We start from the raw sequence: 288,358 nt of genomic DNA, 5'->3' as shown, positions 1-288,358 counted from the left end.
AGCCATCAAAGCAATGTGGTCTTCCTACATTTCCTTTTCTGCCCTCATTCCTTCTACAGAATATTGTTAAGTATTTGATTTATAAGAAGCAAAATAGCACAGCTCTTAAAAATATATAATCTGTTGATGTCTGACAGAAAACAATAAAATTCTGTAAAGCAATTAATTATCCTTCATTAAAAAATAAATTAATTTTTTAAAATATATATATTTTTTTAAAAGAGCACATTCCAGAGCCAAGCTTCCTAGTTTTATATAACAACTTTGCTACTTATTAGTTCTCTGGCCTTTCTGTTCCTTGATTTTCTAACGTCTAAAAGGGCAATGAAAATATCCATACCTACCAGATGGCATTAGTTCTGAACAAATTAATATACATAAATATATATACATTAAGCACTTCAATATAATATACATAAAGCACTTCCACAATGCCTGGTACATAGCAAGCATATATAATTGTTTTCCATATTACTATTTTCACTGGGCATTGAGTGTATAACCATGTGTACTTTAGGATTCTTTTGGTAGTAAGCAACAGAAATTGAGCTCAAGCTTGCTTAACAAAAAAGTAGGACTCATTGGATTACAAGCTTGCAGGGCTATTGGGGGGATAACAGGATCAAAGGAGGAAATTTAAGAGTTAAGACTTTCCCCAGAAACAGGTAAGGGACTCAAGTTCCTCACTCTGCACTTCACTGCCTGTCTCTGATTCACCCTGTGTCTTGGCCTCTCTTTTTCCTGCAGATAGGTCCCCTTGGTATCAGGAAAGAGGGCTACTGAAGCCCCAAAGCAACATTCTTTCCATCTCAGAATCCAAGAAAAATGGCTTACCCTACTCCTAATTCAGAGAATTTTTTGACCCTGAATCATGTGCTTGCGAGTGAAAGTCACTCAGTCACGTCCGACTCTTTGCAACCTCGTGGACTATACAGGCCAGAATGCTGGAATTGGTAGACTTTCCCTTCTCCAGGGGATCTTCCCAACCCAGGGATCAAACACAGGTCTTCCTCATTGAGGGATTGAACCCAGGTCTCTCCCTTATTGCAGGCAGATCCTTTACCAGTTGAGCCACCAGGGAAGCCCAAGAATACTGGGGTCGGTAGCCTATCCCTTCTCCAGCAGATCTTTCCAACCCAAGAATCTAACCAGGGTCTCCTGCATTGCAGGTGGATTCTTTACCAAGTGAGTTATTGTGGCTTTCAAGGAACACGGAATTATAGTTGACCCTGCCTGAATCATATGTCCATCCCACTGAATGGAGAAAATTATCATCAATGAAAGCCCACCAGGATCACATAGGGTGAGGAAGAGGTCCCCGAAGGAAAGGGAACCCCTCACCAGGAGAAAGGAGAAAGGAAAGCAAGCTGGAGAGAGAAAACACCAGCAGCCAGAGCTGAAATAAAATAAAATAAAATTTGCTTTCAAGGAACTCACATTCTAGTGAGAGAAAAAGAGGTACAGATAAGTGAGCCCCATGATTATAGAGTAGTTGCACCATGCCAGGCCCCACAGTGTTGGAGATACAGGAAGAAATAAGAGATGCCCTCATTCTTAACTGCTGGATTTATAAAAGCATCTGGCCTACCCACTCTGATATCTGAAATGCAGCAGACAAGTTGAGGGCAGAGATTTCATGCCAGACTTCAAAGGAACAAAATACGAGCATTCACTTCCAATTTAGAAAGGAGCTTGCCTGAGTTTTTATTTTTTAATCATTTAATTACAGCATGGGGAAACTGGCTAAAGCAGTTGAATGAGTAATTGATATGCCTGTGTCTGCTGGGGGAAGAGAATGCCTTTAACTCTGAAGGACCAAAAGATTTCTTTGGTCGTATCAGCTATTATTTACCAGCACAAAAGAAAGCAGAGATATAAAAGTATTTGTAAAATAGAAATGCCAAGTATTTATGCCTGTTGCATTTCTACTTTCACATTTTAATAATTATTAACAGCCCTGCATTGGTTTCCTAGCCATCAGAGCGAATGGCCAAAAATTGGATATCTGAAAACAAAAATGTACCCTCTCACAGTTTTTTTTTTAAGATTCTTTCTTTTTTTTTTTAATTTTTATTAATGTTTGTGGCTGTGCACGGGCTTTCTCCAGTTGCAGTGAGTAGGGGCTACTCTGTTGCAGTGCTCTAGCTTCTCACTGCAGTGGCTTCTCTTGTGGAGCACGGGTTCTACACTCACGGGTTCAGCAGTTGTGGTGCATGAGCTTTAGTTACTCCACGGTACGTGGAATCTTCCCAGATCCAGTAATCGAACCCGCGTCCCTTGCATTGGCAGGTGGGCTCCTATCCACCATATCACCAGTGAAGACCTCCTCTTATGGTTCTAAAGGTCAGTGTCCAAAGGCCATGCTCTCCCTGAAGGCTCACAGGAAGGGTCCTTTCCTTTCTCTTCCTAGCTTATGGTGGTTGCTGGCAATCCTTGGTGTTCCTGGGCTTCTGAGTGCATCCCTCAAATCTCTGCCTCCATCCTCACATGGCCTTCTTCCCTGCATGTGTCTCTGTGTCTCTTCTCCTCTTCTCATAAGGACACCAGCCATAATGAATTAGGGCTTACTCTAAATACTTCATCTGAACATGATTACATCTGTGAAGACCTTGTTTCCAAATAAGGTCACGTTCACAGGTATTGAGGGTTAGGACTTCAACATATCTTTTGGGGAGACACAATTCAACTCATAACAAGCCCCATCTCATTTTCAAAAGGGTTGAAGTGATTTACAACATGAATGAAAGCTTCCTAGGTGGCTCAGTCATAAGGAACCCACCTGCCAATGAGGGAGACGTGGGTTCAATCTCTGTGTTGGGAAGATCCCATGGAGAAGAAAATGGCAATCCACTCTGGTATTCTTGCCTGAGAAATCCTATGGACAGAGGAACCTGGTGAGCTACAGTCCATGGGGTCACAGAGAGTCAAACAGGACTGAGCACATGTGCGCACACACACACACAGTGAATGAAACTGGCATGTCCCAAGCCTGTCACAAGCTTATTGTATGAAAGAGTCAAAGTTATACTGTCATTAATCTTTTAATTACAATAGCAATCTCTCTCTGTTTATGGGGAATCTCAGGACCCCTCCAAATCAAAATCAAACAGCGACAAACCCAAGAACTCTTTCTGAGAGATTCTCCCACCATGAAGGAGGACCCCACACACACACCTTGCTCTCTTATGCCCCTGTTCCACACTGAGCCATATCTCACCACCTCTGGAGGTGGTGACACCCTGAGCATATTCTCCACTTGCAGGCTCGCTGCATTTCCATTGCTGCACTGTTTGTGGCTGTGGAAGGGATTTATGCCCTTTCTCTCCCTCTGGTTGTTACTTTGTCACTTGCAGGCTGTGTCATTCAGTCGTGTCCAACTCTTTGCATCCCTATGGACTGTAGCCCGCCAGGCACCTCTGTCCATGGGCCTCTCCAGGTGAGAATACTGGAGACGATTGCCATGCCCTCCTGCAGGGGATCTTCCTGACCCAGGGATGGAACCAGTGTTTTTTCTGTCTCCTGCTTTGGCAGGCGGGCCACCTGGGAAGTCCATTTTTGTCACCTTACTGCTATATTTTATAAAGTTTGTCCTGAACCAATCACTGAAGCCTGGGGCCCTAAGTATTCTCATGGAAGCTCGTATCTTGGCTGGGGTCAGACCTCCCTACTCACTCCATGAGCATCATTTCTCACTGTCTCCCTAAGCACCAGGGCACACATCTCCCTCCTCCTTTATTTCCCCTTTATCCTCCCAGACACAAAGTAAAGCAAATGCCTTCCCTGTTAATTCACAAAACTAAATCCCAAAAGAGCCCAGAACAAACCCTTATAAGATTCTTGGCAAACAACCAGACTATGGACCAAGTTTTGCTGCTGCTGCTAAGTTGCTTCAGTCGTGTCCAACTCTGTGCGACCCCAGAGACAGCAACCCATCAGGCTCCCCCGTCCCTGGGACTCAACCAAGTTTTAGGCTCATCTTAAAAGCAGGGGCCCAGAAGTATCTACTTTTATGCAAACCTGTCTTCCCCAGATGGACAAAAAGTCTGAGAAAGGAGGAAATAAATAGAGAACTGAAATATTCAATCAGAAGAAAAAGATTATACATAGGAGCACATACTGTAAAGTTCTTCAGCTAAGCCCTGTAGTAGCCAAAGTAAAGATAGGAAAAGAAGCAAGAAGGTTCAGACTGTCTTTGAAAGAAAATAAAGCCAGGAAGAGTGAAGCTTGGTCTGCCACTGCAGTCTGGCGACTTTGTTTCAGTTAACTTCAGGCATTCTGCTTCATCACATCAAGTGCATTCCCCTCTCCCTTGGGCACACAGCTAGACCACACCACTCAGCTCTCCTGCAGTCAGGTGTGACCCTGTGACTGAGCTCTGGACAATTGACATGGCCAGAAGTGAACATACCATTTCTCGGCAGAGGTGGTTAAGAAGCCAGAGTACCTTTCCCATCGTCTCTATTCACATCTTCCAGTTGGATGGGACAAGCTCTGATGCTCATGCAGAGAGTAGAGCCTCAAGATGGAAATGGGCTGGGTTTCTGAAAGTTGATGTGGAAAACTACTGGGCCATGCTACCCACAGCAGACTGTGTTAGAGGGAGAGACAACTTGGTATAATTTTAAGCCACCAAGACTAGAGGGATTCAGTGATACAGCAGCTAGTATAGCTAATATATATATATATATATATATATTAGCTATAGTATATTAACCAATATAGATGGGCTAATGCACCCCAACATTCATAGGAACATTGTTAACAATAGCCAAGACATGGAAGCAACCTAAGTGTGCACTGACAGATGAATAAAGATGATGTGGTATACACACACACTCAGTGGAATACTACTCAATAATAAAAAGAGTCAAATTTTGCCATTTGTAGCAACATGGATGGACTTGGAGGTAATTATGCTAAGTGAAATAAGTCAAAGACAAATACTGTATGATATCACTTAATATGAGAAATCTAAAAAATATAACAAACTATTGCATGTAACAAAAAGTAGCAGACTCACAGATATAGAGAACAAACCAGTGGGGAGAGGAGGGGGAGGCCCAGTGCAGGGGTTGGACGTTAAGAGTTGCAAACTGTCAGGTATAAAATAAGCTACAAGGATGTATTATACAATATGGGGAATACAGCCAATATTTTATAATTTTAAATGAAGTATTTTCTTCAAAATTTATGAATCACTATATTGTACACCTGTATCTTATATGATATTGTACATCAACTATCCTTCAAAAAACTAAAATATAATGAAATTGATGGGATAACACAAGGCCCCTTGAACTCCTCCACCCATTTTCCCTGAGGCACCAATGGTTCCAAAATTTCATCTCCAACCTTTCTCAACACAATAGGAAATAATCTACTGGGGGAGGGTTTGAAGCGACTTGGATAAATTCTAAGCTCTCTTGTTGTCTTTACTTTTCCTAGATTTCTATAGCCTCTGGCTAATGTGACCTTGCTGTTTCCAATCTTCCTTCTTCTTTAAAAAAATTTTTTTTTATATTGGGGTATAGTTAATTAAAAATGTTGTGTTAGTTTCAGGTGTACAGCAAAGTAATTCAGTTATACAGTACAGGTATTTATTCTCTCTCTCTTTTTAAATTAATTTATTTTTAACAGAAGGATAATTGCTTTACAGTACTGCATTGGTTTCTACCAAACATCAGCATGAAACAGCCATAGGGTTACCCATGTCCCCTCCCACTTGAACATCCCTCCCTATGCCACACCTCCAGGTTGTTACTGAGTCCTGGTTTGAGTTCCCTGAGTCCTATAGCAAATTCCTATTTGCTATCTATCTTACACATGGTAACGTATGTTTCCATGTTGCTCTCTCCATACCTCCCACCCTCTCCTTCCCCACACCGCCCCCCCCCCCCCACCGCCTCCAGCCATGTCAACAAGTCTGTTCTCAGTTCAGGTATCTATTCTTTTTCAAATTATTTTCCTATTTAGCTGATTACAGAATATTGATCAGTTCCCTGTGCCATGCAGTAGGTTATTGTGTGTGTGTGTGCTCAATGGTTTAGTCATGTCCAATTCTTTGTGACCGTATGGACTGTAGTCTTCCAGGCTCTTCTGTCCATGGGATTTTCCAGGCAAGAGTACTGGAGTGGGTTGCCATTTCCTTCTACAGGGGCATCTTCCTGACCCAGGGATTGAAACATCATCTCCTTTGTGCACTGTATTGAAAGGTGGATTCTTTACCACTAGCACCACCTGGGAAGCCACAGTAGGTTCTTACTCATTATCCATTTTAAACACAGCAGTGTACACATGTCTTCTCTTGTGTTGTTGGAAGAAGGTGTTTGCTATGACCAGTGCATTTTCTTGGCAAAACTCTATTAGTCTTTGCCCTGCTTCATTCCGCATTCCAAGGCCAAATTTGCCTGTTATTCCAGGTGTTTCTTGACTTCCTACTTTCGCATTCCAGTCCCCTATAGTGAAAAGGACATCTTTTTTGGGTGTTAGTTCTAAAAGGTTTTGTAGGTCTTCATAAAACCGTTCAACTTCAGTTTCTTCAGCATTGCTCGTTGGGGCATAGACTTGGATAACTGTGATATTGAATGGTTTGCCTTGGAGATGAACAGAGATCATTCTGTCATTTTCGAGATTGCATCCAAGTACTGTATTTCAGACTCTTTTGTTGACCATTATGGCTACTTCATTTCTTCTGAGGGATTCCTGCCCACAGGAGTAGATATAATGGTCATCTGAGTTAAATTCACCCATTCCAGTCCATTTTAGTTCGCTGATTCCTAGAATGTTGACGTTCACCCTTGCCATCTCCTGTTTGCACTTGCAATTTGCCTTGATTCATGGACCTGACATTCCAGGTTCCTGTGCAATATTGCTCTTTACAGCATCAGATCTTGCTTCTGTCACCAGTCACATCTGGTGTATTGTTTTTGCTTTGGCTCTATCCCTTCATTCTTTCTGGAGTTATTTCTCCATTGATCTCCAGTAGCATATTGGGCACCTAATGACCTGGGGAGTTCCTCTTTTGGTATCCTATTATATTGCCTTTTCATACTGTTCATGGGGTTCTCAAGGCAAGAATACTGAAGTGGTGTGCCATTCCCTTCTCCAGTGAACCACATTCTGTCAGACCTCTCCACCATGACCCGCCTGTCTAGGGTTGCCCCACGGGCATGTCTTAGTTTCATTGAGTAAGACAAGGCTGTGGTCCTAGTGTGATTAGATTGACTAGTTTTCTGTGAGTATGGTTTCAGTGTGTCTGCCCTCTGATGCCCTCTTGCAACACCTACCATCTTACTTGGATTTCTCTTACCTTGGGCATGGGGTATCTCTTCATGGCTGCTCCAACAAAGCACAGCTGCTGCTCCTTACCTTGGATGAGAGGTATCTCCTTACCACCACTGCTCCTGACCTTCAACGTGGGATAGCTCCTCTAGGCCCTCCTGTGCTTGAGTAGCCACTGCACCTCAGGTTGCTCCTCCCAGCTGCTGGCCCTGGCCTCGGGCATGGGTGGCTCCTCCCAGCTGCCTCCCCTGACCTTGGGCTCGGGGTGGCTCCTCAGGGTCACTGCCCCTGGCTTCGGGTGTGAGGTGGCTTCTCCCGGCTGCCCCTGACCTCTGATGCGTGGTGCTTCCTCCTGGCTACCACTGGCCTCGGACGTGGGGTAGCTCCTCCCAGCTGCCACCGTTGACCTCGGATGTGGGGTGTCTCCTGTGAGAAGACTATACACATGGACATCACCAGATGGTCAACACCAAAATCAGATTGATTATATTCTTTGCAGCCAAAGATGGAGAAGCTCTATACAGTCAACAAAAACAAGACCAGGAGCTGACTGTGGCTCAGATCATGAACTCCTTATTACCAAATTCATATTCAAATTGATGAAAGTAGGGAAAACCGCTAGACCATTCAGGTATGACCTAAATCAAATCCCTTATGATTATACAGTGGAAGTGAGAAATAGATTTAAGGGCCTAGATCTGATAGATAGAGTGCCTGATGAACTATGGAATGAGGTTCATGACATTGTATAGGAGACAGGGATCAACCATCCCCATGGAAAAGAAATGCAAAAAAGCAAAATGGCTGTCTGTGGAGGCCTTACAAATAGCTATGAAAAGAAAAGAGGCAAAAAGCAAAGGAGAAAAGGAAAGATATAAGCATCTGAATGCAGAGTTCCAAAGAATAACAAGAAAAGATAAGAAAACCTTCTTCAGAGATCAATGCAAACAAATAGGAAAAGAACAGAATGGGAAAGACTAGAGATCTCTTCAAGAAAATTAGAGATACCAAGGGAACATTTCATGCAAAGATAGGCTCAAAAAAGGACAGAATGGTCTGGACCTAACAGAAGCAGAAGATATTCAGAAGAGGTGACAAGAATACACAGAAGAACTGTACAAAAAAGATCTTCACGACCCAAATAATCATGATGATGTGATCACTAATCTAGAGCCAGACATCTTGGAATGTGAAGTCAAGTGGGCCTTAGGAAGCATCACTATGAACAAAGCTAGTGGAGGTGATGGAATTCTAGTTGAGCTGTTTCAAATCCTAAAAGATAATGCTGCGAAAGTGCTGCACTCCATATGCCAGCAAATTTGGAAAACTCAGCAGTGGCCACAGGACTGGAAAAGGTCAGTTTTCATTCCAATCCAAAAGAAAGGCAATGCCAAAGCATGCTTAAAGTACTGTACAATTGCACTCATCTCACATGCTAGTAAAGTAATGCTCAAAATTCTCCAAGCCAGGCTTCAGCAATACATGAACCATGAACTCCCTGATGTTCAAGCTGGTTTTAGAAAAGGCAGAGGAACCAGAGATCAAATTGCCAACATCTGCTGGATCATGGAAAAAGCAAGAGAGTTCCAGGAAAACATCTATTTCTGCTTGATTGACTATGCCAAAGCCTTTGACTGTGTGGATCACAATAAACTGTGGAAACTTCTGAGAGAGATGGGAATACCAGACCACCTGACCCCCCTCATGAGAAACCTATATGCAGGTCAGGAAGCAGCAGTTAGAACTGGACATGGAACAACAGACTGGTTCTAAATAGGAAAAGGAGTACTTCAAGGCTGTACATTGTCACCCTGCTTATTTAACTTCTATGCAGAGTACATCATGAGAAATGCTGGACTGAAAGAAGCACAAGCTGGAATGAAGATTGCTAGGAGAAATATCTATAACCTCAGGTATGCAGATACGGCTACGGCTAAGTCACTTCAGTCGTGTCCAACTCTGTGCGACCCCATAGACGGCAGCCCACCAGGCTCCCCCATCCCTGGGATTCTCCAGGCAAGAACACTGGAGTGGGTTGCCATTTCCTTCTCCAATGCAGGAAAGTGAAAAGTGAAAATGAATTCGCTCAGTCGTATCCAACCCTCAGCGACCCCATGGACTGCAGCCTTCCAGGCTACTCTGTCCATGGGATTTTCCAGGCAAGAGTACTGGAGTGGGTTGCCATTGCCTTCTCCGAGGTATGCAGATGACACCACCCTTATGGCAGAAAGTGATGAGGAGCTGAAGAACCTCTTGATGAAAGTGAAAGAGGAGAGTGAAAGGTTGGCTTAAAGCTCAACATTCAGAAAACAAAGATCATAGCATCCAGTCCCATCACTTCATGGGAAATAGATAGGGAAACAATGGAAACAGTGTCAGACTTTATTTTGGGGGGCTCCAAAACCACTGCAGATGGTGACTGCAGCCATGAAATTAAAAGACGCTTACTCCTTGGAAGACCCAGAGAGATGTTGTGGGGAGGGAAGTGGGAGGGGGGTTCATGTTTGGGAACGCATGTAAGAATTAAAGATTTTAAAATTTAAAAAAAAAAAAGATACAACAGCAAATGAACATTAATTGTATCTAAAATAAATAAATAAATAAATAAAAGTCTGCAGAACTAAAAAAAAAAAAAAAAAAAAGTTATGACCAACCTAGATAGTATATTCAAAAGCAGAGACATCATTTTGCAGACTAAGGTCCGTCTAGTCAAGGCTATGGTTTTTCCTGTGGTCATGTATGGATGTGAGAGTTGGACTGTGAAGAAGGCTGAGCGCCGAAGAGTTGATGCTTTCAAAGTGTGGTGTTGGAGAAGACTCTTGAGAGTCCCTTGGACTGCAAGAAGATCCAACCAGTCCATTCTGAAGGAGATCAGCCCTGGGATTTCTTTGGAAGGAATGATGCTAAAGCTGAAACTCCAGTACTCTGGCCACTTCATGTGAAGAGTTGATTCATTGGAAAAGACTCTGATGGTGGGAGGGATTGGGAGCAGGAGGAGAAGGGGATGACCGAGGATGAGATGACTGGATGGCATCACGGACTCGATGGACGTGAGTCTGAGTGAACTCCGGGAGATGGTGATGGACAGGGAGGCCTGGCGTGCTACGATTCATGGGGTCACAAAGAGTCGGACACGACTGAGTGACTGAACTGAACTGAACTGAACAGTACACGTCAGCCCCAAACTCCTAATCTATTCCTTCTTCCCCATCTCTCCCCACCATAAATTCCTTCTCTAAGTCTGTGGCTGTTTCTATTTTGTAAAGAAGTTTATTGTATCATTTTCTAAGATACTGCATATAAGTGGTATCATATGCTATTTGTCCTTTTCCGTCTGACTTACTTCACTTAGTACAATAATCTCCAAGTCTATCTATATCACTGCAAATGGCATTATTTCATTATTTTAAATGGATGAGCAATATCTCATTGTATATATGTACGTCTTCTTTATTCATTCATTTGTCAATGGACATTTGGGTTGCTTCCATGTCCTGGCTATTGTAAATAGTGCTGCAGTGAACATTGGGGTCCATGCATCTTTCAAACCATGTTTTTTTCTGGATATATGTCCAGGGTTGGAATTACTGGTCATATGGTAGTTCTATTTTCAGGTTTGTAAGGAACCTTTATACTGTTCTCCATAGTGGCTACACCAATTTACATTCCCACCAACAGGTATACTATAAACTCTTAGAGGAAAATATAAGCAGAACACTCTTCAACATAAATCACAGCAAAGTTTTCTTCAATATATCTCCTACAGTAATCAAAATAAAATAAAAAAATAAGAAGTGGGACCTAATTAAACTCAAAAGCTTTTGTACAGCAAAAGGAACCATAAACAAAATGAAAAGACAACCCGCAGATTGGGAGAAAATATTAGTGAATGATGTGATCAACAAGAGATTAATCTCCAAAATTTACAAACTGCTTATGCAGCTCAGTATCAAAAATGCAAAACAACCCAATCAAAAAATGGGCCAAAGAACTAAACATGTTTCTCCAGAAAAGACATACAGAAAAAAAGCATATGAAAAGATGCTCCACATCACTAATTATTCAGTTCAGTTCAGTTCAGTCGCACAGTCCTGTCCGACTCTTTGCGACCCCATGAATCGAACACACCAGGTCTCCCTGTCCATCACCAACTCCTGGAGTTCACTCAAACTCATGTCCATCGAGTTGGTGATGCCACCCAGCCATCTCATCCTCTGTCATCCCCTTCTACTCCTGCCCCCAATCCCTCCCAGCATCATGGTCCTTTCCAATGAGTCAACTCTTCGCATGAGGTGGCCAAAGTACTGGAGTTTCACCTTTATCATCAGTCCTTCCAATGAACACCCAGGACTGATCTCCTTTAGAACAGACAGGTTGGATCTCCTTGCAGTCCAAGGGACTCTCGATTCTTCTCCAACACCACAGTTCAAAAGCATCAATCCTTCAGCACTCAGCTTTCTTCACAGTCCAACTCTCACATCCATACATGACTACTGGAAAAACCATAGCCTTGAGTAGATGGAACTTTGTTGGCAAAGTAATGTCTCTGCTTCTGAATATGCTGTCTAGGTTGGTCATAACTTTCCTTCCAAGGAGTAAACGTCTTTTAATTTCATGGCTGCAATCACCATCTGCAGTGATTTTGAGCCCCCAAAAAATGAAGTCTGACACTGCTTCCACGGTTTCCCCATCTATTTCCCATGAAGTGATGGGACCAGATGCCATGATCTTCGTTTTCTGAATGTTGAGCTTTAAGCCAACCTTTCACTCTCCTCTTTCACTTTCATCAAGAGGCTCTTCAGCTCCTCTTCACTTTCTGCCATAAGGGTGGTATCATCTGCATACCTGAGGTTATTGACATTTCTCCTAGCAATCCTGATTCCAGCTTGTGCTTCTTCCAGTCTAGCGTTTCTCATTATGTACTCTGCATAGAAGTTAAATAAGCAGGGTGACAATATACAGTCTTGACGTACTCCTTTTCCTATTTGGAATCAGTCTGTTGTTCCATGTCCAGTTCTAACTGCTGCTTCCTGACCTGCATATAGGTTTCTCAAGAGGGGGGTCAGGTGGTCTGGTATTACCATCTCTTTCAGAATTTTCCACAGTTTATTGTGATCCACACAGTCAAAGGCTTTGGCATAGTCAGTAAAGCAGAAATAGATGTTTTCCTGGAACTCTCTTGCTTTTTCCATGATCTAGCAGATGTTGGCAATTTGACCTCTGGTTCCTCTGCCTTTTCTAAAACCAGCTTGAACATCTGGAAGTTCATGGTTCATGTATTGCTGAAGCCTGGCTTGGAGAATTTTGAGCATTACTTTACTAGCATGTGAGATGAGTGCAATTGTGTGGTAGTTTGAGCATTCTTTGTCATTCCCTTTCTTTGGGATTGGAATGAAAACTGTCCTTTTCCAGCCCTGTGGCCACTGCTGAGTTTTTTTAATTTTGAGAAATGCAAATAAAAGCTACAATGAGATTTCATCTCACACCAGTCAGAATGGCCATCATCCAAAACTCTATGAACAATAAATGTTGGAGAGGATTTGGAGAAATCTTCCCTCTCAAGAGAAAAAAATGCACTAAAGTAAGATTTCTGAAGTTCTATCTTCTCTCTGCAACCCTGGCAACCCTGCAAGCAATCTGGTAGTTGTTTTCCTTGATAACAGAACTAAGCATGTGTCCTTCATCCTGCTGAGCAGCAGAACAAACTGCCTGCAGGGCACACTGTTCAGAAAAGTATGTCCTCAATATGTTCTCAGAAAAGTCAGGCAGAATGGGGTGAGAGAGGGCTGATCCTAGCCCACTGTGTCTTGCACAATGAGTTAAGCAAGCAAACCAGGCATGAGGTCCACAGGCATGCTGATGTGGCTTGTGCAGTCCCTATGTCATGCCACTAATACTCGAAATGATCACTAATGTTTTCATAGTACTCAGGTACTACTGCTTTCTTGAAGGTCATGTTGACAGAAAATTCTTATGAGAATTGGCCTTGTGAAATTCCCTGGTCAAAATGTTCATTTACTGAACAGAGATTGCAATTATTAGCCCATCAGTGGAGCCAGCTACTAAGCATTTCTGCACTACAAATTTAAGGGTTCTGAGTGTCTTAATCACTTTGATCACTTGATAAGATCTAGAAGAAGCACTGGTCTGGAAGTCATAATGCCTGGGCTCTAATGGATCTAACAATAGCCACCTCTTTTGTGGGTATTGACTGTGCTTCAGATCATTCTGGGCACTTTGTATGCATTATCTCAAACACCTCTTTTGAAGTAGGGGATAATTTGCATGTCTATGAATTTTATAAATATCTCCATTTTATAGACAAAAACATTGAGGTTCTGTTTGCTCTCTGCTCAACTGTAAGTTAATCCCTCTTGGAAACAGGTTAGGACTCTGATTTTTGAGTTCAAAATCTCTTTAAGGAAATGAGATGTTTCTGGAATAATATGAGAAATACATATTATAGCATGCAAACTATGTGAGTCTTTGGCTGATCAAACTTACTGACTAAACAGCAGCAGCAACAGGGACATCCAGGAATTAGATCCCCACACATTTTGGGGTCTTTTACAGTCTTGAAGCTGCCATGGTGTCTGTGGATGTGTCATTAGCTTGCTGATGCGTTACAATGAGTGCATACTGAGATTCTAGGTCTAGTGGGTGTGACTTGTCTGCCATCTTGGATCTAGTTGGTTCTAACCAGTTTATGTCATGTCCCCAGTGGATATGTCATTCTTTTAAAGGTAGTGCCCTGCCTCCTTTGCTGTCTCATTAGGAAAGGCAAAGTTGCTTTATTCAGGAGGCTGACAACCTGAGAAGAAGGTAGGCTTATTAAAAAACCAACTGTGAAGATTCTGCTCAACTGTGAACGTTTTTAAAGGGAGAATCATTTGGGGAGGGGGGGTCAGGTCTTCATTATCTTGTACTGTGTACAGACTTTCTTCTGATTGGTTGGTAGTGAGGTAATGGATGGTGCTCCAAAAGTTCTGTGCTCAGCCTGAAGTCACCATCTTCACTTTATTTCCTCCAGAAGAACTCAAAGATATTGTTCTTTATATTCCCTGAGGAGGAATCAGGACCCTGCCCCACAACTGCACTGTGGTTTCTTGACGTCCTCCTTTGCTTCTGCATTTCCACTCTTTCCTGATTAACAACTGTTTGAATCTGCCCTTGAGAAGGTCAGGGAGGCTGAATGAAGCCTATTTCCCACCAACAAGAAAGGTGGGGACAAAAAAGGGCCTCACAGGATCCTGCTCCATTTCACTTGGGAGGAAGCTCTGGACAGTCTGTTTTTAGTCTGTAGGGCAGCTGGCCCAGAGCTGCCATTTGAACAGTGACCTTTTACCTTGGCTGCATCTAAAAGATATTCAAGGGAGCTCTTTAAAAATGCTGATGTCTGAGACTTACCCCTGAATTAGTGTTTCTGGCTTAAAGGAGTTGGGTCTGGGTCCTGGGATTTTTAGAGCTGCCCAGATGATTCTAACGTGAAGTAAATAGTGAGAGCCTCAGCCTTAAAGGCACTACCACTCACTTGCCTGATCATCTGTGAGTGTCTTTAATGTCTTTAATAAGTGTTCACCTTCACTGATTGTTGGTTCTACTCTAACTTTTCAAGATGCATTCCTGAAAAGGAGAGTATCACAGGACCCTGGAGTCAGGAAGGGCAGGCTTCCTGGAATTGGTGGGACTCCAGTTAGGCCCTGAAGAACTGATGTTTCTTTCAGGACAGCATGGGCCAAATAGCACTGGATCCAAGGTTGGAATGCCCACAGGCTCAGGGCCAGGTGAAATCCTGCTTCCATCTAAGGGAGAAGAGATGAAACCAAGTAGAAGCTCATGAAACATTTCACAGTTCACTTGGGTTTTTCCTTGCAGTCATGGGCTCCTTCAGGGTCTTGCCTTCTGGTCAACTTCAGAACTTCCATTTGCAGATGTGACAAATATTTATGAGTAGCTCATGTGTTCCATGCACTGTGCTGGGGATTACAGGTTAGGTCATGAGATGTATATGGCTTCTTTTCAAATCCTTTCTCTGGGCTTCTCTGGTGGCTCAGCAGAAAAGAATCTGCCTGTTACACAGAAGATGCAGGTTCAGTCCCTGGACTGAAAAGATAACTTGGAGAAGGAAATGGCAACCCATTTCAATACTCCTGCCTGGGAAATCCCATGGGCAGAAGAGCCTGGTGGGCTATAAGAGAGTCGGATATGACCAAATGACTAAACAATAGCACCTTTCCCTATTAGGCCCTTGGAGAGTCCATATAAACATTTTACACTGAAGGGTTATAGAAGAGGGATTAGATTTACTCTTTGGGACTTCAAAGGATGGCTAATTATAATAATAATAGTAAAATGTGAGTAACTATTCTTATTACTATTATTATTATCACCTATTTTTGTTGTTTAGTTGCTAAGTCATGTCTGACTCTTTGTGACTCCCATGGACTGTAGCCTTCCAGGCTCTTCTATCCATGCAAGAATACTGGAATCTTCTTTCCAGGCAAGAATACTGGTGTGGATTGCCATTTCCTTCTCCAGGGGATCTCCCTGACCCAGGGATCGAACCCACATCTCCTGCATTGGCAGGTGGATTCTTTACCACCGAGCCACTGGGGAAGCTCAGTTATTAACTACTAACTACATCTGAGGCCCTGGGCTAAGAACTTACTTATTTTTAATATTTATTCACTTATTTGGCTATGCCACACATGGGATCTTCTATTTCTGTTGTTGCATGCAGAATCTTTAGTTGCAGAATGTTTCATTGAGGCTTGTGAACTCTTAGTTATGGCATATGGGAACTAATTCCCTGACCAGGAATGGAATCTGGGAGGACAGAGTCTTAGACCCTGGACCACCAGGGAAGTCCCAGGCTAAGCACTTTAGATTTTTGCCATCTTGATTAATTCTCATAACAGCCCTAGGGATAGATTATTCCCTTTTATCAATAAGGAAACAGAGGTTTAGAAGCTTGCAATGTCTGACCCAAGGTCTTGTCAGGATTGGTACCCAGGTCTGTTTGACTTTAATCTGACTTTCAGATACCCTAGGACTGTGGATCTCAACCTTTGGGGGCATATCACAACAAGTATGACTTTTTTTTAAAGTACACTTTTTATTTGGAACAATTTTAGAATTTGCAAAAAGTTGCAAAGACAGTACAGAACACTCTCACACCCCTCACCTGATTTCCCCCGTTGTTAAACACTGCACATATCCATGGCACATTTGTCAAGAATGTAAGAAACTGACATGCATGTGTTACTATGACCCAAATACCAGCCTTTGTTATTTTCTTTAATGTTGGACAATCTATTCTTTTCTTAAAAAAATTAGATTTTTTTTAATGTGGACCATTTTTAAAATCTTTATTGAATGTTTTATGATGTTGCTTCTTTTTTTTTTTTTTTTTTTTTGCCTCCAAGGCATGTGGGGTCTCAGCTCTCCAACCAAGGATCAAACCACATCCCCTGCATTTGCCAGGTTTCTACTTTTCCCTTTTTCTACTCTATGCTTTTGGAGTGAATCACCAAGACAGTGTGACCCTTTTTAAAATACACATTCTGGGTTATACCTCAGATGTGTTGAAACAGAACTGAAGTAATTTGGGTATATTGCTGGTTTGGAGCCTCTTTTGGAAAAGAATAGACACACACACACACACACACACACACACACATATGATTCTCTTTGATGTATACCAGAAACTAACACAACATTGTAACTCAACTATACTGCAATAGAAATTAAAGAGAGAGAGAAAGAGAATGCCATACATATATTTTTAAAGGTTCCCATGTGATATTCTTGTGGACCCAAGGTTAAGATGTAGATTGTAGAGGAGACATTCTAGACATAAAGAGCTCAGCTTCTCAAGAGATAGGTTCTCTTTACTCACTAAACCAGACTAAGATTATGGAATGGGCACCCATGCAGAAATCTGGACAAGCCCATGGCAGAAATGGGTATATCCATGCATTGGAACACATGATCCATAAGGTTCTTTTGGTCAAGAGGTATCAAAATGCTATCTTTCCAACTGTATTGGTCATTTTATCCTCTTATGAATCTGGGAGGGGGAAGAGGTGAGGAGAGAACTAACATTCTGCTTGCAAAAAAAATTGTACAGAATGCCCACTACATGTCAGGTCCTGGGAATATAGGGTAGATATGATAAACATTAATTACATAAATAATGGGATGTAGAGACAGTGAACAACTAACTACAAAATGTATTATCTACTTACAACCCAAGTGCTGTAAACAGGAAACATAGTATTTTTTTGGGTGTATATCATATAAACTGTATGAAAGAGACATAAAGAAGACAGTCAGATCCTACTGAGTGTTAAAATACAGATACAAACAATCTGCTATACAGAAATAACACTAATTTAATCCAGGTGTGAGGGGGTTAAAGATGGCTTCACAAACATTTGTGCTAAGGTCTAAAGGATGAATAGGGCGCTTCTCTGGCAGTCCAGCAGTTGAGACTTCACCTCCCAATGCAAGGAGTGTGAATTTGATTCCTGGTTGGGGAGCTAAGATTGCACATGCCTTGTAGTCAAAAAACCAAAACATGAAACAGAAGAAATATTGTAAGAAGTCCAATAAAGACTTTAAAAAATAAATAAATAAAGGATGAGTATTCTTGCCTGAAGAATCTCAAGGACAGAGTTGCTGGGGGGTTATGGTCCATAGGGTCGCAAAGAGTCAGACATGACTGAAGCAACTTAGCACATACACACAGTGTTCCAATAGCAGAATAGGAGGCAGAGAGAATGGTCAGGCAATAGGAATCTCATCAACAAAGGCCCAGCTACCTGAAAGTGCATTAGCATGTTTGGGCAAGAATAGACTCCAAGGTGGATCTGAAGCATGAGCTCATGGTGGGAGCTCTTTCCACTCACCCTCCCCACTGCTGATAGAATACTGTTTCCAGCTTACAGTGCTGGGTGAGGGATTTATGTCACTCCCTCACTCAAAATCTTTCAGTAGCTCTCTATTATGAAAGTTGGACTGTGAAGAAGGCTGAGCACCGAAGAATTGATGCTTTTGAACTGTGGTGTTGGAGAAGACTCTTGAGAGTCCCTTGGACTGCAAGAAGATCCAACCAGTCCATTCTGAAGGAGATCAGCCCTGGGATTTCTTTGGAAGGAATGATGCTAAAGCTGAAACTCCAGTACTCTGGCCACCTCATACGAAGAGTTGACTCATTAGAAAAGACTCTGATGCTGGGAGGGATTGGGGGCAGGAGGAGAAGGGGGCAACAGAGGATGAGATGGCTGGATCGCATCACTGACTCTATGGACGTGAATCTGAGTGAACTCCGGGAGTTGGTGATGGAGAGGGAGGCCTGGCGTGCTGCGATTCATGGGGTCGCAAAGAGTCGGACACGACTGAGTGACTGAACTGAACTGAACTGATGGCTGATTCAATACACCAGCAAATATGGAAAACTCAGCAATGGCCACCAGGGCTGGAAAAGGTCAGTTTTCAATCCAGTCCCAAAGAAAAGCAATGCCAGTGGGGTGTCATTGCCTTCTCCGAAGAATGCTCAAACTACCGCACAATTCCATTCATCTCACATGCTAGTAAAGTAATGCTCAAAATTCTCCAAGCCAGGCTTAAGCAATACATGAACCGTGAATTCCCTGATGTTCAAGCTGGTTTTAGAAAAGCAGAGGAACCAGAGGTCAAACTGCCAACATCTGCTAGATCATCAAAAAAGCAAGAGAGTTCCAGAAAAACATCTATTTCTGCTTTACTGACTATGCCAAAGCCTTTGACTGTGTGGATCATAATAAACTGTGGAAAATTTTGAAAGAGATGGGAATACCAGACCACCTGACCTCCCTCTTGAGAAACCTATATGCAGGTCAGGAAGCAACAGTTAGAACTGGACATGGAACAACAGACTGGTTCCAAATAGGAAAAGGAGTACATCAAGGCTGTATATTGTCACCTTGCTTATTTAACTTCTATGCAGAGTACATCATGAGAAATGCTAGACTGGAAGAAGCACAAGCTGGAATCAAGATTGCTAGGAGAAATACCAATAACCTCAGGTATGCAAATGACACCACCCTTATGGCAGAAAGTGAAGAGGAACTAAAAAGCCTCTTGATGAATTTGAAAGAGGAGAGTGAAAAAGCTGGCTTAAAGCTCAACATTCAATCTACAGATTCAATGCAATCCCTATCAAGCTACCAGTGGTATTTTTCACAGAGCTAGAACAAATAATTTCACAAATTGTATGGAAATGCAAAAAACCTTGAATAGCCAAAGCAATCTTGAGAAAGAAGAATGGAACTGGAGGAGTCAACCTGCCTCACTTCAGGCTCTATTACAAAGCCACAGTCATCAATACAGTATGGTACTGGAAAAAAGACAGAAATATAGATCAATGGAACAAAATAGAAAGCCCAGAGATAAATCCACACACCTACAGACACCTTATCTTTGACAAAGGAAGCAAGAATATACAATGGACTAAAGACAATTTCTTTAACAAGTTGTGCTGGGAAAACTGGTCAGCCACTTGTAAAAGAATGAAACTAGAACACTTTCTAACACCATACACAGAAATAAACTCAAAATGGATTAAAGATCTAAACGTAAGACCAGAAACTATAAAACTCCTAGAGGAGAACATAGGAAAAACACTCTCTGACATAAATCACAGCAAGATCCTCTATGATCCACCTCCCAGAATACTGGAAATAAAAGCAAAAATAAACAAACGGGATCTAATTAAAATTAAAAGCTTCTGCACAACAAAGGAAATTATAAGCAAGGTGAAAAGACAGCCTTCACAATGGAAGAAAATAATAGCAAATGAAGCAACTGAAAAACAACTAATCTCAAAAATATACAAGCAACTTATGCAGCTCAATTCCAGAAAAGTAAACGACCCAATCAAAAAATGGGCCAAAGAGCTAAACAGACATTTCTCCAAAGAAGACATACGGATGGCTAACAAACACATGAATAGATGCTCAACATCACTCATTATCAGAGAAATGCAAATCAAAACCACAATGAAGTACCATTTCACACCAGTCAGAATGGCTGCGATCCAAAAGTCTGGAAACAATAAATGCTGGAGAGGGTGTGGAGAAAAGGGAACCCTCTGACATTGGTGGGAATGCAAACTAGTACAGCTACGATGGAGAACAGTGTGGAGATTCCTTTAAAAACTGGAAATAAAACTGCCTTATGACCCAGCAATCCCACTGCTAGGCATACACACCGAAGAAACAAGAATTGAAAGAGACACATGTACCCCAATATTCATTGCAGCACTGTTTATAATAGCCAGGACATGGAAGTAACCTAGATGTCCATCAGCAGATGAACAGATAAGAAAGCTGTGGTACATATACACAATGGAGTATTACTCAGCCATTAAAAAGAATACATTTGAATTAGTTCTAATGAGGTGGATGAAACTGGAGTGGATTATACAGAGTGAAGTAAGCCAGAAAGAAAAACACCAATACGGCATGTTAACACATATGTATGGAATTTAGGAAGACGGTAATGATAACCCTGTATGCGAGACAGCAAAAGAGACACAGATGTGTAGAACAGACTTTTGGATTCTGTGGGAGAGGGAGAGGGTGGGATGATTTTGGAGAATGGCATTGAAACATGTATATTATCACGTAAGAAATGAATCGCCAGTCTAGGTTCGATACAGGATACAGGATGCTTGGGGCTGGTGCACTGGGATGACCCAGAGAGATGATATGGGGAGGGTGGTGGGAGTGGGGTTCAGGATTGGGAACTCATGTACACCCGTGGTGGATTCATGTCAATGTATGGCAAAACCAATACAGTATTGTAAAGTAAAAATAATAATAATAAAATAAAGTAAAGAGAAAAAGAATAAGAAGAAAAAAGAATGCCTGCCAATGCAGCAACTGCGGGTTCAGTCCCAGGGTTGGAAAGATCCCCTGGACGAGGGCATAGCAACCCAATCCAATATTCTACGCTCAAGAATCCCATGGACAGAGGAGCCTGGAGGGATACAGTCCATGGGGTCACAAAGAATCAGATATGACTAAACGACTGAGCACCCAAGCACTGCTAAGATAATATTGTTTCTTTTCTCAGATGTTGGTCTTCTTCCCTTCTTGTGTGTCTACACTCAATGCCATCATGCTGCCTGGTGTACTTTAAATGTTCAAAAATAATTTCAAGGGGACTTCCCTTGTGGTCCAGTGTTTAAGGCTTCATGCTCCCAACGCAGGGGGCAGGGGGTTCCATCCCTGCTCAGGGAACTGAGACTCCACCTGCTGCACAGCATGGCCAAAACCACGAGAAAGAAATAGTTATAAAGAAAAGGAAGGGGGGATGGGAAGAAAGGAAAGGGAGGTGAAAGACAGATAGGTAGAGGGAAGGAGGAAAGGATATAGAAAGGAAGGAAAGGAAAGAGGGAGGAACAGAGAAGATGGAGATAAGCCTGATGGTGCCGAGAGGTAAGAACGCACATTTGATATCTTGGCCTTCATTTTCTCAGCACAGAGCAAAGTTTGAAAAGCTCTGCTAGACTCCATCAGAGACTGAGTTTCAGAAGATAGTAGCTACAAAATTTGAAGCATAGCTCTGAAAAACAAAGACAAATCACATATATACATAAAAAATCTACCATTTCTGTATTTTAGATCACAACACAAATATCAGTGGCAGCAGATCATTTATGTAAAAATAAAAAAGAAACTGCTTTAAGCATTTAAAGCAATCTGTTGCTGGAGAAAATAGTAACATTTCTATGTTTCGAGTAGCAAGTTTACGAGCCAAGTTCTTCCTTAGAGGACCAGTCTAAGAGAGTGAGAATATAATTGAATTTCCAAGCAGATTTTGGAAGAGAGAAAAACACTAAAGGCCAATCTGAGTGAAGTGCTGGCAGACTGAGTACCAGGATGCAGACATGGAACAGCCTAGAAAGATGGAGAGGATAATAACTTCCTTTGGGCTGTCCCAGCATAATCCCACAGAACCAGGCTGTTTTCCTGGACGTCCTGTCGGGATCATCCAGTTTCTGGGGTATTTATATTCACACAGAAGAAAGAGGATTAGGGCCTGGGGTCCTCTCCTTACCCCTCCTTACCCAGCTTGAAGTCTTGAATAGACGTCAGGGAGGACTCTTTTGTGGAACTGCCGTCTCCACTTCAGGGCCCTAGGGCAGCCTCTTCTCCTAAGGTCCTCATTTCTTTGATTTCCCTGAAAAACAAGGGATCTGGGGCCATAGTTCCCGCCTTCTCTTTCCAGCTATCCCCATGTATCCTCAATGGCGAGAACTGTTTAGTCTGTGAGGTCTGGGAAATCCACATTGGCACGAGGGCTGCTAGTTCAGGTGGATTCTTGGGCCTCGGAGAGCCTCCTTCCTGATTTCTCCAGACCGGGGCCAGCCTCCTCCCCAGCCCACCCTGGCTGTTGCCACTAAAGAAGAGAGGCAGGTTTCCATCTGGCCTAAATGTTCATCCTTTAGTCTCTGTGCTGTGCTTAGTCTCTCAGTCGTGTCTCACTCTTTGCAGCCCCATGGGCTATAGCCCACCAGGCTCCTCTGTCCATGGGATTCTCCAGGTAAGAATACTGGAGTGGATAGCCTATCCCTTCTCCAGGGAATCTTCCTGACCCAAGAATCAAACCAGGGTCTCCTGTGTTGCAGGCAGATTCTTTACCAGCTGAACTACCAGGGAAGCCCCCTTTAGTCTCTAGGTATGCCCAAATTGCCAGTGGTCACCCCTCTTGGCAGGCCTGAGAGGCTGTCCCTCAGTTTGGGCCATGTTCTAGTGGTCCTGTCTGGTTTCCCTGCAGCGTATCTGGTAGTTGCTAACACTGGTTTTCCCTGTAAATGAACCCTTCAAGCCTTCCTGCTCTTCTTCTCATCCCCCCGGTTGACACGTAGGACAGAGTCACAGGGATCTCTCTCCTCAGCTCTTTGAAGGCAACCGAAAACCAGGAGAGTCGAATGACCATGGCCAAGCCAGACATTAGAACCATGTTGCAGAGCTCTGACCCACAAGCTGGAGCAACCAGCCTGGGAAGCCAAACCACAACCTCTATAGCTATAGGCCCCCCGTGGTCAGGATTTGACTGTTACTGACAGCTTCCCTAAGTTTTATTCTAATTTCCAATCTGAAGTTAACCAGAGAAAGTAAAAAATGGTCCCTTAACCAATGGTCCCTTTACCACAGGATGCTCAGCTTCTAGTTATCCCATCTACAGCTTCCCCATGCCAGTAGCCTCCAACTGGGATACATCTGGGACCTCACTTTTTATCCACTGGAAAGCTTTCCCACCTTGCTGCCTCCTTTTGAGTCTCTGCCAAGAGGCAAATGATGGTGGCTGACTCATTTGCTACAGCAAGTTCCTAATAAATGGCCTTTATTTGTTCTCATGTGAGTGGTCTTTGATTATTTCCATACAACCAAGTATGGTGGAAAGAATAGGAATTAAAAATCAAATTGAATAATCCCATTCATATGAAGTCTACAAACAGTCAAAATGAGCCTATAGTGATAGAAATGAGAAAGTGGTTGGTGGCACGTGTGAATGTGTGGTTGTGGCAGGGGTGGGGTGAATTGGCTGAAGAGGGTCATCAGGTACTTTCTAGAGGGATGGAAATGTTCTAAATCTTATTTTGAGTGATGGTTACATAGTTCACCCAGTTGTCAAAACTCATTTACTTAAATTCTTAAGGTCTGTGCATTTTATTGCAATAAAATTATACTTTGTGGCAGGCAGCTCCTAAGAGGATCCTCAATTCCAAGTATTCACACCCTTGTACAATGCCCTCCCTTGGAGAGTGGGCTGGACCTAGTGGCTCACTGCTAACAAGTACATAAAGGGAAAGTGATGGGTTGTCACTGTGTAATGATGTTACAAAAAGACGGTGGCTTTGGGGATACTGTCTTGTGTTTGTTGTTTTGTTCTTGCTTGCTTGCTCTGGGACAGACCAACTGCCATGTTGCGCACTTAGCCCACAGTCCTATGAGAGATCTACATGGCAAGGAACTGACGCTTCTGATCCACACCCAGGAAGGACTCAAGGCCTGGTAACAGCGAATGAACCTGAAAGCAGACCCTTCCCCAGCCAAGCCTTGATATGAGACCACAGTCCCTGCTGGTAATTTGCTTGCAGTTTTGTAAAACACCCTGAGTCAGAACTACCCAACTAAGATGTGCCTTAATTCCTGACCCATAAAGACTGTGAGATAATAAATATTAATTTTTTTGAGCTGCAAGGTTTTGGGGTAATTTGTTATGCAGCAATAGATAATGAATACACAGATGGACTGTGTTCTGTATCAATTTTTTTTTAAGAAGCTTATTAAAAAGAAAGTAAAGCACAGTACCTGGTAGTACATGCTTCTGTTCTTTCCCCAGGTCAAAGGCTCTACTCTGCCTGCCATCATTCACTCAGTTGCCCACACAAACTCTTTCCCTGGAAAACCTTCTTCCAGAATACCAGCTTTGCAATATAAAAATAAGCAGGACATACAGACATACTTAGAGAAGACCTTCTCCAAACAGAGATACTCTACATCCTGGTATGGGAGCATGCCAAGCTATGAGGTGCACATGAAATCCACACATCCTGACACCCAAAAGGCTCAGAGGGAGGCAGGTGGGAGTGGGGGTTATGTCTTCCTGCAAATGGATGGTCTTTACCATGGGGTCTCTTCTTCATCATCTCCTCTCTCAGCTGTTAAGAACAGGGAGAAATGCAGTCTCCTTGGCCAGAATCACCTTTGGCAAAGGGATAGTAGAAAGAGTGTGGACTTGGGAACCACATGAACCCAGACCCAGGTCCACTTTTATGAGCTGGGTGGGTTTTAGAGTACTTAAAATTTCAGGACATATCATAAAATATGCACCTTTGCTACATTGGTTATTTTGAGTTGCAGACCCTCTGAACTCCCCTTATCTGCCTAAAAATACATCCTCCTAAAGGAAATCAGTTGTCATAAGTTCCCTCCCCCAGGCTTTTTCATCCACTGAGGAAGACTGACTCATCACAGGATAGAAGACTATAAATCAATACCACACCAAGACAAACTTTGTCACAAACTGTCATATCTCCCATCTGTTCTTCTCAGAGCCCATTTATCTTTCTTAAGAGTCATTTACTTGACCCTATGTTGCCTATATTCTACTCTCCTCCTATTAAGAGTATATGAAAGAAGAAAGTGAAAGTGTTAGTTGCTCAGTCGTGTTCCACTGTTTGTGACCCCATGGACTGTACTGTCTGTGGGATTCTCCAGGCAAGAATACGGGAGTGAGTTGTCATTTCCTTCTCCAGGGGATCTTCTCAACCCAAGGATCGAACCTGGGTTTCCCACATAAGCTCTCAAATCTGTCGGCTCCGGGGGACAGGGTATTTACTTTCTTGTATGTGATGCCCCTGTGCACATAATATTAAAAATGGATATTTTATATTCTTATTTGTGTACTTTGCTCCAGTCAATCTGCCTATTAAGAGTTTATTTCATAGACCCACATTAAGAGGGTAAGGAAAGCCTTTCCTCCCCCAGCATCATGACTACTTTTTGAGACTTTGGAACCTAATCAATGAACTTAGGATGACTCCTACCACAAGCAATTGCTTTAAAAGACAGAGACATTCACCAACATGAATGAATCTCTTCTTTCAGGGACAGAACCCAGATTAAAAGGATTTATATATCTCAGTTCAGTTCAGTTCAGTAACTCAGTCGTCTCCGACTCTTTGCAAACCCATGAACTGCAGCACGCCAGGCCTCCCTGTCCATCACCAACTCCCGGAGTTCACTCAGAGTCACGTCCATCGAGTCAGTGATGCAATCCAGCCATCTCATCCTCTGTTGCCTCCTTCTTCTCCTGCCCCCAGTCCATCCCACCATCAGAGTCTTTTCCAATGAGTCAACTCTTCGCATGAGGTGGCCAAAGTACTGGAGCTTCAACTTTAGCATCATTCTTTCCAAAGAAATCCCAGGGCTGATCTCCTTCAGAATGGACTGGTTGGATCTTCTTGCAGTCCAAGGGACTCTCAAGAGTCTTCTCCAATACCACACTTCGAAAGCATCAACTCTTCGGCGCTCAGCCTTCTTCACAGTCCAACTCTCACATCCATACATGACCACAGGAAAAACCATAGCCTTGACTAGACGGACCTTAGTGATGTCTCTGCTTTTGAATATACTATCTAGGTTGGTCATAACTTTTCTTCCAAGGAGTAAGCTTTAATTTCATGGCTGCAATCACAATATGCAGTGATTTTGGAGCCCCCCAAAATAAATTCTGACACTGTTTCCACTGTTTCCCCATCTATTTCCCATGAAGTGATGGGACCGGATGCCATGATCTTCCTTTTCTGAATGTTGAGCTTTAAGCCAACTTTTTCACTCTCCACTTTCACTTTCATCAAAAGGTTTTTTAATTCCTCTCCACTTTCTGCCATAAGGGTGGTGTCATCTGCATATCTGAGGTTATTGATATTTCTCCTGGCAATCTTGATTCCAGCTTGTGATTCTTGCAGTCCAGCGTTTCTCATGATGTACTCTGCATAGAAGTTAAATAAGCAGGGTGACAATATACAGTCTTGACGTACTGCTTTTCCTATTTGGAACCAGTCTGTTGTTCCATGTCCAGTTCTAACTGTTGCTTCCTGGCCTGCACTCAGATTTCTCAAGAGGAAGATCAGGTGGTCAGGTATTCCCATCTCTTTCAGAATTTTCCACAGTTTATTGTGATCCACCCAGTCAAAGGCTTTGGTATAGTCAATAAAGCAGAAATAGATGATTTTCTGGAACTCTCTTGCTTTTTCCATGATCCAGCAGATGTTGGCAATTTGATTTCCGTTTCCTCTGCCTTTTCTAAAACCAGCTTGATCATCTGGAAGTTCACGGTTCATGTATTGCTGAAGCCTGGCTTGAAGAATTTTGAGCATTACCTTACTAGCATGTGAGATGAGTGCAATCGTGCAGTAGTTTGAGCATTCTTTGGCATTGCCTTTCTTTGGGATTGGAATAAAAACTGACCTTTTCCAGGCCTGTGGCCACTGCTGAGTTTCCCAAATTTGCTGGCATATTGAGTGCAGCACTTTCACAGCATCATCTGTCACAATTTGAAATAGCTCAACTGGAATTCCATCACCTCCACTAGCTTTGTTCATAGTGATGCTTCCTAAGGCCCACTTGACTTCACATTCCAAGATGTCTGGCTCTAGATGAGTCATCACACCATCGTGATTATCTGGGTCGTGAAGATCATTTTTGTACAGTTCTTCTGTGTATTCTTGCCACCTCTTCTCAATATCTTCTGCTTCTGTTAGGTCTGTACCATTCTGTCCTTAATCAAGCCCATCTTTGCATGAAATGTTCCCTTGGTATCTCTAATTTTCTTGAACAGATCTCTAGTCTTTCCCATTCTGTTGTTTTCCTCTATTTCTTTGCATTGATTGCTGAAGAAGGCTTTCTTGTCTCTTCTTGCTATTCTTTGGAACGCTCCATTCAGATGCTTATATCTTTCCTTTTCTCCTTTGCTTTTTGCCTCTCTTCTTTTCACAGCTATTTGTAAGGCCTCCCCAGACAGCCATTTTGCTTTTTTGCATTTCTTTTCCATGGGGATGGTCTTGATCCATATCTTCTGTACAATGTCATGAACCTCATTCCATAGTTCATCAGGCACTCTATCTATCAGATCTAGGCCCTTAAATCTATTTCTCACTTCCACTGTATAATCATAAGGGATTTGATTTAGGTCATACCTGAATTGTCTAGCAATTTTCCCTACTTTCTTCAATTTAAGTCTGAATTTGGTAATAAGGAGTTCATGATCTGAGCCACAGTCAGCTCCTGGTCTTGTTCTTGTTGACTGTTTAGAGCTTCTCCATCTTTGGCTGCAAAGAATATAATCAATCTGATTTTGGTGTTGACCATCTCGTGATGTCCACGTGTAGAGTCTTCTCTTGTGTTGTTGGAAGAGGGTGTTTGCTATGACCAGTGCATTTTCCTGGCAAAACTCTATTAGTCTTTGCCCTGCTTCATTCTGCATTCCAAGGCCAAATTTGCCTGTTATTCCAGGTGTTTCTTGCCTTCCTACATTTGCATTCCAGTCCCCTATAATGAAAAGGACATCTTTTTTGGGTGTTAGTTCTAAAAGGTCTTGTAGGTCTTCATAGAACTGTTCAACTTCAGCTTCTTCAGCATTACTGGTTGGGGCATAGATTTGGATAACTGTGATATTGAATGGTTTGCCTTGGAGATGAACAGAGATCATTCTGTCATTTTTGAGATTGCATCCAAGTACTGCATTTTGGACTCTTTTGTTGACCATGATGGCTACTCCATTTCTTCTGAGGGATTCCTGCTCGCAGTAGTAGATATAATGGTCATCTGAGTTAAATTCACCCATTCCAGTCCATTTTAGTTCGCTGATTCCTAGAATGTTGACGTTCACTCTTGCCACCTCTTGTTTGACCACTTCCAATTTGCCTTGATTCATGGACCTGACATTCCAGGTTCCTATGCAATATTGTTCTTTACAGCATTGGATCTTGCTTCTGTCACCAGTCACATCCACAGCTAGGTATTGTTTTTGCTTTGGCTCCATCCCTTCATTCTTTCTGGAGTTATTTCTCACTGATCTCCAGTAGCATATTGGGCACCTACTGACCTGGGGAGTTCCTCTTTCAGTATCCTATCATTTTGCCTTTTCATACTGTTCATGGGGTTCTCAAGGCAAAAATACTAAAGTGGTTTGCCATTCCCTTTTCCAGTGGTATGGCATTCTGGAAAAGGCAAAATGACGGACAGAAAACAGATCCGCAGATATCAGAGTCAAGGGCGGGGAGGGGGTGGTGGTAAAGGGACACAAGAGAACTGAGGGGGGCATTTTTCTATGTTTCAATTATGGTGACGGCTACAAAACTCTGTTGAAACTCGTAAAAATGCACACTAAAACAGTGAACTTTACTGTGTGTAGGTTTTACCTCAACAAACCTGCTTTGGAAAATAATAGGAAAAAGAAAGGTACAAACACAATTGCTTTCTCAATCTAGCCCTCCAAGATACCGGTACAGGCTTGGCCTGCACCTCTGCGTTTTCTGAGGTTATAGACAAGGTGCCATATAGACAAGCCTTCCTTTTTACACACTCCCAGCCTCAGCCTCCCTGTGAATTCTTCCCTGCCTTGGGGGATCTGTCACTTTGGGGTATACAGATTCAGGGTGACTGTATGTGACCTAACTACTCAGAACCAATGTAAGTGTCTACACCAACTGAGAGAGACAAAGATGGCATCCCGACCTGGTTTTCAGCATCCCATCAGCTGACAAGCGAACACTGAAAGTCAGCCATTTTCATCTAGCATCAGCAACTAGGGAAATTCACATATGGTTTTCACTCCAAGCCAGCAAATATGATGTTAATCAACCATAAAACAGTGGCTGCAAATCAAATGTATGTTATATGTATTTGCGGTTGCTGTTTAGTTGCTAAGTCCTATCTGACTCCTGCAACCATGTAGACTGCAGCCCACAAGGCTCTTCTGTCCATGGGATTTTCCAGGCAAGAATCTTGGAGTGGGTTGTCATTTTCTTCTCCTGGGGATCTTCCTGAGCCAGAGATCAAACTCATATCTCCTGCATTGTCAGGTGGGTTCTTTAACACTTTTGTGTTCTTTTTCAACTTACAGTGTTGACTTTCAATGTTCCTTACCACTGAGCCACCAAGGAAGCCCATGTTATACGTAACCTACTAACAAAGTGCTGAATCTCCTCTCCCTTGCATCAACGAGAGAAAGAGATGAATTTTGAGTTTTTAATAAAACCAGAAAATGAGAAATAAACAGAATATGCCAATGGGGACTGTTAATCTCCTCGAAGCTTCCACAGGGATGGGCCCAGCTAGAAGCTCTCATTTCTATGGAAACCACAAAAGGCAATTTGGGTAAATGGAAATGAGCTAGGGCAAGGAAGGCATTGTCTACACTCCCAGCAAGACTGAATTCCAAGCAGCCTCAGAGCTCAGGAGCCAAAACCTTGTGTCACCCAGCACTGGCTGAGGCATCTCACAGCCTGGGGGCAGGTGGGAAGTCGAGGTATACAATTTCTTTAGGTCTCAGGGCTGCTAAGGATGTCCAGTGTGGCTGGTGTGGGTGGGGCAGGGCAAAAACACAGACAGGAGAAAAGAAAAGAGGCAGCAGTTCCTGACACCCATCATTGGAATGGCACCCTCCTCTGCAGTCCCAAAGGTGCCCTGGACTTGTCTCCACAGTGACATGGACCACTTTGTTGCAATAAACTGTTTTCTTGTTTCTACCACTAGATTATTCTTTAAGAGTAAGGGCGTGTCTAATTATTTTTTTTAGTTTTTTTTTAAACATATTTAAATATAGATGATTTATAGTGTTTCAGGTATATAGCAAAGTAACTCAGTGTTTTATATATATATATATATATATATATATGCGCACACACACACACACATATATTTCATTATTGTATTAAGAGAATCTAACCCAGTGCCCAGCCATTATAGCAACAACCACTACAACAGAAACAGCTAACCATTATATCATGTAATAACAACAACTAACACTGCATTTAGAGTGCACCAGGTAGATGTTAAATTCTCTGCCTCTATCAACTTTTAAAATTAGATAAGGAAACTGAGGCACAGAGAATTCAAGATGCTTGCTCAAGGCTACACTAAGAAGTGGCAGAACTGGGCTGTCTCTTGCAGACTCTCTGTTCTTCAGTCTATAATAACGTGTTCAGTAAAAGTCTTTTGAATGTCTTTCCTAAGCCCTGTCCTTGTTTACTTCTCTCTGACTCTTTTCCTCCATGGTCTCATCTATCTCCTTAATTTCAGCTATTACATCTCTGTAGGTAATTCCTAGATCTGTACCTTCAGCCTCAATCTGTCTCCTAAGTGCCAATTTTCAACTGATAGTAAGGTAACTGCCTTTTTTATGTTTATGGTTTAATCAAGAGACAGAAACACAACCAAATAACAGTAAATTATTCATCTTAACGCTGCCCTACCACTTTACCTCTCTGACTCTTGCCATGCATGCATACACACACACACACACACACACACACACACACACACACACATACACAAAGCCATACCTGCTGCCTTCTCCTCTGCAGAGTATAATTGACCAAAATTAGTATATCCTGCTTTTCTCTCTCCTTGTTTCTCCACCTCCACAAAGACTTCCTAAAATTCCTGCCTTAAACACAGAATCAGATCTGAAAAACAAGACACAGAGAACAGATTTATGAACATGGAGATGGGGGGTAGGAAGGAAAAGGCGGGACAAGTGGAAAGAGTAGTATAGAGGCATACACACTAACACATGGGAAATACGGGGCCAGTGGGAATTTGCTGCACGACTCAGGAAGCTCAAACCAGGGCTCTGTGACAACCTGAGGGGTGGGATGGAGTGGGAGGTGGCTCAAGAGGGAGGGGACATATGTAGGGGACATATGTAGGGGACATATCACAGCCTATAGTGGTAGACATTACCAAATAAGAAACAAATTATTAATGGCTAATGGAAATGTTTCTGATACTTGAATAGCCTCATATCATTTTTGTCCATAGTCTCTCCCACCAGGAGAAAATCCTTTGGAGCATGTACAGAGAATGTGTTAGAGAATCCAGAGAGATAAGCAATAAAAGCATTCTGTGCATTAACTTCTAAGAATCAACTTCTTCCCTGGTACTCTTTGACACATAGCTTTCTGAAGTAGACTCATCCATAATTTATAACCTATAAACCCAAATTACAAAAACTCAGATTAACTTGTCAGCAACTGGCTTCTGTACTTTTCTGGAAGAAAACAGAAGGTTTGTATTCACTGTGGCAAACATTCATCACAAGCCCACTACCAGCCACAAAGAGTGCAGGAGTGGGGATACAGAAAGGAGAGGTAGTGTTCAGTGTGCTTTCCACCTGCACGTGGTTCAGTCAAGGAAACAGATACACAAGCCATAAATCGTGAAGCAGAGAGAAAAGCTGTAGCGTTAAGGGAAAGTGTTAGTTGTTCAGTTGTATTCGACTCTTTGCGACCCCATGGACTATAGCTTGCCAGGCTCCTCTGGCCATGTGATTTTCCAGGCAAGAATACTGGAGTGAGTTGCCATTCCCTTCTCCAGGGGATCTTTTGGACCCAGGGATTGAACTCGGGTCTTCTGCACTGCAGACAGATTCTTTACCATCTGAGACACAAGATTGAGAAATAAAAAAATCAGTTCTGGGAAGTGCATGGAGCCAGAGGAGGATTGGGAAGTCTTTGTAGGGTTCAGGTCCCCTAAACTGAGACAAGAATGAGAACCAGTCCCCTTCAATCAGAGCAGAGTGTCCTGTGATCATCAGATTGAAAGTGTTTGCCAGTTAGAGGGTGGAAATTATATGATATAGTTGTTTTAACTTTTAGATATCTAATTATTAGTTGCCAGGGGGCAGCGTGAGGAACTCTGCCCATGGCAAAGGTCATGAGGAACGAGGCTTGGCAGACGCAAAGGTGTAATCAAGCCTCAGGAAACCCCCTGTTCCCGAGCATCTAACCCCCAAACCAGAGTCTGTTTTATGCTCTCACCTACACCTCTGACTTTACGGGGGGCTCTCCCCCATAACCGTTTCTCTCGGAGAAGGAGTAAACGTGCAGCTCCAAGGCAATAAAAATTCTTGGGCGTGACAAGAGTGTTTCAGCTTACGGACTCCTCCGAAGGTTATCTAGCTCACCTGTATAGGTTCATCTGGCCACATGTGATTGTTTACAGCCTCCAAATCTGAGAGGCACGAGATGTTTTAGACTTACTAAAGGCAAATTCTTTTGGGGAGTTGGAAATTATTAGTATAATGGGTTGGTTAGGAATGATATTGGTGAAGGGTTTTTCATTTGTTGTGTCAATAATTGCTGCTAATTCCCTGCTCTGGGTGGGACAAGGATGTCTCAGGTCAAACCTCTCTGCTGACAGACTAGCTTGTGTGACAGGATTATCCATACTCCTGCCACATGATTGCTTACTACCTCTTAACCATAAATAGCACAGAGTTTTGGAGTATTTTGAGAGTCTTAATTAGCATAGGGCTTTTTCTTCTTGTTGAGTCAATGATTGCCGCCAGGCCTCCATATCCTTAGGCACCTGGGAATATATTAATCAATGTATTTGGAATATAGCAAAGGAAATGTAGTAGTTTTTGATGTTAGCAATACTAGACTTTTTGAGTTAATGGATTTTCTCTTTTGTAATAGATCACTGTACTTTGTTATAAATCACTGTGTCCTTGCTATGTAAAAATGTAACTTTATCATATCTTAAAACTAAATAGATCTTAAGGGGAGCATTGGTGAAAGGATTTTCATTTGTTGGGCTGATGTTTGCTGCTAAATCTCCATGTTCCCTACCCTTATAATGACTATAGCTAACATATAGGAGAAATAAGTATTAACCTTTAAGCATATAGGAGAAATAAGTATTAACCTTTAAGACTAATCATGTTAACCTTGGGTTAAATAAATTCCTTTCTTGATTGTAACTTACTACACCCTCACCCTATAGGAATTTAACTTTATTTGGAGGGTGGTGCCTGGTTTAAGAAAAAACACCCTTGGAAGAAATAAGTTTTTGATTATCAGAAAAAAGGATCATAAAATGTCAGCAAGTCTCACTCACGGCCAGAAGATGATGTACCTTTTTATACATTTATGTGAAGCACCTGATTTTGATAAAGGTCAGGACTGCTGACCCCCACGTGACTCTGTATTCATCCCTATGTGTAACAAAAGGTATAAAAGCAAACCCCAAAATAAAGAAATTGGATTAGTTTCCGGAAAGACTGATTCCCCCATGTCGCTTCTTTCTTGCTCCCATTTTTCTGGCTGAATTCCCATCTGAAGCATGGATGCTATTCCACGTAATCCAAATTATTCAGCCTCTTTTTCTCCACTAATCTTCCTACTACACTATCCATTTCTAATCTCTCTATATCTGTGATTAAATATGTATTTTTCCAAAGACGCCAACTCTGTCCCCACCTTCGAATCACCCTGGATCCACCGGGGCTGGACCCCAGCAATTAGTGATGGTTGACATCTTTTCATGCGTTTATAAGGCCAATAGGCTTTCCTTTGTGAATCACCTGGTTTTTTTCTATTGAATTATTTCATATTTTTATTGATTTTTAAAGAGTTGGTCAGTAAATGTGTTGAGAAAAATTTGTGAGTCAATCTTTTTCTCTTTTGTTTATAACACTCTTCACATTCAAAAGTTTCAACTGTGAGGTAGTTAGATAGAGCAATCCTTTCTTCTGTATAGGTACCTTCTGTGTCTGTTCAAAACTCTATCCAAACTCTGATGATAAAGATAGTCTTTCACATGTTCTTTTAAGGATTCAAGTCTATTTTGAGATATATGTATTGCTTTATTTTTTTCTCAATCTGCAGAAGGCTTGTTTTTGTTTTGTTTTGTTTTAATTTTCTTAATGGTATCTTTCAAAGATCAGAAGTTCTTACTTTGATAAAGTTCAATTTATCCACTTTTTCTTCTACAATTTGCTTATTAAGAAAATTTTGCAGTGGGTATGGGGTGGGAGGTGGGAGGGAGATTCAAGAGGGAAGAGATATATGTATACCTATGGCTGATTCATGTTGATGTATGACAGAAACCAATACAATTATCCTTCAGTTAAAAATAGGGGGGGTTTTTACACCTGAAACTTACATAGTATACCTTACATCAACTATACCTCAATTTTAAAACATCTTTTTTTTAAAAAAAAAAAAAAAGCATGCATAGGAATCCAACAGATGCAAAAGAATAGCTATGTCAGTTCAGGAACATTTTCAACCTATGAAGGATTTTTATGGGCAATGAAGACAAAATTGCAGATGATGTTCAGGTCTTTGGCACTGGGGAGCCTTTAAATGCCAGGCTGGGGTCTTTAGATTTGGGCCCAGGGAACAATGGGTCTTCATATATTTTTCAGAAGCAGAGCACCTGGAAGCCTCTGAGCTCTTCATGGAATTCCACGAGGGAGAGGTTTCGCTTCACTGCAGGACAGCTTTAGTGTGAGGGAACAGGACTGCCATTCTCTGTCTGCGGTGAGATCACACCCACAGACGTGTGTGCCTTGGAACAAAGTAAGTCCTCTGATCAGACAGGATCAGTCTCTTCCAAATTTTCTCATTAGTAGTTACATGCTGTTCATTCCCTCCTTCTGTCTCCGGAAGGCCTGCGTGCTAGCAGACAAGCCCAAGTGACATCATTTTTCCGAAAATGTAGGGCAAGAACAACTTAAAAGTGGAGAACATTCTGAGAATTTACTTCTTTGCTTCAGATTGGGAAGGGGGCATCTTATAATTTAAGGGGCTCAAGGCAACGTCACACAGAGCAGAGTCTTCCCTGAGTCTCCATCTGACACAAAGCGGGTGAGGACCGGAGCATCGCCTGAGAGCAAGCTTTGGGCCCACTTTCAGCCCCATCTGGTCATCTTCACATTTTCGGGGCTCAACAGACAATGAAAGGGATGGGCGAGGGGCCCCTTCCACTCATGCCAACGGTTCTAAGCAGCACAGAAAGTAGCTCAGAGTGGGACCATCGGCTTCTGCAAAGGCCAGGGGTCAGCATGGACTATAGACAAGCCATTTTGGTGCAGGGTCCTGGAGTGAACACTGGATCCCCAGTGCTGACATGAGTGACAGCCTCAGGGAACCCCAGAGCCTCGCCATCAGCCACCCCGGGGCTCCAAGGCCTCCCTGACCTCACCTTCAGTCCTGGAGGAAGAGGAGTGCCTTCGTTCCAAGGTCATCTGGTCAGGAATGGGCAGCACCCCATGCCCAGGATGTAGGCTTCTTTGAGCTGGCAGGGGCATGGAATCCTTGGAGAGTCCATGTGTTGTGTCCCCAGTGCCTGGGGAAGCTGAGAGGTCATGAGGAGCCGGATGTAGTAGCCACCAAACACTGCCAACAGCTGCTGGGCCATTTCCTCCAGCTTAGCCTCAGGAACAAGCTGGCAAAGCTCAGTCTGCATGAGTGGCTTCTCCATGGATCCCGGACTTTTGGGCAGGAGAGGAGTTTCCTACAGCAGGTTCTCCAGCCCCTCGGCAGCTGTGGGGCTCACCCCAGTCTCCATGACAACACACAGCTGACTCAATCCACTTCTCAGCAAGGACTCTTGGCTCATATTCATCTCTCGAATGTGATCGGACAAAAACTGTACACAGGTCTCCAGGTCAAAATAGACAAACCAGAGCTGAATCACACTCTGGCAACCTTCCACCGTGTCCATCACCCCCAGCAGCATCCGGTGTCTCAGGAGGGCTCCGTTGACAGCTGTCAGCCTGAGGTCTGTGTTGGTGTTGGCCTTCCTCTAGTGTCTCTCAAAGATGAGCACGAGAGTCAGGGTGAGGCTCGTGGCAGCGAGGGTCACGAGCAGCACGCCTGCCCAGTGGTTCCCCAGGGTGAACATCTGGCTGGTGGAGTAGATGTTGGCCCACACCACCACACAGAACACCACAGCAAAGGCCGGCCACATGGGCCTCGAGTTGTAGATGATGTATCTTCTCACTTGGGGCTCTAAGAGGACTCTCTCAGCCAGGCTCCTGTACTGGCCAGCTGGGACCTGAATTCCCCAGGTAGGCAGCTGCTCTTCAGCAGCTCCCAGGTCAAATGAGATGGGCGCACAAGTATTGTCGATCCAGAGCACCGTAAGGACCTGTCCGCTGCAGAGCTCTTGCTCCCAGCCAGGAGGGCTTCCGCCAGTCAGGGGACTCCAGCCAAGGGAGGAGGTGGGCAAGGGGCCAGCTGCCCCACCGGGGTCCATCTGCGGTTCACATGCCATAGCAGCACCAGCAGGACTCCTACTGCCCCTTCTCGGAGCCGTGGTTCATCCTAGAGCAGCCAGCTCAGCTTCGCCTGTCTTGGATTGAGGGAAGACTCCTTCTGGAGGCTTCTCAGAGCAGGGAAGAAGGCTCCTGACTTGGCAAAGGTGGAGGGAGAGAAGGAACTGCCAAGTAGGGAGAGGTACAAACCAGAGGGCAGGATGGAGCCAATCAGGGAGGCCTCCGCTCTCACCCTGTAGCCTCTCATCCAAACTGGAAGCCGTCCCTTCCACCGCCGCTGCCCGCACACGCCCCCCCACCCCCAGGGACGCGGAAGGTTGGGGGCACAGCCGCCCGCGCCCCGCCTACCGTCCACGCAGCCCTGCCGAGTCCTGCCCCCGGGCCGAGCCCAAAAATAAGTTGTTTTTTTTTTTTTTTAAAGAAATTTTGGTCACCACAAGGTTGAGAATATTTTCTCCTGGAAGTTTTATAACATGAACTTTTACATTATGTCTATGATTAACTTCCAGGTAATTTTTATGTATGTTGTGAGATAATGTTCAGAATTTACTTTTTACCATATGTATATCCAGTTGTTCCAGCAATTTGAAGGCAATCCATAAATATGGTATATCCTTCCATTTTTTAGGTCTTATCTTCTCTCAGCAATATCTTATAGCTTTTTGTAAACAGATAGTGCACATATTTTATTAAACTTACCTTAAGTATTTCTTGGATGTTATTGTAAATGGCATTTTTAAAACTTTACATGCTATCTCTAGTATATAGAAGTACAATGGTCTTTTATACATTGAACTTGGATTCTGTAACCTTGGTACTCTAATTTTTAGTTCTTATAGTTTCATTTTTGTATCTTCATTTTTTAGGTTCCTTAGAATTTCTCTACACAAATGATCATGTCATATGTGTCTTACTGTATCTATTTTTGTACTCTCACTTCTCTTTCTTACCTTCTTTTATGTATTTTTAATAATTTTATTTATTTACTTATTACCTATATCTCAGTGTGTTTTTCCTGTAATTGCTTGAGTTTATAGTATGCATTTTTATTAATTATATTTCCATTTTGAGATAATTATAGATTCTTCAGTATACTGTAGTCTTTGTCACTGTCTGCCTTAAAGCAATATTACTGTGGTCAAAGAAACCTACGGTAGAACACTCCTATTTCCCTCCTCCCAGTCCTTGTGCTATTGTTGTCACACACATTATTTCACCATACGTTATAGACTTCCCATTCGTTAGATAGATGACAGGCAGATAGAATTTTTCTTGCTTGACAAACTTTTAACAATATTTTCAAAAGTAAGTTTGTAGATGTTGTAATAAGACATTAAGAAAATATCTCTTTGATGGCTTCCAATTTCTCCAAGGTAGGTTTAGAGGTGCTTTGCTGAAGGTAGTGGGGCCAGCAGAAGTATGGATAGTTTAATTAGAATAAATGACTCTGTCATAGCCACTGAAGTTACTTAAGGTTGTCAGGCCTCAATATAGGGACTCATATTGTGAAATGATATTGCTGTGATATGTGAAGTCACTCAGTCATGTCTGACTCTTTGCAATCTCATGGACTGTAACCTACCAGGCTCCTTTGTCCATGGGATTTCACAGGCAAGAGTAGTGGAGTGGATTGCCATTTACCAGCTTGCATATACAATTTTGCCTCTCTCTAGAGGGGCTATCCCACTTTGAAGGTCAGGAACGGTGGCGGAAAGGAGATATCCCTCGTCCAAGGTAAGGAGCAGAGGCTGTGCTTTGCTGAAGCAGCTGTGAAGAGATACCCCACGCCCAAGGTAAGAGAAACTCAAGTAAGATGGTAGGCGTTGCAAGAGGGCATCAGAGGGCAGACACAATGAAACCATACTCACAGAAAACTAGTCAGTCTAATCACACTAGGATCACAGCCTTGTCTAACTCATTGAAACCAAGCCATGCCCACGGGGCAACTGAAGACAGGTGGGTCATGGTGGAGAGATCTGACAGGATGTGCTCCACTGGAGAAGGGAATGGCAAACCACTTCATATTCTTTCTTGAGAACCCCATGAACAGGATGAAAAGGCAAAATGATAGGATACCAAAAGAGGAACTCCCCAGGTCATTAGGTGCCCATTATGCTACTGGAGATCAGTTGAGACATAACTCCAGAAAGAATGAAGGGATAGAGCCAAAGCAAAAAAATACCCAGCTGTGGATGTGACTGGTGACAGAAGCAAGATCCGATGCTGTAAAGAGCAATATTGCATAGGAACCTGGAATGTCAGGTCCATGAATCAAGGCAAATTGCAAGTGGTCAAACAGGAGATGGCAAGGGTGAACATCGACATTCTAGGAATCAGCGAACTAAAATGGACTGGAATGGGTGAATTTAACTCAGATGACCATTATATCTACTACTGCGAGCAGGAATCCCTCAGAAGAAATGGAGTAGCCATCATGGTCAACAAAAGAGTCTGAAATATAGTACTTGGATGTAATCTCAAAAATGACAGAATGATCTCTGTTCATCTCCAAAGCAAACCATTCAGTATCACAGGTAGCCAAGTCTATGCCCCAACCAGCAATGCTGAAGAAGCTGAAGTTGAACGGTTCTATGAAGACCTACAAAACCTTTTGGAACTAACACCCAAAAAAGATATCCTTTTCATTATAGGGGACTCGAATGCAAATGTAGGAAGTCAAGAAACACCTGGAATAACAGGCAAATTTGGCCTTGGAATATGGAATGAAGCAGGGCAAAGACTAATAGAGTTTTGCCAAGAAAATGCAATAGTCATAGCAAACACCCTCTTCCAATAACACAAGAGAAGACTCTCCACGTGGACATCACCAGATAGTCACCACCGAAATCAGATTGATTATATTCTTTGCAGCCAAAGATGGAGAAGCTCTAAACAGTCAACAAAAACAAGACCAGGAGCTGACTGTGGCTCAGATCATGAACTCCTTATTACCAAATTCAGACTCAGATTGAACAAAGTAGGGAAAATTGCTAGACCATTCAGGTATGACCTAAACCAAATCCCTTATGATTATACAGTGGGAGTGAGAAATAGATTTAAGGGCCTAGATCTGATAGATAGAGTGCCTGATGAACTATGGAATGAGGTTCATGACATTGTACAGGAGACAGGGATCAAGACCATCCCCATGGAAAAGAAATGCAAAAAAGCAAAATGGCTGTCTGGGGAGGCCTTACAAATAGCTGTGAAAAGAAGAGAAGTGAAAAGCAAAGGAGAAAAGGAAAGATATAAGCATCCGAATGCAGAGTTCCAAAGAATAGCAAGAAGAGACAAGAAAGCCTTCTTCAGCAATCAATGCAAAGAAATAAAGGAAAAGAACAGAATGGGAAAGACTAGAGATCTCTTCAAGAAAATTAGAGATACCAAGGGAATATTTCATGCAAAGATGGGCTCCATAAAGGACAGAAATGGTCTGGACCTAACAGAAGCAGAAGATATTAAGAAGAGGTGGCAAGAATACAAGGAAGAGCTGTACAAAAAAAAAAAAAAATCTTCACGACCCAGATAATCATGATGATGTGATCACTAATCTAGAGCCAGACATCTTGGAATGTGAAGTCAAGTTGGCCTTAGGAAGCATCGCTATGAACAAAGCTAGTGGAGGTGATGGAATTCTAGTTGAGCTGTTTCGAATCCTTAAAGATGATGCTGTGAAAGTGCTGCACTCAATATGCCAGCAAATTTGGAAAACTCAGCAGCGGCCACAAGACTGGAAAAGGTCAGTTTTCATTCCAATCCCAAAGAAAGGCAAGGCCAAAGAATGCTCAAACTACCACACAATTGCACTCATCTCACATGCTAAAGTAATGCTCAAAATTTTCCAAGCCAGGCTTAAGCAATACATGAACCGTGAACTCCCTGATGTTCAAGCTGGTTTTAGAAAAGGCAGAGGAACCAGAGATCAAATTGCCAACATCCACTGGATCATGGAAAAGCAAGAGAGTTCCAGAAAAACACCTATATCTGCTTGATTGACTATGCCAAAGCCTTTGACTGTGTGGATCACAATAAACTGTAGAAAATTCTGAAAAAGATGGGCATACCAGACCACCTAACCTGCCTCTCGAGAAATCTGTATGCAGGTCAGGAAGCAATAGTTAGAAGTGGACATGGAACAACAGACTGATTCCAAATAGGAAAAGGAGTACGTCAAGGCTGTATATTGTCACCCTGCTTATTTAACTTCTATGCAGAGTACATCATGAGAAACGCTGGACTGGAAGAAACAAAAGCTGGAATCAAGATTGCCGGGAGAAATATCAATAACCTCAGATATGCAGATGACACCACCCTTATGTCAGAAAGTGAAGAGGAGCTATAAAGCCTCTTGATGAAAGTGAAAGAGGAGAGTGAAAAAGTTGGCTTAAAACTCAACGTTCAGAAAATACAAGATCATGGCATCCGGTCCCATCACTTCATGGGAAATAAATGGGGAAACAGTGGAAACAGTGTCAGATTTTATTTTGGGGGGCTCCAAAATCACTGCATATGGTGATTGCAGCCATGAAATTAAAAGATGCTTACTCCTTGGAAGAAAAGTTATGATCAACCTAGATAGTTGATTCAAAAGCAGAGACATTACTTTGCTGACTAAGGTCCATCTAGTCAAGGCTATGGTTTTTCCTGTGGTCATGTATGGATGTGAGAGTTGGACTGTGAAGAAGGCTGAGCACCGAAGAATTGATGGTTTTGAACTGTGGTGTTGGAGAAGACTCTTGAGAGTACCTTGGACTGCAAGGAGATCCAACCAGTTCATTCTGAAGGAGATCAACCCTTGGGTTTCTTTGGAAGGAATGATGCAAAAGCTGAAGCTCCAGTACTTTGGCCACCTCATGCGAAGAGTTGACTCACTGGAAAAGACCCTGATGCTGGGAGGGATTGGGGGCAGGAGGAGAAGGGGACAACCGAGGATGAGATGGCTGGATGGCATCACGGTCTCGATGGACGTGAGTCTGAGTGAACTCCGGGAGTTGGTGATGGACAGAGAGGCCTGGCGTGCTACGATTCATGGGGTCACAAAGAGTCAGACACGACTGAGAGACTGAACTGAACTGAACTGAATTTTATATATTGGACAGCACTCTAGATCAAAGTTATCCAATATGTTAATAAATATAGTGCAAGGCACAAATGAGAATTACATAAGTAATTTTAAGTTTTCTAGAAGGCACATTAAAATGTGAAAGACAGATAATATTAATGTGTCTTATTTAATCCAATACATCTAAATTACATCAACATATATAATCAGTATAAATATTTTCCTATTGAATCTTTGTAATCAATTATGTATTTTATATTTACAGGCCATCTCAATTCAGGTTAGTCACATTGCAAATTCTCAATAGCTGCACATGGACAGTGTCTACAGTTTTAGACAGAACATCTCTGGACAATTTATTTTTTTCCTTTTCTAAAAGCTATATGGTGAGTCACAGACAGAATTACAAATCAAGCTCTATCATGTGTATTTTTTCTGATTGAGGCCACTCTGCAATTACCCTGCAGCATAATTAAAATGAGTAATATGATGAGAGACATAATACTTCAAGTTGCCAGGTGAACAGAAAGGATTGTAGAAACTGAAGGCTAGATGTTAGTCAAAATCAACAAAAGGTGAGTCACGCGTACAGAACTGAGTGTTACTGAACGATCAGTTAATGAACGCAAGTTAAGTTCCTTGTAAATGAACGCAAGTTAAGTTCCTTCCTGCTTCTGAAATTCTTTTGTTTTGTTTTATTTTCATTTCTTTCTTTCCCTTAAAGATTCTTTATAATTTCCCTGGGACCTGAAGGACATGTACCTTAATAGAACTGGCACATGTAATTCCACTTCCCAGATGATACATATTTTAGACATAATATTTTAAAAGGGAACATCAGGATGCTGAACCATAACCTATAAATATCAAGTATATTTTAAAATATAAGACTGATCATGGACATTAGGAGGCTTCATTTTCCTGAGTCTCTAAATGTCTTGTAATTCAAATTGTTTCTTGAAGAGTCTCAAAATAACAATATATAGACAGCTTCAGAGATACAGACAGGTATGGAGATAGACTGGTTCATATATGCATCAGTCAAGGGACACACTGGTTTGGGGTATTTGTTGCTACATAATGAACTTCTCCAAATTTTATTTGCTTAAAACACCACTCTTCTGTTCATCTGCTCATGATTCTGAAATTTGGACAGAGCTTGGCGAGGTGCACTTATCTCTCTTCTACATTGCACCAGCTGGTGTGGATCACTGGGTACTGGAGAAGAAAATTTCACAATGGCCTTTCACACAGCATTTGCTGTCTGTTGACCGGGAGCCCAGCTCTGGCTGCTGGCTGAGAGCCTTGGCTCTCCTTCAGGTGGCCTTTCCGTGTGGCTAGATTGGGTTCTCAGGGCATGTTCAGACTTCCTCAATAACAGCTAACTTCCCTCACATCCTGAGCACCAAAGAAGAGCTGCTGACCCTTCTTGAGTTTCCGCCCTAGACCTGGCACAGCATCACCTTCACAGTATCTCGTTACTCAGAGCACGTCACAAGGGTAGGCCAGATACAAAGCAAGAGAACCATGCAGGGTGTGAATACTGGGAACTATGGTTCACTTGAGGCCACCGAAAACACTAATTTACGTGAATGAACTTGCTTCACATTTTAAATTTTCTATCAATTGTTTTCTGAATCTTCAATTTTTTAACAGCCTATCCATGTTCCATTGTTGCAATATCTTCTCAAATATCTGAGGATATTAATAAAAATCATTTAAAGTTTTCCCTTTTTTCCTAAATAGTCTGTTTCCACCAAGGTCAGATTTTCTTTTCTTTTTTAAACTTTCTTTTGAACTAATTTCTTGTTTTGTTTTCCCACCTTCGTCTTTCTCCTTTAACTTACTGATCTTCCTCAAAAAGCTTATCATCCTGGGTTTCCATTTAGATTTATAAAAGAAAAACTAAGTCATTTAATAGAGATTCTGGCACAGGTTTCCTCTACCATTTCTCTGATACTTGAGTTCCCAAATGAAAAGGTCTGGCAGTGGGATCTGTGTACTTGTGCAGAGAGAGGGATAACCATACAGGTATGTTTGTGGGGCATAGGCAGGCAGGCTCATCCCTGCCTCCATCCTCGTGGTAAAAATAAAGACAGACTTACTCTAAGGTGGCCATCACGTTCCCGCATCTAAGCCCTAGCCTCTCCGAGCAGATTCTCCCTCCAAGATCAGGTCTCAGGTTTCCTTTTGGGGGCATGTACTGTTATTGCCAATTGCTCTGTGTGCTGGGGGACCAGTGGTAGAAAGAGAGAAAGGTGTTTGAATAACAGACTCACCACCTCAGTAGATTAATTGTCCTGATTACTACCCTGCATCTCTCTTTTACTCTTGCTGCTGCTGCTTAGTCACTTTAAGTGTAAGTAAGTGTAGTCGCTCAGTCGTGTCCAACTCTTTGTGACCCCATGGACTGTAGGCCACCAGGCTCCTCTATCCATGGGATTCTCCAGGCAAGAATACTAGAGTGGGTTGCCATTTCCTTCTCCAAGGGATCTTCCCAACCCAGAGATCGAACTTGGGTCTTCCGCATCACAGGCAGATGCTTTATCCTCTGAGCCACCTTCATCTGGGGTTAGTCACTTGAGCCATGTCCAACTCTTTGAAGCCCTATGTACTGTAGCCTGCCAGGTTCCATGGGAATTCTGTAGGCAAGAATACTGGAATGAGTGCTGTTTCCTTCTCCAGGGGATCTTCCCAACCCAGGGATTGAATCAGGGTCTCCTGCATTGCAGACATATTCTTTACCAGCTGAGCCACCAGGGAAACCCCTCTTCTACTCTTGAAAATGAAAGTGAAGTTGCTCAGTCATGTCAGGATTTTTGTGACCCCATGGCCTGTAGCCCACCAGGCTTCTCCATCCATGGGATTCTCCAGGCAAGACTACTGGAGTGGGTTGCCATTTCCTTCTCCAGGAGATCTTCCTAACCCAGAGACTGAACCCAGGTCTCCCATACTGTAGGCAGACACTTTACCATCTGAGCCACCAGGGAAGTCAGCTTCTACCTCTCAATTCAGTCAGTTCAGTCGCTCAGTCGTGTCTGACTCTTTGCGACCCCATGAATCGCAGCACGCCAGGCCTCCTTGTCCATCACCAACTCCGGAGGTGACTCAGACTCATGTCCATCGAGTCAGTGATGCCATCCAGCCATCTCATCCTCGGTCGTCCCCTTCTCCTCCTGCCCCCAATCCCTCCCAGCATCAGGGTCTTTTCCAGTGAGTCAACTCTTTCCATGAGGTGGCCAAAGTACTAGAGCTTCAGCTTTCACATCATTCCTTCCAAAGAAATCCAAAGGTTGATCTCCTTCAGAATGGACTGGTTGGATCTCCTTGCAGTCCAAGGGACCCTCAAGAGTCTTCTCCAACACCACAGTTCAAAACCATCAATTCTTTGGCGCTCAGCCTTCTTCACAGTCTGACTCACATCTATACATGACTACTGGAAAAACCATAGCCTTGACTAGACGGACCTTAGTCGGCAAAGTAATGTCTCTGCTTTTGAATATGCTATCTAGGTTGCTCATAACTTTTCTTCCAAGAAGTAAGCGTCCTTTAATTTTATGGCTGCAATCACCATCTGCAGTGGTTTTGGAGTCCAAAAAATAAAGTCTGACACTGTTTCCACTGTTTCCCCATCTATTTCCCATGAAGTGATGGGACCGGATGCCATGATCTTCTTTTTCTGAATGTTGAGCTTTAAGCCAACTTTTTCACTCTCCTCTTTCACTTTCATCAAGAGGCTTTATAGCTCCTCTTCCCTTTCTGCCATAAGGGTGGTGTCATCTGCATATCTGAGGTTTTTTATATTTCTCCCGGCAATCTTGACTCCAGCTTGTGTTTCTTGCAGTCCAGCGTTTCTCATGATGTACTCTGCATAGAAGTTAAATAAGCAGAGTGAAAATCTACAGCATTGACGTACTCCTTTTCCTATTTGCAACCAGTCCGTTGTTCCATGTCCAGTTCTAACTGTTGCTTCCTGACCTGCATACAGATTTCTCAATAGGCAGGACAGGTGGTTTGGTATTCCCATCTCTCTCAGAATTTTCCACAGTTTATCGTGGCAAGAGTACACAGAAGAACTGTACAAAATGGATCTTCACGACCCGGATAATCACGATGGTGTGATCACTCATCTAGAGCCAGACATCCTGGAATGTGAAGTCAAGTGGGCCTTAGGAAGCATCACTATGAACAAAGCTAGTGGAGGTGATGGAACTTCAGTTGAGCTATTTCAAATCCTGAAAGATGATGCTGTGAAAGTGCTGCACTCAATATGCCAGCAAATTTGGAAAACTCAGCAGTGGCCACAGGACTGGAAAAGGTCAGTTTTCATTCCAATCCCAAAGAAAGGCAAGGCCAAAGAATGCTCAAACTACTGCACAATTGCACTCATCTCACATGCTAGTAAAGTAATGCTCAAAATTCTCCAAGCCAGGCTTCAGCAATACATGAACTGTGAACTTCCAGATATTCAAGCTGGTTTTAGAAAAGGAACAGGAACAAAGATCAAGTTGCCAACATCCCCTGGATCATGGAAAAAGCAAGAGAGTTCCAGAAAAACATCTATTTCTGCTTGATTGACTATGCCAAAGCCTTTGACTGTGTGGATCACAATAAACCGTGGAAAATTCTGAAAGAGATGGGAATACCAGACCACCTGACCTGCCTCTTGAGAAATCTGTATGCAGGTCAGGAAGCAACAGTTAGAAGTGGACATGGAACAACAGACTGATTCCAAATAGTAAAAGGAGTATGTCAAGGCTGTATATTGTCACCCTCTTATTTAACTTCTATTCAGAGTACATCATGAGAAATGCTGGGCTGGAAGAAACACAAGCTGGAATCAAGATTGCTGGGAGAAATATCAAAAACCTCAGATATGCAGATGACACCACCCTTATGGCAGAAAGCGAAGAGGAGCTGTAAAGCCTCTTGATGAAAGTGAAAGAGGAGAGTGAAAAAGTTGGCTTAAAGCTCAACATTCAGAAAACAAGGATCATGGCATCTGGTCCCATCACTTCATGGGAAATAGATGGGGAAACAGTGGAAACAGTGTCAGACTTTATTTTTTTTGGACTCCAAAATCACTGCATATGGTGATTGCAGCCATGAAATTAAAAGACGCTTACTCCTTGGAAGAAAAGTTATGAGCAACCTAGATAGCATATTCAAAAGCAGAGACATTACTTTGCCGACTAAGGTCCGTCTAGTCAAGGCTATGTTTTTTCCAGTAGTCATATATGGATGTGAGAGTCGGACTGTGAAGAAGGCTGAGCGCCAAAGAATTGATGGTTTTGAACTGTGGTGTTGGAGAAGACTCTTGAGAGACCCTTGGACTGCAAGGAGATCCAACCAGTCCATTCTGAAGGAGATCAACCCTTGGATTTCTTTGGAAGGAATGATGATAAAGGTGAAACTCCAGTACTTTGGCCACCCATGCAGAGTTGACTCATTGGAGAAGACTTTGATGGTGGGAGGGATTGGGGGCAGGAGGAGAAGGGGACGACCGAGGATGAGATGGCTGGATGGCATCACTGACTCGATGGACATGAGTCTGAGTGAACTCCAGGAGTTAGTGATGGACAAGGAGGCCTGGGGTGCTGCAATTCATGGGGTCACAAAGAGTCAGACACAACTGAGCAACTGAACTGAACTGAACTATTGTGATCCACACAGTCAAAGGCTTTGGCATAGTCAATAAAGCAGAAATAGATTTTTTTCTGGAACTCTCTTGCTTTTTCCATGATCCAGCGGATGTTGGCAATTCTTAGTACCTGCTAATTCAGAGCTTGGACCTACTCTGAATCTCCACTTGGGAGCAAAACTCCCCCATGTGCTGCAGCCCTCCGTGGAGAGTGTTCTGTTGGCAGTTCAGGTATTTGAGAAGATATTGCATCAACAGAACATGAATAGGCTGCTGAAAAGTAGACCATTTAGAAAATAATGTGATTTCTGCTATAAAAGTTTAATAATGGGGCTGGATAATAAGGCTAAGGAAACTTTTAAGCTCTTATGTGTGTGTTAGTCCTTCAATCATGTCCAGACTCTTTGTGACTCCATAGACTGTAGCCTACCAGGCTCCTCTCTCCATGGAATCCTCCAGGCAAGAATACTGGAGTGGGTTGCCATTTCCTTCTCCAGGGTATCTTCCCAATGCAGGGATGAAACCTGGGTCTCCTGCATTGCAGACATATTCTTTACCATCTGAGCCACCAGGGAAGCTCACAGAATTAAAGAAAAAGAATATAATCTATGAAAGACACAAAGCACCAAGCCAAGTGTCCAACATCCATCCCCTCAAAATCGAATCCAGTTAATGCAAAGAGGATATAATTGGGGGAATAAAAATAAATAAATTTCTCAGAGCCCAAAAGGAAACCCCTCAGATCTTCAGAATGAAATGTGTTCATCTCAGAATGAAATGAATCCATTTTTATTCATGCTGAGTAGCATGAATAAAAAAAGATACACATACATTGGTACAAAACCTCACCAAGGCTAGAGACTCCTGAAAACTGCCATAAAGAAAAAATAAAGCACACAAAAAGTAAGTAGCTACAAAGGGTCAAATCTTAGACTGATGATAGACACTGTATTGTCAATACTGGAAGCCAGAATACACTCTAGCTATACCTCTAGGTGTAAGGTCGGACCCGGGGGCCATAACGGGCGGGGGAAGTCCCTAATGGAACAAGCCTCCCAGATCCCAGGGGACCAATGACAGCACACTTCTCCAGCTAAAGCCGCCCCACCCCAGCCACGAAGAAGGACCTGTCAGCCCGCAACGCCGGGAACCGGCAACCTATCAAACCCCCATCCACTAACCTGATCATCCCTCGCAGCGTGCATATATAAACAAACTTCTAACACGGGGTCTGGGCTCGCACTTCCTTGACCTGCCTCAGGTCTGGGAACCCCTCCCGGGAGCGCTTCGCCATTAAAAAGCCTGTTAGAGAATAAATTTGAATCAGTTCTAATGAGATGGATGAAACTGGAGCCAATTATACAGAGTGAAGTAAGCCAGAAAGAAAACACCAATACAGTATACTGACACATATATATGGAGTTTAGAAAGATGGTAATGATGACCCTGTATGCAAGACAGCAAAAGAGACACAGATGTATAGAATGGACTTTTGGACTGTGAGGGAGAGGGAGAGGGTGGGATGATTTGGGAGAATGGCATTGAAACATGTATACTATCATGTAAGAAATGAAGCACCAGTCTATGTTCGATACAAAATACAGGATGCTTGGGGCTGGTGCACAGGGATGATCCAGAGAGATGATATGGGGTGGTAGGTGGGAGGGGAATTCAGAATTGGGAGCTCGTGTACACCTGTGGCGGATTCATGTCAATGTATGGCAAAACCAATACAGTATTATAAAGTAGAGTAAAAATAAAATTAAAAAAAAAAATGATAGCACTTATTTAGAACTCCCACGCAGCAGATACTCAGTTAAGAGAGTCCTAATGATGATTTAGGCTTTGAATCAGCAAACTGTTATTGAACTCTTTTGATAACAATGGTGGGAGAGGGAAGTGAGAAGGAGCCCTTGATTTTCATCCTAATATGTGAGTTAAAGAAGGCTGGGTGCCAAAGAATTGACACTTTTGAACTGTGGTGCTGAAGACTTTTGAGAGCTTCTGGGACTGCAAGGAGATCAAACAGGTCAATCCTAAAGGAAACCAGCCCTGAATATTCATTTGAAGGACTGAGGCTGAAGCTGAAGCTCCAATAGTTTGGTCACCTGATGCAAAGAGCCAACTCATTGGAAAAGCCCCTGATGCTGGGAAAGATTGAGGGCAAGAGCAGAAAAGGGCGGCAGAGGAGGAGATGGTTAAATATCATCACTGACTCAATGGACATGAATTTGAGCAAATTCAAGGAGATAGTAGAGGATGGTGGGGGGAGCTGGTATGCTACATTCCATGGGGTAGCACAGAGTCAGACATGACTTAGCAACTGAACAACAACTGTGAGTTACAATCACCAGTGGTTTTTCCATTTTATTTTGGGGATGAATAAAATCTCCAGCTCTAACTGGTAAAAAAATTTTTTAAAAAAAGCCTGTTAGACACTTTTTTGGTGTCCTGGTCTTTTACCTAACACTAGGGTGCTGAGAAAATAGAACTTGTGACCCTACACCCACCAGCATGGCTGTCCCAAGGGAAGGATGGAGAGAGGCAGAGGATACAACAGAGCATCTGGGTTCTTCCCCATAGACAGAAGGTCATCGTATGGTCGCACAGGACACAGGCCAGCAGCACAGCTGGAGTACGACCTTTCTGCCCTCACGTCTCCCTAAAAGTACCCGGCTCCTGCTGTGCCACCTGGCTCAGGTGAGCATTTCAATAGAAAAGCCCTATTTAGTATTATTTCGTATTGAACCCTCTTCCTCTGACTTCTTTCCTGCCAGCCCACCACGAGCAAGTAACAGCATGTTCAAGAATGTTTACTGTGAGACAAAGTGAACCCAATGTCAGTCTGCAGGCACACCTGCCCTCCAGCAGATCTACATTTGAAGCCAGTACCTGCTTCAGTCAGTCACCATGGGGACTAAGTTCATTTCAGAACTGCAAGGAGTCAAAGAGTTTATCTCCTATAATCTTTTTGGGGAAAAAAAAAATAGACTTGGCAATCCATTTGGAAACTGAAAAATGAAGTGAAAAAAGAGGAATTTAAGAAAAAACAGATGGGAGGATCTACAATAATATGGAATTATTCCAAGGATAAAATGTAAAGCAGATAGTTCCATAGACAGTTTATAAAACAATTGACCCAAATTAGAATTTGAGGTCAAAGGACTCTAAGATGACTATCTCAAAGAATGAATTTCAATCAAAAAAATAGTATTAAAGACAAGGAAGAATTTTACTCTTTAATAAGGAAGCTACCCTTTCCCCTTAATACACAAAAGAGAAAGAATTAGAAGTTCTGGGAAAAACAAACAAAAGTAAGAAAATCCCATTGCAAAGATGGAGCAAACTAAATGACATGATTTTGAGCAATGGTATAAAGTCAGAAGAGAATTCATTTGACCCATGTACTGGAACATTCTCCTTGGAACTGCAGTTTTAGTGACATGATTTCATTAGAATTTGGTTCTGCAATAAGTGAAAAATATGTAGTTATAGTGTTATATTATGCCAATATAATGTTAATTTATATTAGTATATTTATAGTTATGATAATTATGTTTAATATTATAATAATTACAATTAATATATTAAAATTATAATCTTATACCAATATAACATTGGTAGTGACATTTTATTTTTTAGACTCAATCTATAGACAAAACATGAGAGATATAATTATAGGTACAGAACAAAATCCAAGTGGTATAACTTTACAAAAATAATACAGTAGCATAAATGACAAAAGAGGTGACAGAGGCTGAATTATCTTTGAAGGGCCCACTTTTACCAAGTGATGGCACTCTCTTTACTGAGTCAGTTTACTGAGTCAGAAGTATATACTTGAGTAGGTTGTTTAGTTCATTCTAAAATTACTTATTAAACACCCTCCACATGCTAGCATCGCTCTGGGTCTTGAGATATGGTGTTGAGCATGTCTGTAGATCTAACAGGCACATTTCCTGCCCTTAAGGAGCTCACAAGATAATGTGGCTGCTGCTACTGCTAAGTCACTTCAGTCGTGTCCAGTGGAGAAGAGTACAAATGGACTAAATTCACCATCATTGACAGGAGGTCAATACTGGCTGCTGTTGTTGCTTACTCACTAAGTTGTATCCGACTCTTTGTTATCCCGTGGACTGAAGTCTGACAGGCTCCTCAGTCCATGGGATTTCACAGGACAGAGAGTGTGCTGCTTTGAGAAGACATTGTGTCAATGGAACATGAAGTAAAATTAGAAATGGTTAAAAGTGCTTACTTTGGGGAAGTTAGACTGGAGGATGGGATAGGGCAACAGAATTTAAGAGACTAGTTTTTCACTTACCTCTATTTGTACTGTTTGAACTTCTCCAAGTATAAGAGCTCTGTTAATAATATTAAAAAGCACAATACCTAATATTGCAGTTTTTAACCAGCAGGATCAGGCTGACTTACACTCTACCTAATGTTGCATGGAAGACCTGATGTCAGGGCTTTATGACTCAAAATTCAGTGCAAAAAAATGCTGCAGCTGGGAACCATCTGCTAACATACAGTGAGTATATTTTCATTCCATAATTGTACATCTGGATATTTTAATAGCCAAACCGATATGAAACATGCTTCTATAAATACACTGAGCTTCTCTTTCTGCCACATTTATTGCTATAAAATTAGCTGACTTTTAATTTTTAAAGTGTTGCTTTTTTAAAAGCACCATGAAAAACTGTTTAAGTATATACTTATCTATCTATGAAAAACAGATTTTCTACTAATTTAACCCTTCTGAAGCCAGCCATAATATGTAACAATGATCCTTGCAGAGCTGTATACAGAGTTCCGTTTTGCCTGCTCCCTTTCTGTCTTGCATCTTTCTCTCCCCAATCCAATCTCTCTCTCATCCATTCACTGCCAACACTCCAAGACTCTCCAACACTCCAAGACTCTGGGGTTGCGAGTGGTCACAGAGAGCCTGGAAGCCTGGACAGGTGTCAGCTTCAGTATGCAGTGGAGCTGAGGGAGAACTGGGACGCCAGGACAGATTGGCTCTGGGTTGGGAAGGGACTCCAAACTCCCAGGGCAGTACAGGGGAGTCGGAGGTGAGTGCTGAGGGCAGGGCAGAGCAGAGGGTGTCTGCTCCAAAACCAGGAGGGGAGGAGGCTGCTGCAGTGACAGCTGGCCAGGAGTTGAGGGCAATGAACCGAGCGGCTCCAAAGCAAAGGGCAGGAGGAACTGCAAGGCAGGGGTCTCATGAGGGAAAAAGGACAAAGCAACCGAAGCTTTGTGGTACATGAGCCTGGCCGTGATTGCAACACGCGTGTGCAGGAAAGGGGGCACGACCGGGGACCTGTCCCCTCGGAAGGGGCTTCGGCCACGAGCCCAGGGCCACGCCCACCTAGAGATTCAGCGGTGTGGAGTGGCGTTTCTGTTTAATGAACTCAGAATCGTGATGAATCAGTAACGCAGCAGAGTAACTACTGGAGGACCATGCCTGACTGTCTTTGCCCGTCTAATCTGCTTCATCTATAGAGTTTACGCGCTCAACTGGCCTTTCCGCTTCCATCTCCAATCTGTCCCTAGACACAGGTCCTGGGTCTCAGCTCCTAGATACTGAAGAAACCCAGAGGGGGAAATGTGTCTTTTCTCGACCGTCTGAATCAGAACCATGCCTGCTTAGCCGCTTCAGTCGTGCTGTCTCTGTGGGACCTCATTGACTGTAGTCTGCCAGGCTCCTCTGTCCATGGGATTCTCCAGGTAAGAATACTGGAGTGGGTTACCACTTCCTTCTCCAGGGGATCTTCCCAACCCAGGGATCAGACCCATGTTTCCTGAGTCTCCTGCATTACAGGCAGATTCTTTTACCACCGAGCCACCAAGGAGGTCTCATAGTGATTTCAGAAGGAGCCGCCTTCCCTGTAGCAGTTTTGAGAACTCCATTTCTGGCCCCTGTCAACTTGGATGCTGACCCTAAGGATGCCAAATACTGTTAATTCTAGGACTGCCATCAATGCTCTCTCCTGGAGAGTTCATACCACTAGTAAACACGAGGAACCAAGAACCATTCATAGCCTTCTCTCCGCCATATATTTCCTTCTCCTCTGAGCACCTTATGTGTATGCATGCTAAGTTGCTTCAGTGCTGTCCAAATCTCTGTGACCCTAAGGACTGCAGCCTGCCAGGCTCCTCTGCCCATGGCATTCTCCAGACAAGAATACTGGCGTGGGTTGCCATGACTTCCTCCAGCTGAACGCTTTGGGACCCCATGTAGCAGGATGCAGCCTTGGAGGCAAATTGACATCAAGTGCAATTCCAGCTTAATCATTTTCTACTGTGAAGCCTGGAAACATTTCTTAATCTCTTTAAGCTTCAGTTTTAAAAAAAAAAATGACAATTTGAGAATATTAACAACTATTTCATTGGGTTGTACTGAGAATTAAATGTTCATGAAGGGCCTGATTTCAAGCCTGGCACATTGTACAGACACGTGTTCATCTTTGTTCTCAAATGCCTAGACCAAAAAAAGTCACGGTTTAGTTACCAAGTAAGAGGTAGGTATGTCTAAAACAAAGGTAACCAGAGGGGGTTGGTTTGACATGGTGTTGTAGTAAGTATTAAATTTAAAGATATTTGTAAAGCGCTTAATGAATCCTAAAGGAAATCAATCCTGAATATTCATTGGAAGGATTGATGCTGAAGCTGAAGCTCGAATACTTTGGCTACCTGATGCAAAGAGCCAACTCTTTGGAAAAGGCCCTGATGTTGTGAAATATTGAGGGCAGGAAGAGAGGGGCAACAGAAGATGAGATAGTTGGATGGCATCACAGACTCAACAGATATGAGTTTGAGCAAGCTCTGGGAATTGGCGATGGACAGGGAAGCGTGGCGTGCTGCAGTCCATGGGGTCTCAAAGAGTCGGACAGGACTGAGAGACTGAACAACAACAGAAAGTGCATAGTATAGTGCCTGGCTCTTAAGTACTGTTCAATCAATTATAGCCATAATTATTAATGAAACTTACAAATTACCAAAGTTGGTTGGCCATGCCCTACATGTAGTTGACTGTAGTGCTTATAAAATTATAAAATTGATAGCAGAACACAGTTCTACTGATTTCTTAGAGTGTCTCCTATCTCTACCAGCTCTGAACTTGTTCTCTTTCATTCTCTCATGGCACAGATATTCTGAGATCACCTGAACATGAAAGGGAATGATGCAGGACTTCCCCAGTGGTCCAGTGGATAAGAATCTGCCTGCCAATGCAGGGGACATGGGTTCTATTCCTGGTTTGAGAAGATGCCACATGCCAGAGAACAACTCAGCCCATGCACCACAACTACTGAGCCCATGAGCTAGAACCTGCACACCACAACTACAGAAGTCCACATGCCTAGAACCTGTGCTCTTTGGCAAGAGAAGCCACTGCAATAAGAAGCCTGCACACTGCAATGAAGAATGACCCTGGCTCACTGCACCTAGAGAAAGCCACACAAAGCAACGAAGACCCAGCGCAGTCAAAATAATAATAATAATAATAAAATTATTTTTTAAGAAAAGTGAATGTAGCAGACACAGTCTGTTTCACAGGGCTCCTCAAACTCTTCACAAGACTCACTCTTCTCAGGGGTCTCAAACTGCGAGCTCCCCAAGATTCTGTCATCATTACTGGCATCAAACGTTTGCTGAATGTGAGCTGTATGCAAGCTGACCATTCTTTGAATTCCAGAAACACTTTATATGTATCAGATCTGTTTCAAAGCATGTCCTCTTCTCAGCCATGAGGCCTCAAGGAGGCCCCATTCTCCTCAATGTATTAATAAACATGTTAGGATCCATGAAGGGAGCTGTTCAGGCAGTTTATACACATTCTCTCATTTAATGCTCATGCCCTGCCAGGTAGCTACATTACCTCCAATTTACAGATGAGCTATCTGAGGTCAGAGACGGTAACTAGCCCAAGGTCACACAGAGTCAACGGGAAACAAGTGCCATTAAACTCAGATGTCAGGGAGGCACCTGACAGCTGACATGATGCCTGGACATATGGTTGTTGACAACTCTCTCCTCTTTCACCCCTTATGCCAGGCTGTCCCTTCCTCCTTGGTGGCTGAAAGAAATAAGAAAATGTACTTGCATGTAGCAAGATTGTTGCAATTGCTCTAAACCAAATTCACTGTGTTCTAGGCTAGACTGAATGGCTGAAACCTACAGTTTGGTCTGACCAAATTACAAGCATGGTTGCCTTCCACTTCCAGTGCACTAACAAAACTGAAGGAAAGCCTCTGTGCCAGGTCACTCCTGAAAGATTTCTGAAATTATACCTGCTTGCTATCTCATCCCTCTGTATTGTACATCAGCACCATGTCAGAAAAGCAGAACTTCCTTTAGTCAATATGGAACAGGAATAACTGGCAGGTATGCTATCACTCACATGGAAATTCTCTCCATCATAAAACCTAAGTCTAAAAGTTCCTGCAAGAAAACTCAGTCCTGTTTCTCCTAAGTAAGCCAGTCTACTTCTGACCATCCTCCAGTCTTTCTGGAAAACAGAGACACATGGCACTACTTGTTTCTTGCCAAGATAATGCCAGGACCTACTAATAACATCAGCTTTCTCTATGACGGACAGGTAGATTTCTGCTGTCCTTCCTGGAGAAGGGGAGCAAAATCACAGAGGACTTTGGGCAGAATCACAAAGCCAAGAAAGTAGATCCAAAAGCTGAGAATCCTCTTTTTGGTGTGTGTGTGGGAGGGAGATGGTGGGTGCTGGACAGTGACCAACAGTATTCTTAATTTGAGAAAGACTGTAACACTTTCTCAAAGACCTGTGTTTGGGATCAAGTGTGATAAACTGGGGGTTTCCCCAGTGGCTCAGTGGTAAAGAATCCACCTACAATACAGGATCTTCAGGAGACAAGGGTTCAATCCCTGGGTCAGGAAGATCCCCTGGAGGAGGGTATGGCAACCCACTCCAGTATTCTTGCCTGGAGAATCCCATGGACAGAGGACCCTGGTGTGCTACAGCCCCTGGGGTCGCAAAGAGTCAGACACAACTGATGCGACAGCAGGGCATGGCACATGATACACTGGGCATCAAAGACTGTGGAAAGGGACCTGACTATTTGGTTTGTTCCATTACCAATGATTCCCTCACTCATTCATTTCTCATCTATTCATTTAATCACTTATTCTACAACCATGACTGACTACTATGTCGATACCTAGGAAGAAGACAGAGAAAAACCCAAGAAGATGGATATAATTCCATTGCTTGATGGTAAGAGCTAAAGAGTTTACCATCTAGATGCTTTTCCTGCATTTTCTGTCTGCTAAACACCCTGACAATTGTCTGATTTCTTATAATTTGTCTGAGCTTTACTCATCCACTATCCAGATAAGAGATAACATTGATTGAGTGCTTTTTGTATGTCAGGCAATATTCTAAGCATTTTGTTATTTACATATCATAATAGTGTGATGAGATAGGTGCTATTAATATGCTCATTTTCTCATAAGAAAGCCGAGTCATTGTTCAACGGTCATACTACTAATATAAAGAGGAGCTTAGTTTTGTAAGCAGGCAGTATAGCTACAAAGCCCCCATTCTTAGCCCTTGCACTATCTGTATAATGGATGAACTATTTGACCTTAGAGAAAATTTTAAATGTATAGTTTCCTTTGTTGACTTGAATGATATAATTTTATACATCTTAGAGTTGTTGCTAGTGGAAACTCTTGAAAGCCTATTCAGTACTAACCTCAGTCATTAATAGCCACTCTTGAAACAAGGCTGTGATTAGTTCTCTGGCAGCAGGGAAGCAACAGAAGAGGTGAAGGCAGAATCCTCTAACCAGGGGATGTTGGATACTCTGGGCATAAAAGGGACTATGAGAAACGAGGGCTCAGCCAGGGACAGGCAGCTGAAATCAGCTTCTGTGGAGGAGAGAAAAAAGTGTGCTGGGGATGCATAAGCTTGGAGAAAATGAGAAGACCAGTAAACAGGTGACTGGGGGCTGGATCAAGAGCAGGATGGAGACATGGTCTTAAGCTGAAGGTGAGAAGGAACAAAAAGGAAGCCTTCAAAGCTGGACAGGTTTGCAAGGGAGAGGGGCAATGGGTGAGAACACGTAGGTTTGTTTCTAAAGTGCTTCTGTGTCTTAAATATGCTTTCACATGGTTTGACTCTGAATGACATCACACTTTAAAGATCTGCATAGAAAGTAAAGGAGGGCCATCCATCCTCACTAAGGACAGGACATGCACTGGATGCTGCATCTGCAGCCTATCTCGTGACCTGGAGTCTTACGAGGCAGTTCTCACTAGGTATAAACACAAGGGAGGCACTGAAACCCAGAGAGACTGTCAGAGTCACACAGCTGATAAACCAGTGTCTAGCACACAGTCTTCAATGACTATTTATTGAGCCATGAATAAATGAGTGTATGGTAAAATGATAAAGCAAGCAAGCAGGCAGGCCCATCCAGCCCCAAAGTTCATGCTCTTTCTCCTCTACTGGTGGTTTTAAATTGTGAGCCGCAGAGCCCTGGGCTGAGGTGAGGAGGAATAGAGTGGAGGAGCTGCCTGGAGAGTGGCGCACCTGGTCTGCTATTCCTGCTTTGACAAGAGCATTTCTGCTTCCATATGTGCTAGATATTGAGTTTTCCATATAATTTTATTTGAAGAAAAGGGTCTTCTTCTACAAAATGCTTCATAACTCCTGCCCTGTATGCTGCCTCCTAAGCATATATAAAATCTATGAATAAGTTCAGTTTAATAAAGATGCATATTAACATAGAGTGGAAACTTAAAGTCATTTCTGAATCCCAGTAACAGCCTCCTTTCCTGGTAAATCTTATGAGGCCAGCTGTCTACAATATCCAGCATATTAAAGAGGCAGTTAACGATGGATGAAACACCCTCCAGGTCATTACAGCCAGCAGTCCACACCACAACTCCAGATGCCAAGGTTCAACCCTAGTTCTGCCATAACCTATTTGTGGGATTTTGGGTAAGTGATTTGACCTCCGTGTGCTTTAGTTTCATCTGTAAAATATGGTAGCTCTCTTGTAGGGTGAAAGTGAAAATTGCTCAGTCATGTCCAACTCTTTGCGACTCCATAGACTGGTCCATGGAATTCTCCAGGCCAGAATACTGGAGTGGGTAGCCTTTCCCTTCTCCAGAGGATCTTCCCAACCCAAGGATCAAACCCAAAACTCCCACATTGCAGGTAGATTCTTTACCAGCTGAACCACAGGAAAGCCCAAGAATACCAGAGTGGGTATACTATCCCTTCTACAGCAGATCTTCCCAATCCAGTAATTGAACCAGGGTCTCCTGCATTCCAAGCGGATTCTTACCAACTGAGCTGTCCTGTAGGGTAGACAGGTTTTGTGTTATACCTGTGAATATGCTCACTGTAAACAAATGAACTTAGTTGCCTTAACTACTCATACTTGCTGATACAGTTTCCCAACTTGGAGTGGCCTTCCCATGTTTCATTTGAACAAATTCCAATCAACCAAAGGTATCAATACTCCTTTGACTTTCCTGGGGTCACCAGAGTAACATAATAAGAGACAAAACAGTGTGGCTTGACTTATGTTAAGAGAATTTGCAGGCTTACCTTGACAGGTTCTGCTTCTTGGGAGTAGGTGTGTGCTACTGTCTGGTGTCCAGCTGTCTGAGGTCCACTATAGTCTCAAAGTGGCTTTTTTGGGAAGAAGCAGGAATAAATAAAAATTGTATATATTTAAAGTGTATAACATGATGTTTCAATGTATGTATAAATTGTGAAATAATTACCACAATTAAATTAACTAACACTTCTCATGGTTACCTTTTTGATATATGTTGAGAACACTAGAGATTTATTCTTTTGGCAAATTTCAAGCATATGGTATATTCTTATTAACTATAGTCACCATGCTATACATTAGATCTCCAAAACTTAGCCATTCTATAACTAAAATTTTATACTGTTTGATCAGTATCTCCCCTTTCCCTCATCTCCCAGACTCTGGTAAAGTAGTGAAAGTGTTAGTCACTCAGTCATTTCCGACTCTTTGTAACCCCATGGAATTTAGCCCACCAGGCTCTTCTGTCCATGGAATTCTCCAGGCAAGAATACTGGAGTGGGTAGCTATTCTCTGTTACTGTGCATCTGACTCTTTTTAGAAGCCCAGGTGTAAGTGAGATCATGTGTTACTTGTCTTTCTGTGTCTGGCTTATTTCACTTAACATAATGTCCTCCATGTCTCACAGTGGCTTTTGATCACAATATTAATAGTAAGTAATACCCATTAGTTAAAGTGACATTATCTGCTGAAACAGATAAGCCCCAAGTCCCAGTAGCATAACATATTAGAAGTTTATTTCTCATCCTTGTAGAGTCCCATTGGTGCCTAGGGGTAGGGGTGAGATGTGATAAGGGGGTCTATTCTACACAGTCATCCAAGGATCTGCATTGATGAAGAACACCATCTTAAACATAGAGTTTCCATAATGGCCTGGGCTCAGCATTTAGCCTCCAGGTGGTATACAGGAAGTGAGAGAATAGAGGACTGCATGGTGGGTTTTATGAACCAGACCTTGAAGGAATGCTTAACACTTCCAATGGCATACCATCAACTAAAACTCGGCCACAAATCCATTCCTGAGGACAAAATTAGCTGTGAGGTGTCGTCCATTTGTGTACTCATTGGAAAACGACCAGATAGTTTTTGCCAAAAAGTATTTTTCTGTTGTTATGCAGTTCACAAACACGCACACAAACACAAATATAAAACAAGATTCTCATCAAATAATGATCTGTTTGCAATACAATCTGTAATCTATCGTATTTTAAAATGTTGTCATAACCCATTAAGTTGATATTATTGCTGACTAATAGGTCTTGACATACAGTGTGAAAAACACCGTAATTTTTTCAGAGAAAAGCCGCTCTAAGGCATAACTGTTACTATTAACCTTAGACACTGAGATGTTATCAGTGAGAGAGAAAACATCCTCTATGGAAATCATTTTCAAACAATTGCAGTTTTCAAGAAATAAGCCATACAGTTCAACTACAGTTAAAGTAGTAAAAATAAGAATGTTAAGAAATTTAAGTGAAATGTAAGTGTTCATACAAAACTAGGAAGACTTGAGTCCAGTGTGGACAATCAAGGTCTAGCTGGCAAATGAGAAAAATTCTGTAAGGGTTTGAGGTAGAGCAAATAAATAGCATTAATTTTTCCATGTGAATTTGGAACCACTGTGCAGCAGAGAAGGCAGATAGGGAGTCAAATGTTGGCTTTGCTACCCATGAAGTCAATACTGCAAAATGTGACTCCTAATATTAAACTCAAGCAGGACTTCCCTGCCCAGCCACAAGCAGTGGTGAACAACTGAAGCCCTCCTGAATGGGGCTTGCCTCTGAAAACTTGCAGCATAAAGGGGCAAACCAGAATGCTGGATTAACCTCCAGAAGGAAGCAGGTGTTACTGACCACATGTGCCCCACTCCCTGGGGGAATCTGAATTGGGGGGGTGGGGGGGCGTGATGCTGCTACCGCCCCCCCAGATGAACACAAGAAGCTAGGGGAGAGGCACTCCCACCCCCCGCCATGTACACCACAAGGCAGAGATGTCAACATGGATGGAATCCAATCAAAGTGCTATGCACGTTTCCTGGCTTTTATTTTCTGCAGAGATATGTTTGCAATTTCATAAACAAGTGGAACCATGACTATTTCAAAATTGATATTTCTGATCCCACAGATGTCTGTAGCTCTATGCTGTTTCTGAGTTGGGACATACTATATTCCTCAAAAAAGACAGGTAAGATACATGCCACCTCCTCTCCCCTGACCTAGGGGCTACATTTATGCCTTCTTCTTAGTCAGGATTCCTGACAATATACTGGCTTACAATGCTATCCCATGATTTTTGTTAACCCAAGCAATTCTTAGGATAGTAACTGGAGATATGGGGCTTAGTCTCACTCAACTCTTTGTCTCTAAATGTGCCCAGAATGGGATTTTGTACATAGTAGGTTCTGAAATGCAACTTGGGACTCAGAGAAGGTCTTTTTCCTACAAACAAGAAATGGAGAAGGGGGCAGGGAATGGTGCAGAAAGACTCAGCACACCTGGGATGGCCCTGCAGAACCCTGCTCAGGTTCAGTAGGGAGCAAGCAAAAAGCTTGTTATGTAGCAGGTAATTCTTCAGGCCAGAGAGAAACAACCCCACATTATTTATATTCCAAAAAGACCTTACTGGGCAGGGAACAGATTCCAAGGGCTGTGGGGCTGTGACAAGTGACTCTTTCCAAACAGTTTTCTGGCTCAGTTTTGGGGAGTTCAGTTTACAAAGCTGCTTGAAGAGGGGTTTTTTTGTTGGTTTTGTTTTAAAAGCTGTGTCCAGGGTTTACCTAGAAGACAGGAAAAGCTATTCTCAACAAACCTGAATGCAAATGGAGGCCTGGGTCTGAATTCGTTCATAAGGCAAGTGATACAGACCAGTCACCCGTGACTGAACGCTCACCACCTCACCCACATCTCCACCCACCAGGAGAGTTTTGTTTTCCTGGTTGGCTCCTGGGACCTCATTATTCGCATCAGAATGATGGATAACAAGAGAAGTAGATGGGACTTAGATCTTCACCTTTGCACTAGCAAAGGGTTACAGGGAAGGGAGGAGATGGAGGAAGCAGCAAAAAGGAAAAGGGAAAAATAAGCATGTGTGGGTTGATGAGTTTGGAAAACTTCATAATAAAAGAGATGGGAAAGTTTGAGAGAATCTGTCACACTGGAGGGATACTGAGTGAGAGGGAAGGAGGAGGGGAGAGAAAAGTTGTTTTCTTTTTTTCTTGAACATTTTATTTCATTAAGACAGTGAGTAAAGCTTACCCTCTTTTTTTAAAAAACTTTTATTTATTTATTTTTATTTTTGGCTGTACTGGGCCTTCCTTGCAGCTTGCAGGCTTTTTCCTCCAGCTGCTGGGAGCCGGGCTGTTCTTTGCTGCAGGGCACAGAGGGACTCTCACAGCCCTGGCCTCTTCTGCCGCGGAGCACAGGGTCTAGGCTCACGGGCTCTATGGCCCGATGGCACATGGAATCTTCCTGGACCAGAGACTGAACCCATGTCCCCTGCTTTGGCAGGCAGATTCTTATCCACTGTGCCACTAGGGAAGTCCAGTAAAGCCAACAGTTCAGTTCAGTTCAGTTGCTCTGTCATGTCTGACTCTTTGCGACCCTATGAATTGCAGCACACCAGGCCTCCCTGTCTATCACCAACTCCCGGAGTTCACTCAAACTCAAGTCCATCGAGTCGGTGATGCCATCCAACCATCTCATCCTCTGTCATCCCCTTCTCCTGCTTCCCTCAGTCCCTCCCAGCATCAGAACTTTTCCAATGAGTCAACTCTTCACATGAGGTGGCCAGAGTATTGGAGTTTCAGCCTTAGCATCAGTCCTTCCAAAGAACACCCAGGACTGATCTCCTTTAGAATGGACTGGTTGGATATCCTTGCAGTTCAAGGGACTCTCAAGAGTCTTCTCCAAAACCACAGTTCAAAAGCATCAAGTCTTCAGCACTCACCTTTCTTTACAGTCCAACTCTCACATCCATACATGACCACTGGAAAAACTATAGCCTTGACTAGACAGACCTTAGTCGGCAAAGTAATGTCTCTGCTTTTTAATATGCTATCTAGGTTGGTCATATGGAGAAGGCAATGACAACCCACTCCAGTACTCTTGCCTGGAAAATCCCATGGATGGAGGAGCCTGGTAGGCTGCAGTCCATGGGGTCACTAAGAGTCGGACACAACTGAGTAACTTCAATTTCACTTTTCACTTTTCACTTTTATGCATTGGAGAAGGAAACAGTAACCCACTCCAGTATTCTTGCTTGGAGAATCCCAGGGACAGAGGAGCCTGGTGGGCTGCCATCTATGGAGTCACACAGAGTCGGACACCACTGAAGCGACTTAGCAGCAGCAGGTTGGTCATAACTTTCCTTCCAAGGAATAAGCATCTTTTAATTTCAAGGCTGCAATCTGCAGTGATTTTGGAGCCCAAAAAAATAGTCTGACACTGTTTCCCCATCTATTTGCCATGAAGTGATGGGACCAAATGCCATGATCTTACTTTTCTGAATGTTGAGCTTTAAGCCAACTTTTTCATTCTCCTCTTTCACCTGCATCAAGAGGCTTTTTAGTTCCTCTTCAATTTCTGCGATAAGGGTAGTGTCATCTGCATATCTGAGGTTTTGATATTTCTCCCAGCAATCTTGATTCCAGCTTGTGCTTCTTCTAACCCAGCGTTTCTCATGATGTACTCTGCATAGAAGTTAAATAAGTAGGGTAACAATATACAGCCTTGATGTACTCCTTTTCCAATTTTGAACCAGTCTGTTGTTCCATGTACAGTTCTAACTATTGCTTCCTGACCTGCATATAGGTTTCTCAAGAGGCAGGTCAGGTGGTCTGGTATTCCCATCTCTTTCAGAATTTTCCACAGTTTATTGTGATCCACACAGTCAATAAATATGCTTTAGCATAGTCAATAAATTTTGAGATCACAGACTTCTGTTTTCTTAGGTGTGATTCCAAGTCAAAGGGAGGTGGTTAAGATACAAGAATGCTAAAGAGGGAGGAGGAGGATCTGGATTCAGTCCAAGACAAAAGATGTGACACTGTCCACAATAAGTAGCTGTTAAAGGAAATCTTTCTCTAACTAGAATTTTTTTTTTTTTTTTGAGCAGAGATGATATACATTTCTTTCTCCTCTTCATCTCAAGCTTCTTGATGCCTTAGCTCTAGAGAAAAAGTTTCAACCAACAGCATTCGTGCCCCTCTGAGGTTTTAAGTGACCCTCAAGCTGGGTCTCTTATGCTGACACTTAGAGCAACTTCTTGTCCTTTTCTCACCAGTGGTAGTTTATATTCCAAGTCTTTCAAAAGGAGGCAATTGCACTACCATGGAGAGAAAAGATAAAAAAAAAAAAAACACAGAAAGTCTGTACATTAGGAATACTTTGTATGGAAATGGCAGAAATCCGTCTTCAAACAGGATAAGCCCCAGAGAGAGTTTACTTGATTGGGGTGCATGTATCTTTTTGAATTATGGTTTTATCCAATTATATGCCCAGGAATGGGATTGCTGGGTCACATGGTTGTTCTATTTTTTAGTTTTTTAAGGAACCTCCATACTGTTCTCCATAGTGGCTGTATCAATTTACATTCTTACCAACAGTGTAAGAGGATTCCTTTTTCACCACACCCTCTCCAGGATTTATTACCTGTAGATTTTTATGATGATGGCCATTCTGACCAACATGAAGTGATATCTCCTTATAGTTTTGATTTGCATTTCTCTAATAATTAGCAATGCTGAGCATCTTTTCATGTATTTGTTGACCATCTGCATCTCTTCTTTGGAGAAATGTCTATTTAGGTCTTCCACTTTTTTTTTGATTGGATTGTTTGCTTTCTTTGCTATTGAGCTGCATGAGCTGTTTGTATATTTTGGACATTAATCTTTTGTCAACTGCTTCATTTGTAATTATTTTATTTCATTCTGAGATTTGTTTTTTCATCTTGCTTATGGTTTCCTTTGCTATGTAAAAGCCAGTAAGTTCAATTAAGCCCCATTTATTTATTTCCTTTTATTTTCATAACTTAGGAGGAGGGTCATAAAAGAGCCTGCTGTGATTTATGCATAGAGCATTCTTTCTATGTTTTCCTCTAAGAGTTTTATAGCATCCAGCCTTACATTTAGGTCTTTAATCCATTTTGAGTTTATTTTTGTGTTTGATGTTAGGGAGTGTTCTAATGAAGGTTAAAGATGACAGTGAAAAATCTGGCTTAAAACTGAACATTCAAAAAGCTGAGATCATGGCATCTTGTCCCATTACTTCACAGCAAATAGATGGGAAAACAATGGAAACAATGACAGACTTTATTTTGGAGAGGGTCCAAAATCACTACAGATGGTGACTGCAGCCATGAAATTAAAAGATGTTTGCTCCTTGGAAAGAAAGCTATGACCAACCTAGACAGCATATTAAAAAGCAGAGACATTACTTTGCCAACAAAGGTCTGTCTAGTCAAAGCTATGGTTTTTCCAGTAGTCATGTATGAATGTGAGAGTTGGACCATAAAGAAGACTGAGTGCTGAAGAATTGATGCTGTTGAACTGTGGTGTTGGAGAAGGTTCTTGAGAGTCACTTGGACTGCAAGGAGGTCAAACCAGTCAGTCATAAAGGAAATCAGTCCTGAATATTCATTGGAAGGACTGATGCTGAAACTGAAGCTCCAATACTTTGGCTACTTGATGCAAAGAACTGACTCACTAGAAAAGTCCCTGATGCTGGGAAAGATTGAAGGCAGGAGGAGAAGAAGACGACAGAGGATGAGATGGTTGGATGCCATCACTGAGTCAATGGACATGAGTTTGAGCTAGCTTCGGGAGTTGGTGATGGACAGGGAAGCCTGGCATGCTGCAGTGCTCCATGGGGTCGCAAAGAGTCAGACATAACTGAGCAAGTGAACTGAACTGAACAACAACAAAGTGTTCTAATTTCCTTGTTTTGCATGCTGTCTAGTTTTCCCAGCACTACTTATTGAAGAGGCTGTCTTTTGTCCATTATACTTTCTTGCCTCTTTTGTAATATATTAGGTAAACATAGGTGTATGGGATGTCTCTGGGCTTTCTGTCCTGTGTCACTGATCTATATTTCTATTTTTGTGCTAGTACCACACTGTAGTTTTGTAATATAGTTTGAAGTCAGGGAGTCTGATTCTTCTAGCTCCATTTTTTCTTTCTCAAGATTGCTTTGGCTATTCAGGGTCTTTTATATCGCCATATAAATATTTTTAAAAATTGTTCTAGTTCCATGAAAAATGCCATAGGTAATTGAATAGGGATTGCACTGAATCTGTAGATTGTCTTGGGTAGGATAGTCATTTTGACAACATTGATTTTTCTAGTCCAAGAACATGGTGTATCCTTCTATCTGTTTGTGTCATCTCTGACTTCTTTCACATCAGCATCTTACAGTTTTTCAGAGTAGAGGTCTATGTTTTCATCAGGTAGGTTTATTGCTACGTATTTTATTCTTTTTGATGCAATGATTAATAGTACTGTTTCCTTAATTTCTCTTTCTGACCTTTCAGGAAATCAGGATGTTAATTGGAATACCCAGGATAACCATTAGGAAAATAACAAGAATATAAAAAAAGAAATGAGAAAAATCAAAACAGCACACACACACAAAAAAATTTTTTTAAAGAATTTAGAGGTTCACTAGCTAATTCTGCCAAAAGGTACAAGAATTGACTTACATAGGAATTTGACATATAGCCCATTGGCAAGATGAAGCTTCTCAGATAAAAATTCAGCCCACATAAGACTTTTAGAAAAAATGTAATTTAAATAAATATGAAGCATTATCTAAATAATATGTGTGACCCAGGAGCTTGATATGGTCAGAGCACATTTTCCATTGTTTCTGTTATAAAACTTATGTCTAATGCCATATGGCAGGCTAGCATTTCTCTAAGAGTGACTGACAGAACACTCATACCATGCTGTTAATGGCTTTACTACCCACAAGGGCTGCTGTGGTCATATATGTTTGGAAATGCTGGGTTAAATAGAGTTCAAGAAATATCCTTACTGCGGGACTCCTCAGAACCTATAGCACATTGCAAGTACACTGAGCCCTCACAAGGTGGTGGTGATAGCTTGAATATTTCCCAAACTCTTTGGTCATGAGAAGAATTTCTTGTTTTGGAGACTAGAGTTTCAGGGAAGATCCTTTAGGGAATGGTGAAGGAAGGAGTTAAGCATGATACAGAGATTTTTCTATACCTCACTTTCTTTATGACCATAGTTGGGGTGACAGCATTTAGGATCACTGTGTGATAACCTGAGTGACATAGTTAGCTGAGTCCTACCACATGGTATGCACTTGGTACTTTGCAGATTTTATTATAATGTCAAAGAATAGTTGGATATAGTGCCAAAGAATAATTCAGTAGACTTTTTATCTGCTTAATGTAAAACAGCGGGGCATGAACTTAGAAGTCAGATGGACAAAAATTCAAATATGAGTTCATTGCTCACCAGGAATTATGAACATTAATAAATTCTACAAACTACCTTTATAACAACACCTAGATTACTGTTTGATTGAATCAAAGAGACCAATAACCTGGACAAGTTGACATAGAAAATTGACCACCAGTCTACTCTTGTAAACTTGTACATACCTATATATATCTTAAATCACACTTAGTCTCCAAGTAAAGACAAAGACATACTTTTATAGGATACAGCTATCCTGTGAAAATATGTGAAAAATATGCTAATCCATTTCCTGAAAAGGCTGCAGATCCTTAACTAATGTTCACTTATCACCCTTGACATCCTGTGATATAAACTTAAGTAATACATCTTATGGAGAAGGAAATGGCAACCCACTCCAGTATTCTTGCCTGGAAAATCCCATGGACGGAGGAATCTGGTTAGGCTACAGTCCATGGGGTCGCAGAGTCAGACACGACTGAGCAACTTCACTCACCCACTCAATACATCTTATGTTAGATGATAAGGGGATAAGACTTTGAGCAGTTCATTTAACTTCTCTGAAGTGAAAGTGAAGTCGCTCAGTCGTGTCCGACTCTTTGCGACCCGTGGACTATAGCCCACCAAGCTCCTTCATCCTTGGGATTCTCCAGGCAAGAATACTGGAGTGGGTTGCCATTTCCTTCTCCAGGGGATCTTCCTGACCCAGGGATAGAACCCAGGTCTCCCACATTGCAGGCAGATGCTTTAACCTCTGAACCACCAGGGAAATCATCTATAAAATGGATTTGTAATACTTCAGTTCAATCACTTCAGTTCAGTCGTGTCTGACTTTTTGCCACTCGTGGACTGCAGCACACCAGGCCTTCCTGTCCGTCAGCAACTCCTGGAGTTTACTCAAACTCATGTCCATTGAATCAATGATGCCATCCAATCATCTCATTCTCTGTAATCCCCTTCTCTGGCCTTAGATCTTTCCCAGCACCGGGGTCTTTTCCAATAAGTCAGTTCTTCTCATCAGGTGGCCAAAGTATTGGAGTTTCAGCTTCAGTATCAGTCCTTACAATGAATATTCAGGAATGATTTCCTTTAGGATGGACTGGTTGGATCTCCTTGCAGTCCAAGGGACTCTCAAGAATATTCTCCAACACCACAGTTCAAAAGCATCAATTCTTCAGTGCTCAGCTTTCTTTATAGTATAACTCTCACATCCATACATGGCTACTGAAAAAACCATAGCTTTGACTAGATGGATCTTTGTCAACAAAGTAATATCTCTGCTTTTTAATATTCTGTCTAGGTTGGTCATAACTTTTTCCTCCCAAGAAGCAAGCGTCTTTTAATTTCATGGCTGCAGTCATGATCTGCTGTGATTTTGGAGCCCAAGAAGATGCTTGGGGCTGGTGCATGGGGATGATCCAGAGAGATGATATGGGGTGGGAGGTGGGAGGGGGATTCAGGATTGGGAGCTCGTATACACCCGTGGCGGATTCATGTCAATGTACGGCAAAACCAATACAGTATTGTAAAGTAAAATAATGTAAAAATAAAATTTAAAAACATAAAAATAAAAAAAAAAGAAAGCATCGCTATGAACAAAGTTAGTGGAGGTGATGGAATTCCAGTTGAGCTATTTCAAATCCTGAAAGATGATGCTGTAAAAAAAATAATAAAATAAAATAAAGTCTGACACTGTTCCCACTGTTTCTCCATCTATTTGTCATGAAGTGATGGGAACAGATGCCATGATCTTAGTTTTCTGAATGTTGAGCTTTATGCCAACTTTGTCACTCTCCTCTTTCATTTTCATCAAGAGGCTCTTTAGCTCCTCTTCACTTTCTGCCATAAGGATGGTGTCATCTGCATATCTGAGGTTATTGATATTTCTCCCGGCAATCTTGATTTCAGCTTGAGCTTCATCCAGATCAGCATTTCTCATGATGTACTCTGCATATAAGTTAAATAAGCAGGGTGACAACACTTGACATGCTCCTTTCCGGATTTTGAACCAGTCTGTTGTTCCATGTCCAGTTCTAACTGTTGCTTCTTGACCTGCATACATATTTCTCAGGAGGCGGGTCAAGTGTTCTGGTATTCCCATCTCTTAAGGAATTTTCCACAGTTTGTTGTGATCCACACAATCAAAAGCTTTGGCATAGTCAATAAAGCAGAAGTAGATATTTTTCTGGAACTCTCTTGCTTTTTCAATGATCCAATGGATGTTAGCAATTTGATCTCTGGTTTCTCTGCCTTTTCTAAATCCAGCTTGAACATCTAGAAGTTCATCGTTCATGTATTGTTGAAGCCTGGCTTGGAAAATTTTGAGCATTACTTTGCTAGCATGTGAGATGAATGCAATTGTGTGGTAGACAGAGCATTCTTTGGCCTTGCCTTTCTTTGGGATTGGAATGAAAGCTGACCTTTTCTAGTCCTGTGGCCACTGCTGAGTTTTCCAAATTTGCTGGCATATAGAGTGCAGCACTTTCACAGCATCTCTTTCAGGATTTGAAATAGCTCTACTGGAATTCCATCACCTCCACTAGCTTTGTTCATAGCGATGCTTCCTAAGGCCCACTTGACTTCTCATTCCAGGATGTCTGGCTCTAGGTGAGTGATCACACTATCGTGATTATCTGGGTCATGAAGATCTTTTTTGTATAGTTCTTCTGTGTATTCTTGCCACCTCTTCTTAATATCTTCTGCTTCTATTAGGTCCATACCATTTTTTAGCACTTCTGCAGGGTTAGTTACTCATTCATTCAGAAATCATTTGTATCAATCAATATAAACTATGTAGTATACAGTATAGAAGGCAATTTGACCCCCACTCCAGTACTCTTGCCTGGAAAATCCCATGGACGGAGGAGCCTGGAAGGCTGCAGTCCATGGCGTCGCGAAGAGTTGGAAACGACTGAGCGACTTCACTTTCACTTTTCACTTTCATGCATTGGAGGAGGAAATGGCAACCCACTCCAGTTTCTTGCCTGGAGAATCCCAGGGACGGTGGAGCCTGGTGGACTGCCGTCCATGGGGTCGCACAGAGTCGGACACGACTGAAGCGACTTAGCAGCAGCAGCAGTATACAGTATTAAACTAAACTCAGTCTTTGCTGTTGACTAGCAGACAAGGCAATGAGATGAGGTCTAGCAAGAGTTTAGTTACAAGACCTGGAACAAAGTGATGCTTGAGAAACTTTCATTGACTTTCCCCATCTTCCTGGAATGAAGAAGGCACAGCTCTCAGACCAACCACAGTAGTAGCCTGTGTCCTTTCACTCCACTGAAAGGGACCATCCAACCTGCAGTACAAACAACCCCAGGAAACTTCATCCGGATTCAAAACAAACCACCATGCCAGGGAATTTAGAGAAGCTAAGAGAGTTTCTACATTTCTGCAGATGGGTGCAGTCTTTTAAGGACAATGCAGTAAGAGGACTCAGAGGCTCCTCTTAAGCCCCAGTATCCATGGCAACCAGACATTCTACAAGTTTTGATCAAAACAGAATCATCAACTCAAGTATGAGGACACACGTAGCAGTTAAAATCTAGTTTTGTAATATTTGCAACCATTAACATTATCCAGAAAACTTAGTCTTAAGTAAACATTCAACAGCTTCACATAGCATGATACCATACTGACTTATAACAGAGGTCACTGGAGGATCACAAAATATAGTTTTCTAGAAATGGCAACTGCTTGATCATTGCATTACCAAAAGGCAATATACCCACAGTCTTTTGGAAAATTGATTTTCGCACTCTAGCATTTCATTTATAGACGCAAGAGAATAAAGAGTCAAATTTCTGTTACCATGAAACTGTTTACTTTCCACTGCTTTCTTTCTATAAACCACAAAACACAAGTGGACCTTCCAACTCTATGTGCATTTTCTCAGATATTTTTAATGTAGGACAAAGACATAAAGACCAAAACAAATCTAGAAAGATGTATATTTTCTTTAATCTATGAAATATAAATTGATCCAATTTCATTGTTTACATATGAAATTGTGTGCTAAGAGAGAGTGTGCCTAAGAGAAAAACAGTTTATCAGCCACATCTGCCAAGTTAACAGAGTTACAGGGAATAAAAAAGATGAGCAAGATGAGAGTTTCGGGCACAAGTTACCTAGTCATAAGTGAGAGGTGAATGAGCATGGAAAACATAACTTTTTAATGTTTAAATATCACATATATATAAAACACAACTGTGACCATCCACAACAACGCTGAGGTTTCCCAGAATGTTTCCAGTGTTTCTTTGTAAAAATGAATCATAAGAGAGAAACTTTCTTACCAAAGAAAATCATTGTTCATTTTGTAAGTACTTACTGAGTGTCTACTATGCACTAGGCACTGCAGTTACATCTGTGAAAATGACAGACACATTCTCTATTGGTCCAGGGGCTTTAGTCTAGTTGGAAACATGGAGGCCAGGAGGCAATTCCAGGAGAGTGTGGCATCCTGACAGAGGCAGCCCAGGGGCTGTGAGAGCATCAGAAAGGACACCTGATCCAGACACGGACCTCCCTGAATGCGGACGTCTCCAAACTGAGACCTGAAAAGGAAGGCATCAGCTAAGGGAAGGTACTAAGAGTTTGGAGGATCTGGGAGAGGTCTCGGGTGAAAGAGGAAAGCATGTGCACAGGCCTAGAGCAAAAGCGATCACAGAATGTTGAAAGTATTAAAGACAGTTCCTTTTAGCCAGACTTTGGGACCTTGTCTCTTTCTCTCACCAGAGAGGCTAGGATTTTGATTACAGTTCAGTGGTTGACACCAACATCAGCTCACATCTTATAGACGGTGGGATACAGGAAATGGAGGGGGGGATGCAGTTAGGCTGAGTCATGTTCTAAGTGGCCATGGACAGGCATGGACCTTATGTATTATAACATACTGGATCATGTGTGTTATAACCACGCAAAACTGTCCCAGTCCAAAAGAACATATGCAAAATGTTTCAAGTTTCCCTCTGAGAGGAGCTACTGAGAGGCTGTGCCTGTTCAGACATACTTTCAGTTTTAAACACACTAGACTGGCAGGATGGGACATTCCAAGGAAGGGTACTGAGAAGTAAACTACGAGGGAAGCACTGTCCATGGACTCAGAAAACCCAGATGCTACAGGTAGTTTCAGGCCCCTGTGAACCATCAGATCTCGTATACAGCTCTCACGCACTCACTCACTCACTCAGTTAGAGGCACTTCTGTGCACCATAAACTGGGCTAGGGGCCAGTAACAGAAGGACAGTGTAAAGTCCTCATCCTCAGAGGATATAGAATTGAAACGGGGAGGCAAGCAAATCTGCAGAAGCTTATACTCCCTTGCAATGAATGCAATACTAAAAAGAAGTGCAGAAAGCATTTGGAGTCTATCCCAGGGAGGGGCAAGTGCAGGCTTTCTTGAGATGATAACACCTGACTAGAGCCCTAACGGATATAGAGCTGAGTAAAGAGGTGGGGACAGGTCATTCCTGGCAGATACGACTGTAGGACTGCAGGCCCAGAGTAGTGGCACGTTCAGAAAACAGCAAGCAGCCCAGCACAGGAGGTGTGCAGGTGAGGCTGGGACTGGGAGGGAGAGGATTTGAGAGCAGCCAGTGGCCGTGAAAGGCCTTGCATGTCATGGTAAAGTGTTTGTAGGAAGTGGTAGAGGAGTCCAGGACAACTTCTGGACTGCAGTCCTATGGCTTGAGTGACTAAAGTCACAGTCTCATCAAACAGCTTGCAAAAGTAGATTGAATGGGGGAGCTAAGAATGGTTGGGCCATATTGAATGCAAGGTGTCTGTGAGAAATCCAAGTAAAATACTCTTGGATTTTAACTGTTATAACTAAGGACAGGAGGAACAGGGAAAGGGAGATCATATATACACATAAATATACATACACATTCACACATATGCAGGTCAGGGCTGAAGAGAGAGCTTAGAAACTACTTGAATATAGGTAATCGTGGAAGCCATATTGAGGATGAGGTTACAGTGTCCTTACAATGAGAAGGAAAGAGGCCCAAGGACAGAGCTCAAGAAAACACTCAAACACAGATAAAGGAAACAGAGCCCTCCCAGAAGGCCAAGAAGGAACACGCAGAGATGTAGGAGGAAGAGTAGGACAAGGTAGGGAGAACCTGGTCAAAGACAACTGAGTGGTTAAGGGGGTTATGAACTGACCCTTCTTATTTGATAGAACAGGTTGCATGTTGCTGGTAAATCTGGTGAGAGTAGATTATATGGGATGGTGGATAGAAGCTGAACAGCAGTGGTTGATGAATGCAAGGTGACACAGAGGAGCCACAGTGAACATGCACAGGTGTTATGGGAAGCATGTCTGGGAAGGGAGAGACACAAGAGATAGGTTGGCAGCTTGAACTTCAGGTCTGGGGACAGTTGGAAAGAGGGAAATTGGAGGATTGAAAGAAAATTTGTATGGAACTCAGTTGCACATCATAAAACTGCATGTAAACCTTAGTTACTTAGAATTAACCCTGCCTGGTGGACCGGCCAGCAGCCTGGGCTGAATGTAACAACCTGACATTGGCACCCAGGAAACAACGCTGAAGAGAGAAGGAGCTAGCAACCCGAGTTGAAAAACAAGTAGGCAAATAAAGGTATTTGTTCTTGGTGATATTTCTCCCATCTCTGATTTTCAGCTAGTCTCCTTCCCATAGGACTTTGATATATCTGTCTGTCTCCTTTTACCTGGACTCTCTTCAACACCTGATGGGTTTCACACTCATTTCCTTTGTTGTGATGAGACCTAAAATAGCCTTCTTCAAGTGTTGATGAAAGGGCCAAGCCATAACACTCTGAAATCTCACCGAAATCATCAGAAACTGAAGATGGCCCAAATTGAAAGTCTGAGGGTGAGAGAGAAAAATCAGAAGGGAGAAGGAAATTGGAGGAGAGTGAGAGAGGAGATGGATCAGGAGGGTGGGAAGCAAGGGAAAATGGAGAGGTCCCTTTAAGCTACAGGGGAGAAGGGTGGGAAGGAGAGAATGAAGGGAGGGGAAGGGAGGGAGAGGGGGAGAGGGAGAGAGCAGGGGAGGAGGACAGAGAGAGGGAGGGGAGAAAGAAGTCACTCCAAAGCAGAAGCGAGAAAGCCCAGGTGAGGACAGTGGAGAGGGAGGCGGAGAGAAGGGCAGGACAGGGCAAGGAGCGGAGCGAGGTCAGGGTAGGCCAGGGAAGGGGCCGAGTGGAAAGTGCTTCTAAGAGGTGCAGTGTTTCTCCTGCTCAAGGGCTCCTCGTCCTGTGCTCAGCACAGGTTGGTCCTGGGAGCAAAGGGCAGAGCCTGCCCCAAGCTGCTCCCAAGCCAAGAGGCACTGCCAGTGTTCACAAGGACAGGCAGTAAGCGCCATGGTAGTCGCAAGTGCAAGAGCCCCAAGAAACAGGTCACCAAGGCCTGGTGGACCACACAAGCTCCCCTGAGAGGAAGGCATCTATTCTGGGAGCCAAGGGGTGAGCAGCCATAGAGGGTGAGCCATGAAAGAACAGCCTGGCAGGGGAGTCAAGTAAGAGAACTGGGCAATCACAGAGCATCCCCCTGGGCCTCCCCTGTGGCTCAGCTGGTAAAGAACCTTCCTGCCATGCAGGAGACACAGGAGATGCGAGTTCCATCCCTGGGTTGGGAAGATCCCCTGGATAAGGACATGGGAACCTGCTCCAGTGTTCTTACTTAGAGAATCCCATGGACAGAAGAGCCTGGTGGGCTACAGTCCATGGGGTTGCAAAGAGTCAGACGCAACTGAGTGACTAAGCACATGCAGGGTAAGTGAATGCCTGCCACGCAGGCGAGAGAAAGGATGAGAAAGGACAACACACTGGGGTGGAAAAGCAAGCAGGGACCAGACTATCCAGGGTCTGTGTGCCATGTTAGGGATTTGGGACTTAAGTCTTGACAGGTTAAATGTGGCAGTATCATAACCATCTTTACCTTTTAAAAAGTTCATTCTGAAAGAAAGAAAAAACATCTGCAGACATTAAACTTTGGTTAATGATATACATGCTTGAATTATTTAGGAGGAAGTCTGCAGATGTCTGCGACGTATTTTGAGATACATAAAAAATAAGATCATGGATGACTAGAGGGCTGGGTGGTTGGCTAGATGTGTGACAAAGAAAACAGAGTTATTTTACTCTGGCAAATCAAGTGATGGCAAAATCAAGTAGTGGCTACGTGGGGGGTTGCTGAAAAATTCTCTCAACTTTCCTTATGTTTAAATTTTTTTATAATAGAATTCTTACATATTAGATCCAATGGCTGCTGCTCAGATACAGCTTTGGAAAGGAGCAAGGGAGTCAGTTAGAGGGCTGTTGGCTGCAACTGAGGAAAGAGATGGTCATGGCCCAGACAGTAGGGACAGAAACGGGGATAAAAGCATTGGGATTCAAAAGATGTCTCAAAGGTTAAATCAACGGCCTTGGTAATGAGATGATGGATCTAGAGGGAGGGAAGAGGTTGAGATAAGTGGTAGCCCTGATTGACCTGCGTTAGCTACAGACCAATTACATACTGAGACAAGGATGCTCCTGGGGTCTTTGGGGTGAGACAAAAGAGTCAAAAGGTCCACTATGAATCCCAATCAGCAGTGTCCCCTCTGGCTGGCCTCTGACTTCGGGTTCTCACCAGGATATTCTTGGCTCTAGCCCTTTGCTTTCTGAGTCTCTTCTGGAAGTCTGGGGGCTGCAGCGCCTTGGGCGAGGCAGCATGCAGGGAGCAGAGAGCTGTCACGCTCACCCTGTGCTGTGGTCCCAACCAGCTGGGCGGCTCTGCCACCCGCCCTCTGTCCGAACCCAGCGGACGCCGCTCGAGCTCTGCTCTTGGCAGTGAGATTGTTCTGCTGAAGAACAAAATTGATTGTGACCAGCAGTTTCAAATGGCTTCACGTGCAGCCAGATTTGGTTTATCAGTAATTTGTCAGAAAGCAGATCTCTCTGGAAGACTTGAAAACAATAAGGCAAAACTGAGCTTATGTCAAGGGCTGCAAGACAGCCTTTCTGGAGGCACAGGTGTGGGGCAACGGGCCTCTGAGAGGCCGCTGTGACCCCCGCCCCCACCCGCGCTGCTGCCATCCCAGCTCATCTCCCCCTGTCCCGGGGCTGCCAGCACGGCCCTCCTTGTCCTCTGTCTGAAGGACACTTACAGAGGGCCTGTTTCTCCACCTCAGTAATTACTTCTGCCCTTCATGGCTGGGTTCCTGTGCCTGTCCTGTCATCTGATGATTAACATTAAACCCAAACTCCCTCTTCAAGCCATAGCACCTCCCAAGCACGTGTGATACCTTGCATGACACGCACACCGGCTCTTCCTCTGCCGTGGGGAGAGACCCTGGCTGCTCTGTGCTTAGTCGCTCGGTCGTGTCCAACTCCTTGCGACCCCATGGACTGTAGCCCACCAGGCTCCTCTGTCTATGGGATTATCCACTGGAGTCGGTTGCCTTTCCTACCTCAGGGGATCTTGCCAACCAAGGGACTGAATGCACATCTCCTTTATCTCCTGCATTGGCAGGTGGATTCGTTACCACTGCTCCCCCTGGGAAACCCACATACCAGACCCAAAAAAGAAGACTCTTGACTCTGTTTGAGGCAGAAATGTGGGCAGCTGGGCTATAATCATCACTGTTCTCAGATAAAACACACATGTGTCTCCCAACATTATGGCATATGACTTTTTTTGTTTGTTTTTTTAACAGACCATCTGGAGACCCAGACAGCATCTACTGTCAGTCCTGGTGGTCTCCCCCTCATTCCTTAGGCAAGGTATAGAGTTGTTCCTGCCTGAGTTCAGATATTAGCTCTGCCACTCCCTGGCTGAGCCTCAGTTTCCCCACAGGTAAAACGGGGGAGGGTGTTCACTCAGGGGGTAGGCAATTGTGAGGAGTAAGCCAGACCACATACAGAAGGCCCTAGCCCAGTGCCTGGGTCCTTCTTGGTTCTCAGAACTCAGTGGCTGGGAAAACCAGGTGTGGAGAATGTAATTTTCCAGCACGATGATTAATTCACGTCTCCCCATCACCTTGTAGTTGAACAGAGTGTGCTTTCTTCATTTATAAAATGCTTTTCATTTTGTGTTTCAATTTCCCGTGTGTTGAGAAAACTCCAGTGACTGACTACTTCAGAGAGGGAAAAGGAACTTGTTACAAAGAAACAGGCAAAGAGACTTCTTCCCTGGTGGTCCGGTGGCAAAGACTCTGAGCTCCAATGCAGGGGGCCTGGGTTTGATCTCTGGTCGGGGAACTAGACCCACACATTGCTACTAAAGCTAGTGCATGCTGCAACTAAGATCCATGGCAGCCGAATAAAGTTTCTTAAAAAAAAAAAAAAAAAAGAAGAAGAAGAAGAAGAAGCAGGCAAAGAAATGGGCTCTCTTTCCAGCACTTTTATCATCTTCAGGACTCTCCCAAGAGTCCTGGCCAAGTCTTCAGCCTCTCCGCAGCTGAGGATGACCTTGCTGTGAGCTGTGGAGGCCACTTGCAGACTCTCTCACAGTTCAGTGGTCCCTACATGCCAAGGGCGGCTGTTTCCTGGGCTTGGAGGGACTTTTTTGGCTTTGTGTGCTTTGGCTTTGGGCACACATCTAAACCCTTGGGTGCCCGAGGCCCCATTTCATCTCTGCATCACTGGACTGCCGAGTCCTCGCTCTGGCAGGAAGCCTGGCTCCTGTGGGCTGAGAAAGGACATCGTCACCATTACAACCCAGGTGACCTACTGCAGGGGACTGAGCCGGTGATGGGTCACGGAGAGCTTTGGAACAAGGCCGAGCAAGAAAGGCTTTGTAGGATGAAAGGATAAGAATAAAAACCATTTAGAGTACCAAAATTGCACTTTTGATCTCAAAATTGTATGTTTCCCAAAACCTTGTGAAAGTTGCTCAGTTGTGTCCGACTCTTTGTGACCCAATGGACTATACAGACAATGGAATTTTCCAGGCCAGACTACTGGAATGGGTAGCCTTTCCCTTCTCCAGGGGATCTTCCCATCCCAGGGATCAAACCCAGGTCTCCTGCATTGCAGGTGGATTCTTTACCAGCTGAGCCACAAGGGAACATTTTGGAGGTAGCATGATAAATATTTTCTTTCCCACTTTTCTTTGTTTCCTCTATTTTTAATACATGTATTAATTTTATAATGCAAAAATAAATGCATAACTGTTGTTCTGTCCGTAAGTCGTGTCTGACTTTGTGACCCCGTGAACTGCAGCATGCCTGGCTTCCCATGCATAACAACATGCTTTGTAGAAGGGGAAAAAAAAAAGAATAAAAACCATTTAGACTTACTCTTTGCCAGGCTCAATGCCAAGTCCTTTTCAGGAAATTTCTTCTTTTTCCCAAAAATCCCATCATAACAGCCTTTGCTAGAGACAGGGAAAGTGACAGTCAGAGAGTTTATGTAATTTTCTCATGATCAGCCAGCTAATAAACAGCAGAGCTGAGAAGAGAACTCACTATCTAACTAAAGAGCCCAGGATCTTACCCTCCATGGTCTGTTTCTCTGGGAGACTCTGCCCACAGGAGGCCCCAACACATGGGTGAGATGGTGCTGCTAACTAGAGCCACCTGGAGCTCAGCTCCTACACCTGACCTTGGAGGAATAAATAGGCAGATCATCACTCTCTCCTCATCCTTACAATCTCTGGAGGTGGGGGAGTGTGGCTCCTGCTTTGAAAGTGAGTATGAAGAAAATGCTAGAAGGGGCAGCCTCTTTCCTCTGTCCACCTGATGCCCTGCTTCTTTGAAATACCCCCATGGCCATTTCTGTCCTTGAAACTGGTACTGAGGAGAGAGAGCAGCCTTAGGTTCAGACTTGCGGATGGGCTCTAACTGGAAAAGGAAATGGGAAACCACTCCAGTGTTCCTGCCTGGAAACTCTCATGGACAGAGGAGCCTGGCAAGCTGCAGTCCACAGGTTGCAAAAGAGTCGGACACGACTTAGTGACCAAATGACAAATGCGCTCGGAGGGCGGGACTGTGGTCTCCACCCCTGATGTTTGAGACTCTCAGCCTGAGCTGGGCCGTAGGTTTTCAGCTCCATTGTGGTGGATCCACAGCAGGTTCCTGAGAAGCATGGAGCCTGCGCTCTGGGGTGGGTGAAGGCTGAGGGGTGTCTCCTGCAGGACTGGGTGCCTGGGGCAGAGTGCGCCTCTGCCCTTTTTGTTTGCTTGTTTCTCTCCAATTCTGAGAACTACCCAGGACAGAGCTGGAAACGGCACAACAAGCATCAAGGGAAAAGCCAGCCTCCTCGTCCCAGTGACAGGATGTGGCTTTGCATGTGGAAGACGCCCGGTGGCTCACATCTGGGCTCCCAGATGCCAGCAATGCTGCCGGGGCCTAGCTCCCCCACCCCATACTCGGGCCGGGTTTGTGATGAGTTGGGGATGGTAGAGGCGGATCCCTCATTGCTCGAGAGGAAAGGACTCTGCCCAGAGGGAACTGGGGAGGGAACTCTAGAAGCTATAGGCCCGGAGGGGACCTCCCAGAAGGGCTGGAGTTGGGATAGGACTGCATTCGCCGTACTAGCCAGTCCCACTTCATCCTTGGCCCCATGAAGAGTCTGCCTACTGAGTGTGTGTTTAGTTACTCACCCAAGGTCGGAGCTCTGAATTCCCAGCCCATATGTCACCGAGTTAGAAAGACTGCCTCCATGTGGAGAAGGGCCAGGGAAGGTCCCCGGGAAAGATGGAGCAGTCCACCCCAACACTCCCTTACCCTGGGGCTGGTATCTTCCCTGCCTGGCCTGCTTCAATGTCTGGGCATTGTTGGGAACATTATTGGGATGAGACATTCACGATGCTGCCTCAGATAAAGGTCCTAGAAGCAGCCCAAGCATCATGGAGTCTGATAGAAGCTTGAAGCCTGTTCTGGCTCTGGGGGTGACAGGGTGTGGAGTGAGGAGTTCTGCCCATCACAGCGGGGCTCCTCTCTGTGGCAGGTCATGGGGTGGTGGTGGCGGCTCCTGTTGGGGCTGTGGGCAGTGCCCCCCACGTGTACTGGGCGCGAGCTGCTCAATGTCTGCATGAATGCCAAGCCCCACAAGCCAGAGCCCAGCCCGGAGGCTGAGCTCTATGAGGAGGTATGGAGGCCAGCCCTGGTGTGGGGGTCAGGGGGGATGGGCACTGCTTTGGTAGATCAGGGAAGAGACACAAAAGCCAAGAGGGTTTCTGAACCCCTGTCCATCTGGAATCATTTGGTTCCCTAGATGGAGATGTGGGCAAAGGCCCCACTGGAGGGGGTTATGACTTTTGAGACCGTAAATGCCGACTGATTCAACGTTTCCATCCCTGAGCCACCTGGCCACTCAGGGAGTCGGGGCGGGTAGTGATCCTGGAGACTCATCAGTGGTCAGCCTAGATTCCAACAAGAAGGGTCATCTCCTCTGCCCTCCCACCAGCAGGCCCTGGGGAAAAAATAAGACCTAAGGGACTCCTCCCCAAGTTCCTAAAGGTGACTGACAGGGATGAGGCCCAAGGACCAGGGCTGGCATGCTCCTGTGAGCCCTTCTCGGCTGCAGGTGCCCTCCTCCAGTGCAATTCCATAGGGTCTTGGGTTCCCCGCTGCGCCCCCCCCACCAGGATCTGAGACCTTGAAAGCCCCATCCCTAGGGGACATGCAGTCTGTGGCAGGGAGGCCAGTGCCCAGGCATTCTTTGGGTGTGAAGATTGACAAACTGGAGTAGAAAATGGCAACCCACTCCAGGATTCTTGCCTGGAAAATTCCATGTGCAGAGGAGCCAGGCAGGCTATAGTGCATGGGGTCACAAAGACTCAGACATGACTGAGTAACTGAGGACACTGACAAATGATCAGCATTCCTTCCACCCCTTGGACACCGGCCTATCCCACTTGCAGGGTCCTTTTCAAGCGGATGGCTTTACCGTTCTAGCCCACTTGCTTATCGCCCCCTTACCCCTTCTCCCCATTGCTTTTGTGTCTTGGTCTGTGCTCAGTGCATCCCCTGGAAGGACAACGCCTGCTGCACGGCCAGCACGAGCTGGGAAGCACACTTGGATGTGTCTCTGCTCTACAACTTCAGCCTGGTTCACTGCGGACTAATGATGCCGGACTGCCAGAGGCACTTCCTCCAGGCCATCTGCTTCTACCAGTGCTCCCCCAACCTGGGGCCTTGGATCCAGAAGGTGGGAAGAGGTGGGCTGGGGGTGGGGGAGCGGGTAGAGGGGAGGGAGGCCCACATCCATCAGGGCCCACCTAACAACCATCAGTGTGCCTAAGAGGCTCAGCTCCAAGACGCTAGCAGACAGCTATGGACAAGAGCAGAGTCAGAGGCTGCCGCTGGAGAGGACGGAGAAGTTCCCTCTGACCCTAGATAACTGCCTGTGGGGAGAGCCGTCACGGGAGACCAGAAGGAAGGAGGCACTGGGTCCCCTCTCCTGTCTGTAGGAACAGAGTCATGTACAAACTCTCTAACCCCGTTTTTCTCATTTGTAAAATATTTCGCGATGTTAAGAGAGTATGTCCCGATGGTATCTGACCCAGCTATCACTGCAGCTGTAGACAGCCTTCACACTGACGCGCTGACCGCTCTGCCTCTTGCCGCGCCGCACCCAGGTGGGCCCACACTGGCAGGCAGAGCGGGTTCTGGACGCGCCCCTGTGCCTGGAGGACTGTGAGCGCTGGTGGGCAGACTGCCGCACCTCCCACACCTGCAAGTCCGACTGGCTCGGCAGCTGGGCCTGGAGTCGGGGTGAGTGAGGCGAGGCAGTGCCCGGGAGGCCCCCCTCCCTCGGGCAGATGCAGGTGCGCATCTCCCCCGGGGCAAGTCCCGGGCCGCGCGGACATGAGTGGCTGAGTGGCCTGCTCCTGGCCCCCGCAGGGAAGCCCCGCTGCCCGGAGCGGGCGCCCTGCCGCCCCTTCCCGCACTACTTCCCCACGCCCGCCGACTTGTGTGAGCGGATCTGGAGCGGCTCCTTCAGGGCGAGCCCGGAGCGCAGGGGCAGCGGGCGGTGTCTGCAGAAGTGGTTCGAGCCCGCCCGGGGCAACCCCAACGCGGAAGTGGCCCGCCGCTTCGCCAGCCCCGCACGCTCCTGGGCGCGCTGCCCCGGACTCCTGGCCTTCCCTCTGCTCCTGCCTCTCCTCTCCTGAGAGCCTCCTTCCTCCCGCATCCTCTCCTGCGCCACCCCAGCCGGGGCCGCCAGAGGCAACCTCCTTCCTTGGGACCTCCCGTCAGTCCCTTCGGGTTTGCTTTGCTGGGCCTCTCTGGCCTGGAAGTCAGCTGAGGGGCAGGAAGGAACCAGAGACCAGCCCCTCCTGTCTTAAGGCGGGGGACTCGGATGCGGGACCCCAGGCCCTTCTTAACCAGTGCATGGCCCCCCTCTCCCAGCAGAGCTGAGGGGGACCGCCCTGGCCTCCCCTCCCACTGTGATGTCTCCAACAAAACAGCACCCATCTTTCCTTCAGTGTGACCCCAGCTGTAGTGACCTCTCCAAGTTGGTTGTCACTTTCCTAAGGATAATAAACTTCTTAATACATGCTAGGCCCTCCTGCTATATCCTTACAACACCTCTGGTGAGAAAGCTTTCAATGCTCCCCTTTCTTCAATGTTAGCAACATACCATACAAAAGACCCAAAGCCAGGGGACCCATGGGGCCACCCAGACCATGTGCTCGATTCTGGGGGCCAAGATCGAAGCGGCAGCCTCAAATGCTTTTGGCTTTCCCCCTTCGTTTTAACCTCAGAATCACAGCACACTGGTCTGAGACACTGGAAGCCTGAGTTCTAACATCTTTACCCCTTTTCATATGACTTTGGACAAGTCTTTTGACCTTTGCCGAAGACTCGGAATGAGAAAGTGGACCAGATAATTTTAACTTAAGAAAAGGGGAAAATGCAGTCCCCTGTCTGTCAGGATGGACTCTGTGCTTCTCACGCTTTGCGTGAGAGAAGAGTCGGAATGGGACCAGAGAAGGCAGCCTTCACATCCCTTCTGCAAGCAGACTGGCAGCCCACATACCCACTCAGAACCTTTCAGTCCCTCAGACCTTCCCAGTGGAGATGGTTCCTCCCCACCTTCTCTTTGACACAGCGCAGCATCTAGTAAGGCTGTGGTTGAGTTGGGAAAGCCAGCCCAACGCCACCTCGCATTTCTCTCACGCTTCCCTGGTACTTAAGCCCAAACCTATCACAGGCACGGCCCTCGCGTTTTAACACCTATGGAGAGAGCTCTGTAAGTGAGGTGCTCAGAATCTGGAGGAGGAGACAGATGGCAGCAGTGGCGACAAAGCACTTCAGTGGGCAGAACCCCTGGGCCATGGGGCGTGGGGGGTCCCAGGAAGACCTCACGAAAAAGGTGAGGCTTGAGCCCTGGTGAAGAAGGGTCACTTTACTGAGAACACGAAGGACATGTGAGCCCAAACCCAGCCAGATCCCCAAGGCATGAACTATATGAAGCAGGACCTTTCATTGCTCTTCAGTCCATTGTGGCTTCAAAAATACGTATAATAGGTAAAATCTTTCAAGAATTGAGAACTGAATGAGGTGTCTGAGAGTGTATCTTTGGTAATAAAGCTGAGAGTTTAATGACTATTTCAGTAATTTTAGGTGTAAATATAAAAATTTGTCAAAGTAGGGTTAAAATTGAGACAGACAAAGGAAGACTAGTTCTGGGAATCCTAATGACTGTTACTATTTACTGATTACTCAGTGCCTGGGGCTCTGCTAAACTTCTCACAGGCATTAGCTCCCTTGATTCTCAAAAGCTTTAAGAGGTACTCTCATGCCCTAACTTTTCAAATTAGGACAAAAGCATATGGCTTTGAAACCAGGAAAAGGGAATGGCAACCCACTCCAGTATTCTTGCCTGGAGAATTCCATGGACAAAGGAGCCTGGAGGGCTATAGCCCATGGAGGTGCAGAGTCGGACACAACTGATGGACTAACACTTTCAATCACACTTTCAAATCTGGCCATAAAGTCCCAGCTCACTGAACACCCGGGTATGTTGTGGACTGGGGCTGGGGCAGGCGTGGGGGATGGAGGGGTGGGTCAGGGAGCTGGGTCCTGGCAGGTCCCAGTCTGGAAAGAGACTGATCTGTCTCACCATATGTGATTGGGAGGGGTGCTGGGTTTCAAGGAGTGAAGTGAAGTGGAGCAGTCAGATTTGCAGTTAAGTTGCTTGTTTTTAATCAGAGCATCCATGTACTTGGCTAAACTCAAAGGTCAAAGGGTCTCTAACACGGGCAGCCCCAGCCAGCCCCTGGACCCCAGGGCTCCTGCTGGATTTAGGTGTACTCTAAATGTACCCGCTTCTAGCCATTGCTGGCTTTAGTTCCAGAAAAGTTGCAAGAGGTGGCTTATCTTTCTGGCACACATCTAGACTACTTCTTTTGCTCTCTGTTCTGTTGGTTTTTTAGAACCATTAATCTTCTAATCTTTTTAATTTTGGAAATGTATTTTTAATTTCCAGGAGATTTTTTTTTAACTCCTTTGTTCTTCAAAGCCTGCTGGTTTTGGTTTTACGGACACAATATCTTCTCAAATCTCACTGAAGATCTAATTAGAATTTTTTAAAGCATGTTTCTGGTCTCAAAAGCCCCATTTTCTTCAAGGTCAATCTGTTTATCTTGATCTCCTATGTACTGCTGGCTTTCTCCATGTCCAGTGACCTTGACTGTGTGTCGTATTTAAGAATGAGGCACTGAGTTGATTGCTGGGGAGTTCTGGGTCCATGGGGATGGCCATTGACTGGAAATAACTGAAGACTCACCAAGTGAGAATGAGCAAAGTTTCTTTTTTCAGAGTTTGCTATAGGAAGGGAGTCAGCCACCATTATTTGCATTTTGGCTGATACTTAAAGGAGAAAATTTGAGAGGTTTCAGGTGTGCCCTGATTAGAGGCTGTTGGCATGGAGAAGCTGGAGGCGGGCTAATGAAGCAGGGCCTCCCATGATTGGTTGAGGTGTATATTTGGCTTTCTCTGACTGGTCATCTGTTTCTCTGACTGTCCCTGGTGGACAGGGAAGCCTGGCCTGCTGCAGTCCATGGTGTACCAGAGTCAAACAAGACTGAGCAATCGAATTGAACTGACAGGTCCTCAGTTGAGAGCAGAGCGAAAAACTAGAGATGCTGTTAGTTGTCAAGCCCTGGCTATGTGAAGCCGGTTGTTAGAGGGGTTATAGTTTTGGCTTCTTGGGTTGGTTGCAAAAATAGTTGTCTAACTTCCTGTAAGTCTGATTTATAGATAGTAGGCTGGCTTTCTGGCCTTAAACCCATTACTGCAGATAATGAGTTAGGATTCTATTTTTATATACATCTGGCCATTGTCCATTTGTAGTGTCTCGAGACTGAGTTGGCAGGAGCCCTACTGGAGCATAGACCCTTCAAATGCTGGATTAAGGATGGTTCTCACTGGGGTCCTAGCATCAGATACTTCATCGTATGTAAAATTCAGCACTATCCAGAATTTAACTTAAATTTTAGAGAGAACCTCTTGCAGGATTCCAAAACACCACAGGTTAAAGTTGGGTTTCCTGAGCTCTAGGTTTTGGCAGAAGTCACCATGGGAGGGAGCAGGTAGCCTTTCTCTCTCTGGCCCCCATGCCTGCCAACTGAGAACCTCCCAGAGGTTCTGCCTGGTGGGTCAGCTCCTTCTGCCTCCTCCTCCTCCTCTGGCAACCCCTGTTACCCCTGACGGACTTTCCTGTGCTTTTCCATCTTTTACGTATTTGTTGAAATCTGTTGCTCACTGATGGTCTTCTTCACACTCTCTTAGGAAGGGAACACTTAGAAACAAACAATCATTTTAGTAAGATACTTTAAGTCATTCCACCTTCAATAACCAACAGTTGCAGACTTCTTAAAAATCTCATTGTTATGTAATAAGTAGATTAAAAGGGGGGTCAAACCGAAGACGAGGAGGTGGAGGACAATGTGTAGGGGGAATTTGCAGGTGGGGAATGACATAAGAAATGCAGGTGATAGGAGCCTCATTGTGGGTAATGCTTCAGGAGGTGCTATGTCAGTCTACAGGAGAGAGAGTGGATCAGAGAAGCATAGATTCAGGAACTACTGGCAAGATAGCACATAGAGAAATTTGGGCCATGCTTGTGTATACAGTGTCACAAAGCAGGTATAAGATAAAATATGGGAGAGAGAGAACTATCTCAGAAGAACCAACAGCATTAGATAAACTGTGACGCTGCCATTTCTGAGCACTGCTTTCCCGAGCCCAGGCTGTGCTAGCTCTTGGGTGGGAAGGAAGACAGCAGAGGGCATTCCTCCTACTGGATGCAACCCAGTCACTTTTCCACTACAGGGACAGCAAGCTCTACCCTAGTCCTTCCTCAGAGAATTCTGGGGTGTTGTAGATAGAAGGTGAAGAAAAAAAAAATTATTCTCCTTGGTATGCATCCCTTGCTTTGTGATTCCTTTCTTAGTAACTCTCCTCAGTAAAACCACTTCCCTGAATGCAGAAGTCACCGCAGCCTGACATGCATTCCTGGGCTGTGTTCCCAGCCCGCTCCTCTGCTGCCTGAAAACAGTGACCACCCTTCCTAGTCCCCTTCCACCATGTCCCTGCCCAGACCTCTCACAACCCCAGCCCCACCGACCTGCTTCCCAAACATGACTCCTTGCCTAGGTAACCCCCCGCCCCAATGTCCCATTGCTTTTGCTGCTTGGGGGACCAAGATTTGGAGATTTTTCTGGTGTCTCAGGCTGGTGTCTTTCCAACTGGATCATATTTCCCAACTCCAGCCCTTGAGATAACTTAAGTGTCCCATCTCTTCTTGCATCCCAAGGGGGCAATGTTCCTGCCAACAGAAGCAATCCCCCATTTTTCATTTTCCATCCTTTCCTCTGTTCTGCTTAAATTCATCCTCAGGTTTACCTTCCCACAGAATCAGAAATCACTTTCAGCAGTGCTTTTGCCACAGATGAATTACAAAGGAAAATCTAGAGGAAGAGAAAGGACTTCCCAGTGGGTAGAGGCTGCTGATAGGCTTGGAGATCCTGTTAGGATTTCATCATGGAAATGTCCGTCAAATAACTGACTTGGGACACATGAGAAAGGTGCAAGCTGGAGATGAGAATTTCCTGGAAGGGCGACTTGGGGCTGTGGAAGTAGATGAGTTCTAAGAAAAATGTAGAGAGCAAAAACAAACCACTTGTGGAGGATCGCTAACTTACCTACAGTTGGAAGGTGACAGGTGAAATTGTTACCAAGCTCAGATCAGGTTGCTCACCATTCGAAAATCAACCCAAGAGAGACACAAGCTTTGGTGGAAAAGAAAGTTACTTTTCATCATAAAGCTGAAAATCTGAGGAAAATCGGATTTGTGTACCACTTAAACCAACTCCAAAGATTCTACTTATTCATGAAAATTTTTAAAGGGCAAGGGGAAGTAATCTCAGTTAATCATTGAGACAGGGAATGAGGCTCATCCTTATCCCCCACTGTGTGCAGGCTTGTTGACTTACTGTGTTCTTCCTCTAGATATAATCTTGTTCACACAGTCTTTTCATGAGATTACTGAAGGGGAAGCTAAGAAAGAGATCTAGTCATCTGATGATTACTTATTCCTTATTTCTACTTTTTTGAGCTATGGAGAGAACTGACAATTTAGCAAGGTATCATGTGATCAAAAGATTTGAAAGAAAAAAAGAAAAAAGATTTGAAAGGTGTGCTTGGACCAGAGATGAGTAAAGCTTGAGGGGATGTGATTGATTACACTGAAGTGCAGTTGATTTACAATGTTGTGTTAGTTTCAGGAGTATAACAAAGTGATTCAGTCATACATCTATATGTATATATTTTTTTCTTTCAGATTCTTTTCCCTTATAGGTTATTACAAAATATTGAATATAGTTCCCTATGTTATGCAGTAAATCCTTGTTAGTATTCTATTTTATATATAGTAGTGTGTATATGTTAAGCCCAAACTCCTAATTTATCTGACACCATCCCCCCCAAACTTCCCCCTTTGATAACCAAAAGTGTTTTCTATGTCTGTAGGTTTATTTCTGTTTTGTATAAACATTCATTTGTATCTTTTTTTTTTTTTTTAGATTCTACATCTAAGTCCTATCTCATGGTATTTGTCTTGCTCTGTCTGGCTTACTTCACTTAGCATGATAATTTCTAGGTCTATCCATGTTGCTGCCAATGACGTTATTTCACTCTGTGGTTGACTAATATTCCATTGGATATATGTATCACATCTTCTTTATTCATTCATTTATCAGTGGTTGTTTCCATGTGTTGGCTACAGTGGACACTGAGGTACAGGTATGACACTGAGTGGACACTGAGATACTTGGCTGCAATGGATACTGAGGTACAGGTATGATTTTCTCTGGATATATGCCTAGGGATAGGTTTGCTGGATCATACAGTTGCTCTGTTTTTTTTTATTTTATTTTTTAAGGAACGTCCATACTGTTCGCCATAGTGGCTATGCCGATTTGCATTTCCACCAACAGTGTAGGAGAAGTGCCTGATTTAAAAGTTAGTTACATGATGATCCTGTATGCAAAAGAGACACAGTCAATATGCCAGATTTGGAAAACTCAGCAGTGGCCACAGGACTGGAAGATGTCAGTTTTCATTCCAATCCCAAAGAAAGGCAATGCCAAAGAATGCACAATTGCACTCATCTCACACACTAGAAAAGTAATGCTCAAAATTCTCCAAGCCAGGCTTCAACAATACATGAACCATGAACTTCCAGAAGTTCAAGCTGGATTTAGAAAAGGCAGAGGAGCCAGAGATCAAATTGCCAACACCCATTGGATCATTGAAAAAGCAAAAGAGTTCCAGAAAAGCATCTATCTCTGCTTTATTGACTATGCCAAAACCTTTGACTGTGTGGGTCACCACAAACTGTATAAATTTCTTCAAGAGATCAGAATACTAGGACCACCTGATCTGCCTCTTGAGAAACCTGTATGCAGGTCAGGAAGCAACAGTTAGAACTGGACATGGAACAAAAGACTGGTTCCAAATCCAGAAAGGAGTCCGTCAAGTCTGTATATTTTCACACTGCTTATTTAACTTATATGGAGAGTACATCGTGAGAAATGCTGGGCTGGAAAAAGCAGAAGCTGGTATCAAGATTGCCAGGAGAAATATCGATAACCTCAGATATGCAAATGACACCACCCTTATGGCAGAAAGTGAAGAAGAACTAAAGAGCCTCTTGATGAAAGTGAAAGAGGAGAGTGAAAAAGTTGGCTTAAAGCTCAACATTCAGAAAACTAAGATCATGGCACCTGGTCCCAATAGTTCAGTTCAGTTCAGAATCTCAGTCGTGTCCAACTCTTTGCGACCCCATGAATCGCAGCACGCCAGGCCTCCCTGTCCATCACCAGCTCCCAGAGTCTACCCACACCCATGCCCATCAAGTCGGTGATGCCATCCAGCGATCTCATCCTCTGTCATCCCCTTCTCCTCTTGCCCTCAATCTTTCCAGGCATCAGGGTCTTTTCCAGTGAGTCAACTCTTTGCATAAGGTGGCCAAAATATTGGAGTTTCAGCTTCAACATCAGTCCTTCCAATGAACACCCAGGACTGATCTCCTTTAGGATGGACTGGTTGGATCTCCTTGCAGTCCAAGGGACTCTCAAGAGTCTTCTCCAACACCACAGTTTAAAAGCATCAATTCTTCAGCGCTCAGCTTTCTTCACAGTCCAACTTTCACATCCATACATGATTACTGGAAAAACCATAGCCTTGACTAGATGGACCTGACAGGGTAACAGGCAGGAAGGCCAGGGGTCTCCAAAAGGAGGAAATAGCCTACAAGTGTCAGACATTTTTATCTCTCTTAAGCAGCAGGAGGAAACAAACTAGTGATATTTTTTCCTTCTCTATACAAATTTAAAAGGAGGTTTCTCTTAAAATACTGTTTCCATAATGACACCTGGTTTCACCCGAAGTTAACTACTCTCAAAGCTAGAGATAACCAATGCATTTCTCTTATGGAAATGTTTATCTTAAGCTATGCTAATGTACTATGCATTTACCCCAAACTCTGTCTTCAAGTCAGTTCTGCCTCTTGGCTCAGAACCTACTTGACGAACCAGTATGTTATACTCAGATATTGTTCCCCTAATATATGTAAATGAAACTATTTGTATAGTGATCTGCCCTTCTCCAAGATTCAAGTTAATCATTTTATGGCCCAGGATGAACCATTTGGTGCCAAGATTATCCCAAAATGCATCTTATGGGTGAGGGGCCTGGTGCCATTCTGAGTTTTAAGACATGCCCTTCTTTCATTAACAGACTGCTAGTGACTATATAACATCCAGCTGAAGACTAGCAGAGGGGTACTCTTTCTGTCCCGTTCTGATGCCTATGTCAGAAGCTTTCTCTATCTCCTTGATACTTTAATAAAACCTTATTACACAAAAGCTCTGAGTGATCAAGCCTCATCTCTGGCCCCAGATTGAATTCTTCTCCTCCAGGGGCCAAGAATCCTGGCGTCTTTGCATGATTCAACAACAACCTTTCACCTTGGGGACTTGTCCAATATCCTTCAGGACAAGGTAAGGATGCTTGGAGCTCTAGTTCTTTCTTCTCTTAGCGAACATGTTTTCTGCTGTGCTTTACTAACTCTACGGTGTGCTTGTGTGAATGAACAACATGCCCTGCGCGAAGCAAGTGAGGAGCCCTGCTCTGCAGTTCCACAGTGGTCTCATACAGCTTATGGCAGAAACCTGTCGGGGGTTTATACCGACCTGCCAATGCCAAGAGGCACCCAATGACTCCTTTGGGAACCGACCAGAAATGGGCAAAGCATATGGACTGAACTCTCCTTTCTCAGTCAAACTTTTCGGTCTCTTTGACCATTTTATAACTCCTTGGAAATTAAAAGTAATAACCTAATCTATCAGATCATAGACTTTCAAGGGACTTGTAATCTATACTGTTACTGTGTACTGTGGCTTAGGTCCCAAACTTGGATTGGTAGTCAAGAAAGCACCTAACCTCACTAGGAATCGGAAGTTCAGAAGCTAGATGGAGCTATAGCTCCAAGAACATCTCTGAGGTTAAAGGTTACCCAGATTGGGACCACAATGGAGGTTTTTTTCCCTTGGTAACGCTGGCTCTTAGTGGACCAGAGGAGGCTCTTATACTGGTGTGGTGATGCTTGAAAGGAACATCCCAGTTTTATGTTCATATCAGTCTTATTGTGGTCAGAAAATACTCAGGGTCGTGCACAGGCACTCCGGTGATGAATGTTTCCCTCAGCGGTCTTACCTTGGGAGGCATTCCGGAAGGTTACCCTGATTGCACCCCAGGTGGTATCAGAGACAATGGTGAAGAGCTGGATGTCAGGTAGGGATGCTATCAAGTCTACCCCTGGTACATCCCCACTCCGTCTCGGTGGTAGAACCGGGAGGGGTGAGTATAGCACCTGCATCGGTAAGGGACAGACTGTCCGACCAGGAAGGAAAAGCTTTCAGTGTAAAGCCTGTCTACACCCCCATCTAGAGCAGGGAGGGACACCTCTGGTAGAAAAATGGCACTGGTCCCTTTTTTTCTCTCCTACAGATGGGAGCTAGCAATTCCAACCTCACTCTTTGAACTGTATCCTGAAAAACTGGGATAGCTTTGATCCTCAGAGCTTAAAGAAGACACACCTGGTCTTCCTATGTGATACTTCATGGCCACGGTATCCATTGGAGGATGGCGAACGGTAGCCAGTTAGAGTGTCTCTTAAGTATAATACTATTTCACAATTAGACCAGTTCTGTAAGGAACTAGGAAAAAGTAAAGCGGGAAAAGTGATCTTAAACAATAGATTTCTCACTCAGTAGGCTCCAGGTATCCGCTGTAAGCTATTAAAACGGGGTATGGACCAAATCAGTCTTTCAGTTGTCACTCAGTCGCATCCGACTCTTTGCGACCCATGAATCGCAGCACGCCTGGCCTCCCTGTCCATCACCAACTCCCGGAGTTCACTCAGACTAACGTCCATAGAGTCAGTGATGCCATCCAGCCATCTCATCCTCTGTCGTCCCCTTCTCCTCCTGCCCCCAATCCCTCCCAACATCAGAGTCTTTTCCAATGAGTCAACTCTTCACATGAGGTGGCCAAAGTACTGGAGTTTCACCTTTCGCATCATTCCTTCCAAAGAAATCCCCGGGTTGATCTCCTTCAGAATGGACTGGTTGGATCTCCTTGCAATCCAAGGGACTCTCAAGAGTCTTCTCCAACATCACAGTTAAAAAGCATCAATTCTTCAGCACTCAGCTGTCTTCACAGTCCAACTCTCACATCCATACTTGACCACAGGAAAAACCATAGCCTTGACTAGACGGACCTTAGTTGGCAAAGTAATGTCTCTGCTTTTAAATATGCTATCTAGGTTGGTCATAATTTTGCTTCCAAGGAGTAAGCGTCTTTTAATTTCATGGTTTCAGTTACCATCTACAGTGATTTTGGAGCCCAAAAATATAAAGTCGGACACTGTTTCCACTGTGTTTCCCCATTTATTTCCCATGAAGTGATGGGACCGGATGCCACGATCTTCATTTTCTAAATGTGGAGCGTTAAGCCAACTTTTTCATTCTCCTCTTTCACTTTCATCAAGAGGATTTTTAGTTCCTCTTCACTTTCTGCCATAAGGGTGGTGTCATCTGCATATCTGAGGTTATTGATATTTCTTCCGGCAGTCTTGATTCCAGCTGGTGTTTCTTCCAGTCCAGCGTTTCTCATGATGTACTCTGCAAAGAAATTAAATAAGCAGGGTGACAATATACAGCCTTGACGTACTCCTTTTCCTATTTGAAACCTGTCTTTTGTTCCATGTCCAGTTCTAATGTTGCTTCCTAACCTGCATACAGATTTCTCCAGAGACAGGTTAGATGGTCTGGTATTCAAATCTCTTTCAGAATTTTCCACAGTTTATTGTGATCCATACAGTCAAAGGCTTTGGCAAAGTCAATAAAGCAGAAATAGGTATTTTTCTGGAACTCTTGCTTTTTCCATGATCCAGTGGATGTTGGCAATTTGATCTCTGGTTCCTCTGCCTTTTCTAAAACCAGCTTGAACATCAGGAAGTTCACGGTTCACGTATTGCTGAAGCCTGGCTTGGAGAATTTTGAGCATTATTTTACTAGCATGTGAGATGAGTGCAATCGTGTGATAGTCTGAGCATTCTTTGGCATTGCCTTTCTTTGGAATTGGAATGAAAACTGACCTTTTCCAGTCCTGTGGCCACTGCTGAGTTTTCCAAATTTGCTGGCATATTGAGTGCAGCACTTTCACAGCATCATCTTTCAGGATTTGAAATAGCTCAATAGGAATTCCATCACCTCCACTAGCTTTGTTCATAGTGATGCTTTCTAAGGCCCACTTGACTTCACTTTCCAGGATGTCTGGCTCTAGATGAGTGATCACACCATCGTGGTTATCTGGGTTGTGAAGATCTTTTTTGTACAATTCTGTGTATTCTTGCCACCTCTTCTGAATATCTTCTGCTTCTGTTAGGTCCATACCATTTTTGTCCTTTATCGAGCCCATCTTTGCATGGAATGTTCCCTCGGTATCCCTAATTTTCTTGAAGAGATCTCTAGTCTTTCCCATTCTGTTGTTTTCCTCTATTTCTTTGCATTTATCGCTGAGAAGGCTTTCTTATGTCTTCTTGCTATTCTTTGGATCTCTGCATTCAGATGCTTATATCTTTCCTTTTCTCCTTTGCTTTTCGCCTCTCTTCTTTTCACAGCTATTTGTAAGGCCTCCACAGACAGCCATTTTGCTTTTTTGCATTTCTTTTCCATGGGGATGGTCTTGATCTCTGTCTTCTGTACAATGTCATGAATCTCATTCCATAGTTCATCAGGCACTCTATCTATCAGATCTAGTCTCTTAAATCTATTTCTCACTTCCACTGTATAATCATAAGGGATTTGATTTAGGTCATACCTGAATGGTCTAGCAGTTTTCCCTACTTTCTTCAATTTGAGTCTGAATTTGGTAATAAGGAGTTCATGATCTGAGCCACAGTCAGCTCCTGGTCTTGTTTTTGTTGACTGTATAGAGCTTCTCCATCTTTGGCTGCAAAGAATATAATCAATTCGATTTTGGTGTTGACCATCTGGTGATGTCCATGTGTAGAGTCTTCTCTTGTGTTGTTGGAAGAGGGTGTTTGCTATGACCATTGCATTTTCTTGGCGAAACTCTATTAGTCTTTTCCCTGCTTCATTCTGCATTCCAAGGCCAAATTTGCCTGTTACTCCAGGTGTTTCTTGACTTCCTACTCTTGCATTGCAGTCCCCTATAATAAAAAGGACATCTTTTAGGGGTGTTAGTTCTAAAAGATCTTGTAGGTCTTCATAGAACCATTCAACTTCAGCTTCTTCAGCATTACTGGTTGGGGCATAGACTTGCATTACAGTGATATTGAACGATGTGCCTTGGAAATGAATAGAGATCATTCTGTTGTTTTTGAGACTGCATCCAGGTACTGCATTTTGGACTCTTCTGTTGACCATGATGGCTACTCCATTTCTTCTGAGGGATTCCTGCTTGCAGTAGTAGATATAATGGTCATCTGAGTTAAATTCACCCATTCCAGTCCATTTTAGTTTGCTGATTCCTAGAATGTTGACGTTCACTCCTGCCACCTCTTGTTTGACCACTTCCGATTTGCCTTGATTCATGGACCTGACATTCCAGGTTCTTATGTAATATTGCTCTTTACAGCATTGAACTTTGCTTCTATCACCAGTCACATCCACAGCTGGGTATTGTTTTTGCTTTGGCTCCACCCCTTCATTCTTTTTAGAGTTATTTCTCCACTGATCTCCAGTAGCGTGTTGGGTACCTACTGACCTGGGGAGTTCCTCTTTCAGTATCTTAACATTTTGCCTTTTCATACTGTTCATGGGGTTCTCAAGGCTAGAATACTGAAGTGGTTTGCCATTCCCTTCTCCAGTGGACCATATTCTGTCAGACCTCTCCGCCATGACCTGCCCGTCTTGCGTTGCCCCATGGGCATCGCTTAGTTTCATTGAGTAAGACAAGGCTGTGGTCCTAGTGTTATTAGATTGACTAGTTTTCTGTGAATATGGTTTCAGTGTGTCTGCCCTCTGATGCCCTCTTGGAACATCTACTATCTTACTTGGGTTTCTCTTACCTTAGGCGTGGGGTATCTCTTCATGGCTGCTCCTGCAAAGTGCAGCCACTGCTCTTTACCTTGGGCGAAGAGTATCTCCTCACCGCCGCCCTTCCTGACCTTCAATGTGGGATAGCTCCTCTAAGCCCTCCTAATCAGTCTTTAGATACTCTGTTACAACTCACTCAGGCAGTCTATTATAGTAGGGAATATGAGGAAAATAAAGAAAGGCAGAAAATAAAACAAAGGAAAAGGCAGAAGCCTTTGCAATGGCTATGAAAAACTTTCTTAAACAGCCTGAGAAAGATGCCCAGAGGGACCTAGGTAAAAAGGGATGGGCTTGCTATTACTGTGGAAAGGAGGGGCACCTCAAGCAGGATTCCCCTCAGGCATCTAAGCCACCCCCGACTCCATGTCTGGTCTACAAAAGACCATACTGAAGGAGAGACTGCCCCCAGAGGCGTAGGTCTCCGGGGTCGGACTCTCAAGACAATCAGGACTGAAGGTGCCCAGGGGTCCCCACACAAGCTCCGGCCCTAATTACACCTGAAGAACCCTGGGTATTAATAATTGTGGGAGGCCAATCTGTCAATTTCCTTTTAGATACTGGGGCAACTTACTCTGTGCTTACTGAAGCCCCTGGCCCACTTTCCTCCCGATCCGCTTCTGTAATGGGACTGTCTGTATAAGCCAAAAGGTATTGTTTCAGTTATTCTTTATCTTGCAGCTGGGATTCTGTGCTATTTTCACACGAGTTTCTGATTGTGCCAGAATCTCCCTCACCCCTTTTGGGGAGGGAAACACTGAGCAAGGTCCATGCCTCTGTTTTCATGAATATGGAGCCCTCCCTTTCTCTACCTTTAGTTGAACAAAATGTAAATCCTAGAGTATGGGCTGATGGAAAATCTGTGGGTCGAGCACAAAATGCTATTCCTGTAGTTGTCAAACTCAAAGACCTGCACTTATTTCCACATAAGAAGCAGTATCCACTGAAACCTGAGGTTAAGGAAGTGTTAAAACCCATCATCGAAAATTAAAGGAGCAGGGACTATTAATTCCCTGTAACAGTCCCTGCAACACTCCTATTTTGGGTATAAAGAAATCAAATGGTAAATGGAGACTAGTTCAAGATTTATGAATAATAAATGAGGCTGTAGTTCCTTTACACCCCATGGTGCCTAATCCTTATACTCTATTGTCTGAAATTCCTGAACAAGCCAAATACATCTCAGTAATTGATTTAAAAGATGCCTTCTATTCAGTGCCTTTGGTGGAAGAAAGTCAATTTCTATTTGCTTTTGAAGACCCTACACAGCCAGCTTCTCAGTTAACCTGAACAGTTTTGCCCCAGGGATTTCGTGACAGTCCTCATGTTATGCCCAAGTCGCGAAATCTCCCAATGACCACCAGGGAGCCGATATCCGATGCAAAAGCAAGAGGGTTTTTATAACCAAGCTCAGCTGAGGCTCCCACCGATATCGACGCAGCAGCTATAGGGAGGAGCCCCGGGTTTTGGATTACATTGCTTATATAGGGAGTATAAATGGGGGAAAAAAGGATTTCTAGGTAGGGGGACGTCTGATTGATCACTTTCTTTTGAAGGGTTGTGTGTTGGTTCTTGATTGGTCCCTATTGTCTAGGTAGACCACAAGTTCCTGAGCGTTGTCAGGAGATTTTGGTCTGGGGTCCGATTGGCTCGTGGGCAGTAGGGTGAGGTCAGGGGATTTCCAAAGGCTCTTGGATTTCTAAAGGCTCTTTTCCCAGAACCTTACAAATAGAGTTTTTCTGTTAACAAAATGGAGTAGCTTAGATTCTTCACTCACTTATTTGGACAAAGTTTGTCAAGGGATCTACAAAACCTTAACAGCTCTGAAGTGGTGGTGTTACAATATGTAGATGATATTTTGCTCTGTGCTGAGACAGAGGAAGCTTGTTTGTGAGCCTCAGAAGATTTCTTAAATCTGGCAGGCTGTGGTTACAAGACATAGAGAGAAAAGGCTCAGCTTTGTCAACAATCGGTTAGATATTTGGGCCTAATCATATCAGAAGGAACTAGGGCCATAGGCCCTGAGAGAATTAAACCTATACTAAATCATCCCCTACCTATGACTTTAAGACAATTGAGAGGATTTTTGGGAATCACAGGTTACTGTCGCATTTGGATTCCAGCTTATATAAACTTATAGCTGAAACTCAGCAGGCCCAAACTGACAAACTGGTTTGGTCTTCAGAAACTCCAAAGGCTTTTAAGGTTGTTCAGACTGCTCTCCTGCAAGCCCCAGCTCTGAGCTTGCCCACAGGGTCAGAATTTAATTTGTCACTGAAAGAAAAGGTATGGCCTTGGGAGTTTTGACACAACCCCAAGGGCCTCACCATCAACCTATTGCTTATCTAAGCAGAGAATTAGATGTAATTTCACATGGGTGGCCCCACTGCCTAAAAGTAATTGGGGCAGCGGCTTTATTAGCACCTGAAGCTTTAAAAATAATTAATGGATGAAACCTTACTGTACTGGTTTCTCATGATGTGAGTGGAATCTTAAATTCTAAGGTTAATATTTGGATGACAGACAGTAGGCTTCTTAAATATCAGTCATTGTTGTTAGAAGGACCTGTAACTAAGCTCAAAATTTGTGGAAATTTAAGTCTTGCCACTTTCCTTCTTGAGAAGGAAAATGAAACACCTGATCAGGATTGTTCCCAATTCCTAACTTTAAACTATGCAGCTCGGGAAGATCTAATGGATACCCCATTAGACAATCCTGACATGAAAATATTTACAGATGGCAGTTCTTTTGTTCAAGATGGAAAGCGTAAAGCAGATTAAGCCGTGGTGACTGCTGAACAGGTTTTGGAAGCAAAATCTCTCCCCCAGGGAACCAGTGCTCAGTTAGTGGAGCTTGTAGCTCTCACCCAAGCTCTAGAGTTAAGCAAAGGGCAGTGGGTAAATATCTACATGGATTCTAAGTATGCTTATTTGACTTTACATTCTTATGCTACAATATGGAAAGAAAGACAGTTTAAAACGGCAACAGGAGAACCTATTAAGCATTTCAGAGAGATCGCGAGACTTTTAACTGCTATATATTATCCTAAAGAAGTAGCTGTTACGCATTGCAAAGGGCACAGCAGGGATGGGAGTTAAGCGGCCAAAGGTAATCAGCTGGCTGACTCTCAAGCCAGAAAAATAGCACTTTACAAAACCCCTTCACTGCAGACGCCTTTGATCTGGACAGGTCCTGTGGAACAGGAAAAACCACAATATACTGAGGAAGAATTAGAAAGATATGAGAAAAGAGGAGCAAAGTTTACTGATGAAAGATGGTTACAGTCGGAGGATGGACAATTAATAATTCCTGAAAATGCTCAGTGGAAAATTCTTAAGGGTTTACATCAGAGTTTTCACTTGGGAACAGAGAGTACTTACCAAATGGCTTCTCGTTTGTTTGAAGGTAAAAATGTAATGGAAACTTTAAAGAATATTATCAAAAGGTGTGAGGTTTGTCAGAAAAATGACCCAAAGCCTGAAAAGCTAGCAAAATCTAGATTACAACGAAGTGGGAAGTATCCTGGAGAGGACTGGGAAATTGATTTTACTCATATGCCAAAAGCTAACGGATATTCTTGCTTACAAGTTTGGTTAGATACTTTTACTGGATGGATTGAGGCTTTTCCCTGTCATAGTGAACAGGCTAAGGAGGTTATAAAGATTTTAATCCATGCAATTATCCCAGGTTTGGACTTCCATGGAGCCTTCAGAGTGACAATGGCTCCGCCTTTAAAGCTGCTGTAACTCAGGGGGTATCTAAAGCTCTAGGAATAGAATATCACTTACACTGTTTCTAGGGACCCCAATCCTCAGGAAAGGTTTGAAAAGCTAATGACATTATCAAAAGACATCTGCGCAAATTAACTCCAGAGACACAAGATAATTGGATTAAAGTCCTACCCATATCTTTAATGAGGGCTCAAACTTCCCCAAAAAAGGAGGGACTGTCCCCCTTTGAATGTATTTATGGAAGGCCTTTCTTATGCACAGTCATTGTTATAGACCCTGAAGCCTTGGAATTAACTAGTCATGTAACTCAGCTCTCAGCTTTTCAACAGGCATTAACAGAACTCCAGGAGATGACTCCTGACCCAGCCTCTGAGTCAAGCAAGCCTCTATTTGAGCCAGGAACCGAGATCCTCATAAAGACATTGCGATGTGGGGGCCCATCCCTCGAGCCCCTCTGGGAAGGCCCTTACCAGGTTATTCTTTCTTCTCCCACAGCTGTCAAAGTGCCAGGAATTGATTCGTGGGTACATCACACTTGAGTTAAGAGGTGACACCCTGATCAAAACTAAGTGACTTCATTTTATGTCTTTACTTTCTATGCTCTGGCTTTGTACTTTTCAGATGGGCCTGATAATCTATGTGAGCCTACTTCTGCTGACTCCAAAAATCCTGAGTCTGCCTTTTGATCCTCAAGACAATGCCTTCCTGTCCTGGGCTCACTCCTATGCTACATTTCATAATCGGTCTAACTGCTGGGTCTGTGGAGCACTCCCCTCTTCATGAGTGGACGTCTTCCCATGGTGGACATCTCCACTTCAAGGAAAAGACTTTCTCTAAGTCTGTGAATACCCTTGACACATGTGATGATGTGATGTCTTCATCTGATGACATCTATCAACCCTAAAATGGGCTGGTGCAACACGTTGCACTTTAACTCTGGACATAATGTGACTTTTAATTTTGATTTTAACTTGTTTTAATGACTATTTTGCCTTACATCTGAAACTGTATAACTGGATTTGTTTCTAGCCACATGAAAGCTTTTAAGTTACAAATGGTTGCTCAAACTCCTGCTACTGCTGCAGCTGCCTCCAACTACTATTTGGGGCCCCTGGATCAGATATCCTCAATATGAGGATTAAGAGAATATGTTGCCTCACCAATTTAAGGACAATGCCCCTTTGTCAGCTCAGAAGCAGTTATGGAGTGAGAACGATGCCCCTTTTCCCTAGGCAACATAATTCCCCTAAAAGGAAAGGGCTGAATGAGAGGGTAACAGGCAGGAAGGCCAGGGGTCTCCAAAAGGAGGAAATAGCCTGCAAGTGTCAGGCTATCTCTTAAGCGGCAGAGGAAACAAACTAGATATATTTTTTCCTTCTCTATCCAAATTTAAAAGGAGGCTTCTCTTAAAATACTGTGTTTCCATAATGACACCTGGTTTCACCTGAAGTTATTCTCAAACCTACAGATAACCAATGTATTTCTCTTATGGAAATATTTATCTTAAGCTATGCTAATGTACTATGCATTTACCCCAAACTCTGTCTTCAAGTCAGTTCTGCCTCTTGGCTCAGAACCTACTTGACAAACCAGTATGTTATACTCAGATATTGTTCCCCTAATCTATGTATATGAAACTATTTGCATGGTGATCTGCCCTTCTTCAAGATTCAAGTTAATCATTTTATGGCCCAGGATGAACCATTTGGTGCCAAGATTATCCCAAAATGCATCTTATGGGTGAGGGGCCTGGTGCCATTCTGAGTTTTAAGACATGCCCTTCTTTCATTAACAGACTGCTAGTGACTATATAACATCCAGCTGAAGACTAGCAGGGGGGTACTCTTTCTGTCCCCTTCTGATGCCTATGTCAGAAGCTTTCTCTATCTCCTTGATACTTTAATAAAACTTTATTACACAAAAGCTCTGAGTGATCAAGCCTCATCTCTGGCCCCAGATTGAATTCTTCTCCTCCAGGGGCCAAGAATCCTGGCGTCTTTGCGTGATTCAACAACAACCTTTCAGAACTTTGTTGGCAAAGTAATGTCTCTGCTTTGTAATACACTATCTAGGTTGGTCATAACCTTACTTCCAAGGAGTAAGCATCTTTTAATTTCATGGCTGCAATCACACTTCATGGCAAATAGAAGGGGAAACAGTGGAAACAGTGACAGACTTTTCTTTCTTGGGCTCCAAAATCACTGCAGATGGTGACGGCAGCCATGAAATTAAAATAAACTTACTCCTTGGAAGAAAATTTATGACCAACCTGGAGAGCATATTAAAAAGCAGAGACATTGCCTTGCTGACAAACGTCCATGTAGTCAAAGCTATGGTTTTTCCAATAGTCATGTATGGATGTGAGAGTTGGACTGTGAAGAAAGCTGAGCATCGAAGAATTGATGCTTTTGAACTGTGGTGTTGGAGAAGATTCTTGAGAGTCCCTTGGACTGCAAAGAGATCCAACCAGTCCATCCTAAAGGAAATCAGTCCTGAATATTCATTGGAAGGACTGATGCTGAAGCTGAAAGTCCAATACTTTGGCCACCTGATGTGAAGAACTGACTCGTTGTAAAAGACCCCAATGCTGGGAAAGATTGAAGGTGGGAGGAGAAGGGGATGACAGAAGATGAGATGGTTGGATAGCATCACTGACTCAATGAACATGAGTTTGAGTAAACTTTAGGAGTTGGTGATGAACAGGGAAACCTGGCATGCTGCAGTCCATGGGGTCGCAAAGAGTTGGACATGACTGAACGACTGAACTGAACTGAACGGTTGGCCTCCTGGGCTGGTTGTTACAGGCTGTGGGGCAGTGTTACAGGCAGTGTAACAACCAGCCCAGGAAGTCAACTTACTATCTGCAATAACCAGTTCAAAAAGTCAAACTACTTTCAATAGTCTAGGAAGCCAAATAATAATCTCTCTTAACAATCACCCCTAAATGACCAGGACTTGATTAATTACTGATAGTTTCTCTACTTTTGGCTCCTGTTGCCCACTTATGACCCACCAGTGAAAGCCAGAGTCTTTTCTAACCAGTCACATACAGTGCCTCACTTCTAGTTAACTTGCCTACCGCAGCCCCATGCTAAGAGCCACCAATCAGGGCATACCTGAAGCCTTCTATTTTTCCCAGTCCTCTGCTTGCCTTTGAGGCTCTGCCAAAATTCAGGTGATGGTGGCTGACTCCCTTGCAAGCCCTTAATAAATGGCTTTTGGCTATTTTCATCTGGTTGGTTTTCGTTTATTTCCATAGATACAATTATAAACAGGGCAGACATAGTTCTGATACTTAGCGAACTTATATAGTAATGAGGGAACACAGTAAAACTATGAGTAAACAATACAAATTTAAATAACTACAAATCAGACAATTGTTAGAAAGGAAACATAGAAAGGACTCAGAGAGGACTGGGGGGAAGTGGCTAATTTAGGTGATACTTTAAACGAATAGGCAGCTTGAGAGGTTATTCCAAAGACTGGAGAGCATGTTTGTAAGATGAAAAGTGCTAGTGGAGGTAAACTTAAAAGAGGACAGAAGAACCCAAGGGATGAGTTCAAGGAGGATAGGTGAACTAGGGTATAAGCACAAAGATTGACCTTGGGAAGAGAAACAGAAGGAGAAGAGAGAAAATGTGAGAAAATTATTTCAAAATTAAAATGCTTCACATATAAACCATTGAATCAAGTAAGATTAGGGTCTTGCCACCTGCTGGGAGTTTAGAAGCTCACACCCTGGGCCAATGAGAGCATTCTGGCAGAGGCATGAAGTTGGGGAAGCTGCTCTGCATATCCTGCTCTCCAAATTCTAGCCCAGGTGGCTTGTGTATGCTTAGCCATATGGTCAGTGGAAACTTTCCAGAGCATGAGATTAAAAAACTGAGACAGAATTGTTTTCAGGGTCAGGACATTTCATATAGAGAGTCTAAGAGTTGGCACCAGCCATGACCCACCAGCAGCTGACATCTGGCCCTTTCTGAGCTCTGCATCTGTCCACAGAGACAGAGATGCACTTCCCAATCACAGGACAGCCACTGGCTGTGAAACTGCTGGGCTCAGGTACTCTGACTCCTACTTTGCAAAACTACCAGGCTCTGATTTCTTTTTTGTTGTTGCTTTTTTTTTTTTTTAATTTTATGTATTTATTTATCGCTGCACTGGGTCTTTGTTGCTGTGCACGGGCTTTCTCTAGTTGCAGCAGTGGGGGATACGCTTTATGTTGTGGTACACGCAACTCTCATTGCCATAGCTTCTCTTGTTGTGGAGCATGGGCTCCGAGGTGCATGGGCTTCACTAGTTGCAGTTCATGGGCTCCAGAGTGCAGGCTTAGTAGTTGTGGCGCTCAGTCACCTTGTAGCATGAGGCATCTTTCTGGACCAGGGATCAAACCCCTGGCCCCTTATTTAGCAGGTGGATTCTTTACCACTGGACTACCAGGGAAGTCTCCGGCTCTGATTTATTTGATCCAAGGGTGAACTTTGGAAGGAAGGAGCAATTTTCCCTGAGGTCGATCCTGGTGCCTCAACAAAAAGCTCCAGGAAGCCACATCATAGATGGGGACAAAAAGACGCAGACAGAAAGGACTCACCCATTTCTCATCAATGGCTAAGTTTGGAGTTTATCATCTGTTCATTTCAGTTCAGTCACTCAGTCGTGTCCGACTCTTTGCAACCCCATGAATCGCAGCACGCCAGGCCTCCCTGTCCATCACCAACACCCGGAGTTCACTCAAACTCACATCCATCGAGTCAGTGATGCCATCTAGTCATCTCATCCTCTGTTTTCCCCTTCTCCTCCTGCCCCCAATCCCTTCCAGCATCAAAGACTTTTCCAATGAGTCAACTCTCCGCATGAGGTGGCCAAAGTACTGCAGTTTCAGCTTTAGCATCATTCCCTCCAAAGAACACCCAGGGCTGATCTTTAAAATGGATTGGTTGGATCTCCTTGCAGTCCAAGGGACTCTCAAGAGTCTTCTCCAACACCACAGTTATCATCTGTGGACTTAAGTAAAATGTGAGTTTTTTCCCCTTCGAGAACATCAATAGCCACAGCAAGGCATTAAATAATACATGTTTGCTATGTATTCATTATTAAGTAAGAGGTAGTACCTCACCAGTTCCAACCCATTTCTCAGCCTTGTTCCTCCTGGGAGGCTCAGAAGTGAGGCAAAAATATTTGTCTTGGATATGAGAGTTTTAAAAATAACTGAAAAATTGATGTGTGAAAGAAATGAGTAAGATGAAAGTTTGAGTGAGCATTTTAATAGTTTTGGTGGAAGAAAACCAGTATCTGTAAAGTAAGACTTATAGATTTACTAATATTTTTAAAAAACAAAATTTAAAAAAAGGGATTTTAAAAATACTGTACACAAAATTAAGACATGAAAAATAGAGGTAAGTATCTGCAAAGAATACCCATAGATGTTACCATTTCTAATATAACAAGAATCTTTAAAAAATCAGTTTAAAAATATGACCACTCCAATTGAAATATGGGCAAAGGATTTGTATAGATAATTCACATTTAAATAAAATATAAACTCCTTACTATGGCTTTATAGGTTCTATGAATCTTCACTGCCTAGCTCTCTGAGTTCAGATCCCAATACTTTCTCTCCTGCTAATCACTGTCTAGCCACATGAGGTTTCTTCTCGTCCTCAATGAGCTAAACTCATCCCTACTTTAGACCATTTACATTTGCTGTTTCCTATTTCTGTTAAATTTTTGTCCCATATCTTTGCATGCCTACTTCTTTCTCATAATTTGGGTTATAGCTCAAATATCACATCTTCAAAAAAACCTTAAGCAATTACCCACTTTAGGAAAGTCCCCATACCAAGTCCTTCTTCATCACATCTTGTCTTATTTTTTATAGGTTGTGTCAATCTGCAATTGTGTGTGTGTGTGTGTGTGTGCGTGTGTGTGTGCTCTATCTCCCCAACTCTCATTAGAAGGCAGGCTTCATGAGGGAACAGCCACCTGACTCTAGTTTATTGCAGTATTCCCAGCACATAAAACATTTCCTGGTGTATAGTAGAAGCTCAAATGACTGAAAGAATGAAGAAAAATGATCAATAAACATGAACAAAGTTTTGATTCAATGGGTAATCAAAGAAATGTAAATTGAAACAATGAGAACCAATTGGGTTGAAAGTTAAAAAGAATATGAAGAGAGTTTGGATAGGAGGGGGAGGGAGGCTCAACAAGGAGAAGATATATATATATATGATTGATTCACATTGTTGTATAGCAGAAACCAACACAACTTTTAAAGCAATTATCCTCCAATTAAATAAAATTTTCAAAACTATGATACTGTTTGCTGGTGAGAATATAAATTGGTTGATACTTTATGGGTGATAAATTGGTAAAAAGCATCGAATTTTAAAATTTTCAAGTCTTTGAGCCACAATTCTATTTCTATGAAGAATCCTGAAAGATTACTTCTGCTTCAGACCTAGGTAATAAACTCAATTTATTACTAAGGTAATAAACTCAAGAAGCTCAATGAATCCCCAACACAAGAAGTGAAGATAACACCAAAGCAAATCATAATAAAATTGCTCAAAATCTTGTATAAAGAGAAAATTTTAACAGCCAGAGGAAAAGAGATTCAAGATATTCAGAAGAACAAAATTAAGGATGACAGCATATTTCTCATGGAAACAACGCAGAGAGATGATAGTGGAGCAACATCTTTAAAGTACTGAAAGAAAACCATCAACCTACAATTCTATAGGGCTTCCCAGGTGACTCAGTCATAAAGAATCCACCTGCAATGCAGGAAACTTGGGTTCAATCCCTGGTTGGGAAGATCCCCTGGAGGAGGGTACAGCAACCTACTCCAGTATTCTTGCCTGGAGAATCCCATGGACAGAGGAGCCTGGCGGGCTACAGTCCATAGTGTTGCATAGAGTTGGACACGACTGAAGCGAATGAGCATGTAAGTGCACCATCCCCCACAAATTCATAAGTTGAAGTTATAACCCCCAGTAGCTCAGAATGTCATTGTATGTAGAGACCAGGTATGATTAAAACAAACTGAGGTCATCTGAATAGACCCTGTGTTGTGGGTGTTTAGACCCTGTGTGCTTAGTTGCTCTTTGTGACGCCATGTTCTGTAGCCCACCAGGCTCCTATATTCATGGGATTCTCCAGGCAAGAATACTGGAGTGGGTTGCCATGCCTTCCTCCAGGGGATCTTCCTAATCCAGGGATCGAGCCCAGGTGTCCCACATTGCAGGCAGATTCTTTACCAGTTGAGCTACCAGGGAAGCCCCAAAGTAGTTAGGCATTGTACATTGGCAGAGAATCAAACCCAGGACTCCTGCATGGAAGGCAAGAATTCTACCACTGAACCACCAATGCTTTGCCTATTAGGGAATAGACCCTAATCCAATATAATTGCTATCCTAAAAGAAAAAGATACCAGGACACAGGTGCAGTATGAGAGCCAGCTATGTTACAACAGTGAAAAGGCCGAGAGAGGCCTCGGGAGAAACCTAACACCTTCATCTTGGACTTCTGCCCTCTAGAATTGAGGGAAAATAAATTTCTGCTGTTTGAGACACCAGTCCAGTTATTTTGTTATGGCAGCCCTAGAAAACTAATGTAACATCCTTTTAAAATTAGACTTTTCAGATATAAAATGTCTGAAAGCATTCATCACTAGCAGATCCACACAATACAAAATATTAAACAAGCAGAAGGAAAATAGTGAGTCAAAATGTAGGTCTATACAAAGGATGTGGAACTTTGGAAAGATTAACCACATGAGTAGATATGCAAGAACTTTAAAATTATTCACACTTCTTTAAAAGGGTATCAGTTGTTTAAACAGAATAATAAATGTTATGTGGGGTTTGTAATATATACAAAAGTAAAATGTTTGACAATAGTATGAAGGCTATATACTAGGAGAAGAAATTGAAGGGAAGAAATTGGAGTATATTATTTTAAGGTTCTTATACCACAGTAAAGCAGCATAATATGACCTTACTGATTCTGGACCCAGCTTCAATGTGCTTGTGTGGAGTTTTTTCCATACCACCAAACAATTTTCCAACATTAGCTCTTTGTCTCACAATGTTATTCAGTTTATAACACTGTACCTGGAGAAAGGCAAATATTATACATCACTTATATGTGGATTCTAAAATAAGAAAAAAATTAACTTATTTACAGTACAGAAACAGACTCACAGACATAGAAAACAAACTTATGGTTACCAAAGGGAAAAGGAGGGAGGGCTAACCTGAGATTTGGGGTTTAACCCATCAGACTCACTCTCAGTTTCAGTCTTGCAGTCATGTCTGACTCTTTGTGACCCCACGGACTGTAGCCCTCCAAGCTACTGCTCCCAGGCAAGAATACTGGAGTAGGTTGCCATTTTCTACTCCAGGGGATCTTCTCGACCCGGGGATTAAGCCCATGCCTCTAGCGTCTCCTGCATTGGCAGGATTCTTTTACCACTAGGGCCACTTGGGAAGCCCAACAGATGCAGACTATATATAGTCTATAATACCATATATAGTCTTTTATATATAAAATACATAAACTGTTGAAGGACCTACTGTATAGCACAGGGAAGGATACTGAATATCTTGCAAAGTAATCTGAAAGTAATCTGCATCAGATTTTTAAAAATTTCAGATTTTACACCTGAAACATTGTAAATCAGTTATACCTCAATTAAAAAAAGAAAGAAAGAAAGAAAGAAATCAAAAATCAAAGGGAGAAAAAAAAAAAAGACATTCTTATAAAACTACTGTCTTGTCTGAGCTTCAAAATATATGCCCTTTCCCCTTTCTTCCCTTTCCTTCTCATAGTCCTCTCCCTTTCACACCTCAAATACCCCACCTGATCCTCCCCTCAGAATCATCAGTCCCTACTACCCTTATTGGACATCAGAGTTCCATAGTCTCAGGCATTTGATGACTGTCAGTGGCTTGACCTGGCTTAACAGAACTGTGGGGTGAACTCTGGTTTTATCTTCTGACTCTGTAGGGAAGAGAGGAGGAGGGCAAGGGAACTTTGGGGAAGTTAAATGCTGGGAACATAGAACAGTGGGAGCAGGGTGAGTTTTTCACTCTAAGCTGCAGATATTTTTCCCCCCAAAGATATCTGAAATGAAACATATTTGACCACCACCCAGAGTCATTTCTTTCTTTAGACTTTCCTATTCCCAAAATGGGAAATTAGAGAAGTTTAAATTTCTTCCTGTGGCTTATTTCTTGGAAAACAATAATCCAGGCTATGAATAAACACCCATCCCTCCTCACCCTGTTAACAAGCCAGATACTTCTCTCACTGTCTTGCCATGAGAGCACCATAGCTTCATTTTGAACCTATGTTTCTCTTCTGAGCTCTGGAGTGAGGAAGATGGGGAAGATTTAACTGACTGTATCAACATCCTCCCCATCTAATCTGGATAAATTAAGGGCTCTGATCAATCACAAGAAAACCCACAGTGAATGTTGACATGTGGAGGGAGAGAACAGGGGGAAGACAGCTGGTTATCAGCCACACTGGCTACTGCTCCTGCTTTCTGGCCTGTTGTCCAGACCAGATGCCCAGTAGGAGGCAGCAGAACACATGTGAGTGGAGGAAGAAGATGCCCTGGAAGTAAAGACCACCCAAAGGAGAACAAACAGAGGCTATGTATTCCAAGCTTCCCATAGCAAGGGAATCAGCACCATCACTTGCCATTTGGCAGAGAGTCAAAGGCAAGCAGGGAATGGGAAAGCACAACAATTAAAAAAAAAAAAGTATAGGGATAGCTTCAAGATTGGATGTTTTGATTGACAATTTTGCTTGGGGAAGTGAGAGTTATGGAAGGAAAACATCTGTGTGATTGACTTTGGGAATTATGTGGCTTCCTATGCTTGTACCAGAGTTGAAAATATTGATGAGCGAAACATAAGAAAGTTGGGCATCATTGGCCAAAGCCTCACCAATCCGGGACAGTTCTGCCAAGGCTGTGATTGAGCTTCCTGGGCTGGAAGCTGCAGAGTTCTGTTGTAAGGTATGATCTGGCTGCTGTCTGCTTGTGTATTCAATCTTTTATCACATAACCACCATGCTCGGTCTGCCTTTGGCAGCTTCTCAGGGGCCACCCATAAAAGGCTGACTTTTTGTCTTCAGATCCTAGACTTCTATGGAGGGTTCCCATGATCAATCTTGCATTAGTTATCTATTGCCATGTAAGAAATGACCCCCAATGTTTAGTGATTTATACACTTATTATCACACAGTTTCTGTGGGTCAGGAATCTAAATGTGACTTAGCTGGCCCTCTGCAATCAGGCGTTGGGGAGGAAGAAATTTTCCCCTGCCCTTGTAGATTTTTCTGGCTGGTCTAAGAATTAAGTTGACAGGAGGCAGATTAACAGGAGAAAGTCAAATGAAAGCTTAATAATATGTATACATGGGAGAGACTCAGGATAACTGAGTAACCTGCCACAATGGCTGAAACCTCCATCTTAAATGCCATCGTCAGCTAAAGACAAGAGAGGATGTTGAGGGTAGTGGTTTGGGACTTCAAAATGGAGAAATGGCAATTCACATGGAGATAGAAAAGCAAATGTCTGGTGAACAAATTTTTGCTGGGCCATGCAGAGTCAATCACTCTGGACTCCATCAGAGTGAACTCTGATCTCCAGGCCCTGAAGAGCTATCCCCACCACAGCTGGCCAATACCCTTTGCAGATCTGTCTAGGGATAGCTCTATTCAGTAACAGGTCCTCTATATAAACTCTTTTTTTTTTTTTAATTTAATTTTATTTTTTTTTAATTTTAAAATCTTTAATTCTTACATGCGTTCCCAAACATGAACCCCCCTCCCACCTCCCTCCCCATAACATCTCTCTGGGTCATTTTAGGCAGTGAGAGGGAAGGTCAAAGGTTCTTCCTGAGTCTTTTAAAGCTTGACTGGTTTCAGCTCTAAGTAATCTGCATGCAAAAGAGACATTTTAGGGGCAGCCAGTTTTGCTCTCCGACAAAGGTACCACTCACATCTTAGAACATTCAGGCAGCTATAACAATATACCACAGACTGGGTAGCTTATAAACAACAGAAATTTATTTTTCAATTCCAGAGGCTGGAAACTCCAAGATCAAGCGGTAAGCACATTTGGTGTTGGATAAGAACCCACTTTCTGGTTCATTTGTTGTTAAGTGACTCAGTCACATCTGACTCCTTGTCACCCCATTGACTGCAGAACAACAGGCTTCCCTGTCCATCACCAACTCCTGGAGCTTGCTCAAACTCCTGTCCATCAGGTCGGTGATATCATCCAACCATCTCATCCTCTATCGTCCCCTTCTCCATCTGCCTTCAATCTTTTCCAGCATCAGAGTCTCTTCTAGAGTCAGTTCTTCACATCAGGTGGCTAAAGTATTGGAGTTTCAGCTTCAGAATCAGTCCTTCCAATGAATATTCAGGAATTATTTCCTTTAGGATTCACTGGTTTGATCTCCTTGAAGTCCAAAGGACTCTCAAGAGTCTTCTCTAACACCACAGTTCAAAAGCATCAATTCTTCAGTGCTCAGCCTTCTTTATGGTCCAACTCTCACATCCATAGACTACTATTGAAAAAACCATAGCTTTGACTACATGGACCTTAGTCAGCAAAGTAATGTCTCTGCTTATTAATATGCTGTCAAGGTTGGTCATAGTTTTTCTTCCGAAGAGCAGATGTCTTTTAATTTCATGGCTGCAGTCACCATCTGCAGTGGTTTTGGAGCCCAAGAAAATAAAGTCTCTCACTGTTTCCACTGTTTCCCCCTCTATTTGTCATTGAATGATGGGATCGGATGCCATGATCTTTGTTTCTCGAATGTGGAGTTTTAAGTCCGTTTTTTCATTCTCCTCTTTCACATTCACCAAGAAGCTCTTTAGTTCTTCTTCACTTTCTACTATAAGAGTAGTCTCATCTGTGTATCTAAGGTTATTCATATTTCTCCTGGCAACCTTGATTCCATCTTGTGCTTCATTCAGCCTGGCATTTTGCATGATGTACTCTGCATATAAGTTAAATAAGCAGGGTGACAATATATAGCCTTGATGTACTCCTTTCCCAATATGGAACCAGTTTGGTGTTCCATGTCCAGTTCTAACTGTTGCTTCTTGACTTGCATACAGATTTCTCAGGAGGCACGTAAGGTGGTCTGGTATTCCCCTCTCTTGAAGATTTTCCACTCTTTGTTGTGATCTACACAGTCAAAGTCTTTGGGGGTAATTATTAAAGCACAAGTAGATGTTTTTCAGAATTCTCTTGCTTTTCCTATGATCCAACGGATGTTAGAAATTTGATCTCTGGTTTCTCTGCCTTTACTAAATCCAACTTGAACATCTAGAAGTTCTTGGTTCATGTGCTATTGAGGGCTTGCTTTGAGAATTTTAAGCAGTTCTTTGCTAGCGTGTGAGATGAATGCAATTTGCAGTGTTTGAACATTCTTTGGCACTGCCTTTCTTTGGAATTGGAATGAAAACTGACCTTTTCCAGTCCTGTGGCCACTGCTGAGTTTTCCAAATTTGCTGGCATATTGAGTGCAGCACTTTAACAGCATCATCTTTTAAGATTTGAGATAATTCAACTGGAATTCCATCACCTCCACTAGCATTGTTTGTAGTGATGTTGTCTGGCTCTAGGTGAGTGATCACACCATCATGATTATCTGGGTCATGAAGATCTTTTTTCTATAGTGCTTCTGTGTATTCTTGCCACCTCTTCTTAATATTGTCTGCTTCTTTTAGGTTCATACAGTTTCTGTCCTTTATTGCACCCATCTTTGCATGAAATATTCCCTTGGTATCTCTAATTTTCTTGAAGAGATCTCTAGTCTTTCCCATTCTATTGTTTTCCTCTATTTGTTTGCACTGATCACTGAGGAAGGCTTTCTTATCTCTCCTTGCTCTTCTTTGGAACTCTGCATTCAGATGGATATAGCTTTCCTTTTCTCCTTTGCCTTCAGCTTCTCTTCTTTTCTCAGGCTACTTGTAAGGCCTCCTCAGACAATCATTTTGTCTTTTTGCATTTCTTTTTCTTGGGGATGGTCCTGATCACTGCCTCCTGTACAATGTCATGAACCTCCATCCATAGTTTTTCAGTCACTCTGTCTATCAGATCTAATCCCTTGAATCTCTTTGTCATTTACACTGTATAATCATAAGGGATTTGATTTAGGTCATACCTGAATGGTCTAGTGGTTTTCCCTACTTTCTTCAATTTATGTCTGAATTTTGCAATAAATAATTTATGATGTGAGCCACAGTTGGCTCCCTGTCTTGTTTTTGCTGACTCTATAGCTCTTCTCCTTATTTCACTGCAAATAATGTAATCAATCTGATTTCAGTATTGACCATGATGATGATGGTGATGTTCATGTGTAGAGTTATCTCTTATGTTGTTGGAAGAGAGTGTTTGCTATGACCAGTGAGTTCACTTGACAAAACTGTTAGCCTTTGCCCTGCCTCATTTTGTACTCCAAGGCCAAATTTGCCTGTTAACTCCAGGTATCTCTTGACTTCCTACTTTTGCATTCCCCTATGGTGAAAAGGACATCTTTTGGGGGTGTTAGTTCTAGAAGGTCTTGTAGGTCTTCATAGAACCATCAACTTCAGCTTATTCAGCATTATTGGTTGGGGCATAGACTTGGATTACTGTGATATTGAATGATTTGCCTTGGAAATGGACAGAGATCATTCTGTCATTTCTGAGATTACACTTAGGTACTACATTTTGGACTATTTTGATGACTATGAGGGCTACTCCATTTCTTCTAAGGGATTCTCGCCCACAGTAGTAGATATAATGGTCATCTGAATTAAATTCGCCTATTCCAGCCCATTTTAGTTCACTCTTGCCATCTCCTGTTTGACCACTTCTAATTTACCTTGATTTCTGAACCTAATATTCCAGGTTCCTATGCAATGTTGCTCTTTGCAGCATCAGACTTTACTTCCATCACCAGTCACATCCACAAGTGGGCAGTGTTTTTGCTTTGGCTCCATCTTTTCATTCTTTCTGGAGTTATTTCTCCACTCTTCTCCAGTAACATATTGGGTACGAACCAACTTGGAGCGTTCATCTTTAAGTGTCATATCTTTTTGCCTTTTCATATTTTTCATGGGATCCTCAAAGCAAAAATACTGAAGTGGTTTGCCATTCCTTCTCCAGTGGAGCACGTTTTGTCAGAACTCTCCACCATGACCCGTTCATTTTGGGTGGACATACACAGCATGGCTCATGGTTTCAGTAAGTTAGACAAGGCTGTGGCACAGGTCTTTAGATAGTTAGATATTTTCAGGAACTGATTTCTTAATCCCAATCCTTGCATCTCTTCATATCTAGAAAATCATAAATCCCTTCATGATGACATCAGCTCCTCCTGACTGGCAGAAAACCGTTTGTAAACTAAGCGATTGATTGCACTGAACTCCCCCTTCACCAAAATCTTATATATTTACCTTCCACACTGCTTCTTCAGAGAAGTCTTTCAGAGCTATCTGAGGTGCTGTCTCCCGGGCTGCGGTCCTCATTTTGCCCCAAATAAAACTCAACTCACAACTCTCAAGTTGTGCATCTCTTTTAGGTGACACATAGGAAGTGAAAATTCTCCTTGGAGTCTCTTTTATAAGGATACTAATCTCATTCATGGGGGCTCCATCCTCATGACCTAATTATCTCTCAAAGTCCCTGCTTCCTAATACGATCACCTTGTAGTGGATGGATTTCAACATATAAATTTTGAGGGGGATACAGATATTCAGGACATAGCAACCCAGTTCTGTAACCATCTTAAGGCTCAACTGGAGAAGTATCAACTTCCAAGTTTACTCACAGCTATCCTCCTCACCAGGTTGTTGGAAGGTTTCAGTATTTTGAGGCCTATTGCACTGAGGGCCTCAGTACCTCCCTGGCTACTTACAGCCAGAGGCCACTTACAGCTTCTTGCTCTTTGTGTCCTTCTACAGGTCTCCAAAGCTCCCAACAAGGCAGCTTATTTCATCAGAACTTGCAAACCTAGAAAAGCTAGAAAAAAAGAGTGCAAACTAGACAGAAGTCAGAGTCTTTTGCAATCTAATCTCAGAAGAGGCATCTAGTCACTTGCCATGTATCCTATTCACTAAAGATCTTAATGACCCAGATAACCATAATGGTGTGGTCATTCACCTAGACCCAGACATCCTGGAATGAGAAGTCAAGTGGGCCTTAGGAAACATCACTATGAACAAAGCTAGTGGAGGTGATGGAATTCCAGTTGAGCTATTTAAAACCGTAAAAGATGATGCTGGGAAAGTGCTGCACTCAGTATGCCAGCAAATTTGGAAAACAGCAGTGGTCTTAGGCGTGGAAAAAGTCATTTTCACTCCAATCCCAAAGAAAGGCAAAGCCAAAGAACATTCAAACTACTGTACAGTGGCACTCATCTCACACTAGCAAACTAATGCTCAAAATTTTCCAAGCAAGGCTTCAACAGCTTGGAGCCAAGTCAGGTTCCCAAGCAAGACTTCAGCAGAACCAAGAATTCCAGATGTTGAAGCTGGAGTTGTAAAGGCAGAGAAACCAGAGACCAAATTGCCAACATCTGTTGGATCATAGAAAAAGCAAGGGAATTCCAGAAAAACCCCTGGAAAAGGAAATGACAACTCACTCCAGTATTCTTGCCTGGAAAACCCCATGGATAGAGGAGCCTGGCAGGCTACAGTCCATGGGGTTGCAAAGAGTCGGACACAATTGAGTGATTTCACTTTCCAGAAAAACACCTACTTCTGCTTTATTGACTATGCCAAAGCCTTTGTGTGGATCACAAAAAGCTGTGGAAAATTCTGAAAGAGATGGGAATACCAGACCATTTTCCCTGTCTCCTGAGAAATCTGTATGCAGGTCAAGAAGCAACAGTTAGAATGGACATGGAACAACAGGCTGGTTCCATATTGAAAAAGGAGTACATCAAGGCTGTATATTGTCACCCTGCTTATTTAACTTATATGCAGAGTACATCATGCGAAATGCCGGGCTGTATGAAGTATAAGCTGGAATCAAGACTGCTGGGAGAAATAACAATAACCTCAGGTATGCAGATGAAACCACCCTATGGCAGAAAGCAAAGAGGAACTAAAGAGCCTCTAGATGAAAGTGAAAGAAGAGAGTGAAAAAGCTGACTTAAAACTCAACATTCAAAAAATGAAGCTCATGACATCTGGTCCCATCACTCCATGGCAAATAGAGGGTGAAACAGTGGAAACAGTGAGAGACTTTATTTTCTTGGGCTCCAAAATCACTGCAGATGGTGACTGCAGCCATGAAATTAAGAGATGCTTGCTTCTTGGAAGAAAAGCATATAAAAAGCAAACATTACTTTGCAAACAAAGGCCCATCTAGTCAAAGCTATGGTTTTTCCAGTAGTCATGGATGGATGTGAGAGTCGGACCATAAAGAAACATTACTTTGCAAACAAAGGCCCATCTAGTCAAAGCTATGGTTTTTCCAGTAGTCATGGATGGATGTGAGAGTCGGACCATAAAGAAAGCTGAGCACCAAAGAATTGATGCTTCTGAAGTGTGTTGGAGAAGACTCTTTGGAATACAAAGAAGTCCTTTGGACTGCAAGGAGATCAAACCAGTCAATCCTGAAGGAAATCAGTCCTGAATATTCATTGGAAGGACTGATGCTGAAGCTGAAACTCCAATATCTTGGCTGCCTGACGTGAAGAACTGACTCATTGGAAAAGACCAATGCTGGAAAGATTGAAGGCAGGAGGAGAAGGGGATGACAGAGGATGAGATGTTTGGATGGCATCACTGACTCGATGGACATGAGTTTGAGCAAGCTCTGGGGGTTGGTCATGAACAGAAAAGCCTGGCATGCTGCTGTCCATGGGGTTGCAGAGTCAGACACAGCTGAGTGAACTGAACTGATGGTTCTAGCCTTGTCATAGGATAACAAAGAGTGTTCCCATGAACCTTATCTAAGTCATATAGGGAAGGCTGGGTCTTAGAGGTAAACCTTTTCCTAGAACAATGCAAATGGTGAGGAGATTTCTTAACCTTCTCTGCTTTCAGAATCACAGGGCTCAGGTCAAATTCAACATCACCATGCCCACTCCCACCTCTCCTCTTTCCAACATGGAGCTGCTGCAGGGAAGCCAGTCCCACTTGTTTTGTCTCTGAACGCAGTTCTCCACGCAAGCAAGATGAGGAGGAGAAAAGAAAAGAAAGATGAGAAGAGAAAATGTTTATTGAGCACTTACAGGTGTCAGGAGCATTCTAAATGCTTTCTCCATGTTATCACACATGTTATCTCCATGTTATCCCCCACCCCACCTCCACCTCTGGGTCATGAACTCAAGCTGCCCCTCTCAACATGGGATCTACTTGTTCACTTGTTTCCCTGTGTTGCTATTATTTATAAATAATTTCTAGACTGCAGGCTGAGTGACCTACACATTTTTTGCCAGTTCCTGCGCCTTTCAGTTTTTTATTTGTAAAAACTGAGACTGGAGAAGTGAACACTGGGTTGGGTTTACAGAATCTCCGATTTCCTTTTTCTCAAGAGGCCATAAACCATAAAGTGTTCCCAAGTGGTCAGGAACAGACTCTGAAACTGACCAGAGTCCTTTGGGGCCTTCTTGGGACAGGCCTTCAACCACATCCTCTGCCTAGCTCCTCGCTGAAGTACCTAAGTAATGGTATTTGACACACATTTTATGAGTTGTTTTGCACAAGTGAAACCTCCCCACCAATTGGAAGGTGTTAACTATTTGATGACCACGAGCACATAGCCCCAGGCCCCCTGAAACCTAAGGACTGATAGCGTTAACCTCTGTGACATCGTCCTGTTAACCTCACCATTAGCCAAGCAGAGAATTGTGCACAAACTGATCAAACACCTGTGACACCTCTCCCTCATCTGGCTTTTAAGAGTGCTTTGCTGAAACCCTTCAAGAGTTCAGGCTTTTATAGCATGAGCCACCCTTCTCCTTGCATGGTCCTGCAAAAAAAGTTTCTCTGCTCCAAGGTCTTACCTGTAAGTTTGTTTGGCTTCACTGTGCTTTGGGTACACAAACTTGGACTAACATAAAATCTCAAGTCCATCTCAGGAAGGGCAATTTCACAAAAATTGTACTTATCAGTCCTTTGTGATGATAGAATCTTTGGCAATTTTCTTTCAAGACTATTTGGTTCAGTTCAGTTCAGTTGCTCAGTCGTGTCCGACTCTTTGCGACCCCATGAATCACAGCACTCCAGGCCTCCCTGTCCATCACCAACTCCCAGAGTTCACTCAAACTCACGTCCATCGAGTCGGTGATGCCTCCCAGCCATCTCATCCTCAGTCGTCCCCTTCTCCTCCTGCCCCCAATCCCTCCCAGCATCAGAGTCTTTTCCAATGAGTCAACTCTTCGCATGAGGTGGCCAAAGTATCGGAGTTTCAGCTTCAGCATCAGTTCTTCCAATGAACACCCAGGACTGATCTTTTTTAGAATGGACTGGTTGGATCTCCTTGCAGTCCAAGGGACTCTCAGGAATCTTCTCCAACACCACAGTTTAAAAGCATGAATTCTTCGGTGCTCAGCTTTCTTCACAATCCAACTCTCACATCCATACATGACCACTGGAAAAACCATAGCCTTGACTAGGCGGATCTTTGTTGGCAAAGTAATATCTGTTTTTCAATATGCTATCATTTCCTATTAAGTACAACTTCCTCCCATCCCATAGCAAACCCAAGAGACCAGCAGGAAGATTTCTGATATGTGGCTGCTTGAGGAGTTTCTTAGCTCCTCTCTATATTCAAATAAAATATTTGCTTCTCAAACTGTTCTGAGCTTTCTGGCACTCATGATAGTACAGGTTTTCTCTGCCATCTGAAAGTGGACCATTCTGATGAAAACTTTTGTAAGTTGAAACTGTGTAAAACAAAGAAATAATTACCTTGGTATATGTCTTGCTATCAGATGCACAGAATAAATGGAGATAAAGCACAGATGTTCGCAGACACAGTTCAAAGTTATGGTAGGTTGATGCTGAGAAGCTGAATGTGGTTCCTGGGAAAGAAGCTTGGTGGCGCTGTTTTTACTCCTGGGATGTGTGCCACCTCTATTAAAGCGTTAGCCACTCAGTCGTGTCTGACTCTGTCCGACCCCATGGACTGAGGCCTGCCAGACTCCTCTGCCCATGGAATTCTCTAGGCAAGAATACTGGAGTGGGCAGCCACTCCCTTTCCTGGGGGATCTTCCCAACCCAGGGATTAAACCCAGGCCTTCTGCATTGCAGGCAGATTCTTTACTGTATGAGCCACCTGGGAAGCCCTGTTATTAATGCTCCCTGCAAACAGAATTGAATACTATTTTTAATTTTTGCCTTATTTTTTTGGTAAAAGCAAAAAATAGAGGGACTCAAAAGTTGAGAATTATCTTTTATTTGTCAGATTTTCTGAGGACTTTTTAAGGGAAGCACAATGACTGAAACCACCCACCCTGGCCAGGCACATAGTAACCATTTGCATGAGGTCCTGGGGCAAAGGAACTAATAAGCCACCACCAACCGGAAGAGTTAAGGAAAGGTCAAAAGGAGACACCACATATCCAACCACCTCCCAGAATCCTTCTCTCTGGCATCTATCTTGGCTAAACAAGGTGTGCACCACCAGGAAGGACTCTGAATCAGATGATTGGCTAAAGACAACCTGGAAACTAATACCATCACCATAAAACTCGAGACTGCTAGCCACATAGCAGTGGAAGCCACGTGGCAGTTCTCCTGGGTTCCCTTACCTGCTGCTCTCCACCCAGGCGCCTTTTCCCAATAAAATCTCTTGCTTTGTCAGTACATGTGTCTCCTCAGACAATTCATTTCTGAGTGTTAGACAAGAGCCCAGTTTCAGTCCCTGGAAGGGGTCCCCATTCCTGCAACAACTTGAGCCTGAAAGACTGCCTCTCAGATCATTCTGAGGCAAAGAGATAAAGGAGGAGAAAAGATGTATAGGAGTTTCTGCAACAAAACTCAGGCAGTTGGAACATCAGAAGATTGCTTTTAATTTATGAAAACAAATATCTCAAGTTAAGGAATTTAGTGGCTTTCTATATATGCAAAGATGCAAGAGTCTGGGTTCACTGAAATCAATCCTTTGATGTGCTCCTTAACTATCTCCAGTTTTTCTCCATCCTGAATGCCCTCATGGTGCACAGTTGAGGGCTGGAACAGTGGCTACTGGCTTGGTGGCTACAACATCTGTTTACGCATCTGGCAGGAAACATTTTTCATCCACATTTCTGTTGGATCCCTTTCGGTTAGTGAAAACAGGTTGTAGTGAAGGTCTTAAGCAAAACAGGTCTTAAGCAAAACAGGTCTTAGTGGACTTTAGAAAAGCAGGTAGTATCTATGTTTAAAATTCAACTTATTCAACAAAAGAAACAATTTTCTATAAAACACTGCAAATTAAGAGGAAATATGGAGTATAAAAAGGTAAGGTAATTACATAACAATGTAGTTAAGAACTGTTTGGCCTTGGGGAAAATGTGACTCACCAGATTTGCAAAATCACTCCTTAGAAAACAGAGTACCAGTAGAGAGTAGGCATATTCTATTTTTTTTTTTTTTTTTTTAGGTAATAAAAACCTTTTGTGTTGGGAAATAGGCTTCTGTAAAGATAAACTCTCAGCATCCAGACAGTAGGACACAATAATAAAAGCATTATTGTCCCCATATTGTGAATGATGTTACAAGCCTGGGAGCTCATTCAAGTTTGCAGATCCCAGAAGTGGTAAAGCATGAATTCAAACCAAACTGAACTCAAAGAGGATGCAAATTGCACATGTACTCCCGAGCCCTTCTTCCCTGGAGGCTGTGCATTCCTCGAAAGCAGGACTCTAATGATTATTTTGTGCACCTGACACAGTGCTTAACACTCTATCAGCCTTCAGTAAGTATTTAGAATTCCAGACCTATAAGAACCCAGTATCAGCTAGCAATGTGTTTAAATGCATAGAACACAAAATTCAACTAATTTGAATAAATAAATAATAGGGGATTGTTTCTGAGATTAGATAAATAGGGGCTCAGATAAATCGGGCTTGTTTTGCTCACAACAATGTTTTGCTCTCAAGAAGGTAAGTGACTGGCTTAGGTTCAGCAGTTCAGGCCAGCATACCTGAGGTTCTCTTGGCCTTTTTGAATGTATGTGGGGTTAGCCTACGTGGAGTGTTGGCCACAGGCTTCACTTTATAGATAAGAGATGTTGAAGCCCAGAGAGGTTAAGTAACTTGTCCAAGATTTCATAGCTAAGTGACCAAGCCAAGGTTTAAACCCAAACTCCCTACACCATGGTCTTCTCTGCTCCTAAGACTTGATTCTCCTGGGACCTTGCTCTCTACCGAAACTAATCCAATAATGGATTTTGAGTTGATCTTTGATCATCCGCCTTCTGTCCAGGTTGATAGACTGAGCTTTCAATGGCATACTCCCGAGTAGCTGTAGTAACTGTAAAGACTGCAGTCCTGCATCATGCAGAAGGTGGAGAGATGGTTTGGAGGCCAGGGTGAGCAGTGCCACCTCAGTCATATAAAAAGTTAGTGATTCACTTAGGATATCAATCTACTGAACTTCTGGTCAACTTTAAACCCAACTGTGCTCTGATGAAGAATTTGTCTTTGTCCAGGAATACCTGACATGGATGGCTGGATGGCATCACTGACTTAATGGACGCGAGTCTGAGTGAACTCCGGGAGTTGGTGATGCTCAGGGAGGCCTGGTGTGCTGCGATTCATGGGGTGCAAAGAGTAGGACACGACTGAGTGACTGAACTGAACTGAACTGAACCTGACATGGAACTCCTAGAGTCCTGGGATTTCCTGAATGACAGGAATGCCTTTGTTATGCTAATAAGGCAATTCACCATTGGACCGTAGATAGCTTCAGGATGGGCTAATCACAAAAGTCAATCCCCATGATTAAAAGGTTGGAGCTTTAGGCCAGCCTGATCTCCAAGGATGGGAGGGGGGCTGGAGATTACATTCAATCACATGAACAATGATGTAATCAGTCCTACCTATATAATGAAATGAAACCTCAATAAAAACTCTGAACAGTGAAGCCCACTGGAACTTCATGGTTGGTGAACACATCCACATGCCAGTAGGATGGACCTCATAGGGACTGGGCACAGAAGCCCTACATCCCTCTCATCTCTCCCTATGTGTATCCATTATAATAAAACAATAATCTTAGGTAAAGTGCCTTCCTGAATTCTATGAGTCTTCTGAGTAAATAATCCCACATGAGGGAGTTGTGGAAACCCATAAAATTGTAGCCAGCCAGTCAGCCAATTGAAGTGAGCCAGGGGCCCCTGGAACATGCAGTTGACATCTGAAGTGAGTATAACTTTGTAGAAGACTCTCTCCTGAACCTATGGGGTCTGGGTTATGTCTGGGTAGGTAGTGCCAGAACTGAATTGCAGGTGGTATTAGACAAGTAAGTGGTGGTTTAGTCACTAAGTCATGTGCAACTCTTGCAACCCCATGAACTGTAGCCCACCAGGCTCCGCTGTCCATGGGATTCTCCAGGCAAGAATTTCCTTCTCCAGGGGATCTTCCAGACCCAGGATTTGAACCTGGGTCTCCTGCATTGCAGGCAGATTCATCGCTGAGTGAGCTATGAAGGAAGACAAGTAGGAGCAGAAATGAAATATCAATTCAATCTTATCCCTCCTTAGATGTCTTTCCTTCTCTGGAGAGGATAAATACTCCCACTTCTGCGCTATCTCAAAATATACTGCATAGTGATGTATTTATGTACTTTTAAATCTCCTCTAAATACATTATTAGCTCCTAGAAGAAAAAGATTCAACCTTACCAATTTTGATTGTGTTTCCACAGTGCTTGACAAATATAGGTGCTCAGTCCATATTTAATGAGCTCAAGGATAAATGGGTGTGTGTGTGATCCTGCTGTTCAGTGCGCCCAACTCTTGCCCCTTGGTTTCTGCCTGACGCCTTCCTTCTGCTTCACTCTTCACTGCACAGACCAAGGTAATTGCTCCACACGAGCTCCAGTCTACTGTCGCTTCTCTTTTCTTTGTGCTGAAGAACACAGACTGCCTGCTGCACAGAAGTTTAATCATTGTCTCTCAGCTCTGTCTCCTAATGAGAAATGACTGGTAGGACATGAGAGATGAATAGCTGATGAGTTCACAGGTTGTAAGCATTTCTCAGGTACTGTTCCCTGCTCGGTTTTTTCCTGTTTTCATTTTCCCCACAGAAACTGGAAAAGCACCCTTTATAATGAGATCAGATACCATAAGAAGCAAATGCCACCACTGAAACACGTGTGGCATAATAAGAAATAATTAAATATGTATTTCTTCACACAGAGAACTCCTCACCTCCTCCTTGCTGCTCCACTGCTCCTTTGCCATGTTTGTCAAGGCACACACGTCACTGTGAAGCCTGAGGTCCCCTCCTCCATGTCTGAGAAGGCAGGACACCGGTCTAGGTATTCCTCAACCCCTTCCAAGCCTTGTCTGGATGTTTCTGCTTTCAACCCTTCCAAGGTTTGAGAGGAGGATGGTTTGAGAGGACAATTTCTCCTCCCCATCATCATCCATCTTCTCCTTCTTCCTCTCCTCCCACTCTCTCTTCTTTCCCTTTTCCCAGCACCACAGAGGCTTTCTCCTTCCTTTTCCTGTGAGGAAGGAGCTCCCTTTTATGTCATATTTCCCTTCCTCCTTGCTTAGTGAACTTCCTCTAGATGACATTTACAACCCTTTTCTCTGAGACACTATGTCTCATAGGCTAACCTTAATGTCTTCAGGGTTGCTGGGGCTAAGGGGGAAGACTTCTAAGAGGATAATCACAGAAAAATAGAAAAATATGACATGAATTAACACAGTGTTAGTTGCTTAGTCATGTCCAACTCTTTGTGACTCCATGGACTGTAGCCCATCAGGCTCCTGTATCCATGGGATTCTCCAGGCAAGAATACTGGAGTGGGTTGCCATTTCCTTCTCCAGGGGATATTCCCAGCCCAGGGATCAAACTCGGGTCTCCTGCATTGCAGGCAGAAGCTTTACCATCTGAGCTACTAGGGAAGCCCAGGACAAACACAGAAGCATGCATAAAATATTGCAAGCATCTGATCAATATTTATTCTCAATAATCCTGTGCTAGGCACTCAAGAGAAGCCTAACTCCCTTCCACCAGAACAACCAAGTTAATGGGAGAGGCAGATAAGCACAGAAGCTATTTTGCTACAGAGGGCTGGAGGAAGAGCAAGGCTCTGTGCTTACACAGAAGAGGGGCTCTTAACCTAGACTAGGGAGTTAGGATGTGAGGATGTGGTCCTGAGCTGACACTGGAGAGACAGACAGGAGTTAAAGAAGAATCCTTTGGTTTAGGGGTTGAGGGACCAATCCCCACCCCGGCAGGAGGATATGCCTGTGCAAAGGTCTAGAATATGAAGAAACAACAAGTCAGTAGTTCACGTTAGCAGGAACTGAGGTGGGAAGACAGGAGACGAGGCTTCATGGGTAGATAGGCTTTTATAGGCAATACAGTTCAGTCGCTCAGTCGTGTCTGACTCTTTGTGACCCCATGGACTGCAGCACGCCAGAACTCCCTGTCCATCATCAACTCCCGGAGTTTATTCAAACTTATATCCATTGAGTCGGTGATGCCACCCAATCATCTAATCCTCTTTCATCCCTCCTCCTCTCACCTTCAATCTTTCCCAGCATCAGGATCTCTTCAAATGAGCCAGCTCTTCACATCAAGTGGCCAAAGTATTAGAGTTTCATCTTCAGTATCAGTGTTTCCAATGAAAATTCCAGACTGATTTCCTTTAGGATGGACTGATTGGATCTCCTTGCAGTCCAAGGGACTCTCAAGAGTATTCTCCAACACCACAGTTCAAAAGCATCAATTCTTTGGAGCTCAGCCTTCTTTATGGTCCAACTCTCACATCCATACATGATTACTGGAAAAACCATAGCTTTGACTACGTGGACCTTTGTCAGCAAAGTAATGTCTCTGCTTATTAATATGCTGTCAAAGTTGATCATAGCTTTTCTTACAAAGAGCAAACATCTTTTAATTTCATAGCTGAAGTAATTACAATCTGAAGTGATTTTGCTGCCCAAAAAAATAAAGTCTGCCACTGTTTCCAATATTTCCCCATCTATTTGCCATGAAGTGATGGGGCCAGATGCCATCATCTTAGTTTTCTGAATGTTGAGCTTTAAGCCAACTTTTTCACTCTCCTCTTTCACTTTAATTAAGAGGCTGTTTAGTTCCTCTTCACTTTCTGCCATAAGGGTGGTGTCATCTGCATATCTGAGGTTATTGATATTTCTGCTGGCAATCTTGATCCAGCTTGTGCTTCATCCAGCCCAGTGTTTCTCATGATGCATTCTGCATATAAGTTAAATAACCATGGTGACAATATACAGCCTCGAATCCTTTGTTGTTCCATGTCCAGTTCTAACTGTTGCTTCCTAACCTGCATACATATTTCTCAAGAGGCAGGCCAGGTGGTCTGGTATTCCCATCTCTCTTAGAATTTTACAGAGTTTATTGTGATCCACGCAGTCAAAGACTTTCACTGAGCATGGCTCTGCCCATCAGAACAAGACCCAATATCCCCCTTAGTCAGTCTATCCCATCAGGAAGCTTTCATAAGTCTCTTATCCTTCTCTATCAGAGGGAAGACAGACTGAAAATCACAATCACAGAAAAATAACCAATCTAATCAAATAGACCACAGCCTTATCTAACTCAGTGAAACTATGAGCCATGCTCTGTAGGGCTACTCAGAATGGACAGGTCATGGTGGAGAGTTCTGAAATGGGGTCCACTGGAAAAGGGATGGCAAACCACTTCAGTATTCCTGCCTTGAGAACCCCATGAACAATATGGAAAGGCAAAAAGATAGGACACTGAAAGATGAACTCCCCAGGTCAGTTGGTGCCCAATATGTTACTGGAGATCAGTGGAGAAATAACTCTAGAAAGAATGAAGAGATGGAGCCAAAGCAAAAACAACACCCAGTTGTGGATGTGACTGGTGATGGAAGCAAGGTCCACTGCTGTAAACAGCAATATTGCATAGGAACCTAGAATGTTAGGTCCATCAGTTCATTTCAGTTTGGTTCAGTTGCTCAGTAGTGTCTGACTCTTTGCAACCCCATGAATTGCAGCACACCAGGCCTCCCTATCCATCACCAACTCCCAAAGTTCACTCAGATTCACGTCCATCGAGTCAGTGATGCCATCCAGCCATCTCATCCTCTGTCGTCCCCTTCTCCTCCTGCCCCCAATCCCTCCCAGCATCAGAGTCTTTTCCAATGAGTCAACTCTTCGCATGAGGTGGCCAAAGTATTGGAGTTTCAGCTTTAGTATCAGTCCGTCCAAAGAAACCCAGGACTCATCTCCTTCAGAATGGACTGGTTGGGTTTCCTTGCAGTCCAAGGGACTCTTAAGAGTCTTCTCCAACACCACAGTTCAAAACCATCAATTCTTTGGTGCTCAGCTTTCTTCACAGTTCAACTCTCAAGTCCATACATGACCACTGGAAAAACCATAGCCTTGACTAGACGGACCTTTGTTAGCAAAGTAATGTCTCTGCTTTTCAATATGCTATCTAGGTTGGTCATAACTCTCCTTACAAGGAGTGCCAGGAGTCAGCATGGAAGGTCCTACCCATGGCAAAGGTCATGAGGAAGAGGCCTGACAGGGCAAAGGCAAGATCAGGCCTCGAGGGATGCCCTCCCCTCCCCCCGCCCGGGACATTCTCAAGCATCTACCCCAAAACAAGAGTCTGCCTGCTTTATTGTATTATGCCTTTCACCATCTCTTCTGACATTAACAGGGGGTTATCCCCTTTTCTGTAGAAAAAGTTAACTTAGAGCTCCAGTTAATAAGTCTCCTCGGCGTAACAAGAGTGTTTCAATCCAAAAACTCCTCTGATGGCTCTCTAGACTGCCTGACAAGTTTATCCGAACTCTCACAACCACACATGTGATTGTTCACAGCCTCCCAACCGTGAGAGGCACGAGACACTCTAAACTTTCTAAATACAGAGCCTTTTGAGAAGTTAGAAGTTATTAGTGTAGTATTAGTGGATTGTTAGAATAATACCAGTGGAGGGTTTCATTGTTGAGCCAATATTTGCTGCTAAGTCTCCATATCCCTTGTCCTCTGTATACATTAATCAATATAACTAGCATATGGAAAAAAACAAGTAATAATCTTTGATATTAATCATGTTAAACCTTAGGCTAGTAAATTATTTTCTTGGTTATAGCCCACTGCACTTTTGCCCTGTAGGAATGCAACTTTATCTGGTGCCTTCAGAGGGTGATGCCTGACTTAAGAAAAATCACCCTTGGAGAGAATAAGTTTTCTGGTTGACTGACCACTATCAGAAGGAAAGGGTCATAAAATGTTAGCAGGCCCCCTGGCCTTAAGATGATGTAAAACCACCTAAGACCTTTGTAAGCATGCATAAAGAAGTGCCTGGTATCGATAAGGGTCAGGACTGCTGACCCTGCATGACTTTGTATTTTCCATTTATTTCTATGTACAACTTAAAGTATAAAAGCTTTCCTGAAAAATAAAGAGACGGACCAGTTCCTTGAAAGACTGGTTTCCCCATGTTGTCATTTTTTACTCTTCTTTTCAGGCTAATTCCCATCTGGAGCACAGAGGTCCACCGTGATAACTTATTTTCCCGGGCTTCTAAGACCTGAACGGGAAGGTTCCCTGTGTCTTCACTCCCTTGGGAGACCAGGAAGGTCCCTGCGGCCTATGTAAATGGTGCAAATCTCTTGCCTCGAGATTTTATTGGCTTTCTGTGTAAACCAAGGAATGTCAGCCTCTTTTCTCCTCTATTTTCTCCACTACACTATTCTTTCCTTATCTTCCTTTATATCTCTAATTAAATAAATCTCTCCTAATCGCCAACGCCGTTCACCCTTCAATTACCCTGGATCCACCAGAGCTGGACCCTGGCAAAGGAGTAAGCATCTTTTAGTTTCATGACTGCAATCACCATCTGCAGTGATTTGGGAGCACAAAAAAATAAAGTCTGACACTGTTTCCACTGTTTCCCCATCTATTTCCCATGAAGTGATGGCCAGATGCCATGATCTTAGTTTTCTGAATGTTGAGCTTTAAGCCAACTTTTTAACTCTGCTCTTTCACTTTCATCAACAGGCTTTTTAGTTCTTCTTCACTTTCTGCCATACGGGTAGTGTCATCTGCATACATGAGGTTATTGATATTGCTCCTGGCAATCTTGATTCCAGCTTGTGCTTCTTCCAGCCCAGCATTTCTCATGATGTACTCTGCATAGAAGTTAAATAAGCAGGGTGACAATATACAGCCTTGAAGTACTCGTTTTCCTATTTGGAACCAGTCTGTTGTTCTATGTCCAGTTCTAACTGTTGCTTCCTGACCTTCATACAGGTTTCTCAAGAGGCAGGTCAGGTGCTCTGGTATGCCCATCTCTTTCAGAATTTTCTACGGTTTATTGTCATCCACACAGTCAAAGGCTTTGGCATAGTCAACAAAGCAGAAATACATGTTTTTCTGGAACTCTTGCTCTTTTGATGATCCAGTAGATGTTGGCAATTTGATCTCTGGTTCCTCTGCCTTTTCTAAAACCAGCTTGAACATCAGGGAGTTCACGGTTCATGTATTGCTGAAGCCTGGCTTGGAGCATTTTAAGCATTACTAGCATGTGAGATGAGAGCAATTGTGCAGTAGTTTCAGCATTCTTTGACACTGCCTTTCTCTGGGATTGGAATGAAAATTTACCTTTTCCAGTCTTGTGGCCACTGCTGAGTTTTCCAAGTTTGTGCCGTATTGAGTGCAGCACTTTCACAGCATCATCTTTCAGGATTTGAAATAGCTTAACTGGAATTCCATCACCTCCACTAGCTTTGTTCGTAGTGATGCTTTCTAAGGCCCACTTGACTTCACATTCCAGGATGTCTGGCTCTAGGTAGTGATCACACCATCGTGATTATCTGGGTCATGAAGATCTTTTCTGTACAGTTCTTCTGTGTATTCTTGCCACCTCTTCTTCATATCTTCTGCTTCTGTTAGGTCCATACCATGTACAGGCAATAGGGGCCTTTAAACAAGTCAGTCATAGAGGAAATCAATACTGAATATTCATTGGAACGACTGTTGATGAAGCTGAAACTCCAATATTTTGATCATCTAATGCAAAGAGCTGACTCACTAGAAAAGACCCAATTGCTGGGAAAGATTAAGGCAGGAGGAAAAGGGGATGACAGAGGATGAGATGGTTGAATGGCATCACTGACTCAATGGACATGAGTTTGAACAAGCTCCTGGAGTTGGTGATGGACAGGGAGGCCTGACATGCTGCAGTCAATGGGGTTGCAAAGAGTCAGACACAACTGAGCAACTGAACTGAACTGAACTGAACTGAACTGGGGACTTTAAAGAGTTTCAATCAGGAGATGCCAGGCTCAGCTGAGTCATTTTAACCCATATATTGGTCAAGACCAGCATATGCAAATCAGTTTAGAGACCACCTGGTTACTCAGGGTGAGGCAAACAAGATGCCAAGGGTGCGAAGCTTAAGAAAACACTCACTCTCAGGGCTGCGTAAGGGCCTCCTTAAACCCGGTGACCTTGACACCTCACTCCCCTCACCCTAGTCCAAGCTCTGACTGTGAATAGGAGCTGATGCATTGATAACTGATCATTTAGGTAGTCACTGAGTTATTTGTTTTTATAAAAGGAACCCTAGAGCTAGAGGAGTATTTACTAAAAAGGAGACCCCATTCACAACAGCTCATATAAGCATGCCCATGAGAGTGATAAAAAGAGCTGAGTCCTTTCTCCTGAGTCTACCAAGTCGGAGTTTGACTGCTCAGGTGGAGGCTCTCGGGAGAAGATCATAAAATATTTCTTCTAATGTGGGAGAAAAGAAACGGTGGCTCCTCAGTCTGAGAGTAGCTTACTTTTAAGAGCCAAAGTCATGCTGAGGAGTGTGGCATCCATCCATGCCCAAGGCAGCCTCAAAACAGTCTAAGCCCTTTGGTGCCCACGGGGTGATCCACGGCTATGGCCTTCACATTCGTTTAGTCTGATGTCCCCTAAACAAATCAGCCACAAGCCAAAACCAAAGCTTCAGGGCTGGAAACACACTGGGATGGGGAATAGAAGAATAAAGCCTCACAAGGCAGTTGAAAATTAAGTGAAAGAATGAGTAGGAGGTCCTGGTAGTATATGGTACCAGTCACCGTCTTTGCTCTGTCAATGTCAACTTATTCCACTCTTCCTTGCTGGCTCAGATAGTAAAGAATCTGTCTGCAATGCAAGGAGACCCAGGTTCCATACCTGCCTGGGTCAGGGAAGATCCCCTGGAGAAGTACCCACTCCCATGTTCTTGTCTGGAAATTCCATGGACAGAAGAGCCTGGTGGGCTACAGTCCATGGAGTCACAAAGCATCAGACATGACTGAGTGACTAACACTTTTTTTCCTTCCTGAACTCTGTGTCTTACAGATACTAATAAGAGCTGCCATTTATTAAATTATTAAAACATGGCAAGCACTTTACCTGCATTATTTCATGATTTCATCTGGCCCATTTTGTAGATCATACAATTGAGGCTCAGAGAAGTAAATTTAGTTGTCCAAGAGCACACACAGCCAAGATGGATTCAAGACCCAGTTTGTCAAATCCCACACACAGCCAAGATGAATTCAAGACCCAGTTTGTCAAATCCCAGCAGAGCCATGACATTAACCAGCACACCCTCATGCCCTTCCTGGCTTCAGAGCCACAGGGTGAGACAAACCCCCAGCAGAAAACTCTTCACTGAGCCCTACTTCCCAGACAAATACCTCTGAGGAGAGAGCTGTCTCAGCCTTCTTCAGAAAACAATTCCATGTCTTAAAGCCTCATACTGGGACTGCCCCCAAGAACTTCCTTCTGGCAAAACCTAATTGCTTCTTGCTGTAATTTCAACTCATGTCTTCTTATTTAATTTCTTCAGAAAGATTTAGAAAAAAATGAAATTAAAGTGTTATTTCAAAATACGTCATTGTGGATGCACGCGTGCTCAGTCTCTCAGTTGTGTCTGACATTGTGTGGCCCCATGGACTGCAGCCCACCAGGCTCCTCTGTCCCTGGGGCTTCCCAGGCAAGAAGACTGGAGCAGGTTGCCATTTCCTACACCAGGGGATCTGCCTGATCATTGCCATATTCCACCAAAAACATCTTTGCCTTTCTTTGGACTCCTTAGCAGAAATGATTCATTAGTTATCTTCAAGATCATGCTCCAGCTCATATAGATAAAACTAGGGAGAGGGTAGCAAAATAATTATTCATTGCTAAGAGACTGAGGCTAAAAACTATCTTTCCTTGAATAGAATTCATGGATGGTGGTGGCAGGCAGGAGAGAAAAATCCATCGTGCTCTCCAAGCTATTGGTTTCCTCTCTTTGTATATTTTATTTTTCTAACTGTTGTACCTTTTTCTCATACTGAAGCTTGAGGGCAAGTTTGATGTGCATCTTAAACATCCACAGATATGTCTATTTCTAGTAATATATGGTTCCAATGACAAACAAGACAACATATACTGAAATTTGATCATTTTCCTTCAAGATAAGAAAAAACAAGCTCTTTAGGTCTTACTGACATAAAACAGTAGATCCTTGATGGATTCAAGGGTTATTCCCAAGACATTGACAAAAGCCTCAGAATGACATTTGTGAAAATGATATATGGGCACCTAACTGCCCTCCAAATTACAGTTTAGTCAAAAGTCATTTTTTTCCTAGATACAATCTCACAGTCTAAATTAATTAAGTTTTCATTTTGCACTCAAGTTTTAACTTCTACTTAAACAAATTAGGATTCATCAGATACTCACTGAAAGTGCCATAAAGTCTCCTTTTCTCTTTTTTACCTGGATAGATCTGTCTTATTCACATTAAAGATGTGAGTCCTGGGAATCCCTGGCAGTCCAGTGGTCCACTTTTCCAGTGCAGGGGCCTGAGTTCAATCTCTGGTTGGGGAACTAAAATACCACAAGCTGCCCATGCAGCCAAAAAAAAAAAAAAAAAAAAGACTTAAGTCCTAAAGGGGGACTAATAAATTAGGAATTTAGGATTGACACAGACAGCCTTTCCTTTTCTCCTTTGCTTTTCACTTCTCTTCCTTTCACAGCTATTTGTAAGGCCTCCACAGACAGCCATTTTGCTTTTTTGCATTTCTTTTCCATGGGGAAGGTTGATCCCTGTCTCCTGTACAATGTCACGAACCTCATTCCGTAGTTCATTAGGCACTCTATCTATCAGATCTAGGCCCTTAAATCTATTTCTCACTTCCACTGTATAATCATAAGGGATTTGATTTAGGTCATATCTGAATAGTCTAGTGGTTTTCCCTACTTTCTTCAATTTAAGTCTGAATTTGGTAATAAGGAGTTCATGATCTGAGCCACAGTCAGCTCCTGGTCTTGTTTTCGTTGACTGTATAGAGCTTCTCTACCTTTGGCTGCACAGAATATAATCAGTCTGATTTTGGTGTTGACTATCTGGTGATGTCCACGTGTAGAGTCTTCTCTTGTGTTATTGGAAGAGGGTGTTTGCTATGACCAGTGCATTTTCCTGGCAAAACTCTATTAGTCTTTGCCCTGCTTCATTCTGCATTCCAAGCCCAAATTTGCCTGTCATTCCAGGTGTTTCTTGACTTCCTACTTTTGCATTCCAGTCCCCTATAATGAAAAGGACATCTTTTGGGGGTGTTAGTTCTAAAAGGTCTTGTAGGTCTTCATAAAACCGTTCAACTTCAACTTCTTCAGCATAACTGGTTGGGACATAGACTTGGATAATTGTAATATTGAATGGTTTGCCTTGGAGATGAACAGAGATCATTCTGTCATTTTTGAGACTGCATCGAAGTACTGTATTTCAGACTCTTTTGTTGACCATGATGGCTACTCCATTTCTTCTGAGGGATTCCTGCCTGCAGTAGTAGATATAATGGTCATCTGAGTTAAATTCACCCATTCCAGTCCATTTTAGTTCACTGATTCCTAGAATGTTGACATTCACTCTTGCCATCTCTTGTTTGACCACTTCCAATTTGCCTTGATTCATGGACCTGACATTCCAGGTTCCTATGCAATATTGCTCTTTACAGCATCAGATCTTGCTTCTATCACCAGTCACATCCACAACTGGGTATTGTTTTTGCTTTAGCTCCGTCCCTTCATTCTTTCTGGAGTTATTTCTCCACTGATCTCCAGTAGCATATTGAGCACCTAATGACCTGGGGAGTTACTCTTTTGGTATCCTATTATTTTGCCTTTTCATACTGTTCATGAGGTTCTCAAGGCAAGAATACTGAAGTGGCTTGCCATTTCCTTCTCCAGTGGACATTGTTCTGTCAGATCTCTCCACCATGACCCACCTGTCTTGGGTTGCCCCACGGGCATGGCTTGGTTTCATTGAGTTAGACAAGGCTGTGGTCCTAGTGTGATTAGATTGACTAGTTTTCTGTGAGTATGGTTTCAGTGTGTCTGCCCTCTGATGCCCTCTTGCAACACCTACCATCTTACTTGGGTTTCTCTTACCTTGGGCATGGGGTATCTCTTCAGGGCTGCTCCAGCAAAGCACAGCCTCTGCTCCTTACCTTGGACTAGGGGTATCTCCTTACCAACGCCATTCCTGACCTTCAATGTGGGATAGCTCCTCTAGGCCCTACTATGCCTTCACAGCCACCGTTCCTCCGGTTGCTCCTCCTGGCCACCAGTCCTGGCCTTGGGCGTGGGTGGCTTCTCCCAGCTGCCGCCCTTGGCCTCGGGCTCGGGGTGGCTCTTCAGGGTCACCGCCCCTGGCCTCGGGTGCGAGGTGGCTTCTCCCAGCGGCCCCTGACCTCGGCCGCAGGGTGTCTCCTCTCGGCTGCCCCTGACCTCGGACGTAGGGTAGCTCCTCCCTGCCGCCGCCCTGACCTCGGACGCGGGGTGTCTCCTCCCGGCCACCACTGACCCCTGGCATGGGGTGTCTCCTCCCGGCTGCCACCCCTGACAAGAAAAGATATAAGGATCTGAATGCAGAGTTCCAAAGAATAGCAAGGAGAGATAAGAAAGCCTTCTTCAGCAATCAATGTAAAGAAATAGAGGAAAACAACAGAATGGGAAAAACTAGAGATCTCTTCAAGAAAATTAGAGATATCAAGGGAACATTTCATGCAAAGATGGGCTCGATAAACGACAGAAATGGTATGGACCAAACAGAAGCAGAAGATATTCAGAAGAGGTGGCAAGAATACACAGAAGAACTGCACAAAAAAGGTATTCATGACCCAGATAATCATGATGATGTGATCACTAATCTAGAGCCAGACATCCTGGAATGTGAAGTCAAGTGGGCCTTAGGAAGCATCACTACAAACAAAGCTAGTGGAGGTGATGGAATTCCAGTGGAGCTATTTCAAATCCTGAAAGATGATGCTGTGAAAGTGCTGCACTCAATATGCCAGCAAATTGGGAAAACTCAGCAGTGGCCACAGGACTGGAAAAGGTCAGTTTTCATTCCAATTCCAAAGAAAGGCAATCCCAAAGAATGCTCAAACTACTGCACAATTGCACTCATCTCACATGCTAGTAAAGAAATTCTCAAAATTCTCCAAGCCAGGCTTCAGCAATACGTGAACCGTGAACTCCCTGATGTTCAAGCTGGTTTTAGACAAGGCAGGGGAACCAGAGATCAAATTGCCAACATCCGCTGGATCATGGAAAAAGCAAGAGAGTTCCAGAAAATCATCTATTTCTGCTTTATTGACAATGCCAAAGCCTCTGACTGTGTGCATCGCAATAAACTGTGGAAAATTCTGAAAGAGATGTGAATACCAGACCATCTAACCTGCCTCTTAAGAAATCTGCATGCAGGTCAGGAAGTAACAGTTAGAACTGGACATGGAACAACAGACTGGTTCCAAATAGGAAAAGGAGTACGTCAAGGCTGTATATTGTCACCCTGCTTATTTAACTTTTATGCAGAGTACATCATGAGAAACGCTGGACTGGAAGAAACACCAGCTGGAATCAAGATTGCCGGGAGAAATATCAATAACCTCAGATATGCAGATGACACCACCCTTATGGCAGAAAGGGAAGAGGAGCTAAAGAGCCTCTTGATGAAAGTGAAAGAGGAGAGTGAGAAAGTTGGCTTAAAGCTCAACATTCAGAAAACGAAGATCATGGCAACCAGTCCCATCACTTCATGGAAAATAGATGGGGAAACAGTGGAAACAGTGTCAGACTTTATTTCTTGGGGCTCTAAAATCACTGCAGGTGGTGACTGCAGCCAAGAAATTAAAAGACGCTTGCTCCTTGGAAGAAAAGTTATGACCAACCTAGATAGCATATTCAAAAGCAGAGACATTACTTTGCCGACTAAGGTCCGTCTAGTCAAGGCTATGGTTTTTCCTGTGGTCATGTATGGATGTGAGAGTTGGACTGTGAAGAAGGCTGAGCGCCGAAGAATTGATGGTTTTGAAGTGTGGTGTTGGAGAAGACTCTTGAGAGTCCCTTGGACTGCAAGGAGATCCAACCAGTCCATTCTGAAGGAGATCAACCCGGGGATTTCTTTGGAAGGAATGATGCTAAAGCTGAAACTCCAGTACTTTGGCCACCTCATGCGAAGAGTTGACTCATTGGAAAAGACTCTGATGCTGGGAGAGATTGGGTGCAGGAGGAGAAGGGGACGACAGAGGATGAGATGGCTGGATGGCATCACTGACTCTATGGACGTGAGTCTGAGTCAACTCCGGGAGTTGGTGATGGACAGGCTGCGATTCATGGGGTCGCAATGAGTCGGACACGACTGAGTGACTGAGCTGAACTGAACTGAACTGAACTGTGAAAGAGCCCAAGTAAATGAAGAAGTAGTAGATTGCCCATGACCTAATTACTCATGTTTTATACCAGGGAATCACAGATATTGGAGAGAATTGCTAATTTAAGAAAGTGAAAATTAAAATACCTTATTCAAAGTTAAAATTGTGCACCATTTAGGAATGCTTTAGGTTCAGTTAATAGACAATCTGACTGTTGTAGTTATAAGAAACAGAGTTATTTCCCTCTTCTGACGCATCACCCATAAAAAAAGTGCAGGGGTGAACATCTACTGGCATTAGCTCAGAAGTACCCACTGTCAGAGACATCACTGCAAATCTCTCAGCCTTCTCTTCATGGCCACAAACTGGATGCTGTAGTTCCAGCCATTAAGTCCTCAATCTAGGCAAGATTATAAAGTGGGGGAGATGGATAGCACCAGCAGACTAGCTTTTATTTTTAGCCATAACTGTTTTAACATGGTCATTCTCAGGAACAAGGAAGAAGGGGATTAGAATATATATTCTGTTTCAACCTACCTACCTGTTTGTTGGGCTTCCCAGGTGGCTCAGTGGTAAAGAATCCTCCTGCAACTCAGGAGACCTGGGTTCAATCCCTGGGTCGGGAAGATCCCCTGGAGAAGGAAATGGCAACCCCACTCCAGTGTTCTTGCCAGAATAATCCCATGGACGGAGAATGCTGAACGGCTACAGTCCATAGGGTCGCGAAGAGTTGGACATGACTGAGCATGTACGTAAACCAAGACATTCCTCTTACTAAAATGGTTACACATACCTGCTTCTAAGGTGTGAGGCAATGGATAAAGGTAGTTGGTCCAGAGACTATTGTTTTTATTTTTATATAATTTTGAAAAATGTAAACATAATATTGAAAACCTTTAAAGATGAAAAAATTCATGCCTCATATTTGTAAGTTACTACATATCATGGACCTCCAGTGTCCTTAGTGAACTGTTGAAGCCACAAATATAAGTCATTGACTGCCAAGAATCTACTTGATATGCACTTAAAAAGCCTAGATCAATACTTGTTGAATAATTTCCAAATGATTTTATTTATCTATAAAATTTCAATTTCCCTCAGAATTCTCATTTGCAATGTGCACATCATTTTCACATCAAGAGTCATTTTTGGTGACTCTTATGTAGGCTTTTAACTTGAAGTTGCACACCATCTCTCAAGTAGTTAACACGTAATAGAGCTGATTTTTTTTAAAAAAAATGCTTTAAGAAATCCTTATGCAAAATGAATTATTGTGCTTTTGTTGAAAATGTGTGACCAAGCAGATGCAGGATGCTTCATGTCTTTTACAAGCACAAAGTAATGCTGTTTAAAACTAAGGAATGAAAAAAATTCCTCAAACAAGGAGTAAATGAAAAGCAAAACTTCTAATATCAAGTCTTGATATTAGAACTGCTCATGAGGAATTCAAGATTGAATATACATTTCAGATGCTACCGTTGTATTGCCTTTGTGAATATGAAGGCCACATTCATAGAGCAGGGGGAGAGGGTGGGTCAGGGTTGGAACTTTCTACCTAAAGTTGCAAGCCTAAAAGCGGCTGCTATCAGGTTGAATGGCAGAAATGGAACGAGAATATTGATTGGGCAGGGAAAGTGGTATAGAAGCTTTCCACTTATCCTGGACCATTGGTGGGAAATAGAGTTACTCACAAGAAATCGGAGATCCAAGCCAGCTCTACACTTGGATGTGGGGCCAAATTCATACTGCTTTTGGGGTATGGAAAGCCCAGGCTGAGAAACAACATTAAAAACTCTTTAAATATCATAGTAGCATTATATATCAGTTAGATTCATCTTTCTTAGTAACAAATAAAAATCTGGGAAAATGTTTTAAAACATCTGTAAGAAAGCATTGGAAAGTGACAAAAAGTATATAGAAATTAGACACGTTCAGTTCAGTTCAGTTCAGTTCAGTCGCTCAGTTGTTTCCAACTCTTTGCAACCCCTTGACCACAGCACGTCAGGCCTCCCTGTTAATCACCAACTCCCAGAGTGCACCCAAACCCATGTCTGTCGAGTCAGTGATGCCATCCAACCATCTCATCCTTTGTCGACCCCTTCTCCTCCTGCCCTGAATCTTTCCCAGCATAAGGGTCTTTTCAAATGAGTCAGCTCTTCGCATCAGGTGGCCAAAGTATTGGAGTTTCAGCTTCAACATCAGTCCTTCCAATGAATACCCAGGACTGATCTCCTTTAGACTGGTTGGATTTCCTTGCAGGCCAAGGGACTCTCAAGAGTCTTCTCCAACACCACAGTTCAAAGCATCAATTCCTCAGCACTCAGCTATCCTACAGTCCAACTCTCACATCTATACATGACCACTGGAAAACCATAGCCTTGATTAGATAGACCTTTGTTTGGCAAAGTAATGTCTCTGCTTTTCAATATGCTATCTAGGTTGGTCTAACTTTCCTTCCAAGGAGTAAGCGTCTTTAATTTCATGACTGCAACCATCATCTGAACTGATTTTGGAGCCCAGAAAAATAAAGTCAGCCACTGTTTCCACTGTTTCCCCATCTATTTGCCATGAAGTGATGGGACTGGATGCCATCATCTTAGTTTTCTGAATGTTGAGCTTTAAGCCAACTTTTTCACTCTCTCCTTTCACTTTCATCAAGAGGCTCTTTAGTTCGTCTTCATTTTTTGCCATAATGGTCATATCATCTGCATATCTGAGGTTATTGATACTTCTCCCTGCAATCTTGATTTCAGCTTGTGCTTCCTCCAGCCCAGCGTTTCTCATGATGTAATCTGCATAGAAGTTAAATAAGCAGGGTGGCAATATACAGCCTTGACATACTTCTTTTCCTATTTGGAACCAGTCTGTTGTTCCATGTCCAGTTCTAACTGTTGCTTCTTGTCCTGCATACAGGTGTCTCAAGAGGCAAGTCTGGTGGTCTGGTATGCCCATCTTTTTCAGAATTTTCTACGGTTGATTGTGATCCACACAGTCAAAGGCTTTAGCATAGTCAATAAAGCAGAAATAGATGATTTTCTGGAACTCTCTTGCTTCTTTGCTGATCCAGCGGATGTTGGCAATTTGATCTCTGGTTCCTCTGCCTTTTCTAAAACCAGCTTGAACATCTGGGAGTTCACAGTTCACATATTGCTGAAGCCTGGCTTGGAGAATTTTGAGCATTACTTTACTAGCATGTGAGATGAGTGCAATTGTGCAGTAGTTTGAGCATTCTTTGGGATTGCCTTTTTTTGGGATTGGAATGAAAACTGACCTTTTCCAGTCCTGTGGCCATGCTGAGTTTTCCCAATTTGCTGGCATATTGAGTGCAGCACTTTCACAGCATCATCTTTCAGGATTTGAAATAGCTCTACTGGAACTCCATCACCTCCACTAGCTTTGTTCATAGTGATGCTTCCTAAGGCCCACCTGGCTTCACATTCCAGGATGTCTGGCTCTAGATTAGTGATCACATCGTCATGATTATCTTGGTCATGAAGATTTTTTTTGTGCAGTTCTTCTGTGTATTCTTGCCACCTCTTCTGAACATCTTCTGCTTCTGTTAGGTCCCTACAATTTCTGTCCTTTATGGAGACCATCTTTACATGAAATGTTCCCTTAGTATCTCTAATTTTCTTGAAGAGATCTCTAGTTTTTCCCATTCTGTTGTTTTCCTCTATTTCTTTGCATTGATCCCTGAGGAAGGCTTTCTTATCTCTCCTTGCTATTCTTTGGAATTCTGCATTCAGTGAGTATATCTTTCTTTTTCTTCTTTGCTTTTAGCTTCCTTTCTTTTCACAGCTATTTGTAAGGCCTCCCCAGACAGCCATTTTGCTTTTTTGCATTTCTTTTTCTTGAGGATGATCTTGATTCCTGTCTCCTGTACAATGTCACGAACCTCCACTTATAGTTCATCTGGCCGTCTATCTACCAGATCTAGTCTCTTAAATCTATTTCTCACTTCCACTGTATAATCATAAGGGATTTGATTTAGGTCACACCTGAATGGTCTAGTGGTTTTCTCCACTTTCTTCAATTTCAGTCTGATTTTTGCAATAAGGTGTTCATGATGTGATCCACAGTTAGCACCTGGTCTTGTTTTTGCTGACTGTATAGAGCTTTTCCATCTTTAGCTGCAAAAAATATAATCAATCTGATTTTGGTGTCAACCATATGGTGATATTCATATGTAGTCTTCTCTTGTGTTGTTGGAAGAGGGTGTTTTCTATGATCAGTGCATTCTCTTGGCAGAACTCTATTAACCTTTGCCCTGCTTCATTCTGTACTCCAAGGCCAAATTTGCCTGTTACTCCAGATATTTCTTGACTTCCTACATTTGCATTCCAGTCCCCTATCATGAAAAAGACATATTTTGGGGGTGTTAGTTCTAGAAGGTCTTGTAGGTCTTCATAGAACTGTTCAACTTCAGTTTCTTAGCATTACTGGACGGGACATAGAGTTGGATTACTGTGATATTGAATGGTTTGCCTTGGAAACAAACAGAGATCATTCTGTCATTTTTGAGAATGCATCCAAGTACTGCATTTCAGACTCTTTTGTTGACTATGATGACTACTCCATTTCTTCTAAGGGATTCCTGCCCACAGTAGTAGATATAATGGTCATCTGAGTTAAATTCACCCATTCCAGTCCATTTTAGTTCTCTGATTCTTAGAATGTTGACTTTCACTCTTTCCATCTCTTATTTGACCACTTTCAATTTGCCTTGATTCATGGACCTAACATTCCAGGTTCCTATGCAATATTGCTCTTTACAGCATCAAATGTAGCTTCTATCACCAGTGCTATTCATGATTGGGTGTTGTTTTTGCTTTGGCTCTATCCCGTCATTGTTTCTGGAGTTATTTCTCCACTGATCTCCAGTAGCATATTGGGCACCTACCAACCTGGGGAGTTCATCTTTCAGTGTCCTATCTTTTTGCCTTTTCATACTGTTCATGGGGTTCTCAAGGCAAGAATACCAAAGTGGTTTGCCATTCCCTTCTCCAGTGAACCACATTCTGTCAGACCTCTCCACCATAAGCCGTCCATCTTGGGTGGCCCCATACAGCATGGCTTAGTCTCATTGATTTAGACAAGGCTGTGGTCCATGTGATCAGATAGGCTAGATGTTTGTGATTGTAGTTTCAATCTGTCTGCCCTCTGATCCCCTCTCTCAGTGCCTACTGTCTTATTTGGGTTTCCCTTACCTTGGATGTGGGGTCGCTCTTCACGGTTGTTCCAGGAAAGCGCAGCCACTGCTCCTTACCTCGGATGGGGGTAGCTCCTCTTGGCTGCTGCCCCTGACCTCCGGCCCGGGGTAGCTCCTCTCGGCCGTGCTCATGCGTTGTCATGGCTGCCCTGCTTCTGCACCATCGCTGTCACCGAGTGTACAAGAGTACACACTTAAAATTCAACAATTACAAATAGTGTGATTTGTGAGGCTCTTTGTCTACTGACATTCCCCGATGTGCAAGAAACTTGGGGTAGTAGAAGTAAGCCAGCACCTTACTCTATGGGATAGCACAAGATGGAGGGCAGGGCTTGTGGAGTAGCTACAAAGTTAGGGGGAGAAATTGTGGAGAAGTTACAGAAGGGGTGAACCAAAAACCCACAACATAAACTGAGCCAAACTTGTTGGCAGCCCACTAAACTATAGAAGTTTAAGGGCAGCCCCAGGTGATAGGCGGTGGGTGGAAGTCAGAGGGACAGAGAAAAGATTTCAGCTGCTGTGCACCTCACAGGATATCAAGGTTAACTGTCTGCTAGACCAAAATAAGTGGAGAAGGCGGTGGCACCCCACTCCAGTACTCTTGCCTGGAAAATCCCATGGACGAGGGAGCCTGGTAAGCTGCAGTCCATGGGGTCGCAAAGAGGCAGACATGACTGAGCAACTTCACTTTCACTTTTCACTTTCCTGCATTGGAGAAGGAAATGGCAACCTACTCCAGTGTTCTTGCCTGGAGACAGTGTTCTTGCCAGGGACAGAAGAGCCTGGTGGGCTGCGTCTATGGGGTCGCACAGAGTTGGACATGACTGAAGCAACTTAGCAGCAGCAGAAGTAGACCAAAATAAGAAAGATAAAGTCCTTCAGAGAAACATAAAATACAGCATCTCTTCAACACAGCATTATGTATCCAGTGTATAATCAATCTAAAATCAGTAGGGACTGATCTTGAAAAAATAAATAAATAAAAATAAAAAAATAAAATAAAATCAGTAGGAATGAAAAGAAACATAAAAATGTAACCTATATGTTAGAGAAAAATCATACAATAGAAACCAGTTCTGAAATGACCTAGATGCTGCAATTAGCAGATAAGGAACTTTAAAGCCACCATTATAACTATTCAAATATTTTATAAGAAAACATATGCAGAATGAATGAACAGATTGATAATCTCAGCAAATGAATAGAAATTACAAAAAATAATCAAATAAGAAAAGAATGGCATTTCTATACTGGTGGCATAAAAAGCTCTAGTAATTGCTGTTGAAGATAAAAATTATTAAAATGGGACTAAATTATTTAAAACAACATCTCCTCTGTGAAGGAGAATGTCAGAAGACTAAGAAGACAAGCCATAGACTGGAAGAAACTATTTGGAAAGAATATCTGATGAAGGACTGTTAAAATTCTTAAAACTCAAAAAAAAAAAAAAAAAAAACAATGTGATTAAAAAATGGGCCAAAGAACTCAATAGACACCTCACCAAAGAAGATACACACACAGAAAATGAGCATATGAAAAGATGCTCCAAATTATTGGTCATCAGGGAAATGCAAGTTCAAACACCAATGAGAGTTACCACTATACACCCACTTGAATGGTCAAAATCTGGAACTAAGTGAAAATTTTAAAACTGAAAAATACAATGTCTGAAATTCATGCTCACCACTTCTATTCACTATTGTACAGGAAAATCTAGTTAGTACAATAGGAGAAGTAAAAGATGTGAGAGTCATATATATTAGAAAGAAATAGAACTGTCTTTATATACATAGACAATCCTAAAGCATCTACTATATATATGTAATATATATAATATAAACTTTCATGTTTTATATATAATGTAATATATTACATATATATAATGAATTAGTGATTAGAATAGTTGTAGAATGAGAGTGCAATTTAAAAAGATTTATTTTCTGTTTTGTATAGCTTATAAGACGGAACAAGTTCCAAAGACCTAACAAATACTTAGGGTCTGACAGAGGTAAAAAAATAAACTTTAATAAAGCAAAAATTTAGGTGAGAAAAAGTGCATCAGCAAAACTTTGTAAAATAAAGGAGAGAAGAGATTTAGCTCCCCCAGAAAGGAAACCAAATCTCTGATTGGTAAGATTACTTTAACTATTTAAGATCTAAACACACAGGTAGCATATTTTGGTTCAGAGATACTGCTTTCTTTGAAGTGACTATGTCTGGGTCGAGTACTGGTGCCCTGTCAAGGCTAGAAGCTTCTGATTCCCAGAAACTCTGATTCTTATGTTACATATAAAGTTGGACCCTTCTGGTTTTAGTTTCACTGAGCGACCAATTCCATGGCTAGCAGATGGACGCTAAAGTGAATGTGAGACAAAGCTCAAATCATACTTTCTCTTCCTAAATCAAGGATTTACAGAGGACTTGGATTTGAAGAGGGAGAGAAATTTATGGAAAACATTTATTCGAAGAGAGATGTTACCTATTAGTTCCCCTCCATCCCCAACTGCCGCTTCAGATAGGAAGTGAGGTTTTATTCTCTTATCTCAATCCTAATGAAGGAGCTTCGTTGAGAGCCTAATATGAGTCCTCTGGAGCCTGGGCTACTGTGGACAGGTGTCTGATTTCAGGCCATCACGGAAGGAAGGATAAGGACTGACATTGCTAGGTGGTGTAGCCAACAGAAGACCACTGAGCTACAAGAGCCTGCATGGCTCTAATGTACAGAGAAAGACAGGCTTCCCTGGTGGCTCAGCTGGCAAAGAATCTGCCTGCAATGCTGGAGACACCAGTTCAGTCCCTGGGTCAGGAAGATTCCCTGGAGAAGGGATAAGCTACCCACTCCAGTATCCTTGGGCTTCTCTGGTGGCTCAGACAGTAAGAATCTGCTTGCAATGCTGGAGACCTCAGTTCAGTCCCTGGGTTGGGAAGATTCCCTGAAGGAGGGCTTGACAACCCACTCCAGTAGACAACCCATGCCTGGAGAATCCCCATGGAGAGAGGAGCCTGGCAGGCTGCACTCCATGGGATCTCAAAGAGTTGGACATGATTGAGTGACTAAACACAGCACAACACATAGAAAAAGATGTGCCAGTGTTTTCTGTGAACAAAGCATGGATCACATGGGAGAAACAGAGTGTGGCTGGAGCTATGAGGAAGAACTTGAAGTACAGAATGTGAACTGAAAGTTGAGGGCAGAGAGTTTCAGAGAATCAAATGCATCTCTTTTGTTCTGAGGATTGTGACTGATGGTTGGGGCCTTGAAAAGTTTCTGCAGATCCCTTGAGAGCACCTAGAAGAAAAAGTTGACTTTAACCACCTGCCCATACCAGAGAGAATGAAGTCAGCCCATCAAGTAGGACTCTTATCTCTCCTACTACTCTACATATACACTGGGATTGAACAGTTAAGTCAAAGGATAGCAAATGGTTTCAGATAGGTTTCTCACTGTTGGAGTGGAAATTTACAATGCAAGGGATATATGCAAGGAGAGGAGGTTAAAGGATCCATTTGACAATGGATTAAAGTTGGAGATATCAGTATGGACTCATGTCTACCTTAATAAGTTAAATAGTTACATACAGAAATATTTATAGATATGTGTGCATGCACAAAGTTAATAAACATGTATATATCTCTTCAGTCTTCTGGAAGGTTCTAAAGACAATCCAGTGACAATGGGTACCTCTAGCACCCAATACTTGGTTTTTAAACCATTCTCCAAAAAAAGGAACCAGAATACCACAGTTCAAAAACATCCAACACTACGGTTCAAAAAGCATCAATTCTTCAGTGCTCAGCCTTCTTTATGGTCCAACTCTCACATCCATACATGACTACTGGAAAAGCCATAGCTTTGACCAGATGTCCATCAGCAGATGAATGGATAAGAAAGCTGTGGTACATATACACAATGGAATATTATTCAGCCACTAAAAAGAATATATTTGAATCAGTTCTAATGAGGTGGATGAAACTGGAGCCTATTATACAGAGTGAAGTAAGCCAAAAAACAAAACACCAATACAGTATACTAATGCATATATGTGGAATTTAGAAAGATGGTAATGATAACCCTGTATGTGAGACAGCAAAAGAGACACAGATGCATTGAACAGCCTTTTGGACTCTGTGGGAGAAGGCGAGGGCGGGATGATATGGGAGAATGACACTGAAACATGTAAAATATCATATGTGAAACGAATCGCCAGTCCAGGTTTGATGCATGATACAAGGTGCTCAGGGCTGGTGCACTGGGCGACCCAGAGGGATGGGATAGGGAGGGAGGTGGGAGGGGGTTTCAGGATGGGGAACACATGTACACTCATGGTGGATTCAAGTCAATGTATAGCAAAACCAATACAATATTGTAAAGTAAAATTAATTAATTAAAAAAAAGAAGGGAGGCAGTCCTAAGATGGCATAGGAATAGGACGGGGAGATCACTTTCTCCCCCACAAATTCATCAAAAGAACATTTAAACGCTGAGTAAATTCCACAAAACATCTTCTGAATGCCAGCAGAGGTCATCAGGCACCCAGAAAAGCAGCCCGTTGTCTTCAAAAGAGGTAGGAAAAAATATAAAAGACAAAAAAAGAGACAAAAGAGGTAGGGACGGAGCTCCATCCCAGGAAGGGAGTCTTAAAAAGAGAGAAGTTTCCAGACACCAGGAAACACTCTCACTGTGGTGAGAGTGGAAGTCTGTGGTGAGCCTTGGAAGCACAGAGGGCAACATAACATGGAGGAAAAATAAATAGATAATTAAAACCCACAGATTACGAGCCCAATGGTAAGTCCCCCAGCAGAGAAGCAGCACAGACGCCTGCTTCCGCCACTAGCAAGTGGGGGCTGGGTAGGGAGGCACGGGCTGCATTGCTTAGAGTAAGGATTGGGCGTGAATGCCCCAAGGGTAATCAGAGAGAACTAACCTGGGCTAGCAAACCAGACTGTGGGATAGCTACCACGCAAAAAACCCTAAGACACCGACTGAACCGCACACAGAACAAAGGACTGAACAGAATTAGCCGGCTGCAGACCATCCCCCTCTGGTGACAGGCTGCCAGAGCCAGAAGGGGGCAATTGCAGCCCCTGAGAGACATTGTCTGCCAAACTGCAAGCAGGCTTCTTTGCCAACTAAGACTTCTTGGGGTTCTGGACAGTCATCAACCGCCTGAGAAGGTGCGCCGGTTGTACACCCAGAAAACCGAGCCGCAGGGACAGGAGAGGTGATAAGTCGCAGCGACTGCACTCACCAAACACCTCCTCACCTGAGCTGCTCGGACCTGGGAAGGGCACAAAACACAGGCCCAACGGAGTCTGCACCTCTGACGACTACCCGAGTGTCTGAACCTGAGTGGCTTAGACGTGGGAGGTGCATGCAGCCCTGGGCCAGCCTCAGAAGGTTCCCAGCAGATCAACCTAGAGCATGAGCTGTGTGAGCAGAGAGGGCACACGCGCCTTGAGCGAGGGCAGGCCCAGTGTGGCTGAGACATTGTGAGCACATGCCACTGTTATTTGTTTGCAGCATCCCTCCCTCCCCACAGCACACTGAACAAGTGAGCCTAAAAAAAGTGTCCACCACCGCCCCCCCACCCACTCCCCAACCGTGTCAGGGTGGAAATCAGACACTGAAGAGACCAGCAGACAGAAGAAGCTAAAACAGAGGGAACCACCTTGGAAGTGACAGGTGCAATAGATTAAAACTCTGTAGTTAGAACTGACTACAGAGGAAGGGGCCTATACATCTTGAGAAATATAAGCCAGACCAAGGAACTATCCAAAAACGAACTGACCCCACACTGCCCACAACAACACCAGAGAAAGTCCTAGATATATTTTTACTATTTTTATGATCATTCTGTTTTTTTTTCCCTTTTTTTAAACATTTTTAAATTTTTAAGTCCTCTATTACGCCTTTAATTTTCATTTTTATGACCTACTATTACTTTTTTAAAACCCTATTTTTTAAAGCAAACTTTATATATATATTTTTTTTTCAATCATTTTTGTGACTTTGTTTTTTTTTTTCTTCTTCTTCTTTACTTTAATATTGTATTTTTGAAAATCCAACCTCTATTCTAGATTTTAAATATTTGCTTTTTGGTATTTGTTATCAATTTTGTACTTTTAAAAATCCAATCTTCAGTACCCATTATTACTTGGGAGTGAGATTACTGGCTTGACTTCTCTCTCCTCCTTTGGACTCTCCTTTTTCTCCACCAGGTAGCCTCTGTCTCCTGCCTCCCCCTTCTCTTCTCTACCCAACTCTGTGAATCTCTGTGTGTACCAGATGGTGGAAAACACTCAGGGAACTGATTACTGGCTGGATCTGTCTCCCTCCTTTTCATTCCCCTCCTTTTATCCTTCTGACCACTTGTCTCCTTTCTCCCTCTTCTCTTCTCTGTATAACTCCGTGAACATCTTTGAGCGATCCAGACCGTGGAGCACACATAAGGTAGTGATTACTGGCTAGCTTAGTCTCTCCTCTACTGATTCCACCTCATCTCATTCGGGACACCTCTAACTCCCTCCTCCCTCTTCTCTTCTCCATGTAACTCTGTGAACCTCTCTGGGTGTCCCTCACTGTGGAGAAACTTTTCATTTTAACCTAGATATTTTATCAATGGTGCTGTATAGAAGGAGAAGTCTTGAGACTACTGTAAAAATAAGACTGAAAACCAGAAGCAGGAGGCTTAAGTCCAAATCCTGAGAACATCAGAGATCTCCTGACTCCAGGGAACATTAATCAATAGGAGCTCATCAAATACCTCCAGACCTACACTGAAACCAAGCACCACCCAAGGGCCAACAAGTTCCAGAGCAAGACATACCACACAAATTCTCCAACAACACAGGAACACAGCCCTGAGCTTCAACATACCGGCTGCCCAAAGTTACTTCAAAACCACTGACATCTCAGAACTCATTACTGGACACTTCATTGCACTCCAGAGAGAAGAAATCCAGCTCCACCCACCAGAACATCGACACAAGCTTCCCTAACCAAGAAAACTTGACAAGCCACTGATACAACCCCACCCAAAGCAAGGAAACTCCACAATAAAGAGAACTCCACAAACTGCCAGAATACAGAAAGGCCACCCCAAACGCAGCAATATAAACAAGATGAAGAGACAGAGGAATATCCAGCAGGTAAAGAAACAGGATAAATGCCCACCAAACCAAACAAAAGAGGAAGAGATAGGGAATCTACCTGATAAAGAATTCCGAACAATGATCCAAAATCTTGAAATAAAATGGAATCACAGATAAATAGCCTGGAGACAAGGACTGAGAAGATGCAAGAAAGGTTTGACAAGGACCTAGAAGAAATAAAAAAGAGTCAATATATAATGAATAATGCAATAAATGAGATAAAAAACACCCTGGAGGCAACATATAGTAGGAAGAAGATAGGATGAGTGAAATAGAAGATAGAATGGTAGAAATAAATGAATCAGAGAGGAAAAGAGAAAAACGAATTAAAAGAAATGAGGACAATCTCAAAGACTTCCAGGACAATATTAAACGCTCCAACATTCGAATCACAGGAGTCCCAGAAGAAGAAGACAAAAAGAAAGACCATGAGAAAATACTCGAGGAGATAATAGTTGAAAACTTCCCTAAAATGAGGAAGGAAATAATCACCCAACTCCAAGAAACCCAAAGAGTCCCAAACAAGATAAACCCAAGGCAAAATACTCCAAGACACATATTAATCAAATTAATAAAGATCAAACACAAAGAACAAATATTAAAAGCAGCAAGGGAAAAACAATAACACACAAGGGGATTCCCATAAGGATAACAGCTGACCTTTCAATAGAAACTCTTCAGGCCAGGAGGGAATGGCAAGACATACTTAAAGTGATGAAAGAAAATAACCTACAGCCCAGATTACTGTAGCCAGCAAGGATCTCATTCAAATATGAAGGAGAAATCAAAAGGTTTACAGACAAGCAAAAGCTGAGAGAATTCAGCACCACCAAACCAGCTCTCCAACAAATGCTAAAGCATCTCCTCTAGACAGGAAACCTAGAAAGGGTGTATAAACTCGAACCCAAAACAATAAAGTAAATGGCAACAGGATCATACTTATCAATAATTACCTTAAACATAAATGGGTTGAATGCCCCAACCAAAAGACAAAGACTGGCCGAATGGATACAAAAACAAGACCCGTATATATGCTGTCTACAAGAGACCCACTTCAAAAGAGGGACACATAAAGAGTGAAAGTGAAGGGCTGGAAAAAGATATTCCATGCAAAGAGAGACCAAAATAAAGCAAGAGTAGCAATACTCATATCAGATGAAATAGACTTTAAAACAAAGGTTGTGAAAAGAGACAAAGAAGGACACTACATAATGATCAAAGGATCAATCCAGGAAGATATAACAATTATAAATATATATACAACCAACATAGGAGCACTGAAATATGTAAGACAAATGTTAACAAGTATGAAAGGGGAAATTAACAATAACACAATACTCGTGGGAAACTTTAATACCCCACTCACACCTATGGATAGGTCAACTAAACAGAAAATTAACAAAGAAACACAAACTTTAAATGATACAATAGACGAGTTAGACCTAATTGATATCTATAGGACATTTAACCCCAAAACAATGAATTTCACATTTTTTTCAAGTGTACACAGAAGCTTCTCCAAGATAGAGAAGCCATAAATCTAGCCTTGGTAAATTTTTAAAAAATGAAATCATTCCAAGCATCTTTTCAGACCACAATGCAGTAAGATTAGATCTCAATTACATGACAAAAATTATTAAAAATTCCAACATATGGAGGCTGAACAACACGCTTCTGAATAACCAACATATCACAGAAGAAATCAAAAAAGAAACCAAAATATGCATAGAAATGAATGAAAATGAAAATACAACAATCCAAAACCTGTGGGACACAAGACCAGGAGCTGACTGTGGCTCAGATCATGAACTCCTTATTACCAAATTCAGACTCAAATTGAAGAAAGTAGGGAAAACCGCTAGACCATTCAGGTATGACCTAAATCAAATCCCTTATGATTATACAGTGGAAGTGAGAAATAGATTTAAGAGACTAGATCTGATAGATAGAGTGCCTGATGAACTATGGACTGAGGTTTGTGACATTATACAGGAGACAGAGATCAAGACCATCCGCATGGAAAAGAAATGCAACAAAGCAAAATGGCTGTCTGAGGAGGACTTACAAATAGCTGTGAAAAGAAGAGACGTGAAAAGCAAAGGAGAAAAGAAAAGATATAAACATCTGAATGGAGAGTTCCAAAGAATAGCAAGAAGAGATAAGAAACCCTTCTTCAGCAATCAATGCAAAGAAATAGAGGAAAACACAGAATGAGAAAGACTAGAGATCTCTTCAAGAAAATTAGAGATACCAAGGGAACATTTCATGCAAAGATGGGCTCCATAAAGGACAGAAATGGTATGGACCTAATAGAAGCAGAAGATATTCAGAAGAGGTGGCAAGAATACACAGAAGAACTGTACAAAAAAGATCTTCACAACCCAGATAATCATGATGATGTGATCACTAATCTAGAGCCAGACGTCTTGGAATGTGAAGTCAAGTGGGCGTTAGAAAGCATCACTACAAACAAAGCTAGTGGAGGTGATGGAATTACAGTAGAGCTGTTTCAAATCCTGAAAGATGATGCTGTGAAAGTGCTGCACTCAATATGCCAACAAATTGGGAAAACTCAGCAGTGACCACAGGACTGGAAAAGGTCAGTTTTCATTCCAATCCCAAAGAATGCTGAAACTACTGCACAATTGCACTCATCTCACATGCTAGTAAAGTAATGCTCAAAATTCTCCAAGCCAGGCTTCAGCAATACGGGAACTGTGAACTCCCTGATGTTCAAGCTGGTTTTAAAAAAGGCAGAGGAACCAGAGATCAAGTTGCCAACATCCGCTGGATCATGGAAAAAGCAAGAGAGTTCCAGAAAAACATCTATTTCTGCTTGATTGACTATGCCAAAGCCTTTGACTGTGTGCATCACAAGAAACTGGAAAATTCTGAAAAAGATGGGCATACCAACCACCTAACCTGCCTCTTAAGAAATCTGTATGCAGGTCAGGAAGCAACAGTTAGAACTGGACATGGAACAACAAACTGGTTCCAAATAGGAAAAGGAGTATGTCAAGTCTGTATATTGTCACCCTGCTTATTTAACTTCTATGCAGAGTACATCATGAGAAACGCTGGACTGGAAGAAACACCAGCTGGAATCAAGATTGCTGGGAGAAATATCAATAACCTCAGATATGCAGATGACACCACCCTTATGGCAGACAGTGAAGAGGAGCTAAAAAGCCTCTTGATGAAAGTGAAAGAGGAGAGTGAAAAAGTTGGCTTAAAGCTCAACATTCAGAAAACGAAGATCATGGCATCCAGTCCCATCACTTCATGGGAAATAGATGGAGAAACAGTAGAAACCATGGCTGACTTTATTTTCTGTGGCTCCAAAATCACTGCAGGTGGTGACTGCAGCCATGAAATTAAAAGACTCTTACTCCTTGGAGGAAAAGTTATGACCAACCTAGATAGTATATTCAAAAGCAGAGACATTACTTTGCCGACTAAGGTCCGTCTAGTCAAGGCTATGGTTTTTCCAGTGGTCATGTATGGATGTGAGAGTTGGACTGTGAAGAAGGCTGAGTGCCGAAGAATTGATGCTTTTGAAGTGTGGTGTTGGAGAAGACTCTTGAGAGTCCCTTGGACTGCAAGGAGATCCAACCAGTCCATTCTGAAGGAGATCAACCCTGCGATTTCTTTGGAAGGAATGATGCTAAAGGTGAAACTCCAGTACTTTGGCCACCTCATGTGAAGAGTTGACTCACTGGAAAAGACTCTGATGCTGGGAGAGATTGGGGTCAGGAGGAGAAGGGGACGACCGAGGATGAGATGGCTGGATGGCATCACGGACTCGATGGATGTGAGTCTGAGAGAACTCCGGGAGTTGGTGATGGACAGGGAGGCCTGGCGTGCTGCGATTCATGGGGTCACAAAAAGTCAGACACGATTGAGCGACTGAACTAAACTGAACCCACAAAGAAAATACAAACAGAACACTCTTCTTATCAATAACAATAGAATCCAGAAACAGAATAACATCCTCAAAATATTTTGGGAAAATATCAGTCAACCTGCTATTTTATTCTTTACACAGCTTAACTATCATTTCAGAGAGATAATGAAGTAATTTTCAGACTTTCAAAGACAGAGAGAGAGATTACTTCCTATGGATCTTTGCTACATGAGCTACATCAGGCTGGTTCATTTGACATCCATTCCAACTTTCTTATGCTACAAAGCCTGGAACGCTTTTTAAGACGTATCTACACTATAATGTTTGCAATTAGCAATCTTCATGTGACCTAGGTTCTGGCAAGTAGACACACAGACAGACATTGAAGAAGTGAACTATATGAAGTAGAAGCTGTGTGAAGGTCAAAGGGCACTTCCAGTGATTTAAACTAGCTAGAGTCACTTCATTTTCTGTAACAAAAATTAGTAATGAATTTGTAAGCAACTAGATCCCACTCTATAGCACAGGGAACTATATTCAATATCCTGTGATAAATCACAATGAAAAAAATATGAAAAAGTATATCATGACTTAGTCACTTTACTATACAGCAGAAATGAACACAACATTGTAAATCAGCTATACTTCATTTAAAAAAAATTTTAATGCTTGAATCAAAAAAAAAAAAAAAATTTTGTTCCATAAATGTTGACAGGGCTATAGTGCCGGGAGCCAGTGTGAGGAATCCCACCCATGACAAGGTCATGCGGCAGAGGCCTTGATGGGCAAGGCAAATCAGGCCTCAGGTTTTCCCCCTGGTATTTCCTGAGCTTGTACCCCCAAAAATAAGAATCTACTTGCTTTTCCATTCTTCTGACAGTCTCTGGAAAAAGTTAACTCAGGGCTTTAGTCTTCTGCATTTGAAAGGGATGTTTCAGTTCAAACCCCCTGATAACTCTATACCTTGCCTAACAGGTTCCCCTGGACCTCTTACAGCTTGTGAATTGTTTACAGCCCCCAACCAAGAGAGGCACAAAGCTTAAAAGCATCTTAAAGACACAGATCCTTTTCTAAAGAGCTAAAGGTCATATTGCTGACGAATTTCACTGTTGACTCAATGATTGCTGCCAGGCCTCCATATTCGTTATCTTTTAGGCACCTGGGAATATGTTAATCAATGTAAATGGGATATGGGAAAAGATATATAACAGTTTTGGTGTTAGCAACACTAGACTTTTGAGTTAACTACTTTTCTTTTGTTATAAATCACTGTACTCCTTTAACTTGTTATAAGTTGCTGTATCTTTGCTATGTAAGAATGTAACTTTATTTAGTGTTATCTGAGAGTGGCACCAGACTTTGGGAAGAACAACACAAATAAGTCTTCTGGTTGACAAACTCTTATCAGAAAAAAGGCTGTAAAATGTTAATTGGCCCTTTTGGCCGGAAGATGATGTAAATCACCTATGACTTGTATGCAGAGAGAAAAGCCTGGTTTTGATAAGAGTCTGGGCTGCTAATGCTGAATAACTTTGTATTATCCATTGATCTCTATGTACAATCAAAAAGGTATAAAAGGCCTTTCTAGACAATAGAGGCCTGGCCAGTCATTGGAAGGACCGGTTTCCCCCGTGTCTCCTCTTTACTCTAATTTCTGGCTGAATTCCCATCTGGGGTGTGGAGGCTCGCCATGTATACTTACTTGCCCTGGCTTCTAAGATCCACGAGAGAGGGAGCCCAAGGTGGGGTACCCTCCGATATTCAAGAGGAGCTGGTGGCCTAACCTGGATGGTGCAAGCTCCTTGTCTGGAACTTTATTGGCTTTCCACATAAACCAAGTTATTCAGCCTCTTTTCTCCACTTAATTTTCCTACTACACTATTTCTTCCTAATCTAATCTTATATTTATAAATAAATAAGATTTTTCCTCACCAACACCGTCCCCGCTTCAAATTCCCTGGATCCACTGGGGCTGGACCCCGGCACTATAGACTTTCAAGGGAATGGGAATCCAGAATTCATTATCTAGTTTCCTAGGTTTACAGTCAGTGATGATGGATTAGCATCACAGGAAGAGGCTCAGGGGTTCCAGAGCATGCTTTGGCTGAGCAGTCACTTTAATGACCCATCACAGACATTTGGAATGGCTCACCTATGGAAGGCAGAGCTTCGGTGACCACGGAGATTGACCATTATAATGGACATGAGAAGTAGACAAGTTGTGAGATGGGACGGCTGCTTTTAACTCAGCTATAATAGTTTCTAAAGGAGAATGACAGACTGAAAACTTTACATCAGAGGATGAGGGATATTCCATGATTGCCTTAAAAGAATTTTTTGTTTCTCAAAAGTGCAAAGTTCATGTAGTTAATACAATGGTTAATCAAACATAGTAGCCTGCTGAAGTACAACATCAGTTGAATTGACAGCCTCACTTGCTCTCTAATGTAAAAGTAAAGGCATTTACAGGGGAAAGGCAGCACCCTGAAACTGAAACAGGTGTATTTGTGGGCAATTTGGACCACTCCAATAATTCCAAACTTCATTGAGCCTCTCTTGCATGAAGAAGCAGTCTTCTCTCCACCTGCTGAGGTTGGTCCACTCTGCTATGTACTAACCTCATCAGAGGACTCCTTGAAATGAAATGTCAAGCCTCTTCAAGTTCCACCCTACTAACTCCTATTTGCCTGTAGATCCCAGGGGCCACAGGGGCCACTGACATCACCAAATCCAAAGGAGATATTTCATACCAAACAAACTGCATGATTTAAATAATTGAAATCTACACACACACACACAAAAGAAATCTACAAATACATAGGTAACATATCTGAGCATAGATTATCAGAGTGTTAGAAGAGGGAGGGAGAAATAAAAATGTAGATTAAGTTAAGTTTATCAACATGGGAATATACACCAGAGATTCTGGAGTCAGTGAATTAAGTTTGGGTTACTGAGAATGACTTTTTGTTTTGACGTGCAACTTATATGTTTTTTTTTTACACTTGTGGTTAAAATTCATATAACAGTATTTACCATCTTAACTATTTTTAAGTGTATAGTTGTCTTGTTAAATACATTTATAATGTACAACCAACCTCCAGAACCTTTTTTCATCTGGCAAAACTAAACTCTATACCCATTAAACAACTCTCCTCTTCTGAATTTGACTAATCTGTGTACCTCTATGGAAATGAAGTCATACATGATTTGTCTTTTTGTTACTGGCTTATTCGCAGAGCATAAAGCCCTCGTTTCATCTATGCTATAGCACATGTCAGAATTTCCTTCTTTAAAGGCTGAATAACGCTTCTTTGTGCATACCACATTTTTCCACCATTCATCAACTTGGGTTGCTTCTACCTTTTGGCTCTTGTGTAAAATGCTGTTATGAACATGGATGTACAAATGTCTCTTTGAAACCCTGCTTTCAGTTCCTCTGGGTATATAATCAGAAGTGAAATTTCTGGATCATATGGCATTCTACTTTTAATTTTTTGAGGTATTGCCATACTGTTTCCCACAGCAGCTGTTCCATTTTACATTCCTACCAGCTGTGTCAAACAGTTATTGTTCCACACATTCTCACCAACACTGGTGTTCTTTTTTCCATTATTTTTTTTTAAATAGTAGCCACCCATTGCACACTGGGTGTGCAATGTTATCTAACTGTGATTTTGATTTGTATTTCCCTAATAAGTGATCTTGAAACTTCTTTCATGTGTTTTTTGGCCATTTGTGTATCTTCTTTGGAATAATGTCTATTCAAGTCATTTGACTTTTAAAATTGGATTTTGTTGTTATTGTTGTTGAGTTGTAGAAGTTCTTTGTATATTCTGGATACTAATTCTTCTAAAATATATAATTTGCAAGTATATTTCCATTCTAAAGGTTGTCTTTTTACTCTGCTATTTCATCTGATGAATAGAAACTTTTAATTTTGATTAAAACTTTCAATTTTTAACTTCTTAACTTTTGTCACCTGTACTTTTGGTGCCAAGTCCAAGAAATCATTGCCAAATCCAAAGTTGTGAAGACGTTTTTCCCCCTATGTTTTCTTCTAAGAGATTTAGCTCTTTAGATAATTGATCCATCTTGCATGGGTTCAAATTCTTTCTTCTGCATATGGATATCCAGTTTTCCTAATACCATTTGCTGAAAAGACTGCTTTTCCTCTTGGTCTTGGCAGCCTGGTTGGAAATTTCTTGACCATATATGTGAGGAAATGTGAGGAAATATTCTATTCCATTGGAATAGAATATGTGAGGAAATATTCTATTCCATTGATCTGTATGACTATCTTTATGCCAGTATCACAGTTTTTGTTTTTGTTTTTTCTATAACTTTGTAATAAGTTTTAAAATCAGGAAGTACAAGAGCTCCAAAACTGTTCTTACTTTTTAAGATAATTTTTAGCTGTTTTTAGTCCTGAGAATGGTTTTCATTGTTTGCTGGGTTTCTATTATCTCTGGGCTCACTAGTGATGGTGGCTTAGTTGCTAAGTCATGCTACCTCTTTTGCAACCCTACAGACTGTAGCCCACCAGGCTCCCCTACCCATGGGATTTCCCTGGCAAAAATACTGGAATGGTTGCTATTTCCTTTTCCAAAGGATCTTCCTGTCCCAGAGATGGAACCTGCATCTCCTGCTTGGCATGTGGATTCTTTACCACCAGGGAAGCCCATGGTCTCAACAGTGGTCTATGCCAAAAAGAACTTGACATATTATATAGTAAAAGTTAGAAAGAGTAATACAAAGACTTTGAGAGATGGTAATACTGAAGTGAATTTAGGAGGTATGAACCATGCATTCAACCCTAAATACGTCCTCTGAGAGGGCCCAGACCTCTCCTTGACATAGAAAAACACACCAGTGATGGAAACGCAGGGATATGTAAAACCACCAAAGTGGATTTCTTCCGAGCATCAAAAATGAATGTGAGGATGCTACCTAGAAATAGGTTTCCTGATTCCATGAGGTTCTTGGGGTTGGATTCTGGGGTGGCAGAAGCCACATAGTAACTCACTCCTAGTGGCACAGAAAGCATGGTTACTGTTATAGTCAGCAGGGTCAGCTCATTAATCAATGGTCTGGCCTTTCTCCAAAGGGTCTTGTGCAATGGCCATTGTACACATTTGGAGATAATTGGACTCTGGCTTTTGGGCCATCAATTCTTAGAGATGAAAAGACATTGCGATTCATAGATGAGAGGGGGACTTGTGGAAGTCAAGTGATAAATGGAATTGTTGCTTATGTCCCACTCATACTGTGTTCATGAGGTTATTCTGTGGCTAAGTCCTGAGTACTTAAGTATACAGTCAGAACACTCAGCAACCGGCAGAACCAACACAGGAGGACAGGTACAGCAGTGTTGGTGGATGCCCCTGAAGCTCATCCTCCTGGTGAAAAATCTAATCTCAAAGCAGTATCACCTGCCTGGGGGAATCACACAGGTTAGTGCCTATATTAAATACTTAATGGAGCAGAAGCAGTGATTCTTCTTAGTCTTTGACCCCCGTTTGGCCTCTATCTAAGGTAGGTAATCTTGGGTTGCATGCATAGGACTAGGAGTCAGAAAAGCCTCTAATTTCTCAGCAGAAGTGCTAGAAGGCAGACGAGCAGTGCTGGTCGGTGGAATAATGGCCTCCCAAGGATGTCCATGTCCTCATCCCCAGTACCTGTGAACGTATCAGGCAAAGCAGAATGAAGGCTGCAGCTGGAATCAGGACTGCTGTCAGCTGACTAAGAGGGGAGAGTACCCAGTGCTACTCAGGTGGACACAGTGTAATCACGAAGGTCCTGAAAGTGGAGGAGAGAAGCAGGAGAGATGGGGAAACAAGACTAGAGAAGATCAGAGAGGTGCCACGCAGCCACCCTTGAAGCTGCAGGAAAGGGGCCATGAGCCATGGAGTATGGGAGGCCTCGGGAGCTGGAAGAGGCAAGGAAACAATCAGACCTGGAGCCTACACAAGAGAATGGAGCCCTGCCTGAGCATTACTTTTGCCCTCCTGAGACCTGTGTCTGACTTTTGACCTGCCCACAGAAGTGTAAGGGCATACATTTGTGCTGTTTAACTCACTAAAGTGAAAGTGAAAGTCACTCAGTCCTGTCTGACTCTTTGCGACCCCGCAGATTGCACAGTCCATGGAATTCTCCAGGCCAGAATACTAGAGTGGGTAGCCTTTCCCTTCTCCAGGGGATCTTCCCAACCCAGGGATCGAACCCAGGTCTCCTGAATTGCAGTCAGATTCTTTACCAACTGAGCCATCAGCAAAGCCCTTAACCCCCTAAGGCAATCATAATTTGTATGGCAGCAACAGAAAACTAATAAAGTACCTTTGAATTCTGAGAGACAGTGATTTTCAATCTATGATGCTATATTCAGTCAGACACAATTCTAATTATATGTGAATTAAACATATCTCAGGACATACAGGGCTTCCCTGTTGGCTCAGGACATACAAGGTCTCAAAAGAAATTTTTCTTTTCTTGAACAGCAGCTGGAATATGTAGCTTCCAAAGTAAAGGAGTAAATGGAAAATGAGGAAGAAACAGATCTAGGAAGTTGGAATATCTACCCACTAAGGAGAGGAGAAGGTGACTGCTGGGAAAGCAGGTTCTCTGCTGGCTTTAATTGTTGTTGTTTAGTCACTAAGTTGTGTTCAACTCTTTTGCAACCCCATGGACTGTAGCCTGTCAAGCTCCTCTGTCCATGGGATTCTCCAGGTAAGAATACTGGAGTGGGTTGCCATTCTCTTCTCAAGGGATCTTCTCTACTCAGGGATCAAACCCTTGTCTCCTGCATTGGCAGGAGGATTCTTTACCACTGAGCCACCAGGGAAGCCCCGCTCTGCTGACTAGAGTTAAGTAAATATATAATCAGCTAGCCCGGGAGAAGCAGCACAGCAGGTGAGGCAAGGGGCACTGAGTGGGCACCTCACAATGGTACTTTAACTGTTTTGAACAATTGGGACAGAATTAGCAAGAGTGACAGATTAGAAAACAAAAGCAGAGAAATGAGGAGGCAAGTTTTAAATCTGAAAATACAAGGTTGCTTTTTAAAAAATAAATGTAGTTGTCCTGTCCTACTTATCCCAGCAGTGAACTCAATTTGCATGTTCTAATGCTACAAATATAGATGCAGTTTGATTGGTAAAATGCAGGGAAGAAAGGTGAAGGTGTGGACCTCTGGGTTCCATTTCTACTGGCTTATTGTTTGTGTATAGACTGCAGAGGCACAGAATTGGATGAATCATAACCTTGGGTTTATGGCATGCTCTTAATGCTGGTCTAGCTGTGACCTGCTTTTAACTACTTGGTTAGTTATTTGATTGGTGATTTTTAATCAAGTAATAAGCACCCACAAATTCACTGCCCCAGACTGAAGTTAGAATCTTCACACTTATTTACAGCCATGTGGTCCCCATCACCTGCCAATGCCTACCCCTCCTCCACCTAAGATAACCATATCCTGAACCCTGTGTTCATGATTCCTTTGCCTCATATGGAAGCTGAGCAACTTAAATTCATGACCAGTCTGAGTACAGAGTCCCTGCTAGGTTGAAAACAGAAGACGAGGAGGAGCTGTTAACATCAAGTACTTTGTCCGCGTGAAGCAGCAAATGGCTTAGTCTCAGCAAGAGAGGCTTTAAAACCTGAACCCCAGGGATTTCTCACACTAAATACCACTGGTTATTCGTTCCCCCCAAAGCCTCCAGCATTGCATGTACTGTATTTGTTCCTTTACTAAGTGTATACACCTTGACATGAGAGAGGAGGGCAGGGGTGAGGCGATAGGGTGAGGGGGTGCGGAGGGTACACAGAGGCCAAAACAAGGTGTTGACATCCTGACCCCACAGCACTAGGAGCATCTTCTACCATCTGTGGGCAACGCTCTAGGAAAAGCATCTTTACTCAGCGGATGTGGCAAGAGCCCATCTTCCCGGACGGCCCCAGCCCAGACACTCTGGCACGGCTCCCATTACCCTAGGGACCTGGGGGAACCTCCCAGCCCCCCTGGAGCAGCGAGGGTCCAGCCAGGCTCTGCCTTTGCTGCCTGTGGACCCTGAGACCCAAGCTGGCTGTGAGACAGCTGCTACCCCTGTCCACCCGCCACAGTCAGTAAGCAAGGCCGGGCCACTCAACCATGGCTCACAGCTGGTTGGGAAGATGCTTCTAACTAGGGGGGCCCAAAAAGCAGTGTGATACTCGCCCTGCTCTGCTAGCATGAGTTCACTGACCACAGGGCTACAAAGGGCCCTGGGACCCACCAAATGGTAATCAATCATTTCCTAAAGCATGTAACTCAAGCACTGGTTTTGGGATAAACAAGTTTTACTCCCCAAAGTGCCCTATGATCAAGGAAATTCATAGAACATGAAATTAAAAGTCAGGTTCTTCTCCTACATGGCTTCTCAGAACCTAACCTCAAGATTAGGCTGTAGGATCTTTAGCGAGCTTTAGTTACCTCACCTGCAGTGTAGAAACAATAACGCCCACCTTGGAGAAATACTGAGGGAAAATGAATCTACGGGCTTAGAAACATTCAGCAAGGTGTCTCACGCAGGAGCTGTCAGCAGGTCCTAATTCTCCTCTCTTCTCCATTGCCTTTCATTTTCTTTCAAATGTTCCCCAGGTACAATAAATTCCCTTCTGGGTCATTATTTAACACTGATTTCCTGGGCTCTGGATGGCATCACGGTAATTATGTATGCAGTGGAAGTGCTACCAAATCAGGTCTGTCTGCTCACTGCTCAAAAATCAACATGAGAAAGGGAGAGAGACAAATGCTGGTAGAAAGGAAAGGTGGCTTTAATTAGAGTGGCAGGAATCTGGGGAGATGGTGGACTCAGTGTCTCCCAAAAACCAGCTCTGAAGACGCTGCTCAGCCAGGGAAGTTTTGAAGGGAAAGAGGGAAGTCGTCTCAGTTAATCCCTGAGATGGTGGGTCAGAGTGGTCACCATGCCCCACTGTGTGCAGGCTTGTCAGCTCCTCATGATCTTCCTCTAGGTGTCAGTCTTGTTCACAAGATTACTGGAGGGGAAGCCAGGGGAAAGATCTGGTCATCTGTAATATTACTTCTTCATTTCTACTCCTTTGATTTACAGAAAGAACTGACAAGCGAGGCAAAGTATTGTGTGATTAAAATTTTGAAAGTTGTGCTTGGGCCAGAGGTGAGTACACCATGGGGGTACCTTGTCTAAAAGTTAGTTATAATACAGCTTTATGCTAAAGTGACAAGAAAATGGGGCTGCATGCTGAGAGGGGCTTCCTGCCAAGAGCTGCTTATAGAGGCTCCTACCCAGTTTACTTGGTCAGACAGGGGGAGCCTCTGTCCAGGGTGGGCAGAAACCCTGTGACTAGCAACGTACCCTGCACCCTGCACCCTGCGTGTGGGAGTGGCAGCCTCATCTCTGGGATCACCAAGGAACAGATAGAACCCCAGGTTAACTCACTCAACACAGACTCACAATCACAAAAGAGGGGACTTGCAGCCAGCATGATGGAAAAAGCGCTACCCAGAGGCTTTCAACTAGTTCTTGACATGCTCAGTTTGTTTGCGCTTGCTCAGCTGTAAGATGCAGAGGTGAGGACTGAAGCTATCCACATGCTCTTCATCTAAGCCACGTGAATCCCTATCTGAAGGTCACCAACTGGAATCACCAGTCCGGGAAGCACAAGCCACACAGCCACTATGTATTTTATTGACACTGGAACAAGTTACAGTCAAGTCTTCACGACAGCACAGTGCAGAGGTTCCAGGGTAACACATGTCACTTTCATAAACACAAAGCACTTTCTGCTCTGAGACACACAGGGAAGGTCGATGAAGTGGAGGGAGATGGGAGACGGAGAGCTGACAGCAGACCCAGATCTTAATGGGGCGGGACTTCCACCAGAGAAAGACCTTCCCTGTGACTTGGCAGCATTTCTACAGGCCCTCAGAGAGGAAGAAGCGAAGGTAAACTTTTCATCTGATTTCAGAGCAGGACAAACTTTCCATATCTCTGCCACTTGCTCTCTTTCTGCTTCAAAGGATGCCATGACAGCATTAAAGGACAATAGGCTCAGGCTTGGGAGCCATTTGGGCTGGAAAAACACCCTCCTGGTATCCCTATGGGCCTAAAAGCCTCCCTCTCTCCCATGAAGTTGGAACCTATGGGTTTCCCTGGTGGCTCAGACGGTAAAGAACTTATCTGCAGTGCAGGAGACCCGGGTTTGATCCCTGGGTCAGGAAGATCCTTTCTAGAAGGGAATGGCAACCCACTCCAGTATTCTTGCCTGGAAAATCCCATGGAGAGGGGAGCCTGGCAGGCTACAGTCCACAGGGTTGCAAAGAATCAGACACAACTGAAGCAATGTAGCATGCACGTCCCATGAAAGTCACTTTTTTACCCACTGTTCAGAAGATGATTTTTTAAACTTTACAGCTTGAAATTTTCAAACACCCCCAAAACAGAGAGAATAGTAATAATGAACCCCCATGATTTGTTTTAGGGAAGCAGATGATATGACAAAGTCCAGTTAACAGCCAAGAGATCTAAGTGAACCTCAGACAAACCCCTTCTCCCTGAGCCTCAGTTTTCCACTCAGCTCCATGGCTATTGTTTGCTTTCAGAATCTCTCTGGTTGCTAGAAAGAAACCTTGAACAAGCGTGAGAGCAGCACTTGCTTAGGGCTGGTGAATGAAGCTCTCCTCTGCCTGGGGCATCTCTCTCCTGGGTGACACTGTGACACTCAGGACCAGACGGCAGGTGATGAAAACACTCATCATCTCTGGAATGAGGTTTCTCTGGCAAGCTTAGTTATTAAGGACCATCACAATGCCATAGGTTTTGATAAGTAACATGTGAGCCACCAGAGTAAGGTTGAATGTGAGCTGTCTTGTGGAAATTGGTGTGAAAAAGCCTTACTATTCAGACAACACAGAGGAGAAACAGCCTGTCTAGACAGCTGGGAGCATGTTGGAAAGCCTGCTTTCTCATCTCCTGCAAAAGCAGAGCAGTATTTCATCAATCTTGTTCTGTGAGATTGCAGGAGAGGAAGAATTGTATCTCTTGGATGAGTTCTGTTTCTGGTTTATCGTAATGGCCACCATCCCAAGAGAGGTCCTTTAACCAGGCTCTTCCCACCACTGGTTGCAGGATGAACGCAGTCTGTCTGCTCTGGGACAGTTTTCTCGTTGGGCTCTTCTCCCACCTCATCTCACTCTTCCAGTAGATATTACTCCTGGGAGAGGGGTTCAGGAGTTCTCGGCTATGCTCATATTTCTTATTTCTAAATGGAAAACTGTAATTCAACATGAAACAAAAATCACAGACGCACACATACAGAAAAAAAGTTGCCAAGAAATCCATAGCATTTTGACAGAACTTATCACAAGTTAGTGGGAGAAGGGGGTAGTTTTTATTTTCCTCTTTGTGCTTTTCTGAATGTTTCTCAAACTTTCAATGAGAGTTTTTCTTTGTTTTAAGGAAACTCAGTAATTCCTGTTTACTAAAGTAAAGAACCCAGTCATCCCTTTCTTGTCATGTGTTGGGCCTCCATAGAACTGGGATTCATCTTGCTCCAGCGACTTCAGAAAGCAAGGCATTCAAAGCTCACACCGGCTCTGCCTGGTGAACCTCTCACTGGCCAATGGTCCTGTCTCAAGCAGTGCTGTGCCCCTAGGTTGTGCACACCCCAAGTCTGACTCCGGGGTCCATCACGAGTGATCAGTGGTGGGGAGTGTTATAAGGTGGCTACCTGACTGCTGGCAGCAGTTGCCTAACTCAATCCCTATGTGAGCAGCAGCTGTGCCGGGTCCTCTGGCTCAGGGAACCAGCATGTCTCAGACAGAAATTCACCAGTATATGTTGAGCTTTTTGTTTTCTCTAATGGAGCAAAGAGGCTGGACAGAGTTGTATAGGAACTCAAATGACCTCGGGCTTCTGCAGGAACTTGTTTCTGGCATGCGAAGTTCATCATGTGTCAGGACAGACTCTTTTCCAGGCTCTGTTCTCAAGCGCTCTGCCATCCTCCTCGGCAGACAGAGCCCCTCACCCCCACCCCTTCCCTGCCTCCTCCTCTAAGTCATGGTCACAGTGGGCTCCACGGATGCCAGGTCTGTCCTCCCAGACTGTACCTGGGAGGACGGCAGGAGGCTGCTGGCTGGAGGAGCCCTGCGGCCGCTGCTCTTCTCCGCCCAGGCCACCCTGAGGGAGGGCACAGGGGAGGGTGGCTGCCCCTCCTGAGGCTTGGGTGACCTCTGGCACATGCGCAGCAGCGCCTTCAGCTCAACCCTGAAGTTCTCGTTGAGCCAGCAGTAGATGAAGGGGTTGTAGCAGGTACTGCTCATGGCGAACCAATGGAAGGCAAAGTATAGGGCGTTGTTGGTGCGGATGACCTTGCTAGACAGCAGGAGGACATAGCAGTTGAGGGGGAACCAGCAGAGGGCAAAGAGAACCACCACCAGCATCAGCATCTTGATGGTCTTCTTCTTCTTGCGCCGCAGGGCCAGGTACTGCTTCGTGGTCACATCGCCAATGGTGTTGCACAGCCACAACTTCTTGGCCACACGGGCATAGGCCACGGAGATGATGAGAAGGGGCAGAATGTAAAGCAGGATGAAAGTGGCCAAGTCCAGGTACTTCCAGAAGAGGTCGGCTGGCTCAGGGAAGTCTGGCAGGCACAGGGAGCGGATGATGTCCTCACTGGGGACAGGGGAGAGAGAAGGAGAATGTGCAGTTACTGTGGAAAAGCCACATCCCAGGAACACTGGCCTCTCTCTCTCCTGGGTTCCTGGTACATCCATCTGTTAAAGCATAGATGATGAGCAGCCTGATTATCTGACTACATTTCCAGCATTCCCACTAGGCTGGGAGTTCTCTAAAGGTAAGAATAACAGCTAAATGTCCAATGACAAATGAGTGGATTATGAAGATATGATACACATATACAGTGGAATACTACTCAGCCATAAAAAATGAAATAATGTCATTTGCAGCACAAATGGACCTAGAGGTTATCATGCTAAATGAAGTAAACCAGACAGAGAAAGACAAATATCATATGATAGTGCTTATATGTAGAATCTAAAAAAATGATACAAAATTTTTTTTAATGTTAAAAATGACACAAATGAACTTATATACAAAACAGAAACAGACCCATAGACATAGAAGACAAACATGGTTACCAAAGGGGAAAGGTCAAGGGGGAGGGGTAAATTTGGAGTTTGAGATTAACATTCAGTTCAGTTCAGTTGCTCAGTTGCGTCCAACTCTTTGTGACCCCGTGGACTGCAGCACACCAGGCCTCCCTGTCCATCACCAACTCCTGGAGTCTACTCAAACTCATGCCCATTGAGTCGGTGATGCCATCCAACCATCTCATCCTCTGTCATCCCCTTCTCCTCCCACCTTCTATCTTTCCCAGCATCAGGATCTTTTCAAATAAGTCAGTTCTTCACATCAGGTAGCCAAAGTATTGGAGTTTCAGCTTCAGCATCAGTCCTTCCAATGAATATTCAGGACTAATGAATATGAACTTATAAGTTGTTAATATTTTACTGATGCGATTAACATATAAAAACTATAATATATAAAATAGATAACAAGGACCTACTGTATAGCATAGAGAACCATACTCAACATTTTGTAATAACCTATAAGAAAAAAAAGTCTGCTATACACTTGAAACTAACACTGCAAATCAACTATACTTCAATTTTTCAGAAAGATAAATACACCTAGATTACTCTGTGTGTTTACTTTGTATTGTTCCTAGCCCAGAATAGAGGCCCAATAAATGTTCAATGAATAAATGCACTGGTGTTCCTAGTCTTAGAATTAATTCATCCTGGGAGCACAATGGATTCGGGAAATCTTGGAATTTCTGTTGCACAACCTACTCTCATTCCAGAGGGGATCCAAGGAATGGGGGGAGAAAATGATGAGTTTTGAGAATGTGAGTGGCAATGCTGGAACTCATACACCTTCAGCCACTCAGACAAAAATACTTATTTTCTATGGAATGTACCCAGTCCTCTTCAAATTCTCTAAGGACATCTATGTGTGTTGGAAAACCTGGAGCTGGTAGATGAAGAACATGCACATTATGATCTGCTGAACGAGGCAGCAGGGAGCTCCCTCAGGACTTCCTTCCAATTTTGGAGAAGTGAAAATCCCAGGGCCATTTGACTGAAGGCGCAGTTTTAATACACTCACACAAAGGAAATCACAAGACTATTACTTACATCCCAGCTGGGGTTGCTGTGAGCTGGGAGAAGTGCCATCCTTACTCCCAGGTCTCCAATGGACAGGAGAGAGAGCAGGGCAGCAAGCACCTGTTACTTACAAGCTGGTTGGGGTGGAGGTCACTAATTTTTCACAGGCTCAACTCTGAAAGAACATTTTAAAAGATGCTCTGGAAAAAGCAAGGCAGGAACTTGTGGCAGGAAACCTAAGCTCAGGTCTTTATTTAAATGTCCAGACTTTTTATGCCAGCAGGGTTTTTATCCTGTAAAATCTCTAAGCAGCAACTCGAAATTGCTACTTTCTCATCATACCATGTAGCTTTTTGACTTGTAATATCAGTACATACAGGTGGCTGTCACTAGTGAAACAAAGAAAACTCTCTTTGCTTTCGTTATCAGAAAAAAGAAACAGCCTTCCACACGTGAAGGCAGATGGGGAAGCTGAGTATTCAGGAGGAGGTGGGTACGTGATTCATTCGGTATCCTAGAATTCAGGCACGGATCCTTCATAAATTAGTCCAAGCTGGCCTTCAGAGCGTGTTCTCTGGAGCCCGCCCTCGCTACAGGAGTGTATGCAAATGTTTGATCCAGGTGAGGCAGCACACAGGGAGACCCATCAGCAGGGCACCCCTCGCTGGTCTGAGGCACTGGGCCCCAGCTCCCGCCCACCCCACAAGACACAGCTGGCACCCAAGACTTCCAGGAGCCTAGGACCACCCGAAGGCCACTGAAGACACTTTCCCCAGATTCACTAAGAGCTAGAAGTGACCAGGAGTTCCTAGGATATGAGAGCGCAGCTCCGTCGCCTCCAAGGGGGCAGACGCAGCTACAGTCTGCCCCGGAGCGCCCCCTGCAGGCGACGCCCTCCCTCGGTCTCTCCCCATTTGCTGTCCGGCTTCTCCACCCCTGGGAGCACTTTACTTATTTATTTTTTTAAGGGTGATTTTTTTTTCTAAGTATGAATAAATCTACTGGTATTTTTAAAATGAATTATTCTGTTGTTGCTGCACTGTGTCTTTGCTGCTGCACATGGGCTTTCTCTAGATGCAGCGAGCATCTTACTACAATGTGCAGGTTTATCATGGTGGGGGCCTTTCATGTTGCGGAGCCTGGGCTCTGGGCACACAGGCTTTAGCAGTTGTGGCACACAGGCTTAGTTGCTCTACGGCATGTGGAATCTTCCCAGACCTGGGGTCGAACTTGTGACCCCTGCACTGGTGGGTGGATTCTTATCCACTGTACCACCAGGGAAGTCCAGTACTTCATTTATTCAGCTGTGTCAGGCAGGTCTTAGCTGAAGCATGCAGGCTGTCTAGTTGTGGAGAGCAGGCTCAGAAGTTGCAGTATGGGCTTAGTTGCTCCTCGGTACATGGGATCTTGTTCCCCAACCAAGGATTGAATCCACGTCCCCTGCATTGGAAGGAGAATTCTTAATCACTGGACCACCAGGGAGCACTTTCTTAAAATTCATGGGCACATGCATCTTCCTTTATCTCAGGATCTGTTTCTATAGAACTTCAGCTAAAACAACTATGAACTGATAAAGATCACTCTATGTTCATTCATTCATTCAGCAAATATGTACTGAGAGGTTGTGATGTGGAGACAGTCATTTAGATGCTAGGGACAGCAAGATGACAAAATCAGATATGGAGCCAGTTCCCCTCAACCTCACAGTCTAACAGGGGAGGTCACCTTTAACGAACTAGCAGCACGCACGAGTATTTAAATTTCAAGACACTGAGTGCTTTCCTTTCTAGAAGAGCACAAGACAAAGCATATGATAAATGAGAGGTGTGTGTGGGGACAGCATCCTGCCTGAGACACTTAGACATATATACAGGTTTGTTTATAGGTGGTGCAAGGGAACTTAAACCTCATCATTTTAAACAGGGAATAGGTGATTCTGAATTTCAGTGTGGGTGAGTATATGTCCCCAGTGGCAGAAGCTGATTGCTATTGCCTTGACCTTGCAAACAAAGGGACAGAGAATAACAAGGAAGAGCTGTAAAGTGTTTAGAAGAAAGGATGAGAAAAAAAAGCAAAAAAAAAAAGTGCAGAGGATAGGCACAGGCCTGGAAGCAACAGGATGGGAAGGAAGCAGAGAGACAGCTTGGCACAGTAACTTGGTGCTAGTAACTCTGAGATTCAGAGGAGGCTCAAGTTTCCATCTGTCAAGGTCCTCCAGGCCCCCAGGCTGCTCCCTACTAGTCCATCTCACCTGTACTTGAAGGTAAATAATTTCTGGCAGATAGCGTGTGGGAGTGAAAAGAACGTTGCCATGGTCCAGATGACTGAGATGTAGATGACACCTTTTGTGATTGAGATCCGAGGTTTTAACGGATGCATGATGACCTGAAAAACACACAAAACTGGGCATCACTGGCAGAAGACAGCTTGAAGCAAATGAGAAATCCAGATGATGCGGTTCACTTGTCACAACAAGGCAGGTAGGTCCTACTTAAAAATCAAATACCCCTTAATTCATTGTAGAGCCCCTGGGTTACACCACCCCACCGCCCAGCTCTGGGGGTAGAAAGAGGATGCCATCTGGACTGAGACTCCAGGCAGTTCAAATGGCTCTTGCATGTCGGTCATGCCTGGCTGAAGCCAGGTGCAGAGAGAAAGTCAGAGAGGAGTGAAAGGAGAGGTCTGTCCCCATGACACCCACAGTGAGGCGGGCAGAGGGGCAGCCACGATCAGCCCCCACCTCAGGACCTCATCCCATCTGCCCAGATCCTTTAGGTTACAAAGGGCTCAGAGGGGTCGGAAGGTGACACACACAGGGTGAGGCCCTCACCACTTACTGTGGGAAGCTGCATCCACCTTTATTTGGGGGTCACTGCTGTTTCTGAAAGTCGTTTCTACTGGGCTGGCCAAAAAATTCATTTGGCTTTAAGTACTAATAAAAGACACATTTTTCATTTTCACCAAGAACTGTGTTGAACAACATACTCACTAACGGAACGAACTATCTGGCCAATCCAATAAAACTGCAGTGGGGCCCAGCTTTCCCAAGCCCCAAATAAAACCAGTGCTAGAAGCTTTGGGCTGAAAAGCATCTTAGAACCAATTGCTACTATATGCCAATCAATTCTCCTAAAAAGTTTAAATAAAGACTTGGGAATTTCACAGCAGCCTCATTTTAAGGTTAGAATCATTATTTCTTTTTATTAAATTGATATATAATTGATGTATAATATTATATAAATTGTAAGTATGCAATATAGTGATTCACAGTTTTAAAGGTTATACTCCGCTTATAGTTATTGTAAAATATGGGTCATATTCCCTGTGTTGTACAATATATCCTTGTAGCTTATTTTATACCTGTAGTGTGTACCTCTTACTCCTCTACCCAGACATTGCCTCTTCCTCCTTCCCTCTTCCCACTGGTAACCACTAGTTTGTTCTCTATGTCTGGGGGTCTGCTTCTTTTTTGTTATATTCACTAGTTTGCTGTATTACTTTAGAGTCCAATATAAGTAATATCATGCAGTATTTGTCTTTCTCCATCTGGCTTACTTCACTGAGCATAATACCCTCCAAATCCATCCATGTTGCTGCAAATGGCAAAATTTCTTCTTTTTTATGGCTGAGGAGCCAGTATATATATACATCACATCTTCTTTATCCATCTTTCTGTTGATGGACACCCAGGTGGCTAGGTTAGAATCTATTTCCTGAAAAAGATGTTTGGGGTGAGTAGGGTCAGGAGGAGAGGTCATAAAGAGCTGCCACCACCTCAGGATGCCATCCCAGGACACACTGGACCTTCTACCGTGTTCTTCCACAGTCTTCCCCCGGTCTCTTAAGGTTTATCGCAGGAATGGACTAGGCTTCAGAAGCTGCCCAGCACATCTCCATTCTGGACTCGGCCATCCTTGCCTCTCACACTCCTTCATGGCTCAGGTCAATAAAGGGAGTAGAAGCCTGGGTCAGAGACCCTGGATGCTCCAAGAACCTGTAGCCTCTGGGACAGGATCCCATGTGTGGGTATATATCACAGTAGTGTGGCCAGTGTATGCAAGACCTCCCCCTTGTTCCTCAGACCCTCCTTTGGTCCAAGGGTGGACCCTCAGTTAGCTGGGTTAAGTGAGGTAGGTATAGCCCAAGTAAAGGTAAGGTGATCCAGAGTACTTCTTGTTGAATTAGGGGAGAAGGTTAAGAAAAGGCAAGAAATATTTGTATGCAACCTTTTGATACTTTGCACCAAAACATCTTAACATAAATGCCAAAGGGACAGTGTGCATGGGTGCTAAGCTGCTTTAGTCATGTCCAAGTCTTTGTGACTATGGACTGTAGCCCACCAGGCCCTCTGTCCATGGGATTTTAGGCAAGAATACTGGAGTGAGTTGCCATGCCTTCCTCCATGGGATCTTCCCAAATCAGGGATGGAACCCAAGTCTCCTGGATCTCCTGTATTGCAGATTCTTTACCTGCTGAGCCATTGAGGATTCTCCCTGATGAGTCTGTATCTTAGAAGCTTCCTATCCCTTGGCTATAGTTGTAACTCTTGGAGCTCCTTAGAATTAAATTTTGCTTTTTGTCCTGATTGTCCTTATGATACTGGCCTGAAGGTGCCCTTGTGTCTTCTCAGAGCAGACTAATCATCTTCTAGAAATCTGAGCATGAGCCTGCAGCCAGCCTCAAGCCTCAAGGCTGCTCCTCCCTTCATCAGTCACCAGGCATATGGTGCTGTGCAAGTGATGATGCCCTTCCCTGACCTGCGATCAGTGACTCTGCACAGACCCAAGTGTATAACCAAGGTTCACTGAATCAGCATAAGCCAGGCATCTGTGTGGAACCACCCTCCTCCATGACCGGCGCTGTCAGGTCCTTTTGGCTCCCTTCACCATACCCACCCATATGCGCCTGAAGGGGCAGGACAATGAGCAGGGCCTCAACACCCCGCTGGACTCCTGCACCTGCACGCCTCCCTGTCTGCAACCCCAGGTGTACCTCCTCTACAACCAGGCCCAGGGATAGCCACCTCATCTCCCAGCCAGCAGCCTTGCCTCTGACCTGCAATTATCTGCCACTCTCTTTTCATCTGTCATTTTCCAGATTTGCCTTCCTACCCCTGAAAACAAGCTCAGTCATTTCTGATGCACAGAATGCCAGCAGGGAGTCTTCACTGAATAACAAATGGGGAGTAATGTTTTGCAGCCTCTAGCACAAAGGACTTAATATGCCTAATTTAGTGCTCATATTGGTCAGTAAGAAGACAAATAGGCTCTTTGAAAAATGGTCTAGGGAACTTCACTGGCGGTCCAGTGGTTAAGACTTCGCCTTCCAATGCAGGGAGTGCGGGTTCAATCCCTGGTCACAAAGCTAAGGTCCCACATGCCTCGCGGCCAAAAAGCCAAAACATAAAACAGAAGTGATATTGTAACAGATTCAATAAAGACTTTAAAGACGGTCTACATCAGAAACAGTCTTTAAAAATAAATGGGCTGAAGCACTGTCCTGAGCGCCCTGGTAAGCAACGCCGGGGCGGGTGGGGGCGCCTCACCTGGTGGCGGTCCAGAGCGATGGCCGTCAGCGTGAGGGCGGAGACGTGCAGGGAGCAGTACTGCGCGAAGCGGCTGACGTGGCACATGCCTTTCCCAAACACCCACGTGCTGTTCACAAAGCGGACCTGCAGACGAACCCGCAGGCGTCAGGAGGCAGACGGTTCTGGCCCGACCCCCTCCCTGTGTCTCCCGGCAGCGAACCACGGGAGGCCTCTCTCTGCCTGCCTCCACTCTGCACTGCTGGACTGTGGGTCTCACGTGCTTTTCTCCAGCACAACTCATTCTCCATCACCCAATTCAGCAGACTCTGATCCTGCTACTGGGGCCGGGCCCTGCTAGGTGCCAGGACAGAGTGGGAAGGACATGGGTTCTGGAGTCAGATTTCCCACCTCTAATGTTTTCTAGCTGTGTGAACTTGGGCAAGGTAGATAATCTGTCTGAACCTCTGTTTCCTCATTTGCAAAAAAAAAAAAAAAAGGGCTCAAAAATCTCTTTTGTTTTTCTGTTGCTCAGTCATGTCCGACTCTTGGTGAACCCATGAACTGCAGGCAAGACAGGCTTCTCTGTCCTTCACTGTCTCCTGGAGCCTGATCAAACTCATGTCCATAGAGCTGTGATGCCATCCAACCTCATCCTGTGTCATCCCCTTCTCTTCCTGCCCTCAATCTTTCCCAGCATCAGGGTCTTTTCTAATAAGTCTTATTTCTAATGTATCTTATTGTAAGGATTAGCTTTTTTTTTTTTTTTTCCAGAGAAAGACTATAGTGCATGGAATACAATATCTGGCAGATTGCTAGAAAAATATGATTAGAACTAAACAGGAGCTATTTTTATGATAATAACCAAATTCATTTTTGGTTCCTATGAGTTCAGACTCACAGAGGAGACATGTCTACAGAGTCACAATATAGCGTGTGGGTTGGGCCCTGGAATGTTGACTAAGCAGGCCTCAAGACACATCATCTGGAAAGGAGATCCAGGGATCTGCAGAGGTGGGAGCAGGGGCCAGGGTCTGGGCAGAGAGAGGAGACCAGCTCTCAGGGTGTGTGGGGCGCAGGGAGCAGGCAGAGGCCTGAACCCACATCTTCCACAGCTCTTTGCTCAATCAGCGCCTGAGCTCCTGAGTGATGTTCCACACCCAAAAAGGATCAGGCATTGATTCTGATCAAGGAGCTCCCAACTTGGGAAGAGGAGGTCTCAGGTATCTCAGATGCAAGATAGAAAATATTCAATGCCCTATGGTAGGGATCCCCAACTGTTTTGGCAGGGGCCAGTTTCATGGAAGATAATTCATGGGGGCGAGGGGTGGTGAGGGTTTCGGGATGATTCAAGTGCAGTAGGACACGTGCTCCAAGGGGAATCTAATGCTGCCTTGATGGACAGGAGGAGGTGCTCAGGAGGTAACAAGTGAAGGGTACAGGTAAACACAGACAGAGGTTAACTCACTTGCCCACCACTCATCAACTGCTGTGGGGCCCGGGGCCCATTAGGTACTGGTCTGTGACCCAAGGGTTGAGACCCCTGCCCCACAGAAGGCCCAGACAAAGGGCCACCAGGGCAGGTGGGAGTGGGCTGAGGCTGAGAGAGAGAGAGGTGACACAAAAAAATAGCGCAAATCAGCTCGACAGGAAGAATGTCGAGCAGTGATTTACAGCAAAGTATTTGCTACTGATAGCTGTCACCTTGGGCGAGGCACTTAGGCCCAGTGAGCCTCACTTTCCTGGGCTAACCCTTGTTCACATGATTGCTATAAAAATCAAGTACCTGTAAACCAGATAACATGAGTAAATCAGATAAAACAGTGCCTGGTACATAGCAAGTACTTAACTACTAGCTGCCATTATTGTAAGATACAAGACAATTGAGATAAGCTTTATAGAATGGGCTTTCCTGGTGGCTCAGATGGTAAAGAATCTACCTGCTGTGCAGGAGACCCAGGTTTGATCCCCTGGAGAAGGGAATGGCGATCCAATCCAGTATTCTTGCCTGGAGAATTCCATGGACAGAGGAGCCTGGAAGGCTGTAGCTCATAGGTTCCCAAAGAGTCGGACACAACCGAGCAATTAACACTTTACAGAATAGGTAGGATTTGCCCATGTGCAGGTAAGAACAAAGAGCGTGGCACAAAGTCAGGAATCTCAGGAACTGTTTGGGGAATAAGGGCTGGAATGATTTGACGAGAGCATGCGCATGAGAAACACGGGGGACAAGTCTGACCCGATCATGAACCTGGTACACAAACCATGGTCACTATTCTCTATGGAATAGGCAGGTAGGAGCTCCATGGAGATGTGAGCAGCCCAGTGACACTATCCAGCAGGAAACGCTTAGGTACCCCTGCTTCTCACCTCCCACAGTCAATGCAGAACCAAAGCCAAGCAGTGCTGCTTGAAGGGTTTCCCAATCCACTCCCTCTTCTTCAGCCCCCAGGCCATGGCCTGCTTGGAGCCCCCTCATCTCTCACCTGGACTATCACAGCCTCCAGTCAGCTTTCTAGTCCTCCAGTCTGCCCCCCTGTAATTCAGTCTTCACACTGCTGACAGTGCTTTCTTAACCAAAGGTCAGATTACTGTCACCTTCCTGCTTAGAATCATACACGGCCTTCAAGACGGAGCCAGATACCCTCCGAGCATCCAGGCTGCTCACAGCCAGCCCACCTTTCCCTGGCCGCCTCTGCTTCTTCCTGCCCCGCAGCTCCTCCACAGTGCTTCCTGCCCTGATGCTGCAGCTGCAGTGAGCCCTCAACACACCACGAACCTGGACACCCCTGCCTTTGTCCTCTCCAGTCTCTGCCTGTACCAAACGTTCATCTCAGCCTGAGAAATTCCTACTCATCCTAGCCCCTTTGAAATGTTGTGTTCTTTGAAAAGTCTCCTTTGACCCACCCATGGGACTCTGGCAGATCAAAATAAAGGACTGACTCCTGGCTCCACCACACTCTGTGCCCACCTCTGCCACAGTAATTGTGAGTAATTGTTTGCTTTTCTTTCATCGACCAGCACTGGTTTTCATGCTGACACAGTATGTAAAATGGACAGGAAGGGAGACTAGGGAGGAGGGATATTTATATCAACTAGCCCAAGAACAGGACTTCTTACCCATTGAGGAGCCCAGGTGAGGTGTAGAAGACCCTCCCTTCAACCCTTTCACTCACCCTGGTTGCCAGCTTCTCAGAAGCTCTGATAGGAAATTGGACTGGAGTGGTTGCACGGGTCAGGCTGAAGGCCAAGCTGGTTTGGATCAACCTGGAGCAGGGGCTGGGTCCTCAGAGCCTTGGCACCCCCTCTTTTGCAGGAGATCCTCCGGGTAGGGGGCTCTTGGCTCCGAACTGCATTCTGGTCTCTCCCTCCCCCACCCGCCCTGTGTGCAGATCCAGCCAGGCACCCTGCTCTGGGCAGCAGCAGAGGGCTGTGCCCCGGGGCTCCTATCCTGGGCGGCCTAGCCCACTCCCCAGGACTGCAGACGGTCAAGTCAGAAGCTAAGGGGGAGCCAAGAGAAGCCAGAGATGCACTTCCTGTGCTTTAAGGCAGCTGGTGGGGAGTGGATGTGTGTGTGTATGTTGTGGAGGGGAGGTATCTGGAAGTCTCTTTGCCCCTGGCTACTGCCCACAGCATCCTGAGGAATCCAGTAAATGTAGGCAGAAAGGAGAGCAGGGAAAGCCCGTGGTTGAGAGCAGTGGTCCAAGAGGTCCCATCCCCTACCCCCAGTTAAGTGGCTTCATGGACAGACCTCCGGCTGTACCTGAGTCAGAGGACCAAATTCTCATGCTGGCTCTGCCAGTTACCAGCCAAGTGACCTGGACAAGGGACTGAACTTCTGTGCCACAGTTTTCTCATCTGCCAAATGGGAGTGATGCTCTCATAAGCAAAGACACGAGAGAGGACATAGTTTTTAAATGTCAGGTTTGAAAGGATGTTCACACACGTGTATAGGCTTGTGGGAATTCACCTTCTTTTTGCTCATCTGTTATTTCTGGTTGAGTGCGTGTGGTGTGTGTAAGAAAGAGAGAGAAAGACATATGAATAGATAGGGTTTGGTAATAACTCAAGTATCAATAAGGTTGTTCATAAATTGGAAAAAAGCGTAAATCATGCTGCAGAAATAGAAGGTGTTCCTGTCATGATGACTGCTTGGTCACAGCTCTTCCGGTTTCAATCATCCACGGGCACCACAGTCCCACGACATGAAAGAAGAGAAGTGACACCACTAGCATCAACAGTCGGAGCTCAGTGGAAGTTGGGGAAGAGAGGCGGGGCGGGGCCCCCTACCCGTGTGCAAGTGCCCCGAGGCCGCCCCTGCCCTGGGGCCCAAGCCCACCTCATCCGCATGTCCTCCACCACACAGACTTCATACACAACCTCACTGGCAAACCACTGAAGGGAAATGCAATTTAACTAAGTGGTCTAGGAAACAGCACGAAGGTTCCATTAACAACTAGCAACTGTTTCATATTTTAGCTGGCTTCAAGCAGCATCCCATGACCGGGGGCATTTAATGGGCTATATTTAATGGGGGTGGGGTGACCTAACAATCTACGCTGGCATTTCAAAGGGCTTTGATTTACTGCTCCATCATCATGCAGACTCCCGGTCAGTGACATTACACAGGAAATGGTCATTGACTCACAGCTGGCTGCAGACACTCGAATCATTGACCTCAGTGCCACGAGCTGCAGAAGCTCTGGCTTAGAAGGTGATGTGAGAGAGACAGAGCACAGAAAGACAAAACTAGAGAGACAGACAAGAAGTGTCAAGGATAAGCATGAGGAGAGAGATAGAGACAGACAAACAGAGGCAGAGAGAGTCACAGACAGGAAAATAATAGATGAAGACACAGAGAACCGGAGACAGAGGAAAAAGAAGACGCTGGAGAGACAGGCAGGCAGAAAGGCAAACACGAAATGACAGCGTCAGAAACAGACACACTAAGAGACAAACAGCAGGGCAGAGCGATGAGAGATGAGTCGATCAGAGAGAGACTAAGAAACGTGAAGCAGGAAGACAGGCAGAGAAGGGAACAACAGACGGGAAAAGGGAGAAATCGGGCGGCGAGAGGGAGGGGACCCAGGGAGACAGAGCCCAGCCCTCGGCCTCACCAAAGTGAAGGGGGTGTTGAGGAGCGTGATCATGATGTCGGCGACGGCCAAGTTGACGATGAAGAGGCTGGTGGCCGAGTGCATCCGCTGGTTCTTGAAAATGACATGACAGACCAGAACATTGCCAAAGAGCGAGAAGATGATGATGAAAGAGTAAGCCACGATAAGCAGGGCTTTCACCGTGGGGTTCTGGGACTCGGCCCCATAGCGCCTCCGGCCCACGAAGTTCTGCCAGTCTGAGAAGGTGTAGTTGTTCCAGAAGAAGTGTGAGGCATTGGGGCCCGCTAGGGCCGCCCCGGAGCTCCGCTCGTCCGCGGCCCGCACGGCCGGGAGCAGGCAGAGCAGCACCCAGCCAGGGGTCATCTTCGCGGGAGCCCCGCGCCCGGGGCCGGCCGGGCAGGACGCCCCGCGGGCCGCGCACGTGCGCTCGGGCGCGGGGAGAGGAGCGCGTGGGCCGTGCGTCCCGGGACCCCAGGCCTCGCCGCGCTCGGTGGGCGGCCCCTCCCCGCCTGCCTCCCGCCCGCGATCGCGCGCTCCGGGCCGCCCGCGCCACTTTTTCGTGTCTCCGCTGCGCCCTCCGGCTGCGGGAGAGCGAGCGCCTCTGCAGATCGCGCGGCGCGGCGTCTCTCCGGGCGACGGTGACGCGCTCCGGCTCGGCGAGCTCCCCTCCACCCCCTTCCCCAGCCCGCTCTCCCTCTAGAAATAAAACTCCTGTTGGGCTTCAGGGCTGTTTCGCTAAAGACTCGTATCCGCCTGCCTTCTGCTTAAGCCTAGCCGTCCGAAAGGGAGCGGGAGGAATGCGCCCCGGGGCAGTCGGGGTTTCAGAGAGCGCGCGGCAGCGACTGGGTGTGCCTGCTCCAGGCAGCACCTGGTTTCGAGCTGGGGCTGCTCTGATCTTGTCTGAGTGTCCGTCTTGGCAGGTTTCAGGTTGAGGTGTGTCCCTGGGCCCTGGGGGTTCTGGCACAATGGGAACAATGAAATCTATGTAGACTTTCTTCAAGCGTCTTCAGTGACCAGACTTAAGATGTCCTGGGAGGCTGGCCAGAGTTCGCTCCCGTCCCTTCACTAAGATTTAATGGGCGGGGGGGCGGGGGGGGGGGTGTTGGTGGGCGCGGGGTGTGGGCTTGTTTTTTCAAGGAAACACTTCAAAGCAGTTTTCCTGGTGTGATCCAGGAATCAACGGAGATGAATAGCTCTGTGCCCACTTTTTGGGTAACCGAGTTCTCTGCCATGGGCGTTTCTGAAGCTGCACCTGTAAGGGATATTATGCATGTTGTTTTCTGTTCCCACCTACTTCTCCACAAAATCTTGGTATTTTACTCACCTGGTCTTTCACAGACACACACACACACACACACACACACACACACACACACACACACACACACCCACCCCCAAGTCTTACCCAGTCACTCCTGCCCTGCCATCCATTCCACACAATCCTGTTGAATCAGAGTCAAATCCTAGCTTTGTCATGTCCTAGCTCTGAAATCTTAAGCAAGTTAATTCACTTTTCTGGCCTTAGTGGAAAGCTTTCCTTTTCCTGTATGTGGAGTTTTCAGTTCCATAGGGCTACCCTGCCACATTGTTCTGGGCTCTGTATGCAGTAATTGGTTGACTACTTGTAACTGACCCCTCACTTGTTCTATTGGCAAAGCCCAAGCAGACATTTTTGTAATGGCGCCCTGCTGAGCAGTGCCCTTAGGTCTCCATCAAATGACTCAAGCCCAGGTCCCTTCTGAGATGTCCCTTTCCTTCAGGAGAAATCCTTTGTCTCACCCAATCCCTGGAGAACAGACCCCTCCCACCCAAGTCCCCTTTTCTCACTGAGGGAAAGCTTAGCCACCTCTCATTTTGGAAATTTTCCAGGAAATTTGGACATGAGCTTCTGTACCCCCTTGAGCTCCAGGGACACAGGTCAATAAGCAATTAGAAAATAGTTTGATTAAGTGTCACCAGAGTAAAATACGAGGTGCCCTGATCTATGTGAGAAGAAATCAGGGAAGTCTTCTCAGAGAAAGTGACATTTCAACTCAGTCCCAAGGGACCAGCAAGAGCCATTAGGTCACAGAGAGGCAGAGGGAAGAAGATGGAGAATTCTATAAGGAGAGAGTCTCTGTGTGGCACACATGGAGACATGGAGATGACTGTGAGTCTGACTCATTCAACTGCAGGAGCAGGAAGTTCTTGAGTATTATGCAAAGAGAGATGGACTGAAGGAAAACATATAACTTAGAAAATGCCAGTTATGCTTTATTCAGGGACCTTATTGAAGACTATAGCCTGGGATACAGCCTCTCAGATGGCTCTGAGAAGCTGCTCCAAAGAGGAAAGGGAGGGCCAGGATATATAGGTGGTGGTAGTGGTGAGTGCTCAGTCATGTCCGGCTCTTGCGACCCCACGGACTGTAGCCCTCTAGACTCCTCTGTCTATGGGATTCTCCAGACAAGATTACTGGAGTGGGTTGCCATGCCCTCCTCCAGGGAATCTTCCCAACCTAGGGATTGAAACTGCATCTCCTAAATCTCCTGCATTGCAGGTGGATTGTTTACCACTGAGCCACTTGGGAAGCCCAGGATACATAGGAGTTTTTGTTTAAATAAAAACAAATAAGCAAGTTGTCAAATATCAAAAGATGATTGCTAATCAAGAAAACAGACATCTCAAGTTAATGAGTTTTGTGCTCTTCTATGTATAGGAAGATGCAAGAGTCTGGGCTCATTGAAATCATTCCTTTGACACACATCTTAACTATCTAGGGCCAGTATCTTCTTCTCCATTCGGAATGCTCCTTAGTGGCTGATGGCTTGATGGCAGACAACAGTCTTTGTTTTCCGAAATAGCAGGCACCATTTTTTTTTTTTTTTTTTTCTGAAGAGTTGAGTGGAGAGAGACGACTGGAGAGGTAGGCAGACAAAAAGGGTCCCATCAGTTTTGAAATCCTCATAAAGATCTGAATGATTTTCAGAGAGCAACAGGAATTCACAGAATGGCTACAAGTAGAGACTGATAAGATCAGATTTGCATTTTAGAAAGAACACTCTGGCAACTGGAAAATAGACAGGGAAGGTTGTTCAAGTGATTTAGGAGCAGACTGGAGACCTGTATCCTGGTGCCAGCAAGGTGGGGCTCAGGGTTGACAGAGACTGGAGTGGAGAAGCCAGGATGATTGCCAAATTCTTGGTCAAGTACAAGAAACACAAAAGATCCTCCTGGACCTTAACCACCCCCCCACCCCCCAGAGCTTTTAGCCTACCTTTCTCCATTATTTTATCAGAAGTTCAAAGAGGTCCACTCTTATTTCCATTTCATCACCTTACATTCCCTTGGTAAACAACTATGTCTGGGAGCAGAAGGTGATATGAAGATGTCCTTTGATTCTGCTGATGGACCTGGTGAGTCTCATGGAGTCATGTGGTTGGAATAGGGGAGTATGTGACTGATCCTAGGAGAAGTGACAGGGGTGCCATATTGATGAGATAATAGATACTTAGGAATCTAAATATCAGGAAAAAAAAAAAACAAGAAACTGCCTGTGAACATGCAACCAAGAGCATAGGTGGCCTGGATGCTTGCCAGTATCTCAAGATGACTTGCCAGTATCACAGGGAGGCAAGGCTCAAGTGTGATGGTGGCTTAGAAAACGAACCCTGGTTAATTGAATTAATCTCAGTGTTGAGGAAGAGGTATGGGTAGAAGAGGGCTAGTCAGCATCGAGCACAGAGAAAGAAACCCAAGATAGGCAGTGCCTTCTGAGTTCTGTTATCTAAGTACTTTGCTTGATGCTCTGGATGGCACACTAGTCTGGAGCACTCATGCCTTCATGGTGGTTTTCTGATCGCCATGCCCGCCTTGTGGGTGTGACGGCATTTGTGCTGGGGGCCTGAAACTCTCTCTGAAAGATGAGGTGACATATTTCAGTCACCTCATATTACCTTTCCACAGGAGTAAATTCTGAGACAAAGTTTTTAATGCAAGTTTACTGGGGAAGTGGAAGCAAACAGGAGTAGGGAAAGGTGGAAAAACGAGACAAGGAAAGGAAGATGGCCGATAAAGAGCATATTGTAAGACCAGTTACCATCGTGGGCGACTGGGCACAGTCCTGCTGGGGAAGCTGATACAAAGCATGCACAGCAGCTGTGCAAGCCCCTCAAGGGAGCCGGAGTATCTACCCACCACCTCTTTCAACCACGGGTTGAAGGCTGCTCCCAAGGGTGTGATAATTCTCCTCTACTTCCTGCCTGCCAAGTGGGTGGCTGAAGTGAGCCTCAGAAGCCAGAGAAGGCCCTCAGGCTGCACTTGGAATTTGGACCAGCGTGCTCTGAAAGGATCAGGAATATTCACAATACCCAAAATATTAGTCGCTCAGTCATGCCTGACCCTTTGCAGCCCCATGGACTGTAGCACACCAGGCTCCTCTGTGGATTTCCCAGGCAAGAATACTGGAGTGGGTTGCTATTTTCTTCTCCAGAGGATCTTCCTGACCCAGGGATCAAATCTCCTGCATTGTAGGCAAATTCTTTACCATCTGAGCCACTAGGAAAGCCCCCAATATCCAAGTGAAGTGAAAGTCGCTCAGTTATGTCCGACTTTTTGCGACTCCATGGACCATACTGTCCATGGAATTCTCCAGACCAGAATACTGGAGTGAGTAGCTGTTCCCTTCTCCAGGGGATCTTCCCAAGCCAGTGATCAAACCCAGGTCTCCTACATTGCAGGCAGATTCTTTACCAGCTGAGCCACCTGAGAAGCCCTATATCCAAGGAGAGGTATAAATTCTAGAACACTTCCTCTTCTCCAGGTTTCCAGCTCTCTACTTGGCCAGGATTGGGCCTCCTGAGTTCCCAGTGCAGCACCACTGTTCTCGACTTACCCTGAACTGATGGAGCAGTCTAGTGCTTAGTGAAAGAACATCTCCCACTTGTTCCATGTTAAGACTAAACTATTAAGCCTTCCTCAGACACTTTGTTGGCTCTGCAGCATTATTATGTCTATAGCTAAGGAGACTTCCAAATAGGAAAAGGACTGACTTTATTTTGAGGGGCTCCAAAATCACTGCAGATGGTGATTGCAGCCATGAAATTAAAAGATGCTTACTCCTTGGGAGGAAAGTTATGACTAACCCAGACAGCATATTTAAAAGCAGAGACATTACTTTATCAACAAAGGTCCATCTAGTCAAGGCTGTGGTTTTTCCAGTGGTCATGTGTGGATGTGAGAGTTGGACTATAAAGAAAGCTGAGCACTGAAGAATTTGTGCTTTTGAACTATGGTGCTGGAGAAGACTCTTGGGAGTCCCTTGGGCTGCAAGGAGATCCAACCAGTCCATCCTAAAGGAGATCAGTCCTGGGTGTTCATTGGAAGGAATGATGATAAAGCTGAAACTCCAATACTTTTGGCCACCTAGTGGGAAGAATTGACTCATTGGAAAAGACTCTGATGCTGGGAAAGATTGAGGGCAGGAGGAGAAGGGGATGACAGAGGATGAGATGGTTCGATGGCATCACTGACTCAATGGACATGAGTTTGAGCAAGCTCCGGTAGTTAGTGATGGACAGGGAGGCCTGGTGTGCTGTGGTTCATGGGGTCGCAAAGAGTCAGACATGACTGAGCGACTGATGAGCTGAAGGAGACTTCAGAAGACACGGAGCTTCCAGAAAGAAGCAGCTCCTTCCTGTGTGCCTTCTGAATAGAACCAAGGATACTGTGTACAGTCAGTACATGCTGTTGGGGACAAAAAGTTTTCTTCTACCCATTTAGGTTCTTTGGGCTGGTCTATTAATTAAATTAACATAAAACAGATTAATGGGCTTCCCTGATGGTTCAGATGGTAAAGAATCTGCCTGCAATGCAGGATACCTAGGTTCGATCCATGGGTTGGGAAGATCCCCTGGAGGAGGAAATGGCAACCCACTCCTGTAATCCTGCTTGGAGAATCCCATGGACAGCAGAGCCTGGCAGTCTACAGTCCATGGGGTGGCAAAGAATCAGACACGAATGAGCACTCATGAACCAACAAACAAATGAAAATAAATTAACGTGAGAGAATCACATTTAATTACATACATATGGGAGCCCAAAAAAGGATAGTGAGAGGCTCCCTGAAAGTCGAGCAGTTGAGGCTGAGATGCCATATTCTGAAATAAGAAGAAGGCAATAGGGGTCTGGAGTTTAAAAGGGGAGGAAGACAATTCACAGCAAGACAGCAAGAGCCAATGCTGGTCAATCAATGCTTCCTGTGCCTCGCAGACAGTGAGAGAGAAAGGACCTTAAACAAAGAGGCTCTGCTGGGTTTCCCTCAGCTTTCCAAACAGCCCACATGCTCTTGGTTACCTCCGGTGATAGCTATCTTCCTGGACCAGACTCTCCCTCTGAATTCTTTTAGGCAGTTAAGGGGTAGGTATGGCACCCCACTCCAATACTCTTGCCTGGAAAATCCCATGGACAGAGGAGCATGGTAGGCTGCAATCCATGGGGTCGCTAAGAGTCAGACACAAATGAGTGACTTCACTTTCATTTTCACTTTCATGCATTGGAGTAGGAAATGGCAACCCACTCCAGTATTCTTGCCTAGAGAATCCCAGGGACGGGGGAGCCTGGTGGGCTGCCGTCTATGGGGTCACACAGAGTTGGACACAACTGAAGCAACTTAGCAGCAGCAGCAGTAAAACAACAATAGCAGCAACAACTCTTCCCGAGTCTTTTGTACCTTAATTGACTTCAGCTCAAACTAATCAATAAGCGTAAGTGGCATATTTTAGGGACATTCATTCTGAACTCTTTCAATGCCAAATAGTAATTATATTTTCATCTCTAATAATAGTCATACATGTTGAGCAAACCAGAGAGCAGAGTTTAGTGTTTAACTATTTCAAATGGACTTGAAACCAAAAAGAAAAATTTTAATAAAAACTAGACAAAGAATAACATATCACACAGATCCTTAGAAAGTTGTTTCTGACAGCTGCAACACACCAAGATTCCTGGCACCAAAAGTAATTGTTCACTTAACACCAATATTGTTTCCTGAAAATCCCTACTTGATTACAAAAGTCATAACCCCCACAGTCCCTCTCTGGTGACAATCACAGTGGCAGAGGGAAAGAAAGAGCACTTAGCACCATTGCCAGTATGTGATAGTCACACAGAATTTGTCTGTTCTCATGGCAAAAGTTGCATGTCATGTTACTTAAACTGCAAATAAACAAAGTAGGGCTGAAAAATAAACCATGGCTGAAGATCATCTCAAAAGTAATAAAAATGGAAATTTTATGCTAGGAATTGGCTTCCAAATTCTAATACACTGGAGCCATAGGGTAAAATGGTATATTTAGGATAAGCAAAAGGAAGTACACACAAGCAACCTACAGTTTGTGGCTCCACGTTTTTCTTTTTCTGTTTTTTTTTTTTTTTTTGTAAGTTGTTTGATCTCACTTTACATGTTTACATAGGAGCTTTTATAAATGGTGGCATGGCACTACTATTCAACATAGTTTTAGAAGTTTTGGCCACAGTAATCAGATCAGAAAAAGAAATAAAAGGAATCCAGATTGGAAAAGAAGTAAAACTCTCACTGTTTGCAGATGACACGATCCTCTACATAGAAAACCCTAAATACTCCACCAGAAAATTACTAGAGCTAGTCAATGAATATAGTAAAGTTACAGGATATAAAATTAACACACAGAAATCCCTTGCATTCCTATACACTTGCTAAGTGCTAAGTCACTTCAGTCGTGTCCGACTCTTAGTGACCCCATGGACTGCAGCCTACCAGGCTCCTCTATCCATGGGATTTTCCAGGCAAGATTAATGGAGTGGGCCACCATTACCTTCTCTGATACACTAACAATGAGAAAACAGAAAGAGAAATTAAGGAAACAATTCCATTCACCATTGCAACGAAAAGAATAAAATACTTAGGAATATATCTACTTAAAGAAACAAAAGATATCTATATATAGAAAACAATAAAACAATAATGAAAGATATAAAACAGGACACAAATAGATAGAAAATATACCATGTTCATTGGTTGGAAGAATCAATATAGTGAAAATGAGTATACTACTCAAAGCAATCTATAGATTCAGTGCAATCTCCATCAAGCTACCGACGGTATTTTTCACAGAACTAGAAAAAAATGATTTCACAATTCGTTCAGTTCAGTTCAGTCACTCAGTCGTGTCCAACTCTTTGTGACGCCATGAATTGCAACACATCAGGCCTCCCTGTCCATCACCAACTCGAAGAGTTCACTCAGACTCACGTCCATTGAGTCGGTGATGCCATCCAGCCATCTCATCCTCTGTTGTCCCCTTCTCCTCCTGCCCCCAATCCCTCCCAGCATCAGAGTCGTTACCTATGAGTCAATTATTTGCATGAGGTGGCCAAAGTACTGGAGTTTCAGCTTTTGCATCATTCTTTCCAAAGAAATTCCAGGGCTGATCTCCTTCAGAATGGACTGGTTGGATCTCCTTGCAGTCCAAGGGACTCTCAAGAGTCTTCTCCAACACCACACTTCAAAAGCATCAATTCTTAGGCGCTCAGCTTTCTTCATAGTCTAACTCTCACATCCATACATGACCACTGGAAAAACCATAGCCTTGACTAGACGGACTTTTGTTGGCAAAGTAATGTCTCTGCTTTTGAATATACTATCTAGGTTGGTTATAACTTTTCTTCTAAGGAGTAACAAGCATCTTTTAATTTCATGGCTGCAGTCACAATCTGCAGTGATTTTGGAGCCCCCAAAATAAAGTCAGCCACGGTTTCCACTGTTTCCCCATCTATTTCCCATGAAGTGATGGGAGCAAATGCCATGATCTTAGTTTTCTGAATGTTGAGCTTTAAGCCAACTTTGTCACCCTCCTCTTTCATTTTCATCAAGAGGCTTTATAGTTCCTCTTCACTTTCTGCCATAAGGGTGGTGGTGTCATCTGCATATCTGAGGTTATTGATATTTCCCCAGCAATCTTGAATCCAGCTTGTGCTTGCAGGGTGACAGTACACAGTTTGACGTATTCCTTTTCCTATTTGGAACCAGTCTGTTGTTCCATGTCCAGTTATAACTGTTGCTTCTTGACCTGCATATAGGTTTCTCAAGAGGCAGTTCAGGTGGTCTGGTATGCCCATCTCTTTCAGAATTTTCCACAGTTTATTGTGATCTACACAGTCAAAGGCTTTGGCATAGTCAATAAAGCAGAAATAGATGCTTTTCTGGAACTCTCTTGCTTTTTCGATGATTCAGTGGATGTTGGCAGTTTGATCTCTGGTTCCTCTGCCTTTTCTAAAACCAGCTTGAACATCTGGAAGTTCATGGTTCATGTATTGCTGAAGCCTGGCTTGGAGAATTTTGAGCATTACTTTACTAGAGTGTAAGATGAGTGCAATTGTGTGGTAGTTTGAGCCTTCTTTGGCCTTCCCTTTCTTTGGGATTGGAATGAAAACTGACCTTTGTCAGTCCTGTGGCCACTGCTGAGTTTTCCAAATTTGCTGGCATATTGAGTGCAGCACTTTCACAGCATCATCTTTCAGGATTTGAAACAGCTCCACTGGAATTCCATCACCTCCACTAGCTTTGTTCATAGTGATTCTTTCTAAGGCTGACTTGACTTCACATTCCAAGATGTCTGGCTCTAGATGAGTGATCACACCATCATGATTATCTTGGTCTTGAAGATCTTTTTTGTATAGTCCTTCTGTGTATTCTTGCCATCTCTTCTTAATATCTTCTGCTTCTGTTAGGTCTGTACCATTCTGTCCTTTATCAAGCCCATCTTTGCATGAAATGTTCCCTTGGTATCTCTAATTTTCTTGAAGAGATCTCTAGTTTTTCCCCTTCTGTTGTTTTCCTCTATTTCTTTGCATTGATTGCTGAAGAAGGCTTTCTTATCTCTTCTTGCTATTCTTTGGAACTCTGCATTCAGATGCAAATATCTTTCCTTTTCTCCTTTGCTTTTCACCTCTCTTCTTTTCACAGCTATTTGTAAGGCCTCCCCAGATAGCCATTTTGCTTTTTTGCATTTCTTTTCCATGGGGATGGTCTTGATCCCTGTCTCCTGCACAATGTCATGAACCTCATCCCATAGTTCATCAGGCACTCTATCAGGTCTAGTCCCCTAAATCTATTTCTCACTTCCATTGTATAATCATAAGGGATTTGATTTAGGTCATACCTGAATGGTCTAGTGGTTTTCCCTACTTTCTTCAATTTAAGTCTTAATTTGGCAATAAGGTGTTCATGATCTGAGCCACAGTCAGCTCCTGGTCTTGTTTTTGTTGACTGTTTAGAGCTTCTCCATCTTTGGCTGCAAAGAATATAATCAATCTGATTTTGGTGTTGACCATCTGGTGATGTCCATGTGTAGTCTTCTCTTGTGTTGTTGGAAGAGGGTGTTTGCTATGACCAGTGCATTTTCTTGGCAAAACTATTAGTCTTTGCCCTGCTTCATTCCGTATTCCAAGGCCAAGTTTGTCTGTTACTCCTGGTGTTTCTTGACTTCCTACTTTTGTATTCCAGTCCCCTATAATGAAAAGGACATCTTTTTTGGGTGTTAGTTCTAAAAGGTCTTATAGGTCTTCATAGAACCATTCAACTTCAACTTCTTCAGGATTGCTGGTTGGGGCATAGACTTAGATTACTGTGATATTGAATAATTTGCCTTGGAAAGAAACAGAGATCATACTGTCATTTTTGAGATTGCACCCAAGTACTGCATTTTGGTCTCTTTTGCTGACCATGATGGCTACTCCATTTCTTCTAAGGGATTCCTGTCTGCAGTAGTAGATATAATGGTCATCTGAGTTAAATTCACCCAATCCAGTCCATTTTAGTTCACAATTTGTATGGAACCACAAAACCCCTTGAACAGCCAAAGCAATCTTGAGAAAGAAGAATGGAACTGGAGGAATCAACCTGCCTAACTTCAGGCTATACTGCAAAGCTACAGTCATCAAGACAGTATGGTACTGGCACAAAGACAGAAATGTAGATCAATGGAAGGAAATAGAAAGCCTAGCGATAAACCCATGCACCTATCGACACCTTATCTTTGACAGAGGAGGCAAGAATATACAATGGAGAAAAGACAATCTTTTTAACAAGTGGTGCTGGGAAAACTGGTCAACTACTTGTAAAAGAATGAAACTAGAACACTTTCTAACACCATACACAAAAATAAACTCAAAATGGGTTCAAGATCTAAATGTAAGACCAGAAACTATAAAACTCCTAGAGGTAAACATAGGCAAAACACTCTCCCACATAAATCACAGCAGCATCCCATATGACCCACCTCCCAGAATAATGGAAATAAAAACAAAAATAAACAAACGGGACCTAATTAAACTTAAAAGCTTCTGCACAATGAAGGAAACTATAATGAAGTTGAAAAGACAGCCTTCAGAATGGGAGAAAATAATAGCAAATAAAGCAACTGACAAACAACTAATCTCAAAAGTATACAAGCAACTCCTGCAGCTCAATTCCAGAAAAATAAATGATCCAATCAAAAAGTGGGCCAAAGACCTAAACAGATATTTCTCTAAAGAAGACATACAGATGGCTAACAAACACATGAAAAGATGCTCAACATCACTCATTATCAGAGAAATGCAAATCAGAACCACAATGAGGTACCATCTCACGCCAGTCAGAATGACTGCTATCCAAAAGTTTACAAACAATAAATGCTGGAGAGGGTGTGGAAAAAAGCGAACACTCTTACACTGTTGGTAGGAATGCAAACCAGTATAGCCACTATGGATAACAGTGTGGAGATTCCTTAAAAAACTGGAAATAGAACTGCCATATGACCCAGCAATCTCACTGCTGGGCATACACATTGAGGAAACCAGAATCGAAAGAGACATATATACCCCAATATTCATCGCAGCACTGTTTCTAATAGCCAGGACATGGAAGCAACCTAGATGTCATCAGCAGATGAACCGATAAGAAAACTGTGGTACATATACACAATGGAATATTACTGAGCCATTAAAAAGGATACATTTGAATCAGTTCTAATGAAGTGGATGAAACTGAAGCCTATTATACAGAGTGAAGTAGGCCAGAAAGAAAAACACCAATACAGTATACTAACACATATATATGCAATTTAGAAAGATGGTAATGATAACCCTATATGCGAGACAGCAAGAGAGACACAGATGTATAGAACAGTCTTTTGGTCTCTGTGGGAGAAGGCGAGGGTGGGATGATTTGAGAGAATAGCATTGAAACATGTATATTATCATATGTGAAACAGATCACCAGTCCAGGTTCAATGCATGAGACAGGGAGCTCCAGGCTGTTGCACTGGGATGACCCAGAGGGATGGGATGGGGAGGGAGGTGGGAGGGGGGTTCAGGATGCAGAACACATGTACACCTGTCTGATTCATGTTAATGTATGGCAAAACCACCACAATACTGTAAAGTAATTAGCCTCCAATTAAAAGAAATTAATTTTAAAAACTAAAAGAAAAGAAAACCCACACAAAAATAAATAAAGAAACCCTACCCCCCCCCAAAATAAATAAATGGTGTTGTTGGTACTGGACCAACTCATATCAGCCTATTTAACCCATGATGTGGATAAATGGTGGCATTTGTTGTAACCACCACAGGGCTGCTAATTAGTGTTGGTGATCCAGGGTGCCACCCTCTGTTATCTGCTCCTTTTGAATTAAACATCCAAGATTGATCTCGACCATCTCTACTGGTTGAACCGTCACTCACTATTCTTTCCAAATTATACCTCCTCTTACACTTTTGTTGAAAGCTCCAGATTAATGTTATGTATTCAACTGTTGCTTGGACATTTCTACCTGGAATACCCACACACCTTTAAAGTTCAACCGGCTTTAAACTAAACATATCCTATCCTTCCCTCATTTTCTTAAACTTGCCCCTTTTCTTCTTCATGGCTCACTATGGATAGAATTTTGGGGTCTTATCGCAGCCCACCAATTTCATGAAGCTGTATATTTGAAGATACTATTTCTCTGTCTGGAATCATCCTCTCCCACCCCTCGGCCAGGAAAACATCTCTTCCTTCTCTAAGATCCAGCTCAAGGGCTGTCTCTCTTGTCAGATTCACTGACCCCTTTGACTGCCACAGTCTCATAACAAGCAGAGTCTGTGTCCCCAGATCTCACTTAAAACTCCTCCCATACCATGCTGTCTGTTCTCTGATGTCTCCTTTACCTGTGGTTGTCAATTTGTAATTTATCTGTCTTTCTGATTGTCAGCTCTTCTGTGTATCTCATTCTTATTACCTCCTAGACCCTAGGCCAGAACCCAGACAGGGGAAATGAGCAGGACTGTAGCAGAGATTTTGAACTTGGAATCAGACAACCCAGGATTCAAGCCTTAATTTTTCTGAATACTCCTTTTTCTATCTAGCAGGGTTCAGAGACATAGCTACATTTTAATCATTTAAAATTTTATAAACTGTATCTTCTGAACTCAATATAAAATCTACCTTCTGTGAAAATAACTCTATTTTCTGTTTCTACTGCTGGTTAACCACTTAAATGAGGATTTCTTCAGTTAATCTCTGAGGAGGCAAAGAGAAAAAGATACAGTTCCTCTATTGGTAAAGCCATGGAATGGATGTTACAAGGAGATTTTCTGTAATCCTACAGGTTGAGTCATGTTTCTTAGCACCAGCTCTAACTCTATGCTCTTAATTGCTCTTGAGCTATTTTTTCTTCTTTCTCTTTTATTTCTGCTGTGCGTTTTGTTTCAGACCAGATCCTCACAAAGTGAAAGAGGATAATTAAGCCTGATATTTAAGCCTTTTGATTAATTTACATTTTATAGAGGGAGGAATTGATGACTAGTTTTTTTTTTCTTATAACAATACCAAATAAAAATTTTGTAAAGTTATTTCTAGAAAGCATTACCAGATCTGCAACTTATTTTCACAGGATATAAGTAATAGCTATCATTGATACACTCTTGAAAAATGCTTTAATAAGACCTTTTTTTTTCTGAATTACCAATGAAGCCATGGTTTTGAGCACCAGGAAAAAAATCTTTTCTCATATTAATTTTACATCGACTTTTATTTTATAAAGTTCATGCCATGATAAAGACAAATTCTAGTAATTACAATTGAAAATTCAGCTTGCAGTCGAGGGAACCAAGGAAGGTTTGTGGTGTTTGAAATATGATGATCATACATCTTTGAAGAAGAAACTATTTGCAATGGAATAAACATGTTAAATCATAATGTAAAGGTCAAATCCTGGCCAATCAGTCAGATTATTTTAAAAAATCACATTAAGGATACCATAAAAGCCTGACATTAAGGGCAAAAGATTAATATGTAATCTAATTGTGAGATGAGAAAGAACCTACCATTTATTCTATACCTGAAAGTTTAATTTCTAAGTGAAAGATCTTAGCAGCAAGTGAGTTCGGAAGAGCATGTGGGCCCTCAGCGTGGGTTTGATGGTTCATCCTGAGCTTACTTCTGCCTCAGCTTTTCCTTATTTATTTTTGGCTGTGCTGGGTCTTCACTGCCGCACACAGGCTTTCTTTAGTTGCGGGGAGCAGGGGCTACCCTTCATGTGGCGCACGGGCTTCTCATTTCAGTGGCTTCTCTCATTGCGGAGCACAGGCTCCAGGCACGTGGTCTCAGTAGTTGTGGCTCATGGGCTCAGTTGTTGTAATGCATGGACTTAGGTGCTTGCTTCAGGGACTGAACCCGTGGCCCCCACACTGGCCGGTGGGTTCTCAACCCCCAGACCACTTCTAGGAAGCCCTACCTCAGCCTTTCTATCCAGTTTAACAACTGTTTACCTCAGCCTGTCCTATTAGACTGAACTTTCTTAGGTGCAGGCACTCTGCTCTTTTCATCTTTTTTTTTTTTTAATTGAAGGATAATTGCTTTACAGAATTTTGTGGTTCTCTGTCATACATCAATAAGAATCAGCCATACACTTATGTCCCCTCCCACCTCCCTCCCCATCCCACCCTTCTAGGTTGTCACAGAGCCCCTGTTTGAGTTCCCTGAGTCATACAGCAAATTCCCATTGGCTGTCTATTTTACATATGATATTGTAAGTTTCCATGTTACTCTCTCCATACATCACACCCTCGCCCTCCTCCCATCCCCGTGTCCATAGGTCTGTTCTCTATGTCTGTTTCTCAACTGCTGCCCTGAAAATAAATTCATCAGTACCATCTTTCTAGATTCCATATATATGCATCAGTATACAATATTCATATTTCTCTTTCTGACTTACTTCACTCTGTATAATAGGCTCTACATTCGTTCACCTCATTAGAACTGACTCAAATGGGTTCCTTTTTATGGCTGAGTAGTAGTCCATTGTGTATATGTACTACAGCTTCTTTGTCCATTCATCTGTCGATGGACATCTAGGCTGCTTCCATGTTCTAGCTATTGTAAATAGTGCTGCAGTGAACATTGGGGTACATGTGTCTTTTTCAATTTTGGTTTCTTCAGGGTATATCTCTTCATCTTTTAAACCATGCCTAGCATGGTACCTAGCATAGAGCAGGCTCTTGCTAAATACTTAATGAATCTATATATGAAAACATTAATAGAGTGTTTTTAAAGACAAAAAACTCCAAACATTCATATAACTAAAGCAGAGCTGTTCATTTCATCATCACTCCTTGACAAAGGAACTGTCTCTCACAAACACAACTGGCTGTGTCCTGCAGAAGTACAGGGTGTAACTTATAAAGCCAGCAGTTTTATTTCCTTTCCAACGACCTCCTTACATGTAACCAAAACCTGCCACCCAGGTCACATTGGTTCAGTTGGCTGATGAGACCAATAACCCATCTCTGACAGTGACAATAGTAAGGGACCTGTGAGATGTAAAGATTGACTATGTTGTTCCATACATCACTCTCTTTTTTCTAAGTATAAATGGTATTTATAAAGAATATAAAAACATATAAATATAGGGGAAAAAATCACCACAATCTCTCCATTAACATTTTGGTGTTTCCTTTACATTTTTAAAATAATTGAAATGAAATTTTATCAGTTTTGTGTCTGGATTACATCATTCTGAGAGCATTTTCCATGTTACTATATTTTTCTCAAAAACATCCCTTTTAATAGCTGCATATATTTTGCCTCAAGGAATACCATACTACAGTGTATTTTTCACTGCAATAAATAATGCTTGATGGAATAATCTTTTACATAAATATTTTAAGCCTTTTAATATAGAAATATGATATAGTACACTTACATGTATCCATTAGCCAGGTCCAATCCATTTCCCTTCCTCTGGTCCAGATTGTTTTAAGGCAAATTCTAGACATTCTATTATGATGTCATCTACTTTTATTTATTAAATAAATTATTCCATATATTCTATGTGTTTACATATATTATTGTTTTTATAATAATACATATTGTTAGAGTATAATATATACTCAATTTTTAAATCAAATATCCAGTTAGTTGTTCAAGCATACCAAATTTTATGGCACTTCATTTATTGTACTTTGCACATACTATGTTATTTTACAAATTGAAGTTCTGTGCCAATGCTGTGCCAGGCAAGTCTATCAATACTGTCCTTCCAACAGCATATGCTTGTTTTGTGTCTCTGTTATATTTTGCAAACTCTCACATTTCAAACTTTTTCATCATTATTATATTTGTCATGGTGATCTGGGATCAGTGATCTTTGATGTTACTATTGTCATTGTTTTGGGGTGCTATAAACCATGCACACAAAATGGCAAAACTTATTGATAAACATGGGTTCTGACTGCTCCACCAACCAGCCCTTCCCCATCTCTCTCTCTCTTTGGGCCTCCCTATTTCCTGAGACATAGAAATATTGAAATAGGCCAATTAATAACCCTACAACAGCCTCTAAGTGTGCAAGTGACAGGAAAAGTCACACATTTCTTCTTTTTAAAGCTAGAAATAATTAAGCTTAGTGAGGGAAGCTGAAAGCTAGGCCTCTTGCACGAAAGAGTTAGCCAAGTTGTGAATGCAAAGGAAAAGTTCTTGAAGGAAATTTAAAGTGCTACTCCAGTGAACACACAGAAATGGTTAAGAAAGAGAAACAGTCTTATTGCTGACATGGAGAAAGTTTTAGTGGTCTAGATAGAAGATCAAACCAGCTGCCACATTCTCTTAAGCCAAAGCCTAATCCAGAGCAAAGTTTAACTCTCTTTAATGCTCTGAAGGCTGAGAGAGGTGAGGAAGCTGCAGAAGAAAAGTCTCATAGCAGAGGCTGGTTCATGAGGTTTAAGGCAAGAAACTCTCTCCATAACATAGAAGTACAAGTGCTGATGTAGAAAATGCAGCAAGTTATCCAGATCTAGCTAAAATAGTTACTTAAGATAGTTATTTAAGGTGGCACCATTGAATAACAGATTTTCAATGTAGATGAAACAGCCTAATATTGGAAGAAGATGCCATCTAGGAATTTCATAGCTAGAGAGGAGAAGTCAATGCCTGACTTTAAAGCTTCAAAGGACAGGGGCTAATGCAGGTGGTGACTTGAAGTGAATGTCTATTTACCATTCCTAGGGCCCTTAATAATCATGCCAAATCTACTTTGCTTGTGCTCTACAAATGGAACAAGTTTAGGATAACACATTTATTTACAACATAGTTTACTGAATGTCTTAAGTCCACTGCTGAGATCCTGCTGCTCAAAAGGAAAAAAAAGTTTCCTTTCAGAATATGACAGGTCATTGACAAGGCACCTGGTCACCCAAGAGCTCTGATGAGGATATACAATAAGATTAGTGTTACTTTCATGCCTGCTAACACAAGGTCCATTCTGTAGCCCATGGATCAAGGAGTAGTTTTGACTGAAAGTGAAGCGACTCCTTGTGACCCCATGGACTGTAGCCGCCAGGCTCCTCTGTCCATGGGATTCTCCAGGCAAGAATACTGGAGTGTGTTGCCATTTCATTTTCCAGAGAATCTTCCTGACCCAGGGATAGAACTCCAGTCTTCCACATTGCCAGTAGATTCTTAACCATCTGAATCATCAGGGGTTCCAGTTTTGACTATTAAGTCTTATTACTTAAGAAACATCACTTTATAAGGCTATAGCTGTCATAGTGATTCCTCTGATGGATCTGGGCAAAAGTCTATTGAAAACCTTCTGGAATGAACTCACTATCCTAGATGTCATTAAGAACATTCAGGATTCATGGGAAGAGGCCAAAATATCAACATGAACAGGAGTTTGGAAGAAGTTCACTCCAGCCTTCACGGATGACTTTGAGGGGTTCAAGGCTTTGGTGGCAGCTGTACCCACAGATGTGACGGAAATAGCAAGACAACTGAAAGTGGAGCCTGGAGATGTGTCTGAATTCCTGCGATATTGTGATACAGATTTAATGGATGAAAAGTTGCTTCCTTTGGGTGAGCAAAGAAAGTGGTTTCTTGAGCTGGAATCTACTTCTGGTGAAGATGTTGTGAAGGTTGTTGAAATGACAACAAAGGATTTAGAATATTAAATCATCTAAGTTGATAAAGCAGCATCAGGGTTTGAGAGGACTGACTCTAATTTTGAAAGAAGTTCTATGTGGGTTAAATGCTGTCAAACAGCACTGCATGCTACAGAGAAACTGCTCCTGAAAGGAAGAGTCAATCAATGGGGCAAACTTCACTGTGGTCTTATTTTAAGAAATTTCCACAGCAACTACTCCAACTTTGAGCAACTACCACATTGATCAGTCAGCAGCCACCAACATCAAGGCAAGACCCTCCACCAAAAAAAGAGATTAATAACTTGTTAAAGGCTCAGATGACAGTTAGCATTTTTTAGCAATAAAGTATTTTTAAATTAAGGAATGTACTTTTTAAAGACATAATTCAGTTGCACACTTAATAGACTACAGTATAGTGTAAACATAACTTTTACATGCACTGGGAAACCAAAAAATTCATGTGAGTCACTTTATTATGATATTCATTTTATTTCAGTGGTCTGAAACTGAATCCACAATATTTCTGAGGTATGTCTGTTGATTCCCAGGTGGTACTATGGTAAAGAACCCACTTGCCAATACAGGAGTCAAGAGACAGGGGTTTGACCCCTGGGTTACAAAGATCCCCTGGAGGAGGACATGGCAACCCACTCCAGGATTCTTGCCTGGAGATTCCTCACAGACAGAAGAGCCTGGCAGGCTACAGTCCATGAGGTTGCAAAGAGTCAGACACTACTGAAGTGGCTTAGCACACATGCTCACATGTCTGCACATAAATCTTTGATCACATTTCTGATTCTGTCCTTGGGATAGAATGTTAAAAAATGGAATTCTGGGTAAAGATGAAAGCTCTTGATGGCTTATGATATCTTGCCAGATTGCTTTGCTGAAAACATTCATCCATTTTCACTCCCATGAGTAACAGGAGAGCCCCATTTTCCTTCACCCTAACCAACAACCAGTCATTGAACTGATAGTTTGAAATGCATTCTGAAAGAATCCTCTTCACCCAGAAGCTAATGGTGAGGTCTTTGGAGTCAGTCAAGGCTGAGATTCAGTCCTTAGCCTATGTAGCCCCATGATATGTGAGTTAGTCTCTGAACATCTGCTTCCTCATTCAGTAGATAAAAATACATAACACATAGAGTTTTGTGATGATTAGATGTTATAATATTTATAAAGTGCTTAGCATGGTCCTGGCAAACAGTTCAAAAAATGCCTGTTTTAGACTAAAAGTCCCATGAGGTCATGTCTATTGTGGGTGGTTTCTTGTATTGCTCTTATTTTCCCTTCACTTAGTGTCCAGTGAGGAGCTAGCACTCAATAACCAATGCCTGAGGGCTCAGATGAGGAAGGGTGAGGAGTACAGCCCTGATGGGTCTCCAGTCAGTCTCTCTGACAGCAGGAGGGAGGTGACCCTTGTCTTGTGGAGCCTCAGGCCCTCCAGCTCACTCTGGCCCTGACCAAGCCTGCAGCTGCTTGTCACTGATTCTGGAGGCTCTTCATCCGCAGATTCAGAGCAGCAAGGTCCTCACTGTATGAATGAGAGAAGCTCTGTAGAGAAAGGGATATTGCCAGAAGTTTTACCAAGAACACGAAGGGCATTTTCTCTGTCAATGGCTAGGGGAGTTTATGGCCAGTGAGCCTATGTCCTCGCCCTCAAGGATGCTACTCAGCTCTGGGGGACAGTGCGGGGACCCACCAGAGTGTTTCAAGCATGCTGCCTGGCCCCAGATTCACTTCATGGGAGTTTTGACCTCACCAACATCTGTAATACAACCCCTGACTTGGATGCTGTGGCTTCAGCTAGTAGGGAGAGTGCAGCTTCTTTCCTGATGCTGGTGAACAGGCTGGTGTGAGGAAGAGAAGCCCCAGTTGCTCCATGCCCCTGTGTACTGCATCCCAGAGGGAGGCATCCTCTGTATAGCTGGAACAGGGCACAGGGCCAGCTGGATGCAAGCCGGTCAGTCTGTGAGGACCGGAGGTGTGGCTTGGCCGTTTTCACAGACCTCTGGTCCAGAGCATTCTCCTAGGACCAGGGAGGCCTGGGGCTCCTGTGGCATCTCTGTTGAACATCACCACCTATGTGAAGGCCTAGCTCCTGCCTACCATCCATTCTAGAATCTAACTCTCTCTCTACCTCATCTTTGGAACGCTCATGGGTGGTTCAGAGAAATGATGGCTCCTCTTTTTTCTGAGAACTACTTATCTTTTTTCAAGGAGGAGCTTATCTAATCGACTTGCCTGAAAAATGCAGTGACTCTGTATTAGCAATACTTGGTCTATTTTCTTAATGAAAAGTCAATATCTCCTTCCTAACATCATACATAAAAATAAACTCAAAATGGATTAAAGACTTAAAGGTCAGAAACTATAAATCTCTTAGAGGAAAACATAGGCAGTACATTCTTTGACATACATCACAGTAAGATCCTCTGTGACCCACCTCCTAGAGTAATGGAAATAAAAACAAACAAATGGGATATAATTAAACTTCAAAGCTTTTGCACAGCAGAGGAAACTATAAGAGTAAAACACAATGCTCAGAAGAGAGATAATAACTGCAAATAAAACAACGGACAAAGGATTAATCTCCAGAATATATAAGCAGTTCATACAGCTCAGTAATAGGAAAAAAACTAGCCTAATCAAAAAATGGGCAGAAGACTCTAAATAGACATTTCTCCAAAGAAGATATACAGATGACCAATAAATGCATGAAGTGTTCAACATCACTATTAGAGACATGCAAATCAAAACTAGAATGAGGTATCGTCTCACACCAGTCAGAATGGTCATCATCAAAAAATATACAAACAATAAATGCTGGAGAGGATGTGGAAAAAAGGGAGCCCTCCTACATTGTTGGTAGGAATGTAAATTGATATAGCCATAATGGAAAACAGTATGGAGAATCCTTTAAAAATAGGCATAAATCTACCATTATGACCCAGCAACCCCACTACTGGCATATATCCCGAGGAAGCCATGACAGAAAAAGACACATGTACCCTCAGTATTCATAGCAGCATGGTTTACAATAGCCAGGACATGGAAGCAGCCTAGATGTCCATCAACAGATGTATGGATGAAGAAGATGTGGTATATATATACAAAGGAATATTACTCAACCATAAAAAAGAATGAATTTGAGTCAGTTCTGGTGAGGTAGATGAATCTAGAGCCTGTTATATAGAGGAGAAAGGCAGAAAGAGAAAAACAAATACAGTATCTTAACACATATATATGAAATCTAGAAAAGTGATATTGATGAACCTATTTACAGGGAAGGAATGGAGATGAAGATGAAGAGAATGGACTTGTGGACAGTCGGGGAGGGAGAGAGTGAGACGAATGGAGAAAGCAGCACTAACATGTACACACTACCAGGTGGAAGACGGGCCGCTGGTGAGAAGTTGCTGCGTAGCACAGGGAGCCAACCTGGTGCTCTGTCATAACCTGCAGCACTGAGATTTGGCGAGGGGAGGGAGGCTAAGGAGGGAGGGAATGTATTACATAATTGTGGCTGATATGTGCTGTGGTATGGCAGAAACCAACAGAACATTGCAAAAATTCAAAAATATATTTGAAAAAAAGTCTGTGTTCCACTGAATCCTCAAGGCTAGGGCAGTAGCCTCAGTGCTATCTATCTGTAACTGGAGTAATTAAACATGTCCTGAAGCCAAATATAAATATAAATATATACACACACACACACACACACACACATATGTGTGTGTATTAAATGAATAAAAAAACTCATGTCCCTTAAGGTTAATTTAATTACTAGTAATGTCCTGGGCTTATTAGCTATTTGCATTTCCTATCTATCACTTTAAAATTCATGTCCTCTGGCCATTGAACAAGGGAATTTGTTAGCTTTTACCAAGTCTTTAAAATGTAACTATACTTTATATTCAAAAAGTTCACATCTAAGAATTTATCTTAAAGAAACAAAGCAACTATATTCACAAATACATATATATTTATTATATTAATTATATACTTCCAATTTTTTTATAATCAGAAAAAATAATGTGATTTGGGGAGAAAACCAAAAAATAGAAAAATTTCCACAGGAAATTATTAAATAATTTTAGTTGCTGGACACATTAGACCTAGCTGAATTAATCCTGAGAATCCCAGTGATCACCCGTTCTATTATCTATTATCTAGTCTATTATCTATTATAGATTTTATCTGGACCAACTGGACACCATTTACTTTTCAATTTTCACAAGAACTTGGTCAATGAGTCACCCATATTTACTGCTTATTGTTTAATATGAATCCTTGCAACCATTTGAAAAGTCTCCAAGGGAAAGCTCTCCTCTGGGTGTTTACTCTGTTTGGGCCAGTCATCAACATGAGATCCAGCTCAGTCTCCTTTGCACTTTGCCCTTTTTTACATAATCTCTGTTCAAAGATGCACCAGGATTTGAGACTACTGTTTTAGGTTGTTAAGTCAGGACATGCCTGTTTCATGAGAGGCAGTGTGGTCATGCAGAAAGAACAAGATATGGATTCAGATTTAAATCTCAGCTCTACATTTATTAGCTGTGTGATCTTGCTGTTCAGTTGCTACATCATGCCTGATTCCATGTGTGACACCCATGGATTGCAGCACTCCAGTCTTCCCTGTCCATCACCATCTTCCAGAGTTTGCTCAAACTCATGTGCATTGACTCGATGATGCCTTCCTGCTGTCCCTTTCTCCTGCTGCCATTTCCCAGCATCAGGATCTTTTCCAATGAGTCAGATCTTCACATCAGGTGGCCAAAGTATTGGAGGTTCAGCTTCAGCATCAGTCCTTTCAAGGAATATTCAGGACTGATTTCCTTTAGGATTGACAGGTTTGATCTCCTTGCTGTCCAAGGGACTCTCAAGAGTCTTCTCCAACACTACAGTTCAAAAACATCAATTCTTCGTTGCTCAGTTTTCCTTATACTCTCTCACATCCATACATGACTACTGGAAAAATCATAGCCTTGACTATTCAGACCTCTGAAAGTGATGTCTCTGCTTTTTAATATGCTGTTTAGGTTTTTCATAGCTTTTCTTCCAAGGAGTAAGTGTCTTTTAATTTCATGGCTGCAGTCAATGTCTGCAGTGATTTTGGAGCTCAAGAAAATAAAATCACTGTCACTGTTTCCGTTGTTATTTGCCATTGAAATGACGGGACTGGGTGTCATTATCTTAGTTTTTGAATGCTGAATTTTGTCAGCTTTTTCACTCTCCTCTTTCAACTTTATCAGAACTCTTTAGTTCCTCTTGGCTTTTTGCATTACGGTGGTATCATCTGCATATCTGAGATTGTTTATATTTCTCCTGGCAATCTTGATTCTAGCTTGTTTGATTCATCCATCCCAGTACTTCACATGATGTACTCTGCATATACATTAAATAAGCAGGGTGACAATATACAGCCTTGATGTACTCCTTTCCTGATTTTGAGCCAGTCTGTTGTTCCATGTCCAGTTCTAACTGTTGCTTCTTGACCTGGATCCAGGTAAGGTGGTCTGGTATTTTCAACTCTTTAAGGATTTTCCAGTTTGTTATGATCTTATGCTTTTTAAAAAGGTTAATAATGCCTACTTTTTAGTGTTATGAGAATAATGAGGGCGCATATACACACCTGGAAGCCTTGTGGCTCAAACGATACAGTTTGCCTGTAGTTCAGGAGACTGGGGTTTGATCCCTGGGTTGGGAAGATCCCCTGGAGAAAGGAATGGCTACCTACTCAAGTATTCTTGCCTGGAGAATTCCATGGACAGAGAAGCCTGGGAGGTTACAGTCCATGGGGTTAAAGAGTTGGACACAACTGAGCAACTAACACTTTCATACACAGTTGGGCCTGGAAGGGAAGCACAACTCAGTGAACATCACTCTCCTTCATCGTCCACCTCTCCTCATTCCCTGGTGCAAGCACTGGGGAGAAGGGACTCCTGCAGAATACAAGGGGATGTCATGTAGAGAGTGGACATGAAGACGGAAGGAAACCAGTGGCTGGAAAGACAGAGGGGGGTTGATAGTGAGGGTCAGAACTGCCAGAAAGCCTGGACTGGCTGTTTTGTAAATGTACGAAGGGTCTTGGGAGAGGAGGGTAATCCACCTGGCTTACACAGATTGGCAGAAAGGAAGGTGGGTGAGGTAGGGGCATGGGAATCATTACTACTCTCTCCTGACAGGCTAGGTCACCAATGGGCAAAGGAACAGTAGGCCAGGTAAACAAGGTTGGTAACATTTCAGGTAAGAAACAGAAACATAACAGCAAGAATAGGATATTTTCTTAATGTCACAAACATTAGCTAGCTCTTAGCAGCCCTGGGATTTCTTTGGAGGTAATGATGCTGAAGCTGAAACTCCAGTACTTTGGCCACCTCATGAGAAGACTTGACTCATTGGAAAAGACTCTGATGCTGAAAGGGATTGGGGGCAGGAGGAAAAGGGGACTACAGAGGATGAGATGGCTGGATGGCATCACTGACTCGATGGACGTGAGTCTGAGTGAACTCTGGGAGATGGTGATGGACAGGGAGGCCTGGCGTGCTGTGATTCATGGGGTTGCAAAGAGTCGGACACGACTGAGTGACTGAACTGAACTGAACTGAACTGAACTGAACAACCCAAATTGGTTTCTTTGACTATCAAAGGAAATGTCAAGTCTGGGAATAAGATTAAGGTTTGAATTAAATCAACTACAGGGACTTCCCTGGTGGCCCAATGGCTTAGACTCTGCACTCCCAATGCAGGGGGCCCGGGTTCAATCCCTGGTCAGGAAACTAGATCCCACATGCTGCAACTAAGACCCAGAGCAACCAAAAAAATAAATAAACATAAATATATAAATATAAAAAGAAGAAAAAAAATATATCAACTACAATTAATAACAGTTAAGAATTATAACCAACCATATAGCACAGGGAACTATATTCAATGTCCTAAGATAAACCATAATGGAAAAGAATAAAGAATGTATATGTGTGTATATATATATATATACACATGCACATATATATATACACACATATATATATTCAAATATATATACATATACATAAAATATATATTAGAATATACACATATACATATTAGAATATAATTCTTATATATATAAGAATGTGTATACATATATATAACTTAATCACTTTACTGTACAGGAGAAGTTAACATTGTAAATCAACTATATTTCAATTTTTGCCAAAAACTTATATTAACTCATGAGCAGTATATATGACTATAAAATTTACTTGAAAATTTATGGAGCCAAGAATTACCAAGATACTTTTGGGGAAATAACAAAGATGGAAGGCATGTTCTAGTAGATGAAAAGCTCATTATAAAGGTATGGTAATGAATTTGAAACAGAGTAATGGAACCGAATAAAAAGGTCAGAAATAAATCCACATATGTATATGTGGTCTGTTAATTAATGACTAAGACAGCTCTGCACTGCAGGGAAAAATGACAAGTGATTTCAACAAATGTTGTTGGGGCAAGGGCATCTCCATGTGGAGCAGAATGAAATGATTCCTATCTCAGACCACACATAAAAATAAATGCCCAGCTGGACTGTAGAGTTACATGTAAAAGACAAATTAGATAAGCTTTTGGTAGATAACACAGAAGAACCTCCAGATCCTAAGATCTTAGGATAGAGAAACAGGACACGAAACATTAATCACCGATAAACTGAACTTTGTTGAAATGAAGAACTTCTGTTCAACAAAACATCATTTACAGAATGAAAGGGTAACCCATTGGAGAGAATTTTCAATACATATACACAATAAAGAAATTATTTAAAACATACATCTCAGAAATCAGTTTTTAAAAAAAAACCAGACTACTCACTCAAAAATGGGCAAAATATTTGAATACACATATTACAAAAGACATCAAAATTGTGAAAAACAATATGCATATGTTTTTTAACATCATTAGTTATCAGACAAATGAAAATAAACACAGAAGACAGTACTGCATATCCATCAGAATGACTAAAATGAGAAAGGGTGAAAATACCAAATATTTTATAAGGACATGGACCATGCTATGTGGCTGGTGGGAGTGGGAACTGCTATAAGCAATGAAAAAGTAGGGACATGCTGCAACATGGTTGTAGTTCAGATATTACATTGTAAAAAAAAAAGTTATACACAAAAAAAGGTACACACTGTATGAGTCCATTTGAATGAAGTTATCATTTGCTAAATTTATAAAATTTGGAGAAAAAGCTAAAATTTTATGTTCCGTGTCTGCACTTTGCCAGTTTTTTGATATATTTACACTGGAGGCCAGTGCACTTAGATAAGACAAAAAACATTAAAGGCATAAGAATTAAAAGAAACTGGAGCCGATTATACAGAGTGAAGTAAGCCAGAAAGAAAAACACCAATACAGTATACTAACACATATATATGGAATTTAGAAAGATGGCAATGACGATCCTGTATGCAAGACAGCAAAAGACACAGACGTGTATAACGGACTTTTGGACTCAGAGGGAGAGGGAGGGGGTGGGATGATTTGGGAGAATGGCATTCTAACATGTATACTATCATGTAAGAATCGAATTGCCAGTCTATGTCTGACGCAGGATATAGCATGCTTGGAGCTGGTGCATGGGGATGACCCAGAGAGATGTTATGAGGAGGGAGGTGGGAGGGGGGTTCATGTATGGGAATGCATGTAAGAATTAAAGATTTTAAAATTAAAAAAAAAAATTAAAAGATGTAAAAATATCTTCATTGATAGATCACATAAAATTACACCTGGAAAAGCCAATGTATCAAAGATAAAACAAATTTAAGTGATAGGATTCATCAAGTTAGCAGGATATAAAATTATTATACAAAAACAAAGATTTCATATATAAAAATAATACCCAGTTATAAGATATAATGGAGGAGAAAAATGATAATCACAATAGCAGCATGACAAGATGAAATAATACTGATGATTAAATTTTTAGTGTTCAAAACCTCTATGAAGAACATTTTAAACATTTTTAAGATGCATAAAATAAACTTGAATAAATGTTAAATATTCTTTGTTCTTAGATACGATATCCTTAAAAGAACAGTTCTTCTTAATTTATAAATTAGGAAGGTCAGTTCTTCCTAATTTATAAATTTATAAATTTAATGAAATCCTAAAAAAACCCCACCAAAACAGTTTTTGTTGCTGTTGAAGCTAAAAAAGTGATACTTGTTAATTTGGAAAAACAAACACAAAAGAATACCTAGGAAAACATTGAAAATGAAAAGCTATGAGGGGTAATGAGCCCTATTGCAATCAGCTCAGTTCAGTTTGGTCACTCAGTTGTGTCTGACTCTCTGCAATCCCATGGACTGCAGCATGCCAGGCCTCCCTGTCCATCAGCAACTCCGGGAGCCTGCTCAAACTTGTGTCCATTGAGTCAGTGATGCCATCCAACCATTTCATCCTCTGTCATCCCCTTCTCCTCCTGCCCTCAATCTTTCCCAGCATCAGGGTCTTTTCCAATGAGTCAGCTCTTCACATGAGATGGCCGAAGAATTGGAGTTTCAGCTTCAACATCAGTCTTTCCAATGAACACCAAGGACTGATCTCCTTTAGGATGGACTGGTTGGATCTCCTTGCAGTCCAAGGAACTTTCAAGAGTCTTCTTCAACACCACAGGTCAAAAACATCAATTCTTCGGCACTCAGCTTTCTTCACAGTCCAACTCTCACATCCATACACGACTACTGGAAAAACCATAGCTTTGACTATATGGACCTTTGTGGGAAAAGCAACGTCTCTATTTTTTAATATGCTGTCTGGGTAGGTCATAGTTTTTCTTCCAAGAAGCAAGCATCTTTTAATTTCACGGCTGCGGTCATTTTGGAGCCCAAGAAAACAAGTCTGTCACTGTTTCCACTGTTTCCCAATCTATTGCCATGAAGTGATGGGACTGGATGTCATGATCTTAGTTTTTTGAATACTGAGTTTTAAGCCAGGTTTTCACTCTCCTCTTTCACGTTAATCAAGACTCTTTAGTTTCTCTTCACTTTCTGCCATGTTAGTGTCATCTGCATATTTGAGGTTATTGATATTTCTCCCAGCAATCTTGATTCCAGCTTGTTCTCCATCCAGTCCAGCATTTCATGTGATGTACTCCGCATATAAGTTAAATAAGCAGAGTGACAATATACAATCTTGATGTACTCCCTTCCCAATTTGGAACTAGTCTGTTGTTCCATGTTTGGTTCTAACTCTTGCTTCTTGACCTGCATACAGATTTCTCAGTAGGCAGGTAAGGTGGTGGTCTCGTATTCCCATCTCTTGAAGAATTTTCCACGCTTTGTTGTGATCTACACAGTCAAAGGCTTTGGCATAATCAATAAAGCAAAAGTAAATGTTTTCCTGGAATTCTCTTGCTTTTTCAATGATCCACAGATGTTGGCAATTTGATCTCTGATTCCTCTGCCTTTTCTAAATCCAGCTTGAATATCAGGAAGTTTGCAGTTCACATACTGTTAAAGCCTGGCTTGGAGAATTTTGAGCATTACTTTGCTAGCATGTGAGATGAATGCAATTGTGCGGTAGTTTGAATAGTCTGGCATTGCCTTTCTTTGGGATTGGAATGAAAACTGACCTTTTCCAGTCCTGTGGCCACTGCTGTTTTCCAAATTTGTTGGCATATTGAGTGTAGCACTTTAACAGCATCATCTTTTAGGATTTGAAATAGCTCAGCTGGAATTTCATCACCTCCACTAGCTTTGTTTATAGTGATGCTTCCTAAGGCTCACTTAACTCCTCACTCCAGGATGTCTGGCTCTAGGTGAGTGATCGATCACACCATCTGGTCATCTTTCTTGTATAGTTCTATTCTTGCCACCTCTTCTTAACATTTTCTGCTTCTATTAGTCCATATGATTTCTGTCCAATTTACTGTGCCCATCTTTGCATGAAATGTTCCTTTGGTATCTCTAGTTTTCTTGAAGAGATCTCTAGTCTTTAATACTACACATTAAAACATACTATACAGCCTTCATTTTTAAACTTTGTGCTATTGGTGCATGAAGAGCACCAATAGAATGGAACAAAGTTGAGAAATAGACAACACAACATATGGAAACCTAGCACATCAACAGGGCAAAGAGGCGGCTTTAATAAATGATGGACAGACAGCTGGATAGTCATTTGTAAAAGAGAAAATTAAATCTATCCTTCACAACTTTACACAAGAGTAAACTCTAAGCGCATCAGAGATCTAAATGTGGACAAATGAAACTATAAGAGCACAAAAAGAAAGTAATGCATTATAGACAAAGGGCGAATATCCTTAACATAAAAGTATTTTTATTAATTGGTGGGGGTGGAAGAACTAAAGATCTTAGGAAAAGGGGTTAAATACATGAACAAGCAATATACCAAAAATGGCCCTGAAATATATATTTACAGTTCAATCTCATTCATAACAGAAATACAAACTAAAACTACATGGAGATGCTCATCCACTAGATTGCCAAAAAATCAAAAGCTTGACAATAAATTCTAATGGTGAGGCTATGGAGAAATAGGCTGTCTCACATATCTTCGGCAGAAATACAAAACAGAGTAACCTCTATGGAGGGAATTTGGCGGTATTTAGCAAAACTACACAAACATTTACTGTTTTACCCAGCAATTCCACCTTCCAGGAATTTACTCTGAAAATACACATCCATAAATACTGCAGAAATGTTTATATAATTGTAAATACTGGAGCTACTTAAATATCCAAATACAGGAAAATGATAGAATAAACCATTGTATTTAAACTCAAGGGAGTACTATGCAGCTATGAAAAACAGAAAAATCTATATAAATTGTTTGGTGTAGTTTTCAGGATACACTGTCTGGTGGGGGGTAGGGAGAGAGTATATATAGCATACGACTTTTTGCATAAGAAAAATGGAGAAATTAAAATACACAAATTCATTTTTAGCAAAAAGAAATACAGAAAAGATAAACAAGAATGAAATTGTTTACTTACAATAGAGCAGAGAGAGGGATATGGGAGGGAAGAGAATAAGATTTAAAGGCACAAGAATATACACTGAAGTATTACGGGGTAAAGAAGCATTTCCCCTTGCAACCTACTCTCCAAAGACTGAAAAAAAATTACACATAAGTGTACATGTTCATGTTTGTACATGAATATATATACGGATGGGCTTCCCTGGTGGCTCAAAGGTTAAAACCTCTGCCTGCAATGCGGGAGACCTGGGTTTGATCCCTGGGTCGGGAAGATCCCCTGGAGAAGGAAATGGCATGGAACATACACACACAGAGAACAGTTTTTTTAATGATGAAAAGTTAAAAATTGGTGAATCTGAGTAAAAGGTAAAAAGTTCTCTATTATCCCTGCACATTTTCCAAATTTGATATTATTTCAAAATTAAAAGTTTGAAAAATGTAATCTGGTTTCAAAGCACTACTGAAAAGCTCAGAAATCAAGACTGGGATGATCAGCTGCTATGTGCTTTCATGTATGTCTATGACAGATGGTTAGATGTCATTTCACAAGTCCTATTTCTAGACTATCAAGACCTACAGACAAAACAAAACACCATCAGATATGCAATTGCGCCTCTCATTCAACTAGGCAATGCCTTTTCACCTCTAGCAACACTTTCTCCAAGTCCAGAGACATCCCACAATCAGTTCAAATGCAATCATAGGTAGACTGAAGTTAGTTTTATTAGCTTACAGCTGAGAAAAAACTGATTTTAAACATAACAAATCAACTATTATGCACAATCACTGGTCAAGAGCCCTTTGAATCTTGCTTTACCACTTACAACATCAAGGCACACAGATTAAATATTCTTTTATTTGACCCAAATTATTAGAGTGATAACATTTAAATTACACATTGGAAAGCACTGCAATTATCTCTCAAAAAAACAGACAATGGTGGCTTAATTAAAAGAGCTTGATAAAACAAGATACGGAAAACTCAAGATGTCAAAATAAGTAAAAGGTGAACATATACCTCGACACACAGACTGAAATATTTGACTACACAATTTGATTCAACCATTTTTGTTAGTAATCATCTCAAAAGCAATTAGAGAAATACGTACCTAAACTGTTGAGAGGTTGTCTGGGGAGATTATGGGGAAATACATGTTTTGATAAAGATTTCAATGTCTGAATTTTGAAGAATATGCACTGCATTTATGATTTAAATATCTAAAATCAGATTTAGCTACCAGTCACAGAACAGATATACAAATGTGCTTGGCAAAGGAAAGCTATATGAACTGACTTCATAGAGACCGATCTATACTGCTAATATTTTGAGACCTAGTTATTAAACATTAAGTTCAGAAATATTAAAAGGGAATAAGATAAGCAAATGATGAAATGTAGACATTTTTCATTCAAGAATATGGAAGCTCTTTGGACTCAAGAAAACCAAATCTTTATTCTATAATGAGCTTAAAAAAAAAAAAAAGAATTAGCTTTAAAAAGCCATAAAACACTGTGAGAAATGTATAAGGAATACAAAAAAGGACAACAGATTACACTGGGTGAAAGTTATTTTTAAATATAGTATATTTCAAGAGAAAAATTTTACAATGGGAAACTTTTTAATTCCATTTTTCTAATAAAGACTTTTCTCTTTATTAAAACATAAAACATTTTCTTCTTGAACCTTTATATGTAAAAGTTATCAAACTGACAATTTCCTTAGTAACACAGGTGAAATATGCCAAGCAATTTACATATAAAATTAGAAAGCTAATTTTGGTTTTAACTGCATAGGTTAAGTATTATTATTGCATAGGTTCCAAAATTACTGCAAAACTACACTGAGTAAATTTTAAATTTGGAAGCACCACCTTGTGGACAAAGAACGAACTTCTCAATGGCAGGAGTCAAGATGGGGTTTCCCAGAGAGGAAACCAGTGCTCCTGAGGCACTGGTGAAATTCTATTTTCTGACCTGTACAGAGTGCCATGAGGCTCACTTTATCATTATTTTTTAAACTATATGACTTCTGTTACTGTATTTCATAATTTTAAACATTTATGGAAACCATATCCAATATGTACCCGAATTGAAAGTCTGAATGCCTGAATTTCCTAAGTACCACTTTTATTTCCTAGAATTATAAATGTACTATTATATTTTTGATACAGCACGCCAGAAAAAGATATTTTTTGGTAAATGATGAAAGAAGTTTTCCCCTCAGAATGTTTTCACTGAGGCTTTCTCTCAGCCTCTGAGGAAACTGCAGGGGTTCTGCAGTCATCACCTGCACACATCTATCTCAACTCGAAAAATCATTCAAAAAGCCCTAGATTTTACTGCATCAATATACAATATAAAGGATATGTGGCATATTTAACTATGCAGCAATATTCATCAAAAATGTCTTTCTTTCCTACTTTAATTACTATAGCTGCTGCAGCTGCAGCTAAGTCGCTTCAGTCGTGTCCGACTCTGTGTGACCCCATGGACAGCAGCCCACCAGGCTCTTCTGTCCACAGGGTTCTTCAAGCAAGAATACTGGAGTGGGGTGCCACTTCCTTCTCCATACTTACTATAGGGTTGGCCCCAAAGTTCATTTGGGTTTTTTGTAACATTTCATGGAAAAACCCCAACAAACTTTAGGGCCAACCAATATATTTCCAGGAAGTGACATGCTATTCACAAAATGACCTGAATTAGCTGGGGAGAATTCACCTTCTCTCACTGCCAGAGGTACTTTTCACAGGAGCTAAATGCATCCCATTTAGTACCTCTTTCATACCATAGAGCAGTTTGCAGAAAGGAAGTCCTTACTCTTTTTCTCAGGAATCTGTCAGGTTGCATTAGTGACCATGTCCCTTACAATGGCTCCCATCTGAACACATCCGACTGGCAGGTGAGAAGAGTCATTGGCTGAGTTCCTAGAGACTGCCTCCCAAACCAGCTTCCATCCCACCGTGGAAAGCATCTCATCTTTGCTTCATTCAAATACTGCGAATATTAAAGATAGGAGTAGATGTGCTGGAGAATATTTCACAGGACAAGGCCTTCTGCTGAGGCCTTGATGCTACCTACTAAAATAATCCTATACTCAAATGAAGTACAGAAAATATTTTTAAGGAAACCAGGGCTACATTGCAATTCTTGACTAGGGCCCTTTCAAAGGGCTATGATATAGAGGCCAGCCACTAAGCTAATGCTGTCTTTTGGAGTTTGACACATTCTAGGTTTGAATATACCAAAGATCAGGACTATTGCTCCATCTAGTGTTTGTTTCTACCTATGAAGAAATGTCAGGCTATTGTACCACCAAGATCTGTAACTTCCTTCAGGAGTTCTGAATAAATAGCTGCATTGTAAGATGAAAAGAACACTCTCACGGGGTCTTTTAACAGTCTTAAAATGGAAAATGGGATTACTGAACTTAAATCTGAAGAGGTCAAATTCTTCGGTGCCCCTAAGAAGGAGCAAGAGCCATTTTCTCCTTTCTTACCTACAAGTAAGAAAAAAGTAACAGAAGCTGCTTCTCTAAGATTTTGGAATTGCCCATGCCCAATGTTACGATAAAATATTAATAGTGAAGAATCTTGGCACTGATATTCCACAGAAGTGATACTGCATTGTTAATCTAATATAACCATTAGGGTCAATTGGCCAGTCTATCTTAAAAAAAAAAAAAAAAAGATTCAATATTTCTAAGAAAATATGGTTAAACTATTTTAACCCTTTTCTCTTAGATAAGGAAGAGAGAGAAACTTTAATAATGGAAAATAATGCAGGAAATTACTACCATTCAACGGAAGCACAATATTTTAGAATCTTTGCTACAACTAGAATAAGAAATGATAATTCTGGCAGACTTTATTTTTTTACATCAACTTTTATCGAGTTGTTCAAAGTACAGGCTATATGTAATCGTTCAAAGTCTCTGGCTGATACCTTCAGAAGCATTAGAAAAAGAACATATATTGAAAAAGAACACATATTGAGTAACAAACAGTGAGCTTAGGCACTGTTTCATATAAACTGTTTTACGTGCAGGAAATCCAGGATGTCTAGAAATTACTAAAATTATAAAAAGGGGTAAAGCTCTTTTCCTCAACTCTGGCTAAATGTCATCACCTTAAAATACTGACACAGTGTTTGATTATAAAGCAGAAATGTACAATGGTAGATTTATTTTAGTCCTTATTCAAGAATGATATTTACACAAAGCTCTCACTCAGTATAAAGAAACTATTGTATGTCAGATAACCTTCTAAGTTTTATAGAGCATTTATAATACAGGTAACATTAACACCAGATTAAAAAATAAGGAGAACCAACGCTACTCTATATGCCCTTGATATGGGAAGTTTCTCAGACAGTGGGGTCATGGTCAGGAAATGATATTAAAAAACATAAATTTTTATACATTAGTTTCTCCATCTCTGTGTAAGCAGAGATTAAATTCTTCAGTTAACAGCAATACTCAAAAAATCTTCAACTGATAAACTCTTAGTCTGAAATGTTTCCGTTTTTCCCGAATCTTAAAAACTTCCAACAGCCATTAAATATATTATCTTCTGTTTCTTCTTAAACAACTAAGGTTCATAAAAGGATCGTCATCATCCTAAAACGACATCCAAATGTAAAATTAGTGACTGTTCCATGCTTCACTGAGATAAAACAGAAATGCTTACGGGCAAACAATGCCAGTAAAAGCCATCTTCTCCTTTCACACTGGGTAGGCTTTCGTGTTTCTATTTCCTTCATAAATACAAATTGTCAGGTTTTTTTCTCTTTCTCTCTTCCTTAGTAGCCTTTTCACTGTTAAAACAAATAAGCTCAACTGAATTTTTAGCAAGAATTAAAAATAAAATTTATCCTGTTCTATATGAGTGTGTATATATACACCCATAATATATCTCAATATATTTTCTCAGTTATTCATCCTACAAAAAGCAAATAAGGTACAGGAAAGCCAAAAAATAAATATTATTCAAGTCATTTCTATTAGGTTTTTAAACAGGTGTTTTTTTTCAATTTACATTTTATAACTGGTATATCTGATGTTCCAGAAACTGAAAGCCAAAAAATTAATGAAGCCACATGATCCAATTTAGAAATAACTGTAATTTTTATTCCCACTACCCATATAATGCCAGAAACAGATCCACTACTCTCAGAATGATGCAAGAAACAATCTAGCAAGCAATCTTTCAAATATTTTTTGGAAAAAGTAGACGGGCTATTTCAGTTTCAATGAGTTCCTATGCTCCTAGGTTGTTTATTACATGTACAGTATAAATAGGCAAGAATATCAGATGTTTGCTAAGAATTTAGAGAGAATGAAAAGTAACAAACCTAAAATAAGCCCCAAACACAGGATCTAATGCAGATAACATAAATCAATGATTATATATTTTATAACTATATATTCAAAAGAGAAAGCCAAACTGTACAGTTTTGGTTTATGTTTCTTTTAAGATATTACTAAAAAGGAATAACTCTTTGGTGTTAGGCTCTGTTGGCAATGTTAACACATTCAAATGTTCACCAAGTTAGCTATCTCTAGTGATATACGGATGTCTTGAGAAATACAAATTTGCTCTCACTTGTTGATTCATTTTCTGCTACCATAAAAGGCAGAACTGATTTATAAATGAGAGTTAAATCTAAATTACAGTAGAGAATTTGCTAATAGTTCTCCTTTGCAGTTAACTTGAAGTATACAAAGTTTTTTAAGTAACATATAACCATATGTATATCTAGATGCTCTGGAATTAACAAATACATCAACAATTGCTCACTTTTCTCCTGGAGGCAACAAGTTAGTATTTAATAGACAGACTGTATGAGTTCATGTTGCCATTTTTCTCTGTAGCCCGAGTTCTGGGGAGTCTCTCCAAGCTGTTTCAAAACCACATCTGGGACACAGGGAACGTGACAGCAGCAGGTGAAGCTCAAAATCATAGGCATTATTCACATGCTACAATGGGGATAAACCTGGAGAACACTGTGCTCAGTGAAATAAACCAGGCGGAAAAAGACGAATACTGTATAATCCCACTGATCTGAAGTGTCAGAGCAGTCAAAATCATAAGGACACTAGAGTGGTTGCCAGGGGCTGAGGAGAGGGGAAATGGAAAGACATGGTTCAATGGGTATAGATTGGTTCTGGAAGATGCACAGGTTCTGGAGGCTGTTGCACAACAATGTGAATACACTTAACACTAGTGAACTACTGATAACTGTACACTTAAAACTGGTTGAGATGGTAAGTTTTATGTTCATGTTTCTACCACAGTTGAAAACTACCACCATGCACCCTTATATAGGAAATGTGTAGAGCATATAATGAGGATTTAATAAACATCCTATTAAAAAGTAACATTAAAAACTTCTATGATATTATCACCGCTATTTCTCCAAACATAAACAACAAAAGTTAAAAAAACTATTCTGATCCTACTGTTAACTGGGCAGGAGCTGAGTGAATATTAGATGTTAAATTTCAGGCCTTTCACGTCTGAGACATTTCCACTGACAGGCCCTCAACAGAGGCCGCTCACTGATTCCACATTAACTATGGTTCCAAGGAAGGTGATCAATGAAACTATATTAAGAAATAATTTTCAGCAACTAGCTTAGCAGTTCCTATTCAGATTTTATAAACACTTAAATTATTTAAGATTTAACATAGTATTTTATTACCTCATCTGATTCAAAGTCGACCCCTTTGGCGATCTGGCTCTGGGACATGGGTTTGCTTGATGATGAAGTCCTTGAGCCTCTGAGGCAAAATAGGAGAAAAACAGAGAAGATGAACCAAAAATTCATCACAGGAGCCTTTCTTGCCAAACTTTTCATTTTAGTAGCAGCCATAAATAAAAACAGCTAGTACATTCTCTTCGAGCTACATTAGAGGCAGTAAAAGCTCAGAGATATGTGAGGAAAAGCACTCTGAGGTCAAGGTCTGAATTCCAGTTCTGCCCTTTATGAGTTACATGTTTCCAGCAAGGTACTCAGCCTCTGTGCCGCAATCTCCTCAGATATGAAATGAGGATAATAATACTTTTTTTAGGGATTAAATGTGTTAGCCATAAAAAGGAATGAAACTGGGTCATTTGTAGAGATGTGGATGGACCTAGAGAACTGTCATACAGGGTGAAGTAAGTCAGAGAAAGAAAAACAATTATCTTGCATTAATGCACACATGTGGAATATAGAAAAATGGGAGAGATGAATCTATTTGCAAAGCAAGAATGGAGACAGACGCAGAGAACAAACATACAAACACCAAGGGGGGAGGGGGAGGAGTGGGAGGAACTGAGAGACTGCGTTGATGTATATGTACTCTTTATGTTGTTGTTGCTGATTAGTCACCAAGTCGTGTCTCCCTCTCTGTGACCCCATGGAATGAAGCCCGCCAGGCTCCTCTGTCCATGGGATTCTCCAGGCAAGAATACTGGAGTGCGTTGCCGTTTCCTTCTCCAGGGGATCTTCCCAACCCAGAGATCAAACTTGCGTCTCCTGCACTGGCAGGTGGATTCCTTCCCGTTGAGCCACCAGGGAACCCATATACTATTGACACTCTCTGTAAAATAGATAACTAGTGAGAACATACTATGTAGCACAGGGAACTCCACTTACTGCAGTGACCTGAATGGGAAGAAAATCCCAAAGTGAGGGAATCTATGTATAGGTATGGCTGATTCATTCTGCTCTACAGTAGAACCTAGCACAGCAATGTAATTATACTCCAATAAAAATTAATTACAAAAATAAAAATAAAAAGCAATAGCCACTTAAAAAAAGATTAAATGTGTTAATATACCTAAACACTTTGATCAGTGCCTGACACATATGAAGCATTTCACAGATGTTTGCTTGCATTATCATAGTTCTTAGCATATATTAACATGTATCTACTACTATCCTCTACTCCTCAAAATTATGGCAACATTGAAATATTTCAATTCAACTATCAGCTATATTTCCATAAAAGGATAAAAGGATCTTGGAAAAGCCTCACTGTTTTCTGGGGTTGCCTCAGTTAATATCATTCATGTTCTGTCCAAATTGAATAGCAAACATTTATTTAGTACTTGATCCCTGCCAAGTACCAAATGATAGGCCCTGGGAAGTATCGGTAACCAAGATAATCAGGAATCTGCTTTTTTGAAGCTTAACTTGTAGTAATGGAATTCATATTCCTGTCTTTCTACTAACAAAAATTTTAAGTAATCTTAGAACAGGGGCCAGCAATCTTGGTTAGCAAGCCAAATCCAGCCTACCTGTTGCCCACAGATCTGAGCTAAGAATGGTCTTCAGCTTTTGAAATGGGTACATTTAAACGGTTGTTTAAGTACCTACATAATATCCCTAATATTGTCTCCTGGCCCACAAATCCTAAAATATTTACTGCTGCTGCTAAGTCGCTTCAGTCGTGTCTGACTTTGTGCAACCCCACAGACGGCAGCCACCAGGCTCCCCCATCCCTGGGATTCTCCAGGCAAGAACACTGGAGTGGGTTGCCATTTCCTTCTCCAGTGCATGAAAGTGAAAAGTGAAAGTGAAGTCGCTCAGTCGTGTCCAACTCTCTGCGACCCCATGGACTGCAGCCCACCAGGCTCCTCCATCCATGGGATTTCCCAGGCAACAGTACTGGAGTGGGGTGCCATTGCCTTCTCCCAAAATATTTACTACCTAATCCTTTACGAAAAAGGTGGCCGGCTCCTGTCACAAATGAAAGCAGCGTTTGTGAATTGCTAGCCAACGATTTATTACCACGCTTTGGAATGTTACTACAGCAAAAGAACTGAAGGTCTTGTCTGGACAAACTATTTGAAACAAGAGGTCTTATGTCAGAAGGAAACAGAAAAACGCACAGGTTCTCAGGCACAAAGGTAAAGGAGGATATGACGAGCAAACTCGAAGGCAACACAGCTTCAGAGACAGCAGATCAAGGAATTTATCAACTGATCCAACTGGGACACGCCTACCTCTCTGTATTTGACCTAAGCTGGAACTGGTCATCGTTGACTGGTTTCCATCTGTGACACAAAAACAGAGCATCAAGAGCATAAAGCCGAAGCCCACCATGGCAGGCAAGGCATTGTGGATGCAGGGGCTGGGGAAAGTGGAAAGTTAAGAAAGAAGCACCCACTGAGACCTGACTCTGCCTGCTGCTGTCTCCCCAGACAAATAACCAGTGGTGCCCAGACATCTACACCAGACGCTGGCTCATGTGATCATAGCAGGGGTCCTTAATTCTACACCAGAGGACCCCACAGACCGACAGATCTAGTCTATAAGAGGTATCCTATCCTTAGAAATCAGTGCTGGAAGGAAAGAATGGCTATATTGCTTTGACTGCTAGGCCAAATAAATAAATGGCTTTTGTCCTAAATGACCAAAAAAAAAAAAAAAGTTTAATTTGATGAGCTTTAAGGCAGAGAGGGTGTATTAAATTGTGTGCAGGAGCTCTAAGTCGTCTTCATTTTTGCACAGATATATTTTGGAGCCACAGGTCAGAATTCCTGTCTAGAGATGTTCGGCCAATTATGTCAGTTGTAGCACTGTCACAAGCATAAGATAACATGCTAAATTGGCCTTGGCACATAAAAGGTGCCCCTGAAATGTCAGTTCCCCTCACTGCGAGGTTTGACAGGATCCCCTCCATCTCTCCTCTTCCCCCTGGCCTGATGGGACCATGTCTTCTCTTGCTCGTGGCTTTAAGATGAGGGTGGGTACCACCAGCTCTATCAAATCTGGAAGGGTCCTCTTATTCCCAGTACAACAAGGTAGAGTTAGTCACTCAGTTGTGTCTGATTCTTTGCAACCCCATGGACTGTAGCCTCCCAAGCTCCTTTGTCCATGGACTTCTCTGGGCAAGAATACTGGAGTGGGTTGCCATTCCCTTCTCCAAGTGATCTTCCAGACACAGGAATCAAACCCAGGTCCCCCACATTGCAGGCAGATTCTTTACTGTCTGAACCACCATGGAAGCCCACAACAAAGTAGAGTTTGCTGCAATTTATCCAAGGAAAAGTGGATAGACCACCATTGCCTATTCAGCAGAAGGGAGTTTTACAGCTGAAAGTTCTTTCCTTTTTCAAGTTAACCACCAGAATATCAGTGCTTTCACTGCCTACCATTCTTCCTATCACTCTCATTCTATTTCCCTGTTCTTCCTTATAGAGGTGTTACTTTGTGCCAAGTACTGAGAAAGTTAACTTAGGCAAGTTGACAGGAAGTCCAAGGCCCCTTTAAGGAAGTGAACAGTGTATCTTTTTCATATGCTTTTGCCTTAGCCACGTAGGCCTTATAAGCCTCAAGGACATGTATTTTTTAAGCTCAAGATGTATGCTGTGGGAAAAGAGGTCTGACAAAACTTTAACAGCCTTGAGGCATTCTTTTTATCTATTCTCAACAGCCAGTTGAAAAGTATATAATGCTTTTATATAAATATTTTAGTGCTTAAATATATTTAATGCTCTGCTTAAACTAGCAAGGCAGATACTCTTCTACCCCCTTCCTGTGCCTTTTGCTAGAATACTTTTCTATCACTTTCACTTTAATAAAATCTCAGCTACACAAAGCTCTGAGTGACTGAGACTGCATCTTTGGTCCCAGAGTTAAATCTTCTCCTTTAGAGACCACAAATCCTGCACCATTCACCATAAGCTCTCAGTACTGTACTTAGCACTTCACTAACATTAACTCACTTCTAAGCCTCATAATAACCCTTGGAGATGAATATTCTTGTCTTCATTTTACAAATAAGGACACTGAGGCACAGAAGAAACTTGTACAAGGCCCATACTCAATAAGTGGTAGAGCTGAATACTTCCAATTATGACTGAAACAAATATATCAACCATGTTATTACTAAATAATTTCCACCAAACAACCTAAATCGTGTCACCCAGTCACTGTCATTAGGAACACAAATCTGCCAAGGCTGATTTCAGATTTCTTGCCAAAATGTTAGTTTATAAATTGTCTCTTGTCATTTAAATGACTCATTACATTCACAGAGGTCTGAGAGTTTAATCTATTATGTTAAGAGGCAACAGCAGAGGATGAACCTAGAGATTATTATAATAAGCAAAGTAAGTCTGAATGAGGAAGACAAATACCATATGATATCACTTATATGTGGACTCTAAACTACAACTCAAATGAACTTATCTACAAAACAAAAACAGAGTTAGAGACACAGAGAACAGACTTGTGCTAGTCAAGGGGGAGAAGGGTGGGAATGGGATAGACTGGGAATCTGGAATTAACAGATGCAAACTATTATATATAGAATGGACAAACAACATGGTCTTTCTGTATAGCACAGGAAACAGTATTCAATATCCTGGGATAAACCATAATGGGAAAGAATGTGAAAAAGAATGTATATATATGTATAACTACTCTGCTGTACAGCAGAAAATAACATAACACTGTAAACCAACTAATACTTCAATAAAATTAAATAAAAGCAGCAGCAATGGCAGAGGTGAGTTCTGGAGCAGAATGCCTGGTCCGTGACTGGCTGGTGGGAAAAGGGAGGAAAACAGAGTTATAAATACATTTACCTCCTGGAGTGACTGTAAGCAGCAAACAAGCTAATTCATATGCAAAGACTTAGAATGGTTGTCTGACATACAGGAAGTGCTAAAAGCTGAAACTGAATATTAACAAAATACAAAGCTATTTTCTATTAATTGGAGAGAACACAGTACTCTAAGAAGAAAATCACTGGGTAATAAAGGCAAAAGGAAATGAATGACAAGTTGTTCAAACTGTCATTGAAAATACTTGTAATAATGATGCATCGAATATGAACTAACCCCTAGTCTATTTTTCACTTCTGTATATACATGACTGCTCCCCAGGTGGCTCAGTGGTGAAGAATCTGCCTGCAATGCAGGAGATGATGGTTTGATCCCTGGGTCAGGAAGATCCCCTGGAGGAGGGCATGGCAACCCCACTCCAGTATTCTTGTTTGGAGAGTTCCATGAACAGAGGAGCTTAGTCCACGGGGTCACAAAGAGTCAGACATGACTTAGTGACTAAATAGCAACAACAAATACATGACTTGTTGAAAATGAATCTGTTAGACTTCCATGACTTAGAAAAATGCATAAGGAGAATTCTGGATAATTTTTAATTTTTTCAGATGTTTCTTTTTGCAGGAAGTGACTATACCTACCTTTGATCAGTTTTGAAAGTAGTCAGGAAAATGTTTTCTTCGGTATCTGACTCATCCACCTCAATCACCTAAGAGGGAGAAACAGCAAATAGTCTTTGTGGGGATGGAAAATTTGAATAAAAATGCATTAAATAGTCTAAAAATACATTTTTAATAAAAATTTACAAAAAAGGAGGCAGAAACCATGTGAGCAGCACCCATAAAACCTAAAGCTCTGCCCGACCTCCTCCCTAAGACCTCTTCATTTTATGTATGGTTTTCTGTATAATATGTGTGAGCTTACTTCTATCCTGTACTATGGCAGCCTGGGTACCTACAGGAACATGTACCTAGACTGGTGAAAGACTCACATAGGGTCACATGCAGACAGTGCCCTGTGATTCTCTTGGGTTTGAAATGAAAGACCATTGTTGTTTCATCTCTAATTAAAAATGAGTATATAAGACTGTGTGGGAAGTACGGGATATCTGTTTTTCTGTTCCATTTATTCCTGTTAAATACCACTTGTTGCCTTTAAGCCTCACTAAAGATATTTATGATTGTTGATTCTATAATCCAAAATACTACCTATTCTATATTTCTGTTAAAGTGAAAGTGAAAGTGAAGTTGCTTAGTCGTGTCCGACTCTTTGCGACCCCGTGGACTGTAGCCCACTACGCTCCTCTGTCCATGGGATTCTCCAGGCAAGAATACTGGAGTGGGTTGCCATTTCCTTCTCCAGGAGATCTTCCCAACCCAGGGATCGAACCCAGGTCTCCTGCATTGCAGGCAGACGCTTTAACCTCTGAGCCACCAGGGAAGCCCCTTCTGTTATCTTGACACTTAATACACACATTTGCTATGTCTTCATCTAACTGATAAAGTCAAAGACAAAACAGTGAAAAAAATAGCACTTGCGATCCATTTCTTCAACAGGTTAACATTGAACTATTAGTCAAAAACCATTAAATGAAGCTGTCTAATCAGCTATGAATCCAGACAATATTTTTGTCCATGAAACTATAAGAAGAGTGTCTTATGTACCTTGAAGGAATCTAACACCTTCAGCATTCCCCTAAACCACCACTGTGTATCCCCAATTAAAAAAAAAAAATGAAAGAAAAAGTTTGCCATGACTTAACTCTTTTTGAACTCATATTCTTCCATTATAAAAGAAAAATCTAGAAGGGAAGCTTCCTTGTCGACATGATGAAAATTTTGTTTGTTTTCACATTTGAAGCAATAGAGGGCAACAGCTGACAGAATAATGAAATGGAGGTCAGGATAAAAGGATCAGTACACTCAGAGATAGTTGTATAATAGGAAGAGGTTAACACAAAAAAAGATGAAATTAAGAGAGAACAATAGTAGGAGCAGGACAGAGAAGCTTTCTGGAAGAAGAGAAGGTCAGCCACATCATGAGCTCAAAGAGACCAGGAAGGGATGAATATAACGTTGCTAGGGCAGTGTGATAAAGGGCAGTGACTCTCAGCTAGGTGTGATTTTTAACACCTACTCCCATTCCAGAAACGTCTGGCATGTCTGGAGGCATTTTTGATTATTATATCTGGCAGCGGGCAGCGGCGGTGGTGGTGGTGTGCGGGTATGGACCACAGCTGCCACTCGGAGGCAGAAGCCAGGAATGGTGCTTGAAAAGTGAGACACATGGGTTTTGAAAATGAGGGAAGAGGAGACTCAAGCCAATTTTGGACTCTCCTTGGAATCCAAAGGAACAGCAGAAGTTTCATGTTAAATCTAGAGTTACACAGAAGTCCATAAACTCAGAGCTTATAATCTGTCTTGAGTCTAGCTTCAGCCATTAAGACACAGCCAGAGTATCAAAGTAACGAAAGGACGCCAACAAGAAACAAGACCTCTCTGTGCACTGAATGCCCATCTTCTGTAATGGTTTTCCACACACGGACTCTTCTGGTTCAACATTATTATTCTTAAAACTATTACAGGGGACACATATTTATTGATGTACAATCAAGGTGATTCACTCTTTTGTTGTTTTTTTTTTAAAGAGAGAAAACAAAATAAAAACTCCTAGAAGCCCTCAGCCTATAATCAGTAAAGTTCAGTTTTAAAATTTTACATTTTTTTCTTCTTTTATTTACTCTGTAGAGCAAAGAATTGACAATCACAATGTACAAAATATAAAGTAGCCCACACTATGAACCTTTTTTTCCTTACCTCGGTATAATTTTTAGTAGCAACATTTCGGGAGGGCTGCTGTCTTGTAGATTTAAAAGCTACAATGAAAAAGATGATACATCCATTATGTTTTTCTTAAAATAGTTTAGAAAAATCTGCATGCTTCTTTAGCTGAATATTTCCTAAGTTTTATCTGTAAAAGCTCATGATGACTAATTATAAAATCATTTACCTTTCTTAAAATCTGAAGGTAGATGGAATTATATGTCTAATTGTCAGTCTCAAATGATTTTTCTGATTTACTCAAATAAAGTAATAAGCAATGTTCATAAAGACACCTATAGTTAAAAAGTATTTTATAACAAAATACCTGAAGGATAAAATCTGATCACCAAACAGACTGAAATCCAAATAAGTGAAAAGTAACCTCCTCAGGTCTTCTCTTAAGTTAGCAATCTCTTTCCTCATGGCTCTACTGTGTTAGGAGCCATTTGTTCCAGTAAGAACTTCCTTCCTCTCCTCTACGGTGTTAAAAATATTCAGTTATCTAATTAATTGTCCAGAGGGAATTCTGGAAAACAGTGTATCCATTGTTTCACAATAACCTATAAATCCTTACATTTTCACCTTTGTAAACCGGTTAGAATCATGAAGTTTATTCTTCCCAAGACTATGATATTATGATTTTACAATAAGAAATATAATTTGGTCTTCACCCACATTTCTGGCAGAGAGCCCCTAGTGAGTCAGTTAGTGTTAGTCACTCAGTTGTGTCTGACTCTTTGCAACCTCACGGACTGTAGCCTGCCAGGTTCCTCTGTCCATGGAATTCTCCAGGCAAGAATACCGGAATGGGTTGCCATTCCCTTCTCCAGGGGATCTTCCCAATCCAGGAATCGAACCTGGGTCTCCTGCATTGCAGGCGGATTCTTTACTATCTGAGCCACCAGGAAACCCCTAAAACGCTGATTTCCTGAAATGATGAGAGCCATCAAGGTGTTTTTTACTATGTTAACAAGGCAACTTTGGGACCACAACTGAGGGAGGCTGGGTACCAGGGAACCAACTAGGAAGAGAAGGTTGGAACTTTCAGTCCCCAACCTGATTTCTGGGGAGGGTAGAGAAGCTGGAGGTTGAATCAATCACCAACAGCCAATAATGTCATTAATAATGCCTATGTAACGGGGCCTAGATAAAAACCCCGAAGGAGGGGGTTCAGAGAGCTTCCAGGGAATGAATCAGGATGTTTCCACATACCACCATGCCTAGACCACAAACTTGATACAGACAGAAGCTCCTTTGTTCTGGACCTTGCCCTAAGTATCTCTTCAACTAGCTATTGATTCATATCTTTAATATCTTTGGTAATAAGCCAGTAATCCAGAAAGTAAACTAGTTTCCTGTGTTCTGTGAGTCACTCTAGCAACTAAATTGAATCAATGAAGGAGTCATGGGAACCTCTGATTTATGGCCAATTGGTCAGAAGTATGAGAACAACCATATTCCAGCATGTGACTGGCATCTGAAGAGAAGCAAGTGGTCTTGTGGAGCTGGGTCTCTCCCCTGTGGAATTTGATGCTCTCTCTGGGTAGTCAGTGTCAGAATTGAGTTGACTTGTAGGACATCCAGCAGGTATCTGAGAACTGCATGGTGATATGGGGAATCACCCCCCAATATACTGGAATTAAGAGCAGAATATTAAAAACCTAGAATAAAATGTAAACAGCCCATCAGAGGTTTAAGTTTCTCCTAAGCCTTACCAGATTCCTAACATAAAAAAAAGGTCTCCCCAAGATAACCCCAAAGCCAAACAACAGGGCAAGAGGAGATAAAAAGACAGAGGATTTAAAGAAGTCAAATGCTCAAACAACCCCACAAAGTCCAAAATTCTCCTAGTAAGAAAACTCAGGAATCTTTCCACCTAGCCCTAAGCTACCATTTACTCCTTTTTTCCACCCCCAGTCTTGGCATGTCTAGCTAAGAGGGGAGAGGAAAGACAAAAGTAGAGTTCTTACCCACCTACTCTATTATTGGCCTCACATCCTACTCTACTCAAAGGCTGGACAGGGCAACTGAATGAAAGAGCTAGTGACTGCAACTCTTCCAAAAAAATATTTCTGCTTAATTATTATTCACTAATGGACTTGTCAAACTCTCAGCTCCTGGAAGAAGAAACAAGAGCCTTCCTTTCTTTCTATCCCCAATAAATGTTTGTGTGATAAATGAACATTATCAGAAAATTAAGCACTGGGTTCTATTAGGAAGGCAATGCATACTGTACTAGGGGCTAAAAGCTCTGGTTTTAGAGTTAGACCTAGGTGGACTCTCTAGCTGGGTGACTGTGGCCAAGTTCTTGGCTTCTTCAAGTCTCAGTTTCCCCACCTATAAAACAGTGTTAATAATACTTCATGCTGAAAATTGTCAAAAGGATAAATAGAGGTAGTTAATGTAATTGTTTTGGCAAATGACTATAGGAGTAGGTATTCAAATGATGTTGCTAGTAACAGTAGATGGAGTAGCACCAATGGTAGCCATGGTAAATTAAATGCAAAGACAGAGGCTCTTTTATTTACTTAGTCACTACCCTTTGCAGACAAACTTCTGTGGAAAAAATGTGGGCTGTCAACTCTTATTCACAACTGCTGCTGGCTATAAATGTAATATCTAATAATACATGTCCCAATAAAACTCCAATGCAGTAACAAACCTCTACATTCCATGTACTTTGTTATAACAGAATTGAACCTTTATTTCTTCATTCCTCCATTCAGAATACAAACACAGAAACTATAGTTTTAAAGTTGCTTTTGTCCCAAAGTTACAGCAACTATAGCTAGTACTCCATGGTTATTATGTCACAGACTGTATTAAAAAGTCAGTTTTATTTTTCAAAAAAAGGCCCAATGTTGAATGTAACCAGTTAAATGTAAAACCACTGAGCCAAATCAACTGTATAAAAGACAAATTTAGACTAATTTATGGAAGATCCATTTTCATAAGTTTATTGTAAACACTGCCACTAATACTATTAATAACAACAGCAATCACTGATTGGATTCTTATCAAGTGCTATGCTCAGTAATGGATATGCATAGTTCAGTTAACCCTTTTAATTACTCTAGGAAGTTAGTACTACTCCTCAGTGGGAGGACAGAGTGAATAGGTTATATTTACTTAATTGAAATCTTAGAAGAATAAGAACAGAATAGAGGTAGTATCTGAAGGGATAACGGCAAAGATTACTAGAAGTGATAAAACACACCAATTCAGTTTCATGAAGCTGAATAAATTCTAAGCAGGATAAAAAAAGAATTGAACATCTAGATTCATCATAGTGAAAGTGGGGACCACCAAAGACAGCTAGCTGAAGGAAAAATGTACTACTTTAAAAGAAAAGCAACAAGATACACTAACAGCTGATTTCTTAACAAGACCAGTAGAAACATGAAGACTCAGTTTGAGTGATTAATTCTGTCCACTGGTGTCAGGGAAATCTTCACATAAAACAATAAAGCCTGGACTTTTTTGATGGTCCAGTAGTTAAGAATTTGCCTGCCAATGCAGGGGATGCGGGTTTCATCCCTGATCCAGAAGATACCACATGCCATGAAGCAACTGAACCCATGCACCACAATTACTGAGCCTACAGGCCCTAGAGCCTGTCCTCTGCAACAAGAAAAGCCACCTCAATAAGTCTGCTCACTGCAACTGAAAAAGCCGGTGCATGGCAATGAAGCCCCAGTGCAGCCAAAAGTAAAAAAATTAATTTAAAAAACGAGCAAACAAACAAAAAACTGAACAAAGTCATGATAAAAAAACTCAGTTTGCGCTCAGGTAAAGGCAGGTAATTTACAATGTCCATGCCTCTGTGTTGCACATTAACCAAATTTTGGTGGCTTAACAAGGAAGTGGTCATATTTTATTCTTGTTCCTTTCCTAACTCCCTCTTTTTTTCAATAGCTCTGTCTCTTTTTTTTAACATTAACATTTCACAAAAGCCTACTATGTGCCAGCCTTTGGGGAGTGGGGGGACACCCTATCATCTGGCTTGCAGGATCGTACTTCCCCAACTATGGATTGAACCTGGGCCCTGAGGAGAGTCCTAACCAGTGGACTGCCAGCAAATTCCCAGGTTTTTTGCTTTTAATCTTCAGAATAATCCAATTTGGCAAGATTAGTCCCAATTTACATGTGAACAGACTAGGAGAGTGAGTGACTTATCTAAAGTCACAGAATTTTCATATGTTGAACTCAGCCCAGATTCTTTATAGTGCTTTTTTTTTTTTCACTTCCTTTCCCCTTCTCTGCTTTTTAGACCTGCTAAGAATGTCTCAATATCTTTCTAGATGCCATTTTCTAAATGGCAACAGAGACAATATACTTATGAAGTCAAATGGATTTCAGCTGGCTCTATGAAAATATTGAATAATTCTTGAATAAAAACATAGCAGCAGAACTTCTGATAAGAAGATTCTTTAAGAATCATTTAATAGATCTGATGTCATTATCCCTTCTCCAAAGTCATCCGTCATCCAAAAAATACTGAAAAACTTCCTCTGATGGACTCACAGGTCATTTCCTTCTGAGGTGGCTTACTCCATGTTTGGGTTGATTAATAGGCTATTTTGTATAATGCAAAGACTACTGAGAACCAAATAGCTCAATCAACCAATTAGCTCAAGCTCTAATTTTATCTCGCTCTGGAAACTAGTATACTGCTTAACTACTTGTCCTGAAGGCCAGAGAATGTGGGGGATCAATTCAAGCTCCAGAATTTACCAGCTGTGAGACCTTAGATAAACTGATCTTTTCAAAGCCTTGGTTCTCTTTTCTGTAAAACAGAGAAAATGTAAGTACCGACCCTACTGAGCAGATGCTAAAGAGTCTGCCTGCAAAGCAGGAGACCTGGGTTTGATCACTCAGTCAGGAAGATCCCCTGGAGAAATGACTACCCACTCCAGTATTCTTGCCTGGGAAATCTCATGGACAGAAGAATCTGGTGAGCTATATAAATAGGCCATGGGGTAGCAAACAGTCAGACATGACTGAGCAACTAACACTTCCACTTTCCACTGAGCTGTTGACAGGCATCCAGTAATTGTCTCATAAATGTTAGTAATTATAGTTGCAAACAATTAGCAATTGTCTCATAAATTAGTACTATCAGTGGTTTTATCAACCTAAGGCAAAATATTTAGTTCAATTCCCTCGTCTATAAAAGAGGGAGTACGTGAAATTGTTTTTAAGTCTTCCAGTTTCAAGCAGAGACATTACTTTGCTGACTAAGGTCTGTCTAGTCAAGGCTATGGTTTTTCCTGTGGTCATGTATGGAAGTGAGAGTTGGACTGTGAAGAAGGCTGAGTGCCGAAGAATTGATGCTTTTGAAGTGTGGTGTTGGAGAAGACTCTTGAGAGTCCCTTGGGCTGCAAGAAGATCCAACCAGTCCATTCTGAAGGAGATCAGCCCTGGGATTTCTTTGGAAAGAATGATGCTAAAGCTGAAACTCCAGTACTTTGGCCACCTCATGTGAAGAGTTGACTCATTGGAAAAGACTCTGATGCTGGAAGGGATTGGGGGCAGGAGGAGAAGGGGGCAACAGAGGATGAGATGGCTGGATGGCATCACTGACTCGATGGACGTGAGTCTGAGTGAACTCCGGGAGTTGGTGATGGACAGGGAGGCCTGGCATGCTGCGATTCATGGGGTCGCAAAGAGTCGGACACGACTGAGCGACTGAACTGAACTGAACTGAAACTTAAATCTGTGTGTGATTAGCTTTTCCCATCTGTCATCACTGGGGAGCAGTTCTTAACCTAGAGCCCATGGATGGGTTTCTAGGGGATCCTTGAACCCTATGAAATGGAATATAATTGTATGAGTACTTATTTAAAGACAGGATATGTAGCTTGCAGAATCTATAACTTAAAACAGATTTAAAACCACTGTCTTTAGGACTGTGCAAATCACATCTATTCAATCTTTGACACGATAGAACTTCATTAATGTAAAGATTTCAATTTTTCCCAGGTTAGCCATCCTAAGTTCCTTCTAAGAGATTTTTTTATATTATATGGTTTCTCTTCTGAATGATCATATAAAGCTGATATCCTTCTTGAAATATGGTTCCAAAGATGAGCACAGTATTCTTGACATGATACATCCAATCAGCTCAGAGAGAGAACATCCTTGCTGTAGAGAGGCACTGCTTTTACAAATACTGCTTTAGGCACTGAGAGGGTAACAGACAGGAAGGCTAGGGGTCTCCAAATGGAGGAAATAGGCTGCAAGTGTCAGACGATTTTCTCTCTTAAGCGGCAGGAGGAAACAAACTACAAGTATCAGACTTTTTTCCTTCTCTATACAAAATTAAAAGGTTTCTTTTAAAATTCTGTGTTGCCATGATGACACTTGGTTCCACCTGAACTTAACTTTTCTCAAACCTTGAGCTAACCAATGTGTTTTTCTTATGCTATGTTAATGAACTATGTCTTTCTTCAAGTCAGTTCCTTAAGAGACTCAGAACTGATAATGGCCCAATGAACCAGTATGTTTTACTCATACAATTGTTCTCCTAATCTATGTTAATGAAACTATGTATTTGCTTGGAAACCTGCCTTTCTTCAAGATTCATGTCAATGGCTTTATGGCCCAGGATGACTCACCTTGTGCCAATGTTATGTCAAAATGCATGCATGAGATATTTCCTTTCTCCGACTAGCAGCTTGCTAGTAGCTATGTAACATCCAGCTAAAGGCTAGCAGGGAGGCACTCTTTCCTCCCACTTCTGATGGCCGTAAGCCTTCTCTATCTCTTTTATACTTTAATAAAACTTTATCACACAAAATCTGTGAGTGATTGAGCCTCGTCACTGGCCCCAGATTGAATTTCTCTCCTCCGAAGAGCAAGAATCCTGGTGTCTTTCATGGCTTAGCAACAACACTTTAGGCACCATCAGACTGAAACAGTTAGATCAACCTTTGCACAACCTTAGTGACCTAAGTCTTTCTTACTTGGTTTCCTGCTAATATCACATACTTCTCAGAACTCTCTCTGTGTAGCCATCCTCTTGGACATATATATAGCATGTATTTACCCTTTATAAATTTCATCATATAGATTTAATCCAACTCTACAATCTGTCAAAAATTAATCTCTAATAATAAGATAATATAAATACAATACATATATACTCTCAATTGAAAGGAGAAAAAAAATCACTTATTTTAACATATATTTTCACAAATCTGACTTATAATTTCTGCTGATCTCATAAACTATAATATTAAAAATATTCTATTAAATTTTTATACATTATTATCTAAACAGTTTATAAAAAATTGGTTCCCTTAGTTTGAGGCTAGCTTTCAGACACAACACATATACAAAATCAATGCATAGAATTCTGATTGTAGTTTCCCTTGAATGCAGCTCATATGACTATATTAACAGTAGAGATGGACAAAAGCAGCATGAGAAAAGCAAGTTAACAGTATGTTAAGAAGCAGTTCCTTGTCTCTTAATCACTGTTGATACACTGACCAACTGCCTTTTCTATGTCTCAGTGATCCCTCTATTAAAGGGAAGTCATCAGATCTAATATCAGATATTATAAAAAATTACATGTTAGAGCTCACCTTCTTCAACAGCTCCCCTGAATGGCAAAGGTCTTTTAAATTAATATAATTTATCCTGTGATTCCAATAACTCTTTTGACTCCCCAGTGACGACAACACAAACCAGTAAGACTTATTCATGGGGTTTCCTGGGTCTTCTTGCATTGGAATTTGTAAATAACTGCAAGATGATCACTTGTAGTCTATACTCACCATCTATAATAGACATATTTCTAGACGTTGATGTAGTGGCCTTTGAACCTCTGCCTTGAGTAGAAATCTCCAAACTAGTGCCTGCAGTTAGAATATTGAGCAGTTAATATACAGTCTATCAGTAGCTAAAGTTTTCTTTAAAAAAAAATAAAATCAAAATGAAATCTTAAAAAAGTTATCTCAAAACAGTTTATGTGTAAAATGCCAAATATATATATATATATATATATATATATATGAAGAAACATCTAGAGTCTGATCAGTCAATTTTCTAAGACTATACTTAGGCCACATCTGGTTCATATTATTCCATTTAAAATATAAGGAAAATATTTATAAATGCAAGGGTAATAAAATAATCATCAATAGAATATGGAGACTTTTCTCCTTGGAGATTTTAAACTAAAGTACTACCCATTTTAACCAGTTTAAAATTCCTATAGGTAAATATTTAATAAAAATAATTTTTAAATATTCCTAGGGATTTTTATACTTCATTAGGAAGTCACTGGGTGAAAGCTTTTATTATTTGGACTATTCAATGATGAAAGTGTCACATTAAACACAATGATGGTAATTAATGTTAACTAACATTAAGAAATCAAACTGTTTGAGGGCAGTTTTTCTTTGTAAACAAATTTTATAAAGCCATTTCATGATAATGTGGGCATTTGTATCTTATGACACTAACAAAAATAATTTTTATCATCTGGAGTTTTATTCCTACTGTCAGTGGGCCTTAGCTAATCATTTTCCTTAAGTGTTTCATTCACTATTATTTTGTATATGTGACAGTAAATGTATTGATTAAATACACCCAATGCGTAAGAAAAACTGTGAAACTTTTTTCTTTTCTTTTTTTTTGGCTGTGCAGTGAGACTTGAGGGATCTTAATTCCTGACTAGGGACTGAACCCACACCCTTAGCAGTGAAAGCTCAAGTCCTAACCATGGGATCTTCAGGAAAATCCCCAAACACAGTGAAATTCTTTTAAAAAATAGGAAAGTAGGTATTAAACTCTTTTATTATGTAAAAAATATATATATATATTAAAAACTTTATGGCATGTGGCTATTCAATATTTAAGTGAAATGTGTATGTCAGAACTACATTAAAGCCTGTCTCAGCACATTATAAAGATAAATTTTTGAAGGACTGTAACTCAATTCTGCCAATGGAAACACAATTCTGAATTTTCTGAACAACTGCCAAGTGTGAATGTGTAGGGAAGACAGCACTCGTGGCTAACCTCTTCCTCTCTGTGACCCCCTTCTCGACACTGAATTCTGCCCTCTTCCTCCTCTTTGGCCTCTTCCTCGGCCTCTTCCTTTGTTGGCTGCCACTATGTTGCTATCGTCAGAGTCATCAGCCATCTGTTCTGCCAAATCTATACTCATAAGGTCTTCAGCAGTCAAGGCGGAAGCAGCATCCTCTGACTGAGATCTGAGGGCTCTGGCCCTACTCATGGCCTGACAGGGATGATAAGAGGAAAGCACATGTTACTGGACAATGCAGCATCCTCCCAACTCATTAATCTGGTCACTGTGGTGAACATCTCATATTGCCAAACTGTCTAAACTATTATTTTTCACTAAGTATGCTATTATTGTTGTTGTTCAATCGCTCAGTTGTGTCCAACTCTGCAACCCCATGGGCTGCAACGTGCCAGGCTTCTCTGTCCTTCACTATCTCCCAGAGTTCACTCAAACTCAGGTTGATTGAATCAGTGATGCCATCCAACCATCTCATCCTCTGCTGCCCCCTTTTCCTCAGTCACACTAAAAAAATGCAATACAAGAGAAGCCTTCTCCACCAGCAATCAAATTCAATGCCTGTGATTTGCCAGATCGGTTTGCAATACTACCTATTAAAGGAGAACTTTTAAAAGGTATACTAAGGAGAATAAAATTTCACAAAATCAGAAGTTTCAGAACTGGGAGGAATGGCAATTCTGGCAGGAGTTAGCAATCAACCCTAATTCAACAGGCTTCCCAGGTGGTGCCAGTGGTAAAGAACCTGCCTGCCAATGCAGGAGACATAAGAGACGAGTTCAATCCCTGGGTTGGGATGATCCCCTGGAGGAGGGCCTGACAACCTCCCCTTGTCAGGAAAACAAGAGGAGAAAATCCCAAGGACAGAGGTACCTGGTGGGTTACAGTCCATAGAGTTGCAAAGAGTTGGACATGATGGAACTGACTTAGTACATGTGCATGCATACCTAATTCAACACCACCATTTGTAAGAGACTGTCATCATCTGAACTTCTCTATACAATGGGCTATTGATAAATAATAACAAGAAAAAACCTCACAAAAAATAGCTTCTATTTCTGAGTGATGACATTTTAGGGTGCTTTTCTTTTCTTCATTATTATTGAATATTACAAATTTGCTACAATATATATTTTTTAACATATGACTTTTATAATCAGAAAGACAAAAGCAATAATTTCCTACAAATATATATAAAAAGAGTTAAGTAGAACAAAACAACTGAAAGCCTGGAAAAGGATAAAAACCTTTAGGATCAAGATTTTAATTTCATAAATTTTAATTTAGAAAGAAACTGTCTTAAAAAAACCAGTTTGAGACTTAATCAACTATCCTGAATAACTCTGAAGTGACTATAGATTTCCTGATTAAAAACAAAAAGAGAAATGCTGCTCTGATCTCCTCCTTTAATCTATCAAAATGTAACAAGAAGAACAAAAATTTTTTTAAATGTTTTCAATGAAATTAGAAAAATGCTCTACCCACAAAACACAAAGCCTAGGAGGAAGAGTTAATGGGTAGGAGAGTGACTATCTGGCCTGGCCAAGGGAGAAGGTTGAAGAGTTTCAGACTGTGTAGAGAGCTCCAAAATTGATCTATCCCTCCCAAGAGACCATGACAACAGTCTCTCTTGTTTAGAATGACAAGTTCTGGGTCTAAAAACAGGCAGCTATGGACAGACAGAGCTAACTGAGGAGATGAGAACAAAGCAGGCAGGGCAGAAGCAGGAGTGAAGTGGTGGTGGGAGGGAACCAAGCTTCATGATGAGGCACTTGCTGGAGTGGAACAGCTAACTCACTATCAGCACTCAACATGGCATTGCAACTCAAAAAGAAAAAACTTCAGGGAATACAACAAAAAACATAAAGAAAAAAACTGTAAAGACTTCAATTCATCTTTCTTGTCCCAGATAAAGTATGGCCAATCCTCATAATTTTCACATCCCATATATGCAAATTCACCTACTTGCCAAAATGTTTTTGTAAGCCCCAAACAATACTCCTGATGTTTTTGTGGTCATTTATGGGCATGTGCAGAGTGGTGAAAATTTTTAATTGCCCGAAACACACATTCCCAGATGATGTCAAACAATGTGACATTCAGCCTTCTAGTTTCAGCTCTCATACTTGTAAATGAGTGTCCTTTTTGGAACACATGTAATGCCATGTTGTTCACAATTTTGTGCTTTTGGATGGCGATTTTACTTTTAAAATGGCCCCCCTGTTGTACTGCTGGAGTATTGTTTACTGTTCCTAAGTGCAGGAAGCTAAAACATGCCTTGTATAGGAAATACACTTGTCAGATAAGTGTCATTCAGGCATGAGTTATAGGGCTATTGGCCACAAGTTCAATGTTAACAAATCAATGACATATACTGAATAAGGTGTCCTCAAACAGAAACACACACGGAAAAGGTACTGCATTAATCAGTTAGCAAAGATTTTGTAACCAGTGGCTGGCAAGAGCCTATTCTTTTATATCTTCTTGAAGCAGTAAGTTAAATACTCACTCAGTGTTTGTACTGACTTTATAGAATAAAACTAACATAAATTACAGTACATTAAAAAATGTACTGAAGACCTAAATTACATACTAAGGTAGATGTAACTGATACATGTTGAACACTCTACTCTGAAAATAAATAATATACTTCTTTTCAAGACCCCATGAAATGGTTCAACTGATATATAATGGGATGCTGAGAAAAAGATCAATTCTAAATAGAAAAAAAGAATATCATACTTTCTCATCACAGTGCAATAAAATTAAAAAATAAAATACCCTGACTTCAAATTGCAAAATAAAACAAAAAGTACAGAATATCTAGAAAATTATAATAAAAATACTGAATATCAGAACAGATGAAACTACTTTAAAATGAATTGTTAAAGCAAAGAAATGAGAATGGAGGGGGAAAAAAGATCTAAGGAAAATTAAAAGAATTATGACAAAGCACTCTGCTCAATTCTAAGTAATTTGGAAAATAAATGACCTCAACTAAACCAAGACAGTCTCAACAGACTAATAAACAAACAACATTTTGAGAAAATTATTAAAAGATCTACACTCCAGAAAATGACCACAACCAGAGAGTTTCACAGGTAAATTCTACCAAAACTTCAAAGAACAGATGATTCCATGGCTAGTTCGATAGCATTAAGAAAGAAAGCTGGCCAATTTCTTTTTATAAAGCCAGCATAACATGGTACCGAAAACTGACAAAAGACTGCATGCACAGGAGAAAAATTACAGTATCTTACTCACGAATATCAAAGCAAACAAAAGGAATCCAGGGGCACACTGAAAGACCAGCACATCCATTACCAGGGGGTTCCTAAACTGATTCTAAGGATGTTTCAATAACAGAATAGAAAATAATATAATTCACCATATTAACAGAACACAGGAGGAAGAACCCCACAAGCGTATCTTCACAGATGCCAAAAAAGCTTTTGATTCATTACCTATTCCAGACTTAAACAAACGAAAAACCCTCAGGAACAAAAGGAGACCTCTCTTACATGACAAAAACCCCTAACTCTGCTACACAAACACTCGCTTTCATCTGAGTGCTCTTATAAATCAATTAGAGAAAGGCCAATGACATAGGCAAAAAAAAAATACTCTATGTAAAGAACATGACAAAGTGTTTCGTATAATGTAACTTATAAAAACTGTTCAGACTTACTAGTAATAAAAAAAGTATGAATTAAAAACAACAGTAAGAAATAATTTTTCACCACTTAAGATTTGTAAAGCTCATACAGCAATTCCATGTTTAACCTTCTGAGGAATCATCATACTGTTTTTCACAGTAGCTTTTATCTTCCCACTAGCAATGCACGGGCAACCCACTCCAGTACTCTTGCCTGGAAAACCCAATGGACAGAGGAGCCTGGTGGGCTGCAGTCCATGGGGTCGCTAAGAGTCGGACACGACTGAGCGACTTCTTTCACTTTTCACTTTCATGCATTGGAGAAGGAAATAGCAACCTACTCCAGTGTTCTTGCCTGGAGAACCCCAGGGACAGGGGAGCCTGGTGGGCTGCCATCTATGGGGTCACACAGAGTTGGACACAACTGAAGCGACTTAGCGGCAGCAGCAGCAATGCACAGGGGTTCCCATTTCTCCATTTTCTTGCCATTATTTGTTACCTTCTAATTTCTTGGAGAACAGCCATTCAAAGGGATACAAAGTGTATCTAATGGTTTTGATCACAATTCCCTAGTGTTTAGTGATATTGAGCATATTTTCTGTGCTTAGTGGTTAAATGTATCTCTTCTTTAAAGAATTATCTAGGCAAGCCCTCTGTCCATTTTTAAAACAGGTTGTTTCGTTGAATTTTAGAGCTCTATATATTCTGGTTATTAATCCTTTAGCAGATATATGATTTGCAAATATCTTCTCTCCTCCTACTGGCTGCCTCTTCACTCCATTAATAGCACTTGGTATTACAGCTTAAAAAGAGATGTCAATCCTGAATCAAATTCAGATAGAACATAAGAAAGATATCAGAGGCCAGTCCAACTATGAACTTTGGATAAGACTAAGAACAGTTTCTACATTTTTAAAGGGCTGTTAAAAAAAAAGTGACATATACCACAGATGGCCAGCAAAGCCTAAAATATTTACTACTGATATTTGGCTTTTTATTTAAATAGGAACCTAAATTAAAGAAAATACTTGAGAGTTTTTCTATGTGAACAAGACATTAAAGCATGTTTTTTAATCTCTAAAGGAAAAACTAATGCTTTTGTTTGTCTGTTTAAGTAATTTAAGTATGATACTGGGATTCATGTTCTGAGCTAAATAATTCTACAAAGCTGTGAATTACACCTTGGGAAAGCCTCGAACTTCATTAGTCAAGTTCTAGATAGTATCAGTTCAGTTCAGTTTGGTGTCACTCAGTCATGTCCAACTCTTTGTGACCCCATGGATTACAGCACACCAGACTTTACTGTCCATCACCAACTCCAAGAGTTTACTCAAATTCATGTCGACTGAGTCAGTGATGCCATCCAACCATCTCATCCTCTGTCGTCCCCTTCTCCTTCCACCTTCAATTTTTTCCAGCATCAGGGTCTTTTCAAATGAACCAGTTCTTCACATCAGGTGGCCAAATATTGGAGTTTCACCTTTTGCATCAGTCCTTCCAATCAATATTCAGGACTGATTTCCTTTGAAATAGACTGGCTGAATCTTCTTGCAGTCCACGGGACTCTCTCTCAAGAGTCTTCTCCAACACCACAGTTCAAAAGCATCAATTCTTTGGTGCTCAGTTTTCTTTATATTCCAATTCTCACGTCCATACACGACAACTGGAAAAACTATAGCTTTGATGAGACAGATCTTTCTTGGCAAAGTAATGTCTGCTTTTTAATGTGCTGTCTAGGTTGGTCATAGCTTTTAATGACCAAGCGTCTTTTTAATTTCATGGCTGTAGTCACCATCTGCAGTTATTCTGGAGCCCCCCAAAAATTAAGTCTGTCACTGTTTCTATTGTTTCTCCATCTATTTGCGATGAAGTGATGGAACCAGATGCCATGATCTTAGTTTTCCGGATATTGAGTTTTAAGCCAACTTTTTTACTCTCCTCTTTCACTTTCATCAAGAGGCTCTTTAGTTCTTCTTCGCTTTCTGCCATAAGGGTGGTATCATCTGCATATCTGAGGTTAGTGATATTTCTCCCGGCAATCTTGATTCCAGCTTGTGTTTCATCCAGTCTAACATTTCTCATGATGTACTCTGCATGTAAGTTAAATAAGCAGGTGACAGTATACAGCCTTGATGTACTCCTTTCCCGATTAAGAACTAGTCTGTTGCTCCATGTCCAGTTCTGTTGCTCCTTGACCTGCATACAGATTTCTCAGGAGTCAGGTAAGGTGGTCTGGTATTCCCATCTCTAAGAATTTTCCACAGTTTGTTGTGATCCACACAGTCAAAGGTATTGGCGTCGTGAATAAAGCAAAAGTAGATGTTTTGCTGGAACTCTCTTGCTTTTTCGATGATCCAACGGATGTTGGCAATTTGATCATTGGTTCCTCTGCCTTTCCTAAATCCAGCTTGCATATCTCAAAGTTCACAGTTCACATACTGTTGAAGTCCAGCTCGGAGAACTTTGAGCACTACTTTGAAGCGTGTCAGATGAGTGCAATTGTGCAGCAGTTATAACATTCTTTGGCATTTCCTTTCTCTGGGACTGGAATGAAAACTGACCTTTTCCAGTCCTGTGGCCACTGCTAGTTTTCCAAATTTGCTGGCATACTGAGTGCAGCACTTTCACAGCATCAACTTTTAGGATTTAAATTAGCTCAGATGGAATTCCATCACCTCCACCAGCTTTGTTCATAGTGATGCTTCCTAAGGCCGAGTTGACTTCACATTCCAGGACGTCTGGCTCTTGGTGAGTGATCGCACCATCGTGGTTGTCTCGGTCATGAAGATATTTTTTATACAGTGCTTCTGTGTATTATTGCCACGTTTTCTTAATATCTTCTGCTTCTGTTAGGTCCATACCATTTCTGTCCTTAATTGTGCCCATCTTTGCACAACATGTTTCCTTGGTATCTCTATTTTCCTGAAGTGATCTCTAGTCTTTCCCATTCTATTGTTTTCCTCTATTTCTTTGCAGTGATCACTGAGGAAGCTTTCTTATCTCTTCTTGCTATTCTTTGGAACTCTGCACTCAAATGGGTATATCTTTCCTTTTTTCCTTGGCTTTTGGCCTCTCTTCTTTTCTCAGCTATTTGTAAGACCTCCTCAGACAGCCATTTTGCCTTTTTGCATTTCTTTTTCTTAGAGATGGTCTTGATCACTGCCTCCTGTACAATGTCACAAACCATCCATAGTTCTTCAGGCACTCTGTCTATCAGATCTAATCCCTTGAATCTTTGTCACTTCCACTGCATAATCCTAAGGGATTTAATTTAGGTCATACCTCAATGGTCTAATACTTTCTTCCATTTAAGTCTGAATTTGGCAATAAGGAGTTCATAATCTGAGCCACAATCAGATCCTGGTCTTGTTTTTGCTGACAGTATAGAGCTTCCTCATCTTTGGCTGCAAAGAATATAATCAATCTGATTTCGGTACTGACCATTTGGTGAAGTTCATGGGTAGAGACATCTCCTATGTTGTTGGAAGTGGGTGTTTGCTATGACAAGTAAGTTCTTGTGGCCAAACTCTGTTAGCCTTTGACCTGCTTCATTCTGTACTCCAAGGCTAAACTTGCCTGTTTCTCCAGGTATCTCTTGACTTCCTACTTTTGTATTCCAGTCCCTTAAAATGAAAAGGACATCTTTTTTGGGTGTTAGATATTACAGGTCTTGTATATTTTCATAGAACCAGTCAACTTCAGCTTCTTCAGCATTACTCATCAGGGCACAGACTTGGATTACTGTGTTATTGAATGGCTTAGCTTGGAAACAAACAGATATCATTCTGTCATTTTTGAGACTGCACCCAAGTACTTCATTTCAGACTCTTATGGACTGTAAGGGATACTCCATTTCTTCTAACAGATTCTTGCCCACAGTAGTAGATATAATGGTCACCTGAATTAAATTCACCCATTCCAGTCCATTTTAGTGCACTGACTCCTAAAATGTTGATGTTCACTCTTGTCATCTCGTTTGACCACTTCTAGTTTACCTTGATTCATGAACCTAACATTCCAGGTTCCCATGCAATATTCTTCTTTACAGCACCAGAGTTTACTTCCATCACCAGTCACATCCACAACTGGGTGTTGTTTTTGCTTTGGCTCCGTCTCTTCATTCTTTTTGGAGTTACTTCTCCACTCTTTTCCAATAACATATTGCGCACCTGCGGACCTGGGGAGTACATCTTTCAGTGTCAGATCTTTGTTCCTTTCATACTTTTCATGGGATTCTCAAGGGAAGAATGCTGAAGTGGTTTGCCATGCCATTCTCCAGTGGACCACGTTTTGTGAGAACTCTCCACCATAACCCATCTATCTTGAGTGGCCCTATACAGAGTGGCTTATAGTTTCATTGAGTTAGACAAGGCTGTGGTCCTTGTGAGCAATTCCAGCTCTTTCCAATTCACCACCTGTCAGCTGCTGCTGCTTCTGCTAAGTTGCTTCAGTTGTGTCCGACTCTGTGTGACTCCATAGATAGCAGCCCACCAGGCTCCCCTGTCCCTGGGATTCTCCAGGCAAGAGTACATCTGTCAGCTACAGTTCTGAAATATTTAGGGAACGAAAATGGACTAATGGGACAGTTGTATGAATTCAGTGAGGATGAAACTTCTGGTCATAAGGATTAAATTTTTCTTTCTGCATATCTCTGTCTCATGTACTAAACTGGGGACCCAGCCCATCTTTTTCATGTTTATATCTCTAATAAAAAACACAATGGCTACCCATAATAGGTACTATAGAAAATGCTGAAGGAAAGCAATCAAAAGTCCAAAATAAATAATTGATAAAATAATTTTTAAGTACTAGACAGCAATCATCCAACACTTACAGCAATTAAAAAATAGGAAAATATATTTTAATTTGAATTTCAATCATGAATTCACCAAGTACCAGACAGAGGCCCAAAGTTTAAGTTAACAGTTGCTAACCTCAAATTCCTAATCTACAAAGAGATAGAAAAGACAGTGATGAGGGCAATCAAGCAAATTTCAACAGTTTAGAAAGACCAGTGGACACTGTGTATTTACCTTTAATGACACTGCTAACCAAACACTAAATTTCTTCTTTTTTTGTTGAAATAATATCAGCTGGGGTAAGGTTTTACCTTATATTGATAAGATGCTCTAATAGCAGTTGGGAATTATTTTGACTAATAAGAACTCTTCAAATTATTATTCCTGCCCCCTGCTCTCCCACTCCATATACGTATCAGCAATTAGTTAAGTTTTCAACAATAGCAGAAGGTTAAAAAGAGAATATCAGCAACCAGAATATTTGTAGGTTGAACTGGAATAAGTCAAAGGCAGCTGTCATCAGCAACCCCTACTCAGCCCCACCCACCAAACCAAGATCCTGCAGACTGACTAAGTAAAGTAAAGTCACTCAGTCGTGTCCGACTCTTTGCGACCCCATGGACACCAGGCTCCTCCGCCCATGGGATTTTCTAGGCAAGAGTACTGGAGTGGGTTGCCTTTTCCTTCTCCAGGGAACTTCCCGACCCAGGGATCGAACCTAGGTCTACCCACATTATAGACAGACGCTTTACCGTCTGAGCCACCAGGGAAGTCTGCCTGACTAAGTAAACCTACTAGTTATTCTGATTTAACAAGCTGACACATATGCAAAGGAATTAACAGCAAAATTACCTCTCGAACTTCATCATCTTCTTCATTCGTATTCTTTTGTCGGCTTTCTCTGAAACGACGTACCTGGATTGTAACAGAAAAATTCACAAATATGTTACAAACATGTCTGTTATGTAAATACCAAACTGCTTAACAGATGCTTTTCATTTCAACATAAAACTTGGAAATTCAAGTATAGTTTTGTTTCACAAAAGATTAAAGAAGTCATATTTTCCCAGTGCTGCTGCTAAGTCGCTTCAGTCGTGTCTGACTCTATGTGACCCCATAGACGGCAGCCCACCAGGCTCCAGGCATCCCTGGGATTCTCCAGGCAAGAACACTGGAGTGGGTTGCCATTTCCTTCTCCAACGCATTAAAGTGAAAAGTGAAAGCGAAGTCACTCAGTCGTGTCCAACTCCATGGGCTGCAGCCTACCAGGCTCCTCCATCCATGGGATTTTCCAGGCAAGAGAACTGGAGTGGGCTGCCATTGCCTCCTCCAGTGACTTACATTAAAAATTCAGAAATGTACTCTAAGAAAAATTGGCCATAAACAAAATTACATTACCTGCTGCCAAAATGGCCCCTGTCATTGAAAAACAGCCAGTCAGACTACAGAGGAAGAACCTGCAATGTCCTATGGGTGTTATACTTCAGAAAAATAGCTAAGAACAAAAACCTCTCTTTTAACAGGTTTGAGTTATTACACTACACAAATTATCCTTAGGCTCCTGGCTATAATCATCCAGGAGGCTCTCTAAATAGTGCGCCAAATGGGTGGGCCCTTGAAGATCTATTTTGTTAACAGTCAACCACTGAAAGTTTAATGATTGCAAATCCTGGTCCTGGTGCCACAAAGGATACAGAGCTTCCTTTGTTACCAGTTGCTGCTCACAAAGCTCTTACAATTTAGTTATGCAGCTGGAGACATGCTCCATTTATTTAATAATTTACTCGGCACATATTTACAAGCCACTAAGTACCAGGTACTGCTGTAGCAGTGGAGAATACAACAATGAACAAGAGTCAGAAAGTCTGCCCTTAAGGAGCTTATAATCACTGTGTGCGTGTGTCTGTGTTAGAAAATCAGAAACAAAATAAGCTATATTGTATTTTAGAAAGTGTATGGGATGGTGTAGTTGGAATCAGCTATGGCACCCCATTCCAGTACTCTTGCCTGGAAAATCCCATGGATGGAGGAGCTTGGTAGGCTGCAGTCCATGGGCTGGACATGCGAAGAGTTGGACATGACTGAGTGACTTCACTTTCATGCACTGGAGAAGGAAATGGCAACCCACTACAGTGTTCTTGCCTGGAGAATCCCAGGGACGGGGGAGCCTGGTGGGCTGCCGTCTATGCAGTCGCAGAGAGTCAGACACGACTGAAGTGACTTAGCAGCAGACTGGGAAAACTCTGTCCTTACCTCTGAGGAGCCTCTGGCATTCCCAGTGTCAATTTACTGATGGTTTCCTACCTGGATGAGCAGTTAGCATGGCTTATGTGACCAGAGGGGCATAAAAAAAACCCTGTCAACTTCTGCACATATCTTGCTATGCATCCAGTCCTGGGTGCACGGTGTGCATGTAAGGAGAGGAGTGGATGCCTGGCATTTCCCAGACCCCTAATGCCTGCCTATACTCCTCCCTCTTGCCAAACTATACTAGCTGCCTTTAAATAAAAACCTTGAGTATGCTCAGTGGAGTCTTAGGAGTCCTTTCAAGTATGTGAACCTGTGAAATTTTTGCAAAAGGTGTTTACGTGCTCCCAGAGAAATAATGCAGGAAGAGGGACAGGGAGTGCCAAGGAGAGGCTACAGGTGATCATCAAAAGCCTCACTGAGAAGGTAATAAAGTGATAAAGTGGCAAGGATTTTAAAAAGTAGGGAACGAACTTCGCAAGTACCTGGGGGAAATCATTCCAATCAAAAGAATACATGCAAAGGTACCGGGGCAGAAACACTGTATGTTTAAAACAGCAAGGAGGATGCTGGGCTTGAGCAGACAAGTGGCTGAAGAAGTTACAGAAACCAGATCCAGTAAGGCCTTGGGAACAACTGTAAGGGGTTTTTCTTCTCCGGCCGGAGTGACTTCATCTGAATTACTTTAGGACCACCAACAGCGGAACTGAGGATAGAACGGTAGAGGACAAGAAACACTGGGAGAACAGGGAGACCAGTTTGGAGCCAACAGGAGCAACTAAGGTGAGAAACGGCCATGCCTTAGACCACTGATAGTGATGGAGGTGGTGAGAAACATTCACATTCTGTCACAAACAGTACAAATTCTGAAGGTAGAGTTAAAGGATTTCCAGGCAGGATACAGGTGACAGGAAGAGAGGAATCAAGGATGACTTCAAGGTTGATCGCCTGAGCAAATGAAAGAATGGTGCTTCCACTAGAACCTTACAGGTAGACTAGGGGCTAAGGATCAGTGTCTCAGATTGGGAATGCTGGAAGCTGAGAAGGTCTCCTGAACACCTGAGTGGGAACATTCAGCAGGCTCTTGACTACAGAAGACTTGAGCTGACAGAAGAGTTCTGGGCTAGTCCTTTGAAAAGTCATCACCAAACTGATGTTGGTATTTAAAGCCAGGAAGTTGGATGAGAATACAAAAGGAATGTGTAGATAAAGAAGGGGTCAAAGGACTGAATTCTGGAGACTCCAACATAAGTGGGTTAGAGAGGTGAGAGGAATCAATAGAGATTGAGACTGAGAAGACACAGATAATGAGGTGGGAAGACAACCAGAAGAGTGTGGAGCCCTAAAAGCCAATGGAAAAAAGGCATTAAGAAGTGGTCAAGTGAGATTTAAGATGGAGAATGGACAGTGAATTTAGCACTGGAGGTCACTGGTACTTTGACCAGAGTAAATTCACTAGAAAGATGGGGTCAAAACCCCAGAATGAATAGGTTTAAGAGAAAAATGAAGGCAAAGACTCTGAGCAGCAAATATAGAAAAAAATTCTGCTGTGAAAAATGAACAAAGAAGCAGAGTAAGAGCTAAAGGGAAATAAGATCTAGGCACCAGAGTTTTGTTAAATAGCAACACGTATGTTATGATTCAGTAAAAGGGGGAAAATATAGGAAAAATAATTGTTTTTTAAAAGATGCCATAGCATGTAATAGTATTCCAGGTAGCATATGATATACCAAAAGCACTGAGTCATTCACAGATGAGAAATGAGAATCAAGGAAAAAATACAGAGCAGGCATTATGTGCCAGTATACTGAGGACTTACATGTATTCTTTTAATCCTCACAACTTTGATGGTAGTTCTATTATCCCTATTTCATAGATGAGGCAGAGATATTAAAATAGCCCACTGACAGTTCCATAGCAAGTAAGGTCATCCAGTGTGCAGTCCATACACTTAGCCCCCATGCTATACACACACAGACACACACACATACACACTCTCTCTCTCTCTGTCAAAAGTCATGATGTCACTCCAGGTGTAGATGGTCCTTTTAGAGGGTAGAGTATGAGGAGGGGGACTTGTTTCATTTATTTATTTTTTTTAGAGTAGCTTGGGTTCACAACAAAATTAAAAGGAAGTTACCTAGATTTCCCATACACCCTATCCCACACATGCACAGCCTCCTCTATTAATATCAACATCCCCCACCAGAACTGTTCAGCTGACACTCCACACTCCATACTCTGTATCACCCAAACTCCAGAATTTAAAGGCTCACTCTTGGTGCTGTGCATTCTATGAGGCTGGACAAATGTATATGTATCCATGTATAATCCACCACTTTAGTATGATACAGCATAGTTTCTCTGTTCTAAAAAACCTCTGTGAATCTATTCATCCTCTCACCCCACCCCCACCCAACCACATCTTTTTACCAAGTCCATAGTTTTACCTTTTCCAGAATGTTACACAGTAAGAAGTCATGTTCAGTACATCAAGTTACTTTTTCAGATTGGCTTCATTCACTTGGTAATATTCATTTAAGGTTCCTCCATGTCTTTTAAATGCTTGATAGGTCATTTCATTTTAATACAGAGTAACACTTCCTTGTCTAGATATTTCACAGTTCACTTATTCATTTCCCTACTGAAGTATATCTTGGTTGCTTCCAAATTTTGGCAGTTATGAATAAAACTGCTATAAATACCATGTGCAGGGTTTTGTTTGGACATAAGTCTTCACCTCTGTTGGGTAAATAAATACCAAGGAGCATGACTGCTGAAGAGCACGGGAAGAGTGTGTTTACTTTTATAAGAAACTGCCCGACTGTCTTCCAAAGTGACTATATCATTCTGCATTCCCACTAGCAACGTAAGAGTTCCTGTTGCCCTATGTCCTCACCAGCATTTGGTGCTGTTGGTGTTCAGGAGTTACGCCATTCCGATAAGTGTGTAGTAGCTTCATTTCCCTAATGACATGAGATGTGGAGCATCTTTTCATATGCTCACTTGCCAACAGTCTATCTTGGTCTGTCTAGGTCTCTGGTCCATTTTTTAATTGGATTTTTAATATTTTCTTATTGTTGAATTTTAAGAGATTTCTGCATATTTTAGATAATAATCCCTCATCAGATGTTTCTTTTGCAACTATTTTCTCCCAGTCTGTGGCTTGTCTTCTCATTCTTTTCAGTCTTTTGTAGAGGAAAAGTTTTAAATTCTAATGCAGTCTAGATTTTCAACTACTTCTTTAATGAATCATGCTTTTGCTGCTAAATCTAAAAGTCATTACCATACACAAGGTCATCTAGGTTCTCCTACATTATCTCCTGGGAGTTTCATACCTTTGCATTTTACATTTAGTGGGGGATGGTCATATTATATTTATGACACTTAACTGAGAAATCTACCCATGCTAAAAATTTATAAACCTAACACATCCAGAATCACAGAGTAAGGGGTTTTAAAGTGTGAATTATCTGCCTTCCCTGTAAAAGTACCTGGCATTTAATATTACTGGTTGTATACTAGCTGACATCATTAAGCTTTAAAAGAATTATGTTAAATAATTAAAAGCACAAAAATACAAGTCAAGTGGAATGAGTTTTAAAAATAATACTTTGTTCTTCTGCTTAGAGGGAATTTGGAAAACACAGGAAATGATCCCTTATAATCCTACTACTTGAAATAACCACTGATAACATCTGGAATATTTTCTTCCACTTTTTCACATACACACATAGATATACTCACATAGAAAACAAAAATAATTGGGATCACACTGTGTATAATCTTACTTTTTTGGAATTCTTTTCCTACTTAACACTGAAAATACTTTTCCATGTTCTTAAAATATAATTTTGAATAGCTGCATAGTATTCTATGGCCTTCCCAGGTGGTACCAGTGGTAAAGAACCCACCTGCCAATGCAGGAGACTCAAGAGACATGGGCTCAATTCCTGGATAGGGAAGATCCCCTGGAGGTGAGCATGGTAACACCCACTCCACTATTCTTGCCTGGAGTATCCCATGGACAGAGGAGCCTGGAGAGTCCTAGTCCACAGGGTTGCAAAGAATCCAACACAACTGAAGTAACTTAGCACATACACATAGCATTCTATAGTATCTATGTGCCAACATTTATTTTACCAAAATATTTCTGATTTCTCCCCTGCAGGTAACACTGAGATAAATTACATCTCATTCAAATCTCTGTCTCATTACTGTCTTAAGGAAATTTCCTAGGGCTGAATTAAAGGGCAAATCTTAAGCCTCTTGACATACACTGCCAAAATGCTTTATAGTACAGCTGTTCAAACTCAATACTCTACCAGCAGGGTACTAAATATCTTTAACAAATCATTGCTACTTTGACAAATAAAAAATTAATTTGAGTTTCTCTGATTATCATAGGTTAAATACCATTTTCATATGCTTATTAGCAATTTGTATTTCTTCTGTGAACCACCTATTCAGGTCCTCTGTTCATTATTTTATTGAAATGTTTAGTAATCTTAAGATTCATAAGAGCCTTTTAACATTGTATTAAGAATATTAACCTCTTATTCTGCCCACATACAAGTATGTTTTCCATGTCAGTACTATGTCAAAAAATTTTGTTTTTTTGACAATCTGACATGCAAACATTCAAATTTTCATGTAGTCAAATCTAAAGAGTTTTTCGTGTGCTTTTATGCTTACAGGAACTGCATTTTCTAAGTGAAATTCAGAATCTCAATCAAAACTTACTAAAAAATTGAAGTAGACATTTTCGCCCTATGAGGTTCATTTTAAAGCACTTAACATTCACTAGGTATCAATCATTTTTGAGACTGTATTCTAGACACTTATTAGACATTTTATAATTTAATCCTCATTTTGTGATCTCAATTTTATAGATGAGGAAACTGAACAAATCACAGAAGTAGTGATTTCCCAGAAAGAAGTGAAGAGCAACTCTTAAGGAAAGACTATCTAAATATTAGATTTTTCACCCAACATTATTCACCTCTTCATCGATTTTATCTTCTAGTGCATCAATATGACGTTCTTTAAGAAATCGCTGTGTTTTTTCCAACTGATATTTCACTAATTCCTCTATGGCATCTTTTTCTTCCTTGTCCACAAATTCTTGTACTGCTTCACCCATTCCCCTTTCTGTTAGAAGTGAGAGCTGTACGTTCTGTAAGAGACAGAAAATAGTATTTTCTGATGCAGAAAACAGTATTTTCCCTACAAAACAATTCTATATGAGTAAGGAAAAATACAGAATCAAGGAAAAAGACAAAAAAGTTATCTAGTTACTGGAGGAAAACTGAAGCAAAGCAAAAGAAAACAAAGGACAGTAATTAAGCCTAGAAATATTACGGGCCAACAACAGCAAAGTATAAACAAGAAACAGGAGTAGAGTTCAGGGCTTATGAAAACAGAGAGGCCTGAGTGGGACGGAGTGCAGAAATGGGAGCTGATTGATGATCAGATTAGGTTGACCAGTGTGGAAGGCAGAACTGTTTGCTGTTTAGTCATTCAGTTGTGTCTGACTCTTTGTGACCCCAGGGACTGTAGCCCATCAGACTCCTCTGTCCATGGGATTTCCCAGGAAAGAATACTGGAGTGGGCTGCCATTTCCTTCTCCAGGGCAGAATAGTGGCCCCCCTAAAGATGTCCACATCCTAACCTCTGGGACCCATGAATATGTTACATAGCAAAGGAGAATTAAGGTTACAACGAGAATTTAGATTGCTATCAGCTGGATACAAAACAGAGACGAGCAGGGGCTATCTGGGTGGGCTCAGTATAATCACAAGCATCCTTCATAGCAGAAGTGGGACACAGAAGGGAGTCAGAGAGATTTATCTGGGGAAAGACAGCAAGGCAGAAACATCGTTGTTTGCTTTGAAGATGGAAGAAGGGGCCTTGAGCCAAGTAAGGTAGGAACAGTTAGAAGCTGGGGAAGCTGAGAAAATGAATTCTACTCTACAGCTTCCAAAAAGGAACACAGCCCTGCTAATACCTCAATTTTAGTCCACGGAGAAAAGTGAATTTCTGACCTACAAGATTGTTAAAATAATAAATTTACATTGTTTTAAACCACTAAGTTTACATTGTTTTAAACCACTAAATTTATTTCGGCAGCAACAGGAAGATAACATAACCAGAGGATCTCAAAATGGCATATACTTATGATAATAATAGTAGCATTACCATCCTGTGGCTATATAATAAAGCAATTCTGAAATTACATCCTGATGCAAGAAAATTAAATCCCGGATTCAAACTTATGTAGCAGAGGTAAAAAGAAAGGATAACAACAATAATACACAATAATTGCGGTGTTAATATCTAACATTAATTAAGCAGTTATTTTTCTTGATATATAATAACTATAAATGAGTGTAACTCATCATCACCTTACTTCATGAAAACATTCTGAGGATTCATTTTGTTTAAACTGTCAATTATACATATCCTAAATTGAAATCTGTTATTATAAGATCACCACTAATTCAAATGGAGAACTGTAATTAAGAAATTACCTTCTCTGCAGTTTGAAAATATTGTTTTACAAGGTCTTCAACCCTTAGTGTTGTTCCTTCTGAGGGTTTTGAGATGAATTTGCCAAAGTTGATCTCTTCTCCTAGAAAAAACACATCCATGAGGAGAAAAAATAACAGTTTCTATTTTAATGTTGAGGCCTTCCTGGTGGCTCAGTGGTAAGGAATCCACCTGCCATTTCAGGAGACGTGGGTCCAATCCCTGGGTCAGGAAGATCCCCTGGAGAAGGAAATGGCAACCCACTCCCTATTCTTGCCTGGAAAAATCCCACGGATAGACTGTAATCCATGGCAGACTACAGTCCGTAGACACAACTAACCGCACACAGACACCTTAATGTTAAAGTACCCAAATTCAACGCACATTCCTGTCAGTAGAGGAGGTATGCCCAAACTTTATCAGCTGTCAGCTTGCTCAACGTAGTAGATTTTGAGACAAAAATATGGCATTTTTGCTAGTTTCAAGAGCCTTTTCCCCCAAGTCTCTACTTCTTTTCCTGATCTCCAAGTAACATGTCTCTTGGCTCCATCCTCAAGAGTGGTCCACAGATCTCTGGGAGACCCCCATACTGCTTCAGGGGGCTCAATAGTAACCCGAAGACATTATTTACGTTTTCCACAGTATTGCCACTTACACTGATGATACAAAAGCAGCCCTGGGTAAAACTGCCAGTGCCTTAGGATGAGTGAAGGCAGTGGTTCTGAGCTCTACTAATAATCATCACCTCGTATTCACAGTTCAAAACAAGACAAAGCAAACAGCCAGTTTCACTAAATAATATCCTTGATGAAACAGCAAAAATTATTAATTAAATCTGAGCTCATAAGTACATATCTGTTTAATATTCTGAGAGACAAATGGGAAGCATGTATAGTAAAGCAGATTTACTGCATTCTTATGCAGGATGGTTGTCTCAAAAAACAGTAGGTACAGAATAAAAAGAGTACTGGGTAAGAAGTCAAAAAGCATAAGGTCTAGTAATATGCTCTGTTCATAACTTCTGTCCGGGAGAATGAATATTAATTGTCCAGCAGGTGTGCGAAAATACAATAACAACATGATAGGAGACAACCCATAATAGCTAATGATTACAATGAAAGGTGGTAAGTGCTACAACAGAGCTGAGAAAAAAAACTATGACACACCAAGAAGAAATGAACTATTTCTTCCCCAAGAAGACTGAAAATAATGTGCAGATAGCAAACACTATTATCATCTGACTCAAGACTTGCAGAATGAGGAAGACTCAATAAGCGAAAAAAGAGAAAAAAAAAGTATCTTAGGCAGAGGGAAAAGTTTATACCATGGCTTACAGGATAAAGAGGCACAAAGTTCAGCATGCCTCTTGCAAAGCAGTGAGGACAAGTAAATAGAAATCCTTTTTGAATTTCAAGATGGGAGAATCAATATTACTTCATAAATATGATTACTACATTTTACTATGCCAGACACTATGTTAAGACCATTTATATACAGTATATCTTCCAATCCTCACAACAGTACTATGAGGCAGGTATAGCTATTATCCTAATTTTGATGACAAGAAAACTAAACATCAGAGAGATTAAGCGATTTGCATGATTTCACACATGTAGTTGAAGTAGCAGAGCTGGCCAAAACAACAAACAATTTCATGCTTTCAATACGATACACGAAAGGGTCATTGTTTCCATTCGGCAATTAATGTTTAAGCAAAAAAGGGATCATCAGAACAAAACTGACTATGGATGAAACACAAATAAATAAAGAACCAGTTCTAAACTCCATATTTTCACAAATACTATACCAATAAAACTCCAAGGAATTGATAAGAATGAATGACTAGAGTAAATCATCATCAATAACTAGCTAAAGTTAACAGCATAAAAACCATTCTCTGATATGGATTGTTTTCCCCTAAAACAGTATTCTGTGAGCTCTATTTAAATATCCAAATGACTATTTCAGGCTGAATTAACAGAACACACCATTTTGATCACAATTTAACTATGAAAATAGAAGCTCATTAAATCAGGGTTAATAAAAACCAATGCGGTGTACATGTAAACAAGGGACATATTAATTCTGACTCAATAGTTCTAAGGAGAAAAGCCACTGTATTTAAAAAGGACCAATATTTATTATGAAGAAGCACTATTTCAGTCAGGTGACCTGTTTTTGATAAATGCTAAAATAAAGGCAATTAGTTTTCACAAAACTTAATTAGCCCTTAAGTATATATCTTTTTAATATTCTGGGACATCTCTTAGGACTAGAATCTTAAATCACATATGCTGTGAAGTTGAAATATTTAGCTGTAAAATTTAAGAGTATATTCTCTAAACATTTAGAATATATAGTAATAATATATATGTAAACACTAAATCTATAAAGTATGTGTTATTAATCAGCAGCATGTTTAAAAAAAAAACTATGAAAGCCATCATTTCTTCACTGATAACCGCAGGTTTACAAGCGATTGCTAATTTTTGCCTGCATGCGTGTGTGTTTAGTCACTAAGTTGTGTCTGACTCTTTGTGAGCCCATGGATTCCTCTGCCACGCTCCTCTGTCCTTGGCATTTTCCAGGCAAGAATACTGTATTGGGTTACCATTTCCTTCTCCAGGGAAATCTTCCTGACCTGGGATCAAATTTACCACAGGTGGCTCAGTGGTAAAGAACCTGCCTGCCAATGCAGAAGACATGGGTTTGATCTCTGATCCGGGAAGATCCCACATGCCTTAGAGTAACTAAGCTCGTGCACCACAACAATTGAGCCTGTGTTCTAGAGCCCGGGAACTGCAACTACTGAGCCTATTTGCCAAAACTACTGAAATGCAAGTGCCCTAGAGCCCTGAGCTCTGCAACAGAGAAGCCACAGCAATGAGAAGTTCCCATACCCCAACTACAGAGTTGCTCCCGCTCGCCAAAACTAGAGGAAAAAACTGCAAAGAAACAAAGACCTTGTATAGCCAAAAATATACCTTTAAAAGAAAGGTGCTAAAAATATCTTTAAAAAAAAAACAGATAACCAGCTTACCTGTGTTTTCCTTTTGTTCTCTGTGCCTGAAAAAATGGATAACATCTTTTGGATTAGCTACCCGATCCACAAATTTCTGGCTAAAGCGAAGAACACTGAACGGTTCAAAGCCTCCACTATAGTCCACCTGGAAATAAAGAACAAGCTACAAAGGCTAGCAAACAACAGAGCACCAATTTCAGTATTTATGGATAAGACTTTTAAGTTAGTGCTGTATGTTAATGTTCTACAATTCATTTTAAAGATCATCATGATGTTACACAATTTATTCTGTGAAAAAATAAAGATTCAAAGGTTTATGCTTCTTCAAGACATTGTTTGATGGAATCAAGGTACAGCAAGAATTCCCGCAATGTCAGAATCACTGTATCTCCCCATGGTAAAAACTAACAGTCTAGGAACCAGGAATATCATCTGTAAAGGACGTGAAATTTCTAAACAAGTTTTCTTAAACTTTTAAAACAGATATCCAAATAGAATGCTGGCACTAGATGTATTTATTAATTGGTTTATCACGTAAGGATAAGCTTTCACATCAGACAAAAATAAACATTGGGAAAATCCATGGAGGAAAAGATGCAAGTTTGTGAGCTTTGAGAAATGATCACCTTCAAAACATGGGACAGTCATCTCTTGGTATTTCAGGGGGATTGATTCCAGGACCCCTGGCTGGGAACACCAAAGTCTGCAGATGCTGAAGTCCCTTGTATAAAATGGCACAATTCAATCAGCCCTCCATATCTGCAGATATGAAACTGCAGGTACAAGAGGGCTCACGATTTCTATTTAGAAGTAATAATGGTTCTCAAGGCAGGCTTTTTTTAAAGACGTCTCTTATGGCACCAAGCCCCTTACAAAGAAAAACACCACATCTCTTCCTAACAGATATAATCATTTTCCTAAACCAGCTGTTCTCAAAGGATGCTCTGGGAACCAGCACTGTACCGCATTACCAGCCTCTCCAGACTACGCCTAACCTCCACCCCAATTATACTCTCTGTCACACTTAGCACTAGCTAAGATTCTGTCACATATTTGCTATTTGTTTACTGTATCTCTTCTCACACCTCCATCTCCTGAAAGCCTTGTCTATTTTATCATCACTGTCCACCCCCTCATATACTAAAAGAAGGCACTCAGTAACTCAATAAACATCTGTTCACTGAATTAGTGAATCAGTGAGGGTCATCTAGCCAATACATTTTGGAATACTACCTACAGGAAGATGTTTCTTCTTTTTATCATTAATGAGTTAGTAATGTGTTTGGGAAAGGAACACCAATTTTCAATCTAAGTCTGATTAGTTTTAACAGTATCAGGCAGACATAGATGAGAAACATGGTGCTTCTGCCCTGATAGAGAGATCTGTGTGGTTCTCTTAAAGCAGCTAAGTTTCTATTACCCAGATAAACCATCTCTACAGCTGCCATGTTCTAAACCAGAAAATGCCAAATGCTCAAGCTAGGGAGTCTCCCCAAAACATATTTTTAACAACTGAACTCCAGGCTAGTTTTATTTGTAATTTTCTTTTTCTAAACGTTACAAAATTATTCACTGAAGTGCCCACAATGTCTAAGTACTCTACCAAGGGCCAGATATAACATAAATAAAACAGCATCCTGGTTGGAAAGAAACTAAGAAGCTGGCTAGGAAGACAAACCATGTAAAGAAGTAGCTGCAAGCAGAATCTGAATAGTGTTGTAAGAAATATGTACAGAGGAGTTTGAGGACACGAAGAAGTAGCGATTCTGAAGGGATGTCAAGAAAAGTTTCTATTGAAGAGGGAAGCTTGAGTATTAAAGGGGACTACTTCAGAAGAAGAGAAGTACATCCCATGCAGCAGGATCAGCGTGAGCAAATATGCTAAAGAGTGAAATAAACTCCACTAGACTGAAGGACTTAGCAGCAGCAGCAGGCCTAGGAAACAGCAACTTTCAGTCAGAAACTGGAGTCCAGGAGGTGCTGCCAGGAAACAAGGTAGAAGCAACGAGGTGGGTTTAGACCAGATCATGTCAAGTCTGGAACGCCACATGAAAGTTTAGGCTCGTTCTTGTTAGAGTTGGGATGTCATTAAGTCGTTTTCAGCAGGAAAACCATGCAATATCATATTTTAGAAAGACAGTGTTGGCATTAGTCTGGAGAGGCCAGGAGGAAACTGCAGCAGAGTCAGGTAGGAAGCTGCAGCTGCAGGCCAGCTAAGAGAGCATCCAGGCTCAGCTACAGCAATGACAACGAGATGGAGAGAATTCACTCAGACCTAGGAAGCACATACCCAGGGACAAGAGACCCAGTGGCTCAAGGTCACATAGCTACTGACAGAGCCGGAATCAAACCAGTCTGACTCTAGACTGTCCTCTTTACCTTCATCCTGTACGGCCCAGGGCTTCTCAAATTGTCATGTGCATATAAATCTTTGGGGGATCCTGTTAAAATGCAATTCAGTGGGTTTAATATGGAGCCTGAGATTCTGCATTTTTAAGAATTTCCCAGGTGATGCCAGTGCTGCTGCAGTTTGAGGGCCATATCCCTTGGGCACAAGGCTTTAGAAGGACTCTTGTACTCCAACAAGGAGGTCTCAGGGGTAGGTCAAAATTTGGGAACCATCATTCTATAGGTGATCATATGCCTAGACTGGACACAGAACTAAGTAAAATATAGGAAGGGACAAAGAAAACTTGTAGAAGAGAATGCTGAAGAGTGACTCACTAACTAAGATAAAAAAAAAATCTACTGGATTTGACAATTGAAGGTTGCATTTTCCACCTGAGATGGTGGTGTCACAGCCTTGATTATAGTGGACTGAGGAAGAGACTGTTACATGAGCAATGTAGACAATGTATTATTTTTGGGGGAAGAAAATCAGAAAAGGGAGGAACTAGAAGAGAAAGGCACAGGGGCGGAAAAAAAAAGAAGTCTGTTGTTATTTGTGAATATCATGATGCAAAAGATAAGCAGGTTTAGAGTCACAGGAAACACTTTGATTTTTTAGAATTTTCTAACTCTGAAATGTCAGTTCTTGACACCTATTTATCAACCACGTGCAATTGCCAGGGACTGTTCTGGGATCTTTGGCTACATTAGTTAACAAGATTCACAAAGTTCCATGCTTCCATAGAGCAGATAGTTTGGTAGCTGAGGATAAATAATAACCAAAATAAACAAACAAATAAATTGGATGTCGTAGTTCAGGTGGATGTGTTGTGGGGAAAAAAAGATGACGTAGAGAAGGGTAAGTGAAATCAGCAGTGCTGGAGAGAGGGCCTGGGGGTTACAATCTTAATCAGGCTAAGGTCCACTGAGGTGACTACTTGGGTGACATGAACAGACCTGGAGGAAGTGAGCAGGTCTGATATGCCCGAGGCACTGCAAGAAGTCTGAGTGCCTGGAAGGAGGGGAGAGTGGGGAGCCACAGGCAATGAAGTCCGAGAGCTCGGCCAACCTAGTCAATACAACACTATTTAGAAATGAGGGGAGCAAGAAAACAAAAATGTCAAACCTATCAGAATGAACTAAAATGGATAGCCAACAAGGACCTACTATATACAGAGAACATGGAACTTTACCAATGTTATGTGACAGCCAGGATGGGAGGGGGATATGGGGGAGAACACATATATGTATGGCTGAGTCCCTTCACTGTTCACTTGAAACTGTCACAACATTTTTAATCAGCTATACCTCAATATAAAATAAAAAGTTTATAGAAAGGAATGAAACTACAATTAAATCAAATACTGGCTGCTTTATTATTTTCTTCACCAGTGATGACAGCTCTTTTTACTATACGTACTCTCTTTGCTACTTTACCAAAAGGAAAAAAAAAATTCATGTAAACTGTACAAAACTCTCCTTTGAAAATCAATAAAGCTAAATTCATCTAAATAGGACTTACTCGCAGTCGTATAAGAGGCTTCTCTGGCTGTCGAGAATTTCCCAGACGTTCCCGTTCTGCATTTTCAAGCATTTCTTCAACCTCAAAATAAAGATATTGTCATGACTAGGGGGAAGAGGTACCTCTGGCTGGCATCTGGTGGTAGAGGTCAGAGAGGACTTGTAAAAATCCCACTGTGCACAGAACAAGCTCCCACAACAAAGCATTTCCCAGTCTAAACTGTCAGCTGTGCCAAGGTTGAGAGACCCTGAGCTCCCTGAGTAGGCAGGGATAATCCACTCACTCATGCTCCATCTCCCGCGCCTGAGAGATCAGGTTCAGGAACAAGTACATGACCTCAGTCCAGGGAAACTCAATGTTTAAGGGGTTTATCTGGAACCACTGGGAAAAAAATGATTCAGCTGTAAAGGCAATGTAAGTCTGTGGGCCACCACATGACAGACTTCCTTATAGTGAAGCTTAAGATAAAAACCACAGGACTGGGCGGCACAGGACTAAACATGGAAACAGAGACCGAAGGGCCTGCTATCTTAATTTGAGTTTCTGAATCTGGTCATCTTGAAACCAGCAAACCTAAACCTTTCAGTTTTATGAGTTACATGAAGCTAGTAAAGTTGTGACATTGGGTGAGTTACTTTAAGGTTCAGCTCCAGTGGGCGTTTCTGCAGTTTAGTAGTTATCACATTTGCCTCACTTTAAGGTTCAGCTCCTCTTTCTATAAAATGTGGATGGTAGACTCTACCGTCCTATAGCATTGCTAAGTGGATTAAATGCAAAACGCTGTCAACAGTGTCCGGAATATACAAGCAATGAACAGCAGTGACAATTATCATTATCATAAAAAGCAGAAGAGCACACGCAGAGTAAGAACTGAGTTAAGTGTTAGCAATTAATGTTACATATGAACGACTTCTGTTCCAACAGCAAATCTGTAAGTCTAATTTGTTCGTAAGTCCAACAGTTATCCTAGGTACTCAACTAACACAATCGGCTACATAATCCTACACTGTAATAGGTTTCCCAGCTGGTGCTAGTGGTAAAGAACTCGTCTGCCAATGCAGGAGACATAGAGATGCAAGTTTGATCCCTGGGTCAGGAAGATTCCCTGGAGGAGCGCATGGCAACCCACTCCAGTATTCTTGCCTAGAGAATCCCATGGACAGAGGAGCTTGGTGGGTTACAGTCCAAAGGGTTGCAAAGAGTCAGACACAACTGAAGCAACTTGGCACACATGCACAAATAGGTTTATAATACTTTCCATACAAAAATACATAAAAACAAACACAAAAAAATAAAGAAAACATTTTTTATCTTAAATGTGACACTTTGAAAAGTACAACAATACCAGCTACATCACTGCTGCTTTTACTCTTCCTTCCAGACATTCTTCAGCTTGAAATAAAGATACTGTATTACCATACTCTATACAGTGATTGTGGTGGTTTAGTCGCTAAGTCATGTCGGCCTCTTGCGACCCCATGGACTATAACCCACCATGCTCCTCTTGCCTGGGAGTCTCCAGGCAAGAATACTGGAGTGGCTTGCCAGTTCCTTCTCCAGGGGACCTTCCCAACCCAGTGATCAAACCCATGTCTCCTGCACTGCAGGCAGACGCTTTACTGCTGAGCCATCAGGGAAGCCCTCTGTACAGTGCAGTACACCAGAGTACAGCCACTGCAGAGGATGCATGCATGTGACAATGTACAGCAGACATGTGAACTAATTTAAGTGATGGGACATGCAAACACATGTCCGCATCTTTCAAAGTTTGCAACTTGAAGGTTCATGCGTAGACTTACTGTATTAAGATGTCAAGTTCCATATTATCAAATGCATTCATCCAACTTCAAAGTGGCTCAAGAAATTCTGCAGAGGTTTAGGGATGGTGATCTGTATGGGAGGAGGTATGGGACTTACACTGAAGTGACATGGTCCCTGTGCTGTGTTTAATCACTCAACCATGTCTGACTCATTGCGACCCCAGGGACTGTAGCCCACCAGATTCCTCAGTCCATGGCATTCTTCAGGCAAGAATACTGGAGTGGGTTGCCATGCCCACCCCCAGGGGATCTTCCCAACCCAGGGATCAAACCGAGGTCTGTTGCATTGTAAGCAGACTCTCTACCATCTAAGCCACCAAGGAAACCCAAGAATACTGGAGTGGGTAGCCTATCCCTTCTCCAGGGGATCTTTCCAACCCAGGACTGAACCAGGATCTCCTGCACTGCAGGATAATCTTTTACCAGCTGAGCGACCAGGGAAGCCCTAGCAGACACATTTCAAGATTTTATCTGGAGGTAGATTTCAGGGTGAGAGGATGTGTGAGGGAGATTACTAGGCTAAGGTTCTCCTCATCTACCATAGTATCCTGCGATTCCCCAATCAAAGTTACTGCTTTCATTAATAAAATGAACAAATTATCAAATCAGGATAAAAAAATAAAAGCAATTATACATGCATCTCTGAGGAGGAGGAAAGGATCTGGGAGGGGGGCTTAAAGTTTCCTCTATATGTAGCATTCTTCCATCTCAAAGAGTTAAAAAAAAACCTTCAATACACCAAAACTCATTTACTGAACAGTGGTTCCTTAAAGGTTTCATGAGAATGTAGCAAATGTAATGTCTTCCCTCTAGTCTACTGAAGTATTTAATTCAATGTAAATAACCTCTCAACTAAAGTAGATTTCATTGACCTTTATCTAGAAGAATTACCTTCTCCAAGCAGAAGTTCTGTATGACTTGCGTTACTTTAGGATTATCTGGGTTAAAAATGTCTGGATGATCAGCCAGAACAACATCATCCATGAAAAACTGCCTCACTGTTCGGAGAGGAATTTTCTGCATATTCATCTTCCTTCCTTTAATACGCAGCAAACCAATGTGTCTGAAATGAGGAGGGAAATGAAAACCTAATCACATTGTAAATTTCCTCATGAAGACGTGCACATCAAAATGATCATATTTGTTAATGTCTACAAAATCCTTAAAACCTCCCCTCCTTAAAAAATGTTTAGTAATTTGATTTTTTTTTTTAATATTTATTTATTTGGCTGTGGACTTTCTAGTTGTGGCATGCAACGCTTAGTAGTTGTGGTGCCTGGGCTTAGTTGCTTCGTGGCATGTGGGATCTTAGTTCCCTGATCACGGATCGAACCTGTGTCTCGCACATTGCAAGGCAGATTTTTAACCACTGGACCACCAAGGAAGACTTTTAGTAATTTGATCTTAATGTTGTATCACAGGAAAAAATGTAAACATTCTTCTTCCCCAGAATAAAATCTACTCATCCATCAACTTTCCTATAGCATTCTAACTTAAAATTTAATTAATAAAAAATGTTAGCCTTGAATTGGCCTAATGAACAGCAAAATCATTAATACCACTGGGGTATTTCACTCCTGCTGAAAACAGCTTAAAATCTAGGAAAATAGTAATAGTATATGGAATAATCAGTCTTGATAAATAAATTTATCATATAAGTAACAGCACCATCAGTACTTTTGGCCTATGAGATGATCAGATTATTATAGAAAATATTTTTAAGAATTGATTTGGAAAATATAATCATTACTTACTTCTTTACAGCTTCTCCTGGGGAAAGAGACGTGACGACTGAACTTCCAGGCTGTGACACGTAGAAGAGCTGCTGTTCATTTTTGGTTGGAGCTATTTTACACTCATGTTCATGGCCCCAGATAACAAGATCAATGAAGTCATCCAAAAACTGCTCTGGAATGAAGTTGGTACTTCCATGTTTACTCCTATGCCAAGATTTTTAAAACTAAGTATTACAAATGTCCACAGATATAAAACAACTTCATAATAAGTCTTTCTCCAGTCACTAAAGATTTATTATCCCTTCTGTAAGCCAGAAAGTATTTGAGGTGTTGGGGATACAAAGATAATGTCTAATTCCTAATCTCAAAGGGTTTACAAGCTTGCAGGACACAGACAAGTAAAAGCCTCAAAAGAGAAAGCAGTCAATTCTACACAGAGGCAGGTCACAAAAGGTAAAGAGGAATAGCTCTCCCTGCGGGAAAGCCAGGAAAGCATGAGCTCTAGAAAGAGTAAAAACCTATAAACTGGTCTGAGTGTACACCAAACAAAACACAGAAGATGACAGTGAATTTAACCTAAGCTTATATGTCCCCTCACTTTTAACATGTTTCTTTTTACTGATTAAAACAATGAGAATGTCAGTCTTATATAAGAGATAAGAGTTTTCAATATTAAATAAAATATTGTATGAATGTGATTTCCAAACCCTTATTTTATACCTAGTTTAGCTGCTATTATTAAAAGATATCTGAAAACCCAAAGAGAGGAAAATAAGAAAAAAATTTTCCACAATATTGATTTATATCACTGAGAATTAAAGTACAAATGTTCAACGACTTCAACCAGCATTCAACTGAGGCAAGCCGACATTCATTCACTCAACAAACATTTACTGAGTGTCTGTATGTGTCAGGTTTCCCAGGTCTCTTCTAGATCCTGAAGACATGAACAAAGTCCTTGCTCAAATGGGGGAAACTAGCAGTAACACAATATGCTCATGTATATGCATACACATACACATATATATATCTATGTTTTTTATATAAAGTTTTGTCAGATAGTGATAGGGGCTATATAGAAAAATAAAGGGAAAAGTTACATGTAAAAGGGAGGCTACTATACACAGGGTGGTCCAGAAAAGCCTCTCTGACAGGAGACAAGTAGCAGAGCATGGAGATGAGGGACCAGGAATGCCCAAGACCTAGGCAGAGCGAGGAAATTGATGGCAACGGCACTGACATGGGGATGTTTCCAGTGAGTTCAAGAGCAGCAAGGGGACCAGTGTAGCTGAGCAGAATGAATGCACAGAAGAGCAGGAAGTGAAGCCAAAAAAGCTCATATATCTAGGAATGCTTATGTAAAAAAACACTTTTATGTAAAAAAATGTATAATGCTATCACAATGACTGAAGAGAGCAGAATAACTCAAATAAACATGATGTATGTGTGCCTTCCTGGAGCACAGGAAAAGGGAGAATTACGCTGGTGGGTTGACTCTGACTTATGACACAGAAGCCTATTAGAACATCCTTGTGGAAATGTTTTGCATGGCAAAATCTGTTTAGGGTTTACCTTCTTTCGCTGCAAGAAAAAGAAAATTGATCAACATATAGAAACAAATAGGAAATAAAGTAAAATGCAAAAGGCTCAAAAATTCTTGCTCTGTATGAGAAAATCAGTTTGTTTGTTTTTACAAGGCCCTGAAAACATACTTACCCTGAAAACAATAAGAATGTAAGAATGCTGAAGGTGAAAAATGACCCTAACAGCATTACAATAAAAACCTATTATAATGACAATGAAGGGATAGGGGAAAAGGAACTGACCTAAGTAACTTTAGAAAGTGGTGTTTTTTACTAGATATAGTTTAAGGCTATGGACTAAAATAATAAACAAACACTGAATCCTGGCTGGCAAATTTTCTCGATTTTAAAATTACTTTATATGTGAATTAAGATTAAAAAAGTAAGTAAACATAAAGATGATACAATCCAGGTTTCTGTTAGAGAAAGAAGCCTCAAATAAGGGAGAAGACAAAAATGAACCCTTTAGGGCTGGATTCAAATCAGTATGAACTTGCACTAGGGTTTTTTTTTTTTTTAACGCACATATTTGTCGTTCAGTTGCTCAGTCATGTCTGACTCTTTGCGACCCCATGGACTGCAGCACGCCAGGCTTCCCTGTCCTTCACCATATCCGGGAGTTTGCTCAAACACATACATACATACAAATAGGTATACATGAATTAGTAAATATACACATATTCCCTTAACTCTAGTCATGAGGGCTATGGAGACCGGCAGTAGCACTAAGCACACTTAGTGGCCATATCTGGGTTTCTAAATACCACTCTCCGATGAAAGCAATTAGGGCTCCTTGGCGAAGTAGTTGATTCCTGGGCTTGGGAGAAAAATACAAGAGGAGCCTGGAGCATCTTGTAGGACTGGAAGGTTAATGACATAGCTCAAAAAACAAAAAGGAAGAGGGCTTGCTAAAAGAGCACAGAAGCCGATATAAAAATGCTCTCAATGGTCAGAGTTGAAACAAAGTAAGCAACAACAAAAACTGCTAATACTGGATTGTACCTCAAAGAAAAAAATAAATATTTGAGTCTAAAGTAACATAAATGAATGGAATGAATAAGTAAATAAATGAGAATGACAAATTTTCCTAACAGAAGACTTTCAGTCAATAATTATAGAAAGAATAAGGGAAATTTAAAAAGCTACAAACACCACCACAGCATTAATTACTGGAAACAAGATGCACCTTCAGTTCAGTTCAGTCACTCAGTCGTGTCCAACTCTTTGCAACCCCATGAACCACAGCACACCAGGCCTCCCTGTCCATCACCAACTCCCAGAGTCCACCCAAACCCATGTCCATTGAGTCGGTGATGCCATCCAACCATTTCATCCTCTGTCGTCCCCTTCTCCTCTTGCCCTCAATCTTTCCCAGCATCAGGGTCTTTTCCAATGAGTCAGCTTTTCATATCAGGTGGCCAAAGTATTGGAGTTTCAGCTTCAACATCAGTCCTTCCAATGAATACCCAGGATTGATCTCCTTTAGGATGGACTGGTTGGAACTCCTTGCAGTCCAAGGGACTCTCAAGAGTCTTCTCCAACATCACAGTTTAAAAGCATTAATTCTTCAGCACTCAGCTTTCTTCACAGTCCAACTCTCACATCCATACATGACCACTGGAAAAACCACAGCCTTGACTAGACGGACCTTTGTTGGCAAAGTAATGTCTTTGCTTTTGAATATGTTATCTAGGTTGGTGATAACTTTCCTTCCAAGGAGTAAGCGTCTTTTAATTTCATGGCTACAATCACCATCTGCAGTGATTTTGGAGCCCAGAAAAATAAAGTCAGCCACTGTTTCCCCATCAAGATGCACCAGTGGATGCTAAAGCCTGTGGGTCAAAGTCTAAGGAGAAACAGGATATTCACATAGTCTCAATGTATTTTTCCCAATATATTTATTATTATAAAGTAGAAGATGTGACCTTTCCAGTGGAGAAACATGGTCTACACCACCTTAATCAAATGATCAAGATTATTAACATCACCCTTAACAGCAACCAGCCATACCAACATTATATTATCCATTCCCCCTACCAATGCTGCCACTCTACCTCTCATTCTGGTATGGAATGGCTTCTGACTTATTCCTACTTGGGGAAAGCAGAAAGTGTAGCAGAACTGGGAAGCCTTCAGCAAGAGAAGGAACAAACTTCCTGTCTGTTACATAGAAACCAACATATCAAAACCCTGTCCTGTTTCTCCTTTGAAACTCACCATGTTTATTCAAGAATATACATAAGGCAACATAACACTGCAGCCTAAAACCTTTCTTTCACTGAGTTGTAGTGATGGACAAGTACCAGAGTATTCTACAGTCAATAAATATCTCTCCAATAAATAATACTATTTAATAATAAGAAGAAGAAATTATATAATCAGGCCCCAAATCCCTTCAGATTCTTTTTCAATAACTTTTCAACTTTGTTCCTTATATATCATTTCACTGCCACCATTGTTACCATCTCACACTTTTTTACTATAATTATCACACAATAAATCTTGTTTCTTCAAATCTCTATTTCCTTTCAATCAACCTTATACCTGCCACTAGATTAAATTTCTTAAATCTACCAACAAAGAAAAGCTGATCTACCTATATTTAATATTCTGGAAAAACACCTGTATATATGTACCAGGAGTAATGTATAAGAATATTCCTGTACCCACTTCAGCAGCACATATACCAAAAAAAAAAAAAAAAGAATGTTCCTAACAAAAAGATTTAAAAAAAAATCTGGAAATAACAAAACACTCATCAATAGGCAAAAAAGTTGAAATGTATACATCAGTGAAAAAGTTATGCTGTTAAGCAGCAAAATGAATCATAGTGACATAGGGCTTTCCTGGTGGCTCAGTGGTAAAGAATCCACATGCAATGCAGGAGACCTGGGTTTGATCTCTGGGTTGGGAAGATTCCCTGGTGAAGGCAATGGCTACCCGTTCCAGTATTCTTGCCTGGAGAATCCCATGGACAGAGGAGCCTGGCGGGTTACAGTCCATGTGGTCACAAGAGTCAGACATGACTAATGACTGACATTTTCATTTTGAAGTAACATACTGTTGAACAAAAATAAGCCAACTGCAAAATATAAAGCATGGTTCCAGTTATACCAAAACCAAATAAAGATGACTCATGAATAAGTGTATAACTGAACAATAAAGCAAGCTATGGACAGATTAAATAAAAAGTGAAGATAATGCTTCCCTATAAAGTATGTAGAAAAAGATAGGGTCAGAAAAGGGCATGGGGTAATGTACTGCTCATGTTCCACTTCCTTCTGAATTTAGGAGCATTCATTTTATGGTTTTTGGTATTTCTTACCCATATGCTAGAAATACTCATTTGTATTAATAAGTATGAATATATATTGAAAATGATTTCAAGATGCAGTCACACAATGCCTATCTAAGTATGCCTGATCCTGCACTGACAGCTTTCAAGGAATAAGGAGCCCTTTACTAAAATATAGGTAAGCTTAGAAACAGAGATTTGGGGAACCTCAATATTTGACTCAAGAATTTTCAGAGACAAAACTTTTACCTGTTCTGATGAATCACAAATAAGTTAAACCAAGAGTTCTCATCTTCTTTGGGTCTCAACATTGTTACTTTTTTGTTGACAAACATTCGATAGAGCCTTTCATCTGGAATGGATCCTGAAATAGACATTACATTATTTTAAAAGTTTTGCTTCTAAATTATGTACTTCTCTGAGTATCTCATTTTCCTATCAGAGAGATATTTGAAATCTGATATTATTATTCACAAATGAAAACGTTCCAAGTTCATGCCTGACAGCCACTGAGCAGTTGTTTTTGTTTAGTCGCTCAGTCGTGTCAGACTCTTTGTGACCCCATGGACTGTAGCCCATCAGGCTCCTCTGTTCGTGAGATTTCCCAAGCAAGTACTGGAGAGGGTTGCCATTTCCTCCTCCAAGGGGTCTTCCCGACCCAGGGATTGAACTCGAGTCTCCTACAAGTGTCCAGTACTGGCAGGGGAAGTCTTCACTGCTGAGCCACCAGGGAAACCTGCTGAGCAGTCAGTTGCATTCAAAGGATGTTTTCCATGTCAAGCATACATACCTTCAAAATCTAGAAAATGTAGAATAAAAATCTGTTTTCTATGCTCATAGTCTTATTAAAATTTTTAATAATATTGTTTCCTACTCTATTTTTTCTATGTGTACTCTTGATCTAACATATACATTACAAAATACACAGGAAATGACATTAAAAGGGGTGAGATTTTAAAATGTACTTAAAAATAATAGTTTTATATATATTATGCTTTTAAATAAAAACAGTGTGCTTTTAAATAATTTAATGATTTTTAAATAACTCTTCCTAACTCCCCAAAGGATAATCTTAGTCTAGTATAGGTCAATGAAAATAAACATGCAAATTGTAATTTTAAATGCTATAAAAGGCAAGTCAGGATGCTAAGAAGGCAATTATCAGTGGGAGGACAAGGTTACCACTTCATCGAGTGATTAAGGAAGAAAAGTCAATGCTGCAGAAGTATAAGAGCTAGAGGAGATCTAGCTTCTAGAGAGAACTCCTAGTGCTAGCAATTGAAATGATGGTGGACGTATGACTGGGACAAAAAAGGCAAGACATGAAAATCCAGGGCATTAGAAGGTTGATCTACTTAGCTGCAGAAATACTGAGAACACTGACAAAACTGGAAGTTAAGCAGGTAAGAACATTGAGGTAATGGAAAGGGCAGTTTACCGGTTGGCAGTTAGCTTCAAGGGTATCTGAAAAGGAAGGACAGGGGGTGGCAGCGGGAAGCAAGGAGAGCAGGGACTTGCCCTCCAGCCCTTCCACCCTAAAGCCTGTGAGAGGCCAGGAGAAAACTGCACAGGACACAGGAGCCTCGTAGGCCAGTGTCACTCACAGTGACACAGCACAGGGAGCATTCAGGGACTGATGATATGAGGAGTCTGCTAACTAAAAAGGGCTCTAGAATATGAAACCCCACTCCAGTATTCGTGCCTGGAGAGTCCTGTGGATGGAGAAGCCTGGTGGGCTGCTGTCTATGGGGTCGCCGAGTCGGATACAACTAAAGCAACTTAGCAACAGCAGCATATACAGAGCTGGGGTGGGAGTAGCCGCTGGAGGGTAGAGACTGAGTCCAGTTAAGGAAAATAGAACAGGATGAGATAAGAGCTTGCAGAGCTGAAACAGTTTCAGCTATTGAAGCTGAAACACCAATACTTTGGCCACCTGATGCAGAACTAACTCACTGCTTCTGGCAGTGACTAAGGCATAACGGGGTTTGTCCTTGGTTTGAAAGTGTAAGGATCAATCATTTTCTTCAGATATGATCCCTAATGTTACAGTGATTAAAATATCAGGAGTGTTTTTATTTTTAAGTGTATTTTACTTCCTGCTCTATCACTTGCAAAAATCAGACATAATATTTTGATCTCATCTTCTGTATCTCTGAAATAGAGATTGCCATGATGCTTTTCTACTGGCAAAATTATGTAACCTGGGCAAAGACTCTACACTTCCTACAGAAAGTATTTAAATAAACCATCCATCTTAATTATTCTTTAAAAACATATACATAATTATTCTTAATTATTCTTTAAAAACATATACAAAGAGAAATAAGTACTAAGGCTTCTATTATACTAAAATCACTCAAAAAATAATTAAAACTATGGGCTTCCCTGATAGCTCAGCTGGTAAAGAATCCGCCTGCAATGTGGGAGACCTGGGTTCGATCCCTAGGTTGGGAAGATCCCCTGGAGAAGGGAAAGGCTACCCACTCCAGTGTTCTGGCCTGGAGAATTCCATGGACTGTATAGTCTACAGGGTCGCAGAGAGTCGGACACGACTGAGCGACTTTCACTCACTTCACTCATGTTGAGGTTAGTTACAGCATGAGTTTTTTCTCAAGTTCCCCTGAGGTACTTTAAAACTGGTTTAACATGAAGTATAAATTTTATAATACTTAGGAAATGGCAACCCACTCCAGTGTTCTTGCCTAGAGAATTCCACGGATGCAAGAGCCTGGTGGGCTACAGTTCATGGAGTCGCAAAGAGTCGGGCACAATTTAGCGACTAAATGATACACATCAAAAACAATAAAACTATTGTATTCATATAACAAATATCAAACTGAACTTAACCAAATGAAGACACAAAAAATACACTCTGAATGCATGCTGAAAATGGTTTTCTCAGTAGTCATGTATGGATGTAAGAGCTGGACCACAAAGAAGGCTGAGTGCAAAAGAATTGATGGTTTCAAACTGTGGTGCTGGAGAAGACTCTTGAAGAGTCCCTTGAACTGTAAGGAGATAAAACCAGTCAATCCTAAAGGAAATTAACCCTGAATATCAACTGGAGGGACTGATGCTGAAGCTGAAACTCCAATACTTTGGCCACCTGATGCAGAACCAACTCATTGGAAAAGACCTTGATGCTGGGAAACATTGAAGGCAAAAGAAAGGAGCAGCAGAGGATGAGATGGCTAGATAACATCACCTACTCAATGGACATGAATCTGAGCAAACTCTAGGAGATAGTGAAGGACGAACTCAATGAGGTCACAAGAGTCAGACACAACTTAGCCACTGAAGAACAGCAAACAAAAATAGTCTTCCATTCACATGTAATAAAGCCTAGCAAACAAGCTTTTACCTACTGGAAACTAAATAAATTTCATAAGTTGATAAAGCAAATTTTCAGAGCATTGTAGATGACAGTTCTAAACAAGCACTAATAAAAATATCATGTGAGCCACCAAAACAGGCCAAATATGTAATTTTAAATTTTCTAGTAGCCACATTAAAATAAGTAAAAGAAATTGGTAAAATTAATTTTAATATATTTTATTTAACCCAATATCTGAGTAAGGTATTTTACATTTTTTTTCTGTCTTTAAAATCTAATATGTATTTTATACTTATAGCATGACTCAATTTAGACTAGCCACTTTTCTAGTTCCTGATATCCACATGATTACTGTATTGGACAGTGTATAAAAATGCAGGATTCTTGTCTGAGTCTAAAAGAAAAAAAAGAAAGAAAAAACAAACAATAGCTACTAAGGGAAAAATATTTTTTCATCAAAACTGCTATTAAAAACAAATCTTAAGGACTATTGAAATGAAATGTCAGTCGGTCCTTCATGTCTGACTCTTGAAAACCTGATGGACCGTAGCCTGCCTGGCTCCTCTGTCCATGGAATTCTCCAGGCAAGAATACTGGAGTGGGTAACCATTCCCTTTTCCAGGGGATCTTCCTGACTCAGGGATCGAATCTGGGTCTCCTGCACTGCAGGCAGATTCTTTCCCATATTGGTAAAGAATGAAAAAGAATGAAAAATGTCCATCAAAGTGTTGTAAGATTTTTTAAAGTCACCCATAAGGAATAATTAGATTTGCCTCACTACTTTCCAAACAACAACAAAGTGAACTCCAGAATTTGATTTCCTAGTTGCTTAAACAATTAAATGTTTATCAACATAAACAGTAATATAAAGCCATCTTACCTAAGCCATATAGAGCAATTTTTGTACTTCCTTTCTGAAGCAAAACTGGACTAATGTCTATCTTCTCCACAGACAATGAACGTCCAAAGTGATTGACAAATCCAGCACAACTTAAAATATCCAGGGCGCAGAGTGCGTCTGCCTATGCAAAATATTTTCAAAGAATATTACTGTATATCTAAAAATAAATAATCTGCATGTTATCACTTATTAAAAGTATACTCTGTATAGCAGTTATAAAAACCTAGATGAAGATAGTGCCTTGTCAAAACACGATTACAATAGTAAACTATGTGCTATCCTTTTTTCTATCACTGTGAGTAGAATCACATGCTAAATGCAAAGTTAACATTTCATCAAAATTTATCACGTCTTGTCCACTGAAAAAAAAAAAAACCAGCTATATTAAGGAGATCTCTCAAGATGTGAGGAAAAAAAGACTAGCTAAATAGTGATTTATAATACATTAATGACCAGAAAAAATAAAATGATATTTTGAGATTACTTTCAGTTCAGTTCAGTTCAGTCGCTCAGTTGTGTCCAACTCTTTGCGACCCCATGAATCGCAGCATGCCAGGCCTCCCTGTCCATCACCACCTCCCGGAGTTCACTCAGACTCACGTCCATCGAGTCAGTGATGCCATCCAGCCATCTCATCCACTGTCACCCCCTTCTCCTCCTGCCCCCAATCCCTCCCACCATCAGAGTCTGTTCCAATGAGTCAACTCTTTGCATGAGGCGGCCAAAGTACTGGAGTTTCAGCTTTTGCATCATTCTTTCCAAAGAAATCCCAGGGCTGATCTCCTTGCAGTCCAAGGGACTCTCAAGAGTCTTCTCCAACACCACACTTCAAAAGCATCAATTCTTCAGTGCTCAGCCTTCTTCACAGTCCAACTCTCACATCCACACATGACCACTGGAAAAACCATAGCCTTAACTAGATGGACCTTAGTCGGCAAAGTAATGTCTCTGGTTTTGAATATGCTATCTAGGTTGGTCATAACTTTTCTTCCGAGGAGTAAGCGTCTTTTAATTTCATGGCTGCAGTCACCGTCTGCAGTGATTTTGGAGCCCAAAAAAATAAAGTCTGACACTTGTTTTCACTGTTTCCCCATCTATTTCCCATGAAGTGATGGGACCGGATGCCATGATCTTCGTTTTCTGAATGTTGAGCTTTAAGCCAACTTTTTCACTCTCCTGGGCCTTGCTGTCTTTACTTAGCATCACAAGAAGAGTATCTTCCCACAAATCATTAGCCAGAAAAAAGATCAAAAGTCATAATTCAGTTTCAACTGAACACATGTCAGTTTTGCACCACTGTAAAGTTGAAAAATCTTAGGTAGAACCATCATAAGCTGAAGATGGTCTGTGCTTCCTTATCAAACAAAATAAGATGATCTAATTTAGATTTAAAACTGTTCATGAAACAATTATTTCCTACAGTGAGATTTTTGAGATAAAAGCACCAGGTAATCTGCAAAGCATTATACAAATGTTAGGTTATTCCCAACATTTATTTATTCCTAAATGTTATTCCTTCTACTGGTTACTTATTGCTAACTTTGGCACTCAAGAAATAAAAGCATATCTCATACATCAATTATTATCTCAGATTTTTTAAGGTATCTAAAAAGCAGTATAAAAGCCTATATGAATGATAAAAAGTCAATTTGAATCTCTGAGTCAATCTGACTAAAAGTTGCAGGGAAGAAGTGGAAGAATGCTTCCCCGTAGACAAACGGAAAATTTCTAAAATTTCAACAAACTTTAAGAACACAATATTTACCCCTGTGGGATCATCATGATTGCCGTGAATACTAAACACCGGAATTGAAATGTTGAGATTGCCATCCTGGTAGTTCACCCATGGAAACCTTAAAAAAAGAAAGAAAAAATTTCTGTAAGAGACAAAAGCTCTTTCCTCCATTCTCCTCCTCCAAAAACTTAATACTGTTAGAGGCAAATTGGATTATCTAAGCTGGCAGATGACTACTAATTTGGAGTTTAAAAAAAAAATTCAATCATAGGCAATAATTCAAGTTTGAAAAGATCTCAAAGTACTGCACTTGAAAAGAAAACCTTACAGTATATGATGCTTGTGAATTGTACGAACAATTTGATTATCTGAATAGTAAGCTAATAGGCTTTCAAAATTTCGAAGTCTTTGTGTTAGGTCTGTATTTGTATTGTAGAAGCAGAAGGGGAAGAAATACATCTACTCTAGAATACAAAAGACCTTGATTAAAAATTCCAGCTCTATCACTTACTACTTGTATGACAAATTTTCATACTACCCCTGGCCGTAGTCACCAAGCTGCACTTCTCAGAGGAAATGACACTAGCAATTTCTACTTTATCTGTGCAAAAATATCTTATACCTGTAAAGCAAATAAATACATATTCCTTCTTCCACAAATGGCAGCACAATATAGACCTCTGGACCCTGCCTTTATCACTTAACATACTTTGCAAATGATTCCATATCAGTATATAAAGAGCTTCCTTGTGTCTTTTTTTAGCCAGACACTGTATGGATTATTACAATGTGTTTAAGTAGATACCTATCAATGGACATTTGGGCCATTTCCAGTCTTTTGTTTCACAAATGGTTGAGTACTCCTGAACAAAGGTGCCCTTGTCAGAGTATAGGAAATTATCAAGAGGACACTGTCAGGTCAAAAAGTACAGCTACATTTGTAAATTTGATTACTGCCAATTTCCCCTGGTTGAGGTGGTATAACTTACATATAATACAATGGCAATGCGTGAGACCATTTCCCCTTACTCCACTAGTACAATATATGATCAAACTTCTTGAATTTTATACCAGTGATTCTAAACCCTAGCTGCAAAATTCTCTAGGGATCTTTGAAGATCCGCCAATGTCTGAGACACAATCAGGGAGATTAACTGACCTAGAGACAGGGCATCAGTATTTTTTAAGATTCTGAGGTAAAGATAATACACACCCAGGACTGAGAATTACTGATGTATATAAATCCTATAGGAAAAACATATCTCAGTGTACTTCATCTTGTATCTTTCATATTCTTTTAATATGTTTAAATGTCACTATATTTCCTTTTCAGTGAATGATGTCCATATTCTTTACCTAACTTTTTGTTTATTAACTCATGAATTTCTTTTAACTGACTTGAAAAAATTATTTATCTATTGGGAAAATTAGACCTTAATTTGCCTTGAATTAAAAATGTTCTTTCTGGTTGAACCTGGACTTTCGACTTCCATGGGCAGCTCTTGCCATGCAGAAATTTACAAAGACAAAAATACCAATCTTTTATGGATTCCGGATTTGTGCAATACTTGGAAAAGTCTTTTCCACATCCAGATTTTTTAAAATTCTTAACAGTTTCCTCTAGTTCTTTTATTGAATAAGCTACATTTTCCTGGAGATATGTGACACCACCTTTATCAAATACTAAATTCCCACATGTATTGAGGCCATTTCTGGAACTTCTATACTCTTTCAATTACCTGCCTATCAATTCATGAGTCATATCACATTTTTTATTAATGTAAAGAAGGCAATGGCACCCCACTCCAGTACTCTTGCCTGGAAAATCCCATGACAGAGAAGCCTGGTAGGCTGCAGTCCATGGGGTTGCTGAGGGTCAGATACGACTGAGCAACTTCACTTTCACTTTTCACTTTCATGCACTGGAGAAGAAAATGGCAACATTCCAGTGTTCTTGCCTGGAGAATCCCAGGGATGGGGGAGCCTGGTGGGCTGCCATCTATGGGGTCGCACAGAGTCGGACACGGCTTAAGTGACTTAGCAGCAGCAGCAGCATAATAATACACTTTTTTCCAGCTATATTGTGATATAACTGACGTGCAACATTGTGTTACTTTAAGGTATACAAATACGTTGGTTTGATATATTCATATACTGCAAAATGATAACCACTGTAACTTACCTACCACTGTAATTAATACACACTCCCTTCAACAGCTGCCAGCATGTCACACAGTTACCATCTCCTTTTCCTAGTAAGAACATTTAAGATCTACTGTCTTAGAAACTTTATTAACTATAACTAATACTATGCTGTACATTAGATCCAATGAATGTAATCATTTCTTTATCAAAATTATACTTTTTGACCAGCATCTCCACTTCCCCCCCACAACACCTGGCCCTGGTAACCACCATTCAAGTCTCCATTTATATGAGTTCAGATTCCCTATACTGTGTAAGTGATATTACACATTATTTGTCTCTTTCTCTGACTTAGTTTACTTAGTATAAAGAATTCAAGGTCCATGCATATTGTCTCACATGAAATGATGTCTCTTCTTACAGTTGAGTAACATGTATGTTTTACATATACACACATATACATATTACATGTTTATCCATTCTTCCACTGATGGACATGTACACTGTTGTCACCACTGCCTTATCTTGGCTACTGTGAATAATGCTGCAGTGAACGTGGGAGTGCAGACTATCTCTTCAAGATACTGTTTTCATTCCCTCTGGATATATACCCGGAGGGAGAACCACTGGATCACACGGTGGTTCTGTCTTTGAGGGGGAACCTCCAGTGTTTTCCATCGGCTGTATAAACTGGCATTCCAAATAGTGTGCAAGGGTTTTCTTCTCTCCACATTCTCCCCAATACTTGTTCTCCCTTATTTTTTTGATGACAGACATCCTAACAGGTATGGGGTAATATCTTATTGTGGTTTTCATATGCATTTCCCCAATGATTAGTGATGCTGAGCACCTTTTCCTGTACCTGTTGTTTGTTCTATTTCTGTGAAAGCTACCATTGGAATTTTGATAGGGACTGAACTAAGCTAAACACTACTTAGTAGTCCTCTTTTTCAGAGTTTCCCTATTTTGTTTTGTTCTATTTTTCTACATGAATTAGTAAACTGGAACAGAAAATTATCCAAAATGTAGTACAAAGAAATAAAGTTATAGGGGATACTAAAAAGTGGGTAAGATATAATTTTCAGAAAGAGAACGGGAAAGAAGGTTTGAGAACATTTGCTACTGTTGTTTAGCTGATAAGTCATGTCCAACTCTCTTGCAACCTCATGGAATGTAGCCCACCAGGCTCCTCTGTCATGGGATTTCTCAGGTAAGAATACTGGAGTGGGATGAAAGAAATCAAAGAGCACACAAACAGATGGAAAAATATACCATATTCATGGATTGGAACAATCAATATAGTGAAAATGAGTATACTATCCAAAGCAATCTATAGATTCAGTGCAATCCCTATTAAGATACCAATGGTATTTTTCACAGTACTAGCACAAATAATTTCATAATTTGTACGGAAATACAAACAACCTCAAATAGCCAAAGCAAATTTGAGAAACAAGAATGGAACTAGAGGAATCAACCTGCCTGACTTCAAGCTATACTACAAAGCTACAGTCATCAAGACAGTATGGTACTGGCACAAAGACAGAAATATAGATCACTGGAACAAAATAGAAAGCCCAGAGATAAATCCACACACCTATGGACACCTTATCTTTGATAAAGGAGACAAGAATATACAATGGAGAAAACACAATCTCTTTAACAAGTGATTAGAATTTTTTAAAACAAGGACATATGTAAGAATCTTTCGAAATCCAATTCTAAACCCAGCCAAATTATCAATCCAAAGTTAAAAGTACTCATCTTCTTAAATACAAAAATCCCCAAAAATTTACTTCCCAATATAAACTCCTTTTTAAAATATATTTATACACAAATAGGTAAGAAATAAGAATAAAAATAGCTGTGAAAAGCAGAGAAGCGAAAGGCAAAGGAAAAAAGGAAAGATATACCCATTTGAATGCAGAGTTCCAAAGAATAGCAAGGAAAGATAAGAAAGCCTTCCTCAGTAATCAGTGCAAACAAATAGAGGAAAACAACAGAATGGGAAAGACTAGAGATCTCTTCAGGAAAATTAGAGATACCAGGGAACATTTCATGCAAAAATGGGCTCAATAAAGGACAGAAATGGTGTGGACCTAACAGAAACAAAAGATATTAAGAAGAGGTGGCAAGAATACACAGAAGAACTATACAAAAATGATCTTCAAATAATCACAATGGTGTGATCACTCACCTAGAGCCAGACATCCTGGAATATGAAGTCAAGTGGGCCTTAGGAAGCATCACTACAAACAAAGCTAGAGGAGCTAATGGAATTCCAGTTGAGCTATTTCAAATCCTAAAAGATGATGCTGTGAGAGTACTGCACTCAATATGGCCATAGGACTGGAAAAGGTCAGTTTTCATTCCAATCCCAAAGAAAGGCAATGCCAAAGAATGCTTAAACTACCACACAACTGCATTCATCTCACAAGCTAGTAAAGTAATGCTCAAAATTCTCCAAGCTAGCTTTAACAGTACGTGAACCGTGAACTTCCAGATGTTCAAGTTGGGTTTAGAAAAGGTAGAGGAACTAGAGATCAAATTCCCAACATCTTTTGGATCATCGAAAAAGCAAGAGAGTTCCAGATAAGCATATACTCTGCTTTACTGACTACATCAAAGCCTTTGAGTGTGTGGATCACAACAAACTGTGGAAAATTCATAAAGTTGGGAATACCAGACCACCTATCCTGTCTCCTGAGAAATCTGTATGAAGGTCAAGAGGCAACAGTTAGAACCAGACATGGAACAACAGAGTGGTCCCAAATTGGGAAAGGAGTTCATCAAGGCTATATATTGTCACCCTGCTTATTTAAATTCTAGGCAGAGTATGTCACGAGAAATGCTGGACTGGATAAAGCACAAGCTGGAATCAAGATTGCTGGGAGAAATATCACTAACCTCAGACATGCAGATGACACCACACTTATGGCAGAAAGCAAAGAAGAACTAAAGAGCCTCTTGATGAAAGTGAAAAAGCTGGCTTAAAACTTAACACTCAGAAAACTAATAGAGGGGTAAACAGTGGGAACAGTGACAGAATTCATTTTTGGGGGCTCCAAAATCACTCCAGATGGTGACTGTAGCCATGAATTTAAAAGACACTTGCTCCTTGGAAGAAAAGTTATGACCAACCTAGACGGCAGAGACATTACTTTGCCAACAAAGATCCATCTAGTCGAAGCTATGCCTTTTCCAGTAGTCATGTATGGATTTGAGAGTTGGACCATAAAGAAAGCTGAGCACCAAAGAATTGATGCTTTGGAACTATGGTGTTAGAGAATACTCTTGAGAATCCCTTGGACTGCAAGGAGATCCAACCAGTCTATCCTAAAGGAAATCAGTCCTGAATATTCATTGGAAGGACTGATGCTGAAGATGAAACTCCAATACTTTGGCCACCTGATGGGAAGAACTGACTCACTGGAAAAGACCGATGCTTGGAAAGATTGAAGGCAGGAGGAGAATGGGATGACAAAGGATGAGATGGTTGGATGGCATCACTAACGTGATGGACATGAGTTTGAGTAGGCTGCAGGAGTTGGTAATGGACAGGGAGGCCTGGCGTGCTGCAGTCCATGGGAACGCAAAGAGTCAGAGACATGACTGAGCAACAGAACTGATGTCTGTTTTCATGGGTTACTTCATATATATATATATATGTGAGTGTGTGTGTGTGTGTGTGTGTGTGTGTACACATATACCTATATGTATATACACACACACACACACATATATACATACGCCCACATTTTTACATATATATATTTAAGTTCTGTATACTGAGAGAAACCAGAAGCACCACAAGACAATAGCCATGTGCATGCCAAGCATCCAGATTCTAGCTTACAAATACCATTCCAAAAGGAACCAAGACTCCATGAGTATAAAGCTTGGGAAAATACAGAATTAGCCTGGAGCATCTTCCAATGCCAAAAAGTAAGAAAGATGGGGAAAAAAGATTAGTGTATGTTGACAGGACACAAGAGCCCGTCTGAAAGAGTGTCCAATAGCTAAAGCTGGAACAATTTATTTGAGCAACAAAACAGATTATCAAAATAATGTTAAATTACAATTCAAAGGAAAAAAATGAGTTCATACTGATATAAATGATTTAATAAGTTCCTACTAATATAGACAACTGAATAAATAAACAAACAAATGGTGGACAAGGGACAAGTCTTTATGGAACAATTCCAATTAATAAATGGCAGAAAGAATGTGGGAAACAGGAAATCACCATGAGGACACTACAGTTACAATAGCTGCAGGCAAGAACCACTGGCAAATGCTAAAACTACTGGACAAACATTAAAGAGAAAAGAAATAGTTGTAGAGCCTCTCCTAAAATTTTACTGATTTTAGTAAGTGGTAGCTTTAACATGCCCATAAGTTCTTTGACACTCTTTTCTCTCTCCAAGAAGCAAAACGTAACTCCCTCTCTTTGAATGTGGGCTGGACGTGGAGACTCACTTCTACAAAATAGTGAATGGAAAGAGAAAAATATTAAGTTGATTGTGGAGAAACCTGTAAGACACCATCTTAACCAAGTGATCAGGGTTAACGTCACCAGCTCAGGTCATATTGATGGCATATATTACTAACAAGCTATGAGAAGGGCAATTCACCTATAAGGAATATTCTTTCCCCAAAACCAATAACCCTAGTCTAATAATGAGAAAACCCAAATTGAGAGATATCCTACAAAATATCTGACCAGTAAACTTCAAAACTGTCAGTGTCTTTTAGGAAAAAACCGAGACACTGGCATAGGCAGAAGACAACTTTGAGATCATTTTAACTAAAAGCAGTGTGGTACCTGCTCAATGTATAAGAAAAATGACATACCTTTATGACCTGGGGTTCTAGGTATATATTGTCAGTAAGTCCCAAAAGCACAAATCTTAAAGAACAACATATTTGACTGCTGCTGCTGCGTCGCTTCAGTCATGTCCAACTCTGCGCAACCCCATAGACAGCAGCCTACCAGGCTCCCCCGTCCGTGGGATTCTCCAGGCAAGAATATTGGAGTGGTTTGCCATTTCCTTCTCCAATGCATGAGTGAAAAGTCAAAGTGAAGTTGCTCAGACGTGTCATATATTTTACTATGAACATCAAAATTAAGTATTTCTATCATCAAAAGGTCCTGTGAACAGTCAAAAGACAATTATTGATTGGGAAAAAAAATAAATGCGTAACAAAGGTTTGATATGTAGAATATAAAAATAGCTCCTGCAAATTCAACATGAAAAGCAAAAACAATCCAAATTTTTTAAATGGACAAAGGATATGAACAGAGATCCCAAAAGTACAGTAAAAATCTGAAAAGTTACTCTATCTATTAATTAGGGAAATACAAATTAATACAATAATGTACAGAAAATTCAAAGAACTACAACTGCCAAGGAAATAACTTATAATGAAGAGAAGATGACTAACTGTTTATGTGTTCATGCATCCTACATAGGAAATGTTATATATCACAGACACAAGGAAACATTCACTGAAGCATTTAAATATACTTACTTACTAAAACCAAAGTTAACTGACTGGTCGCTGAGAATTTCAAACTGTACAGGACGATCCCCCATACAATATTTTCTTAATAACTCGAGGCAGGTATGTAATGTTTTTCTTGAGGGTTTATTTTCATGAAAAAGATCACCACCTAACAAAATAAAATCCACCTAATCAACAGAAAATAGTGTGAAAATTAGTATGTTTTATAGATAAAATTTTTAAAACTATAGACCAAAGAGAGAAAAAAATTTTATAGAAGATACCATTACATGTGGAGATTTAAACTTTCATTATTTTATTCATTTAAAGGCCCTTCCAATCTGGTTACTAATCTGACTTGCACTTAGGTTCCCAGGCCACCTTCAAAAAGCCATCTTCAAATTACTATACCAAGTCTCTAACTCATGCTACCAGAAGTGATTTCTTCTCTTAAAGTTATCCAAATCAAACATAAACTTTGCACTTTAATAAAACCTAGAGTACATCATGAGAAACGTTGGACTGGAAGAAACACAAGCTGGAGTCAAGATTGCCAGGAGAAATATCAATAACCTCAGATATGCAGATGACACCACCCTTATGGCAGAAAGTGAAGAGGAACTAAAAAGCCTCTTGATGACAGTGAAAGAGGAGAGTGAAAAAGTTGGCTTAAAGCTCAACATTCAGAAAACGAAGATCATGGCATCCAGTCCCATCACTTCATGGGAAATAGATGGGAAAACAGTGGAAACAGTGTCAGACTTTATTTTTTGGGGCTCCAAAATCACTGCAGTGACTGCAGCCATGAAATTAAATGACGCTTACTCCTCGGAAGAAAAGTTATGACCAACCTAGATAGCATATTCAAAAGCAGAGACATTACTTTGCCAACTAAGGTCCGTCTGGGCAAGGCTATGGTTTTTCCAGTGGTCATATATGGATGTGAGAGTTGGACTGTGAAGAAGGCTGAGCGCTGAAGAATTGATGCTTTTGAAGTGTGGTGTTGGAGAAGACTCTTGAGAGTCCCTTGGACTGCAAGAAGATCCAACCAGTCCATTCTGAAGGAGATCAGCCCTGGGATTTCTTTGGAAAGAATGATGCAAAAGCTGAAACTCCAGTACTTTGGCCGCCTCATGCGAAGAGTTGACTCATTGGAAAAGACTGATGCTGGGAGGGGTTGGCAAGAGTTGACTCACTGGAAAAGACTCTGATGCTGGGAGGGATTGGAAGCAAGAGGAGAAGGGGACGACAGAGGATGAGATGGCTGGATGGCATCACTGACTCAATGGGCCTGAGTCTGAGTGAACTCCGGGAATTAGTGATGGACAGGGAGGCCTGGAGTGCTGCGATTCATGGGGTCGCAAAGAGCTGGACACGACTGAGCAACTGAACTGAATTGAACTGATAGAAGGAATGGTTCAGTGGTAAAGAATCTGTCTGCCAAGCAGGAGACCCAGCTTTGATACCTGGGTCAGGAAGATCCGCTGGAGAAGGAATTGGCAACCCACTCCAGTATTCTTGCTTGGGAAATCCCATGGACAGAGGAGCCTGGTGCGCTACAGTCTATGGGGTCACAAAGAGTCAGAGACAACTTTGTAACTAAACGACAACATGCAAGGAAGAGCTGATTCAATCCAAATTACTCACTTGATTCATTCAACAATGGTTTTGACTTCCTATAGGCAGTGACAGCTCAGGAAATAGCCATCTACAAAACAGATCACGTCCCTGCTCTCATTGAATACAATGTACCATACCTCATACTGAGTATGATGAATAAAATATGACCCCTATTCTATTCAAAACCCAGTGGGAGAGAAAAACTGCTATGCATCTAAACATAAGTCAAACTCTGAATTTAGACAGGAGGTATGTACCAGGAGAAGAGCTATTACCAGAGATAATCTCTGGTATCAGAAAGATCATCACAAGGCATGGCACAGCATACACTTGTTTAACAAACATCTGCTCTTCCCATCTTCCTATGCACTGTCTTCCTCCCCTTTAAAGCCCCAGACTCCCGTTCCCCTTCTCCTTAGATCAGGATGGCAGATAAGCCTCCATTACCTCACTGCTGGGTGTCTCATATTTTTGTGGGGCTCCTGCATGGGAAATATCATGGACAGATAAGCCTGGCGGGCTATAGTCTGTGGGGTCACAAAGAATTGGACACTACTTGAGTGACTAAACAATAACAACACACATATGCCATTTTTTAGTCTATTAATCTGTCTTGCGTGCATGCTAAATTGCTTCAGTCGTGTTCGACTCTTTGCTACCCTATGGATCATAGCCCACCAGGCTCCTTTGTCCATGGGATTCTCCTGGTAAGAACACTGGAATGGGTTGCTGTGCTCTTCTCCAGGGGAGCTTCCCACATCTCATGTTTCCTGCATTGGCAGGTGAGTTCTTTATCACTAGTGCCACCTGGGAAGCCCTTATCTGTCTTATGTTAACTTAATTATCAGACAAATCAGAGAACCTAGAAGGGAAGAAGGAAAAGATTTCTGGCCCCTACACTAGTCAGAGAGACTACAATTAAAATTTAACCTAGGTCTTCAAAACTAAACATGATTTGAGCAAAGGAAAAAAATGATCACAATCAAAGCCATAGAAAAGACAACTTAAGTAAACATTTTTATAAGGGAGGGGAAGGGAAAGAGTTGTTTAAAAGAGTTTTGGAGGTTGGTTACTCAAACATACAAATGTGCTTAATACTACTCAACCGAATCCTTAAAAATGGTTAGGGTGGTATGTTTTATGTTATCAAGAGCAAAAAAAAATTTTTTAGTATCTTTAAAAACTGGTTTGTGACTCTAGTAGTCACTGAGAACACAACTTGCTTCTGAGGTATTCCTGCCCTACATGAATCTACTCCTGAGGAAATGTCAGACATATCCAATCGAGGAATATTCTGCAAAAATAATTACCTGTGACCCTTCAAAAATGTCAAGGTCATGCTTAGAGAACAAACGTATGGTTGCCAGGGGTTAAGGATGGGGGGAAAGGATAGTTAAGAGAGTTTGGGATGGCATGGACACCCTGTTATATTTAAAATAGATAACCAACAAGGACCTACCACAAAGAATAGGGAACTCTGCTCAAAGCTATATGGCAGCCTAGATGGGAGAGGAGTTTGGGGAGAGCACATGGTGCTCAGTGTCTGACTTTTTGTGACCCCAAGGACTGTAGCCTACCAGGCTCCTCTGTCCATGGGATTTCTCAGGCAAGAATACTGGAGTGGGTTGCCATTTCCTTCTCCAGGGGATCTTTCCGACCCAGGGATAGAACCCAGGTTTCCTGCATTGCAGCAAATTCTTTACCATCTGAGCCACCAGAGGACTCTGGGGCAGAGTAGATACATTGAGTCCCTTCACTATTGACCTAAAACTATCACAACTTTATTAAAAAAAAAAAAAGCCAGAGTCATGAAAGACAAGGCAGACTGAGGAAATGTCCCAGATTATAAGAGACTAAAGAGACATGACAACTAAACGTGAAATGTAATCCTGGGCTGGGATCTAACATCAATGACCTGCCCCCAAACTGCAACGACATTTGTTGTGGGGAAAACTGGCAGCATCTTAGAATTGCATGATAGTACTGGAGAAACATCAGTTTCCCTGGTTTTGACAAATGCACTCTGGTTACACATGCAATTTACTCTCAAATGGTTCAGAAAAAGTGTGTCTGTCTATGTGTGTATGTATGGAGAGAAAGAGGATAAATTAAATGTAAAAGTATAGGAAGGGCATCCCTGGTGGCTCAGATGGTAAAGTTTCTCCCTGCAATGCAGGAGACCCTGGTTTGATCCCTGGGTCAGGAAGATGCTCTGGAGAAGGGAATGGCAGCCCACTCCAGTATTCTTGCCTGGCGAACCCCATGGACAGAGGAGCCTGGGACTACAGTCCATGGGGTCAAAATAGTTGGATCCAACTGAGCGATTAAGACACAAATACATATTCACACACACACACACACACACACACACACACACACACACACTCAGTGTAGGAAAATCTCAGTGAAGGGTAAGAAGTTATTTGTACTATTCTTGCAATGTCTCTTAAGACTGATATTGTTCCAAAATTAAAAGTTAAAAAAAGAAGACTCTGAAGTACTAGAGAGTACAGATTAGGCTGATAGAACTAAAAAGTAGAGATACGGCTGGTTAGAAGGCTGCTGCTACTGCTGCTGCTAAGTTGCTTCAGTCGTGTCCCAACTCTGCGCGACCCCATAGATGGCAGCCCACCAGGCTCCCCTGTCCCTGGGATTCTCCAGGCAAGAACACTGGAGTGGGTTGCCATTTCCTTCTCCAATGCATGAAAGTGAAAGTGAAGTCGCTCAGTTGTGTCCAACTCTTAGCGACTCCATGGACTGCAGCCTACCAGGCTCCTCCATCCATGGGATTTTCCAGGCAAGAGTACTGGAGTGGGGTGCCATTGCCCACAATATAGAGGACTTAATAATCAGGAAGAATTTAGGCTTCAGTAAGAAGAAGTAGACACAAAAGATGGGGGAAAGTAAATATAACATGCATTTGGAGGTACCAGCTTGGGGCTGTGGGCAGAAGAGGACAGTTAGGATTAAAGAGTGCAGGGAGAGGAAGCAGAAGGAAAGGAAATGACACAGTGAAGGAAAAAAAAAAGCTTGCGCTCAGGGAAAGACATAGTTCTTTAGCACCTAAGCATAGAAAAGGACACAAACAAACCTCCTTTGACTGTTAATTTCTCTGCCTTCAGGGTAAAAGAAGACCATACTAGACATTCCCTCATTCATGAACACATTTATGAGAGTGCCTCCTGCTCGGCAGATCCTTTCGCCGTACTAGGATACACATGAGCAAACAGAAAAGAATCTTCATTCTCATGTAATTTATCTTCCAGTGGAGAAGAAAATAAACAAGTAAACAATCCAATAAATTATTTCAGATGGTGCTATGAAAAAATGAATGAGTACTGTGGTAAGACTGTTTGGAGTTATCAGGGAAGACCTCTCCAAAAAGATAAAACTTGAACTGAGAAGTAAACCCTGACTAAATCAAGATGCTCGGAGCAGGAAGAGAACCAGACACACAGAGGTCCCAGAGTAGAACACACACTCCGGGGTAGATGGAGCACAAGCCAAGCACGGAGAGTCAAAGGAAATGAAGTCTTCTAGTAGGGGCCAGATTATATTGAACTTTGTAGTTTAATTTTTACTCTAGATTTAATGGAAGGCCACTTAGATTTTGAAGCAGCAGAGTGCCATGATCTGATTTATGATTTTATAAGTTCACTCTGTCTGCTATGCTGTTAAAAAAAAAAAAAAAAAACCTAAGGTGACCTACTAATGTGACTTCCTTGGTGGCTCAGATGGTAAAGCGTCTGCCTACAATGCGGGAGACACGGGTTCGATCCCTGGGTCGGGAAGATCCCCTGGAGGAGGAAATGGCAATCCACTCCAGTATTCTTGCCTGGAAAATCCCATGGATGGAGGAGCCTGGTTGGCTACTGTCCATGGGGTGGCAAAGAGTCGGACATGACTGAGCGACTTCACTATCTAAGGTGAGCTATTGTAGTTCAGCAAAATAAGATAGAAGTTTTGAATTAAGTTTATAGACTCAAAGGCAGAAAATAGTGGGAAGGTTCCACTCATAAATATTTAGAAATATGAACTAAAGGACTTGCAGAAAAACTGAACAGAACTCTGAGGAAAAGTTGAAGATAAGTTTGCAAGTCACTTGAATTTATGTTTATTCCCCAGTTGTCTTCTGGGCTCTAGATGAACATTTTATCTGTCTGCCGAAAGGTTTCCTTGAATACCCTATTGGAACCTCCAACTCAAATGGCCTAAATCAAAATTCATCACCTTCCCATATAATGAAGTATGTAATAAGGAAGTGTGAAAATAAGAAAGAAATCTTCCTTATTTAAAACCTACTTCTATTACCGGTACCACCATTCACCCAAACTTAACACACTTCAGAGATACTGTCATCCCTTCTCCCTCATCTGCATCTCCTAATCAAAGTATGCAAACCCTATGTTTGTAATAGTTCTTGTATTCACTTCCTTTTTTCCATTGCAAGCCACCACTTTAAAAAAGCCTCAAACTTATTCTGACTTCATGCTAGACTCTGTTGCCAGAAGACTTTCTATTAATTGGGTACAAACTCCTCAATCTGGCATTTGAAGCTCTCACTGAAGCTCAAACCACATTTCTAGTTTTTCAGCCCTCTTTCTCAAATAAGACCCACCAGTGAGCCAACACAGCTGCTATATCTCTTCCAAGCCCAAGTTAAATGCCACTTAATTTATCTCATCTTACTGTCCTATTCTAAATGTGATCTCTTCTACCTCTAATCTCCCAGGAAAAGCTATTTATAATTTTCTTATGGCTCTTATCCCATATGACCTTGCATCTGAGCATTTAGACATTTATCTTATCTTACATACTGATTTGCCTGCTGTATGTTCTTTGAAAGCAGAAACTATGACAGTCATCTTTACAGTTCAAATAGAAACATGCTGCACTCAGTAAACACTTCATCAATTTTCATAAATTTTTAGACTATTTTCAAAAGTCACTCCTACTTGAATTCAGGGAATAAGGCACATGAAATCTGATTTGGACTTTTAGCATACTTATATTTAAGCAGGCAATCTGAGCACAAGAACATATAAAACAAAACTCTAAAAGGAAAAACAGTAAGTACAGGAACTTGGTAGAAATTGCAAAAATGCAAACCAAACTCACATCATTTTCCTGGGCAAGTCTTAAAATTTCATCAAATGTTACAAATGTATCATTTCCTCTCACGGCATCTTTTTCCATAAATCCCAGATGAATATCCGTTGCAACCAAGATTTTAAATGTGTTTTCATCATCGCTGTATTTAAAAAGAAGAAACACTTCAATATAATTCACTGAAAGAATGTTCAAGCAAACTGAACATCTAAACTAAACTAAATTAAAAAAAAATCTAAACTAAATCTATAAATAGCAATTATGAACTAAAATCATTTTTCCAGCTCTAAATAAGATCTGAAAATATGAAGCATTCACTAGTTTATTAACATCACAATCTTCCTACCACTAATACAATGTAGAATACATACACACTTTTTAAAAGGCTCTGTAACTGCTTCAATATATAACCGTGTTACAAGCAGTTTTATACACTCATATGTAACTTGGATTTGAAAGTTTATTTTCCTACTCTGTTTCACAGCAAAAATCTAAGAGAATTTGATCCCAGTATCTAAATTTGCTATTTATTTATTTTGTACTTTGCCAGGAAAATTAGAATTAACTAGTTAATTTAAAAAGCAATCCACTTATTTTATAAGCAGATTTCTATTCTAATAAGCTAGTAACTTACATCCAGGTCCTGCTTGACTACTCTCTATACAAAGTTAGCTTCCCATTAACAAATCTGGCCAAGTTTACAATGCCATTTAAATTTGGTAGTACCCCAAAGATTCAATACTGTCATGTGAAGCAGCAATATGATAAGTTATTAACACTCTCCTAAACGTAATGTGACTTTTTAATCGTCTTTAAAATAATTTGGTATCTCTGATCTCATCTCAACTCACATGTAAAGAGGTTAAGTATTATTGTTTCTGAAAAACCAGAAGGCTAAATACCTTTATCATGAAACAGAATGGCAGAAATGGTACTAAAAACCAGGATTAAAATTCAGGCTGCTTTCACTAAAACATACGAAATTAAAAACAAACTTTTATATATCTCTAAAATTCAAATCTTTATACACAGGAGAATTCTCCAGAAAAGATGTCTCTTCAGAAACTTCAAAATGATATGCACAGTTCTGACTGCTATATACATACAGATTAAGTCAGAATACTTTCAAATCACATTACTATCCAGACTTCCACAATTTCTAAAGTATTTTCACTTGAGTTTTTTCATTTAAATATGAAAATTTATCTGAGTCATTTTAACTTGATGATACAAATGAAGAAATTGAGGTGAAGTTTAAAGGCTTGCTAACTTGCTCAGCGTCTAACAATACTAATCAAGAAATTAAAACCAGGATGAAAGACTTCAAGTTGGAAGCTTTTCCCACATTACTTTTCCTATTTCTTTTATTAATTTTCATTTTAGTCAGATTCATTTGCAATTTATTCAGTACTAGGGCAATTTATCCCTCTAAAAATGTGCTCTAAAAGACTTGCATTAGCTAGTAAGACTTAGTTCAAGAATATTTATAGCTTCAATAGTTTAAGACAAAAACCTAAGAACATAAATACAGCAATATGCCAATCTACTGCAAAACCCCAATCTACAGCTGCATATTATCTTAAATTAATAAACATACAGTATGAATTGTTAACCATTCCAAATACTTTTTGTAACGACCAACACTTGTGTTCATGCAAGCTCTTTATTTACTAAACAAGTTTTCTTTTATGGTGATCATAGTTGATAAGGCTATTTGATAGAAACCCAAACCAACAAATATTTCGAAAGAAAGGCGCTTACAGGGCATCCGCAGGACTCATTTCTATGGTCAGTCCACCTCCTCCGAGACCAGTTCCCTCTCCAAGTACCCTTGGGTCCGGTGCTGAAATAGGTCAGAAAACTCACTCGATTCCAAATTCTAAAACAAAATTTTATTTAAAACATATTTTTTAAATGCAGACTGGCAATTTTGGAAGAGTCTCATTTTCACTTAAGCACCTACTGTATTTTTATTTTTAATGTTAACAAAAACAAAAAAAATAGCGTGTCTCCAGTGCCACTCCTTTTTTACCACTATAATTAAACTCTCCTAGCTCCTTTTGCGTGCGCTGTGGGAAGCTAATGTTTGTTAAATGAATGGGCAAAAGACTCACAATACTTCCGGTTTAGCACACAAATAACTGAACAGAAATGTTTTAAATTCCATGTAAGGGCTACTCTGGAGCCTACGGAGATCCTGTATTTCCTGCTTAAACAGAATTATTTTAAAGACACGGGCTACTTTCGAAAGGATAAGGGGTCCACGTTTGAATAAACAAAACACGTCGTTGAAGGAAAATAGCCGGAGGAGCCTAGTGGGCTGCAGTACACGGGGTCGCAGAGTCGGACACTACTGAGCGAGTTTACTTTCACTTTCACTTTTGAGGAGGAGAGGCTGCCACCGTGGAACGACCCCTCCCACGCCAAGATCGCCGGTTCGGTGAGGATCCCAAACCTCAGCGCGCCCGCACCACAGAACTCCGCGGAACCTCTAAGCTCCTCCCGAGCCTACTCGGCCCATTCTTCCCACAAAGTCAGTCCTCTCTGGGCTTCCGCCCGCGACGCCACAGACAGAGGAAGCAACTCGCAAATTATCCCACACCTTGACTCTCCACAGCCCCACCCTGGGGACCCGAGGCTGACTTTTACCCGGGAAGAAGGAGGGACAATCGCGACAAGAAGAGCAACAGCACCCCACGGGATGGCGTCTCAGAACCGGCTTGTTGGTAAACCTGAATTAGGCGGGAGAGTAACAGCTTCTCCTTCTCTCGCGATACTTCATTGATGACGAAAGCGCTTCAACCCCTCTCAATGGCTGTCGAGTGCCGCGAGGTTGCAAGAAAAGTTGCAGTGAGGCCCCGCCCTCGTACAAGAGCCAATCCTGAGTAGCCGACGAGACAGAACCCGGAAGCGAGGTTCCCGGCGGCGATTTTCCGACTCTGAGGTGGGTAGCTCTTTCTCGTCTGGGGTCACACTTCCTGGTCGCTTGGCGCCACCTTTGAGCGCCTGAACCGAAAGGGGCGGGCCCCTGTGGACCCCTGGGGAGCTCTGCAAATCCGGCCGCGAAGGAGGTCCTCGGTAGGGCTGGAGCAGTTTCTTCGGGCTTAGTGGTTTGGAAGGCCGCAGATGCGCCTCCTGGGCCTGTGAAGTGACAGGCCAGTGCCGAGGTCGGGACTGGTGGCCTTCTCTCTCACTGCCCTCCTCAGAGAGTGAACATTCGGCCTCTAGTTTACGAGCCTTTGCCTGCGTTTCATGTTCCAGCACATCTGTATTGCTTTGTGCCGACAGTGCATTAAAAAAATAATGATGTGAAACTTTTGAATTAGAAAATCTGGGCCTTTAGTTCCATTGAAAGTTGTTTTAATCTTTATAAACTTCAGCGCCTTCGCCTGCCTAATGGGGCTTATGGCTCCACCTGTCGCTGAGCTGTTTAAGAGTTGACATAGTTTGTGGAATGTGATCTTTAAAAAACATAACCTAGTTCCTCCTGTTGCAATATCATCAAGTAGAAATCTTGATCGACTGTTTAAATCTTGAATCAGGGAGATGCACCAGAGTTTGACTTTTTAAATTAATTAAGAAATTTCTGTATGTAATTTATTTTACCTGGAACAGTAAATTCAAATTTTAAAAAGTTTTTATAAAAAGGAGAGAAGGGGCACAAGATCTGTGCTATAATGTTGCTGTGCTGTACCTACACTCTCAGCAGCTTAAGTCCTGTTCGACTTTTGTGACTGTGGCTTGCGTGGTATTCTCTAGGCAGGAATACTGGAGTGGATTTGCCATGCCCTTCTCCAGGAGATCCTGACCCAGGGATCAAGCCCACCTCTCCTGAGTCTCCTGCATTGCTGGTGGATTCTTTACTGCTGAGCCACCAGGGGAAGCCCCAATAATGTTACTATGGATGCTGTAATTAATATGTGAACTTTACATTATTTACTGGTATTTATTAAGTGTTTAATGAATAGATGTATATTGCATTGTAAGCTTCAGAGAATAGGTTGAGAAAAAAGTGAAAATATTAGAATATAAAAACCTTTCTGATAGGGTCTCCTGATTGATCTGAAAAAACTGAACTATCTTAGAAAATTCTTTACTGCAGTCCTTTTTTGTGCATAGGGTCTTCCCTGGTGACTCATGGTAAAGAATCTGCCTGCAGTGCAGGAGACTCAGCTACTATCCCTGCGTGGGAAAGATCCTCTGGAGAAGGGAAAGGCAACCCATTTCAGTATTCTTGCCTGGAGAATTCCATGGACAAAGGTGTCTTGTGGGCTACAGTCAATGGGGTCACAAAGAGTTGGCCATGACTCAGCGACTAACACTGCATTGTGCAAAGTAACACGTCCAGAGAAGGTGTTGGTCGTAAATGATAGATTTAAACTGGACTTTAATGCTCTTGGCACTATTATTAAAATATAGTGATGCATTGAGTTCAGTTCAGTGGCTCAGTCGTGTCTAACTCTTTGTGACCAAATGAACCGCAGCATGCCAGGCCTCCCTGTCCATCACCAACTCCTGGAGTTTACCAAAACTCATGTCCATTGAGTCGGTGATGCCATCTAAACATCCCATCCTCTGTCATCCCTTTCTCCTCTTGCCCTCAATCTTTCTCAGCATCAGGGTCTTTTCAAATAGGTCAGCTTCTTGCATCAGGTGGCCAAAGTATTGAAGTTTCAGCTTCAACATCAGTCCTTCCAATGAACACCCAGGACTGATCTCCTTTAGGATGGACTGGTTGGATCTGCTTGCCAGTCCAAGGGACTCTCAAGAGTCTTCTGCAACACCACACTTCAAAAGCAATCAATTTTTCTGC

General features: G+C 41.9%; 3 protein-coding genes, 1 non-coding gene and 2 pseudogenes across 9 annotated transcripts; 2 read left to right on the top strand and 4 right to left on the bottom strand.

Moving 5' to 3' along the window:
• On the bottom strand, window positions 36,096–37,130 carry LOC102184167 (annotated as a pseudogene).
• Window positions 79,512–82,965, top strand: IZUMO1R (IZUMO1 receptor, JUNO). The gene is made up of 5 exons (XM_018058935.1): window positions 79,512–79,536; window positions 80,799–80,939; window positions 81,813–82,001; window positions 82,432–82,567; window positions 82,697–82,965. Exons 2-5 carry the CDS (start codon window positions 80,802–80,804, stop codon window positions 82,963–82,965), a joined length of 732 nt encoding a protein of 243 aa, XP_017914424.1. The 5' UTR covers window positions 79,512–79,536; window positions 80,799–80,801.
• On the bottom strand, window positions 107,020–107,090 carry TRNAG-UCC. Its single transcript has one exon. It is a non-coding gene; the product is annotated as a tRNA-Gly (tRNA).
• On the bottom strand, window positions 161,549–177,087 carry GPR83 (G protein-coupled receptor 83). Its single transcript, XM_013969390.2, has 4 exons — window positions 176,720–177,087; window positions 171,624–171,749; window positions 168,330–168,463; window positions 161,549–164,564 (listed from the first exon to the last, which is right to left on the bottom strand). The coding sequence occupies exons 1-4, from the start codon at window positions 177,080–177,082 to the stop codon at window positions 163,940–163,942; spliced, it is 1,248 nt and encodes a 415-aa protein (XP_013824844.1). The 5' UTR covers window positions 177,083–177,087; the 3' UTR covers window positions 161,549–163,939.
• LOC102190051 lies at window positions 177,905–197,305 on the top strand (annotated as a pseudogene).
• Window positions 207,878–286,324, bottom strand: MRE11A (MRE11 homolog A, double strand break repair nuclease). Of its 6 annotated transcripts, none has more exons than XM_018059906.1 (21): window positions 286,195–286,324; window positions 285,307–285,388; window positions 283,555–283,687; window positions 276,844–277,004; window positions 269,197–269,284; window positions 267,411–267,552; window positions 263,446–263,560; window positions 258,337–258,522; window positions 257,474–257,645; window positions 254,763–254,843; window positions 250,871–250,997; window positions 247,833–247,933; window positions 246,305–246,478; window positions 239,908–239,970; window positions 230,580–230,799; window positions 229,331–229,411; window positions 221,544–221,602; window positions 219,369–219,436; window positions 216,163–216,213; window positions 213,872–213,950; window positions 207,878–211,787 (listed from the first exon to the last, which is right to left on the bottom strand). In XM_018059906.1, exons 2-21 carry the CDS (start codon window positions 285,324–285,326, stop codon window positions 211,734–211,736), a joined length of 2,175 nt encoding a protein of 724 aa, XP_017915395.1. In that variant the 5' UTR covers window positions 285,327–285,388; window positions 286,195–286,324; the 3' UTR covers window positions 207,878–211,733. The 6 variants fall into 6 exon arrangements, with proteins under 6 accessions (XP_017915395.1, XP_017915394.1, XP_013824838.2 ...); XM_018059905.1 differs by having other exon boundaries at window positions 285,307–285,424; window positions 286,195–286,317; XM_018059908.1 differs by lacking the exon at window positions 207,878–211,787 and adding an exon at window positions 211,810–211,984 and having other exon boundaries at window positions 285,307–285,424; window positions 286,195–286,318.

This window comes from Capra hircus, chromosome 15, assembly GCF_001704415.2.
Source record: "Capra hircus breed San Clemente chromosome 15, ASM170441v1, whole genome shotgun sequence".
Lineage (NCBI taxonomy): Eukaryota > Metazoa > Chordata > Mammalia > Artiodactyla > Bovidae > Capra > Capra hircus.
This window is presented reverse-complemented; position numbering and strand designations above follow the sequence as displayed.

Coding starts and splice junctions, on each gene's coding strand:
- MRE11A (XM_018059906.1), bottom strand. CDS start 285,326: ATGAGTCCTGCGGATGCCCT. Junction 257,646..258,336: donor CCAGGAGAAGCTGTAAAGAA/GTAAGTAATGAT, acceptor TCCTCATTTCAG/ACACATTGGTTTGCTGCGTA. Junction 216,214..219,368: donor ACTTTCAAAACTGATCAAAG/GTAGGTATAGTC, acceptor TTTGTGTCACAG/ATGGAAACCAGTCAACGATG.
- IZUMO1R (XM_018058935.1), top strand. CDS start 80,802: ATGGGGTGGTGGTGGCGGCTCCTGTTGGGGCTGTGGGCAGTGCCCCCC. Junction 82,002..82,431: donor TGGGGCCTTGGATCCAGAAG/GTGGGAAGAGGT, acceptor CGCCGCACCCAG/GTGGGCCCACACTGGCAGGC. Junction 82,568..82,696: donor CAGCTGGGCCTGGAGTCGGG/GTGAGTGAGGCG, acceptor TGGCCCCCGCAG/GGAAGCCCCGCTGCCCGGAG.
- GPR83 (XM_013969390.2), bottom strand. CDS start 177,082: ATGACCCCTGGCTGGGTGCTGCTCTGCCTGCTCCCGGCCGTGCGGGCC. Junction 171,750..176,719: donor TCAACACCCCCTTCACTTTG/GTGAGGCCGAGG, acceptor GTTCGTCTGCAG/GTCCGCTTTGTGAACAGCAC. Junction 164,565..168,329: donor TTATTTACCTTCAAGTACAG/GTGAGATGGACT, acceptor CCCTGTCCCCAG/TGAGGACATCATCCGCTCCC.